Source organism: Leucopleurus acutus (genome assembly GCF_964270905.1).
Source record: "Leucopleurus acutus genome assembly, chromosome: 4".
NCBI classification, from domain to species: domain Eukaryota; kingdom Metazoa; phylum Chordata; class Mammalia; order Artiodactyla; family Delphinidae; genus Leucopleurus; species Leucopleurus acutus.
Window position 1 is genome coordinate 37,292,156 of NC_139146.1, and position 249,504 is coordinate 37,541,659.

Here is a 249,504-nt window from a genome sequence, read left to right on the forward strand (position 1 = left end):
AAAACTGAAAGTATTAATACCATCAATTTTGGGCTGAAGAAACAGACTTAGTGAAGGTAAGTAGCTTCCCCAAGGTCATTTACCAGAATTGGTGGACCAGAATTCACACCTAGGTCTGTCTGACTCCAAAGTCTGTGCCCTCCATGACACCCCATAACTCTTTGTCACTGTCTAGTGGAACAAGAATTGACCCGGGAGTCAGGGTCCACGGGTCGATTTCAGACTCTTCACTAATTCTCCGTATGGCTTTGAGAAACACCTCACCTCTAAGAGCCCGTTCCCTTATCTTTAAGCCTTACAGGGGGAATTCTCTGGTGGTGCAGTTGTTAGGACTCCGCAATTTTACGGCTGAGGGCCCGGGTTCCATCCCTGGTAGGGGAACTAAGATCCCACAAGCCGCACAGCACGACACCGCCCCCCCCCAAAAAAAAAGCCTTACAGGGCTACTGAGAAGCCCAAGTGTTCATTTCATTTACTGTGACATGAATAATATTTGGACATATTATACAGATATATATTTTCATCTCCTCTACCTTACTATAAATCTCATTTTCTGTTAGCCATTCTACTTTAGGGTCTCAGGAAATAGGAGAACAAGAATGCCACCTTGGAATGAAGAGGGATGGACAGAGGGAAGTCCCTACCAGACAGGAAGGAGAGTGAAATAAATCCATCTGGCTCTCGAAGAGGAGAGAGAAGGAGGTGGGACAGAGAAGCGATATGCCCATGACCTTGAGGTAGAAATGTCCACATAATTTGGAGGAACCAGAGAGCCTCAGCTTCACGACCTGCTCGCCCAGGCAGAGCCAGAGGAGGCTGCAAGGCTCTAGGAGAAGCTGCACATTGCATGTGGTCCAACAACCAACATGGCGGCCCAGGGCAATAGGGAAGCATCAACAGAGGACATGTCTGGATACATGACCCTAAGGAGGCACTGTTCATTCTCCACGATCAACAGAGCACCCAGAGGTTCCCAGATGCCTTGGCGAGAGGCAGAAAGGATGAGGGGACCAGGAGAGACTCAAGTCGGAAGGAAGGAGCCACAGAATGCAGAGACTTTGAGAGCAGAAATAAGTGCATAGCCAAGACCGTTAGCAACGAGTGCTCAGAGGCTGCCCCAGAGGCCGCTGGGCCCAGCTGCCCCTCATTAGATCCCACACAGGGGCCCAAAGACCAGATCAGCCCAAACTGGATATGCCACCACAGAGCCAAGAAGACCCAGGGACACCCCAACCAACCTGCCTCCATAGGGTCATGGAAGCTTCACCCTCAACCCTTGCAGATGCCAAGAAAAGAGGAGACACGGAAAGTCTGAGCACGTACCTGAAAGAGATCTGTTACTAAGGAGACTTGTAACTGTGGAAGAGACTGAGATCCCAGGACTATCAAACTGTGGGTCCCTCTCCCCTTTCTGCTGCTACCCGACAGCACAGGTTAGGTCATTTCTAGAAAATACGGAAGCTGCATTTCCTTTACCTGTGTGAGGGGTGGTGTGTAAATCTGCGATCCCACTCTACCTGGTATTGTTATTGGTCCACCATATTGTCTCTGTCCTGTCATAAGTCCTCTCTCGCAAAGGACGACTCCTATGAAAACTCATTTTAAAAAGTGTTCCAAGGGCTTCCCTGGTGGCTCAGTGGTTGAGAGTCCGCCTGCCGATGCAGGGGACACGGGTTCGTGCCCCGGTCTAGGAAGATCCCACATGCCGCGGAGCGGCTGGGCCCGTGAGCCATGGCCGCTGAGCCTGCACGTCCGGAGCCTGTGCTCCGCAACGGGAGAGGCCACAACAGTGAGAGGCCCGCATACCGCAAAAAAAAAAAAAAAAAAAAAAAAAGTGTTCCAAGTGGAGCTGATGAACTGAATTTTCTCCCGAGGCCAGTCAGGACTCGGTGGTGTTTTAAGCAGGGAAACAGCTGAAGAAGTTAGTGGTTTAGGAAAAGCTGGAGGCAGTGAGGAGAAGGGGCAAGATTCGAGGCCCAGAGCCTCGGATGTGAACTGGTCCAAAAGAAAGATGGCAAGGATCCTGGACTCAGGCAGGGGCCACAGAGAAAACAGCTAAGGAGGGCAAGGTTCAAGACATACTCAAACAGCAAGTCTTGCCGCTGTCACTTGTTTAGCACCTGCCCTTGGGCAGGAACGACCTCCTCTCTGAAACTCAGTCTTTTCTTCCATTAAAAGGAGATGGTAATACTGATCCAGCAGAGATGTCAGGAGTGTTCAGCGAGATCGCAGTGAAAACACACAGCACAGTGTTTTTCCCGCTACAATGGCTATCCTTACCCCAACCCCAGTATGGAAGGATTCGTTTTCAAACAGCGATGAAGATGTCTAAGAGAGGTACACCTGTCTCTACTGCTGCTAGGAAAGCAAACAAAAGCCTCTGTCTTCCACTTGGAGAAGGAATTATCTTTACAGCGGCAAACCGGGATCCGCAAAGCACAAGAGAATTTCATTACAAGTCTATAAAGAGGCACTCGGAAAGGAAACCCTCCGCACGAGGGGCCTTTGCCAACCACATCCAGATGTGTCGTGAGAACCGCGTGCCTCTGAGGGATGAGGTGAGACCCAGCATCCTGAACTAGAGTATCTCTGCTTCTGTTTACTGTGAGAGGTCAGGCAGGCTCCTCACTTCTCAGGCCCTCAGTTTCCCCACCTCGAAGGGGAATAAATACCCCTGCTGTTACAGGGTTGCTGTGAGGCCTACGAGGAAGCATGCACAGGTGAAGGGGAGAAATCCCGGGTGTGGAGTCACCTGGATGACCTTGGGGGATAATCAGCCCAAACCTCAGTTTCCTCATCTGTTACATGGGCATAGCACCCCCTGCCTGTCTCCCAAAGTTCATTTGTTCTCCCGAGTCTGAAGAATGGAACCAGTCTCTGCCAGGTATCAGGCTCAGACTGCATACTCGGAGCGCCACCAAAACACAGCAGATGTAGCCTCTGCCGCTGGGGGGCTTTTTAAAAACGCTGGTCAAGGTCATCCCTGAGAATAGCACAGACTCCTCGGTACAGAGGCGGTCAGGCAAAGAGCCTCTGGAACACAGCTGCCTGGCTTGGAATTCTCATTCTACAGCTAACTAGCTGAGCCACATGTAGGAAGTCACTTAACCTTTGCATACCTCAGTTCCTTCATCTGCACAATAGCAATAATACTAGTTCACTCAATTGTAAGAGCTCATCGAGGTAAAATGGGGAAGGCTGTTGGAAGGGTTATCTGCATGTCCTCTCTCCAAGTCTTATTTTTTTATGAAAGGATCTATGCTACCTGGCCCCAATCCCCTAACAGTCTCGTTCCCTAGTATTTTCCTGCCATGTACTCACCCAGAATCTAGAGACACCAAGCCACTCCCAGCCTCCAATCTTGCCAACACCTTGATCTTGGACATCCAGCCTCCAGAACTATGAGAAAATAAATGTCTCTTGTTTAAGTCCCCAGTCCATGGTGCTTTGTTAAGCAAACTCAGGCAGACTCATACAGATACACACATAGGACTTTTAAATTAACTTTTTATGCCATTGCCCAAGTCACATTACTGGTCAAATTGGAGTTTTTGTTTGTTTTTTACTTAACAATATATCAAGGATGGCACCCCAGATCACGACATAGAAATCTAATTTTTAAAAGGTTGATATTCCAAAAAGATGTATATCATTAACTTCTTCCACCTTTCTAGTCCCGATGGACTTTCCAGTTGCTTCCAGGCTTTTGCCACCACAAACAAGTGACAATAAACATCCTGTTCCTATGGCCTTACATTCCAGGGCTTTCGTTTCTGCAGGGGAGATTCCCAGTGTGGGATGGCAGGACCAAGGGAAATGTGTGTTTCTAAACGTTAATAGATTCTTACAGATGACAGTCCTAAGAGGCCTTTCCAGTTTCCAAGGACCCAAACAGCAACTCCCAGGAGAGGACCCAGACCTGGCCCAACTCACCTTGCAAGCACTTGGCTGGAGAGAGCAGACACAGAGGGCCACGTGGTACATTAGGGACCATTCTCCCATCCCCTGAGCTGACTTCCTGACCACATTACTCTGGAGGGCAGTGCGGCCCAAGCCCCTTCTGTCCTTCCTCGCTGCTCACTCAGTATACACTGTGCTTCCCCAGGACAGGCCTTTCTAGACCCCCACTTGTTCTTTCTTCCTCCTTTTCCTTCCCATCCACACCTGACCGCATCCTTCTGAGGCCTGGCCTGCCATGCTGGGCGTGGGTCTTCATTGAAAAATAACAATTGCTCTCCTCCTGGTCACAAGTTTGGCGATTCAAACTCATCAGTTCAGCAAAATAATAATAATAATGGCTAACATTTGCTGAACGCTTGGCACTAAGCACTTGAACTTGAGGCGTATTAGTTCATTTACTCTTCACAGCAACCACTGTTATCCCATCTGACAGGTGAGGACATACAGGCTTAGCAGCAGGCACATGGGACCTTGACCTCCTGCTGCCTTGTAATCTTCTGTGAATTCCACAGGACCAGAACTCACCTAGTCCAGGCATCCGTGTGCCTTGGGGAGGAATCTGGATCACCTTGGTCCTCATGGGGAGGTCCAATGTTCCAGGCAACCAAGGGCCCTACCGTGTCTGTCCCAGGGCTTCCTCTCTGGCGCCCACGTTCCAAGTAAAACGTCTGCAGCTTTCATCGACCCACCCCGACCATGCTCACTCATCATTAATTCCGCCCTCACCTGGAGCACCGACCATGTGCCAGGCGCTGGGGAAGCAGAGATGGATTTAAGCCAGTGCCTGCCCCCAAGGGGACCACAATGTGGTGAGAATTTCATGAGCCCAGAGGGGCCCCCATCCTGCCCGGGAGCAGTCAGGGAAGACTTCCAAGGGAAGTAAAGTTCCAGTGAAGAGGTATCGGGACCACCATTCCTGGAAGAAGGCACAGAAAGAGCAAGGTCTCGGAGGTCATCAAGAGAAGGCCACTTCCAAGTGGTCACCCAGCACTGGATGCACTGCTAATGCCCAAAGTTCTGAGAAGGGTGCCCAGATTCCTTGGCCCTGGACACTTTCTATTCCCAGAGCCCGGAATTAGAATTACAGTCACGGCTGCGTCTGACATCTGCTCGAACCAATTCGTTATCATTAGGAAATGAATCCCTAATGAATTTCTGCCACCATTAAGTATGATTTACAGTAAGAGTAATCACCCTTGGAAGCACACGCTTTATCCCTTTAATTAATAATCCTCGCTTATCAGCAGACCTAATGATCATGGGACAAAAAATGCAAGAAATCCTCCCAACTCCAGCACCAGCTTCCCCATCGCACCCTTGGGGACAGGGGAGAAGGGTCAGGTCTCTGACGAGGGTCCAGGGACCACGTTGTCTGCCTGTGAGGCTATTAACAACCCTGATCCTCTAGCTGAAACTTCTGAGCCAGCCAGACGGTTCGGCTCAGACCCCGAGGCCCACAGGTCACGGCCAGCCCCTGCCCTGCCAGGCTCCCCATTTCTCTGAAGGCTCACTCATGCTGGGGCATCTCCACGCTGCAGTCAGGGGTCCCATCTAGACTTTAGCAAATCTGAACAAGCTACTCCCTGCTTAAAACCCTGCAGGGGTGCACTTGTGTCCCAGCTCTCTACACCCCAAAACCACCTGCCTGAACCGTCCTCCTACACAACCAGCAACCCTGCCCATTCTTCTCCTCTTCTCCCAGACACCTCGGGCGCCCTTGTGTGACCTTCTGCCTCATTCTGACATGACCTTCCTTCTGTCGCCTCACACTCATCCACAGCCCTTCTCCCATCCCTCTGCTGCTACCCTAAGCAGTTTGTACCGAAAGGATCTTCTGTGTATCCGAGAGGCAAGTGGACAAAGTCAGTGAGTAACACGAACGTAACATAAGGAGCCACCGTCAGCACGTGTCACAGAGGGGACCGAGAGGGGGGAGCTTTCAAGATGAGGGGATGCCTGAGCTAGGTACTGAAGAGCCAATTCTATATTAATGTTCCACGCACCGTTACTAACCACTCAGCAGGTGCCGGGCACTTTACTACGGTATCTCACGTAAATATCATATCAATGCTAAGAGGTATGTATTATTACCCCCATTTTACAGGTGAGAAGATCGAGGTCCAGAGATATCAAATATGCCTGGGGTTTTGCAGAGCCTGTGAGTGGCAGAGCTGGATCCCAGTCTCTGAGTGTCTGGCCCAAGATGCACACTTCCAAGGGTACCAGTTTTCATGGGCTTTTAAGAGCACTCTTCATGACAAAGCAGGACACAATATAGCACTGCCATTATCTTGCCATGGCTCACACACACAGATCATATCAGCTGACTCGTTGGTGTCCACCATTGATCCAGAAGCAACACAGCAGGTGTACATTTCCACCCCCCTCTGAGGACAATTAGATTCAATATCTTGGCATGCTTGGTCTCAGTCAGCTCAGGCTGCCATAACAGATACCACAGACTTGGGGGCTTAAAAAACGGACCTTTACTTCTCCCAGTTCTGGAGGCTGGAAATCTGATCAGGATGCCAAGGTTATCAGGTTCTTGGTGGGGGTCTTCTTCCTGGCTCGTAGATGGCTTCCTACTCTTTGTGTCCTCACATGGCACAGAGAGAAAGGAAACAAGCTCTCTGGTGTTCTACTTAGAAGGGCACTTACCCCATCGTGGGGCCCCACCCTCATGACCTCATTAACCCTAAGCACCTCCCAAAGGCCCCATCACATTGGGGGATTAGGGCTTAATGCATGAATTTGGGGAGGCACAATTCATCCATAGCACACCTGAAGCCCACTGATGGTGTGGGCTATGCTATGCTAAGGGGAAATCCCATTCATGTCAGAATGATGGAGCCGGAGCCATTTGCTGGGTTCAAATCCTGGCTCAACCCCTTACAAGGTCATGATACTGAAGAAACTCCCTGTGCTTCAGATTTCCTCATCTAAGAATGAGAATACCAATAGGACCTACCTCCTAGACTCCTGGTAAGGCTTAAATGAACTGAAACATGTGAAACATTTGCAACTGTGCTTGGTGCATAAGAAGCATTCAGAAGTGTTCGCTGATATTGCTGTGTCACCAGGAATATCTTGTTCTCAGCAAAAAACTGGTAAGATTCAGAACTTTGGGGCTGAAAGATGAAATGTATACAAATATATCTAATGAGACAGAAGGATAAGAGGTTAGATGGAATTTTGAGATGGTAGCCTGTATTTTCCCCAACCCCCCATATTCCTTTTTTCTTCCCAATTCTGAAATGAACAGCCAGGTGACATGTCCTGAAACACTCCACTTATAACAAAGAAACATAATAGGCAGACTTGTGTGCCATTCTCCCTAAAACCCTGGTCCAGGCCTTTCTTCCTCCACATGCAGGAGAACCTCCGTGTTCCTCAGGGCAGCGTCCATGCTATTCCTCAAGCTGATCCCTGCTCCACATCTCTGGATTCATCTCTTGATGCTCTGTCTCCTGTGATGCGGCTCCAGCAACGCCTGACACACGTGCGTACACACCAGGCTGTTTCCAAGCTCAGGGACTGTGCCTGCTCATCCCCTCTCTCCTTTGTGAGCCCTAGCTACAAGTCTCTGCAAGGACGCCCCTCCAAGAAGCATTCTCTGGCCCTCCCAGACTGTGCCCTTCCTCCCATGGGCTTCCATAACCCCTGGGCACTGAACCTACCCCACTGAATGGCACCTGTCGGTGGAGGTTGCCCAGGACAGTGGTTAAGAGCATGAACTCTGGACCCCAACTGCCCGGATATGAACCCTGACTTTGCACCTGCCGTCTGCATGATGATGGGCAAATCACTTGGGCCTCCCTGTACCTCTAGTGTGCCCTTTGTCACTGGGGTTACAGACATGTGCCTCCCTCACGGGGCCCTGTTAGGATATAAGGGTACCTAAGGCCCTTAGAACAGTGTTCAACATGTTCCCGGTGAAGAGGCCACCGTAGGCCTCGCTAATGCTCTCTGCACATCCCCACCACCCGGCCCAGCGCCGGAGACTCAGTAGTTGCTCCGTAAATATTTGTTGAGCTGAATTACCCGACAAAATGGAAACAGAGCTTGGCTCACAAAGAGGGCGATCACTCGTATTACACATTAGGCGATTTTTCCAGAGTATATCATGCCAAACATTGTACATTCTTTATTACAGTGAGGGTAGTGAGATTCATTAAAGGGTAGCGCCGTTTCATTAGAAACCCTTATTTTCGGAATTTTGTAACTCAGCCACAAAAATTCACTCCGGGCAAAAACGCTAAGTTTCGTCTGGAAGTAAATGGGTTTATTTTATAAATTTTTATGCATTTTCCACACATAAACAAATGGCTAGATAAACCATTCTTGAATGGAAGGATTGCAAGCGGAAAACTTGATATTTTGGCATAGGAGACAGAAAGACTCAAAAAGAGGGGCGGGGGCAAGGGGAGGGGGCTTGCTTGGCTGGGAAGTGTGCTTCACTGGGCATTTATACATAATCTTTCCCCGGAGCCTTTTCAAAGGTCTCTTGCATCATAATGACCCGCTATTGTGAGGGTTTCGTCGGGCCAGCTGCTGTTCTAAGTGATATATATGTATTAACAAATTCCTCAAATTACAAATTACATGTCCTCCTAAAGGATGGGTATAGTGGGTTGAATCATGTCCCCCCCAAATTTATGTCCACCTGGAACCTCAGAATGTGACCTCAGTTGGAAATAGAGTCTTGGTAGATGTAATCAAGGTAAGGTAAGGCTTACTAGATAAGGGTGGGCCCTCAATCCAATGACTGGTGGCTGATAAGAGAAAAAGGAAGGAGATTTGGACGCAGACACATAGAGGTGAGAAGGCCCTGTGTTGACAGAGGCAGAAATTAGAGTGACACAGAGACCGCCCAGGAAAGGCAGGGACTGCTTACTGCCACCGGAAGCTGGAGAAAACAGGAAAGGATTCTGCCCTGGAGACTTCAGAGGGAGCACATCCTGCTGACACCTTGGTTTGGACTCTTGGCCTCCAGATCTTTGAGAACACATTTCTGTTGTTTTAAGCCACCCAGTTTGTGGTCATATGTCACAGCAGCCCCAGGAAACTAAAGCAAGGCAAGGCCAGGTAACTTACCTGTTTACTCAGTGAGTAGGCAGAGCTGAGGTTGGAAACACAGGCGGTAGGCTCCAGGGTCCAGAGGTGTGCCCACTCGTACCTGCTCATCAGCAGATACATAAGCAAACCTTTTGAACCAGCTCAACAGTAAACAACACACCTGTAGATGACTGCATCTCTTAATCCTTCCCCAAGTTCCCAAAAGAAAAAAGGAACAGGCACCCGGAAAATCTTGTTTTCATTTCAGGATTTTAATTCATAATTCAGAGCTCTACCTAACAGCCTAAAAGCTACCTCTCATTGATTTCTACACCGTGGTGAGATCTGATTAGGGCAACAACGTAGATCTTTACACACATTCAATGTCTAGAAAAACAAAGTCACAAGGAAAAGCAATTTAATAGTGTCTGGGTCGGGGCAGGAACCCCACCCTCATCCTCAACCAGGTAAGCCTCTGTCCTTCCCACCAGCCCACTCTAACCTGCATGACCTCAGCAGGGGCACGTCCGGGGGAGGGGATGCCAGCAACGATGCAGCCGTTTAAAATGTCCATAGTATAACTGAGTCACTTTGCTGTACACCAGAAACGAACACAACATTGTAAATCAACTCTACTTCAATGAAAAAAAAATAATAAAGTGTCCATATCAGCTCATAATGATAGCTGTGGAAAGATGTACACAGTGTTATGAAATGAAGAAGCAGCTTATAAAATGGTATGTACAGTGCACATCATTCTTAAAAAATGTAAATGCAAGGAGTTCCCTGGTGACCTAGTGGTTAGGATTCCGGGCTTTCACTGCCATGACCTGTGCTCAATTCCTGGTCAGAGAACTGAGATCCCTCAAGCCAGTGGCGAGTGGCACAGCCAAACAAATAAATAAATAAATAAAATGTAAATCAAACATATAAACAAAGAAAAAGGGTGTGTGTGTATCTGTCCATAAACACATAAGTAAGAATGGAGAAGAGTTGACACAATGTTAATAATGGTTCAGTAGGAAGATATTAAGGGTCATTTTTGCCGCGTTTTGCTGTGTTATACTTTTACTTATTGTCTGAATTGTTTTCAATGAATATGCATGTATTTTATAATTAGAAAAAGATACCAAAACTCTTTACACTCAGGGAGGGCCAGGAAGCCTGCAAACTGCAGTGAATTGTGTGCGACCTCTCCTGCAGGACGGGCACCAGAAACCCCCCAGGTCACAGGGTCTCACCCAGCAGTGCCCCAGTGGAAGAAAGGCTTCGTTGAGTCAGCAGCCCAGAAGGATTGGATTTCAGCTCCCCTGTCAGCTCCCCCTGCAGCCAACCCACGTAAGCCGGCCTTTCTTATCTAAAATGCAAATGAATTCCTCAGAGTTAATCTGAACCTCCTGGCCCAGTAAGCAACAGGGAAATGAAAAAATAAGAGGGCCTACCAAAGCCCAATGGGGCCTGAGCATTTACAGTTAAGGGGACAGGTCCATCAGAGGGGATTTGAGTGTTCCAGAAAGAGGAGCAGTGCCGGCAATAAGCCTTGAGAGGCAGAAAGACCCAGTGGCTGCTTATTCAAGACAGACTGTGTTAGTTTCCTGTGGCTGCCAAAACAAATTACCATAAACCAGGTGGATTAAAACAACAGACATTTATTATCTCAGAGTTCAGATGGCCAGAAGTACAAAATCAAGGTGTCTCAGAGCCATGCTCCCTTCAAAGGCTCAAGGGGAAATCCTTCCCTGCCTCTTCCAACTTCTGGTGGCTCCTGGCATTCCAGTGGCTGCATCGCTCCAGCCTCTGTCTCTGGATTCACATGGCCACCTTCTTTCTGCATATCTGTGCATCTTCTTCTCACAAGGACTGTTGCTGGATTTAGACCCACCCTAACCCAGTATGATCTTAATTTAATTACCTCTGCCAAGATCCTATTTCCAAATAAGGCCACATCCTTAGGTCTGGGAGGACATGAATTTTTAGGGTACACTATTCAAATCAGTACAGAAACAGACCAGCTCCTGGGACCAGGTCTACCCCCAGCCTACCCCGAGGTTGTCTGTCCCAAATCCCACATCCTAACAGTATCTGGTGACTGACACAACTGCCCCTTAGAGCAACTGGTCATTCATCCAACAGTCAATAGCTATTTACTCAGCAACAGAAGAAGGACCCAGACACATTAGGGTTAGACATTTGCATGCACATTTGCTCGCTGTGATGGTTGATTTTGCGTGTCAACTTGACTGGGTCACAGGTGCCCAGTTAAACGTTATTTCTGGATGTATCGGGTCAGGGGGGTGGTGTTTCTGGATGAGCTTAAACTCAAATGTAGATCGAGTAAAGCACATTCCCTCCCCAATGTGGGTGGGCCTCGTCCGATCAGTTGAAGGCCTAACTAGACTAAAAAGCTGAGTAACAAAAAATTCTCTCTGTCTGCCTTCAGCCTGGGACATCAGTTTTCTCTTGCCTTCAGACTTGAACTGGAACCAATGGCTCTCCTGCTTCTCAGACCTTCAGACTTGGACTGGAATGACACCATCAGCTCTTTTGGGTCTGGACTTAGCCTCCATAATCATGTGAGCCAATTCCTTATAACCAATCAATCATATTGGTTTTATTCCTCTGGAGAACCCAGACTAATACACTCCAACATGAGGCAGATAGCCATAGACCATCGTCAAGGAACAACAGTGTAAGGAGGATTTAAAATAGAAGAGAAGGGGAAAAAAATAAAAACCTATGAAACTCTGAGAATGGGCAGTCTTGTTTATACACTTTTAGCATAAACTAATAGGCTGGTTTCTAACCAGGAAGTCAGTCCTGGCAACCTGGGTCTAAGCAGACAGACTAGGGGTACACAGAAAACCGGTTCAGCTGTTTTGTGGATCCTCCAGAAAACCTTGGCAACTGGGCTGTGAAGCACAGGAGACAGACTGTCCTGCGTGAGGTTCCTCCTCCTTCCTTCCCCTTCCCATGGGCCGAGTCACCTTATGCATGTGTCCCAGCCTCACTCTACAACAGGCCATGAGCTCAGATACCGGGACAAGCAACACAGCACAGCCCCGGCCTCACTGCGCTTTAATTTTCTCATGTCTTAATGACTCTCACCTTTACCACTTAAAGGATTGAGTCTTGTCCCAAGTTAGCAATAAGGAGTGAAGGAGACTCAGCCCTCATTCCTGACATTCTCCTTCCGCACTTTCTTTGATGCAAAACAACCTGGCCCCCGGCACCAGCCTGAGCTGGCTTTGAACCCCAGTCTTAGGAGGGTTCCCTAGATGCAGCCTCAGGCGGGCTCTAGCACACAAAGGTCACCAGCTCATCCCAGCTAGACATCCCCGGTTTTAGCACTGAAAGTCCTGTGTCCCCAGGAAAGCTGTCAGACAGGAAAGCTGTCAGTCCAGGCTTATGACAGAGGGAGGGGAGGGACTCAGGATCAGATTGCGGGGGGGAGGGGAGTGAGAAGTTAAAGGCAATACAACCCCGACCCCCAAGGGCTGCTTCTGGAGCTGGGCTGGCCCTTCAGCACGGACACCCTGATCAGTCAGAGGCAGGCTGCCCTCAGAAGGGCTGTCACCGTAGGCGAGGTGGCCCCCTTCTCTGGAGGGGCTGACAGCGGGCTAACAGCAGCTGGGGCCACAGGCCTCTGCTGAGTTGGAGGAGGGTCTGGATGGCACATTCCATCCTGCTTTCAGATCCTGCTGTGGATCTTGGGCAGGTTACCCCACCGCTCTGAGCCCAGTCTCCTCAAACAACACCGTTTTTCCTACTTGAAAAGGGTGTGGGGAGGAGAAATCTAAAAAATATAAGGAAAGTGACTAGAACATAATAGGACCTCGCCAATGGGGTCGTTTCCCTCACTTCCACCTGGCTTTAGGACCTGAAATGAAGGTGATCATGAACATGGTCGTACTAGTTTATCATAGTAATGATAATAATAGCAATAGTCAGTCTTTATGGGGCCCTTACCTTGCATGCTTGGTATTATTCTAAGCACTTTGCATATATGAGCTCATTTGATCTTCAAAACGACCCTGGGAAGCAGGTACTATTATTATCCCCATTTCATAGATAAGGAAACTGAGGCTCAGAGGCACTCAGTAAGTCGTTGACGTTTGCAAGAGTAAGAGGGAAAGGGATGGTATTTACGTTGAGTATTCCTTTTTCTTTCAAATGACGGAACTTAGGCCAAAGCACCTTTGACTTAGAAGAATAAAAGTTAGGCAGCATCCAGGATATATAAGGAATTCTTACAACTCAATAACAAAAAGACACACAACCCAATTTAAAAATAAGCAAATGACTTGAGTAGATATTTCTCCAAAGAAGATATAGAAATGGCCAAGAAGCACATGAAATATGTCATCAGGGAAATGCAAATCAAAACCACAGTGAGAGTTGGTGGGAATGTAAATTGGTGCAGCCACTATGGAAAACAGTAGGGAGGTTCCCAAAAAAACTAAAAATAGAGTTGTCATATGATCCAGCAATCCCACTCCTGGGCATATATCCAGCCAAAACTATAATTCTAGAAGATACGTGCACCCCAATGTTCATAGCACCACTATTCAGAATAGCCAAGACATGGAAACAACCTAAATGTCCATCGGCAGAGGAACAGATAAAGAAGATGTGGAGGGCTTCCCTGGTGGCGCAATGGTTGAGAGTCCACCTGCCGATGCAGGGGACACGGGTTCATGCCCCGGTCCGGGAAGATCCCACATGCCGCGGAGCGGCTGGGCCCGTGAGCCATGGCTGCTGAGCCCGCGCATCCGGAGCCTGTGGTCCGCAACGGGAGAGGCCACAACAGTGAGAAGCCCACGTACTGCAAAAAAAAAAAAAAAAAGAAAAAGAAGATGTGGTACACATATATAATGGAATATTACTCAGCCATAAAAAAGAATGAAATAATGCCATTTGCAGCAACATGGATGGACCTACAGATTATCATATTAAGTGAAGTAAGTCAGACAGAGAAAGACAAATATCATATGATATCACTTATATGTGGAATCTAAAATATGACACAAATTAACTTATCTACAAAACCAAAACAGACTCACAGACATAGAGAACAGATTTATGGTTGCCAAGGGGGCGGGTGGCAGAGGGATGGATTGGAAGTTTGGGATTCGCAGATGTAAACTATTATATATAGAATAGAAAACAATGTCCCACTGTATAGCACAGGGAAATATATTCAATATCCTGTGATAAACCATAATGAGAAAGAGTGTGCATATATATATAAGCATAACTGAATCACTTTGTTGTAGAAATTAACAGTAGAAATTAACACAACATTGTAAATCAACAATACTTCAGTAAAATTTTAAAAAAATGAAGTGTATAATCCAATGGTTTTTAGTATTTTCACCACAATCAATTTTAGAACATTCCTATCCTCCCTGCAAAGAAACCCAATACCTTTTGCCTGTTACCCCTAATTCCCCACCTTTCCCAACCCAAGGCAACCACTAATCTACTTTCTGTATCTATAGATTTCCCATAGATAGAATCATACAATAGGTGGCCCTTTGTGATTGGCTTCTTTCGCTCAGCATGTTTTCACAGTTCATCCGTGTTGTAGCATAAATCAGTGCTTCACTCACTTTTATAGCTGAATAATATTCCATTGTATGGATGGACCACATTTTGTTTATCCTTTCATCAGCCATGGATGTTTGGGTTGTTTCCACTTTTTGCTATTATGAAAAATGCTGCTATGAGCATTCGTGTGTAAGTTTTTGTGTAGACATCTTTTTTCCACCCTTTTGGGTAGATAGGAGTGGCATTGTTGGGTCCTGTGATAATTCTATGTTTCACTTTTTGAGGAGCTTTTGGACTGTTTTCCAAAGTGGCCGCACCATTTTGCATTGCCGGCAGCCGTGTAGGAGGGTTCCAACTTCTCTACATCCTCACCAACCCTTGTCATTATCTGTCTTTTTTTTTTTTTTTTTTTTTTTTTGCGGTACGCGGGCTTCTCACTGTTGTGGCCTCTCCCGTTGCGGAGCACAGACTCCGGACGTGCGGGCTCAGCGGCCATGGCTCACGGGCCCAGCCTCTCCGCGGCATGTGGGATCTTCCCGGACCGGGGCACGAACCCGTGTCCCCTGCATCGGCAGGCAGACTCTCAACCATTGCGCCACCAGGGAAGCCCGAAGCAATTACTTTTATTCTCCCTCTTTTACAACAAATACTAAGACTGAGAGAGTGAACAGGTGTGTCCATGATCACTCATCTTAAGCACGCAGGTCAATTGCTACAGCTGTCTGCCTCCCAGTTACCAGCTGTAAAATGGGTGTAATAAAGAACACTAGACACTCAGTGTGATGTGAAAATGGGATAAAATAATATGCGCTAGTGCCTGGTGTTCCCTCACTCACTCATGCATTATGCATCCAACAAGCATTTCTTGAGCACCTGCTATGAGGCAGGTGGTGTACTGGGAACTGTGTAAACTAGAAATGTATTCCTCAAAGTGTGGTCTGCAGACCAGCATTATCAGCAGCACAGGACACTTGTTAGAAACACAGCATCCTCCCTCCTGAATCAGAGCCTGCATTTTGCCAAGGTCTCAAGGTAATTCATCTGCTCACTTAAGTTTGAAAAGCACTTCATGACAGCAGTGGGCCTCAACCCAGGCTGCTGCCCATCCAAATCACTTGTACAATTTTTATTTTTTTAATTTAATTTTTATTTTATATTGGAGTATAGTGGATTTACAATGTTGTGTTAATCTCGGGTGTACAGCAAGGTGATTCAGTTATACATATACATATATCCATTATTTTTCAGATTCTTTTCCCATATAAGTTATTACAGAATATTGAGTAGAGTTCCATGTGCTATACAGTAGGTCCTTGTTGATTATCTGTTTTAAACATATTGAAAGTAGTGTGTATATGTTAATTCCAACCTCCTAATTTATCCCTCCCCCCACCTTTCCCCTTTGGTAACCATAAGTTTGTGCAACTTTTAAAACTAGAAATGCCGGTCTCTCTTCCCCTCACACTCCGCTCTCCGATTCCGATTCAGCTGATCCAACCTTCTTCTCCTGGTGCAGGGATCCAGTTGTGTGTCAGAGTCGGGAACCTGCGCTGGAGACTAGGTCATGCATGGCTCCTCCTCAGACCTTTCTGTACGTGAGCAACCTGGCTTTGTACCTGGAAAAGTGGGGGTCAGGAGACTGGTGAAATAATCTGAGCAAGAGTGATGGGGTCTGGATGGAAAAGAAACAACAGACCCCAGAAATGTCTAGGAGACGACTCCGGCAAAACCTCACCAAGGGGCAGTGATGACAGTGATGGTGACCGGGTGACTGTGGAGGAGCTGGTGATACCATTCCAGGAAGGGGGCAGTGGTCACGAAGATAAAGAATATGGCATATGGACAAGCAGAGTTGGAGCAGCCTTTGGAATAGCCAAGGGGTGATGTGTTGCAGGTAACAGGATAGGCAGGTCTGATGCTCAGCAAAGAGTTGAGGGATAGAGACACGAACTTGGCGTGTGAGGACAAGACCTTTCAGACCATGCAATGATAGCCTTTTTTTTCTTAGGATGTTGGGATGCCGCATTAGGCTATGTTCTGCAGATGGACCTGTAAGGGTGTACTCTTACCCTTGTGTGGGCCACAGCTCATCTGGTTTCCTGGAGAAGCAGTACATTTCTCAATCAAAACCTTGGACCTGGGCAGGAATGCCTGAAGAAGGGAGATAAGAAGACATCCTTTCTCTCTGGTCTAGAGTCTGGGAGAGTAAAGGGTGCCCTGGAGAGCTACCTGCTCACATGTAGTCACATTAAATATATATATATATATGAACAAGGGACCTTCACCTGCTTAGAGACCCCAGGGAAATTCTCACTCAGGACTGAAGGGAAAAGGGTTTCTTTGAAGCATCATTTGTGGTGGAGGGGTTGGAGGTGATCTGGGTGTCCCCATCACCAGGAGGATGGATAAATGAAATGGGGCAGAAACCCACCTCTGAGGACATAGGTTCTAAGTGAACCAAATGACTTACAGAACAAATTCTTCACTCTAATAACATCCATGGAGATTAAAAATCCATGACCAGATAAAACAACACTACCTATTTTCCAAGTATGCATAAAAATACAAGGATACACATTGTTACAGACTAAATGTTTATGCACTCCCCAAATTCATATGTTGAATTCCTAACTCCCAATGTGATGGTATTTGGAGGTGGGTCCTTTGGGAAGTAACTAGGTTTAGATGAGGTCCTGAGGCTGAGGTCGCATGATGGGATTAGCATCCTTACAAGATGAGGAAGAGAAACCAGCCTCTCTCACTCTCCACCATGTACAGACACAGTGAAAAGGTAGCCATTTTTAAGCCAGGAAGAAGGCCCTCACCAAAGACTAAAACTTGGTCTCGGACTCCCCAACCTCCAGAACTGTAAGAAAGAAATGTCAATTGTTTAAGCCACTAGTCCATGGCATTTTGTGATAGCAGCCCAACCAAAGTAAGACATTCATCAAACATTTTAAAGTGATAGCCTGTGGTGGTCATGAGGAAGGGGTGTAGAGGTGAGAGTGCAAGTGTGAGATGGAGATAAAAAGAGAATAAATAAATAAAGCAAAAAAGCAGCCTCCCGTAGAACAGTGATGAAAGTATACCATGAATTGTGGAGTAGGATTCATTAAATTCTCCACTTTTGATGTCTAAAGATAAAACTGGAAGAGGGGTGGCCCTGCATGCTCTTGCCCAATTGGTCCTTGCTCTGTGACAATTGGTGAAGCCAAAAAGTGAAGGCACCTAAAACCCTCTCTTCATAGGGATCCTCATGGCATGGGACAGTCCCACAGATCCTGGAGAGCAAGTTGGTTCTTGTGGTAGCCAGCTTCCAAGATGGTCCCCAGTGATCCATGCCTCCTGGCATTCATGTCCCTGTGCACTCATCCCCCATACTGAATCAGGGCTGGCCCTTTGTGACCAATAGAATATTAAGGAATTGGACGTGTGTGACTTCTGAGGTTAGATAAGAGGCATTACAGTTCCTGCAATGACCACTTGCTCTAGGGAAAGCCAGCCACCGTGCCATGAGGACACTCAGGCAGCCCTATGGAGAGGCCCACTGGCAGAGAAGCCGAGGTCCCCCAACCAATAGTCAGAAAGAGCTCGCCAGCCATGTGAGTGATCCACTTTGGAAGTAGAATCTCCAGCCCCGGCCAAGCCTTCAGATGATGCAGCCCCAGCTGATATGTGAGTGCAACCACAGGAGAGCTCTCAAGTGAGACTGTCCCTGAGATGTCTTTCTCTCTTCCCACCCAGTGGAAACCAGGAATATAATAAATGATGGTGTCACGTCACTACATCTTGAGTTGATTTGTTACTTAGCATTAGATAACTCACACAGCTCTGTTGGTTCAGACCTTGTAAGCCAAGCTGTTTAACTTCTTTGGTCTTGCTCTGCTTATTCCCCTTGAGTTTTTCCTTTGTATGTAGTCACATATTAAGAAAGCTTCTCTTGTCAACTGTGCTTTAGGAAAGCCAAGGGGAAGGGATTGTTCACTCTTATGTCAGAGATTTGCAGGGAAGCAGGCCCTTCCTGACATGCCCAGAGGAAGGGTGAGCAAGAATTGCAAAGAAAAGAAAACTCAGACAGGGACCAGGTGGCTAGATACCCCTTCCCGTCAGAAAATTCTCCTCTCGACAAAAGACTTGTATGCAGAAAACTATAAGACACTGATGAAAGAAATTAAAGATGATACAAACAGATGGAGAGATATACCATGTTCTCGGATTGGAAGAATCAACATTGTGAAATTGACTATACTACCTGAAGCAATCTACAGATTCAATGCAATCCCTATCAAACTACCAATGGCATTTTTCACAGAACTAGAACAAAAAATTCCACAATTTGTATGGAAACACAAAAGACCCCCAATAGCCAAAGCAATCTCGAGAAAGAAAAACGGACCTGGAGGAATCAGGCTCCCTGACTTCAGAGTATACTAGAAAGCTACAGTAGTCAAGACAGTATGGTACTGACACAAAAACAGAAATATATATAAATAGAACAGGATAGAAAGCCCAGAGATAAACCCACGCCCATATTGTCACCTTATCTTTGATAAAGGAGGCAAGAATATACAATGGAGAAAAGACAGCCTCTTCAATAAGTGGTGCTGGGAAAACTGGACAGCTACACGTAAAAGAATGAAATTAGAACACACCCTAACACCATACACAAAAATAAACTCAAAATGGATTAAAGACTTAAATGTAAGGCCACATACTATAAAACTCTTAGAGGAAAACATAGGCACAACATTCTATGTGACATAAATCACAGCAAGATCCTTTTTGACCCATCTCTTAGAGAAATGGAAATAAAAACAAAAATAAACAAATGGGACCTAACGAAACTTAAAAGCTTTTGCACAGCAAAGGAAACCATAAACAAGATGAAAAGACAACCCTCAGAAAGGGAGAAAATATTTTCAAACAAAGCAAATGACAAAGGAGTAATCTCCAAAATATACAAACAGCTCATGCAGTTCAATATCAAAAAACAAACAACCCAATCCCAAAATGGGCAGAAGACCTAAACAGACATTTCTCCAAAGAAGATATACAAATTGCCAACAAACACATGAAAGAATGCTCAACATCACTAATCATTAAAGAAATGCAAATCAAAACTACAATGAGGTATCATCTCACATCGGTCACAATGGCCATCATCAAAAAATGTACAAACAGTAAATGCTGGAGACGGTATCGAGAAAAGGGAACCCTCTTGCACTATTGGTGGGAATGTAAATTAATACAGCCACTGTAGAGAACAGAATGGAGGTTCTTTAAAAAACTAAAAATAGAACTACCATATGACCCAGCAATCCCACTACTGGGCATATACTCTGAGAAAACCATCATTCAAAAAGAGTCAGGTGGGGCTTCCCTGGTGGCGCAGTGGTTGAGAGTCCGCCTGCCGATGCAGGGGACGCGGGTTCGTGTCCCGGTTTGGGAGGATCCCACATGCCGCGAAGTGGCTGGGCCCGTGAGCCGTGGCCGCTGGGCCTGCGCGTCCGGAGCCTGTGCTCCGCAGCGGGAGAGGCCACAACAGTGAGAGGCCTGCGTACCGCAAAAAAAAAAAAAAAAAAGAGTCAGGTACCACAATGTTCATTGCTGCACTCTTTACAATAGCCAGGACATGGAAGCAACCTAGGTGTCCATCGACAGACGAATGGATAAAGAAGATGTGGCACATATATACAATGGAATATTACTCAGCCATAAAAAGAAACAAAATTGAGTTACTTGTAGTGAGGTGGATGGACCTAGAGTCTGTCATACAGAGTGAAATAAATCAGAAAGATAAAAACAAATACCATATGCTAACACATATATATGGAATCTAAAAAAAAAAAAATGATTCTGAAGAACCTAGGGGCAGGACAGGAATAAAGACGCAGATGTAGAGAATGGACTTGAGGACGTGGGGAGGGGGAAGGAGAAGCTGGGATGAAGTGAGAGAGTGGCATTGACACATATACACTACCAAATGTAAAATAGATAGCTAGTGGGAAGCAGCTGCATAGCACAGGGAGATCAGCTCTGTGCTTTGTGACCACCTAGAGGGGTGGGATAGGGAGGGTGGGAGGGAGATGCAAGCGGGAAGAGATATGGGGATATATGTATACGTATAGCTGATTCACTTTGTTATACAGCAGAAATTAACACCACATTGTAAAGCAATTATACTCCAATAAAGAAGTTTGTTTTTTTTTAAAAACAGAGGGCTTCCCTGGTGGCGCAGTGGTTGAGAGTCCGCCTGCAGATGCAGGGGACGCGGGTTCGTGCCCCGGTCCGGGAAGATCCCACATGCCGCGGAGAAGCTGGACCCGTGAGCCATGGCCGCTGAGCCTGCGTGTCCGGAGCCTGTGCTCCGCAACGGGAGAGGCCACAACAGTGAGAGGCCCACGTACAGCAAAAAAAAAAAAAAAAAAAAAAAAAAAAAAAAAGAGAATTCTCCTCTCAGGGCTAATCTGGGAGACTCTGGGTTTTACTTTATTAAGTCAGGTAGCATTGCCTTTCTGGTAACTCTAGGCTTAAAGTAACCATTTAAAACACAGGGCTGGATGAACTAACTCTGGGAAGGGAATGTTTCCAGTGAGTAGAAGCAGAGACCTGAACCCTGGGGAAAAGCAACATTCAAGGAATTACCTTTGGAAGAGGAGGCAGGGAAGGGAACAGGAGAGGTTGAGAGGTAGGGTCAGAGCTAGGGCTCCAGAGGGTCTTGGAAGCAAAGGGAAAAGATCTTTAAAAAGGGACATTTCTGTAACAAACAGACAAACAAGAGGAATGGATCTTATATGCTTAAAAAAGAAAGGAAAAAGGCTCGAGATGATGACAGCTCTGCAGTAGTCCGGAAGGAAGGTTAGAGTCTTCAAGGATCCAATAAATGTGATCCTTGCCAGTCACGCTTCTCAGAGTTCCTCCTCTGGGCCCAAATGACCCGGACAGTCACCACGACCCATCATCACACAAGCGTCTACTACCTCTCAAGAAGGTGATGTCATTTCCCCATGTCTGTTTCTCGTCTTCAGACAAGGCACAACTCTAGAAATTGCTGAATGCACAGTTTTAGCAGAAAGATGGGCTCTGTCTTCAGCCCCTATTTTCCCAGATGCTGTTCTCTTTTGTTTCTGTGCACCCTGTCTCTGTGTGAACACTGAGATCTCATTGAGCATCCCCAAAAGAGGGATTGCACTCGACGTGCTGAACCGTCCCTGGAGGAATACACCATCATCTTTAGTGAGCAGAGGACAATAAGGAGGTGTCCTGTTACATAATTGAGGAGACAATGTCTTTTAGACTCAGTCTGGTTCACTTTTCACACTAAATTAATCTTAATAAGCATCTGCTTTGAGTAAAGGAAGTTTTGTGATAATTCAACCGTGACCTTTGTAAAAGTCCAAATGATTTCACTTTAGTCTCCCAGCCCCGAGTATCCTATTGAAATGGTCGTCTTTATTTCATGATCATCAGCATGTTAACATGAGCTGATTAATCCCATCAACCTAACTACACAGATCGGACGCAGCCCAGGGCTATGACATCATTAGCTTTGGGATGCGAGCCCGGAGAATGGCAGACGGGGCCAGTCAGCTGGTCCCACAGGTCATTTGATCCAGGCTCCTTGTTTCTAAGAATTAAAAGCAGATTCTCCCTCCAGCTTGTTCTCTGGCTCCAAGATCCAGGTAAAATTGTCCCTACAAGGGCATCACTGGGACATATGTAACAGGGGTCCACTGAGCCTTCATTCTCCCATGGGACCATTTGCGACCAAGCAACTGAACACTCAGCCAGGACTTAGGACCCAGCACCCCGTGGGTCTCAGTAGCCAGCATGATCGCTGCCAGCCTCTCTTTATCCTCCTCCATCATTTCTGAGCACGCCTTCCTCATGACTGCATCACATCCTTTCTCCAAAGCAGGAGCCCCTAACAACCTGGACATTCGTGTCCCTGCCATCTGGCGGCCATTGCTCCCAGCTTCTGCATCGTAATGATCTTTCAGGAAGTTTCTCTTCCCACCATATATAGGCTGGGTGAGAGTGTCTGTCAAGGAGTTCTGCCTCCTCTCAGCTTGAAGCGTGATTCTGGGACGAGCAGCGTCAGCACCACCTGGGAATTTGTAACAAATGCACATTCTCAGGGCCCTCCCCAAACCTGCTGAGTCAGAAAGTCTGGGACTGGGACCCAGCAAGCTGTAAGCCCCCGCAGTGGCTCCATCGTATGCCGTTGCCAGAGGTAGGCACGTGAGCCAAATTACTCTGTTGGCCATAAGTCCATAGTTTACATTTGGGTCCCTCTCCGTGTTGCACGTTCTGTGGGTTTTGACAAGTGTATAATGACACGTATCCACCATTACAGTATCATATAGAAGAGTTTCTCTGCCCTAAAGTCCTCTGTGCTCCACCTATTCATCCCTCCGCGTGCTCTGATTTAAGCCACTTGTTTGTGATAATGTTTGTGATCATTTGTTACAGCAGCTACTCTCTCCCTCCCCCGGACTTTGGTCTGGAGCAGAGTGAGGCAACTCAGAAGACGGCTGGGGCCAGTTGCCCAACATTGGCTTGGCCTCACCTTCTGTCGCTCACGTGCCCTGCACCCTCACAGGTGCCCTGATTCCTGTCCTTCCAGAGCCTGCCTTGGCCTTTTTGTGGATTCCAAGAGCTATGATGATCGATCATCCTAGAGGTGGCCTTTCTGCTTAAGTGAACCAGAGTTGCTGCTTGTTGCTTATAACCATAGGGCCTTGTCTCCAAAGCGCAGATTTGAACGACAGTAGAAGTAGTGCCCATAGCTTACACTGAATTCGGTGCTTAGAATGTTAAGAAAAATCTATTTCTGTTTCTAGGAGAGAGTTTAAAACAACACTGCCACGAAGCTGACAACTTTCCGTGGAAGGGAGCAGATCTCTAAATAGTGGTTCAAGTTGCTGAGCAAGTTTCCTGAGACTTCTGGGTCGGGCTGAGAACGCACCAAGCACCATCAGAGCTTCACTTACTCACTCCTCATGGCAAGCCTCTAGAGTGGACACGATTATGGTTCCCTTTACAGAGAGGAAACAGGTACAGAGAGGTTGGCTGACTTGCCCAAGGTCACACAGCCCTGCTTACTCAAAGAATGCAAAGAGCACCATGCAGTCTAAAGCGCTGGTATTGTTTCCCAGCTTTGTCACTCACGGCTGAGTGCCTTTCTGTATCTGCTTCCTTTCCTATTAAATGGGGGTCACAATACTCACATGACAAGTGGGCGCAGAGATGATGTGCTGGAATGAGAAGAGGGGCCTCCCAACGAATGGTAATCTTTCCACATGAACAAACCAGTGCAGATGAGAAAACCACAGCCCAGAGAGGACAAGTGACATGCCAAATGCCAGCCAGTCAGTGGGTAGCAAGATCAGAAAAGGCATTCTTAGCCGGACCTGGAAGGTTCCGGAAGCTTTCTCAGCAACTTTCACCAGCAGTAAGAAATCTGCTCCTTTCCACGGAAAGTTCTTAGCTCCGTGGCGGTATTGTTTTAAACTCTCTCCTGGAAACTGAAATCGTTTTTTCTTAACATTTTAAGGAACATTTCACTTTCATTTACTATTTTAAATGATAACTTGGATATGAAGACATGACCTAGTTTGGCCTGCTTTTCAATTGGGATTTGGGGCTGGAACACTTTACTGTTAGATATACAGACCCAGCCCAACTCTTTCAAGATTTCTGCACACGCACAGACACACACACAGATGCACACACCAGTATCACAAAATGAAGTCAGGGTTGGAGGTAGGAAAATCAGGAAGCCAAGCAAACCAGGCCTCCCCCGTGTGACCTGTCTTGAGGCCTCAGCCCACTACCTACCCAGCCCTTTCAGAGCCCGTGCACACACATGGCTTAGATTTCTCTTCCTTGGCCTGGCATAGAGATTTAAACACAAATATCCTGTGAGAGGAAAGAGTCGGTGCCAACTCCCTGACTCACAGATTTGCTCCCTTTTCTCTGATTTTAGCAAGGACTGCAGGAGTGGCAGAGGCCTACCCCGGGTAGGCACTGCGTTTGGAGGCGGGACACCTGGGTGCTAGCCCATCCTCTGCTACTAACTCACTGTGTGGTTGTGGGTCAACCATCTACTCTCTCCGGGCTAGTTTTGACATTAGGAAAGGGAAAAATGATATCTTGTACCAAGAAGAGATCCCACTTAGAACCCCTAGGTTCACTCAGTTCCATAAAATACTCGCTGAGCAGCTATTATGTGAGGCACAGAAGCCATAAATATGAGAAGACGCATCCTTCTGATGAGAAGAAGCTCATCACTGGGGATCAGGGAGGTACCAGGGGATGTCCGAGCTTCAGCCTCAGTTCTACCACTCACCGTAATTTGGATAGCCCTGATCTTACAGACTGAAGTATCCGCCCCCCGCAAATTCGTATGTTGAAGTCCTAACACCCAGAACCTCAGAATGTGACTGTATGTGGAAATAGGGTCTTTATGGAGATAATTAAGGTTAAATGAGGTTCTAGGGTGAGGCCCTAATCTGATAGAAATCATGTCCTTATAAGAAGAGATACCAAAGAGTTTGCTCTCTCTCTCCAAGCCCTTAGAGGGAAGGCCACATGAGGACACAGTGAGAAGGCAGCCATCTGCAAGCTGGGAAGAGAGGCCTCACCAGAAACCAACCTTAATGGCACTTTGATCTTGGATTTCCAGCTTCCAGAGCTTTGAGAAAATATATTTCTGTCCCGTAAGCCACCCAGTCCACAGTATTTTGTTATGGTAGCTGGAGCGGACTAATACACCTCTTCTCAGGCTGCCTCGGTCCTCCAATTAGGTTACTGGATCTTTGCCTTTTTTATCCCCGGGACCCTTTAGGAACCTGATGAAAGCACAAATGCTGGAAAACACCATTTCAGAGGTCTCTCCTGCCCACTAAAGAACATCCACGAGAGGACCCTGAACCCCAGCTGGTCTCTGTAGTTCGTGCCAGTCTCAAGCTTCCCCACCTGGTCTTCTGCACTGATATAGGACAGAGAGACTGCCCCTTCTTCACTCTCAAATGTGGACCTCCTTTCAGTGCAATTAGAACAACTGCATGTCTTGAATAAGCAAAGAACACTGGGGTTTCTCCCTCACTGTCCAGAAAAACCACTAACCTTTTTTTCATTAGGGAAGAGAACCCACACTGAGTTAGCAACTTTCTTTATGCAAATCCTATACAAAACTTAATTCAAATTTCCTCTGCTTCTGGCTATACACAGTAGCTACACAAAAGTATTCGGAGTAAACTTCTCACTGAGAACAACTATAAAGGCTGAATTTTTTTTAAAGAAAGAGTTGTTTGGGGCTTCCCTGGTGGTGCAGTGGTTGAGAGTCCGCCTGCCGATGTAGGGGACCTGGGTTCGTGCCCCGGTCCGGGAAGATCCCACATGCCGCGGAGTGGCTGGGCCCGTGAGCCGTGGCCGCTGAGCCTGCGCGTCCGGAGCCTGTGCTCCGCAACAGGAGAGGCCACAGCAGTGAGAGGCCCGCGTACCGCAAAACACACACACACACACACACACACACACACACACACACACAAGAAAGAGTTGTTTGAAGTCATCCAAAAATATCCCAGTCAGGTCAGACTAGAGGGATCAAGACCCCACAAAAACACACTGAAATAAGTGTTACATCCTCTGCTGATTAGCTCTTTCACAATGTGGGTCATAGAGGCCGAATCAAAAGCAGCGATCCAGAACATAAGGCAGCATCTTACTGAGATTAGAAGGATAAAGAAAAAATTAGATACCAGGGGTAACAAGCACCTGGTGGAGGGGACAAGATACCAGAGGATGGAGAGCCATGAAGAAGTGAGTGCTATAATCTGCACTCTATTTCTCTACAAGAAATGTACCAAATCCTAAACTATGCAGTCACAGGAAGAGAGACACAGAGAACCCAACTAGAAAGTATCTGCTAGGAGGCTAAGCACAGAATTTGGCAGTCTCGTGGGCTTGGGGAAACAAAATTTGGAGTTCAGGGTAAATCAAGAGTACGTGTTCCTAATAAACACCTCAGGCTCTCAGTTGAAACCCTAAAGGGCTACACTCTAAGAATATGATGAATGGGACATAGGCCAGACGTGACTGAATGAGGATGACGTAGCCATACTTTATCCATCAATAAGAAGAAAATTAAACCTGTTCTGGAAGAATATGATATCATCCAAAAGCTCTACAATTTTTCATACACAATTTCCAGCATGCAATAAAAAATTACCAGGTGGGATAGAAACAGGGTTGAATACCAACAGTAAAGAGAAAAACAGAGTGAAAACAGATTATAGAGGAACCAGATATTGGAGTTCTCAGATATAAACTTTAAAATAAGGATGCTTAATATGCCTAAGAAAATAGGAGAAATGATGGAGAAAAACACCGGAAGCTGGCGTCTATTAAAAAAGAATCAAAGCCTGCTAGTTTGCCCTACAAATTTTGGACTTGCCAACCCTCACAATCACGTGAGTTAATTCCTTTAAAAAATCCCTCTAAATAAATCTGATATCCATAGATATATATCTATATAGAGAGAATGTATACATATAATATACATATCTTATTGGTTCTGTTTCTCTGTAGAACCCTAGTGCAGGCAAGATCAATCATTGAAGAGAAAATGGCTCAGCATTCTTCCAAGTTTTATTAGAGATATCAACCCACAGATTCAAGAAACTTTACAAATGCCAAGCAGGATAAACACAAAGAAAAGAGATTAAGAGAGCCCGGAAAAAAAGACTGGCTTCAGTTTTTATGGTGATTAGAGGACAGAGCTGGGATTTGGCTTCCCACGCAAGGTTCAGACTTGTGGGGTTCAAATTTCCCACTGGCACAAAGGGAAGTTGCACCCAGGCTTTCTGAGCTTGCCCAGATGTGGGACAAAGGGGGAAGAGGGAGAGGTGGGCTTGAAGGCTGTCACTGTCCAACATCAAATGAAAGAGTCAGGCTTTCTGACAGCAAATCATAGTCAAACTACTGAAAACTAACAGCAAAGAGAATAATCTTTAAAAGATACTTTATCTTAAAAAGAGCAATAGGACTGACAATAGACTTCTCAACAGAAATGATGGAAGACAGCCAATGGAATGGCATCTTTTGAGCAGCCAAGTAGAATTCCATACCCAGTGAAAATATCACTTTTTAAATGGAGGTAAAGTATAGATATTTTAGACAAATAAAAACTTAGAAAGTTCACTGTCAGAAAAGCAGCACTAAAAGAATATATTAAAGGAAAATAATCTGAAATAGAAGCACAAATAAGGTAGAAAGAAATGAGGAGCAATGGGGATGGTAAATATATTGGTAAATATAAGTAAATACTGACCACTTAAAGCAAAAATAACAATGTATTTGGGGAATTAATATATATGTAGAACTAAATACATGACAGTATAGCACAAAAGGCAGAAAGGATGAATAAGCTGAAAGTATTGTCAGGCCCTTGCCTTATGGAGGAAATACAAATACAAAAGTATTATCTAGGAAATGGTTAACATCCAAAAGTAGATGCAATAGGTCAAGGGTGGGTGTTTTATTCTCTAGGGTAACCAGTACAGGAATAATAACAGGATGTATAACTAACAAGTTAGCAGAGCAGAGAAAACGGAATAAATTTAAAAATTTTTATATTAATGCAAAAATTGTCAGATATATAAAAAAGCACAACTCAATTGTATTGTGACTATAAGAAAAAGGTACCTTAAATATAAGGAGTCTGAAAAGTTAAAATTAGAAGGACAGAAAAGCTGATTACGTTAAGAGTATAGTTATTGCTATTAACCATAGTAACATATAGACATAGAGATAGCTACATGTCTTTAACAACATATAGTTAAAAAGACAATATATTCTTTAAAGCAAGATTCATTACTAGAGATATTTCATAATATTAAAGAGCCAATTTAGCAAAACAATATAAAAATTTTATAGCTGTACACAGCTAATAACATAGCCTCAAGATAATAAAACATAAACTGAAAAAAAAGAGAAATAATCAAATCCATACTCATGGTGGAAAATATAACATACCTCTTTCAGTTACTGAAAGAAAAAGCAGGCAAAAATTCAGTAGATATAAAAGACCTGAACAACATAATTAATGAACTTGAGCCAACAAAAATATATAGAGCACTGTAGCCAACCACTTCCGGGTACATAGTCTTTTTTTTTTTTTTGCGGTACGCGGGCCTCTCACCGTTGCGGCCTCTCACCGTTGCGGCCTCTCCCGTTGCGGAGCACAGGCTCCGGACGCGCAAGCCCAGCGGCCATGGCCCACGGGCCCAGCCGCTCCGCGGCACGTGGGATCCTCCCGGACCGGGGCACGAACCCGCATCCCCTGCATCGGCAGGCGGACTCTCAACCACTGCGCCACCATGGAAGCCCACGGGAAGCCCACCGGGTACATATTCTTTTCAAGAGCGCGAGGAATGATTACAGAAATAAACCATGTGCTGTGCAGTAAAGCAAGTCTCAACAAATTTGAAAGGACTATCATTGTACAGATATATTCTTTGACCATGACGAAATAAGCTAGAAATCAATAACAACATAACTAAGAAATCAGCTAAATGTTTAGAAATTAAGATATAGCTTTCTAAAACTATGCTTGGTTACTAATCATTGCTCCTGGGAGATCCTTTGGGGCCTCCTTTTGTTCCCTCTTGTGATACCAGAACTGTTAATAGATAAACTGAGACAGATTAAACATTTTAAGAGGTTATTTGAGCAAAAATCGATTTGAATCAGGTAGCACCAAACCAGGAGTGTTTAGGAATGCTCCTGGTATCAGGTGTTATGTTTAAGTCTTTAATCCACTTCGAGTTAATTTTTGTGAGTTGTGTAAGATAGGACCTAATTTAAAATAAAAAAAAAAGATATAGCTTTCTAAATAATTAATGGGACAAAAAAAGGAAATTTAAAAATATTTTTAGCTGAATGATAATTTAGAAACGACATATTAAAAACTTGTAGGATGCAATGAACTGCAATGAACACAGAGTTTATAGTAAAATATAAACTTAAATATAAATATTAAAAAGAAAAAAAAATCACTTATGTAAACCAGGAGTTAGCAAACTACAGTCCATCAGCCAAATCTAACCCACCATCTGGTTTTATAAATAAAGTTTTATTGGCACAGAGCCACTGCAATTTGTTACTATATTAATCATGGCTGCTTTTTACTATAACACAAGAATTGAATAACTGTAACAGAGATTGTAGAGCCTGTAAAGCCTAAAAGATTTACTATCTGGTAAATATTTCATTGACCTCTGATCTAAGTTTTCAGTCTCAAAACCTGGAAAAGGAACAGAAAACTAAACCCAAAGAAAGTAAAAGAAAACAATAAAGATAGGAGTAGAAACCATTGAAATAAAAAATAAACTTGCAGAAGAAATCAACAAAGTCCAAAGGCAATTTTTTTAAGATTAATAATACTGATAGGGACTTTCCTGGTGGCACAGTGGTTAAGAATCCGCCTGCCAATGCAGGGGACATGGGTTCGATCCCTGGTCCGGAAAGATCGCACATGCCGTGGAGCAACTAAGCCCGTGCACCACAACTACTGAGCCTGCGCTCTACAGCCCGCGAGCCACAACTACTGAAGCCCGCGTGCCTAGAGCCTGTGCTCCGCAACAAGAGAAGCCACTGCAATGAGAAGCCCATGCACCTCAACGAAGAGTAGCCCCTGTTCGATGCCACTAGAGAAAGTCTGCGGGCAGCAGCAAAGACCCAACATGGCCAAGAATAAATTAATTAATTTAAAAAAAATAATAATAATACTGATAAACTTCTGACAGGATTGTTGTGGAAACTGACAAGTTCTAAAACTCATATGGAACTGCAATCAACTGATAACAGTGAAGATAATCTTGAAAAGTAAGTACAAAATTGGGTGATTTACACTACCAGGTAGCAAGTCTTTTTGTTACTGTAATTAAAACATTTTGGTAATTATGTGACAATAAAGAAATAAACAGAACAGAGTCCAGAAATCGACCCACATATATCGGGGCCAATATAATGCTGCTGGCAAAAATAAAAAAGTCTTTCAATAATGGCATTGATGAACTGAAAAGCCATAGGGAAAAAAAAATGAACTTTGACCCCTACCTCACATCATATGCAAAATTTCATTCCAGATGGATCATAGACCAAAACAGGAAAACCAAAACAATAAAGCTTTTAGAACATAGAAAGAAAAGGATTTTTGTGAACTCGGGATAGGTAGTAATTTATCAATAGTACACAGAAAACACTAACCATACAGGAAGAGATTGAGAAATTAAACTTCATCAAAAACTTCTATTAATCAAAAGACACCATTATAAGAGTACAAGGCTAACCACAGAATGGGAAAACATATTTTTTACATATACCCACAAAATATTCATCTTCAAAATATATAAAGAACTCTTATAAATCATTTAGGAAAAGACAGATAGCTCCATTTCTTTTAAATTGGAATTGAATAGGCATTTAAGAAGTCATCCAAATGGCCAGTATATAAATGCTGCAGAGGGTGAGGAGAAAAAGGAACCCTCCTACGCTGTTGGTGGGAATGTAAATTGGTACAACCACTATGGAGAACAGTATGGAGCTTCCTTTAAAAACTACAAATAGAGCTACCATATGACCCAGCAATCCCACTCCTGGGCATATATATGGAGAAAACCATAATTTGAAAAGATACATGCACCCCAGTGTTCACTGCAGCACTATTTACAATAGCCAGGACAGGGAGGCAACCTGAATGTCCACTTCCAACCTGTGTGTCCTTAGACTATCTAGCCTCTCTGTACCTCAGTTTCCTCATCTGTAAAATAGGGATCATACTAGTACCTAAGTCTAAGGTTGTTTTGAGGACTCATAAGTTGATTCATGCAAATTTTTTACAGTAGTGCCAAATACGTAGTAAAATCTCACTAATTGTTTCTTTTTATTTTTTGGTTGGTGTTATTATCTTTGCATTCAACCTGGAGGGTCACAAAAGTTGGGGTAAAAAGCAAAGACCTTACACTCTCAGGCATTCGTCCCAGAAAAATGAAAACTTGTGTTCACACCAACATCTGTACACAAACGTTCATTGCAGCTTTATTCACAATAGACAGGAACTGGAAACTCAAACGTCCTTCAGCAGGTGAATGGTTCCATACCACGGAACACCACTCAGCAGGGAGGCGGAATGAACCATTAGTCCATGAAACAACTTGCGTGGGTCTCAAGGGAATGATGCTGGGTGAAAAAAGTCAACCCTAAAATCATATAAATGTATGCTTCCATTTATAAAACATTCTTGAAATCACAAAATTATAGATCTGGAGAACAGATTTAGTGGTTGCAGGGTTAGGGATTCAGGGTTAGGGAAGAGAAGTAGGTATGGTTATACATGGGTACCACGAAGCGTCCTTGTGGTGATGGGGTTGTTCTGTGTCTTGACTGTAGTGGTAAATGCATGGACCTACAAATACGCTAAAATTGCACAGAACTAAATATATATGTGTGTGTATATAGACACACACACATAAGGACATGTAAAACTGAGGAAATCTAAGTTTGGTGGATTCCATCAATATCAATATCTTGATTGATATCATAGGATAGCTTTGCAAGACGTTTTCACTAGGGAAGACCGCACAGAGGTTGCACTAGCTCTCTCAGTATGATTTCTTACAACTGAATGTGAATCCACAGTGATCTTTGATGTCAATCAGCCATGGTTTGATGTCCTGACTCCATCACTGACCAGCTGGTGACTTTGGGCCGGTAAACTCCCTAAATCCTCAGTTTCCCCATCCACTAAATGGAGACAGTCATAGTTCCTACTCCCCAGGATTATGGTAAGGATGGAGTCACTGAGCATAGTGTCAACAAATGCCACTTTAAGGAAAATTACCATTGTAATTGTAATCTACAAATAAGAAGAGGGACATTAAGGAGGTGAAGTGATTTGCCCCAGGTTGCCCTGAAATGAGTCAAGATTCCAATCCCTGAGGCTGGGTTCTACTTGCTCAGAGGGGAGAGAGGATCAAAAGTGGGAAATCTGGGGGTGGATGCACTGATTTTCTCCCCCTGACATTGTGTATGAGTATGTTGGGGGAGGGGAGAATTAGGAACCGGGAAGAGGAGCATTAGGAGACAAAGGAAGACGGGGTCAGAGAGCAGACACCAAAAAAATGCTAAGAAAATCAAAGGGCCGAGGGGAAACAATAGTTTAGGGGGCTATTGTGCTCTTGCCCAGATCCTCTGGCTAGGTCTGAATAGAGTCCCCAGCCATGTCCTCCTCTCCCACCAGGGTGCATGCAGAGGTCATCTGGGTTCAAGGATGTGACAGCTGCTCTGGACAGCGAAATGCACTGCACAAATGTTTGTTGTTGTTGTTGATGATGATGATGATAATGACAATGATGATTTTTGTAACTGTTGGTTGAAAGGACCCTTGGCATCATTTCACATTTTTTACTGCCCTCGCTGGCCCAAATCCGGGCAACTGTTCGTCACTCTCCACCTGCCTGATGCCAAGGCTCAAAGTCAGAGCCAGAAGTGGCATCATCACCAGTGAGTTTGTTAGAAAAGCCCCACCTCAGACCACCGGAATCAGACTGCATTTTAACAACATCCTCAGATGATGTGCTTGAGCAGCACGGCTCTAGTCCAGCCTACTGGTTTATTGCCAAGGAAACAAAGGTGTAGAGAGGGTGAGGGACCGCTCTGAATCCCAAAGCATGTTTGCACCAGAGCCAGAGTCAGCGCCAGAACCCGGGCTCCGGGGCTCCCAGACAGCTGCCTTTAGCCAGAAGCCTCTGGTTAAGATGGTTAGAGGAGGGCTTCCTTGGTGGCGCAGTGGTTGGGAACCCGCCTGCCGGTGCAGGGGACAAGGGTTCGAGCCCTGGTCAGGGAAGATCCCACATGCCACAGAGCAAATATGCCTGTGCGCCGTAGCTGCTGAGCCTGCACTCTACAGTCTGCGAGCCACAGCTGCTGGGCCCGCGTGCCACAGCTACTGAGGCCCACACACCTAGAGCCAATGCTCCACAACGGGAGAGGCCACTGCAGTGAGAAGCCCACGCACCGCAGCGAAGAGTAGCCCCCGCTTGCCACAACTAGAGAAGGCCCGCGCACAGCAACGAAGACCCAATGCAACCCAAAGTGAATAATACATAAATTAATTAATAATAATTTTTAAAAAGATGGTTAGAGGAGGAATGGGGCTGAGCTTCCTAAGCGAGGAAAGTTCTCTGTCTTTTCTCCTGAAAGCTGTCCTGGTAGGAAAACAATGCCCCTCAGTGAGCTCACTCAGCTTGTGCTTTGGGTACAGGTAACAAAGTCCACCAGTTTGCAAACACATAAAATCCTCCTCTTCCAGGGAAGGTTGTGCAGAAACATCACGGGAGCTGGATTGTTTCCGAGGTAGACCACTTCCTCTCTTTGTACCTTGGTTTCCTCATCTGGAAAAGGTGCTCTTCCCTGACAACCATGATTAAGCACCTGAACGCATCAGGCCTGGTGCCGGGCCCTCGGTAAAGATGCACGTGTGCTTACAGTCTGGTGGTCACAAACACAGGAAGGTCATTCGGTATCTGCTAAGGATACAAAGAAAAGTGGGAGGCAGCGGGGAGACTGCACCCAGAAAAAATGCAGAGAATCACAAGCCACTACTGTTGGAAACATTTATTTGACCCCACTTGCCAAAGCCAACCTTGGCATCTTCCCTTCCCATAATGCTCATTTGGGTGAAACCAAACTGTCTCCTCCATGAACCGTATCAGTTGAAGAATGGTAGCACTGAAAGAAGCATCATATTAGAAATCTCCTGGTCCATCTTCATTTCCCAGAAGGGGAAACTGAGACCCAGCGAGGGGCAGAGGCATCCCTGGGGACACCGAGCATTAGTGGCAGCACCAGGACTCTCCGCTCCTTTTCTGGAACACTTTCTATCTCACATCCTGCCCCCCACTTCCATGATAAAGTCACAATTCAATCAATATTGACAAGCGTCCTCCCTCTATCGGCGGTAGGAGGGTTGTTGACACTTGGTTACAGTTAGTTCCTGCCCTGAGTAAACTCATTGCTTAGCAGTTGGTTAATCCTGGCTACTTATTAGCCGTAACACTGGAAGGATGGGAAGCGTCCCCCAGAGTGCGGAGGCGGGACTGGCGTAGGCGGGACCTTTCTGGGGGTGGGGGGGAACCTTGGGAAGAGCCTGCAACTCACAAGCTGTGAGGAGGGCTTTCCAACAAAAATGTGGGAGACCTGGGTAAGTAATTTTTGGCTCCACCACGATAAAAACAAGCTGCAAAGGCAAAACTAATAAATGTCTAATTAAAGGTCTACAGAAGGTAGCACCGTGTCAACATCATTAAAGTTGCTAAATTAATTATTCCTAAAAGTTTCATTACATGTGAAAACGATTTAGATTTTCTCACTTTGCAAGAACTTCCCAGTTCGCCCAGTCAATCCTAAGAAATTGCAGCCATTATAAATTAGGGCCTTGTAACCAAGTAAAGCAAAATTAAAATCATGAAAAAATCCTTTCAAAAATTTTATCATAAAGTTCTATGTAATGTGTGGGATGTTGCTCTTTTTAAGAGTTCGCTATGATGAGAGCTGGGACCTCCAAAACAGAGGTACCTAAGGGCCTGCAAGTTACCAGAACTTGGTATGCTAACTAGCTCAGGGCTGGTGGCTGACTAGCCTGGCAGAAATCCTTGGGCAAGTCACTTACCAACTCTGAGCTTCGGTTTTTCCCCTTCTGAAATATCCCGGGGAGTCAGTAATCCCAACTGCGGGAGCCTGCTGTAAGAATCCATGCCAGGCAGTAGAGGGGAGTGGATACCACCTGGGTAGTACTTCCCTCAATTGTCTGCGAGGCAAAATTTAATGGGCGCCAAAACCTGGGTATCCAAGGTAACATTTTAATGCAATATATTTTTTTAAAACAAAATTAATGCACACACCAAAAAAGGCAGATGAGCAAAATACCAAATATGAAAATACGATCTGTCGGGGACTCAGGCCAGCCAGTCCGGCAGCACCACTTCTAGTTCTGCAGACTGGTGGCGCAGTTCCTTCGTGCCTCGTTTCCTTTATCTGTAGAACGGAGCTAACCATCCTCCCAGCTCGAGGAGTTTGGGGGAGAAGGAAACGGGGTAATAAACGCTAAAGGATTTAGAAGAGTGCCTGGCAGGTAGGCGCTTTAAGTCTTTACTATTACGGTGCAAAGAAAGCACTGCACTCAGTGGGAATTTCACACGCCGTTAAGAGAAACCGAAGGTCACACCGTCACCAAAATTTGGTTCGGGCCAGGTCTGGGTAGAGGCGAGTCCTGGCTGCGGTTGGACCGGCTGGCGCTGCAGCTCCCGCGCCCGGGAGGCGCTTGGGGGAACTCGGGGACGGCGAACGGGCGCCGGGGAGCCGGGCGGGGGCGCGCGGGGCAGGCGCGGCCACCCGCTGGCCCCTGCCGCGTGCTCGTCTCCACCTTTGTCCCGCTCCGCGCCGCGAGGCAGCCGAGCGCCCTTTGTCCGCCCAGCTGCGTCTCGCGGCGGCGCTGACACTTGATCCCGCAGCCCAGCAAGCCCTTCATTAGGCCCGGCCGCACTTCAAAGTGTGCGCAACAGTCCAGCTCCGAAGGCGATCCCCGCGGGGCCGTGCCCGTCGAGCTACAGGGCCAGACTGTCCGGCAGGGCGCGGTGGCCATCCCTGCCCCGCCGCGCCCGGGACACCGAGGGGGCGCCGGTGTTGGGGCTCGCAGTGAACATCAGCTCCTTCGGTGGGAGGTGGGAGGACGCCTTACCCCAAGGGGGGCCAATAATGACACGCTTTTTGTCCATTTCAGAGTCAAATAGAGTGCGTAATTATCTTCAAGATTTTCTTTTTGTAAATAAAACAGCCCCTCCACACACACACACACCTTTTGGCCATTTCTGAGACCAAAGGAATCTTTGTGGCTGCCCAGAAATCCTTGAGGCTGCCCAGAAGAATTACACGCTGGGAGTAAATTAGCGCACCGGGCCTCGCTGGATGGGCAGGGATGCGCACAGTTTCAGGACAGCTGGTGTGTGTGTGTGTGTTTGTGCGTGTTGGGGGCCTGGGGAGGTGGTCACTCTCAAACGGAGACGTGGTGGAGACGGGGAGACCAAGCCAGCACTCACACACTTCACCTACTTCAGTCTTTTCCCACCCACTGACCACTTCCCAGCTCCTTGGTCTTTTCCATCAACCCACGTGCTGTTCCTTGTCCTTGGAAGGCTCTTCTCTCCATTTTCTACTTAATGAACTCCCACCCCCCCACCCCCGAGGCCCTGCTCAACTCACCCTCATGAGAAGTCTCTTCCCCTGCCTTCAGAGTTTTCCTGGTTTAGCACAGGAGCTCTGGAACAAGAGAGTGGCTGCTTGGAATCCTGACTGGACCACATATCTCCCCCTGTGAGAGAGGCAGGAGGGAGGATAAGTATTGGGTAGGTGAATCCTGGACCAGGTTTCCCAGATGCTGACCTTGAGGTGAGAATTAGTGGTCAAGGGATTTATTAAGGAAGTGCTCCTAGGAAAAAGCAGTAGGGGAGTGGGGGAAGCAGAACAGGGCAGGGAAAGAAAGGATGTCAGGTTAGGCAAAGTCCCAGTCTTACTCAATCTTGCAGGGAGCTCTTGAGGATTAATTCCACCTCCATAAACTCCCTGACATCGGTTTTGGTGATGAGTTTTTGAATCTGACACCAAAAGCAACAAAAGCAAAAGTAAACAATTGGGACTACATCAAACTAAAAAGCATTTGCACAACAAAAAGCTGAATGGGAGAAATGTTTGCAAGTCATACCTGATAATGGATTAATATCCAAAATATACAAAGAACTCATACAACTCAATAGCAAAAAATCAAAGAATCCAATTAAAAAATGGGTAGATGTTCTGAATAGACACTTTTCCAAAGAAGACAGACAGATGGCCAACAGGTACCTGAAAAGATGCTCCACATCACTAATCATTAGGGACATGCAAATCAAAACCACAATAAGATGTCACCTCACACCTGTCAGAATGGTTATTATCAAAAAGACAAGCAGTAACAAGTGTTGGTGAGGCTGCGAGAAAAGGGAGCCCTCATGCATTATTGGTGGAGATGTAAATTGGTGCAGCCACTGTGGAAAACAGCAGGGAGATTTCTGAAAATATTAAAAATAGGATTATTATGCAATCCAGCAATTCCATTCCTGGGCATTTATCTGAAGAAAATGAAAACACTAATTCGAAAAGATATATGCACTCCCATGTTCATTGCAGCATAATTCACAATAGCCAAGACAACCTAAATGTCCATTAATGAATGAATGGATAAAGAAGATAAAGTACATACATAACAATGGAACATTATTCAGCCATAAAACAATGAAATATGGCATTTATGACAACATGGATGGACCTCCAGAGCATTATGCTAAGTGAAATAAGTCAGACAGAGACAGACAAATACTCTATGGTCTCACTTATATGTGAAATCTAAAATAAGTAAATAAATGAAGCTCGTAAAAAATTAGTTAAATAAATAAATAAATTACACCTCTCAATTTATTCTGCCTGCAAAATAAGGAACATGGACTCTCCTACCTGTCAGTCTTTGGCTACTGGGGATGGGGGGAGGCAGGGCTCGGAGAGACACACTTACAGGAACTGTTTGTTGGCCATCGCTGCCAGTGCAGAAGACACTTCTAGCATCCCAGGGTAGTTCCTTGAAGAAGGCTGCAGGTGTCAGTCTTTAAGAGCAGAGCCCACAGAAGCTTGGGGGATGGGCAGGCAGAGCCAGTAAAGGGCATCTGTGCTGTCTGGGGGCTCAAGGTGTAGGGGGTCTCTGGGAAGAGCACTGACAGCATTGGCTACAGTAGCTCACAGTGGGGTGCCACGTCCTGGCCCAGAAGACACTCTATTGTTCTTCTCACTTATGTGTCTGCCCCACCCAGTAAACAACCAGCTCCTTTGGGCAACAACAAACCTAGTTGAGGTATGTTCTATAAAATGTCTGGCCTGTAATCTTCAAAACAGTAAAGGTCATGAAGATCAAGGGAAGACTGAAAGAGACGAAAAGGGGCTTGACATCTAAAGGTAAGGTGTGACTCTAAATGGGAGCCTTTTGCCATAAAGGACATTATTGGGACAAAGGGTGAAACTTGAGTGTGGTCTGAGGACTAGATGCAGAAATGCACGATACGAACTTCATGAATCTGGTGGTTGGCCTCTGGAAATACACACTGAAGTATTCAGGGGTGACCAGGGATCATACTGACAACTTTCAGATGGCTGAGGAAAAAAAATTCTTTGTACTATACTTTCAACTTTTCTGTAAACTTGAGAATTTTTTTGTGTGCATGTATATATACATGTGTATGTGTGAGTGTGAGCGTGTGTGTGTGTAATATATCAGGTCATATCACTTCACTGCTCAGACCATTTATTGCTTCCATATCACCTTTGGAATAAACAAAGTCCTGACCCTGGTCTGTTTGTCCTACACATCCTTTACCCATGTCCTCATGCCTCACTGTGTTTCAGCCACACTGGCTTCCTGGATGTTTCTACAGTGTGCCAAGGACTCTCCTGCCTCTGGGCCTTTGCACTAGCTGTTCCCTTTGCTTGGAGTGTGGCTCTCCAGATTTCCATACAGCCCTCTCCTCGCTGTATCCAAGGTCTCTGCTCACAGGTGCCCCATCCGACAGACCTATGAAAATAGCTCCTCATTCAGGTCAGTCACCTGTATCCCTTTACCTGGTTATCTTTTCTCACAGTACTTTTCACTACTTGACATTTTAACATGGGTTTCCCTGTCTATGGCTCATTTCCTCACTAGCACATAAGCTCCCTGGGGGCGGGGACTCTTTTGTTTTTCCTTCTACCCCCAAGGCCTAGAAAAGTCCTGGCACAATGTGGTTGGTCAGTGTGGAGTGCTCTGTAAGTCCCTAGCACGGTGTGTGGCCACAGTTAGTACTCGGGAAGATAAACAAAAATACAACACTGACCAAGTTATGAAGTCGTTCGCTCAAGTCTTGGAACTGGAGATGTCAAGAGGTGAAAGATCAGGAAGAAAGAACACAGGCTCTGCCTGAAGCCTGGAGAGGTAAGCCCCTGAGGACAGAGGCTGGATTCCAAATCGTTTCCTCTTTGCTCTGTGTACAGGTCGCTTTAGTGCTTTGTATCTGGGATTTCTGTCCGCCTCTGGGGACTGGGCCATGCCCACAGGGGTGGGACTTCTCTCTCCCGCTTGGACTCAGCCTTTGCTTCAAATGCCTTCCTGGAGACAGGTTTCTCATTTGGCCAAGGCGGCCAGTTCCACTTGAGTATGATCCAGTCCACAGGCCGTTTGCTCAAGGCTGAGAAACCGTCTTGAAATGCGACATTTCCAGATTTACTTTTGCTCGTTTATAGATGTATACTGTAAGCAAGTTTCTGTCCCTGACAATCCAATCCCTCCTTTGGCACTGAATTACCTTCAGAGCACTAACATCAACGTGGAGAGGATGCCCTTTCCCCAGCCCCAGAGCAACTGGAAACACTGGATATCCTTTTAGCCATTAAGGATGGATAGGATGGGAAGTTTATAAAATAAGTACCTATCACACTTTTGATAATCTCTGCACCTTGCTAGGAAATAGAATGCTATTTTGCCAGGTCCTGCCAAGTTACCACTCATTCATTCAATAAATATTCATTGAGCTCTTCCTCTGTGGCAGGCAGAACTCTAGATACTTGAGACATACATCAGTGGACACATCAGACAATGATCCTGACAAAGACACCTTTGTACAGGTGTGATACACCTGATACACACATTTCTTCTCGCTTTACCTGGTGAATTTCTACTTACCCTTCAAGATTCTGTTCAAACCAAATCCACCTCCTCTGGAAAGGTTTCTCAGTGTGCCCTCGGAAAGTTAATTACTGCTTTCTCTATACTATCACAATACTTTGTTCAGACCTCTCTTATAGCACTTTATTATCTCTTTTTTTTCCTAAATAGGTATTATTGGGGGGGGGGGTAGTTTTGGGTTTACAGAAAAATTGAGCAGAAAGTACAGAGAGTTCCCATATACTCCCTCCATCATCCCTGCCCCCACTGATTTTCCCCTATTTGTACATTTTGCATTAGTGTGGTACATTTTTTATAATTGATTACTATGTGAGGAAAATAACTCCCCTTCCTATTTAAACTGCTATTAGGAGGATTTGGGGTATTGTGTTCTGTATTAGCTTTCCAAAGTAATACAATACCTACAAACACTTACTACAAGCCTGGTACTGTGCTAAGCCTTTTATAGCCATCATGCCATTTAATCTTTGTACTAATCCTATGAGAAAGTGGCATTATTACCACATAAGAATTTTTTCCAGAGCTGGATCTGCTAAGGCTCTGCTTCTCCAATTCTACCCAGACTCCTGAGAAGCAGACCCCAGTCAATCTGCACTTACCCCAGCACAGTAAGTTGGAGTTTTACTTAGCCAGGTGTGGTCTTGGCAAGAAATTGCTTTGAGAAACAGAGATTTGAGCCAAAGTCTGCCACCTCCATCCAATAACAACAGAGAAATTTGTGAGTTGAGGCTGGAAAAAGATATGAGAATCTTAGGGTTCTGGGGTGACCACAGTGTTTCTGAACTCAATGCAGTTTACTGGTGGACAATGGGGATGAACAGAATGCAACGCGGAGGATTCTCTGAACATTTCTGGATCCTGGGGGTAGCCAGCCTCCTTTTCTAGAAGCTCCAACAGAGGAGAGGGTTGAGTGGTGCACTGAAAGTTCCCCATCACAGTTAGCCGAACGATACAATTTAAAACAAACCTCCACTCGCTCCTGATAGTACCGTCTGCTCTTTCACCAATAAGGTTTGCATTTGGGTTAACAAGCAAACACCCTGGGTGGTGAAGAAGAGTGTGAACTATCAACCATTTACTCCTTAGTATGGATTACTTTGCTTCCATTTTCTCTGTAATACCTAGTTTCATTAGGGGATGTTTCATTAGGGGAAGTTTCATTAGGGGATGTTGAATAAATGTGGCAGAATGAAACATTTGTGTATGAATGAACCGCATTCACAAAGGAGTGTTCAGAAACTCACAGGTGGTCTCCTCAGAGCTGAACCCTAGTGTGTATATGCACACACACGCACACACTCTAACAGGAGATGCAGAGCTTTTGAGGTCTTCTTGGGTAACAGGAGCAAGATTCGAAAGTTCAAGAAGCTACAACAAGGGTACTAATGTAATAAGACTAAGTGTAACAAGGGCAGGTGTCCAGAATTGCCCCACACGGCGGGGAGATGGGGAAGGCAAGGCTTAATTGCCTAGAGGGCAAACAGGAGGATGGGGATGGGGGAGGGAGAGCAAGCAGGGGAGGGCTGGTAGCCAGCAGCTCCTGGGAGTCAGCAGTAGGAGCTGTCTGCCAAAACATTAATGAGCTTCTGAGCCGCTCTAACACAAGCACAGTTTTCAGAACGGGAGACAACAGAGGCATGAGAGTCAGACCACACCTGAAGTCTAGGGCTCAATTCCGGGAAGAAACACGGGCAAATGGTGACCGAAGGAAAAGCCACATGACAGGAGAGGGAACGGGGAAAGCAGGGCAGAAGATGTGGCCTCAAAAAAAGCAGGAACGGGGCTTCCCTGGTGGCGCAGTGGTTAAGAATCCGCCTGCCAATGCAGGGGACACGGGTTCGAGCCCTGGTCTGGGAAGATCCCACATGCGGCGGAGCAACTAAGCCCGTGCGCCACAGCTACTGAGCTACTGAGCCTGCGCTCTAGAGCCCGCGAACCACAGCTACTGAGCCCACGTGCCACAACTACTGAAGCCCGCGGGCCTAGAGCCCGTGCTCTGCAACAAGAAAAGCCACCGCCATGAGAAGACTGCGCACCGCAGCAACTAGAGAAAAACCCGCACACAGCAACGAAGACCTAACACAGCCAAAAATAAAAATTAAATTTAAAAACAAAGCAGGAAGGATGGGGGCGGCTGGAGAGCAGGGATTGTGTCTGATTCACTTTGATGTTCCCAGTGCCTGTTGCCGAGCCAGGCAAATACGTTTGCGGCTCCGTAAATATTTGCTGAATGAACAAATTGGAGCAAAACAGAAAGAGCTTTCCGGTAGAGTTCCCCATCCATGAGAGTATTTTGATGCAGAATAGATGGCCCCTTGCTGGAGTTTTCCGGGAGAGATCCAAGCATCCAATGAAGGCTTGGGAATAGATGCTAAGATCGAAGTCCTGAGAATCTTATTCTCTAAGTCTAGGTAGTAAAGCCCTCACCATCTCCACCTCTTAGACTTTATTTCTCTTTCATCAGTGATTCCCCAAGAGAAGGGAAGAGTGGCCAGTGTAAGGGCTGTTCGCTCCCGGAAGGTGTACTCCCCTCTCCCGACGCCCAAGAAGAAACACCACGCCACCCCCCTGCCCCCTCTCCCCGTGCACCACTTCATTAAGAGCATTCATTGTGCTGTGTTTTTCCTGTCTCTGCCTGGTGTATGTGTAACAGCCTCTCTTCCCTGAAGCCTGGCTTCATTTGTTTCATACCATTTTGCCCCGAACACTTACACAGTATTGGTTGAACAGTACCTGTTAATAAACATTTGTCCAAGGAATGAGTGGAATGAATCCTGCACTCTTTAGACTTTGTTAGGAATGTGTTTTCTACGCTGGCCTGTCTTTCATACAATATTCTTAAGTAAAGTTTGTGTATATTATTCCACTGGAGGAAAAAGGAAGGCAGACGGGGGTAGGGGGTAGGGAGACATTCTGGGGAAGTAAAAACTACCCTCTGTGGGTTTCAGAAATGTCTGGAATATTATGCCTGAAGCTGAAACATCAGGTTGTATTTACTTTTGCTGTTCTATAAACAGTTGTAAGTTTCCTAAAAAACAAACAACAAATAGCAAAACCTCTTGTTACTTTTTTGTAAAGAAATCACGTGAGCATGTGTCTCTCAGATTCTGGGTCTTGGTACTCTTTCTTTTACTTGATTTGTTCTCCAAGGTTTAGAAAAATTATGTATTGATCTTATGCCTTGTGTAAGGGTTTTTAATGAGCAAAAGGCAAAAAAGTGCTTGAAGAAATTTCAATGAGAGCAGGGCTATCCATCCCCTATCATAGTTCCTGCAGCTAAAGCAGTGCCTGACCCATAGTAGGTGCTCAGTAAATACTCAGAGAAGGAGTAAAATAGTTGCTTCCTCAATGACAGGTGTCACATAAGGAGCACATTATTAACAGTACTAGTTAATCTACCAACATTCCAATGGTTAAGTATGATTCTGATGTTCAAAAACAAAGAAATAAGATGAAGGAACTAGTCAATGGTGGTAACTGAATGAGTTAGGATTCAAAACCAGCCGTGCCTGACTCCAAAGCCACCGATCTCTCGTGTCACACGCTACTCAGGGGACAGTGGCCTTTGGTCCGAGCAAAGCTCATCTTGGGCTTTACCTGCTACCTGCCCAACCCCTTCTTCCCCTCGTTGTTCTTGGGTCCAGATCTCTGGCTACCTTTTTCAAATGCTTTTGAAAACAAGGTAGGATATAAGTATTAAGTGGGTGGATGGTCAGAGAGTGAGCTAACTGATGGATAGTGAGTGAAATTGATGGGTCGATAGTTGCACACATAGGCTCCTTCTCTGTCTGCACCTACAGTATCAGCCTGGCAATTTCAGTCTGGCAACACATCCTAACAAAACAAATTGGTCTCTATAACTCTTCCCTGCCAGTTCCGTATCAGCTGCCTGCCCCACCCGGGATGGTAAACCCCGAAGTCTTGAAAAGTGGAGCACACTCCTGCACTACAGTTTTTGCCAGACCTCATTAATTCAGGAAGATGATACTTCAGTCAGTGGAAAGACTTTGAATGCATGCAAAAACTCCTTAATTGCGGGTTTTCTTTTGCTGTCTGCTCCCTTAATAAAGTTGGAAACTATTTCATGTAAATTCTATTCTTTGAATGGGGCCCTCATGCTTTCCAGCTCCATGAGCTGGAGCAGAGATGGAGCAGAGCAGGATAGAGGAAAACAACCCGCCTGGTGAAAACGCTCCTTCCCAAGGAGATGGCTATTGTCCCTACATCTACTTTTTAACTGTAAATCAAATTCCTCTTAGGGATGCTGTATGTAAATGTGAACTTCGGGGATGCCGATGTGAAAGGGAGCCAGAAGTTTGATGTGCAGGCAACAGAGTAACGGTGCAGCAGAACGCTTGGCACCCGTAGTAACTCCAAGGGCAGGAAATATACACTAAGCCTGGAGATGCCTGGGGTGGGATTGGGTGGCTTAATAAGAAGGATGCATGGGTGAGAGTCAGTGAAATGGACAAAAGAGAGGATGTTGGTCCAGCCAGCAAGGCAGAGCTGGAAGGGTGGCCCAGTGGAGAGATCTGGCCAGGCCAGGAGCCCAGGGGTAGAGATGGCCCCTAAATCTGTTTGAGTCCACCTCTGGTCTCAAAGCCAGAGTTCCTGCAGCTACTCTGCACTTCTGCCTGTCTGGCCCACAAGCACTTCTGGCATGACTGATCTCTCCATGGGAGGCATTACAGACTTTGGAGCTGGGCTGCTTGGGCTCCACTTCTGCTCTTTACTTACTAGCTGTGTGACTTTAGGCAAGTGTCTTAACCATTCTGTACCTTGGTTTTTCATATTTATAAAATGGGAATGATAAGATGACCTCCCTCATAGGATTGTGTGACTTATTGCCCATAAAACACTTAAAATAGTGCTTGTAAGTAAGTAAGCTAGTAAGTAGTAGGTAAGGATTTACCATCATCACCGCCATCATCCTTCTCCTTTATCTCTATTAATGGCAATGAGTCACCCAAGCCAGAAATTTCCGTTCATCTACTTGTGGGGAATGGATGTCCATCTTCATGCCCATCCTGCATTTCCTGGAACCTACACTCCCCAAGGCTAAGACAAATGAAGGGACTACAACTCAAGGTGGAGGAGGAGGAAGACATGACGTAGAGAAAGAGGTGGCAGAGCTCACACTGGAAGCATGAATGAAACATCTGACCATTGTTTACACCATCCCGCCAGTGGGGCAGAGGAGACCTCCCTTAAGTCCTTGCATGAGCCCCACTAGCAAAGATGAATGACAGCCCAAGAAAAGGGAGGAGCCAAGGGGACCTCCAGGGCTTCAATAGACCAAGGAGTCAGGGAGGGAAGGACAGAAAGAAGGTCTGAGGGGAGGTCTCTCTGCAGACCCAGGAGGGTGGCCATCAGGCTGCCATAGAAACGAGAGCTAAGGTCTGGCTGGCTACGGGGGCTGGGCCGACCATGGGTAAAGCAGCTGCCTCTGCCTTTCCTCCCTTTGTCGGCCATGTGTGGGTAAGAACCTGAAGTAGAGGACGATGAGAATATTTTTCTAGTCTGTTCAGTTATGGAAACCATGACTCCTCCTTCGACAACCGGGGAGGGAGGGCCAGCCTGGGCTCCTTCGTAACCAACAGAGTCCTGTGGGTCTGACAGGAGGCATCCAACACGTGAAAGTCCTTTGGTTACAATTAGGGACTTTGTAAATTAAATTAGTGGATTATTATAATGAATTCGACATTTCCAAGAAAACACTTTGGGGGAGTGTTAACTACTGAATGATTGAATGATACAGGGTCTTTCTTAAAAACCTCTTCCAGATTATAGCCACTCGACTTTAAATCACCTAAAACACAAACCTAACCCATCAAGCCTACTTTTGGGGGGAAATAACTCAAAATTATTCCAACACTGAAGCTCACAGTGAGACTTTTATGTTCAAATTTTAACTTAGAGCTGTAATATGCCTGCCTTTTTGATGAACTATTATTAAAACCGGTGGCTGGCTTAAAGTCTTCCTAAATTAGTAGTGAGAAACTTGGCTTTCATGGGAGGGTTGGGGAGAACTCCAGCAGTGTGGTCAATTCCTGGTTATTGATAACTTTTGGAATCCTGCTGGGCTGGCCTGCCTTATGCCTACAAGGCAAAGAAAGGTGAAGACAAGTGATAATGGAGACCTAAAAATACATCAACAGGAATAAATGTGTTGTGAGGAAATTCCAAACTTTATTAAACGTACTTTTGTTGAAAGAAGCCCTACAGAGAATTTCTTAATAAATTTCAGAGAGGGGAGGTGTTTGGTCACTGGAGTAGCCTACATAAGCAATCGTGGTATTTGTGGAATGTCGAACGGCAGATTGCTGGAGGTTAGTAGCACAATTGTTTCTTACAACAGGCCAAGGTCTAGGACAGTGGTTTGGGGTTGCCTGAGACTCGTGTTCTCCTGTTAAAGGATTCTGTGAGTGACATGGGATTCCTCAGTTTGGAAAGAGCTTGAGAGTGTAGCCATCCCTACGTGTAGCCAATGCTCCCACACGTAAAGGTCCGTGGCCTGAAGAGCCATTGTCCTGATATTAAACACCTTTTGGTAAATCATTCCCAAGTTCAATGACACCCACATCCAGGAAATACTTCCTGATGTTTAGCCTCAATCCCTCCTGCTTCACTGTAAGCTCGTTTCCTCTCATTCTGTCCAAAACAGAAGTAGGGAACAGCTGGTCTCCATCCACTGGTTCATACACTCGAGGACCTTTATTTCATCCATCCCCTAAGTCTTCTCTTTTCCAGAATAAATACTCCAACTCCCAGAAACATTCTCTGAGACTGACCCAAAGCACGGTGTCCAATTACTTTCTAAGTTCTTCCTTTAACCCCTACTCTGATCCAAGGTACCGTCTCAGCCTTTATTCACCCTTGCACAGCACACATTAGTTGGGTGATGCAGAGACCAGAAAGTGAACCAAGTCTCCTTCCGATACTTGAAGAAGACTCTCCACCACCTCCGGATGCCCCGACACCACCAGCCATGAAGTTTAATCCTCAACGACCTATTGCCACAATGGCTGTACTTCCATTATTAGCTCTGTGCCAGATGCTGCCTTATACACTTTATATAGATCAGCTCATCTCACGCTTCCAAAGCCCTGTTGGATAGATATTTTTTATGTTTCATTCACACTGGGATTTGAACGTGAGACTGTCAGACTCAGAGCCCAGGCTGTTGCCACAATAACAGGCTAAGACCTCATTCCAGCTTTGTACAGTCCCATCAAGACTGGGATGACTGAAATGGCCAGAGAGGACCACCAGAACATACTCTCTACAGTTCTATTCCTGTAGTTGTGTCCCCTTTCTCATTCATGCTGATCTTTTCCTATCCCTGGAGAGTGGGATACATAAAGCTTCTTAAAAATTTCACTCTTCAGAGATGTCATTTAAAAAAAACCAAACTCTGTTATTGTGCTTAACTGTCTATATATACACTTATCTGCCCCATTAGTTTTTTACCTTTTCCAAGGTGGGGATTTCACCTTTGTTTTTATCTTTTCAGCACCTAGCACAGTGCCACTTATTGAGTTGACACTGAAAATGTGTTTGGAATCTACCTGCCTGGATGGATGGATGGATGGATGGATATAACACACACGAATCCACACTTACTAGTCAGCCCAATTCTCTAATCAAAAGTTCTTATATGATATATATAAATATAGAAACACATGGGTCCCTTTGTCTAAATGCCTCTCCCCCACTCCCATCTCCATCTCCACTCCCACCAAAAAGCTGGTCTGGGGGGGCACTGAACAGTTTAGGGAAAAAGAATAAAATCTCATTTTTTCCCACTAACTCAGTGTGTGATCTTGGACAAGTCACTTGTTTTCTCACCTGAAATACGAGGGGAATGGCCTGGATGATATTTGAGGACCTTTCCCATCTTAAATTTCCATAATTCTGTGACTATCTATGTACCTTAATCAGACTTATCTAAATAATCACAAAAAACACCACTTCATGCTGGAGAAACACAGTCATAAGAAACTAAGCAAAACCAAATACCCTTCAATATGCTGTTGTGAACTATAAAACGTCCCCTAAAATCACACTTTCCCCTTGAAACAGGATGTAAGAAAATATTTTCCTATTAAATTCTTCTAAAGTGCGAGGGAAAGCATTTATTCTGTGATTTGCTGTCCAACTCAATAAAAAGTGGAGGATTCGGCCACGTTCATTACAGAAGATACTGTCAGAAAAGCAAAGGTGGTGGAAATTCAGGTTGGAAACCGAGATGCCATGCCAACAAAGTGAAGCACGAGTTTTCTGGAGGAAGCTTCCAAGTGTGTACCGAGCAGTTTATTTCTACCATTACATTGGGGAAACCACTAAATGAGTTTTTATGAAGTGATTTACCAAACGTCTGGGGTGGACGCAGTGAGTGCTGGGAGGAAGTGGCACTAACCTTGCAAAGCTGTGGGGTGAGGGGAGAGAGAGGACTTGAACTTTGGTAACTGTTGATTGCATTGTTGCAAGTTGAGTCCTCTGAAATGGGTTCAACAGAGTAGGATACTTTCCTTAAGAGAGGTGGAAGGGGCTAGAAGATCTCAGAGGAAATCTTGGTACTTTGGATATCTGAAAGCCTCCTGCTAGATTAAATCCTTTAAGGGATTTAAATACTCTGGTTTTTTTAGATTTAAATTTAAATTTAAATCCTCCGTTTTCCTTATTTCTCTAGACCCTTGGAATGTTTCAAGGAGCAGGGCTGGAAACATTGTTTGAGAAATGGAAAAAGAATAGATGGATCTCTCTGTTCATCCAGGAAGACAAGGCAAGAGGTGTCTGCCCAGCTCATAATCAGTCCTCCTTTCTGTTGGAGCTACCCCGCTGGAGTAGGCAGAATAATAGCCCCCCAAAGATGTCCAAGCCTTAATCCCTGGAAAGTGTGAATATGTTACTTGGCAAGGGGGAACTGAGGTTGCAGATGAAATTAAAGCTGTCCTCCAGGGATTATCCCAGACTTCCCGGGTGAGCCCAGTATAATCACAAGGGTCCTTACATGTGGAAGAGGGAGGAGCAGAGTTGATGTCAGAGTGATAGGTTGTAAGAAGATTGTTATTTGTAGGCAGAATGTTGTACAGCTGGTCTCAAAAGCCTATTTATCTTGTGTAACTGAAATTATATACCTTTTAATTAGCAGCTCCCCATTTCCCCCTCCCCCAGCCCCTGGCAACCACTATTCTTCTCTCTCCTTCTATGAGTTTGACTATTTTAGATATTTCATATAAGTGGAATCATGCAGTACTTATCCTTCTGTGAATGGCCTCGTTCACTTAGCATAATGTCCTCATGTTTAATCTGTGTTGTTGTATATTGCAGGATTTCCTTCAAAAAAAAAAGAAGGCTGAATAATATTCCACTTTATGTGCTTTTTTTATTTTTTTGATCTGTTCATCCATCAATGGACATTTAGGATGTTTCTATGTCTGAACTCTTGTGAATACTGCTATTATGAACATGGAAGTGTAACTATCTCTTTGAGATCCCAATTTTGATTCTTTTGGATAAATACCAGGAAGCAGAATTGTTGGATTATGTGGTAGTTCTATCTCTAATTTTGTGAGGAAACTCCATATTGTTTTCCATAGTGACTGCGCCATCCTGCATGCCAACCAACAGTATACAAGGGTTTCAATCTCTCCATCACCCTGATTTCTTTAGCTAGGTTCCTCCTTAGGAACAAGTTTATTCTTTGAGCTTCCCATCCCTAGAGTCATGGTCCTTTTTAGAACCCCTGAGAAAAAAAATTGTTTTATGAATTTCTTTAGGTCCACTTTCTAAAGTGAAAACACATGCTCTCCAAGCCTCTCCTCTTGCATTGTGAATTCTACCATGGCATGGCCAGCCTTCCAGGGTTTCTGTCACTCTAACGCTCCTAACCAGGTCTTTTCTATTGGTTAGATCTAGGTGTAATCTAGTAGTTCCTTCCTCTCTGTCCTTTACCTACTGAGAGATAACACTGTAATGTTGGTAATTGATGAATGTACCCAATAGTCTGTTTTGGCAGATTTCTGGTTATGTGGTGTATCAGTCAGGATAAGATAATTATGCTGCAGTAACAAACAACCCCAAATCTCCATGGACAAGTAGAGTGAAGGTTTACTTCTCACTGCCAGCACACGTCCTTAGTTGGCTGTGCTCCATGTCATCTTTACTCAGGGAACCCAGGTTGATGACCCAATGGAACATTACAGGTTGCCAGGGCAGAAGGAGAAGAGAGCACAGTGAACCACATGTTAGCTCTTAAATTTGCTGCCCAGAACCAAAACGTCACTTTTCACGGTTAAAAGGAATCACCTGGTCAAGTAGCTGTCAATAGGTCAAGGAACTATAATCCTCCCCTAGGAGAAGCCGTGAATATTAGTGACCACCAAGGAGGGTCTCCAGTTACTATATTATTGTGGCAAGTCCATGATTTCATGAACCCAGAAAACTGGTCTCCCCATGCTGCCTGCAGGAATTCACACTTCCAGGCATTGGGCACCCTCCTCCATACAGCAAATACCAGCTTACACCAACTTTCCCCAGGTAGTACGGCTAGAAAACCAACGTCTCTAAAGGAGGCAACGATGACAAAACCTCGGTGGCTGACAACTACATGTCTATTTCTAACTGACAGCACAGTTCTGTCATGGCTTGGGCACCTGGTTGGGCAATATAGCCTCTTTTTGGCGGAGGCTGCATTTAATGACTTCCATGAGACTCCCCAAATGATTCTAAGCTGCCTACATCTATCCTGATTGTAAGGAGGGTGCTGTTATAGGGAACTCTATTCCGTAATTCCAATATGCCCTACTGTTTTTCAAGAGTAGAGAGCCTAGCCTAATGAATGAAACATTGTTACTAATGAAATGTAGCTTATGTACCACTTCAAACTTGGAAGTTTGTAATACACTCCCACCATGCTTCTGTTCTTCCTTTTTATCCACATCCCCTCTCAGCTTTATGGGGTTTCCCGTTAGTCCATGGTCAACTGAAGCGACCTTGCTCTTTGAGGTTAGAAGAGTAAAATAAAATAATAAAAATGCAACAGCTCATATCCCATGGTCTGTGGGACATCCAAGGGCCTCCTCAAGATCTTTGTAACTTTTCTAGGAGTTTTAGGTGTTTGTGGTCATTTGTGGTTTTAGAGCCTGATGTTTTGAGCTCACATGAGTCTCATCTCCATAATCTTCTTTGCTCTTTGTAGAGGCAGACAGAAGATTTAGACCTTTCTCCCAAACTTTTTACCCAAAAAACCCAACCGCACCAAACACACTACTCACTGAAGCTTTGGTGTAGCTCAGCCCCCTCCCACTCAAAAACCCTACCCAGTGAGCTACTATCTCCTTTCCTGGCCCCTTCCCTGGGTTCTGGTTCCTCCCTCTTACCCTTAATTCAGTCCCATTCATTTTATTATGCAGGGTGATTTAGCTCTCCTCCTACTCTGCCCCAGACTTATCTTCGCATAAGCCAAAGACTCATTAATGTCTTGATAAGACAAAGGGCCACTTATGCAAGGCAGAATCATTGGCAGAGGTTTAGTAATTTCTGTCTTATTCTCTCTCCCTTACTCTGTTGGTGGAAGAAAGCTGTATGAAAATTTATTTTCCTCATAAAGGAAGGCTGAAGTGGCTACAGTGTGGGTTTTACATACCATTTTCCTCCTTCCTTCCAGGTACCTATGCAGTTTCTTAACATCTATTTCTGATAAACATATTTAACACAGCGGGCGTCAAACTTTTGGTCTCAGAACTCCTTTACACTCTTAAAAATTACTGAGGGCCCTAAAATAACTTTTGTTTATATGGGTTTTAGCTATGGATATTTACTGTATTAGAAATTTAAACAAAAATTTGAAATATTCATTCAGTTAAAAGTAAAGATAAACCCATTACATATTAACATAAGTGGTATATTTTTGTGAAAAAAAAAAAAAAAGCATTTCCAAAACAACTTAGTGAGAATGGCACTGTTTTACATTTGTGCAAATCTTTTTAAAGTTTGACCTAATAGAAGACAGCTGTTTTGCATTCAGTGTTTTGCAATATCACAAGTCACCCAGCCTCTGGGAAACCCAATTGTGCACAACTTATGAGAGAATAAGAGTGAAAAGATAAATAACATCTTGCTATGAAAATCATTTTTTATTTTGCCTACCACTCTTTGACAACCACATTTTAATACATATTCTAATTGTGCATCCTCTTGAGAAAAAAAGAAAACAAATGATGAAATCAAAGATCATGAATTAGATCTGAACCTCGAACCAAAATGTAGAAAGAATTCACTGGCTAACTTTCAGTCGACTTAAATAACTATGACTTAAGATGGTATATTTAAAAACCATACATGAGGAAGAACAGAAACCAGTGAAACTCTTCCGTCCTTGTCTCGATCTGATAAATTCCTAGTCATTCTTCAAATCTGCCTTCTCTACAGTGTGATGCCTTCTCTATAGAGCTTTCCCCACCATAATTAATAACAAGAATGTTAACAATAATGTTATTATTAACAACGGTAACTAACTTTCATTGGTCTCTAGGAGCCAAGCAACGCCAAAACACTTCGCACGTGTTATCTCGCTGAGGAAGGTGCTGGCTTCATTTTGCAGATCAGGTGGGTGACGGTTGGAAAAGAAAGGCCTCTGGCCTCTAGCTCTCTGCCGTGCACACCTGCTCTGCCCTAGCACTTACTGCACCCAGGTGGTCACCGCCCACGTGCTTCGGTCCCGCACAAGGTGGGTTCATGAGGTCTGGGTCAGGTTGGGTCGCTTCCTGTCCCCTCGCAACCCGCGCAACAGGGAGCCAAGAGAATGGAGCCAGCCTTCCGGCTTCCTGATCCCCTCGGTTCCGGGGCCTGCACGCCCTAAGCGAGCTCGCGAGGGCTCGGGACTCCAGGACCTCCCCGCGCGGCTAAGTCAGCCAAAGTTTGCCGGGAGGAGAAACGGGCACGGGTGTGAGCGTCACTGGGTCCGGGTCGCCGAGGGGATGGGCACGCGCGCCGGCGGAGACCGGAACCGTTCTCCTCTCGCCGCCGTAGCCCCGGGCGGGCCGGAACCTTTCTTCTCGTGTCGCCGTTGGTGAGCGGAGGCGTGCGGAAACGGAACGGTCCTCCAGCTGCCCAGCTCGCGCCGCGGTCGCCGGCTGCTGACGTGGGCGGCTCTGGTGGGGGCCGTGGGTGTGGGTCGCCATGGCGGTGGACATCACACTGCTGTTCCGGGCCAGCGTCAAGACCGTGAAGACGCGCAACAAAGCGCTGGGAGTGGCGGTGGGCGGCGGGGTCGAGGGCAGCCGCGACGAGCTGTTCCGCCGGAGCCCCCGGCCTAAGGGCGACTTCTCCAGCCGGGCGCGCGAAGTGGTGAGCTGGTTGCTACGGAAACCGCGGGCTGGAGAGGGGGGCGGATCCGCGGCAGGGACCCCAGACCCCAAACCGGACTCTGTCCCGTAAGCAGTGGGTGAGGGAAGCGCCTGGAGAAGGTGGTGTCAAGGGCGGTCAGGAGAGTTGGTCCCAGAGAGTCGACGGCTGTCTTTGGAAAGGAACAGCCTTAGGTCGAGGAATGGGGACGCATGTTGGGGAGCTCGGAACTATGTCTGCAACGTACATGGGCTGCTTTGTGAGGTAATGAGCTTGCCGTCACTGCAGACCTGAACGCAGGCGAAGCTTCCCCCACCGTCCTTTGCTTTCCTGTCGCAGCACTGACTACAGTCACAGTGTATTTATCTCTTCTGTTTACTTGTCTCAGCCCCCTCCCCTCCCCTGCCCCGCACTGAGATCCAAGATCGCATTCGGCCGACCTGGCCCTTCTCCTTGCCTCCTGCAATAGGTTAGGGTTCGTGCCAGGGACCGGTCTGTCTTGAGACTGGTTTAGGATAATCTTTCACAAACACTCTCTATTACATTCATCTAAACTACTTTCTGTTCCCTGAGCACAGCAGGCTTTCGTTCGGGAGAGCTGGGACCTACTCCTTCAAGGCAGTAACAGTGTTGGCTTCACTTCACAATCCCCGAAGCCTGACTCAGAGCATTGCTTAGTAAATGTGTGTTGGATCAATGAATGAACAAATGGTTGTCTCCTTCCCCACTACACAGGAAACTCTGTAAGGGGAGAGATAAAGTTTGCCAGGTTCACTTTTGGATCCTTGGCACCAAGGGTGGATCTAGTTTTTGTGGAGCTTGAAGCTTATACAGTTCTCTCTGTCCTCTTTAAGAAATAAAAATACAAAGTCACCAAAAAAAAAAGGTTCAGAGCTTTGGGGGGGGTGCAGGGGAGGGGCCCTGACGCTCAAACTTCATGGTAAACCCACTTCTGTTTGATACACAGTGCAGTGCCTGGTACTTTGTAGACACTCAGATATTTTTTAATATATGTATGCATGAATTAGTGAGTGGCAGTTTGCAGAGGATATTTAAGCCTCGGAAGGGAAATTGGTCTAGATGAATATATTCAGTCCATCAATAAGCATACATTAAGCGCCTACCTTCTGACCAGCATTGTGTTAGAATAACGCGATTTAAAAGGAATGGTGGGGGAGACAGACATATTACCAAAAGAAGTGGCACAACACCTTGAAGACGTGTAGAACACAAAGGAGAGTGTTCAATTATGCGTCAGGGCCAAGAACGGCTTTACAGAGGCGATGATGCCTGAAACAAATCTTGAAAGAAGAGTAGTTGGTTCCAGTGCGCATAGGGTGGAGAAGGGCATCTCAGGCTAAGAGAAGAGTATGCACAAAGGTGTGGAGATGGGTAACTTTATGCTCAGTTTATTTATACTCAATGCGTGTCTACCCGTTAAATTACAAACAAATTAGTAATGGCATTTCAGATGTGGGGGCGGGGAGGAACTTTTCGTAGCTGAACAACTCCTAACAGTGATAACTATGCCACTTTGCATTGGGAGCCTGATTAGTTAACTCATTTGGGCTGTGGGATGAATGGGGACCTTGGGAGTAGAAACTGGGTCTTGGATTTAGAAGACTTAGATTCCAATCTGGGTTCTGCTACTTAGATGTGGGTGACTTGGGTAAGTCCTGTTACCCGAGTCTCATTTCCCTTTTCTATGAAATGGGCATGACAATACCCTCCTTGACTGGTAAGCTGATTATTAGGATCTTATGAGACATTGTATATATCGTAAAGAGCCATAATGATTATTATTGTTCCCCTTCACTCCTACGCTAACTCTGTGTAGGCCATTTAGATGTATTTTCATCAGTGGCACAAAACTTTATTCCCTACACCACTTTGCTTTCTTGTACTTTCATTCTTCACTTGCAAAGGGGAACCAAGTAAGTTCATGAGGGAATCTGAAAATTCTGTGTAGGTACTAATAGCATCGATAGTGGAGGCAGTGACACTCCTCTGTCAAGGTGAAGCTATCAGCGATGGCATATGTGTGGCAAGCATGCAGTTATTCCTCTTTCTCCCTCCCTGGGACCATGGAAGCCAGTGTTAATGTCCCAGTACATCTGTGTTGCTCAGAATCCTTTGCAACTTTGTGCCCCAGGCAACCATTACCTATTGTTGGACCTGACATTCAAGTTGAAATTTGCTGATATCCTACGTAACATATAGTAAAAATAGAGTCTGTATGCCTGAAGCAGAACCATGGACTTTTTTCTTTTAGTACTTAAAAGGATCTTAAGTTCATGTTGGTCAGTCTTTTCATTTTATAGGTGGGAAAACTAACACTCAGGTAAGTGAAATGTCTTGCCCAGAGTCATAATAGATGAGGTCACAGGACAGAGCCAGAGGAAGAAGGCAGGTCCTTTGACTCCAGTTTAATGTTGCTTATTTCCCACCCTGCCCCATACATACATTTCCACTATAATTTTAAACCAAAAATTCTTCAGCTGAATTTCTTCTTCCTGAGTTAATACTGTATTCATAATTGCATACTGAATAAGATTTGGAGCATAAAGACCTGAATCTGAATGCCTTTTACTTACTGCATGAACTTGGGCAAGTTACTTAACCGCAGTTTCCTCACTCCTAAAATAGAGTGAATAATAGCAACCTTATAAGGTGGTTATGCAGATGAAATGAGGAAAGGTGTGCAAGTGCTTGCATGAGTGTGAATTCTTTTGATTGCTAGTAAGGGTAACCTAGTTTAAACTAACCTGAGCAAAACAGGAATGTGTTGGCTGGTAAAACTGGGAAACACAGGAAGGAGCTTCTTTCTCCAGGTCTTATCCATAAAACCCCAGGAAAGGACTCTAGTTGGTTCTGCTTGGGTCCTGAGCCCTTGTTATGGCCTCAGAGGGATAAGGTTCTTCACATGGCCAGGTCAGATGTCCACTCCAATAGGTGGGTTGGGTGCTGCGATTGCTGCCCCACCAGAACCTTGGAAAAGGGAGTGCTATGTCTGACACTAGGGAGTAAGGGATGCTGGGCAGGCAAAACTGACAAAAATGTTCCTTCTATTCCCTAGCACAGTGCCTGACCTGTCTTCACTTTACCTGCCTGGTGGTCTTCAACTCTGTGGGGAATAAAAAATTAGAATTGTGGGAGCTTGTATGACAGGCTTTGGTGTGGGAATGTGTCTGGAGGTGCCTTATAGGGGCAGCTCTTTCATTTTCTTACTAATTTATAAAGGTTACAGAGTCCAGGAGAAGCAGTTCACAGTAAACCAAGACCCCTCTGAGTAGCCAAACTGAGTATGCAGGGGCAACAGGAGCCAGTGAACAGAACATCAGGGAACCTGTGTTCTAGACCAAGTTGAGCCATGAAGTGGACAGACCACCTAATCTTTCTGCACCTCAGTGTCCACATTGGTAAAGCCGACAGCTTAGACTATAACTGTAGCAAGTTCTTGTAAAACAAAGATGTCTCATTTATAAGATAAACAGCGACTCTGTGTTGTTGGGAATTCTATTTTCAGATTAGGCATGCAGATGAATTTTTCTTTGTTTATTATACATGGCTTTTGTGAAAGCTAAGTGTCATTTACTTTTATTTTTTTTATGAGTTAATTATCTTTAGTTCCTGGCTTAAATTCAGACTTCTTACAGCAACCCAAACCCAAAGTCCCTGCTACCTTCCTCGAGCTCCCCTCCTCTCACCTTCCTCCTACTCTACTCCAGCTGCCCTAGCCTCCTTGCTTTCCTCACATGTACCAGGCACATTCCTACCTCAGGACCTTTGTGCTTGTTGTTACCTCGACCTGGAACACTTTTCTCTCAGATTCCATGTGGTTTGATCTTTAGGCCTCTGCTCATTCGTTGTTTCAGTGAGCCCTTCCTCCACTGCCCTGTATAAAGTAGCATCCTTTTTCTGTTCTTTACTCCGCTTTATTCCTGTCATTATCTAACATATCATGTATCCATTGACTTGTTGTTTATCCACTAGACTATATGCTTCATGAAAACAAAGACTCTTTAGGTTCTAGAATAGTGCAGGATAGGTTCTCAGTAAATGTTTCTTGAATTAAAGAATGAGTGTTATCTACTGTGTCACTTTGCTTTTAATTTTGGAGCTGGTTGATCTCTGTCCAAGCCTCCTTCCAGTTCTAGAAATGTGTGATCCTAACATGATTCCTTAATATTATACAGTATATATGTACACTTAATCCAGCATCTGGAATAAACCTTGAATAAATAGAAGCTTTTATTAGTAAGATTTAGTTCCTACGTCAAAGAGTTTATAGTCAAGTGGAGAAGCAGACCCATAAATAATACGACGACTCAGGTAGAAGTGACAACCGTAATGCTCAGCATTGATCCCCCAGGTCCTCCTCGATTTTCTTCTCAGTTGTAGTGTTGAACTTGTGTGCCAGTGTTTGGAGCCAAAGGTTAAGCTGGGACCACCTGGATTATTATCCATAGTAGCTGGAAATAGACTTTATCCAAGGATTGAGTATAATTCTACTTAAACTGGGTTTCAGTCGAGGGAGCATTGTTCAAAGAAGCAGTATCAGGCAACAGGTGCCAAGGGTCAGGGAGAAGCTGGAGACAGGCCCACACAAGACAGGCATAGATCAGGAAACAGTGTAGGTTTAGGATGTAGGATTCAAACAGAACGTGGGTCTGTTGAATCATGTAGATTTAAAAAAAATTAATGGAGAGTTCTTTTTGCAAATGAAATAAGGAGCAGCTTTTGCTAAGGCTGGGATGAGGGGGCTGGGAAGAGAGAGGTTCATTAGCCAGCTTGCCCCTCTACCGCCATTCCCCCTTCTCCTTGAGGACCCCCTTTGGAACCAGCCATAGGGCTGAGAGAGACACAGTTTCTCACTCCATTAATGTTCTCCAAGTCTTCTCTTAACTTCATGGTGCTGTATTTTTATGGATCATAATAACTGAGTGTGTACTGTAAACAGAACTCAGTGCTAGTGACTTTCCATGGTATAAATAGTGAGCCCTTTGTATGGACTGCACTCTGAAATTTTCCAGGATTTATGAAGACTATAGCTTTTGAAATTATATTTATTCCATACTAATTGATTTATTCCATCTCCTCTAAGCATTGGACTCTTGATAGGTGTCAGTCATTGTGAGGACACAAAAAACTATGAGACATACGTCTCGGCTCTTTGAAAATAGAAATAAAGGATAACTAAAGCTCCTTGAGGGAGAATTGGTAGAAAATCAAACTGGACCTTGAAGGATGAGAACCATTCTACCAGACAAAGGAAGGGAGTTAAATCGCATTCCTGGCAGAGGGAGGAGTGTTAGCAAAGGCACCGGTGTACAACAGCAGGGTGATGGGGGGAGCAGAGGCAAGGCTGGAGTGATTGGAGCCCTTTTCTGGAGGAGGCCTGGGTGAGGGGCAGAGAGGCAGGAGATGAGGCTGTGCTGGATTAGGTTAGAGCAGGGGTCAGCCAACTTTGGCCCATAGGCCAAATCCAGCCGCTGCCGATTTTTGTAAATGAGGTTTCAGTGAAATGAGACCACGGTCATTTGTTTCCATGTAGACTATGGATGCTTTTGTCTATAGTGGTAGAGTTGTAGCTGGCAAAGGCTGGCAGAGTCTGAAGTACTTCCTGTTTGGCTCTTTAGAGGAAAAGTTGACCAGACCTTGGGTGAGAGCATTGTCAGCAGTGCTGAGGAGTTTGGACTTTATGCTCTAAGCTATGTGAGCAGAGGCCTGAAAAGTTCATATTTGTCTTTTAAAATAATCAGCAATATTGCAGATGGGTTTGGAGTGTAACACGACTGACATAGAGGAGCTAATTGGAAGGCTATTGCAGTAATCCAGGTGAGAGCTGATGAGCTAGTGACAGAGGAGTGAATGGATGAAGTAGATATTTAGGAGGTGGATTTTAAAAAAATGTAGCCATTGGTGGGGGTAGAAAGAGGGAGAGGTAGAATAATTCCCAGCTTTCTAGTTGGCAAGTTTCATGGTGGTAGATATCACAATAACATTTTTTTCAAAGTTTGAGTAGGATGCCAATTAATCATGCCTTCCCTTTCTCAGTTCTAAACAGTGGAGAATAGATTCATGGGGCCCAACAGACATTAGAGTTTTATTAAGACAACAAGTGGTGGGTAACTCCCCAGTGGCAGTGCTTCTTGGTGAATCTGGATTGGAGAGCATAGCTGGAACCCAGTGGGTTCCTCTAGGTTTGTCGTATTTAGATCTTGGAGATGACTGAGTCTTTAAAATAGACACATAGTTCATATACCCAGCCAACCACCTCACAAATCCAGTGAACACTGGGCTGGGCCTTATTATGGTGAGAGCTACAAGGCAAGTCAACCACACCAGACTGCAGATGGGGATACTGAGTAGGGCCATTTAGATACCAGGTTCTTATATAGACTTATATTCTCAATTGTGCATTCTTTATTCTTGAAAGAAAGTCATCTTGGTGGTAATGATTGTATCACATACTGTAGAAGCATGGTTCTCAGGGATAGTCAATTGACTTTCTCCTTCATTCCAAGAAAAGTCTAGAATGGGTCAAAGAGTTCCCTCTTTTCTCAGTTTCTAGTTGGCAGGTAGCCAGTAGTTCAGTGTATCACCTACTAAGGATAGGGCTGCCAAAACAGGTCCTCTCAGGATGACATTTTTAATGAACTCTTCCTGTCCATGGTCTGATACTATCTTGCAGGCTTGAGAACCAGGTTTGTCAACATACCAAGGATAGAACCATCTATCAGGGCAGATATCAACTGAGCTCACACCAACTTGTGTACAAGTTAGAATACCAGATTATTTTCTTTGAGTGCCATAACTAATACTCAGGAGGATAAATTTTGGAAAGTCAGTTATTTTTGAGCTTCTGCTATAGGTCAGTAACTCTGTTGAGGGCTTTACATACCTGATCTCAATTAATTTTTCTCTATTTGGGGGATAGAAATATAATATTATCAAGTGATTTTACAATATTGATCATATTATGAATAATATGATTCTAGAATTCATACAAACTTGATGTTTGAGGTTTCTTGTTATGTGAAAAATCTATATGGGCTCCCCCTGGTGGGCAAAGTATCAGTGACGTTTACAATGGTTAATTACGGCTTGTGTTACGAAAAACTTGTGCTTAAAACATATTAAGTTTAAAATTGACTTAAAAAGAGGCCCCTTCCGAACCCTCTAAGAGAAAGTGAATAAACCAGAGAAGTGAAAAGTATGATGGGTTGAATGAACTCATATATCATATAACTCACATATGAAAAGTTTGCAGCACAGTTGTAATTTTAAGCTCGGTAGTACTTTTTTCTTCCTGACTTTCAGGTTCTCAAAGTCTGTAAATACTAGAATTTGCCTTCTACTTGTTACAGTCTAACATAATGCCTAATTGTCAAAACTTTCTTATGGAGCTCGGAAGCTATATTTAACCAAGAGAAGTGAGTCTTTTCATTTCACAATATTGTATACATTCCTGTTCACATTTTGGACAGATGATAAGAAAACCATAGTAAAATCAACATTTGTCTTTTATAGTCTAAGTAGAGATGACAGACTGCAGCATATCTTGACTGGGAGAAATTGAGAAAGGAATTAAAAAGCATAAGTTTTGAATTATAAATACTTTTGGACTATGCCAATAATTACCTGTATGATCTTGGAGAACTCACCTAACCTCTATTTTTGTTTTTCGTTTGCTTTTTGTTTTTTTCATTTTTCTTGTTTAATGAGGAGCTTTGACTAGATAATCGTTTAAGGACCTTTTCAACAGGGTGTTTCCATGATTCAGTACTCTTTTTTCTGAAAGTCTCAGACTATATTTTAAAATGCTTTTTGCAGTAGTAACTGCCCCAGCGCCTTATGATACTTCCCCCGAGTTCCTATGTACTCAGAATTTTTCACCTAGATTAAAAAAATGATTCTGTTTTTCAAAGTTGTTGTTTGGTATGTTTCCACAAGTATATTTGATTTAATAGTGATTATGTACTCTTATAATGGGCTGTTATCAGTGGGGCATGTTTTTGAAGTTGACTAGTTATAAAATCTGATTATAAAAACAGTAAGTGCTCATTAAACAGAATAAAAAAGGTGAAGTTCACATATAGTACTACTTGCCAGAAATAGCCACTGTTTTAATTTTCATATATATTTTTTCAGACATTTTTCCTATTAAACAAAAACAATTTTTCTACAGTGCTGTTTTCTAGCCCCTCTTTTTTTTTTGTCTTGTCTTGGTTTTTTCACTTAATAACATATTGTGAACATTTTTCTATGTCAATACGTATTGTTCTTGTCATCAATTTATTTGGCTGCATAACCATTAAAAATAATATTACAGAATAAAAATCTCTTACCTAAAAAAAAAAAAAATTACATAACTTATTCACCTGAACCTCTATTGAAAGATATTTAGACTGCTTTCAGTTTATCACTATTTTAAACAAATAGTACATTTTTTACCAAATTTGTTTCAGATTTATAATCTCTTAAGATAAAAGGCAAAATGTATATAAATTCACTTTACTTGTTTTCTGTTGAATCTTTTCTCAAATATAAAAAATTGGATGCCCTAATTTGATAAAAAGAAAATTATTCCTAACTTTGGGGAAAGTGTTAAATGTATGAGAACTTATTTCAGTGCTGGAGGAGAATAGAAAGGGGTAGGTGATAACTGGGAGCAGGCTAGTCAGGAAAACTTTTACGTGGGAGCAGAGCCTTGAAGAGCAAGTAAAATTGGGTAGGTGGCGAGCCTGAGCAGGATGTATTCAGTGACGGTAGGGAAACTGGCTGACTAGGCCAGTGGGTTCTTCTTTGTCAGTGGCGTGAAACAAACTTGGGGAGGTACTTTATGGTCTACAGATTATAGAAGGCCTCCTGAGCTTTTGTACAAAACAAGTGTACAGAAATCAGTGGCCATCCAAATCTAGTTAATGACCACTTAAAATCTAATGAAATCATTTACAGTAGTAACAAAAAGCATTTCTAGAAATAACCTTAATAAGAAATGTAAATGCCCCATTTGAAGAAAACTTCCCAGTTTTGTAGAGAGATATAGAAAACTTGAATAAATAGAAACACATATTGTGTATGTGGAAGGGAAGAAGTGTTAGAAAGACATCAGTTATTCCTAAATTAATTTGTAGATTTAGTGCAGCTTTATTCCAAATTCCAGCAGAAAGTAGTTCTGAAATTTATCTAGAAAAGAAGATGAGTGAAAATAGCTAATTAATTTTTGAAGAAAAGTGGAAGGGTGTGTGTTGGGGTGGGTGTACTAGCCTTACCAAATATTAAAACATTTTGAACCCAAAAAATAATATATGCATATATGGATCAATCAGTGAAGCCTGTTAGGCCAGGTGTGTATGTGTGTGTAACTCTTGTTTAGGGAAGTATTGTAAATCAGTAAGAAAAAGAAGGTTTATTCAGTGATTTGGGGATAATTGGTTAGCACTTTGGAAAAAAAGGCTTTTTTTTTTTTTTTTTAGGTCCTTGTCTTTTACTGTACATACATTAAAGTAAATTTTTACATGGACTAAAAATTTAATTGTAAAAGCAAAACTGAAGAAAATGAAAATGTATATGAAATATTGACCTATCTTCTAGAAGTGGGAGGTCTTTCTGAGTTTAAAAATTAGCAGCAGTAATCTTAATAATGGTGTTGATTTTGATGATAGCAGCTATCACAAGTACTTTACATAGAGACACTATAGCATTATTCCCAAGTACAAGAAATTATTAGATAAATATGGCATAGTGAAGAGTTTGTCATGACATGAGAAGAATTGCTCATATTAAAAAATACTACCGGGCTTCCCTGGTGGCGCAGTGGTTGAGAGTCCGCCTGCCGATGCAGGGGACACGGGTTCGTGCCCCGGTCCGGGAAGATCCCACATGCCACGGAGCGGCTGGGCCCGTGAGCCATGGCCGCTGAGCCTGCGCGTCTGGAGCCTGTGCTCCGCAACGGGAGAGGCCACAGCAGTGAGAGGCCCGCGTACCGCCAAAAAAAAAAAAAAAAAAAAAATACTACCAAAACCAGTTACAATTAAAACTATATATACAAAATCAAAAAACTCTAGGCATGGACATAGTGAATAGAAGGAAACTGGCTGACTAGGCCAGTGGGTTCTGGCCTACATTTTAGTGTATGTAAAATGCTAACAATGGCTATATCTGGCTGATGAGACTATGGGTGATTTATTTTTCTGCTTCTATCTTCCTGAATTTCTCTAATGAACACATACTACTCTTGAAATGAGAAGCAAAACAGAATAAGTAAAACTCTAGGCAGATGAGTTTTTATTTGCTGTGGGAGGAATGGAAAAGAATATCTTTTGATTGGAAAAATGTCATGAATAAGCAGTATCTAATTATATATTAAATGTACAATGGAGGGGGCCCCTCTTTAAAGGAAGTCTGTGGTAAATCTTTTGTAAAGGGAGTAATTTTCCTGTAACTCAGCTGGATTTTCAATTCAGACTTTCTTAACCTGTACAGGAAAATCATCCACAAGTGTTTCTTAATGTCTTAGCTTTCTGGTTGTCATTCTAAAAAATAATAAATGATAATAATAGCTACCACTCGTAGAGCACCTACTCTACCTGGCACTCTGCTAAAAGCTTTGTAATTTGGTTGACTATCCTTGCAAGTTAGGTTCCTTTACTCATAAAGAAACCAAGGTGTCCTGCCCAAGATGATGTAACATTGATGAGCTTGTGCCGTATTCCTGGGATCACCTGCCACCTCTCCAGGTTCTGTGGATGCAGGGGTATGTGCATGCGGAGTGCTGTCCTGGGACTTTGGAGCTGGACTTCACTTTGTATGGCACAGGTCAGATCTCTGGTGATTTTCTCCTTGGCATGTTGTCATATCATCTACTGTCTTTAGGAGCATATTTTGCTACATAAATCACAGGTATTTGAAAATGCCTGACTAGCTTTTGGGGAAATACAGCTGCCTCCAAATCAAACTCTTTTTTTAGTCAACAATTACTAGTAACTGTGTATTTTTTAGAGGTAGTGTTGAGGTATGTTTTTGGGAAAATGGAAAAAGGGTTGTAGTTTTAGTTAGTAAAATCATTGAGAAGGAAGGAGACCCAATTTATACATTATATCCATCTGAAAAAGTATAATTCCCTTTTCTGTCATTGGGACACTAGTTTGTTATTTGTTCATTCAACAGTCAGTCCCATGAAGAACTCGAGCTGAGATGATTTTTCAGAATTGCTCAGGTGAGGCAAGGGGCCAGGCCTTTAAAAACATTGGTCAGTCATCAGAAGAGGGCTTCACCAGGGAAAGGCCTTTGAGTTGGGTGACATAGCTTCCTTCTGCTGAGGACAGGGCCTGAGAGAGACTCAGCTGTGAGCCATCAGCAGGCAATTCTTCTGGATGTTGGGGGAATGAGGGCCTTCATCCTGAAGGCACAGCTCTGCCATACTACCCTTTAGGGTTGTTGTGAGGACTGAATGAGGTATTTCATGTAAAGCTGCCAGCATTGTATCTGGTACATTAGAGATACTCATTAAATGGCGACTACTTTATTTCAGCTTATATTTTTTGAGTATCTGCCCATAAGTATAAGGAAGGCACTTAGATTGCTCTTTGGGCTGGAAAGATGAATGAGACTTTCATTTTGGTCATTAATATGCTAACAATCTAGAAGAAGGCATTCATTCATTCAACAAATATTTATTGAGCATCTGCTATACGCTATGTACTATTTTTGACCCTGGGGATAGAGCAAAGGTAAGACAGACCAAAATCTCTGCTTTCATGGAGAGTATATTCTAATGGGAAACTTATAGTAAACAAGTAAACGGATTCAAAAATACTTGTGTCAGGTAGTGATAAGTAAACTCATAAGACATACTCATAATTATAGAAGTTTTCACAAGAGGAACTTTGATCATTTAGATAGCAGAGAGATTACTTCAGGGTAAAGTTGAGGGGAGGCTTCATGGAAGAGGTGACATTTAGGTGGGCCTCCCAGATTTTCCACATGTGGAATGGAGAGAGGAGATGCAGGACTGAACACATGACGAAGGCTCTAGGAGTGGGAAAGCACAGGATGGTAAAATCTGAGGAAAGCTGAGTTTAACTGGAAGGAGTGTGAAAAGTAGGTAATGGGATGTGCCAGGTATTACCCCTCGGCCCCTACAGATCTACTCTCTATCCTTTCCACTCTGCTCCTGCGTCAGCAGGCCGATCTTTATGGAGTGCGTGACTGGCTTGTTCTCTGGCTTCTGATTGGGTGCAGCCAGTTCGAGGCTCCAGCAGGAGACTGGAGGGCTGGAAGAGGCAGGAGTTGGTTTGGGGACTGGGTAAACGCTTTGCATCCACAATCTATTACTTAGGTTACGTGTCTTCCCACCAGCCCTAGAATTTTTTACCTGTGTATGTCAGGCATCCCATGGGTTAGGATGGCTTTAGCCAGTAGGCTGGTACCAGCCATCAATAGACAGGATTGTACTGTAGCCCCACTCAGGGGTGACCCTGAAAGATAGTGACAAAGAGAATTCCTCCCCGTGGAGAGAACTTTGGACATTTCATCTTTGCCTTTTTATTTAAGGTGGCTTTTAAAGGCGATATGTTTCTCTCTGTGTCTCTCTCCACTTTACAATGGGGTAATGTCAAGAATTTTAGGCTCAAACAGATTTTCTCTTAGTGATGTGGCAGTTCATACTTTTCTTCCAAATATGACCTGAAGGATTAGAGGTGGTAAATGGTCTTGTGGCACTTTGACTATAAATCTGAACTGGAATGGAATCTGTAACCCATTATCAGATTCTGAATCAGGCTGCCTTGTCTTTCTCCTGTTTTTGTTTCAGTGAAAATGTGTGTTTTTATTCTGTCAGTGGATGGTTTACACACCTAATATACCTAATATTAAAAGGGAATTATATAATGAATACTTGATGTGAAAGGGACTAGTTAAATACTTCAACTCCAAAGGATTCCATTAAAGTAATAAGGAAATTACATTTAATTTTAAATGGTAGAAAGATTTTTTTAATGTTATTGCTATTAAGCATGTATTACACACACTCAAGCCATTTTCTGCAAATGAATTTCCAAAGCACAATTCATCTTTTTACAGGTGGAGAGGAAATATTCTTGCAAAATATAGTTTGATGTTGTCTTCTTAACTACATAGAGAAGCATACTTTTCCAAAGAATAGAATGTGATGGTTGATTGGAAACTTTTGGAGTTACGGGCTTTTAGCTCTACCTCTTGAAATAAGAAAATATATATAAATGGGTCCCCAGATGAAGGCGTGGTGGGGTACTTTATAGCCCTAATTGACTCCAGACATAGAGGCCGTGATTTGCAAGCAAGCAGTGACAAGAGGAAGTTAAATAAAAATTAAATTAAGGAAAGGAAGAAAAAAAAGAGAGATATTAAGGAAAGGTGATGAATCTTCTGAAGGCGTCTAAATACTTATCTGTAGGTAAGTGAGAAATCTGTGAATATATCTCAGTTATGTCAAAGGATGAAATCTGGAAACATTTCAGTCCTAAAAACGACCTTCTCTCTTTTATAACGTCTTTTTTGTACTCATTGCTTGGTACAGTTCAGTCAGTACACGCATATTTGCTTCTATACTTTTCCATGACTCAACTGGCAGTAAAATCAGCATCTCCCATGATACACATCAGGTGATATTTTGGGAGAATTGGTTGTTCTGTTTATATTTTGACTATTTGATTTTGTTCAGCTCATGTAAATACAATTCTGGGAGTCAGAATTGATTCCGGCCACTCAGCCACACTGACCGCCATTTCTGCACTTGTCTCAGTTTCCCTTTTGCTGGCCTCCCCTGTCCAGTGAGTTCTCAGGCCCAAGAGAACAGGGACTGTGTCCCACTCCCCATCACAGCACAGATGAAGTGCAGCATTCAGCACGTATTTGTGAAGTTAATCTGTGCCTTGTGCTTCTTCTCTTTCTCATCCGGCCCACTGCTACTGTGTGCTCATCCCTCACCATCTTGAGCCTGAGTCGATGGAACAGCACTGAGCGCTCCCCGCCCCCGCCCCCCGCTCAGAGCCAAACCACTGCGCCGAAAATGCGGCTTTCCTTATGTTCCTGTGCTCAGAAATGTTCAGTACTGCCCATTCCTCACACAGTGAATTCTGTTATTTGGCTGGTCTTCAAAGGTCTTTATAGAGGTAGCCCTACCCACTTTTCCAGTGTTGCATCCCACACTTCCCTGGATCATCCTACCAGCTTTAACCAAGCTGCTCTTTTCACAAACTCCTCTGCTTTCTTGTCTCCTTGTTTGGCTCTTGCTATTTCTCTTGCCTGGACAGCTCGCTCCCCTTCACTTACTCAAATTCTACCCATCCTTAAAGGGTAGAAGTTTAATCTCTTCTGAATTCAAAGCACTTGCTGTCTGTATTACTCATTAAGCCAGCAACTATGTGTGGCTTATGACAGCCTTTGCATTATTGTTTGGTGGTGTTATTATTCTTACTTTTTGAAGATCTGATTGGCTTTATTCAGTGATTTATGAATCAAGCAGTATCCCATCTAGCAAAGAGATAGGCACTCACATGTTGTTATTTAATGATTGCATTGTTGCTTAGCTTTCCAAGTGCTGTTATCTTCCAAACTATATTATTTATCTTTGAGCATGGGAGATGGAAAAGGAAAGGGCGCGAGTGATTTGATGTTTTTTACATATTTCCCTCACTGGCTTTGGTAGCTAGTGCTGCAGCCGTTACACAGGACAGTCACCACGTCTTACTCATGTTTCCCTTCCCAGTGCCCAGCCCCGCGCCTGGTCCATAGTGGCGATTCAGTACATGGTATGTGACTAAATAAATAGAAGGCGTTCTCAAATATTTGTTTACTAGTTTGACCCAAAGCTAAAAGAATCAACATGGGTGATTTTCCAACTTCTAAAAGCCATAAAAATCCAGTTTCTCATTTAGCTTTTTTTCACCATTAACAGTTCTCCCTCGAGCACTTCTTCCTTTTGCCTGCCTTCAGCTTCATGCTGAAATATAAATCAATTTCCTCTAATTCTTTTCCCTGTGAAATTGGAGAACAGCTGTTTAGTCACCTCCTTATAAATAACCCTTCAACAAGTTAAATTGCCTCTAGGAGTTGCTTTCTCCAGATTAAATTATCCCAAAGCCCTTTCTTTTTCTCATAAAGGCCTTTTCAGAAAGAAGTGTTAGTTGTTTTTTTAATTTCTTTTTCTAGCTCTTTATAAAACTTTATTCTTTTCATAAATGTACCATAGAATACCCCTATAAAGGCCTGATTAATGCTGTCTGGAAAGGAAGGCATCTGGCATCTCCTCGTTTGTGTTTTGGAGTGTCCTGCTAACCTTCTTGCCTGTTGCCTGTCGGATTTAACTTGTGGCCTACTCTCACCCTCTCCTTGTTTTGTTTCCTTTTTCTGTGCATTTCTTCAAATGAGTAGCTTGATTTTCTTCCCACAAAACACTAACTTGCTGTATCAGGAGTCTTACAATTACAAGTTACAGAGACCCAATGTAAATTAGCTTAAATGATTAAGGGAATTTATTGATTTATGTCACTGAAAAGTCTAGTAATAGGACTTAACCTCCAGCACGGCTGGACCCAGGGGACAAAACAGTGTCACCAAAAGCCTTTTTTCTCACTCCCTATGATCTGCCTTCGTGGTATTAGCATCTCCCTTAAGGTACCTCCAAGCTCTGCTTCATGGTAGCTGTAGAGCTGCAGCACGTGCAGACCTTACTTGCCATACTACCCCATCCAGAGGAAGAGAGAGGTGCTTTCCTCAGAGTACCCACCAGCATCTTGGAACTGAGGCAGATGCCTCTCCTGAAACCCATCTCCAGAGGTCTGCTTAGGACCCAGCTCTTCAAATAGAGCAGTGTCACACATGGCTGAGAATAGGGAAGGAATGATTTCCAAAGGAAATTTGGGGAGCTGTTCCCAGGAGGAGGGCAATGGATGTGAGTGGCCAACAATAGATGTACGTTATACTCAAAATTGTGCTTCTTCATTCTGCCTTAGACAGATTATTGATATTGCTTTGGACTGAGGGTATCTCTGCGAATGAATTCTTCACTCAGTCACTCACTCAGTCACTCACTCTCTCATTCTTCATTGAACACTCTGGATAGAGTATGCCAGGCACGCAACTAGGTATTGGGTATACAAACGTGAGTGAGGCAATATCCCTGACCAGGAGAAACTCATAGTCTAGAGAAAAGACAGACTAATAGGCAGATAGTTAAAGCATGTTGTAATAAGTGCTGTTATCAAAGTATATATGGACACAGAGGTAGAAGTGAAGAACTCAGTGGGAGGGGCTCGAAGCAGGGAGGGCTTCACAGGAGAGCTAAGCCTTGAGGAGTAGAAGGGATTTCCCTAGATTGGGGAAGAAAGGGCATTATCCTCAAAGCCATGGTGAACCATAAAACGTTTTCAGCAGGGGACTGGCAGGATCAGGTATGGATTTTAGAAAGATCATTCTGCTGGCCATTGGTAAACCTAGTGGAGGTGAGAAGGACTGGCGGTGAGGAGGAGGATCCATCGACTGTTGCAGTAAATGACGTCTGAGTGAAGACCCCGTGCACTGAGCCAGTGACCATAGAGACAGAGGGCAGATTTAAGATATATTGACAGGATTTGGGACTTGTTAGATGTAGGAGATGAAAATCAATTGTTCTAGATGAATTCAAGGTTTCAGTTGTGGGTGACTAGATGAGTCTGGTTCAGTTCAAGATGAGTTCATCTTTGTGGTTATTTGAGGTGCCTGTTGAACACCCACCCAAGGGATTCATGTTTATCAGGCCGTGGTAGATACAGAAGTGGACCTCAGGAAAGGTTTCTGAGCCAGAGACATAGACAGGGAGACATCGGAGTATAGGTTGAAGCCTTGAGGAAGGAGTGAGGTTACCCAATGGGAATTTCAAATGAGAAGAAAAGAGGGCCTGGGAATGGGGAATGGCAACATTTGAGAGGCTGGTAGAGGAGAAGGAGAAGGAGGCTGTGGAGGAGTTAGGCAGGCATCTGGGTCCCTCCAGATAATAGACCTCTTCTCATCTTGATAAAGGCAGTGTCACCTGGGAGGTTGGTGGCATGGTGGTTAATTAAGAGCATGGACTCTGGGCTTTACTACCTACTGGTGTGTGACTTGTGGGCAAATTACTTAACTTCATTTCCTGATCTATAGGATGGGAATTAGGTAGTACGTAATTTTGGAGGATTAAATGAGCAAAGCGCTTTGAAAGTGCTTGGCACATAGGAAATGTTATAAAGTGTTTGATAAATAAACATGGAAACCAATAAATGCATGTGCCCTGCATTTGTGCATCTGTCTGTCTCTCTGAGCTTACATATCCACTGGCCAGTTAATCTGAAATCCAAAATTAGTTTGTTTGGACTTAAATAATTTATTCTTCTGAAAACTCTGGTGATTCCAGTGTAACAGTTTAAGTGTCTAACTTCCTGAAGATTTTCTGGATTATTTATTGGATTATTTTTTCTACTGGCTATTAATTTTACCTCTGACTTTGATGTACTTTTCTTTGTTTCTTCCATACTTCATATATTTTAAAATTGTTCTTAATAACCTCACAGCGTACAGCTTTCTCTTCTTTTTTTTTTTTTTTAAGATTTTCTTCCTCGGAATCGTTCTTAAAGTTCTGGAATGCTCTGTCAGTTGCTCCCCCGCATTTTGGTCAGTTTCTGGCATGTTACTTTTAATCAGGCTACTTTTTTCATCCATCTGTAGGAATTGGCAATATTTTCAATTCCTCTCTATTATGGTCAGGAATATGAACTTGCTGTCTTTTCTTCTTCCTTTTGCATTTTCCCAAGTATGTGTCTTGAACCACTGATTAGATCTACGTGCCCACAATAACATAAGCAGGCACAACGCTTAAATCTGATTTAAAGGAGTATTGTACAGTTTGTTCCTCCATTAAAGTCTAGATTAAAATAGAACAGTATTCAGGGTGTGAGTTTGTCATGGAATCTCTAACACTCGTTGAATCAGACATCGTGTGTGTTCGTTTTTAAATAACTGGGTGGGTCACTTTTTTATTTATTATGAACACAAACACTGATGCTAACAACTGACATGTGAAAGGAAAACAGGGAATAGTGATGAAAACCATTTAATGATTAGTGAGGAAACAAATATTGTTTAATGAAAATAAAAACCATGTCTAAAGGGCCTAATGCTGACTTTTGGAAATATAACCATGTTGCGGTCTGTTGTGTACCCTCTGTCCTGTACAGTAGATATTGTTTAAAATTGCTTGGGAACTGGAGCTTGCAATTGTGAGCCTGGAATGTCCTGCAGATAATTAAGTTGTGGTCAGGCTTTGGAAAAATAAAAAGTTCTCGAACTATGATTTTATAAACATGCTACAATAACATTTCTTTATATTTAACAGTTTCTTATAGAAAGCTGATACTCTCATGAGGCATTGATTAAAGGTAAAACATCAAGAAAGAAAAAATATTAAATTAAAACTTCACTTAGGATGTTGACAGTTGGCTTGTAATATTAAACAGATGTGTATGTTTCTCGGGATATTCTTCTTTCTGAACTGAATTGCTAAGTTGTATTTTTTTAAATGACAACTACAAATTTTTGATCAGTTAATAATTTTAAATGCCCTTTCTACAATCTTCTGTATTCTAACTTCATCTGTAGTTTGAGCCCTCTCAATGATATAATGATTGGTGAAACCTTTGCTGCCTCTTCTAAAGTCTTTCATTTTCTTTCTTTCTTCACACCCCCCCCCACCCCCGGTCTTAAAGCTTAACTGGGCTCTTCTGATTTCATGATGCATTCTTGGAGATTGATTCCTTGAAATAATTTTAGGATCACTGAGTGGAATTCTACCCTTTGAGATTTATGTCTGTAGTTTACTTCTATATAAGTTTCACGTTGGCATCTCAGTGCACAAGTTGACCTACATTGTGGTATTGTGTTTGTGTGGTCAATTGTAAAAGCTTCATGATACGTGTGTAGAGCCAGCCATGCAGATCGGCCCATACCCCCGTGCTGTGGGCCCAAAGAAACGTCAGTGAGGGACCTCAAGGAAAGAGATTCAGTAAACTCTTCTTTTTGCTCACAGGGTTTGCCATATTAGGCAAATAACAGAGTCCAGTAAGGGCAGTGGAAGGGGTGGATTGGGCGGGTGGGTAGCCTTTGGTAAATGGAGGAGGAGTCAGGTCAGATTTTGTAGGATGAGGGGAAGATATTTTGCATCTTCAAAGATTCTTCGTATCTATTCGCAAGACTAGATAAAATTGTTCATTGCGTTTGGGCTGATGAAATTTTTTAGTTCTGAAGATCATTTTAATTGTAAGTCTGACATGTGGACATCTTAAGTTTTCTGAGAGATATATTTTATGAGGCAGGAGTCTCTGATCAACCTGGAAGAACAGTTTAGTTGGTTTGGGTAGATTTATTTATCTTGGAACTATGTATTGTTTGCACAGTCTTCTTTTTGGAATCAGTGTTTTTTTCTCTGCAGATTCTATTTGGGAAGCTCTGATTTGGGGGCCTAGTATTTGGAAGGCATTTCCAATAAACACAAACAAAGACACGCTAGACTGTCTGAACAAATACAATGACATACTTTAGCATACAAAGCTTTATTTAACCTCAAGAGTAATGAATTTAGTTTTAATAGCAAACTATTTAAACATTACTATTTGTTCTTTATATCTAATATTGTAAATCGTTTTTAAATGTCCTCTTTCTTAAAGTTTGATTTAGAAGCCAAAAATTTTCTTCTTATAAAAAAGTGCATTTTTATATGAAAGGATTTGACAAGTATGCATTTCAGGTGTTCAGCTTTTGTTCTCCAGCTCGCTGTTTTAGAATTATTCTATTACATTTTGTGTGTGGGAGGAAGGAGAGCAAATTTCTGTGTTCGATGTCTTAGCAGATTTAATTGAATCATTGCCATATTCTCCTAGAAGTTTGCAATGCTAATTAACAGTACTCTTTCGGAAGGAGTTGGGAACTTGAGCTATGTACAAAAATACTATATAAGTTTAGCATAATTTGTTACTCTAGAAAGAGCCATCCATTTTAGTGTAAGAATCTGAAAAGCAGTAGAACATGTCTGTTAAGGTTTCTATCAGTTAGCTTGTTTCAGAGCTTTGTATTATTTCATTCCAATTCTCTTCCAATATTTTGCTGTGAAGGAGTGTTGTAAATATTTTAAATAGTTCTCTCTGACCAGAATTAATAATACCAGATATAAGTAGAAAATGCTGTTTCATTTTACCATTCTTACTGCATCATAAGCTAACTCTCTGTAAATGATATTCTTGTATAGATATTTTGGCCTGGCTCACTGATCCTAATTTCAGTATTATGCCTGACTTAGCAATACGCTGCTGTGATCAGCAACAGTAAATTGTATTAGGCAGGCTTTATTTTCTGTGGCAGTGTGGTATTGTAGTTTCTCCCACCCCTGAGGTAGAAAACCATGGTCTTAGTATTGTTTTTCAGTTTTAATGTTTAATAACTCTGTCTTGGGGAAAGGGAAAGTGGGAAGTTTTTCAAAGTAGATGATGATTAAAGAGTTATACCATTTGAATTACTTTCATCTTTTAAAAATTTCATTTGATCATCATTTTTTCTCTGTACAGTGTTTGGATCTTCTCAGCTGTTTCACAGATAATGAATTTGGTTCTGTTCGGGAGAAGGGAGTACATTGCCAGTGTTTGCAACGTTCATTCTCTTAACCGCGAAGTTACTGATTTGGGAATGGAAGACACTCGTTGGTCCCTAGTGGTCTGAAATGGAAAATGCATCTCCGGAAAATTTCATTTGAACTTTCCATAATGTTTAGCATTTGATTAGAAACAAAAATGTTAATAATTTTAGGTAGGTTGATTGGCTTATTTATAGTGTTCTTTGAGCTACAGTTGTAGTTACTTATTTTCTTAATCTCTTATTGAAAATAGATGAACTACATATAAAAACTTGGGAACTAGATTAGCACCTGTATTTCAAGCCACTTAGGAAATGGAGGAAAATTCTGTAAATGCTTGTGTAAGTGCTAAGTAGACTGAGAAAAATCTGTCAGAAGTTTTCTCTTTGTCATTTCTTTGTTAGCTTTATCATGCTTAATTTTCATGAAAATAATGTGTTTGTTACTGTGGTCGCACCGTGATTTAGCTTTGGCTTGTGTATGATATTTTATTGTCCCTGTCCTGGAAAATTATAGCAGTTTTTATGAGGAGTGGTTTGTGGGTTCACACAACCCACTTGGAGTGCCATTTACCATAATTCTCTTCTAAAAGGACCATAAAACATCATGTAAATTGTTTAAAAAGGGAAAGGCCTTCTTTGAGAAAGGCTAAGAAGAAATCTTTCCAGGCTTTCTTTTGTTTCTTATAGTTTCATGATTTTAAGCTCTATTTAAAGTATTAATGTTAAAGAAATAAAGTGCACATGTATGTGAGTAAAGATTGTTGTAAGCCAGAGCTGGGCTAAAACCGGGTATTGATGCAGAATAATATGTATCAAATTCATTATAATATTTTAAAATGTGTTTCCTGTGACTTTGGAAATGAAATTAAGGAAGAAAGGAAGAGAGAGAGGGAGGAAGGAAGGACGGAAGGAGGGAAGGAAGGATGGAATTAATTCATAGCATGTATATCTTTTTAAGAAAACCCTTGTGTTCTCTTAACTAGTTGTTGTGTGTCTGTAGTCGACATTAAGGCACAATTTTTGGTAACCCGTCTTGTGAAACGCATATTTAATTTCACAAACAGATTTACCTAGAGAAACTTCCCCCCTTGGCCGTTTTACCATTTCGGTTGGCTTGTGGCACTCAGTTTATGTACACCCTTACGAAGAAAGCATAGAATAGCACAGTAACAAGGCCAAAGTTCTGTCATGGTTTTCTGTACAAATGCTTTATTCCGATATTATCTTGGTTTTGTGCATGAGCTCGATGGAGAGCAAGGACGGAAATTGTTAATAATTTTCTACAGCATTTACGTGGTACTCTGAGCTTCTAGTCACTTAAAACAGATATATCTATGTTTAGGAAATTTTAATAAGAAAATCCATACATATGCAAAATATAAAATAGAGGCCCCTGTTCGTTTTGCATAAAGATACAACAAATATATAATAGATTTAATTTAAAAAACCACTTCCTTAGTACATGTGAGGCTATTATAGTTGGAACAACATTTATGGGAACACTTACAAATGAAATGATGATAGCTCTGTTCATGTAAATAGTGATATAAACATTTGTCTCTGCAAAATTTTCTATTCAAATTAGTGTGTTTTAAAAAACCCAAGATTATCTGTGTGGTTTAGAAACTCCTTGGTTTTGTGACAAGAGGAGGTTACAAGTAGATTATATTTATGCATCTTGAAGAGAGTGTCAGTAAAATTGCTAAATTTTCTTGAACATGGCTGTAAATCTTTGTCTATAAATACTTCCTATTTGCATGTGTAATTTCATGAAGAGTATCAACTTAGGTTTTATTAGGTGACTGTAAATTCTCCTTTTCCATGTGTGTTAAAACACACACATGCACACAAAACCAACTTCCTAAAACATATCAAAACTTTTTAGAATTATTTCTTACTCTACACTTTTTTTTTTTTCTCCTGTTGAGGTGTTTCTATACTATCAGGATCACAGAGTAGCCAACCGAAGTGAACTTGGGGAATAGAAAATGAAGGAGATTTTAAAAATAAACAGACGAGTCTAATGTGACCTTGTGAAAGGTGGGAACGGGGTGAAGGCTGTCCTGCTGGGCCTGGAGCCTCTGTGCCACTGGTACAGAACCGCCCTTGGCCTGAACCAGTTCTTCTCAGGGCTCGTTTGGTGGAGTTGGGAGCCCCTTTGACCAAGTCTTTAGCCTGAGAATCTACTTTCTGTGGTTAAGTGTACTAAGCAGAGAAGACTTTTTGTGGTATTTTAACTGAAGCTATTGGTTATGCCACAAATTCTATAATTAAAAATTTTGTGTCTAGCTCTATTGACTAAATTGTTTTAACATGAGATGTTTGGAAATAGGATAGGCAGGACACTGAAGGGACCAAATACCAAATTCTCCAAGTTAGATATTATTTTCCACCATGAATTTATAATACACTGCTATATAATGACATCATTATTATTGTAAGTGATATAGAATGCTATGTTTAGGGGGTTTCTTTTTTTAGATTAGGAAATAATTTTTCATTTTTTGTGTTTACACAGATAACGTACTTCCTAGTCATTTACAGTTATTAAATAAAAATGCATAAGGTGAGTCAAGTGTGTGTTATCTTGTTTTATAAATTACTCAGTTGGAAGGAATCTAAACTTACTTTGCTTACAGCTTTTGTCCCAAATGTTGATGTTTCCTTGTTTCTGTTTTTCACTTGAGTCAGAAAATATTTTTCGTGGACTTTAGATGACAGTAAGTCATTTGTTATTAAATAGCTATATTTTTTCTCTTATGTGAAAATCCTCATCAATATGACCAATTCCTGTCGGAGAAGGGGCACAATTTTTCAATTTTTCCCCCCAAAACTGCAACTTCAGAAAATATGTAAGAGATGTAGCAATTAACCTACATGCACATTTATAATACTAGAAAATGGGCAGCTAGTTACATTCAAAGACAGGATCTGATAGACCCAAATTGCTTAAAACATCACAGTTATTGAAGATCTACCCCAGGGAATTTGAGAAACCATTTAACAGATGAAAGTACATTTTGAAAAGTCTGACCTTACAGGCAATCATAAAATGAATCAAAACAGTGCTTTTTTTCCCCCTGAAATGTACAGAGCCCATCTGTGTCTAATCCAGTAATTATAGACTGTGTTCAATTACCTTTTCAAACTTGGAGCAGACTGGAGACTAGGCAGTGAACAAACATAGGGTTTTGTCTAGACCTCAATTGACCACAGTCTAAAACTTGAATTTATATCTAATTTTATTTTTTGTTTGGTTTGATGGTTCTTAAAGGATTCATTTTTGCTACTTGGTGTTTTCCCTTCTTAGATTTGAGATATTGCCTTTTCTCATCACAAAAGCTTTTGTGTCATTGATAGCTTATGCTATAATCAGATGTGTGTTTTCTGAATACTTTGTCTGCAAATCAATAATTTGCACTGGAGAAAAGACTGCATGGGGTGGGGGAGGGGATCATACCTGTGAGTAGTATTTTTTTAAAGTAGGCTTTAAAACGTTGCTGCTGACTATAACTCTTTTTTAAGTGCTAGGAAAAAATAATTTATTTGCCCTTAAACTTAGAAAACTATAGTTAAGGTAATTTTCAGTTGCTTTGTACACTTAATAAGATGTTTTTAAAATTACATGTAAACTGCTAAAACAAATCTGTCTCTTTTATCAAATATATTTTACAGTTGTTTTTCTCTTTGCACATTTTTTATTGCATTTGCTCATCAGGCTGGTATCCATGATAAGATACAGTGTATAGTGTTCAAAATCCACTTCAAACCATTTCTCTTCAAGTCAGTTTATGATTTGATGAATCTTTGTGTGAGAATTAACCACTGCTCTGACGGTTCAAAATATTTAAATTTTATCCAGGAATCTTGGAACTTCAGGTTTTTCTTAAAACACAAGAAAAACAAAAGGTGACTACGGTTTTTTGTTTTTGTTTTTTTTTTTTGTGGTACACGGGCCTCTCACTGCTGTGGCCTCTTCCATTAAGGAGCACAGGCTCCGGACGCTCAGGCCCAGCGGGCATGGCTCACGGGCCCAGCTGCTCCGCGGCACGTGGGATCTTCCTGGTCCAGGGCACGAACCCGTGTCCCCTGCATCGGCAGGCGGATTCTCAACCACTGCGCCACCAGGGAAGCCCCGATGACTACAGTTTTTAGAATGCTTATGCAATAACCAAAGCTCTTTTTTCCCCATTATTTAGTATTCATGTCATTCACATTCTAATTAGCATTGGAAACCAATGTTTTGAGGTATTTATTGAATGTCATCATTGCATATTGAACCATGAATTTTTCTAGAAACTTTATGACCATTCCCAGAATGGTGTTTTGGGTTTTTTGTTGTTGTTGTTTGTTTGTTTTGTTTTAAGTTCATTTAGGTCTCACCGTTCTAGGGAAGTTTTAAAGTTTCTGTCATAGGGGAGGGTATTTGGTTGCATGAATGAACTTTCTGAGAGTTATATGGGGAAAATGAAACCTAAAGAGAGTTACAAGTACCTTATGCTTAATATTTCCGTGAGGCATTTGCTTAGTTAGACTAGAATAGTATGATATCTTTACCTTTCCTGTCCCCATGCTTCTTAGGATCTTCACAGAGAAAGTGAAATATTAGTCTAAGTAGGAACTTGAGAGACCCTTTGGATCCTGTCTCATTCCCTCCCTTATCTAATCCATTTAAAATGTTCTTATTTCTATCTCCACCCAGTTTTTCCTAGGCCAGCGCTCCCCCCTAGTTCCCACTTCATTATGCGATGTTTGGGCCACTGAAGCTACCTCCTTCATGGCACTTAGCCTGGTTTGGATTTTTGTATTTGTTTATTAACCTGTTTAATGCCACTCCCACTGGACTGTAAGCTCTTTCAGATCAAAGGCTGGATGTGTGTGCTATGTTCTGTTGTATTCCACCATTAAACACAATGTTGCTTGTGGCAGGCATTCGCTCCTTGTTGGCTGAATGATGGATGAATGCACTGTCTGCCTTACTTTCATCCCATTCTCCCTGGCTTAGTCACCATATCCATATTCTTTCTCAGATCATCCAAGCCCCTCTTAACCCAATGCTAGTCTTTCTCTCCTTTTCTTTTTGTGCCATTTCCTCATATAGATCTTATTTCTCTCACCAAATGACTCTGGCCATGCTGGTACCCTGCCCTGAATACCCCTCACCATTTTCCTTTCAGCCAGCCAATTTCTCTCCTCTTTACAAAGTGATACACTCCTCAGAAACACTGTTGCTCTAAGCTACATCTCCTCTTGTATACTTGTACTTACCGATATTTGCAGTTAATTGAACATAACCTTGGAAAAGTTGTTTTTATGGTTGAGGACATTGCTTTATGATCTGTTGATATAGAGCAGTTAGTCTTTTAGGCTGTGTTGTTATAGGGCTCACAGGAGGTCTAAGTGTGTGAATTATAGCTAGTATTTCTTCAAAGCGTTCCAGTCTGCCAGTCGTTTTCGCTCAATTCTCACAATCCTTTTAGGAAGGCCTCCCTGTTTTAGAGATAAGAGACAGTGAGCTTCAGAGAACCCAAGTTGACTTGACTGAGTCATGAACCCCAAAGCAGCAGGACAAGAATTCAGATCAGGGTTTTGTCACTCTAAACTCTTATGTTCTTTCTGGCACATCAAGATTGTTTGAAAACATAAGTTTTATCTTTATAGACATTCTGGACACATAGAAAACTATTGCTTTGTTCATTGATTAAAACGATGCAGCCCGTAGTTTTGTTATATCACTTATTGGACTCACTGCAGCTGCTGGCTGTTTGTCTTCCCCATTTTTGCTTCTTAAAGGCACTGGCCACATCCTGTTTGATTTTCAGTCCACAGTGTGTGGTCATAGTAGAAATGCAATTGTTGAATGAATATAGTGAATCAAATGAAAGATATAAAAAAATGCAATCAAAGATAAATCCTTAACTGACATAGATAATATCTAAAACATTGGGCTGATATAAAGGCAGTACGGTCCGGTGGTTAAGACCAGAGAGGCTGGAATCCAGTCTGCCCAGGTTTTAAGCCCCAGCTGTGGCACTTTCTAGCTGTGCGACCAAGCAAGTTACTTTACCTCTGTGTGAATCAGTTTTCTCATCTGTGAAATGGGGATTATAATCGTACCTGTCTCATAGGGTTGTCTGTGTGTGTGTGTGTAAAAACTTAGAATGGCATCTGGCTCATAATAATGCTCAGTAAATATTAGCTTTTATTAAATAGACCACATAGGGCCACTGGGCCATAAAGATAGGCATTCATAAACAAATATACTTGATTGTGTGTATCAGTAAAAATAATGGAAAATATTAAGGAGTTGCTGGAGTAATTTGGGTGGCTCACGCTGTGTGAGGGCAGCATGAGAACGCCAAGTGGAGGAGGGAACAGTGAGCATTGAGTGTGGGAGAAGAACGTTCACTCTGCAAAACACATGCAACATTTCCTGCGTACTCTGCCGTATATGATGTATGTATATTCCACAGTTCAAGTTCAGAGGAGAAAGGTGCTACGGGGTGCTCCTTTAGTCAGGAGCTAAGGATAATTCCTGAGACATGCCCTCAGAGAGTAGAGGATACAGATCGGAATATCCTGGATCCCAAGGAAGAGAGAATTTTGATTAAATAAATAATTGGTTAAGTATCATGCAACAGAGGAAAACCAGGAGGTTTGACCATGTTAATTGGTTATCATGTAGAGAATAATTTCATTGAAGAGTTAGTTAAGAGAAGCCAGGTTGGAAGGGCTTAAGATTAAATATATGAATGTCTTGAAAAATCGGGACAAAGTGGACCATCCATTCAGGGTTCTTAGTATTGAAAGACAGGAGTGAAAGATCTTTAAAAGGTAGTAGAAATCACATCTAAATAACATTGAAGCTCTCTCTTTCTGCCATAACCAAATAGCTGAAAGAACTTTATCTCTCACTCTAAATTTTTTTAAATGACAACAATGATAGAATGAATTTCATTCATGAGATCTGTTTTCCATTCACGCTGCACTCTCTGTTGCTGTGCTTGACAAATTGATTGCTTTACTTATGATAATATTTATGCAACTGCTTTCCCCATCTGCAGTGAAAAGATTGAGAAATATTTCTTTGATTTGTGTATCTACAAGTCTTCCTGATTTATAGAGAAGCCTTGCAGCAATGACCACTCAGTAAACAGTTTTTGAGCACTTTCAGGGTGCTGCTTGATGCAGAGACATCATAACGTACAAGTCCTGGCCTCGTGGATTTTGAAGGCTGAGGGTTGATCATCATGTCTCCTTTAGGCTGGATTCTCTCCCTCAGTGGAAGCTGGAATCGTACAGTCCTTCCTCCAGTAGTGACTCATGCATGGGTTTCTTCCAGATCCTCAATGTCTTTATCACAGCCCTGCCCTCAGGTTGAAATGAAAAGAAATTATGGCATTTATAAAAGCAATGATTGAACATCAGTCTTTTATAAGAAAAGATAGAAGTTTATGGTTGTCTAATCGCAGCCAACTAGCACGTTATTACTGCATTAGCACAGAGACACCGCAGACCTCTGGCTTTGCAGTGAGGATGTGAGTGCAGGGGTACTTTTTCCTCATCAGAGGATTAAGAATCTCATTGGTTATTCCTTTTTGTTGGGTGTCTGTTTAAAATGTAGAAATGTGATTTTTACTAAGCTTGGAATTTTAGAGATTTCCAAGGTGTCATATTTAAGTAATCTACTGATGAACTTTGAAAATATTAGCATTACTGTGTGTTGCTGGTGAATGTAGCCCCTAAAACTGACACTAACACAGTAAGATTCAAGAACAGAGGGGAGAGGCCCCAACCTCCGTGACGCTGACGGAGATGACTCTGCAGGTTGAAACCCCCTACACTTTCCTCTACTGCTTCAAGCCTTTTTCTCTGTCCTTCCCTTGATTATGACTGGCTCCTGGCTCTGCAAAGGGGTGCTTCTTCTGGGATAAGTTGCAGTCAGGTGTTTGAGCCTACTTCTGTGAGATAACAGATGAATGGAAATCCTGAGAGCTCTGGTGTGCCTAAAGCTGAGATTTGGGAGCTAGGCTCTTTCTGATCTTACTCTCAAGGTGCAGGTGCTTCTAAATTAACATGGAATATAATTTCTGGGATTTGCTAATGGGAGAACCAGGGAAAGATTTCCTGTCTGCTGTCTCCTCTTAGTATTTGGGAAAATTTTTAAAAATTTTAAACTTAGACTGCTCCCTTCCTTAAATTTTGAATTGAATGCACTCATGCCCATTTGATGTGTATATTATCATATTCCTGGATTTTATTCTTGAACCCAGTTGGAAAGTTTCAAGGCAAACATTTGGTTTTCTGTTAGCCCACAAATTGGGCAATGGTTGTTCAATTATGGTCTTCCGCTGACTTAGGCAGAGTCACATGTTAAAAGTATATTTTGCTAGTAGCCCACAAAGCATACCAACTGTCAGTCCTTTGTCATGTCTGCCTGTGGACAGTAATATTACAGTAATAGTAATATTCCAAAATTTCATCTGTGGATTACTTAAATGTATCATCCAGAAATTCACTTTAAAATACATCAGAGACAAAACAGCCAAGCATAGATGTTATGTACTCTGCCTGCCCACTTACCTAAAAATTATAATGGTCTCTCAGTGGACTCAGATGCTGCCCGGAATACCTAACTCACAGACGTGCCTCAAATGTAGAAAATCAAGTTCAATATTATGAAGAAATATTATTTTCCTGACTATTTGCTCTGTGTTATGCTTACTATTCCATATTAAATGGTTGTGGTGGATGCCTATTATATTTTTTGTCCCAAACCACCCTTCTATCAACAGTAAGCACCTTCCTCCTTTTGGGAACTGATACCGTCTCTGACTTCAAACTGGTATTTTCAGCAGAAGCTGCTGTGTTTCCATGTAACATCCTCCAGGTCACACACAAAGGGTAGGTATCAGACTCAAATCAGGACAATAAGAATCCTTCCCTAAGATTTCTTAAAAATTGCAATTTGAGAAAAGAGTGATTCTTTGTCCAGTGGCCTGGATTTTAACAAATAAAAGGAGCTGTTGGTGGCCATGTTCCCATTGCTGAGCTGCAGTGAGAGAATTAAAGCTGAAAATCAGAGAAGAAAAGGGATTAGAAATCAAGGGAGCTCTATAATTTAAAAATTAATTTATTTTTAATTCAAGTATAGTTTACTTATAATATTAGTTTCAGGTATACAACGCAGTGATTTGATATCGTTTGAGATTTCGCACCATACATAGTTATTATAATATTATTGACTATATTCCCTGTGTTGTACATTATATCCCCGTGACTTCTTTATTTTATAACCAGTAGTTTGTACCTCTTAATTCCCTTCACCTATTTCACCCCTCCCGCCACCTTCCTGCCCTGTGGCAACCACTAGTTTGTTCTCTGTATCTGTGAGTTTGTTTCTGTTTTGTTATATTTGTTCATTTGTTTTTTAGATTCCACATGTAAGTGAAAACATACAGTATTTGTTTTTCTCTGTTTGACTTAATTTCACTTAGCATGAGATACCCTTTAGGTCCATCTATGTTGTCGCAGATGGCAAGATTTCTTTCTCTTTTACAGCTGAGTAGCATTCCGTTGTGTGTGAGAGTGTGTGTGTGTGTGTGTCACATCTTTATCCATTCATCTGTCAGTGGGCACTTAGGTTGCTTCCATGTCTTAGCTATTATAAATAATGCTGCAGTGAACATTGGGGTGCATGTATCTTTTGTTTTTGCATATATATTTTTGATTTAGTGTTTTTGGTTTTTTGGATAAATACCCAGAAATGAAATTGCTGGATCGTATGGTAGTTCTATTTTTAATTTTTTGAGGAACCTCCATACTGTTTTCCACAGTGGCTGCACCAGTTTACATCCCTACCAGTAGTGCACGAGGGCTCCCTTTTCTCCGCATCCTTACAGACACTTGTTATTTACTATCTTTTTGATGATAGTCATTGTGACAGGTATGAAGTGACATGTGATTGGGGTTTTGATTTGCATTTCCCTGATGGTGAGCATCATTCCATCCACAAACAGAAGAATACCCATTCTTTTCAAGTGCATGTGAAACACTCCCCAGGATAGATCACATGTTAGGCCACAAAAAACAAGTCTTAACAAATTTAAGAAGAATGAAATCATATCAAGCATGTTTCTGACCACAACAATATAAAACTAGAAATCAATTACAGGAAGAAAATTGGAATAAACACAAATACATGGAGACTAAACAACATGCTACTAAAAAACCAATGAGTCAATGAAGAAATCAAAGAGGAAATCAGAGAACAGCTTGAGACAAATGAAAATAGAAACACAGCTTTCCAAAATCTATGGGATGCAGCAAAAGCAGTTCTAAGAGGGAAGTTTATAGCGATACAGGCCTACTTCAAGAAACAAAGGGCTTCCCTGGTGGCGCAGTGGTTGAGAATCTGCCTGCCAATGTAGGGGACACGGGTTCGAGCCCTGGTCTGGGAAGATCCCACATGCCGCGGAGCAACTGGGCCCGTGAGCCACAGTTACTGAGCCTGCGCGTCTGGAGCCTGTGCTTTGCAACGAGAGAGGCCGTGATAGTGAGAGACCCGCGCACCGCGATGAAGAGTGGCCCTCGCTTGCCACAACTAGAGAAAGCCCTCACACAGAAACGAAGACCCAACACAGCCATAAATAAATAAATAAATAAATAAAATTTTAAAAAAAAGAAACAAGAAAAATCTCAAATGAACAACCTAACTTTACACTTAAAGGAACTAGAAAAAGAACAGAACAAGCCCCGAGTCAGCAGAAGGAAGGAAATAATAAAGATCAGAGAGGAAGTAAAGGAAATAGAGACGAAAACAAACAATAGAAAAGATGGATGAAACTATGAGCTGGTTTTCTGAAAACATAAACAAAATTGATAAACCTTTAGGCAGACTCACAGAGGAGTTTTAAATACCCACTTCCAATTGTTTCAGAGGTCCAGCTGGATCTTTGCCCTTCCCATGTTTTGGCATTAAACCAGTGGCTCTCAACTGGTGGCAATTTTGCCTCCAGGGGATTTTGGCAATGTCTGGAGACCTTTTTGCTTGTCACTGCTAGGGGCCTGCGCTGGCATCTAGTAGGTAGGGGCCAGGGATGCTGCTAAGCCATCCTGCAATGTACAGGACAGCTCCCATTCCCAGAATAATGCCCCTACAACAAAGAGTTATCTGGCTCCAAATTTCAATAGGGCTTAGGGTGATAAACCCTGAATTTTAACCCCTCTTTCAAACTTGTTGGATAACCTTAGTATCCCCTTTTTTGGAATGCTAGCTAGAAGCAGTTGCTGTTCAAGAGAACCTTAACTAATCTAGGGGTGCACATGAGCTAATTGTGAGTGTTGTTTGCTTATTGGTACACATTTTAGTTCCATATTTAAGATTTTTCAGCACAAAGCTGACCTAATGAACAGATATCCCATCACTCAGGTTTAGAGGGACTATTGAATTCACCTACCACACCTACACACATTGTTCAAATGGACCTTTGGAGCCTTTCTTGGGTACCTAAGCAACATATATTCTGAACTTGAAAACCTTTGAAGCAAAATCTGTTCATAAATTGCTACTAGTATTGCATCAAAATTATGCTGTCCTCCCTAAGATTTCTTTTGAGATTTACATTCAGCTCCTATATAAGGGATGAAATATCCATTTTTAGGAATAACTATGTGGAATAACACACTGTCTTACAGTGGTCTTGATCAAGCATGGCTACCACAAGGAACTGCCAGCATCTGTGTTAACATGGGCTGGGCAAGCAAAATTCCTCTTTGAAACTATCAGAAAGCAAGGTACCTCTGATTCATCTTCAGACTCATATACATGAATTTCTCAATGAAAAATTGATGAAAAGAATGTTAGTGATGACTTAACAACGAGATTTGAGGTGTTGAGCACGGTCCTGCAGTTAATCTCCTAGATTAAGAATCAGATTTGATGTTTCTTACATTTTTCACTAAATCTTTTTTTTTTGTAACTTTCTTTGACTAATGTTTTTTAAAAACTGTGATGGGGAATTCTCTCTCAGTTTCTTTCCCCCTGGCCTCCCCCATTGCTCTGGTTAAAACTACAGATGAACTGCAGAGCATTTTGTGAGGCTAAATTTCTCTCGCTCCTTTGTTTTGTCTTTCTCTCTGTCTCTCTCTTTTCCACTCTCCCTGCCCTGGTTGACACATAGGCACTCATTAAGTGTTTGTTCAAAGAACAATGAATGGTTGTCTCATCCAACCGCACAGCTCTATTTGAATTCCATTAACTCCTAAATTTTTATTTCCAGCTCCAACTTCTCTTTCAAACTCTACGTTGGATTACCTACCTGACATCTGTGCTCAGAGGTCCAGTAGACCTTTGCTGTCCTTGCTTTTCATCACATATGCTAGGTCTACTCCTGTCTTAGGGCCTTTGTACTTGTTCCCTGGACTTGTAATGCTTTCCCCCAGATATCTGTCTGAATGACTCTTACCTCCGCTCCTTTAAGCATGTCCTTACGTGTCATCTTCTCAATAAGGCCATCCTGACCACTCTATTTAAAATTATAATTCATCTCTTCCTCCGCATTCTACCTAGATTTCCCTTCCTTTACTCTACTTTTTCTTTTTTTTCCCCATAACATTTATCACCATCTAATATACTTTATTAACAGACTTACTACTGTTTATTATTATATGTTTTTAACATATTTATTATATTTATTGTTTATCTGTCTAGAATCTGGCTAGATTGTAAGCAGAGCCAGGATCATTCAAATTGGGATCTTTTGACTCCCAAGTTTAATTCAGTTTTTGTTACAAACCAGCTTCTTCTTCTTGACTTCAGAATGGCCCTGGTATTTTGGGATCTACTACTTCTGGTCTCCTGAAGTGTCGGGCTCAGTCTTTGCTTCAAAATAACAAATTTCATATATATAACCTACATAATTAAAGTGATGTTTCTTTCTGTTTCTGACTGCAACACCAAAACTTCTTGGATTTTCACCAAATTCAGAGCTTATGTTTGGGATGACGTAAGTAAAATATAGGCTCCGTAGCATAAATGAGAGATGAGAAAGGGCAATCAAAAGAGGCAGGTTTCTTCTGGAGCAGCTTCAGCAGGGAATGGAGAGGCCCAAGTGAAAGGCTCTTAAGACACCATGAGCACACAAAAAACAAAAGCAAAACAACAGTGGTTTGGGATACGAGCCCCAAGTTGAAAGTCCTAAAAGCAGGTGTTTTCACCTGGGCATTTCTATAATGCATCTTACGCTCTAGAAGGAGTGTCAGCCATGATACATTTATTTGATGATAATTCATGATTCTCCTTAGCAGTCGTGGGAGGCCAGCTAGTATTTAGATTAAAAGACACCCTATATTTGGACTTTTACATCTGTGTTAGGATGGTCAAAGTCATTTGTTCTGTGGTCAGCTCACTGGCACAGTAGCTGATAGACGATAAGTACACAGTAGATACGGAATGCTTACTTTCCAGGCTGGAGCATAAGGTGCTAGGAGAGTCAGTGTATATCTTTCTAGTTGGCTTCTTTTTTTTCTTAATTTTAATTAAAAATTAACATACAATAAAATTGACCTTTCTGCTGTACAGTTCAATGCATTGTAATACATATGTGTATATATATATACATATATGCCAACATATATATATATATATATATATATATACACACACACACACACATATATATATATTCTCTTTTGGTGTAACCATTTTATAGTCAGGATGCAGAACAGTTACATCACCTACAAAATCTCCCTCATGTTATCCTTTTGTAGCCACCCCCCACCCCCTCCCCCTACACAACTGGTTCTTCCTTGCTATGGTTTTGTTCTTTTGAGAATTTTATGTAAATGGAATCATGTTGTATGTAACCCTTTGAAACTGACTTCTTTTAGTGAATATAATGCCCTTGAGATTCATTTAAGATGTGTGTTTATTAATAGTTCCTTCCTTCTTTGTTGCTGAGTAGTAGTTTATTATATGCAGGTACCATGGTTATCTGTCACTTGTTGAAGGACATTTGGGTTATTTCCAGTTTTTGACACTTATGAAAAGAGCTGCTACAAATATTTGTGTACAGGTTTTTGTGTGAGCATAAAGTTTCATTTCTCTAGGGCAGATAGCCAGGAGTGGGATTGCTAGGTCGTATGATAACTATATGTTTAATGTTATTTAAAAAAACTGCCTGTGCACAAATGTTCTTAGCAGCATTATTCGTAATGATCAAGAAGTGAAAATAGGGCTTCCCTGGTGGTGCAGTGGTTGAGAGTCCACCTGCCGATGCAGGGGACACAGGTTCGTGCCCCGGTCCGGGAGGATCCCACATGCCACGGAGCGGCTGGGCCCGTGAGCCATGGCTGCTGAGCCTGCACGTCCGGAGCCTGCGCTCCGCAATGAGAGAGGCCACAACAGTGAGAGGCCCACGTACAGAAAAAAAAAAAAAAAAAGTGAAAATAATCCAAATGTCCATCAACTTGAGGAATGGGTAAATAAAATATGCTATATCTGTACAGTGGATATTATTTGGCAATAAAAAGTAATGAAGTAGTGATACTTATTACAACATGGATAAGCCTTGAGAACATGCTAAATGAAAGAAGCCAGTCACAGAGGGCCACATATTGTATGATTCTATTTGTATGAAATGTCCAGAAGAGAGAAATCGGTAGAGACAGAAAGTAGGTTGGTTGCCTAGGGCTGGGAGGGTTGGGGAGATACAGGAAGTGACTGTCAATGAATATGGGATCTTTGGGGTGATGAAAATATTCTAAAATTGATTGAAGTGATGGTTGCACAACTTGTGAATATACTAGAAACCACTGAATAGCACACTCTGAGTGAATTGTATGCTATATGAATTATATCTCAATAAGGCTGTTTAAAAAAAAAAAACAACTGCTAACTTGTTTTTCACAGTGGCTGTACATTTTGTATTCTCACCAGCAATACGTGAGAGGTCTAGGTGCTCCACATCCTCACCAGCACTTGGTATTGTCAGTATTTTTTATTTTAGCTATTTTAGCTAATGGGTGTGTGTGTAGTGATATTTCATTATTAATTTGAATTTCCCTAATGGCTAATGATGTAGAACAGCTTTCACGTGTCTGTTTGCCTTCTTTAGTGAGGAGTCTGTACAAGTCTTTAGCCCATTTTAAAACTGAGTTGTTTGTTTTCTTAGCGTGCAGTTTGAGAGTTCTTGACATGTTCTGAATACAAGTCCTTTGTCAGATGTGTGATTTGCAAGTATTTTCTCTTAGTCTCCCAGTTAGTTTGTCTTTTCACTCTCTTAAATACTTCTTGATGGGTTACAAGTTCTCAGGGTTTCATTGTTTGATTACTTCTGTACCCTCAGTGCCTAATATAGTACCTGGCATAAAACAGATAATCAGTTAATATTTGATGGATGAATGAATGAGTTCCCTGTTCTTACTGATTAGCAGCAGGTTTTTGTTTTTGTTTTTGTTTTCTGAGAGATAATATATTAAAAGTAAACCTAATTAGGTCACTTCCCTGATTAAAATATTTCCTTCCAGTTACCTCTTTAGGAAAAAAAAATCTCTAATATAGATTGTAAAGCCTGGAATGATACAGCTTGGTTCCTTGAACATTTCATGCTGTCCTCTGCCTCATAGTCTTTATACATGCTGTCCCCTCTGTCTGAAACACTTTTCCTCCCACTCTCTTTGCCAGGCTTATTTATTTATTTCTTAGTTCAAGCATCACCTTCGCTCATTCATTCTAGACTCTGGGAATATAAGAATGAATAAGACAGATACAATCCTTATCCTCCTGAGGCTTACCTTTCATGGCAGAAACCCTCTCTGCCCCTCACCCCAGAGTAGGTTGGGTGCCTCTATTTTATGCTTTTATAGTATCCCTATGTTTTTACTTCACAGAACTTTGTGTAATTATTTACAGTTATGTATGTTCAGTGTTTTTCACCCTACCAGCCCATAAACCAGTGACTTTTAAATATTTTTGTTTATTTGTCCTTTAAAAGAATTTTGAAAAAAACTAAGTAACCTCATACATATATTTCAAGCTGACATCTATAATTTTTCATTTTAAGTTTAAATAGTTGCAAAGGATATCATTTCCAGCATACTATAAAACTTGACATTTTAAAGTTAAACTTTTGATCATTCTTTTAAATGTATCCCATGGAATCTAAATACTATATTTGATACCATCATTTGTTGAAAAAAAACCAAAACCCTTAAAAAATCTTTTTTATAGTCATAAATTTTACAGTCTTCCTTTTTCTCCGTAAACCCCATTTCACTTCCCCCACATAATATTATCCTATCCCTCATTATTGTTGAAAATCTTTTATTGCTCATTCTCTTATACTTCTTTGCAACAAAAATAGGTATGCAAGTAGAAATTTAATTTTTAAGGTATTTCCAGTGATGACCAAAAGGCTGTAATTGTTCTCTGTTGAATTATTCTGTGTTGAGTTACCTTTGCAACTATTACCAATATACATGGATTAAAACAAAAAATATGTTATTTGAGGTGAAAAGTCTCTTAAGGCAACAGATTTTTTTAACTAGATCGTATGCAAGTGGATGAATGTTACTTTTTTCTAGACTATGACAGTGTTCAATATCAACTACATTCTTAATTTGCATTTCTTATGACGTAAGAGCCAAGAAACCTTGGAAACCTTGTTTGCATATATAAGCGGACAAAAGTGGAAGGAGTTTTGTTATAGCGCTGGCACTCCAACTCTGTTCTTTGAACTTCCTCTGAGTTACGTGCCCAAACTGTCATCAAAACTTTTTAAAGTGATCTGTCAGCTGACAACTCAGATCCTCCATTAATGGTGTTGAGTGGAAAAAATTGTAACCTCCCCCCCACCCCCGCCACCAGACTTGAGAAAGGGTTTGTTGTCCAGTCATTAGAGTCATTCCCAGAATTTATAATTGTCCCTTTGTTAGAGGTTTTTATGTCCAGGACAGTGCACCATAGGAAGATTCAGGTATGGTGGAGCTCTGACTTTCTTTAAGAAGTGGGAGAGGGGTGCTTGTGAAGGGTTTGTGAGAAAGTAGAATCAGCAGGATGTGGGTCACAGCAGATTCACAGGCAGATCTGCTTCAGAAAAGAGTTATACATAGATGTTGAGGCTCTAGAAATAGACTTCCTTAAAACTATGTGTGCCAGATACGCCACAGCAGTCCCTCCTGTGCTTCCAGGGATACCCATCCCTCCGTTGTGTGGACTACTGCTTCAGGACACATGAGGGCAAAGAGCTATGATTTTTTTTTTTTTTCCAACCACAATTTCCTCAACTCAGGACGTCTAGTAAGAACTCAATAAATATTTTTTCACTGATGCAGGAAAAAAATTTTTCATGTAAAATTTGACTCTAAATCTATTAACTCTTTCAGTTTTCTTTGAAAAGATATAAAAGGGAAAATGTTTTTATTCCAGAGTAGTGTTGTATGCTATGAAGTTCATTTTTAATTTTCAAGAATAAAATGTTCTTTTACAAGTAAATTTTTTAACTCAGTAGCTTATAATAATGCCACTTTCCCTAAATCCTTTTTCTTTGTTTTCCCAATTACAGTGTTTAAGGTAACTTTTACTGTTTTTCAAGTAATAAGGTTCTGCTTGAATTCTCCACTGAAATAATGTTTTTTTGGTACTTTTTATCCTAATGTAATTTTCAAAGATTTAAAAAAATGTTGTCATTTGTTTTCTTTTTACCTGCAAGTGTTTTTGAGGTATCTGGTAGGTACTTTTAGGCATATTACACCTATAGGGTAATAAAGGTCTGTGTGCATGCATCATGTAAATAGGTTATATTGCTGCTAAGAAATATGAACTGTAGATTGGCAGCTTCATCTTTCTGTTAATGTGCAGATTCTTAATGCTTAATATCCTGGAGGTTTCTGTTTTTCTGCAGAAAATCTAATACAGATTTTCTGTTGCCTCTTAAAATGCTGCACTTCTCCAGGAAACCTTATCTTCAATATAGCATCTGGTTTTCTGTGAAGTCAAAATTCTGAATCAGAATTTCCAGCTGTTGCATCTAGTTTTATGGAGCCTGAATTGAAAATCAAAAACTAGGTTATGTACTTAAATACCAGAAGTGAATATAATCTTTCTTTTTATAAAACAGGATGGCAATTGTATTTAAGTATTTCCAATTTGCAGAGTTATTGTTCATGATTTGCTCCAAGAGAAACAAGATTGAATAACAGCTGAACAGCTTTAAGTGAATAGGTTACGTTTTATTCTCCTGTCAGTGTCCTGTGAACCTACACATGTGGTGTCTGCACAAGGACAGATAAGAATTGTAAAATGTTAGTACTCACAAGCGCCTTACAGACCATTTAGTGTGACTCTCCTCATTTTCTAGATGAGGAAACTGAAGCCTTATTTTGCCCTGTATATAGAAAATGATCACTAACTTGAGGCGAAGAAATCGGGTTTAATGGTATTAAGGTAATTGTGTTGTTTACTGTTCTAAAAAGCAGTCATTCTGAACAGGCAAACAAAGGGAGGGGAGCCTTGGCAGTACTGCTCATGGACTGCCGCTGTGTGCCTGGGACTGGGATGCCGTATGAGGCAAATAGTTCCTTTCCTGTGTGGGAAACCATTTGGCAATATATGTCAAGATTTAAACATGTTTGTAACTTTTTAGATTGTAATTCCTCTTTTAAGACTTTGTCTTAAGGAATTACAAAATCAGATAAAGGTTTAGTATACAAAAATACTCTGGTATGGTTTAGCACAAAGATGTTCATTACAGCATAATTTATCCTGTGGAAAATCAGAAGAAACAACTTAGTTATCCAGCGGTAGGAAAATAGTCAAATTATGGTAAATTTAAACAGTGAAATGTTATATAGCCATCAAAGTAGTTTTCTAGAAGATTTTTTAATTATGTGGGAAAGTGCTCATTATGGTGTCAATTAAAATAAGTAGAATATAAAATTGTACATATAATATGGTTCCAATTATATAAAGGATATATATACATAAAATGGAAAATACATCAAAGTGATAAAAGAGTTTATTTCTAGGTGATCTTATGGGTTGGTTTTATTTTCTTTATATTGTGCTTATTTCACAAATTCTCCCTGATTAGCAGAAAATAAGGTTATTAAAAAAGAAATTTAAAATGTATTTGAAGAGGCAAAATTTTTTCTAATACCAAGTGATGGAAAACCCACTTTAAAATCCCACTGAGGACAGGCTCATTGATACACAGTCTCTGATGCTTGTGCTCTGTTAAGTCTCACACAGCTGCCCTACCTTCACCCCCATGGCTGGGATCCTAACGGTGGGAGTAGTGACCCATCTGGACTGTGGGCAGTGGGGTGAAATACACGAGTAACTGCTGTATTAATCAACAGTCATTTTATTTGGCAAAAAATAAATTTGAAAAGCCATTTCCCCCTGTTGAATGAATATTCCTTTATTCTTTCATTTAGCATACGTTTTTAGTGCCTACTAGTTAATTCTTCTGACTTGAAGGTAACATTCTGCTACTAGTGATTCTTTGCCCAGTGATTGTTGAAATTTTCATAAATCTGCTTGCCAGAGTATTCTGGTATACAGGTAACTCGACACAGTTCCTGTTCTCACCTGGTTCAGGTTTAATAATTAAATTGGGTTAGCAATTAAATAATGAATGTTTGTGTAGAAACCAGTCAGTGTAATATCTGTGAACCTGAAAAGGCAACTTTATAGTCAGTGCAGGGCTTGGTGGGATCCATGTGGCTGTGGCTTTGCAGTGCAACATGGTCGAGCAGCTGGGCAAATTAAATGCTGTTTTTCTAAAAGGTAAGCTTTCCAGAGCATGATATGGTTTTCTTGCTTTCAAAATTCTTTGAAAAATCTGTGAATATTTTGAATATTCCAGTTTATAATTTATAATTCCACTTTATAATTCCACTTTATAATTTAAAATTAATAACTTCTTACTACTGAAATTTCATATGTTTTATACTAACCCCCTAGGAAAAAAAAAGTATTTACTTACTTCAGATTTCTTATATTGATTTCAGTTGGTCTCATTCCACATTACAATTACGGCTTTCCAGTCCACAAGGTATGGCTTAGAGTTGTGTTTCAAATTTGAAATGGGTTGTGCATTAATAAAGCTACTGTTTTTAGTTTAATAAGAAAAGATCTTCGAAGAAAGTTTGTTAGGCACTGGGATAAATTTTTTAAATGTTTGTTATATGTTAGTTCATGATAGCCTCAAATTGCTATCCCCCTGCTAAGAAGTGGCACCTTTTTTCTTCATTAGCCTGTTCGGCCTAGTTGTCCATTTTGTCTCATAGGCTATAGCCAAGGAATTCTAGAGCTGGAAAATGCTGCCTAGGTGAGCTTTCTGTCTTCTTGCAAAAATAACCTGAAGCCCTATGATGAGTATCTTATTCTTAAAGGCCTTCAGAGAAGGCCACAGTCTTTCCAGTGCTTAGCATTTCTCATTGACCACATCTTTTTCTCTTTTTTCTTTTTTATCTGATATGAAACCTAGATCTTCTTCTTAAAATTTAAGATGTTTTGCTATTTGCCTAATACTTTGGAGTACTAAGTTATACCCTTATGGATATAAACTAATTGTTCTTATTATCCTTCCTAAATGTCCTGACTGCTTATGTATTACCTGATTGTTTTGTCCTAACAATAGTGTTATGTACCAGTGAACTGGTATCACAAAACTGTTTTTCTTAGAAAGATTGTGAAGTCTTTGATATTGAATTGGGCCAGTGATTTAAATAGTCCAAACACATGTACTTAGGTTTATTTAGCAATTCAGTAGATGTTTATGGGATACCGGGACTATGTGCCAGTCATTGTATTGAGGATTGAAGATACCAAAAGAAAAAAAAAAGGATGAGATTAAGTGTTTCAAAGTACAGCAAGTCTAGTAGGGAGACCTTTCTGATATATTGGCAGTAATATTATAGTTATTTGGGGTTTATTATTATTAATGGGTTTATTATCCAGTATTATTTTGCAGAGAAGTAGAAAAGTGACTTCAAATCTGTTTTCTTTTTGCCCGCCGCCCCTGGGAGTGTTTCCCTCCAGAGAAAAATTGTTCTAAAAAGAAAAATAAAACTTCCAAATTTAGGGAAGACATATATAAACGAGTTATAAATTTATGTGGTGAAAACAATATGCAATGAGGTTCTATGGAACAAGAATTCCCCTTTTATAGAAAAGAGTGATAAAGTTTGATTTTCCCAGTTAGTATTGTTACAGAAGTTTTATGTGACTAATTTTAATGAGTATAAAAATACAACATCTGTTCATTTACAGTAACTAGTAATCATACCTTTCTTTGACATATACCATATACCCTCAGATGTAAATACCCAGGAGTACATTATCTCTGACCATAGCATATTGTCTCCTTATATTCTTAGAAGATAAAGTTAATCTTCGTTTAACTCATCAGGTGCAATACACATTTTGCTCTAGGCCTAGTAGATGTATCGCAGGAGGATATGGCAGGGTGATTCTGAGGACCAGTGAACACATTTTTAATTTACAGATCTTATAAATTCTAGTGCAATAGGCAGTATAGACATTAGTTAAGAGCAGAGATTCTGGAGCCACATTAACTGGGTTTTAATCTAGTTATGCTCTGCATTAGCTGAGTGACAGTGGGCACAGTATGTAACCTTTCTGTGCCTCAATTTCCTCATATGTAAAATAGGGATAATAGTACTATTCACCTCATAGGTTAAGGAGAATTAAGTGAGTTAGTATCTGTAAGACAATAAAACTGTGCCTGGTGCAGAGTGTTATATGGGTGCTAGTGAGTGTGTGAATAGACATTTTGTTATCTGTTGATGTTTTTGGTATTAATCACAGAATAATAAGGTGCCATTTGTAGTTCTGGGGCCTGCTCGGGGGTTGATGCTGAACAAGTTGAGTGGTGATATAGCTTTTTCTAGTTTTCCTTAGTTCCCCCCTACCGCCACCCCCCAGTTTTTCTGCAACTCATGGTTCATCATAAATATCTTAGAAATTGGAAGTCTGTGATCTTTATTGGCATATTGTGCAGTAATCCTGGGAATTCAGCCTGAGCTCCTGAGAACTAAATCAGAGGTCATGCTCTCCTAAAGCCATACCAGACAGGCCTTCTGGTACAGATACTGGGGGGCGGGGGTTGGAGGAGTCTTGTGGTCTTCACGGCTCCCTTTGCGCTGTGGAGCCTGAGGGGGCGTCTGGGCAATGGTACACTTGCATGTCTGTGATCGTCCGCTCCCATCGCCAACCTAGGTCCTGGATCTGGGATGGCAGACCCAACCACAGTCCTCAGAAACCAGCACAGTCCTTCACTGGTTCAAATGCTGTTTTTATGGAATTCATTTCTGTGTAGAACATTAAGAAGCCAATTCTTCCACTGGCTATTAAGTCCTCTCAGATACAGGCTAATTTGCCTTGGCAGTATGAAGGAATCTTCTCCCTGCCTCCCACAAAAGGCATGTAAGTCACTGCTTCCCACACCCTTCATCTACCTCTTTCAAACAGCTGTTCTTTACACACCCTAAGTGCTAAGACTTACAGAATTTGAGTCTCCTGCATGACACAATGGTTTAATGTGGCTGGTGGTAGGTTTTTTTTCTTTTCTTTCTTTTAACTCCAAACCTGTGGTACTATAGTTATTTAACATGGAAAGGGTTTTAGGTAAAATGTCAGTCTTTCTACCCACAGTTGTGTAGGCAGCATCAGTCTGGTGAGGCTTTTAATGGCACTCCAAAGCTGCTGCTTTTAAACAGCACAGGTAACCCAGGCCTCAGCTCCTCCCCCCATTACTGTGGCTGGGGCCAGCTGGGTGGGTGGGGTGGGAGTGTGCGTGGTGGATCAGAGAGAGGAGAGCCTGCAAAGTAGGGACAGCAGTGAGGCATCTCCACGGTTAAGGCTGACGGGTGAGCAGAAGGGGGTGGATTCAGGAGCCATTTCAGACATAGAGTCTGTAGGGCTCGCTGATGGATTGGCCGGAGTAGTTCAATGGGAGGCAGTGATCAGCTGTGAGGGCTCTGCCTAAGAGGACACTGACGTTCTTGTAATCTCATAACTGACTCAGAGCATAGTAGCTGACACAGGACCTGCGGCCACGGTCCTGTGATGGGGGGTTATCAGGACGTGAGAGGCCTCACAGCTCTTGGATGCTGTTTCATTTTGCTGCCCAGGCCTCTCCTTTCCCCCTTAGCTCACCACTGGGGTTGCTATTTAAGAAATCAGAGTTTGGGACTTCCCTGGTGGTGCAGTGGTTAAGAATGCATCTGCCAGTGCAGGGGACACGGGTTCAAGCCCTGGTCTGGGAAGATCCCACGCGCTGTGGAGCAACTAAGCCCATGCGCCACAACTACTGAGCCCGCAAGCCACAACTACTGAAGCCCGCACACCTAGAGATCATGCTCCGCAACAAGAGAAGACACCACAGTGAGAAGCCCGTGCACCGCAATGAAAAGTAGCCCCCGCTCACTGCAACTAGAGGAAGCCTGCGCGCAGCAACAAAGACCCAACGCAGCCAAAAATAAATTAATTAATTAATTAAAAATACCCAAACTCATCATTAGATCTTTAAAAAGGAAATCAGAGTTTATCTCACTTAATGGTGGTGTTGGGCAGTGCTCTGACTCGGATTCTTCATCTTGATATTGAAGAACTTATATTATTTGCTTTACCTTTCTCTTGGGAATGTAAAGAATAAATGAAAAAAAAAGAGAGAAATCTTGGTTTTGAAAGCGTATATGACAAAGAGATCTTGATGAAGGTACACTTATTTAATGAAATATAATTCAACTGTAGGATAAAAATATCACATGATCTGATAATCATAGATGTTCTCATTTACCATCCCAATATTTCAGACGTGGACAGTTTTTAGAGCCCGTAGTGTGTAGTTGACAGGCCCACTGTACTATGTCATTTTATTTTAACTCTCATATCCATTTTAACTCGTTCCATCTCCTTATACTAGGATACTGTGAGATCCTCCTTTTTTAAAAAATTTTGTTGCAGTTAACTCAACAGATTATTTTACCTGAAAATGAATGTTGTTATGTGTTTTTTTTTCCTGTTTAAAAATTCAGACATGGGGTTGGGGAGCTGGACCTGGACCTGGACTAACATAAGGCTACCATTTATTTTTTGTATTTAAACGTACAATTTTAATATGAAAGAAAAGAGAGAGAAAGAAAGAAAGCCGTCTTCTTCTGTCAGCACCATCTGTAAAAGAACACTTAACACCGTTGGCTTACAGAAATTCCTTCACTGGGCATTCAAGGCCTTCCAGTCTTTGCATAGTACTTGTTGTATGCCAGGTATTTTTCTGAGCAGAAAATAACCCATTTCACCCTCATATATGTGTGGTATGTCCCCATTTTTACAAAAGAAGAAACTGAGGCAAAGATAGGTTAAGTAATCTGGGCACACCCACACAGCTAGTGACTGTCAGAGCCTGTGTTGGATCCAGGCAGTCTGAGTGCAGAGTCTGCTTTACTGTCCCCCACCCTGCCCCCACCAGTGGTTCTCAGCCTGCTTGTCCATTAGACCCATCTGGAGAGCTTGCCAAGAGTGCCAAGGGATAGAGACGTTTTACCTGGCCGTACTTGAAACCAGTCAAATCTTCCTTCTTCTCCCTTTTCAAGGTCACTGTCTCCCTGTTTTTCTAGTCCACCAGACCCTTTTCTTCCCCTGATTTCATGACATATGTAGGGTTTTTAATGGCCTTTTGCAATTAATGGCATACAGCTTTATGGGTTGGCTCTCTAACGCAGGGCCCTTGGGGACAGAGACATCCTTCCTCCCTGTGTGTAGCCTTCCCTGTGCCCAGCACAGCGTTGTACACATACACAGCACTTGATTGTTAATCCCTCTGTGGACGCCTCAGTGTACTGTTGTCGCTTTGAATCAGGGGAGATCCCATGATGTATGGAAAGAGCATGGATAGTTAATTGGGCAGATCTAATTTGACCAACTCTAGCATATCTGAGCCTCAATTTTCTTAGCTGTAAAATTGTAAAGGTGATAATATTAGAGGATTAATAGTAAGATTAAATGAGATATGTGAAAATATGGGCTATGCTCTGTCCTGTAGTAGGTAGTCAAAAATAAACGCTGAATTCTTTCTTTGTCAAAAATCGCTGGAAAATGTGCTGTTCAGCTTTCAGTCAAATGCAAGAAGTCATGGAATTTTTGGAGCTCAAATAGACCTTCAGGATCAGCGAATGCAGTCCATTTTGCAAGCGAGGAAATTGAAGCATAAAGAAGCGACTTGACCAAGGGCACGCTGTGAGCCCAGATGCAGTCTCTGTGTGGATTACTCATTCTGTACTGGTGTACAGTTAGGTGGTTAATAAATGCTTTCTTACTACTGTGATTATTATCACCTTCTGCTTCATAGCGTTTGCACTGTCACCTCAGTGTACTCTTATATGCGTTATGGAACTCTCAAAGCAACTTTGCAGGCCTCCAGTGTCTGACCCCAATGTAAAGCTTTGCCTGTTGGATACAGTCCTAAAGGAGCCACCATCGGATACGGAGTTAAGGAGGTACAAGGAAAGAGTATATATTTACCTTGATTTTTTTGCACGAGAGGGAGTAGAGTTAAAAATATACAATGAGGTTGAAAGCCCAGGAAGCTCTTTCCAGTTCCTGTGTCTTCTGTGAGAACGGGGCTCTTTTATCTTTCATAAGTTCTTGCATGTATAAGGTTAAAAGCAGACGGGAAATGAAGTTATTCCAACTATGCTTCTAATAGAACGTTGATATTTTGTTTTTACTAAACATCATATTGTAGAAGCTTCAAAATAGCATCATGCGTTGAGATTGTTTAAACCATTATAAGCGTCATTTTCTATTGATGCTTTAGAATAGATTTTTTAGATTTCTATTAAGGTTGGTTATTATAATTTGAAATAAAAGTAAAAAACAATTCATAGACACATAATATGTATTATTTATTTGGGGGCCTAATTGCTAGGGAAGTGTGCAGCCAGTAGTGAAGATAGGAAGATAGTAACATGCGTCATTTTCTCATCTCTGAACCCAAATTCTTGACTCCTGTCATCTCCCCTCCACCCCCTGCAGAAACCCTTTTTTTTTTCATAGTGGGATAGTTTTTGGAACAACCAAGGTGAACACACTCTGGTGTCAAATCATTTACAGTTCCTCATCATTTTCTGACCCATTTTGCAGCTTACTACATATGCTAAGATGTCTTGATTCTCTTAAATGCTTGGGAAGGTTTTCCTTTGTAGGACTGTGAAATTAGCCGTGAACAGTGGGGGGAGGAAAATGCCTGTGTCTTTTCCAAAAAGTGGGTTTGCTTACAAAAGATGATGATAAATGTTTAGCATTCTTAGCAGCGCCTAAAGTCATGCGGAGAAATACCTATTTCAGGCCTCTCCAAGGACTTTGTCTAAAAGCAGAAACATTTGTAGTTTGGATTTTACTTGGGGTTTACAATACACTGTATGAGCACGTTACAAATATTTAACATTTATTTTTTGACATGATCATTGGTATCTTTGTTTCCTGATTCTACACTAAGCTCTTAACCTTTTTTTGTTTTTATCTTCTTTTTCAGAAAAGTCTAAATGGGTGGGTTTTTTAAAATATAATGGAAACAATGTGGCTTAACGTCTAAAATTATTCATTATGCAGAGAAAAACCTGAAGCTATAAAATTTAAATCTCATGAAAGTTAATCAAATTTGGTAGTGCACAGATTTCATCAAAACCTGAATTTCATAAGCCTTGAAAACTTTGATGTTTTAAAAATGTTTGAGGAGTTTGTCTTTACCATTCCTCAAATACACACATTCTTTCAGACCACTCGGGAAGAAAGTGCACAGAAGAGTGTTGCCGACTCCCTGAGGCGTCCCCAACTGGTTTCTAAAGCTGAAAGAAACTTCTTAGTCATATGGTGATAAGCAGAATTCAGAACATGTCTCTATTTTATTTTAGCACGTGTGAAATAGAAAGTGATAGTGATCACAAGAATGCAATTTGAGTTATGACATGTTGATGGAGCTTCATACTAAGGCACTGTAAATGATATTTTTGGTTTCCTTATGAAAACAAAGTGAGTTCTGCTCTGAGTGATTCTCCTAATTGTTATTGTTAAGTTCTTTGCTCTGCTCTCTTTTTCTGCTCACGCTTAGATAATCTACAAATACCGTTTGGATCCTGTGTGTTTCACTTTCTTTTCTTAACGAAAAGTTTTCAGTGGGTGTAGTCCCTGAGCAAATCTTTTTCTTTCCAACAAAGTATTTAGCTTTCTATGCACACAAATTCACGAGTCAGTTAAAAGTGTTTGATTAATTTATCACAAAGAGTGCCACCTTGAGTAAAAACAATTCTACTCTGTGGAAAGTTCTTTCTTTTTAAAAGAGGGTTCTTATTTCTAAGAGCAGAGCTCTGATTTTAATTAAAGAGCATTTTATGCAATTTTTTTCTAAAGCTTAAGATTAATTTCTATGGTTACTAGGGGTATAAATCTCTAGATTGCTTTAAAACAGAGATTTTTGTTCAGGAGAGAGTTGACAGCTCCCTTTAAGAGAAGCAATTACTTAATTTTACTTTCCTAAGTTTAAACACATAAAAATATTTGTAATGATACCCCAAAGGCATCATAAAAATGTAAAATAATTGTACTCTAAAATATCTAAAATTACAGGAAATAGATCTCATTTTAAAAAAAGAACTGGGATTCATGGCTGGGGAACTGGGGTGTGACATACTTCAAAATCAGAATCTCTTGTCTGGAGCCTTTTTTTTAATGGTAAAAAAAAAAATCTTTTCTATTGCCAATCATACAGACTTTAAAATATGTTCATTCTATTAGGAAATATTTCTTTATAGTTTCATTACCTTTAACATGTACCACTTTACGAATGTCTTAGATCCCCCTTGAGAGACAAACTGCTGTCTCTAGAATTAAATGGCATCAGTTGGCTGGTGGATTAACTGTATCGCAGTTACCCTTTAGGCTCTTTTTAATGATTATTTTTAAACCTACATAGCCCAGTTTTCTAAGCAGCTTTGAACAAGGGCAGCATAAATAGTTTCCAGTGTTTTACTTACCCAAAGTATACTTCCTTTTTCAGTAGATAATGTTAACTGGTAAATTGTTCCCAGGTTAAAGGTTTGTCATATTTTAATAAATATAGTGCAAGATCTATAGTAAGGACGCTTAAAGAAAACCCCCCACCTTTCCAAGTAAATGAATTAATACTTATCTTCTTTCCCACGTTGGTATTGTAGTATCAGTTCTTTTGCTATTTTCAGTTACTAAAATTTTAAGTGGGTCTTATATAGTAAAATGTCGTCATTTTATTAGGAAAAGTGAAATTAGATAGTTTTGAAAGAAAGGGTGTTTCTTACGTAATATGAATGCTGTTGGGACTAGATACGCTTTTAGTTTAAAACGTGCCTGATTCAGGAATGCTTTGCATTAAATGAGTTTATATTTTGAGAGCAAAATGGGGGGAAAGAAAACTACTTTCCCTCCCTTTTTTTTTAAGAGACAAAAAAATTAAGTTGAATGCAGATATTGAAAGTGCTGTGAGCTGAATGTTTGAGCAACAAATGTAAACACTGATTATTGCAAATGTACATTTGGACCAATTTACTTTTATCTTTCAAGCGAAACATTTCCCACGGTTTTTGTGGGCTTTTATTTAAGTTGGGAAAGCTTTGGCAGTTTGTGTGAAAGTATAAATAAGTTTGGGAAAATCATGATTAGAGTTTGATAATAAACATGCAAAAGCAAATTGGGAAACTATTAAAGTCAGATGTAATATTTAATAATGTTTTCTCTAAAAACTCATTTTCAGGGAGAAGAATGGTGGTTTATGTGGCTCTGGAATAAAGACTTTGGCTGTAATTGAAAATAAGGGCTAAATGGGAATTCTTCAACATGTATGAAATTTTGCTTGTTTTTTTTTTTTTAAAGAACCTTAATGATTGTTTGGGAGTTCCCATAATGTCCCCCTCCAATTATGGGCACAAAAACTACATATGGATTTCCATTTAAAAAACAAAATACATACTTAGTTGCCAGGAAAATTTAAACTACTTTTTACGAAAGAAGCATTAAATTTTAATGTATAGGGAGATTCCTAATTTTGCAGGGCGGAAAAAAATTTTAGTTCATTTAATTATTGAAATATATCATAATATAGAGTATAAATAAAAATAAAATTTAAAAACCTTAGTAGTCTGAAATTTGTTATAAACCTCATTGTCATTACATCAACCTCACAATTGCAAATTGGCATTTTAGTTTTAGTTTAAACAAATTCTTGGGGAAATTTGTCCATTTTTTACTGTAATACCAGAAGTGTAAAATGATATTACATTTAGGTACTTTTGAAATAGTAGTCATGCCAACATTTGATCAGATACAGAATTTTTGAAGGCTTTCTTGAACATTTATAAAGTTTTACTTTCCTTTCTTTGACACACTACTGTATATGTCCCTGAAAAGTGTATGTGTTTGGGATGGGGGGGCGGTTAGTGTTACATTTTGATGACTTTTGTTTGTTTGTTTGTTTTTTGTTTTTTGTGGTACGCGGGCCTCTCACTGTTGTGGCCTTTCCCGTTGCGGAGCACAGGCTCCGGACGCGCAGGCTCAGCGGCCATGGCTCACGGGCCACTCCGCGGCATGTGGGATCCTCCCGGACCGGGGCACAAACCCATGTCCCCTGCATCGGTAGGCGGACTCTCAACCACTGCGCCACCAGGGAAGACCCTTGATGACAGTTTTATTGCTTACAAATTGATATGTGATTTTAACTGAAACTTGTTGCTGGGATAAGAATGGAAAATTTTATATGCATGATGTTTCAGATGCTTTACCTAATGATCTGAAAAACTGTTAAAAGGAATTTAAATTATATACACTGGTTTTACTTTTAAAGCTTTCAACTGAGTTCTCAATATAAAATTCAAATATAGGACTTAAAGTATTTAGGTGTCTAAATATAAAACAGTAAATCTTAAAAGTAGGCTGAAAAGATATAATTTGATTCTCAAAATCAAGATCTATATATATACAGCTCAGGAGCTAACCATTATTTTTCTAGTTATTATTATACACAGATTGAAAAATATATTAGGAACTAATTATTTTCTGCTATTTTGAACACTTAAGTAAGAATCAGTTTTTATCAGGTTAGTCCCCATTTTATAAAAACTAGCAGTTAGCAATTTGCTATAGTCTCTTTAAATCCTAGAAACTCCTAACTTTTATTTTCATTTTTTCAAGCAAAGAGATTGTTAGAATGTTCTGTAACTTACTCCTTGAAGTAGTATTTTTGCCTTATTTTCACTTTCAGTTTTATGCCTTATTTACTCCAAAGAAGACCACAATGAGGGAATGCAATCTATATTTTTTAGAGGACAGGGAATGATGAAACAAGGCCCGGATTTTGCTTGGAATTTGAACATTTGTATTATTGTTTGAGGCTGGCATGATCTGCATTTTATTCCCACTCACTCAGTTGAAAGATGACTTCGGAGGCAAGGCTGTGTATCTTGTTACCAAGCCCTCTTTCTCAGAGCTTCATGATAAAACGCACATTGGTTCCTTTGCTTTTGTTTTCACTAATAAAGAAAAAATATATGTTTTAATAGAGCAAAGCACTTACACTTTGGGGGTTCGAATGTTATCTAAGCGTTTTCTGTTGAATGTAAATTATTGGCATCTATCAAGCAGTATGGAAGTTGAATGTATGTTTTCCCTTTGTACCACCCTCAGTTGATTTCGCTCTTCTCTTTGCTGATGTGAAGCAGAAACTGGACAAGGTAACAGTTTTGATGATGAGATTAGAGGTAGCCAGGCTGACTGTCTCCTGGCTTTTAGAGAACCTTATAAGCTCAGGGCCACCCCTTCCCCTTGTTTAGATATTACTTGCTCTTTTGAGTTTCAGATTACAGGAGCAATTGATCTGCATGACCTATCTTAAGAACTTTAACTTTGCAGTGGAAACTTAAACCAAATGTATATCCTCAAGAGACAAATCATCTTAAAACCAGGCTGTTGTCATTTTGATATACTGTACTGTTCTCTAAGGAACAATGTGGTAGAGGGCAGCACCTAGTGGATGGGACGTGCACTTGCTGCTCTTGGGTACAAGGTTTAGAGAGCCAGTCTATATTGATGTGACTCTTGCCCTTCCTTGGCTTGCAAAAAGGTGAGGTTTTATGTTGTTCCCAGCTCATAATTTCTACCCAGGGCTAGGATCCCAGGAGAATGAGATTGGGAGAAGTTGTGACATGTCAGTTTTATTTGTGGTTTTCCCACTTGCGTAGGTGTGTGTGTTGGTCCTTGCCATCTTCACAAACATATTCTCCTCATAGTTGATACTATAATTAAAACAAAAAGATTGTTTTTAAAATAATTTTAACACTCCTTTTTTAAAATTTTATTTATTTATGTATTTATTTTTTTGGCTCTGTTGGGTCTTTGTTGCTGAGTGCAGGCTTTCTCTAGTTGCGGCGAGCCGGGGCTACTCTTCATTGTGGTGTGCAGGCTTCTCATTGCGGTGGCTTCTCTTGTTGCAGAGCACGAGCCCCTAGAGCGTGTGGGTTTCAGTAGTTGTGGCACACGGGTCCTAGGGTGTGCGGGTTCAGTAACTGTGGCTCATGGGCTCTACAGCGCAGGCTCAGTAGTTGTGGCGCACGGGCTTAGTTGCTCCGCGGCATGTGGGATCTCCCCAGACCAAGGATCAAACCTGTGTCCCCTGCATTGGCAGGCAGATTCTTAACCATTGTGCCACCAGAGAAGCCCCCCAAAAGGTCATTTTTTAAAATGTCAATAGGGCAACATTCAGTCTTTGGGGATTTTATGTTTTTGAGTGTATGTGTTTAACCTTAGTAATAAGAGACTGCCTTTGGATAGAACTGCTTGTTGCCACAGCCTTTATACTCTGTTGCTAATCTGTTCTCTTTTTGAGAAGAGGAGTTGCTGCTGATTTATCAACTGGATCATAAATTGTTGGCTGCCCGTTAACAGAGAGTTGTGTGCCTTTGGAGTAAACTAACAAATTTGCAAAAACAGTGTGAGAAAATTCCATATTAAAAAAAACTTTTAATGCATCACAACCACCAGTTTTAGGTTTAGCTATTCCTTAATGTTTATTTTAGAATGAGAGATTCTTAATAAAATATATCACTCTTTCAACAGACACTTATTGAGTTAGGAACCTTGCCAGATTTGGGAATCTGAAATGAACGTGACATAGTTCTTTCTTGGACGTGCCATTTTTTTTTAAGTCTTTTAATTCTTTACCACAAAAGGAGTGAACACATTCCTGAGAAGTGGAATGTACTACAGTGGGGTATAAATGTGTTTATTTGCATGGTGTTTTCTGCTACAACTGGAAGAATTTAGAAGACATTTAGCAAGTACTTTTGGAGGAACTGATAAATAAAATTGATGGCTTTCTTTTAATGAGTTTGGTGTGTGGGAAGTTGTAGAAGCCTGCATGATAACTCTTCCTCAGTTGGGTTCTTCAGCTCGAGTTTTATGCCGAAAGAGCCCAAGCTTGGAGATGCAGCGTGAAGAATTTAAGAGCACAGGCTCTGGAATCTGTTTTGAGTATGGTCCTTGGCTTTTCAACTTGCTAGCTGTGTGACCTTGGGCAAGTTACTTAACAGCTCTGCGCTTCAGTTTCCATTTTCTCATTTGTTATGAGAATTAAATGAGATCATCTATGCAGTGGCATATTCAACACTAAACATTGATGATGATGATGATGGTGACGACGCTCGGTTAGTGCTTCTCTTCCATCTTCCCTTTTCTCCATGCTATAAGGCAGGAGTGTGAGTAGTTGTGACAGTGTGCTCAGTCTTTCCCCCACACCTGCAGGCTTCGCACCCCTGCCGCCTCCACCTCTCCCTGGTTACTGTTACCGTTGTGCAGATAGACTGTGCCGATGGACGGCCAGCAGCTGCTTCCAGGTGCTGAGCTGGAAGTGCTTCCTTAGGCACATGAGGTTTACAAAAAAGTTGTGCTCTCCTGTGTTTGTCTATTTGTTTGCTTGTTTGTTGAATTGTGTTTTGTGATCAGAGGGTCTTAACCTGAACTCCAGTGAGCCAAGAACCTCTGAAGCTCATTATGGTGGACAGGAAGTTTTTTGTATCTTTGGGAATATTCATTTTCTTAAAGGAATAGATCAGACACATAGCTTTGGTTAGTGTCTCAAAGGATCTGTGCCCCCTAAAAGGGTCAAGAACTATACGTTTGAAGTTCACAGTTCTTTCTGGAAAGCCACTCATGAAATTAAAGATACCATAACCCCCCCTAGAAAATGAAACTCAAATTTGACTTTTACGCTATTTGTTTCGTAAGATATACAGACATAATTTTAAGGGTAGAGTTGAGAAGTTAATTTAATTTGAGAAACTCAAATATAAATGGAACATTTTTCCTCTTACCCCCTCTTGTCAAAGTTCTGAAGAATCATAAGAACAAGGAAAAGTCAGGAATACAGGCTCTGGAGTAGACCCCCTGATTTCAAATCCAGCTCTGTCACGTGCTAGTGAGGCCTTGAGCCAGTAAGTTAGCCTCTCCCACTGTAAAGGGGGAATAATAACGGTACCTACCTCATAGGATCGTTCCAAGGGTGAAATGGAGTCATCTGGACAAAGCCCTTGTGGCTCTTCTTGGTGTGTAGTAAGTACTCTGTGTTTGCCGTTATCATTTTGTTGCACATTTTTGTTTACCCAACAACATTTGTAATATGTACAAATTTGTTGCCTATTGCAAATGGTCTTTGTCTGTTTTACCTCTACTTTATTGATGTGTGAACGTTTACAAATATTTCTAGTTTCTTTCTTCTGACCAGACTTTCCAAGGTTCTATAGCTGAGTTGCCTAAGTTAGAAAAACCTTAATAAAGGAGTATCCCAAGTACTTGGATCCTTAAAATCACGCTTGAAACTTTGGAGAGCATAAAAGGAGTGAAAAGAAACCAGTAGGGTTTGGTCAGAAGGAACGTTCTAATGGATTGAACGCCAAAAATTATCATGGAGTTTCTGAGGCGAAAGGACCTCTGTGGCCTGCAGGTGAGGAGTCCAGGCCCAGAGCAGAGAGTCTGAGGCCCTAGGGCCGGCTCGGGTCCCGGTGTGCCCGGGGGACAGGGGGGGCCTCTCCCTGCCTGGAGCTGGCCGCCCACCATACCTCCTGCTTGAAGCGCGGTGTGAGAGCAGGGTGGATGCGGCGGGCTGGCGGTGGAATGCCAGTGTGAGCGGTGGACCTCAGAGACGGGGTGCTAAATGCAGAGACTGCCTGGGAGGAGAGCACCTGTGCTGAGAGAAAGGAAGTCCTTGTGAGCCGAGAGATGATGCAGAGGAGGGGGGACGGGGTAGGGGGAGCCAGCTGCACCCTCGAGACGCACCTCACAGACACTGAGCCAGCAGGGGTCGGCTGTTCCGCGTGCTTCGCCAGGGCCCCTTGTCCAGTCCGCATGTGCGGGCCCCGGGTGAGGGTGGGATGGAGCTTGGGCGCTGCTGTGCCTTCCTCGGTTGTTTGCCTAAGACCTCTTCAGTAAGAGTACCTTGCCTCGCTGCCTGAGTCTAGCATGTAAGAATAAGCATTTTTGCTCTCACTGTGGCTCTTAAAACTCTAACCAGTCACTCCTTCTGATGCACAACTGAAGAAATGGCAACCGTTACAGCTCTGGGGGAGTGAGCTGTCTTGGACGTACCTAGGAGCATAAGTCAGAATCCAGAGCAGCCTGTGTAAGCGCCGGCTGGGTCCTGTGCCGTATTTCACCTCGTGCCTGGAAGTTAGCCTGATGGTGAGGGGCGGCTCTGCTGTGGAAGCAGCTCGAGGACAGCAGGCAGCAGAGCTGTCATCCAGCCAGCTCTTTTCAGGAGCTGGTCGTGCCCACGTTGAGTTGTTCCCAAGCTGCTTTCAAGAAGGGCTTTTCCAGGTGCCCTGCCGCCGTGGCGTTGAGCCTGCATCAGGGCCCCTCTGCCCCTCCTACCTCTGCTTTTTGCCCCTGACCTTAGTACCCGTGGGGGCCACCTGTTGCCGCTGAGGCAGTTAAAGTTGGACTCCGCAGCCAGACCCTCTGGGGCCAATTGTGATAAGTCGCGGACTCGCTGTGGGGCCTTGGGCAGTGTGTTAACCTCTCTGGGCTTCAGCTTCCTTCTCTTCCATGGGGGTAGTAACAGTGCCTATCTCATAGGGTTGTCATGAGAGTTAAATAAGTTAAATATACATAAAGCTCCTAGAATAGTGCCTGGCCTGGAGTAAGCAGTCAATCAATGTTAGCTACTAGTGTTAACCACCACCTGTCCTCCACTTGTGCTGTATTTGTGCCAAATCCAGTTTATTTCCTTCCCCTGACTCCATAGCTCTCTGTTCCCCTCAGTGCTACGACTTTGTGAATGACCTTCTAGGTCATTCTTTCACGTGACCTGGGTCCCTCCACCTCCCTTTCCATCCGCTGCCCCAGGGATGGAAATGCCCCAGGGATGCCCCCGCTGCCATCCAGGCAGACCTGGCCTCGTGGGTAAGGCCCAGACAGCAACGAGGAGGTGGTGGAGGGAACCTTAATATGCTTGAGCACCTGCTTTGTACCAGACACGGTACCGACATTTTCACTGACAGCTTGTAGTCACCTTCAGTTACTGTCTCCAGTTTATACGTCAGAGGTTAAAGCTCAAAGAAGTTAAATATCAATAAGTTGCAGAAGGCACTATCACTAGTCAGTGGCAGAGCTGGGATCTGAACCCAGGTCTGTGTGACTCTGGAGTTCATGCTTTGCATTACCCAGAGTGGACAGAGAGCAGGATGCGTGCGCACTCTGCACACACACTCTACACACAGCCTCCGGACCAGACAGGATTTGGTTTGGGTCTGAAAAGCGATGTGAAGCCATGTCAGCCCTGGGTTGGAATTCCCTGTCTGTCCTCCCTCCCTTCCTCTCTTCTGCCTTATTATCTCCCTCCTTAATGTGTTTGCCCCATACTGGGTCTTAATCTGTTTGTCAAGAGAACAAATAAAAGGAAGGTGGGTTTTTTTTGCACACAGAAAAGAAAGTAATGATGATTAACTAGCATACATTTGCAAAGCACGAGCCCTATCCCCCCAGCCTCATTGTGCACTTTTGGATCAGGTTGTAGGTGAGAAGAAGATCTGATTTCAGAGTGCGGTTAGCAGATCTCACCGTGATATATTTGTGGAGGAAACATTTTTTTTAGTGGACTGAATATTTGGATTTCAAGTGTGTCTGTGGTTCGTTGATCTGACTGTCCACCGGGAGGGGTCTATAACTCCATGCTTCTTTTTCAGCCCTGTTTTCATTCCAGTTTTTAAAATGATAATTTTTACTTAGAGATGTCTTTAGTGGCAGAATGATCAGAATGGCAAATGACGAGGAGCCAGGGGGAAATATGGATATAGTGAAGACATAGTTCTTCATGGAAAACGTGATTTTAGTTGATGGAAAAAATGATTTTAGTTGATGTTAAGTCAGCTTGACTCTGACTTGACAGTGAACATCCTCTTAGGCGGCATTAATAGAAGCACAGAGGCTGGAACAGGGAGGTAATGGTCCTGCCTCCTCTCCACCTCCTGCTGACGCTGAGTATTGAGTCCATTCTCGGAACCACACTTGACTTTTGAGGCCAATAAATTCCTGCATTCAGAGACTAATAAGTAAGACCAGCAGCCACAAGTGTATTTCACGTAAAGAATTCCTTAAGGGATTGAGAACATTTAGCTTACAGAAGAGAGAAGACTTGCGTGGGGGGCACACAATAGCTGAACTCGATTCAGAGTGAGAAAGAACTGTGAGCTGTGGTGGAGCGGATGGCCCGGAAGAAGCAGGGGCTCCCTGCATGCAAGCAGAGCAGGGTGTTACTTCCTGGAGTTATACTCTATGTCAGCTAGCAAATTGCAGGTTCAGATAGGCCAGGAGTGGACCGAGCTTTGGAAGTGGAGGGTATGTGCCAGCAATGCCAAACCCATGCAGTTTGGGGAGCCAGTAGAATGGGAATTAAAATGTTTAATGAGATTAAAGTGTGAACCTGAAGACAATGAGATGTAAAGAGAAAGCTGGGGCAGAGAGATTGAGGAGGGAGAGGTTGAGAACATGATATGCTTTTACTTTTTCTTGAGGTTAAGAGTCCTAGACCTGTTTTAAAATGGAATTGCATTGAGCTTCATGGGTCATTAAGCCCTACGGTGCTACTCAGCTTTTGAAAATTGTCATGAGTTCGTTCATTATGTCATTAGCACTAAGAATCTAAGATTTTACTTTTTTAATTTCTTAAAAGGAGATAGGGGCTTAGTATTAGAAAATAATACCTTTCAGGTTGCTTGAAGGTTAGTTGCTAATATCAGAAATTAGACCACTAAATTCATCTCAACTCCTGTTAATTGTCCTTGTCCCCTCTGTGTGACCCTCCCTATCGTCTGCTCCTCAGGATCTATGAAGCTGGCGTAGAAGGCTGGAACTAGAAGAATCACTCTCTCTCCTCTTCAGAGTACACATTTCTCTCTCTCTCTCTCTCTCTCTCTCTCTCTCTCCTCTCTCTCTCCCCCCCTCCCTCCCCCCCTCTCCCCCCCTCCCCCCCCCGCCCCTCTATTAGAAAACATACGCTGAATTCTGGAAACTACAAACCAGTAAGGTTGGCACTGGTTCTCAGCAAAATTCCAGAACAGGTTATTTAACCACTGATGACAGTTTCCTTAGATCAAGAATGTCTGTGTCTTCTTTTCTAGTGAGGTTTCCAGACTGATGGGGTAGAGCACTTTATATATTCAACTAACATTTATGTTATATATATGCACACATATATATGCATGTATATATGTGTATAACATATATAATGCAGCGAACATTTATAACATTCAGCTAACAGACACTTACAGCATGCCTCCCGAAGGCATCATACAGAGAAAGTGGGAAGTGAACCCAGAATGCCATATTTTAAAACCTCCTAGGGCCCAGCACATTTGAGTGCTTGGTGGATGAGAAATAAGATGTTCCAGGCAAAACAGCAGTGCCAAAGGGCAGAGGCGGAAAGAGGAGGCTGGATCAGGGAAGGGCTCTGAGGGTCTGGGCTCTGGGGTGGGGGTGGGAAAGCAGGCAGAGAAACTGGTTTGTGGGTGCCCATTGCTTTGGCAGATTTTCAGCCAGTGGTGTGGAGAGGCCTGGCTGACCAGTTTACTTTGTGGGGTGAAAAAGAGGGAAGAGTCAAAATGTCCTGAGATTTTCTAACTTGGGGAATCGAGAGAGAGAGAGAGAGAGAGAGAGAGAGAGAGAGAGAGAGAGAGAGAGAGGCTCTTTCTCTTTGTGGGGACAAGGAGGGGCTGAGAGTAAGGAGGATCGAGCGTGAGTGGTTGGATGACTAAGGCTTTGGGACATGTAGCTTTTGAGGCACCGGTGGGACACACAGTAGACAGTTGAATACGCTCCTGGAACACAGGAGGGAGGCAGGGGCTGGGTGGGCATTTTCTGTAGATGGTAAATTAAGCTATGGGTGGAAGGGGTGGGTTTAGCAAGAATGTGTCAGTGCTGAGCTTCATTAAGTTTCTGAGGTGTGCAAAGGCGGAAGAGGCAAGGAAAGAAGGTGAAGCAAAGTTGTCAGAGGTTTAGGAAGAGAACCTGGGGAGAGTGGGGTCCTGGAAGCCAAGGGAGTATGGTGCTTCAGGAGGGGCTTGTGCAAGGACTGGGAGAGTGGCTGCCACCCCTCCAGGGCCCTGTACGTGCTGAAGGGTGGCCTCGTGCAGTAGAAATTAGGGCGGAAGTGATAGGAGGAGGCTCAGACTCCTTGCTTATTACTTGCTTATTACTAAACAATTGCTGAAAGGAAAGAAGTGAAAAAGAACAGTTCATACATGTAATCCCTTAACACACTCACTGCTGTGACCCCAGCACCGAAGGAATGTCTGTGGCCATGCCAGGCTCTTTTGTGGGTGACCAGTCACTGGGAGCTTCTCTAGCACGGGGATGGGGACAGGACTCAGACAACCCTCACTGTGACTTCAGCAGAGTCGTCGCGCTCCAGAGCTGTGACGGTTCTGAACTTTTAGCTATAATTGGTATTGATGCATTTTTCAATTATGACTGAAGGGAGGTGGATTTGGAATTTAGTTAGTGGGCCTCCAGATTAGACTTGGGAACATGATCCTTGTGAAAAGTCGTTTTAGCTTATCAGTAGTTGGCAAACATTTGTACAACAGTGGTTGTTCTGACTGTCCTTTGGCTGCCTACTAAACTGGACAGCAAGCTGTGTCCACTGATTGAATGAAAAAAATAACGATTTTGTGTTACAGGGAACTTTTTACAATAAGCCAGAGGGCCTTACCGGAGTCTCTTTAATCTTTAACAATGGCTGTCTCTTGCGGAGGCAAATTATGCAAATCAGTACTTAGTGTTTCATAATCAATCAGGTCTTTGTTGGAAGTGTTAATGAGCGCCAGAACAGAATTCCTGTGGCGGGGGAGAGTAGTTAGGGGAGTTGCAAGTCAGGCCACTGCTGTGATCTGCAGAGGACACTGGTGGCTGCTTTGAACCCCCCTGCAGTGAAAATGCAGTCGTGCTTTGAGAAGAATCCCTCAGTTTTGTAGCAGGGTTTTTGTTTTACAGTTTATCTTGCTTTGGGTAATTTACAAAACACCCACGAAGGAGCAGCTAGCAGGTCTGTGCTGTGGATGACACACATAAACAAAGCTGGGCCCGCCGCCTGGGACGGCAGATGGCAGCCATGCTCCAGAGCTGCCTTTGTGTTGAACCTGCCAGGAGTGCAGTGTTTTAAAACCTTGGACTCATCCAAGTGCACGTGTCTGTTTCAAAACAGTGTCATTTCAGCTTCAGCCTGCACAGCACAATTAACCTTTAATAATCCTTCGATTCTAGATCAAAAATACAGAACCAGAGAAAATTTTAAAGCCCTTGGGAAAAAACTGTGATATTTTTGAGAGTTCCTGTTACTACTCCTGCTATAATACATGTGTTGCCATCTAGTGGATAATGTAAAGTATATAGCAGACTTACTGTGTTTGGAGTTTATTTTACCCTGCTAGTAATTCTTGAAGCGGATAGAAAGTCAGTTCAGTTCGGAGCATTAAATCATTTTTGGAGAGCCGCTTTGGGCTAGGCATATGCCTGAGCAGATTATGTCCGATAGACATGAAAACATTTCAAAACAAGATGGTGACATCCCTGAAAAAGAGATGCTTGAGAGGGGTCCTTAACCTGGCCTGGAAATGGCAGAGAAGACTTCCGGGAGGTGTATCCCCTGAGCAGAGTAGGAGTAAGTCAGAAGACCGGGATTGGGAGATGGGGGAGGGCTCTGAACCCGGAGAAGTCAGCAGGGCCAGAAACACTAGGGGGTCCCAGGCTCAAGGAATTGGATTTGACCCTGCGGGGCCTGGGGAGTCAGTCAGTATACACTCTTAGTTAGGCAAGATTTATCATTTTGTTTAAAAACATTTTTTTGTCTGGTTGCAAAGATTACACATACGAAGTGTAGAAAAATTTTAAGGTACGAAAAGGTATTAGGAAAAAGCAAGTCTTCAAATCTTAACCACCCAGACAGCCATCAGTGTTTTGATGAGCAGTCTTTTAGATTCCTCTCTCTCTCTGTGGGTTCAGCTTCAGGTCTGTATTTCATATAACTTACCTAAGTACATGCTGTGCGCAACCTTGGTTTTCCCTCCATTCAGCAACATGCTTGTGGGCAACCATCCATGGGGTTGAGTCCCTGGGGCTGAGTCCATGTCAAGCAGTGCACATATTGGGATGTCTTTGTTTGGTCTCTCGTAGTAAAAGCTTTATGTGTAACAACAGGTAATGTGAGAATCTGTTTTTCCCTGTCAAATGCATCTAATATAGGGACCACTGCTACTGTTTTTTATAATCAGTCTGCTTATACGGTAGGTGTGTTTTGTGGGGAAGTTCAGTGTCTTGATGATTTTTGAAATTAGCCTTATTAGAATACAGTCACTTAAAAGTGCACTTGATTTATCTTCAGAGAAAGAAAAGGATGAGTCACATGAATGCCTGTCATTTTAGAATGGAGTTTAAACAACTGTTTAGTTGAGTATCAGCTTTGTGGAGAAGCCAGATCCTGGCTGACCCTGGAGTGTGGCTCTTGGCTTTGCGCTGACCCATAGCTGTTGACATTGCATTTGACCTGAACAAGGCATCTCAGCATTGGGTACTTTTGATCTTAAAACGTTCTGTGTGCACTGTGGTGAGAGCAGCCCTCAGAGACCCACTGCGCTCGGATGGGATGGTAGGTTTGTCTTCGTGGGCAGACTTGCAGAGGCTGAAAGCACACAGGTACTTGGTTTGGGAGTCACAGTCCCCTGTTTATTTTGAACCATTTATATGAAATGTGTTACTTCAGTGTCTTCTTATCTGTAAAGTGGGATTATAGTGGAACCTATCCCACAGGGTTATTAGGAGAAGTAAATGAGCTAATTGATGCACAGTGTTTAGACTGATGCCGGCCACACAGCATGTGCTCGATAAAAGTTAGCTATTAACTCGTGCTATTTCTATTTTTAAAGAATCATTTTTACTGCCCTCCCTTTGTAGTGAAGCTCAGGGAAATTAAGCAACTTGCTCAAAATTTCAGTTGGCAAAGGTTAAGAGTTTAGGGAGTTTATTAAAAACACCTCTTTTTTCCCAGCACAATTTTGGAACTACCTGAAAGAAATACAGGAGTCAGAACGTGAAAAAGCCAAACGGAGAACCTGGCTTTAGATTTGTGGCCAAATATGGGTGGAGCGCTGGCCAGAACAGACCCTCTCTGCCTGTTGCCGAGTGTGCTCACTGCTGTCTCCAAACCCTACACCAGTAAGTCCTCTTCCCTCAGACGCGTGAGTGAAGAATTGGGAGACAGAAGAGGAAGTTTGTCCAGCTGGGGTCTCTCCACACGAAGCCTGAAGGGGGTGGGGGGAATCAAGGTCCCTTTCAGAGTAAGTGGTGGAGATTGAGCAGAGATTAGAACCAAGAAGCTCAACCAACTCCCTGGATTCCGTACCCGTTTCTCTCGTCTGCCCTGCTCCACCCAAACCCCACAGTCTTTTGCCCGGAGTCTGCTCCTCTGCTCATACCCCGCCCCGCACTAGGCGAGGAGGTAGAGGAACTCAGACACGGGGAAGAGACCCAGTCCTGGAAGTTGCCTTCATTACTTGTTTAAACTGTGTTTTGAGGCAGTTTGATGATTGATACTCAGGGTGAACGGGTCGCCATTGCACCGCCAGTCTTTCTGACCATACTGGTTCCTTGCTCACAGCTGTGGGCCTTCCTCCCAGCATCCCTATGGTACTTGCGAATTCCAAGCCTCCCGTGTCACAAACACAAGGAATAACAGCCGAGCTTGGAGGAGGAGACTTCAGTGGTAAAAACAGGCACTTTGGATATGGGCACGTTCCTACTTTGAGTGGCTTATAAAACGAGCGCTCTACGTGGAAACATTCAAAAAACGTTTCTTGCAGATCTTTCTGTATCCACTGTAGTTTAAAACATTTTAAAAATCAATATATACAAATGCTGTCACATGAAACCCAGTTTATATTTCTGTGAAGAAAAGCCTCAAACTTAAATAAGCTAAATAGTAATAGTTTATTAGTCTTTTGACCATATAATGTAGAATAAATAACTTAGCCTTTGAGTCATACAGACCCGTGATCCATGCCACTTCTTCCCCTTATTATCCTGTGACCGACCTCACGTGGGCCTCAGTTTCCATGTTTATCAAACGGGAATGGGGGTAACGTCTAACTCAACTGATTGTTATAGGGGAGCCGATGACGGCACATAGTGAGCAATTCACACACTTCCTGGCACACACATGCCTGGTATGTCACTCTTGGGTAACATCAGGTGTGTAGTGCACTGTTGAATACAGATACAAGACAAAACAGCTTGCTGTTGCTCACTGGATCCTTTTCTTGGTTCCCAGTCATCCCTCTTTGTGATTACTATACTGGGAAACTGCACTTGCCACCTGCCAAGAATCTGTGCTTAAATCTGGGCATTAAGAACTCAAGCCTGATACTTAGAATGCTGGGTTCCATTCAGGCTTCACCCCATGTGTTCCTGAGCAAATTACTTACCCTGTCTCTGACTTAGTTTCCTCATCTGTAAAATAGGTGTGATGATGTTACCCATCTTGTGTAGCTGGGAGAATTTGATGAGCTAATGTGTGGGGAGATCTTGGAAGAGAGCCTGGCACGTAGTAAACTCAATGAAGGTTTTGTTGGTGGTGGTTTTTTTTAAATGGCATTGATCCACTTAAATGGAACTTTAAGCAAGGCTTGCAAGTACTTAGAAATAAAATAGCTAGAGATTTTGCGTGGGGTTGAGGTGTTGGTTCAAATGTGGGTTATTACTAGTTTGGCAGCAGAAAATCTGTACTTCAGAATCACCAAACATGTTAAAAGAGAGTGCAAAATGGGAGATTTTTTTAAAAATCATGTTTTGTTAAGAAAACATGTCAAGTATATACTAAAGTAGGCCGAGAGTGTAAGGAGCCCGCCTGTGCGCACGTGCCCATCTTCAGATGTCAGCGCAGGACTGATCCTCTTTCCTGTGTTCCTCCCCACCTCCATATTATTTTGAAGCAAATCTCAGGTATCATGTCATAAGAAATTGGGATCACATCTGTTGTACTTTAAGGGAAACTTCTTGTAAGCATGTTTTCTGAGATACCTGCGGGGCCTTCTTGTTCCTGGCACTTATCCCCTTGCACCATTCTACCCTGGTGGACTGAAATTAGCTAAAGCTGGGGGGTGCTGCTGGGTCTAGCCTACGTAGTAGATTCCTTTGGGCCTGTTCAAACTTTTCATTGAAAACTGTGACTCCTTTTTTTTTTTAAAAAAAAAAACTGTTTTGGATAAGGCTTTAAACAGGTATGCTATGACTGAATGTTTGTGTCACCCCAAAATTCATATGTTGAAGCCCTGCTACCCAATGGGATGGTATTTAGTGGTGAGGCCTTTGGGACCTAATTAGGTCATGAAGGTGGAGCCCTCGTGAATGGGATCGGTACCCTTAGAGGAAGAGACACAAGACCACCATGTGAGGATTCAGCAAGAAGGCAACTGTCTACAAATCAGGAAGAGGGCCCTCACCAGGCACCAGATATGCTGGCACCTTGACCAGGACTTTCCAGCCTCCAGAACTGTGAGAAATAAGTGTTTGTTGTTAAAGTCACCCAGCCTGTGGTATTTTGTTATAGAACCCCAAACTGAGACAAAGTGTATTAGTTTCTTATTGCTGCTGTAACAAATTACCACAAGTTTAGTGGCTTAAAACAAGAAAAACTTACTATCTTCTAGTTCTGTAGGTCAGAAGTCTAAAATGGGACTCCCTAGACTGAAATCAGGGTGCTGGCAGAGCTCTGTTCTTTTCTGGAGATGCTAGGGGAGAATCCATTACTTTGCCTTTTCAAGCTTCCAGACGTTGCCTTCATCCTCTGGCTCCCTTCCTCCATCTTGAAAGCCAGCAATGTTGGATTGAGCTGTTCTCCCGTTGCATCGCTTTGACTCTCTCTTCTGCCTCCCTGTTCTCCATTTAAGGACCCTGTGATTACATAGGGGCTACCTACTTGGATACTCCAGTATTAATCCAGGATATTCTCCCTATTTTAAGGTCAACTGATGAGCACCGTAATTCCATCTGTCACGATAATTCCCCTTTGTCATGTAACATAATATAGTCACAGGTTCCAGGAGTTAGGACTTGGACATCTTTGGGTGGAGGTAATGGCATTACCCTGACTACCACAGTAGGTATAATCCTTTGGGGATTATTCAGTACCCACTATCTATTCAACATTTAGTAAAAGTTTCTGAGGCTCTGCTTTGCACCAGGAACTGTGCCTAACAGGTTCTGGGGAAAGAGAGAGGACCCTTTAACCTCTAGGAGCTTGCACTCTGGTGAAGAGAAACCAGTCGGTAATGAGTCATTGTGGTCTGTGGGGAGCGCGGCAGGACTGAGGCCGCTCAGGACTTTTGGAGCTGAATTGTGAAGGGCCTTGAGTGCTGCATTTGGGGTTTGGACTCAATCCCATTGGTTAGGCCCAGAGATGACAATTAGCTGCCCTTTGGCAAGTCGGCCGGCAGAGATGCTTCCTTTGGCTGCAGTGTGTTTTAAAACCAGAATTCATCCCTGCCCAATGCACTGCACCCTCCATTCCTCTTGCTTTACTCCCTCACACTGCTTACCTGGCCCCTTGCAGGCAGGGGTTGGGGAAGGGAATGGAAACCACTGAAATGTATTAAACTTAACTTGATTAAATCTTGTATGTGGTACAGTAAATACCTTGTTTGCACATCTCTTAAATTTTTTTCCCAACAATCTTAAAAGTCAGATTTTAAAATGCAGCGTCAGTGGAAAATAGGAGTAAGAGTGTGAGGAAGGCAGCTGTGGCTTAGTGGTGGAAGACGGGACAAATTTGAACTCAGAGTCCCAGGCTTGCCTCTGAGCCCCACCAGGCACTAACCATGTGACTGGGAACGAGTCACTTAGCTTCTGCAAGATTCGCTTTCCCAACCTGGTTAATGAGCGTGGTGACGTCAATGCCCACAATGGGCTGCTGGGAAAGAACAAGGTCGTGTGTGGGGAAGTTCCTCACGGAGCCAGGGATGCTGGACAGACTCTGGCTGTCTCAGTTGTTGTTTGTAATCTGGTAAATAAATGAATATTGTGGCCATAGTTCAGTTTTTCTTCGATTCATGCTCTTATAGATGCCTAAGGGTGCTTTTCTGAACCATATTTGCTTTTAGTCTAGACTCTGTGAGAAATTTAACTGAACCCTTACTGACCTGTCTCCAGACAAATGCTGAATGTTTCTTTAGTGGTAAATACTATTTTTGCATTTAAACATTTACTCATTCCACAAATACTGACTGACACCTTCTGGGCTTCATGTTGTGCTTAGAGCCATGCGGGAAGCTGTGCAGCCCCTCCTTGCATGGTTCCTAACCCCCAAGAAAGAGGCGTGCATGCAAAAGTGAAGCCAGGGGACGTGGCTGTGTGTAGCTGAGTGCCCAGTGGGTGGGATGCAGAAGTGCTTTTAAGTTCAGAGCAAAGTGAAAATTAGCCTGAGTTGGCCTTGACAGAAAAACTTGACAGAAAAAGATGAAAGTTCAGCACATCCTTCAAGGATGGGGCTCCGTATGTTTGGAATAAGTACAAAGGACATTAGGAGGAAACTAGTGTGAGCTGTGGTCAAAGGACAGAGCAGGCCACCAACTTAGTTAATCATTCTCTCCTTCTGGAAACACTTTTGTCCATGTTGACCATGATCCTAGGTTTCTTCCTACCTCTTTTTATTTTATTTGTTTCTTAATCCCTCATTCCACACACATTACCTGACACATGCTTTAGTACTAGAAATGAGCCATCACAAATTCCGTCCTCTGTACTTTTGTGTCTGTTTTGTTCATCCGTGGAAGTAGGGAAAATGGAGACTTGCTGTGTAAGGATAAATTGTTGCTCCTGCATCTTTTCTTTAATTCTGCTGCTCTGCATGGGCCCTATTTATACACTTGATAGCTCCAGCCTGAGAATCCATCCCCTAGAACACTTGGAAGAAGGAATATTTTTCTATAAAATTTTGGATATAAGACATATAAGGAAGGGAATTGGCCTTTATTGAGCACATGCTGTGTAGTTACTAGACATGTACTATCTTACTGAATCTCGAAGTTCCTTAGAGATCATCTCTTCGTTATGTCACAGATCACAACAATTACAGGAAGAAGGAACCATCGGTAAGAGACCAAGACCCAGGAATGTGGGTGACTTTCCCAAAGCCACCCAATAAGTCAGTGATTATACAGGAGTCTAAAACCAGAGATATCCAGTTTGTAGCTTCAAAATCTTTTTACTACCTGCATTCCATTCTCTACTAATTTAAAATTTGTTGCATATGAGCGTAACATATTTATCCATATAAATCGTTTGCTCTTTCTTTTCATTATAGATTTCACACATTGGCAAACTGAGAGATTTTCTTCTCGAACACAGGAAAGATTATATTAATGCTTATAGGTAAGTGTCTATTTCTTACCATGATTTTAGTGACTGTTCTTTTCCATACCTATATTCCTTTTGAGCTTTTTGTCCTCACTTTTTACTAACTTAGGGTTGTAATGGGGAAGGTCAGTTTGGCAGTGGAAGAATATCTGCAGAGCAAAAAGGGGCTCCCCCCAGCCAAGGTAAGCTCAGCCATACCCCATGTCCTCAAAGTCACCATATCCTCACAGCAATGTCCCCTATTCTGATGTTCCCATGTGTCTGTAGCTCTTTGTGTGCCATATATGTTGTGAAACATGCAGAGAGAAATGGGGCAGTTTCTCATTGAATGCATATTGCTGAGCAAATGAAGAGATAATGCAGGTCATGTAAAAATGCCATTTGGAAAGACAAGCTCTTGCCTCTAGTGAAGAAACTTTTGGTTAGGTTGATTTTTAAAAAGAAAAAGCATTTTGATCGAGCCTTCCAAAGTGGCTTCTGGAATAGACTCCAGCTCTCAGTAGACACAGGAACACCGCCGTGCAGATATCATGCCTCCTGCTCTTCCCTGACCTACATTTGCACCTGGCTTTAGTGTGGCATTTCTACCATAGGAGTCAGCTTCAAGTGTATTACCTAAATTAATGGAAAAGTTGGATTAGACATATGAAGTGACATCATTAGAAGCATCTTTTTAGGATTTCATCATTATAAAACAAGGGATTTTGCCCTTCAGAAGCCTTCCTATCACAGTTAGAAAATACAGAAAAAAATCTGATTTTTAAAAAAACTTTGTCAATATATGCAAAAATGAAAATGTTTCATATACATTCTTTAACAGAGAAAATAATTATGCCCCAGGTGAATTTTAAATAATCTCTACCAGTTTGTCTACTTTATACTTTTAACTGTATTTCCTTTGCATAATTTTGGAATATACTAAATTATTCTAATGCTTAGTACCAAGAAAACCTTATTTTAAAGTTCTCAGTTAAAATAGTTGGTCACCACTAGATGGCAGTATAAATTTTATTTCTAAAGGTGTATGTACATCAGATGCTAATTTTATAGTGCATAAAAATGGAAGCGACAGTCATTTTGGAAAGCTTAATAAAACTGGTATAAGCCTGTCAGTTCCAGCTCCTTTCTTTAGTACTTTACAACTTAGGTTAAATAAGTGGTTGTAGAGATCTCTCATGGAAATCCATTATTAACTCCCCTTTTCCTTAAAAAGGCATCCAGCCAGGTGAATGCTTTAAAGGTTGGTTTAGTTCAGGCCACCCTGTCCCCTTATTAACCGTGCAAACCTGAGAAAGTCACTTAATCTGTAAAATGCAGTGTCTTCCTCTAAACCAGGGGTCAGCAAACCACAGCCTATAGGCCAAGTCCAGTCCGCTGCCTATTTTTGTACAGCCTGTGAGCTGAGAATAGTCCTTATATTTTTAAATGGCTGGAGGGAAAATAATAACAATAGGGACTTCCCTGGTGCCTCTGGTTAAGACTCCTCCCTCCCAATGCAGGGAGCCCGGGGTCCATCCCTGTTCGGGGAACTAGATCCCACATGCATGCCGCAACTAAGACCTGGTGCAACCAAAATAAAGAAAGAAAGAAATATTAAAAAAAAAAAAAAAAGAAGATGAAATTAAGGGAAGATGCTGGGCCAGTGCCCCACCTCCTCTTCCCTGGTTAATCAAATACACTGTCCCTCCTAACAGTATACTTGTAATACATAAGAAATAAAACCAGGTTTTAAAAATAATAATAATTATTATAATAATATTTTACCACATAAGAAAATTATATGAAATTAAATTTTTGGTATCTGTAAATAAAGCTTATTGGAACAGCGCCACACCCCTTCATTTGAATGTTATCGCTGGCAGCTTTTACACTATGACAGCAGAGCTGAGTGGCTGTGACAGGCTGTGTGGCCCTCAAAGTCTAATATGTCTACTCTGTGGCCCTTTCCAGAAAAGGTTTAAGGAGCCCTGCTGTAAATAATGAGAGTGATGATCACTTGCCACTTGTCAGGAGATTCAAATAAGACAGTACAATTGAAATGCAGTGCAAAAAGAAAAAACAATGAGGGAACTTCCCTGGCGGTGCATTGGTTAAGAATCTGCCTGCCAGTGCAGGGGACACGGGTTCGAGCCCCGGTCCGGGAAGATCCCACATGCCGCAGAGCAACTAAGCCCGTGCGCCACAACTACTGAGCCTGCGCGCCACAACTACTGAAGCCCGCGTGCCTAGAGCCTGTGCTCTGCAGCAAGAGAAGCGACCGCAGTGAGCAGCGTGCGTACCGCAACGAAGAGTAGCCCCCGCTCGCCGCAACCAGAGAAAGCCCGCGCGCAGCAACGAAGACCCAATGCAGCCAAAAATAAATGAATTAAATAAATAAAATTTTTTTAAAAAGCAGTGGATTTATAAAAAGATTATAAGGCTGCTATTCTGTAACTTTGCAGTAGTTTTAAACTTTTGATTATAATGGTGGGATTAAGGCATTTCTCCTCGAACAGCACAGCTCAGCTCCACACAGTGTGTCAGTGTTTCCAGAGCAGGTGTGGACTTAACTCCAAGTCCTCATGCCCCTGCTCAGGACAGTGGGCAACTGGCCTCAGCCTTCCCCTTTCCTGGCTACCATGTCAGCACACTCTGGGGCGGAGGACCAGGCTCCCTGGAGCCCATCTCACCCTGCCACTTACTGGTTGTGTGGCTGCAGCGTCAGCAGAACTAGAGCTCCTGAGGCTTTCTTAGTTTTGACCAGTCATTACCCCATTATAGAAACTCAGTCTTTAATTCCTTTTCCCAGTTGCAGTTCATGGCCAGCCAGTGCGGTCTGAGCTTCACTCCTACCCCTGTTTTGGTCCCTTTGAAAGATCAGGGACTTTGAGGGTCAATCACACCTAGGTTCTAGTCCCAGTTCTGCCATGTATTAATCATGTAAGTGTATACAGCTCACTTCACATCTTTGTGCTTGCTTTTTTTGTTTTTTTTAAATAAAGTGTGGGTAATGTTCTTGTGAGGATTAAAAGAGATGTGTGAGAGTTCCTGGCACATAGAAGTCCCTTGGTGAATGGTACCTGAACTGGAATCCCATTTGACCTGTGATGAGGTTGCGGTAGTGGTCAGTTGATAAAGAAAGCACCTCTAATTTCCTGCCAGAAGGGGGCGGGAGGGAGAGAAAGAGAGAGAGAGGATGCCAGAGTCAAGTCGACCTGACAGAGATGGATGTGTTCTCAGCGTGATCACTAGTGAAACCTAGGGTGGCGGCAGAGGTTAGGTCTGCAGGAGGGTGACCTTGCTGAACGCTCCTGAATTAGACGCACTCAGCCATTAGTGCCACTGAACGGTCACAGCCCCGGAGCACAGAGAGCACAGAGGCCCCTGATAGCATATGAGAGAGAGGGCAGGCAGACCCAGAGGAGAGGACAGAGAGGAGCCGTGGCTCCACGTGTGTTCATGCCCATGCCCAGGTCCTTCTGCCAGGCTGTCAATCAGAGAAGTCCCTGCCCCCAAGGGAGGGGCAGGAGGGAGGATGCTGAGGTTAGGTGTCACGCTAGAGGAGTGGATTCATGTAGAAACATGAGGACTAGGGAGTAAGCATTCCCCTCCATGCCCTACAGTCTCTCCAGATGGAGAAAGGCCATCCTTATCTTCTCCCATCAAGCTCTCCCTCCCAAAGGTGGTAGACTGTTTAAAGCCTTTCTTTTTTTTACTGCTCTGCCTCCCAATGCAATGTGCTGGCCTTGGCTTGTTACTGAGAAGATTTTGGATGGAGTGTGATCATGGAATGGAGAGAAATATTACCTTCAGACCCATAAAGCTATGTTAGCTTGGCATAATTAGGAAGCTGTAATCTTTTCCACAATGTAGAGCTCAGACTTTATTGACCCATTTAATTTTTTTTAAATAATGACATTTTACCAGAGCAGAACAGCATGCAACCTAGGTAGCCTCTGGCTGGATCTCTTGAATGATTTTAATTAAAACTGATTCCTCCACTTCTGGTAGATGTACCTTTTCCTCAATATCCTGGCAACGAAACAGTACCACCTGGGGGAGAAACTTGGTTTTTGTTGTTGTTACTAATAGAATAACCATACTGTCAATTTCCAGTTTAAAAGGTTAATATATAATGTCTCCTAAAGGAATATCACCTTTTAATTGAGTAATCAGTTTTATCAAATTAACCTTTAGACCTTTTCAGTTTCACTGAGCTGAGTTTCCATTAAGTCAAAATAGAGTAGGAGGATGTTAATCTAATGTTTTTGGAATTAGTCGTTTATAGGTCTGCTCCGTCCACAGGGTACATAGCCACTTGGAAGTGGGTACCTGTCTTATTTATTTGTTCCTGACCCCGTTAGCCTCCGTTTCCGGAGAGATGGTTTCTATTAGGGGCGGCACAGGACTCGCCACCCCTCTGCTCACTGCTCTCACTCCGCCCGCCTTGACCTGACCGGGGAGTTGGGAGGAGGGTGGAGTGTGCTTGCCCAGCCCCTTCCCCGTCTCTTGGGTATTCTGCCTCAGGTAGAGTACATTCTGTCCAGGGCTACCATGTTAAGCCAAACTAGTTAAGAAAACAAAATATTGGGGAGGGTTGGGATAGGGAAATAGGTCTCTGTTGCTTTTCAGGTTCTGCTGAGGGGAGGACCATCCATTCCCCAGGAACCTGTGGGCTTCCTTCTCTCCTTCCAACGACCCCCCGCCCCCGAAAATGTGGACCCTGGGGTTGGGGCGTGGGAAGGTGCCACAATGAGGGAGGAGAGGAGCCTGGCCTCCTGGTTGGCCCTGGGAAGAGCCTCAGGCTTACTCCTCCCTCTTCTCTTGGGGTCCTGTCATCAGGATGGACACATTCCCTGCCCCTCTGTGCCTCCACTTTTCCAGGGAAGGGTCTGGAAGGGGGGGTGCCCGCAGGTCTCGGGGTGGGAGTGAAATAAATCTGGGAGGGACCTATTAAGGAGCACAGTTGTGTAGCTGTGTGTCAGGCCTCTTCAGGTCGGCCTCATGCATTAAGTGAGGTCATTCAGAAAGTATTTGGCTCTTGAGATATTGATTTATCAGCCTACTAAATCCTAGGTATTGCTTGTGATGATGGGATACAGTAATGAACAGACAGACAAATGTCCCTGCCTTTATGGAACTTATATTTTGGAGAGGACGATAGACAAGAAACAAAATAAATGAGTAAAACATAATAGTGTTAGAGCAGGATAAATGCTTTTAGGGGGAGGGGAGAAGGGAAAATAGAAAATGTCAGGGAGGGCACAAGTTTATAAACGTAGCTTAGGGAAGGACTTTTTAAGATGGGGGGGACATTGAGTAAACACCTAAAAGAAGTAAGCAGTCAGTTGTTTATCTAGGTATCATCCAGGGAAAGGACATTCCAGAAGGAGAAGACGGCAGCAAGTGTAAGGTCCTAATGCAGGAGGATGTCTGGAGGGTTCAAGGAACCGCAGGGAGGCCAGGGTGGCTGGAGCAGGAGGGACTGGGGAGTGTGGGGGGTGGTAGTTGAAGATGAGCTCAGAGGGGGCAGCAGCCAGATCTCGTGAGCCGTCTTAACGGCTCATGTAGCTCTTGTGAGGACCTCGGCTTTTACTCTTAGGGGGGAAGCACTAGAAGGTCCGTACAGAGGGTTGATAGGATCTGAGTAACTTTCTAACAGATCAGTAAGGCTAGTGTGTTAGAATAATCTGTGGAGGGACACGACAGAAGCAGCAGACCAGCTGGGAGGCTACGGTTACGTTACAGTCCAGGCGAGAGATGCCGATGGCATGGCCCAGAGGGGTTAGCAGTGGATGTGATAACGAGGTCACATTCTGGAATTATTTTGAAGGTAGAGCCAACGAGATTTGTTAATGGATTAGCTGTGAGCTGGGAGAGAAAAAGAGGTGCAAGGATGACTCCAGGTTTGGGGCCTGAGCAGCTAGAAGGAATGGAATTGCCATCAACCCAGATGGGGGAGCATGTTTGAAGAGAGCGGGCAGGAGCTGAGTTTGGGGCATATTTGCAACACAGGTTAAACATCTGAATAGAGACGTTGAGCCAGCAGTTAGATATATGTGTCTCAGGTTCAAGGAGAGGTTCAAGCTGAAGACATAAATTTGGACTTGTCATTGTAGAACTGGTATATACGCCGACCAAAAAAAAGCCACGAGCCTAGCTGAACTCATCAAGGGAGCAACGTAGACAGTGGAGAGATTGAGGGACTGAGGGTAAAAGGTATCAACAAAAAGCCTGAAAACGAGCAGCAGCCGGGGAGATAGGAGGGAAACGGGAGAGTGTGTTGTGTTGGGGAAGACAGAGGAGAAAGCAAATCAGGGGAAGGGGAGCCATTAGCTCCATCCAATCTGTGGAAAGTAACTGAGGGGAGGGATGACCCAGTGGTGACCCTGGGGAGTCAGGACCACAGTGGGGGGATGAGGGCAAAAGGCCCTTTGGATGGGGTCGAGAGAGAATAGTCAGGAAGATGGAGACAGGGTTGTAAGCGTCTCAGAGGAGTTTTACTGAAAAAAGCGGGGATATTGGACAGTAACTGGTAGGAGACATGGATTTGAGAGTTTTCTTTTGTTTTTTAAGTTGGGAGAAATAACAGCATGTTTGTATGTGTCTAGGAAAGATCCAGTAGACGGGGAAAATTGATTTTATTAGGAACTAACACGTGTAGTGTTCACTGTGTGCCAGACACTGCCTGAGCACCGTGTCTGCGCAGTAATTCTTTTACGGTTGATGGTGCACGAGAGAGAAACTGGGGCCAACCTGGTGCCCAGGTGGAGGGGCAGAGCTAGGAGATGGACACCTCATCCTTAGTAGCTGGGGAGAAGGCACAGTGTGCCGGCCCATGGGAAGCGAGGTGGGGAGAGCTTGGAGGAGCTCTCAGAAACCAGGAAGCACAGTTATTACTGATGCTGCAGATGGGGACGGAGGTGTTGGAGGTTTGAGCTGTGAGGAGAAGATAGGAAACAGGCACCTGGGAGAGTGGGAAAGCAGACACAGTGAGAACATACCGCATAATTGCCAGGCACCATTAGGGGGCCATGTGTGGTTAGTGATCATATAAAGCCAATATTTTGATCTCTGTCTGATTCCCACTTGATCCTAAACTCAGCTGCTGGTGAGCTAGTAACTCTCCGTTCTCCGTACAGCGCCGGTCTCCGGACTCTTAACTCCAAATGGCCCTTCTCTCATTGCTTCCCACTCCTGGCATTCTTCCAGGAGCCAGACTCTTCCTGTAGCCCTCAGAAGTTTAGGATGGAAAGAGTCAGATCAATTAAACAAAATCCAGGCAACCAAATATTTTTTGAGTCCGTCATGTGAAAGCAGTCTGTTATTAGTTTGTGGACTGCACCAGTGTTCTGTTCTCTTGATCAGGCCGCGGTGAGCGTCAGTAACCTCAGTCCTGTGTCAGCTTTGTGGCCACTGTGCTGTATGTCACAGTGACTTTTCCCTTTCTCCTTCATAAATTATAGAACTTCAGAACTTTACTTTGTCTAGATTTTATCACAAAGTGTTTAGAAGACCATTTGCCCTGGTTTCGCTTTTGAAAACAAAGTATCAATCGTAGACCATCTGGTCTCAAGAGCATTACTTCTGTCCTTTTGAGTTGCATTATAGGGACAAGTGTTGTTAGCAGCTTCTTTCTTTCATATTTCCAGTTCTTTCTCCTCTTCCTTCTGTGCCCTTTGTTTCTACTGCTGTCTCTTGCTCACCCAGGCCCCAGATCTCAGGGTCTGCTGATGCTTTGCCTCCAACATCTACTGTGTTCCTGACGATTTTTACATCTCAGATCCATCACCCCTTTTCAGTCTTGCCACCCACGCTCTACCATGGCTCCTGTCTTCAGTTCGACAGAAATTTACTAGCCCCTACCTGTGCTAGGGATATAAAGATGAATAAGGCAGGATTCTCTGCCTGATTTCCATAACCCATCACCTGATTTTCCCCCTCTCTTACAGCTAAATGTGGAATTGCCACATTTATCTTCATCAAGCTCTGCCTTTCCACTGGCTACAGAATAAAACTCCTCAAGTCATACTGGAGGCCCACCAAGAACTCATCGCTTCTACCTAGCCTGTGCTCCAGCCAAACTGAACCACTGACTGTTCTCCAGACAGGCTCCCCCTCTCCCAATTCCGTTCTATTGCTCAGAGTGTCTGCTCTTGTCTCCCACGGCTACACCCTGCCTTTCAAGATTTAGTTCATAGATCACCTTCCTTCTGATTAGCTAATGGGGAATAAGCGTCCCCTCTTCTGAACTCTTCTACCTTTTATGACTCAAGAAGTGCTTTGAGCAGTGGTTAAGAGTATGGAGCCAGGATGCCTTGGTTCAAATCCCAACTCTGCTAATTCCTAGCTGTGTGACCTTGGCAAGTTACTTAACCTCTCTGTGCCTCAGTTGCTTCATGCATAAAATGGGAATTATAATAGTACCCACCTCATAGAATTCTGATAATTAAGTGGGTAAATATATGTGAAGTGCTTAGAACAGTGAATTAGTGTTAATGCATGGACAGTGTTATATGGCTGTTAACCTTTGTTTATGATGTATAGTTGTGTACATAAGCCTGTGGACATTACCTGTTGTGATAGTTTATTGAGAGCAGGGTCTATGTTTTGTTCATGTCTGTAGCCCAGACATTAACAGTTCCATTTCATAACGTATGTTGGGCATATGCCATGGGCAAGGTACTACACTTGCTCATATTTAATATTTATAGCAAAAATGAGATCGTGGTCTTTAACTTTTGTCCAAACCTTTTCAGTAACCTTTGGAACAGAGTCTAAAATAACTTACGTTATTCTCTCTCCTTCTCTGTCTTCAGGAAGTATCTAATTGCATATTAAATTAATAGGCAGAATGTCCGTGGTATTTTGTAATTTTGAACTTGCCCTTTCTTAACATAGTAACCAACCAGATAGTTTTTAAAAGCCTATTCCTTTAAATTTCTGAACCAGCGAATAAACTTACTCCTCTGGTTTTTTCCTTGTTTCTCCCTGAAATAAGTTGACTAATCCAAACCTATACCTAACGTAATCTCCTTAAACTGAATCTAATATTTAGATAAATTGAAGTCTGTAATAAAATTATTCCTCTGCACATCATAAAGGAAATAAAATCAAAGTTTGAAAAAGTTAGGTGTGCATGTCCCGTGAGAATGTATCTTTTGGAATTATTTGCCAGATGGTTAACCTTTTCCAAATAGTAGTCATTTTGTTATGGTGATTCTTAATTTGGGGCTACGTCACTGGCAAGCATTCGTTACTTTTGATGAGCGTTTCAAACGCCGATGATATAGCTAGTGCTGTTCTTACAACATCACAGCAGAATCAGAGTTTGAACCCTTTCTCAAGTTGCTCCATCTCCTCATCTGTCACGTCCTGAACTTTCCGTGCCGTCTTTGGCCCCGCATCTTACCATCTTTCCTTCCACACCTGTGCTTTCTTCTGTGCTCTGTGTCCTAGGCGTCTCCTCGTTTACCTCCACACCCAGTCAGCCCAGTCTTGTAGACCCGGTCTGTGAGATCTCTCTCAGATCTGTTATGCTTCCTCTTCCCCACTGACATGGCGTTGCCCAGGCTCTGTTCATCTCTTCCTGGATGCTCAGTGCCCTCTTAACTGGGGTCTGATTTCATCCACCTCCAGGCCAGCGACCACAGAAGACCCCATGCAAAATGCAGATTCCTCTGTTTAAAATCCTCCAATGACTAAGCCAGCCGGCAGTCCCCACCTTCTGTACCGCAGGGACTCCTTTCCAGTTGATAGTGGCATATTTGTATTTTGTATGATTGTTGTATTTGGGGGAACCTATTGATACTGAAGAAACAGCTAATGCAGATTTGGTAACTTTAAATAAATGTGTACTTATCATAATCTCGTCTGCATTCCTTTGGAAAATTTGTAGACATATGCTAGGCACATTCAGCGTGGAGACACTGACCAGGTGCATGTGATGTGCTGCCCCTTGAAATAAATTAGGGGGTCCCAGAGGTCCATAGCTAGGATGCTTGGTTTACAGGGACCACCTGGTATACTTCCGTTTTCCCTTTCATTCTCAGATGTGTCCTGTTGTAGATCATACGTTATGTGGTCATTCCAACCATGACCCACAGGCTGGGGATTTGGAGCAGGTTTTCTCCCGCTGTCTCCTGTGTGGAGACTCTTCCTCTCCACCTGCCCAGCACCTCCCCTGCATGAACTTACCACTCCCCGCATGGGTCCCACAGTCCACTTCCAGACCAGTGCCATCCACCGCAGTTCCTGTGCCCCCCGTGTCTGTGCCAGTCTCCCCTGTGGTGTGGTACCCTCTGTGGGAATCAGAAATGAGCCTTACTTAATTAACTTTGAACCTCCAGCCCCGCCACAGTGCCTGACATATGGGGGGCTAGTATACAAGTGAGTGAATGAATGAATTGCGAGGATTAAAAAGTAAATAAAATACATGTTAGGCACCGAGAATAGTGTCTGGCGCCTCCTAAGTGCTCAGCTAATGTTAGCACACTTACTGTGTGTGGGACAGCATTTTTAGGTATTGGGGAAACAGAAGTAAACAAGACAAAGTCCCTGCTTTCATGAAGCTTGCATTCTCCTGGGAGGAGATGGACGTTACTATTTCAGAGTGCTGTAGAGGAAAACAAGCCAGGTAAGGAACGTATAGTCGGAGAGGAGTAGTGTGATTTGGGCAGCTGCAGCCCTCACATCACAAAGCAGAGTGTGGGAGGGCGGCTTTGGAGCTGAGAGACAGTGACTTAATAACCAGCACAGACTATTTACAACAGCTGAGACATGGAAGCAACCTAAATGCCCATCAACAGATGAATGGATAAAGAAGATATGGTGTGTATATATATATATATATATATATATATACAATGGAATGTTACTCAACCATAAATTAGAATGAAATAATGCCATTTGCAACCACATGGATGGACCTAGAGGTTATCATACTAAGTGTAGTAGGTCAGACAGAGAAAGACAAATACCATATGATGTCACTTATATGTGGAATCTAAAACATTGTTACAAATAAACTTATTTACTAAACAGAAACAGACTTAGAAAACAAAGGGGTTACCAAAGGGGAAAGGGGTAGGGAGGGATAAATTAGGAGTTTGGGGATTAGCAGATACATACTGCTATATATAAAATAAACAACAGGGCTTCCCTGGTGGCTCAGTGGTTGAGGGTCCGCCTGCCGATGCAGGGGACATGGGTTCGTGCACCGGTCCAGGAAGATCCCACATGCCGCGGAGCGGCTGGGCCCGTGAACCATGGCCGCTGAGCCTGCGCGTCCGGAGCCTGTGCTCCGCAACGGGAGAGGCCACAACAGTGAGAGGCCCGCGTACCGCAAAAAAAAAAAAATTAAATAAATAAATAATAAACAACAAGGACCTACTGTACAACACAGGGAGCTATATTCAACATCTTGCAGTAATCTGTAATGGAAAAGAATCTGTATAACTGAATCACTTCGATGTACACTTCAAACTAACACATTATAAATCAACTATACTTCAATTTAAAACAAAAGAGTTAGGGAGACTAAAGAAAATAAAAACTAAAAATAACCAACACAGGCAGTGACCACCACTGAGGGCAAGTGCTGGGTGCGGCACAGGGGGTGGTCGGTGGGGCTGGTTCTGGTCAGGCCGTGTGAGCAGAGATGCGAGGGCAGAGAGAGGGCAGGCATCTGCTGGGAGAGAGCCCAGGCTGCCGAAGGTTGTGTGTCTGATTGGGGGATAGCAAGGAGGCCAGTGTGACTGGAGCAAAGTGAATGGGAACGAGAGGCAGGAAGTATGGTCACAGGTGGAGGTTGGGAATATCAGGACTTTGTATTTTATTCTCAGTGAGGATGGGAACGGGGGCTAGTGCGGCTGGTGGGTGGAAGTGGAATGATTATCTAGGGTCCCTTTTAACTTGACATTTTGTGATTCTGAATTTCAGCTGTAGTGTCCAGGGTGTCTCATCACTGTTCATAATAATGCTGCAGCACCCACCCATGTCTTACAGAAATGAGCACAGAGATATAACTACAACAGCTTCAGGGTGCGGCATTACTGAAAGTGGGCACCCTTACTTGTTCAGTAACTTTAGAGTTTTAACTGATTATCAGGGGAAGTGAAATGGTTCTAAAAGCTCTTTCATGGTGAGTTTTGAAGACCACTTGTCAACATGGGAGAAATGCCAGCCTGAAACAGCTCTTCACAAATGGTGTCCCCACAGCGCTCTCCGTGAAGCCCCCAGGGGTTCCTCTGGGGGACTCCAACTCTGTCAGTGTGCTTTGTGACAGCCGTCAGTAGCTGCCCCGCTGTTCTCAAAGTCAAAGCCCACACTCTTAACAAGGCCTGTGTGCTCCGGCCCCTGACTCCACTCCAGGCCCGCCACACTCTCGCTGGCGTGGCCTGCTCCAGTTTGGTCTTCAGGAAGCTTTTCCTGACGGCCGTCGTAAGTGTTGGTTCTACTGTCTAGAGCGTTCTCCCACCTCTCAGCCTGGCCAGTTCCTCCTCATTCTTCAAGTCTCAGCTTAAACGTCACGGCAGCAGGGAACTTTGTTCTTCCTTTCACACCCCGTGACTCCACGTGTGGTCATTTGCTGCTGCCCTTTAATTTTGTCCCTCTCTCTCTCTTTGTTAGCCATGTCATGTCTGAATATGGGAGAATGACGGACACAGAACGAGACCAGATAGACCAGGATGCTCAGACATTCATGAGGACCTGCTCAGAAGCGATCCAGCAACTGAGAACACAAGGTGCCGTGCCCCGCAAGATGCAGCCAGCCAGCTGTGTACTCAATTAAGTACATCATGCACGTGGCACAGCCGCGTAAAGCTCTCTTTTGTGTTCTTATTTCGATTTAGGTTTCAGAACTTTCAAATTCTTTTTTCCTGATTAGTGTTTTAACCTAAGCTGTTAACAATAATGAAAAGGCCATGAATTCAAGTTAAACAGATGGGAAGAGGGAGGTGGAAAAGACCTCTCCAGACAGAACCAAAAATTTACCAAGGGGCCAGGGTCAGAGAAGATGAATCGTGTGTGGAGGTGTGTGCGTGTGTGCCTGTGTTCTGGGTGGCACTGAGAGGGGCAGCAGTTGATGGCATGTGGACAAGGATACAAGGTCTCTAAACTCTCTACTTAGAGTATTAAAGTAAACTGCAGTATCAGACGCTCATGGTTAAGAGGAAGACTCTGGAGCCTTGGCTGCTTACGTACCCACCCCAGCTCCACCATGTTCTGGCCATATGGCCTTTGGCAAGTCACTTAATCGCCCTGGGTCTCAGTTTCTTCATCTATAAAATGGAGATATTTCTTAGTGTATATTTCTTAGGTATATTGCTTAGGGTTTTTATGAGCATTCTCATGGCATCCTTAGAACAATAGCTAGCATTAGGGTTACTGTTATCATCTCACTTTCACTGATGTTTAAATCTTACTGAGAGGCTGAGATGGCTTCCTTGATTCTTTTTCAATTTGCCTAGGCAGATACAGATTCCATTAACATAGCATAGAGTTCAAGTGGCCAGATGCTGTTGTGCTTGACACAGACTTTGTTTGGGAAGCTTCCATGGACAGCCTGGAGAGTCTGTTGAAAGCTATAGACATTCCTGCCAGAAAAAAATATACATGTGCACAAAATTTTGTGTATAATTTCATGGATCAGCTAAATTCCTCACGTGAATCTCAGATGACGCGGCCCTATGGTAGAAACAGATCATGCCCCCTGCCCTTAAGGACATTCATTGAGATAACCTAGAAAATATACATGAACATTAATAAAATGAGGAATTAAGTGACCTTGGCCTCCTATTGACTCGGAGCCTTAGTTTCTTCATGGGTAAAACAGGCCTAATTAGAATTGCCTTTTGCCTTGTTAGGATCATTAGCAGTGATTTACGTGAAGTACTAACAGGGTGCCTGCACATGGTAGGTACTCAGTCTCTCATAAACCGAAGCTGTCTTAGCAAAGTAACTGGCACAGACTCTAAGAAGAAGTGATGGTTCACAGAAGAAAGGCATCCTTGTGCCTCAGAGAATCAAGGTTTCCTGGAGAAGGAAGGTTTGACTCGGTGTCTAAAGGAAATGTGAATGGCTGAGGGGAGAGGATGGAGCATTCCAGGCTGAAAAACAGGCAGGCACAGGGGGCGTGTGTGCTCTGAGTTTGATTTAAACGTGTTACTTGAAGGTCAGCTTGAGCGTTGGGCGCTGTTAATACGAACAGGGTCAGCACTCAAGAAGAGGGCTGTGTCAGATGCCATCCCTATGTGCTGTAATAACCCATAAATTATTTGACTAGTTTTTCGGCAGGTTGAATCTTTTACTCTCACAAAGCCTAATAAATCTTACTCTTTTAAAAATGTAATGTCACTTGACACAAGACTTGTTTTGTAGCTGTGTTTTTAAGAATACTTCTAATAAAGAAACTGTTGTGAGGAAGCTGAAGATGAATTGTTCTTCTGTGTAATTGAATACAGAGCCCTGAATATTGTCCTTTTCTGTTACAGCCCACAAGGAGATACATTCCCAGCAAGTGAAGGAGCACAGGAGTGCTGTTTTGGATTTCATTGAAGATTACTTAAAAAGTATTTCATTTTATCTTAAAGGGCAAATGTGGCATTTCACAATAGATGGGATGCAACATTTAGCTTTGCTAGCTGAAGACTGTCCTGTCTCATTGTATTTAATGATACCTTTGCCTGAGAAGCAGTTTTAAGTGGTCTCTGCTATCTTCCCCTGAACAGGAGTATGTAAACTCTACTCAGAACAAAGAGCCATCCGAGTTAAGCGAGTGGTGGACAAGAAAAGATTGTAAGTATTGTCTCCATTGGTGTTCTTTAATTAATAATAGCAAATAAAGTTTGTAGAGCACTATGCTTTAGAGTCAGACTGGGTTGCTATATAAACATGAAAAATAAGCTAACTTAATCAGGATATGTCATAATTAGTGAGATCAGTAGCAAGTTCAGGGTGGGGACTGGTACCATTGAGTAGCAAAGCCTAGGACCTAAGAGCTCCAGCTTGCAGGCAGGCAGCCTGTGTTTAAATCGTGGCTTTGCTGTGTGACCGTGGGAAGATTGCTTAACTTCTCTGTGCCCTAGTTTCCTCACTTGTAAAATGGAAAGATTTATAATACCTACCTTGTTGGGTTGTTGTGAGAATAAAATGAGTTGATGTAGGTAAAACACTTGCCGTTGAGTGGCTAATATATGTTAACTTATACTATTACCTGCTCTTAAGCATTTTCCATGTGTCAGGCACTATGTTTATTTCATTTAGTCCTCACAGCCACTCTATTAAAAAGTATTAGTACCCCATATTATAGAGGAAGTTGAGGCTCAGGGAATTTGGGTTACTTGCACAGTGTCACATAGCTGAACTCAGATTTGAACGTCAGGTTAACCAGGGCAGATTTCGCAAACAATGGGCTTTGTGTTGGATGCTGAAAGAAAATAATCTGGGTAACGGATTAGAGAGGAAGAAAGCAGGCCAGGCTCAGGCAGGAGGGCAGGCAGAGTATTTGCCCAAAGCAAGTCCTGGAGGAGAAGTTAGGGCCTTGATGGTGTGTGATTTGTCATCGAGAGGTGGTGCGTGGTCACTGGGTCTCACACCCACCAGAGCGAGAGATGCCAATTCTGCTTCCTTATCTCAGGCGGACCTTGGCACTTGAGACTTAACAGGTACCTTGAGTAAAGTAAGAAGAGGCTTTGGCAGCTGCCTCCTCAGTTCCTGGTTCTCAGCAGAGGTTTGGACAAATTAAGGTCAGATGGGAATTGTTCTCATTTAGGCAGTGAAGTTCATTCTCGTCTCCTGTCAGATAGCTGCCCTGTGCCAATTACTTTGAGCAGAGGACCTTGAGGGAAATAACTGTGTGACCCTTCACAATGTAGTCCAGCCCTCCCTTCTAGTTCTTTCCTCACCTTACCCCAGAAGGCATCTGCCTAAAACATACATATACTTTTATCACTCCCTTGCTCCAGTGTCTTTACAAAGCTAAACTTCACAGCATGACATTCCAGGCCCGTAACGATTTGTTTCTTAGTTGGTCTCCGTGGATTTATGCTCTGACTATACCTGACTACTTTGTGTTCTAAAGAGGCCTTGTTCTTTGAAATTTTTATGCCTTAATCCTTGCTGAGGTCTCTGCCCAGAATGCCCTTCACATATATATTTATATTCCCTGCCCCTGTCCCCTATATTCACGTGGCAAGCCAATTCCTATTTATACTTCCAGCCCCAGTTAAGATGTTGCTTGCTCTTTAAGGCCTTTCGCAGTTCCCATGGGCCCTATTAGTAGCTCCTTCCGATGTAGGTTCCCTGCGCGTTGTCATGGTCAGGTGTGACACTTCCACTCTTAGAAAGCTGCTAGTACGCCCCCTTAGCCCAGTGTGCGGCATGATGCCTGTCCCAGTCTAGGGAAGCCACTCAGTAAGGACTGTGGAATGAATGAATGAATGAATGGCAAGTTTCCTGAAGATAATTTGGCTGTTAAGTAGAGTTGTTTTCACTGTCAAGTTGGATTGGTGGGTTCTTTGTTTTTGTATTATTTTGTTTTCATTGGTGATGGTTATGTTAAAAATCATTCTTATAAAATAGATTTGCGAAACCCAAGTTCTCATGTTTTATGGCATTGTTGCTACTCTCGTGTTTGTTTTTTTCTTGGTGAAAGAAGAGCATATTTGTTAGTAAAGGGGCAGTCTGATTGTTTTGTATTTTAAACCTTTCACAGTGTAAGAGAAAAGTTATTCTCTGATGGTGTTTATTTTCATAGAATGGTAATATCGCACTAATCTCTCACACCAAAGGGCTCTTATTCCAGACGGGGTGAAAATGTTTTGCCCGTGAAGGCAGACGTAGTCTCAGCCGAGCTTTCTGGGGTTTTCCCTCCATGCCTGCTCCATTTCTTAGAAGGATGCACCATTGTCAAATGTAGCTCTCTTCACCCATCCCTAGGCACTGTGCTACCTGAGTTGACAGTTGCACCTGCTGTTAGTTGCCTTAAGCTGAGCATGCAGATGGTGATAACTCTTGCTGGGGTCTCACCTCTGTTCTTCCTCCTGCTATGAGACTGAGAGTCCTTTGAAGACAGGGACCGTTGTGTCTTTTCTCTCTGTGGTCCCAGTGCCTTAATCAGACCCTAGCACAAGATAGGTGCTCAGTTAAGGGTTCTTGAGTGAAGGAAGGAATGGGGCACAGGCACTCATTACAGGATCCTCAGGTCTATGTATTGAGAGCTTATAAAATGGAAAGGTTGTGGGCAGTATAGACACAGCATTGGCACAGGTGACCTTGTCATCCCCAAAGGGTTTGACGTACACCCATATCCTCCTGATCACCTGAAAGCACTAATATTTTGGTTAAGATTTAAGTTGAAATAGCCAACAGATGCCCTCCTGGGTATGTGCTCTAATTTAAAACATCAGAAACGTTTCCCCTTTCCAGAAAGCAATCAGGTTGAATATCAGTCGCCTTTCTTTTTCCTGGGAAGAGGTTTGAGGTGGCGATCTGGAAATTAAAACTAACCTCTGATATTGTTTTTCACGAGTTCAGAGCATTTTCTCTGTTTAGGTGTAATAAACTATACAAAAATCCAGGAACACATCCAAACTTAAAATAGTAGGGCTTCTCTTCAAATTGCTATTTCTTTCTTATTCAGTGGTGAGTCGTCTGATCCTGAACCTACCCATGGCTAACCTCACTTTAAAGTTTGCTGGGTTTGGGTGCATCATTTGAACACATCACTTTTCGCTAGTACAGTGATATTCTTAGAGTGGGAACTCCTGGCTATTTTTTCTGCTTCAAGGGAGACTTGAGATTGATAAAACATATTGCCTGAAAGATGATGTTTCTTCTAACATTGCACAGGTTATGAAACAACAGATAGGAAGTCTAGACAAGTTTACAGCACCTTCTGAATTTATCATTGTAGCTTGAAGTTAACTATCAGAATATTGTCACATCCTACTATTAATTCTAAAGGATAATGTGAGAATTTCCTATGATATTCTGAGGAAATCCTGGCAACCTAAATAAAATAAGTGTTACTCTGTAAGCAGGTTCCATGGTCAAACAAGTTTGAGAAACTCTTAGTGTATAGAGTTCCCTGAGTCTTTACACTGACCCTGTGCCTTGATTCCATCTTTCTAAGAGAGAGCCCTGCTCACTGTGGAGCCCTTTACTCTTGAAACACCTGGCAAACACACTTTAGAAATAGTGCCCAATCCCATGGCCAGGTGTAAGACCTTGAGTTATTTATTATTTACTCCCTTAGGTTGGTTACAAAAGATAAAAATTTTGCTGCATTCCATTTTTCCTTCTTTAAAGAAAAACTGGTATACTTACAACACATGCTCTCACCATACTTATTTGGTACTTAAAGAACGTACTCATAGTATTATTTATGATTTGGTCCTCTCATTCCAACTAGATTGGAAGCTTGGTGAAGGCAGAATTTTGTCTTTTACCTCTTCATATCCACAGCCCCTAACCCGGTATCCTACACATTGTAACAGCTCAATATATTTTGCCAGTGTTGGGGATGATAATGATGATAGAGATGAAGAAAACAAGAAGTGATACGATGTGATACTAAGTCCATAGCAATGATTTTGTGGGTTTTTTTTTTAATTTCGGCTTTTTTTGTATTTGACGTACAAAATTTTAAAATATTTAAGGAGTACACTGTAGTGATTTGATATATGTATGCATTATGAAAGGATTCCTGCCCATCTAGTTAATTAACACATTCATAACCTCATATATTCATCTTTTTTTTACCTATTTATTTTTTGAATTTTTGTATTTTATTTTATTTATTTTTTATATAGCAGGTTCTTTTTCTTTTTCTTTTTTTTGCTGAGAACATTTAAGTTCTTTTCTCTTAGCAAATTTCTGTTATACAATACAGTGTTATGAGCTATAGTCATCATGTTGTACATCAGATCCTTAGACCTTGTTCATCTTATAATTGAAAGTTTGTACCCTTTTACCAACCTCTCCATATTGCCCCCACCTGTGATTTTGTCTTAGTCACCACCTAGAACAGGGGATCAGCAAACTATGGCCTGCAAGCCAAATCTAGCCTGTTTCTGTACAGCCCTCAAGGAGAACATGGTTTTTATATTTTTAGATGTTTGTAAAACAAGAAGCAAAAGAAAAAAAGAAGAATATGGGGTTAGAGACCATATATGTTCTTTCACAAAGCCTACAGTATTTCTCATCTGGCCCTTTACAGGAAAAGCATGCTGACCCCTGGCTTAGACCAAAGTCTCTGAGGTGAAGGACCACATTGTTGCTGTTTGTTCTCTGCAGTCCATCATGGACTGATGTGTCAAGTTCCACTGTGCAGGTCAAGTTCGTAGCTTATGCTGCTGGTGAGCCACCACAGTAGTTTGATAACACCTGAAGTGGTCTATACCCTGTTCAGAGACAGGAGTCCCCTGATTAAATGGCAGTATCAAATTGCTATAAATGTTTCTAAATGCTTATTCTTCATTTTTGTACTTATTCATAGCAGACCGGTAACAAACAGTTCATAGTCTCATACTGGTCTGCGGACCATACTTTGAGTAGCACTGGCCTGAAAATCACCCAGTATGGAGTAGATGCCCAGTAAATATCTGTAAGTGTGAAGATGGCTTAAGGTAGTGTGAGATATTCCTGCTCTGTGGGAGTACAGGGTACCTGTGCCAGAGTGGATACCTTAGACTGAAAGCCATCTTTGAAATGAGAGTGCTATAATATTAGGTATCAAAAATATCTCCTTTCTACCCAGAGTCTTTGTTGGGGGAATAAAAGAAGTATAAGAGCTATGCCTGACTCTGGAATATTAATCATTTTTCTCAAATATTTGTACAGGGCTTTATTTAAGGTTTGCAAAGAACTTCTTCCACATATTTTCTTGTTTTGAAACTGGAAAATCTGTTTCTCTCCCTCTCTTCTATCTCTTCCTGTTCTTAAATTTTAAATAAAATCCCAAAGTCTTTCAAATAAGGGACCTGGAAACAGATGTTGGCCAGGTGGAAACTGTTTGGATTGCTGTTATGAAATGCTCAGCTTTCAGTTAGAGAAATCAGTTTAAGTAAATCATGGAGCATAAACTGATCTTTCTGATGACTTTTTAAAAATTGCTTTTCTCAAATTGCCTTCAACTAGTTAATCTGTAATTTCCCTGAGGATCTCAGTAGACATTCTGTGTATAATTAGATCTGTTTTTATCACTTAAAAAAAAAAGGCACTCAACTTCATCTGCGTCTGCTGCATTGCAGTCCTTTATTCATTTTAAATTAAAAACTGGCACATTAGCATACCCTGGACACAAAGGGCGACAGACATTAATGGAACCCTTTATTTAAAAGTCAGTTAAGCCCCTCTCCTTCCTGAACAATTCAGTCCCGGAGCCATGGAGTGGGGCAGCGTAAGACGCGTGTCTGCAGCTTCGGGGAGCTGTCATTTCCCAGGGCAGGTCAGAGTGTGAGCAAGCTGAGGAGGGGTGGCTCAGCATGGGCAGTGAGAGCCTGAGCAAGGACAGGGGCGTGTCCACACGGGGGAGGAGTGGCAGTGGAGGTGGCAAGTTGGTGATATACAAGGGGGACTGATCAAATAGTAAGTATATACGGATAATGGGAGCCAGGTTTCACACTCAGGGGAGTGAAAGGGAAATTGGATTGGAATGAAAAGTACTGGTGTGAACTCATGGTTTTCATTTTACATAGGTAGATATAGAAATGAAATATGGTTGTAAATGTGTATGCGTGTCTAGGTCTGCAAACACATACACATTTTTTCTGGTTCTGTCCACTGAGAGGGCCTGGACGCACCGATATCCCAGTAGCAATAAGAATACTTAGCACTCAGATCTTGGCTTCTTAATAGCAATTTCAGCTTCCAGGAACCAGCGCTCCTTGGAGAAATGGCTGATTCTGGGGCTGGGTCAGGGAAAGTATAAAATGAGCCTGGAACATTTTGTTGTGCCAGAAAGCAAGGAACGAACGGCTCAGAGAGTGATGGGGACATGCAAAAGGACATAAGCCAGTTTGAAGGGGGCTTCTGCTGACCAAATTAGAGACAATTGGACCGTCAAAATACATGGTAGCAGATTATAACCCATTGAATAAAGTAGGGCATCATGAGCCCATCTAGAGAGGAATAAATAAATGAGTAAATTGAAAGTTTGAAATTGATAATTGCATAGTATCTAAGCAGTCCCTCCCCCAGGACTTATTAATTACAAAGAGGAAAGAGCAACTTTACAGTTACAGCCACTACCTTAATCAAGTGATCAAAGTGAAATCATGTACAGCCTGATAGGATGAAATGAGAAGTATGGAAATAGAATATCACTTCTATCATATCATATTGTTTTTATACCAGAGATGCATAACCAGAATGCAACCACGAGGAAAGGTCAGACAAACTCAGATTGAGGGATGTCTTACAGAATAACTGGCGTGTATCAAGGATTTGAAACTCAAGGAAAGGCTAAGATCTGTTTAATCCAAAGGAGACTAAAGAGAAACGACAACTAGATGCAGTCAGTGTGTGACTCTGAACTGAATTTTTTTCTTATAAAGGATATTATTGAGATCTGGTCAAATTAGAATGAGGTCTAGGGAGAGGATGGGAGAAATGTATCAGTGTGAATTTCCTGATACAGATGGTTGTATTCTGACTGTATCAAAGAATGCTCTTGTTTTTAGGAAATACTAAAATATTCAGAGTTGAAGGGGCATCAGGTTGGCAACTTACTCTCCAATGGTTCAGGAAAAAGCATTCTTCGAACTACAGACTTCTCTGCATGTGATTATTTCACAATAAAATAAAACCCCGCAAGATCCCATTTCACACATGTTAGAATGGCTAAAATAAAAGTGATAAATGTTAGGGAGGATATGCAGCAACTGGAACTCTCATTTATGGCTGGTTAATAATTGGAACTCTGATTTATGGCTACTTACTTCTAATAAAGTAACTCTTTATTAGAACCAGCCAGGGACTTCCCTGGTGGTGCAGTGGTAAGACTCCACGCTCCCAATGCAGGGGGCCCAGGTTCGATCCCTAGTCAGGGAACTAGATCCCACATGCCACAACTAAGGAGCTGGTGAGCCACAACTAAGGAGCCCACCTGCCGCAACTAAGACCCGGCGCAACCAAATAAATAAATAAAAAGAAATTTAAGAAAAAGAAAAGAAAGTGTGTATTAACAACCAATTTATTAAAAAAAAAAAAAAAAAAAAGAACCAGCCAAATATTTCTCCAAAGTTAAATGACCACCCAATGACCCAGCAATTCCACACCTAGGTTCTTTATGCCTAGAACGTCCTTTCTGCTTTTCTGTGCCTGGCAAAACTTTACTCCTCTTTCAAGAGTTTGCCTAAGTGACACTTCCCCTGAGAAGCCCCCAGTTATTTCTACTCTCTGAAGTAGTAGCAGTAAGAATTTATAAAGTACTTACCTTTTCCATAGTACTTTTTTTTTCTGGTCTGCTGTGTTATTTAGTCTTTGCAATGACTTTGAGTGTTAATATTGGAAGGATACCAGAAGCCAGGTTTCTCATTATCAAAGAAGTGAAACGGAAAAAGGCAGAAGGAACCTTGTTTTATTGGTTGGAACAGAAGATACTGGAAGCTGCTCTACAGATATGGAAACTGAGGCCCAGTGCTTACAAGGTGAGCCAGGGCAGCACCTACTGCGTGCCAACCTCTGTGGTAGGTCTGTTGTCACGGGTGATCTCATTCAATGTTTACAAGAACCTTTTTAGAAAAACGCTATGTAATTCATTTTGCAGATAAAGAAAACTCAGCAAAGAGGATTTAAAAAAACAAAACAAAACAAAAAACCTGTCACATTGCAGATAAGTGGCAGACTAGAGGCTACTCTGCAGATAAGCTGCAGACTAGGATCCAAGCCCACTTTTGTCTCCAAACATATTTCTAAACATATTTGTTTTTCTCAGGCAGTCAATCAGCCAGTGGTTTAAGGACCCAGTCTCTAACCGCCATGGATGTGTGGAATTACTGGAGTAACCTGTCAGCCAAGACAGTCTAGGAGGACATCAGGCCAGTCCTACTGAGGAACATGGCTGAGGTCAAGGCTGTGCACACTCAAGCAGTTTGTGGCTGCCCCCCGCCCCGAGACCTCTCCCCTGCTGATCTACCAAGACTCCTCAAATCCTTCCCCCTCCACAGCACCAACCCAGAAGATGAGCACTAGTTGGCCCCTAATTGGAAAACCCTGCTGAGTCCCTTGCAAAGATTACAGCAGTGTTCTCCCTTCTCTGATTTTTTTGATTTTTTTTTTTTTTTTTTAGATTTTTGGCCACACCACGCAGCATGTGGGATCTTAGTTCCCAAACCAGGGATCGAACCCGTGCCCCTTGCAGTGGACGCGTGGGGTCTTAACCACTGGACCACCAGGGAAGTCCCTGAATTTTTTGAATTACTAATGGATTTTGTCAGCTGTTTTCTTCTGTTCCTCCATTGGTCTGCATCTTGTCAGAATAAAAAATGTGTATTTCTTTAGGATTTCACAAGACTATCCCACCCCTCTGCCTTTTCTTATTACCCAGTGATAGTAGCAGCAGTAGTAAGAGTGGTAGTAATAGCTCATTTTTTCAGCTCTTGCTCTAGACTGTGGTCTAGAGCACCTTTTCCTCTGCTTATTGACTATTCGTATATTTGCTTCTTTGAGATGTCTGTTCAAGTCTTTAACCCATTTCTTTACCGGATTGTTTGTCTTTTTATTGTTGACTTGTAATGGAGTTATTTTTATATAGCCTGCATACAAGTTCCTTGCTCAATATGTGCTACAAATATGTTTCCCTGTTCTGTGGCTTGTCTATTCATTTTCTTAAAGGTGTCCTTTGATGAGCAGAAACTCTTAATTTTGAGGAAGTCCAATTTATCTGTTTTTATATTGCCTACCAAGTTATTCTTTCATGTTTTCTTCTGGGATCTTTGTGAGTCTAGGTTTTATGTTTAGGCCCATCATCTATCTCAGATTAATTTTTTGATATAGTGAGATGAGGTTGAGGTTCATTTTATTCCATATAAATATCCACTTATTCCAGCAATGTTTCAACTTTTTTTTCCTCATTGAATTGACCTGGCACCTTTGTCAAAAATCAATTGACCATACATATATATCTGTTTCTGGACTCTTTATTCAGTGTTATTAATCAGATTTTTTTATTCTGGTACCTCACTATCTTGATTACTGTGGCTTTGTAGTAAATCTTGAAGTCAGCTGATGTTAGTCCTCCAAATTTCTGCTTTTTCAATATTATTTTTGCTATTCTAGATCCTTTGTATATTTCCATAGAAAGTTTAGAATCAGCTTGTCAGCTTCTTCAGAAAACCTGCTGGGATTTTTATAGGGATCATATCGAACCTATATATAAATTTAGGGAGAATGGATATCTTAATACCTATCTACAAGCATGGTATATCTTTTCATTGATTTCTATCTTTATATTTAAATTTCTTTTTCTCAGCAACATTTTGTCATTTTCAGTGTAGTAGAGGTGTTACTCATCTTTTGTTAAATTCCTAGATTTTTTGAAGCTCTTGTAAGTGGTATTGTTTTATTAATTTTCCTTTTCAATTTCTCATTGCTAGTATATAGAAAACACAATTAATTTTTGTATCTGCAAAATAACTTTCTGTCCTGCAACCTTAATTAATTCACATATTAGTTCTAGCAGCTTTTTTGTAAATTCTGTGTAATTTTCTGCATAAACAATGATGCCATATATAAATAACGTAATCTTTATGCCTTTTATTTCTTTTTCTTGCTTTATTGCACTGCCTAGGATGTGGGCCTCCAGTACCATGTTGAATAGAAGTGGTTAGAATGGACATCCTTGCCTTGTTCCTAATTATGGGGCAAGGATTTATTGCTTCACATTAAGTGTGATGTTAGCTATAGGTATTCTGTAGCTCTTCATCAGGTTAGGAAATTCCCTTCTTTGTCAGGGGTTCCCAAGACTGCCCTCAGGTTTAATGATTTGCTAGAAGGACTCACAGAACCCAGAAAATCTGTTATACTCATGGTATAGTATTACAGTGAAAAGAAACAGATTAGGATCAGCAAAGGTAAAAGGCACGTAAGGCAAAGTCCAGGAGCCACCAGATGCAAGCTTCTTGTTGTCCTCCCAATGGAGTAGCGCGGACAGTGCTTAATTCTCCCAGCAATGAGAATGTGTGATGTGGGACAACATGTACACAGTATTTGTCAACCAGGGAAGCCCACAGGATTTCACTGGGGATCAGTCATGTATGCATGGAGCACCCAAGCCGCTGGCTTTAGTTAATCAGTCTCTAGTCCCTCCAGAGGTCGAACTCATACAGCTTGGTCCAAGACCCCAACATTAATCACATTGTTAGTGTAAACTGTCTGGTGTGGTCCAAGGCCCCAGGCGTATAAGAACAGCCTTTATCAGGCAGGATGTTCTAAGAGCTTGGTGGTTATCTCCCAGGAACTGGTCCAGGGCCAGTTTCTTTGAAATGTGTAGAGTTGGAACACCCAAACCTGCTGCGTCAACCCTTTCCTGCACACTCTCTAGTACTAGTTCGGTGAAACATTTTATTATGAAGGTATCTTGAATTTTTCAAATGCTTTTTCTGCATCTAATGAGATGATCATGTGCTTTTCTTTTTTGTTAATGTGTATTACACTGATCGATTTTAAGATGTTAAACCAACTCTGCCTTCCTGGGATAAACCCCACTTGGCCATGATGCATTGCTGTTTTTATACATTGTTAAATTCAGTTTGCTTATATTTTGTTAAGGATGTTTGCATTTATGTTCATGAAGGTATTTGTCTAATTTCCCTTTCTTGTCGTATCTTTGTTAGATTTCCATATCAGGGTAATGCTGGCCTCATAAAATGATTTGTAATTGTTCTCTCTCCTCTCTTGTTGCCCAGGTATACTACATCCCTACCTTCTTTCTCATCTTAGGGAAAAACATTTAGCCTTTCACCAAATAAGGTATGATGTTAGCTGTAGATTTTTTGTAGATGTCTTCTATCAGATTAAGGAAGTTCCCTCCTATACGCACTTCTCTTCACCTTGCTTGATTTGCTCCACAGCAGTATATAGAGATATTCTTCATTCCTTACATCTCCATAGTACTTCAGAGTTTATTAAGCCAGTTCCAGGTTGATGGACATATGGTTAGTTTTCAGGATTTTGCCGTATTAAAATTGAATTACAAAATTGCTACAGTGAATAGCCTTGCACCTACTTTTTCATATTATTGCTGTATCTTTGGGATAGGGTCATAGAAGTCATATTTCTGGGTTAGAAAGTAAATATAATTTTGCTAGGTATTACCAAATTTCCCTCCATAGGCGTTAACACCATTTGGCATTTTTTTATGCAATTCAAAATAAATTGCAAACATCAGTACACTTATCCTTAAATACTTCAGCATGTATATCATTAACTAGAGTTCAATATTTATTTACAGTTTTTTGGACTATTCTTGCATGTTTCCAAATGAATTTTATAATTGACTTGTCTGACTTCAAGATGGCAGGGGGGGGAACCTGGTGATATTTTTATTGGGATCACATTATATTTTTAAATTAGGGAGAACTAACAGCTTTATGATATTTCTTTTTTCAATCCAAGAACATGATATATCTTTTCATTTGTTACAGTATTTTTTTTTATCTTTCAAGAACATCTGTGAGTTTTGGGCTTTTCTTGCTAAGTTTACGCTGCAATTTTTGTTGTTATTGTTAGTTTTTTAATCTTTTTTGTTTTGACTATTGCAAATGGAGTCTTCTCTTTCATTGTATCTTCCAACTCTAAACCAGGTACTTTTTGATGAACATCTAAGTCATTTTTTTGTTATTATAAGCAGTGCTGAATATCCTTGAAACTATATCTTTGTGCATATCTATGATACTTAGAATAGCAGATGTATTTTTCAAAGATGGCTGCACCCAAACATATCCCGTGCCCCATGGTCTTATTAAAATGTGATTTTGTTACTGCTTCATTGAGTGTGAGATATGAGGTCTGTATTCCCTCTCCTTGAACCTGAGTGGACCATTGCAACTGCCTGGGCAGTGGAATATGACAGAAATGACAGTTTGTTATAAACCGAGGCTGAGGCTGTTATAAAAGGCCTTGAAGCTTTTACCGTAGTCTCTGAGACTGCTTTCTTTGGGGGAAGCCAGCTGCCATGCCAGGTAACACATTGACATGGCCCCACGAGGAAGAGATGAGGCTCCTCCCAGCACCAACACAGAGCTGTGTGAATGAGCTTCCCTGGAAGTGAACCCCCGAGCCCCAGTCAAGCCTTCAGATGGTGGGGCCCCATTGCCCTATAACGGTACCCTCATGAGTCAGAACCGCCCAGCCAAGCTGCTCCCAAATTCCTGACCCCAGAAACATCGATAGATGGTAAATAATTAATATTGTTTCAAGGCACTGAATTTTTGAGTGGTCTGTTACTCAGCCATAGTAACTGGAACACTTAACATGATTGATATTATAATTACTTTTGAAATTTCTATTGTTAATGTTGTAGAGGAGCATTTCCAAAACAGCCTTTCTTAGCACACTAGTCTGTTGTGTTTTGGGTTCCCTAAGGTCACATCCCAGCCCAGCCATTTACTAACTGTGTGACCTGGGCAAGGTTCCTAACTTCCCTATACCTCAGTTTCCTCCTCTGTAAAAAGGCCATTAATACTAGTAACTACTTTATAGGGATGTATGACATTAAATAAATTTATGCATATACAGTGCTTAGAAAAGTGCCCAATACCTGATAAGCCCTCGGTAAACGTTAGCTGGCATTAATTATATCATCCTTATATGCATTTACATTGTCCTTTTTATTTTTAGTCCTTCTGCCTAGTAACGTGGAAATTATCTTAGATCTTTTTAGCAACCTGCCTAGAATTTTCATAGTGCTGTATGAATTCCAATACAAGGCCCGTTGTTTCATAACCGGGTTGTTTTTCCTCGTATTAGCCATTTATTGACAATTATAAAGTATCCGTCCATTCAACCTATATTTATTAAACACTAAATGGCACACACTCATCTAGAACCTAGGGCCACACAGCAACTACGACTTACGAAGTCAGGTACCCTGCTCTCAGAGCGTGTACTGCAGTGGAGTGAGACAGACAGTAAAGAAATGAACGAGCAGGATGGTTCCAGACTGCAGTGACTGCTGGGGAGAAGACAGACAGGGGCACAGAGTAACAGGACGAGGCCTGTTTTAGGTAGGAGAGTCAGGAGGCCTCTGTGAGCGTGTGAGGTTGCACCTGGCCCTGAGGGTGGAAGAGAACACACTGTGGGAGGAGCCCAGGGCCAGTGCCAAGTGCTGAGGCTTAGGGACCTGAGTCAAGGCCTTGCCCCCCAGTGGATTTGTAAAGACTTGTGCTTTTATGGTTCAGTTATTTTCAGATATTACTTATATATCGTATTTGTTATATAACACGTGCGTGTGTGTAGTCAGCAACACTTTTGCATTGGTGTAAGACAACCAGCTTCTTGGGTTTGTTGAACTTAGAGCAGTCGGCCTTCGCTGCCCACGTGTAGAGTGTGGGTTCAGGAGCTCGGGCTGTTCTGGTGTCCTTTCCTTCGGTGCGTCCTGATGGCACTCGTCCTGCTGCGTGCTGTGGCTGGGGGTGTGCGGTCTGCCATGTAGTAAGTGCCCCACTAGAGCTGTGTGGGGATGGCCGCTGGGCCCAGGGCAGCAGCTCTGCTCTCCCCCAGAGGGCACAGGGCAAGCGTGAGGGCCACGTGTGACTCCTCTCTGCTTTCAGGCGGAATCCTGTGTAAGTAAATGATATGACTGCTAATTTTTTATCTTTAGATCTAAGCTGGAACCAGAACCAAATACAAAGACAAGACAATCCATGTCTTCTGAGAAAGTTTCACAAAATCCTTCAAAAGACTCTGAAGAAAGACCTGTCACTGAAGAATTTCCAGGTATGAATTAAAGTCAGAATCTTGCCTTGCGCCTCTTCCTTGTGACACGTTGGCCAAAATACAAAGCAGAAAAAGAAGGAACACAGCCCCAGACATCTTGTGGTGTTAGTATTTGCATAAAGCAAAGGAAACACGGAAGTGTCAGTCTTTTTTGGTCACAGTTGGATCTTAATGCCGCCGCAGGGGCGGGGTGGGAGGATCCCCCAGTCACCTGGCAGCCGCCAAGGTCCAGAGAAAGGGCCTGAGTTGCTGCGCACCCGTGGGGTGGGGACTGGAGACTTAGAACCTGGAAGAATCATGGGGATCTCTGCCTGTCAGTCTCAGGAACGGTGGGGCGCTGCCTCCCCTGCACCCACGCAGTGCGCTGTCAGCACTGACCTTGCCTGGACCTGACCATCCTGCCTTGGGGCGGAGCCTGTGGTGTCAGCCGCCTTTGTCAGCCAATTGAGCCAATAGGACAAAATGCAAGTCTGGGTTTATACACTTCCTGTCTTCATGTTTGCTAGCCGGCCCATAACTTAGAACAGCTCCTAACACATGGTAGATGCTGGATAAATACAGTGTCTCTATAAAGTCTGGAAACATAGGGGCATGTATATATAATGCTGTCAGGGACATCTTCAATCCATGTGTCTGGCCAGGGTGGCCACCCTGTGTAGGGGATGCATGCTTAGTTTGCTGTACCTCAGAGGCACATGAGATTTTGCTTTGTGTGAATCCCAGGATGCTGAGGCCCGAGAGTCTTCCTCGCCTCCTCTTCTGTACTCTCACAATGGCTGTCATTTACTGCATGCCTCCCAGGTACTAGGCACTGTCCTGAATCTTCACAGACATCACCACCATCCTTGTAGCAGCCCTCTGGGATGGATTTTACGACCTTTTTCTTGTCCAAGTTAAAAGTTCATAAATGGTGGACCTGGCATTTCCATGTGCATCTGTGCTGCCCTTCCATCTAATTTATTCCCTACATATTACAAGCGAGGGAATTCAGAATGCATTTGGGGCTTTGTGAACCTGAAAGATGCCAGAGGCCTTTCTGTAGCTGAAAACAGCTTCTGTGGGAAGGGCAAGGAGACTGGCGTTCAGTGACCACCCCCTTCATTGTGCTGGGCACCCACTGGGGGTGTCATCAAATCAAGTCTCACTGAGTCTTTTGAGGTGTTATTGTCATCATTTTATGTGTGAGGAAACAGAGCTTTGAAGAAATTATATAACCTATCAAAAGTCAAATAACAAGATAAGAGCGTCACTGGGATTCCTGGTGTGGGTCACTCTATGTCGAGCCTGAGCCCATCCTCTCTGGAGGCTGCCTTGTCCCATAGGCCAGAGGCCTCGCACACACCCTCCCATCCCCATCTCCGCTTGTTCCTAATGAGGGAAAACCCCAGCATCAGTCACAAAGTGATGGGGCCCTGCTTTTTGTAAACAATACATAGGGGTATCATATCTAAATTTACTCCTGCCAGACATAGCTGCTCGACCCTTTATCCATCCATTCATTCATTCAGGAGCTATTGTCAGGGCTGCTGAGAGTGGGGAGAAGCCAGTCCAGAGTCTTGGGGCCCAGGTGAGGGTAAATCTCATGTGAAGAGAGTCTGCCCTTGCTGGGTCCCTCGCTCACACTGAGAATTGTTATGCCAGGCACTGCGCTAGGTGTTGGGGATACAGGAGCGAGTAGAAAATAGGCACATGTGCTTGCAGTCCAGAGGGGAACAGATGTTAATGGAATATTACACAACTGGGTACACAGTCAGTGTGTGCTATAAGAGAGGGGGTCCTGGTAATAGAGAGATGGCCCACTGGAGAGCTCGGAGTCCTTGAGGTTTCAGTAAAGACCCAAGGGCAGTGAGGAGTGAGCCATGTGGCTCTCTGTGGGAAGAGAGTCACAGGCAAAGGAAGCAGAAGTGCCTGGTGTGCTAATGAGCAGCCGGGAGGCTGCAGAGTAAGGGAAGAGCAGAGGGACAGGAAGCAAGCAAGTACCAGGGCGCCAAGGTCATGGGGCCTTCCGGGCCACGGGAGAGCTGTTTACTCTGAGTGAGGTGGGAGGCCACCAGGATGCTTGCACAGAGGACTGTCACACAGAGGACTGCATTTGAGCAGGGTCCCTCTGGCTGCTCTGTTGAAATAGGTTGTTTAGGGGATGAAGAAGCAAAATAGGGACAGTTAGGTGGCTGCTGAAGTCTCCTAGGAACAAGGTGGTGGTGCACCACACCAAGCATGGTAGCAGGGACGTGGAGAAGGCGTGGAATTCTGGATATATTTTGAAAGTTGAGCCACAGAATGTGCTCCCTGGACGTGGGGCATGAGGAGGAGATGGGGCAAGGAAGGCTGCAGTGGTTGTTGGCAGTGGGAAGAAGGTGGCTGCCCTTCACTGAGTTGTGGAAGGCTGAGGGGGGGCAGGCTGGGGGCTGCAGATCAGCTCAGTGTGGAGTATGTTAATTTAGGGATGCCTGGCACAGAGGTTGAGCAGGAAGTTGGGTTTATGAGTCTAGAGGTCAGGGGACAGGTCTTTAGATCACGTCAATCCCATGAGACAGGCTGGGATCCCTGAGGAATGAGGGTCAGTAGAAAGAGGATGACGCACTAAGCCTCCCGATCTGGTCTTCCCTGTTTTGTCTTTCTCCCCGGCGCTTGTCACTACCGTTCTATATGTTTGACTCATTTATATCCTTTATGCTCTGGCTCCCCTACTAAAACTTAAGTTCCACAAGGACAGGAATTTCTGTATGTGCTTTTGTTCAGTGCTGTAACACTGGAACCCAGAACAATACCTGGCACATAGGAGGTGCTCATTAAATCTTTGTTGAAGAAAATGAATGAATGAAGACTCTGTTTGGAGCACTGATTGCTTTTAGTTGCTGTGGAAATATTTCCTGAAGCAAAAGGAACTTAATGCCTCTCGGTGGTAGAAAACAAATGGTCAATGAGAGAATGCTGTTCCTCACGGTTTATATTTTTATCTTAAAGTCAGTATTTGGATGCTTTATAATCACAAAGTTATCTCCTGACTAAGCCAGCCCACCAAAATGTTGAGAGAACCCTCCAGTTTAGCTTCTGATCAACGTGTAGGAGCAGAATGGTGTGAAGGGTGTCTCTCTGGAGGCCGTCAAGGTCCCAGCTGCAGCATTTAGTGGCACTTCCGAGAACCATTTCCCCCATTTTGTAAATACATCTCAGGACTCCTCCCGCCCCATCTTGGTCCTCTCTTGCTTTTTCCCCTGTATCCTGGCCCCTGCTGCCACTGCTGGCTCCACTTCACTGTCCCCACAGCTCCACCAGGCAGCTCTTTCCTCCATGGTCATCTGGTGATGCTTATTTCTGAGCCATCTCTTCCTTGGCTATGTGGAGTCCCAAAGGGTAATAAAATCTTAACTAGTGCTTGTTAAAAATGTGCACACTTTATGTACAAATTCCTGCATATATAACAGGCTTTTTCTACCTCATTTTGTTTGTTTTTCCCAAAAGAAAGCTATTACCATTGCTGTACCCCACCTTTATCTATTTTCTGTTCATGGAGATGGGCCATCCCTTCCTCTGAGTGAGAGGGAAGGGAAAGCACAGTGGTTGCAGTGTGATGTCATGGAAGGGTCATGAACCTTGGTTTCACAGTCTGGCCTCTGTCCTGCACCATGACCTTGGACAAGTTATTTGAACTCTGAGCCTCAACTTTCTTATAGTATCATGTGGCTGTGGTTTGTTGTGAGCATTTCAGGAGCTAGTGTAAAGGGCCAGGCAGTGTCTGGCATGTGCAGTAGGGCTCCACAAAGAGCACATTTTGCGTTAGTTCGTAGAGCAGCTATGACGAGATCCATTGCTTGACACTAAGGATTGGGCAGGATTCTTTTTCAAATGAGTACTGGAAGTCAATTAGTAGGCTGGCCAAGATAGCAAAGGCAATTAGGAAGGCAAAGGAAATGAAAGTCTAGATTAGGAAGGAAGTTTTTTCTATTTACAAACTGCCTGGTATTGTGTACAGAAAATTTTAAGGAATCCACCAATAAAAGAAGTAGTAAATGAGTTCAGCAAGGTTGCAGGATACAAAACCATTATACAGAGATTTCATTTCTGTATACTTTCAATGAACAATCCAAAAATGGAATTTAAAAAGCAACAATTCCTTTATGATAGCATCAAAAAGAATAAATTCAACAAAAATGTAAAACATACTTTGAAGGCTGCAAATCATTGTTGAAAGAAATTAAAAATGATCCAAATAAATTGAAAAATATCCCAAGATCATGAATCAGAAGAATCAGTGTTGTTAAGATGGCAGTACACCCCAAAATGATCTACAGTTTCAATGCATTCCTCTTCAGAATCCCAGCTGATTTCTTTGTGAAAATTGACAAGTTGATTCTAAAATCCATGAGGAAGTGCAGGGAACTCAGGATAACCAAAACAGTCTTGGAAAAGAAAAAAGTAGGAGGACTCACACTTCCCAATTTCGAAACTTACTACAAAGCAACAGTAATCAAGACAGTGTGGTACTGGCACAAGGACGGACATATGGATCAATGGGACAGAATTGAGAATCCAGAATTAAAACCGTGTGGCTCTGGTCAACTGAGTTCCAACTGGGGGACCAAGATCATTCAAGGGGGCAAGAACGGTCTCTTCAACAAATGGTGCTGGGAAAATTGGATATCCACATGCAAAAGAACAAAGTTTGACACTTAACTCACACCGTTTATAAAAAAGTAACTCAAATAGACCAAAGGCCTACACAGAGCTAAAACCCTAAAACTCTTATAAGAAAGCATAGGGCTGGGGTTTCCCTGGTGGCGCAGTGGTTGAGAATCTGCCTGCCAATGCAGGGGACACGGGTTCGAGCCCTCGTCTGGGAAGATCCCACATGCCGCGGAGCAACTGGGCCTGTGAGCCACAATTACTGAGCCTGCGCGTCTGGAGCCTGTGCTCCGCAACGAGAGGCTGCGATAGTGAGAGGCCCGCGCACCGCGATGAAGAGTGGCCCCCGTTTGCCACAACTAGAGAAAGCCCACGCACAGAAATGAAGACCCAACACAGCCATAAATAAATTAATTAATTTAAAAAAAAAAAAAAAAGCATAGGGCTAAATCTTCCTGACCTCAGATTTGACAAAAGATTAACAAGGATATGACACCAAAACACAAGCAACAAAAGGAAAAATTAGATAAACTGGGCTTCACCAAAATTAAAAGCTTTTGTGCTTTAAAGGTTAAAAAGAAAAGAAAGTGAAAAAAGCCCACAGAATGGGAGAAAATATTTGAAAATCATATATCTGATAAGGGGTCTATATCTAGAACATGGAAAGAACTTTTACAAGTCCATAAGAAAATGATAACCCAATGGCAAAGGGTCTGAATAGAAATCTCTCCGAGGAAGAAATACAAATGGCCAAAAAGCACACGAAAAGATGCACAACATCATTAGTAATCAGGGAAATGCAAATCAAAAGCACAATGAGATTCCACTTCACACCTACCAGGATGGCTAGAATGAAAAAGGCTGACGGTAAGTGCGTTTGCAGGATGTGGAGAAATCAGAACTCTCCTGCAGGTAAAAGTTCTCCAGGCAGAGGGACCAGCCAGTGAAAAGATCAAGGAGGGAGATGTGAGCTGGCATATTTCCACATGCGTGCACACACATGTACACGCACACACACTCACACTCACAAGAGGGAGGCACCAGTGAGAATGGTACAAGGAGGGGTGAGAGACGGAGGCAGAGGCCTGATCACACAGGGCCCTACAGGCCGTGGGAAAGGTTCAGCTCTGGGTCTGTGTGTAGTGAGGAGCCCTGGAGGTTGTTAAGCTGAGCATGACAAGGCCCGGGTCACATTTAAAACCTCCCTGACTACCGTGTGGAGCTGGAGTGGAGTGAGAAAAAGAGGAACCAAGTGGGCTTGTTGGGAATCTATTGCAGGAGGCCACACGCCGGCGGGATGAGGTGTCACCTGAGGGACGTGGTGGTGGAGATGGCCGCGGAGACAAGGGCTCAACCTCTGCTCACACTTGGGAACTGAAGGTTAGCCAGTAGGTAGGACGCGAGAGGTGAGGGAAAGAGAGCCATCAAGGGCAACTTCTAGGTTTGGGCTGGACCGACCAAGATGACGAAGGTGCGAGGGTCTGCAGTGAGGCCGGGAGGAGTGGGAGGGAGCAGAATCATATTCTGTGTGAGGTCTGAGATGCCTATTGGATTTTCAGGTGGAAATAGTGAGTCCGTTGGAGTGAGCCTAGAGATCAGGGAAGAACTCAGGGCTGGAGGTCTTTGGGAGTCATAGGACATAGGCAGTTCAGAGCCGCGGGCCTGGATGCGTCACCTAAGGGGAATGTGTGGGGAGGGGAGAAGCCTGCACAGACCTCCGTGGTGCTGCCAGTTTTCCAGGGCCTTTGCCATTTCATCTCCATCCCCACCTCGATGCTGGCAGGTAAATCTCGTCCCCCACACCCAGCTGGTTCCTCTTAGGGGTCGTATATCTGCCCTTTTCTCTGTGCCATTGGAAGACAGCTTTTTCCTGTCCATGGGCATTTTGCTAAGGTTATCTACAGTTAGCAGAAGGATTTTTAAACTCTGGGCTATGTGGTGTCTTTTTGCTTAGCTTTTCAGGTTTTTCATTTTGCTTTTGAAACATGAGATGTAACTTAGAAAAAATACTTTAGTGTAGGACTAGGCGGTACACTTCTAGGCAGAGGGTGGTTTCTTGCTTGTCATACTCCTGTTTCTTAAAAAAGGCACTAGTCTTGTTATTTTTGATTTAGGCAGCACAATAAAGCACCTCTGTGGTCACAGCTGACCTTCTGTGCATGTCTGGGTTTAGTTTTTTTTCCTTCCATATTCTTACTCAGCCAGGATGAGATCTTTGTGGACCCATTTATAATTTGTTTCCTGACATTGGTTTCCACTAAGATGGGTACGGTTATTTGTGAATACTTCTTGCCCTTCTTCTCCAGTCAGTCACGGGTCCTGCCCTCAGTTGACAGGGAAGCTCAGATCCAGCCCCTGAGAAGGTGAGTAGTGCCAAAAAAGAGGGCACAGGTGGGAAAGATGTAGTCCACTCAGAGGGCCAGGGAACTTCAGGAGGAGGTGGTCCGGAGAAATGAGTCTGAACCTGAAAAAGGGGAAGCTTAGAATGTTCTAGGCAGAGGAAACAGCATGAGTAAATACTCAGAGGCTGGAAAGCGTGGGAGAGGTATGGAATGTGGTCAGTAAAGAAACCACTTCTGGGTCAGCAAAACTCACAGAAAGTGCCTTGGCATCGTGGTGCATGGAGGTCTGGGCAAAGCACTCGCATGGGGTGTGCCGTGCTTCAGGCTGATTCTTACAGCTGCAGGTCAGGGTGGCTCCAGGTGGCTGCAAAGGCTCTTAACAAACTTTCCATTCCAGCTCAGAGCTGATTTATGCTTCGTTCTGATGTGAATATGTTTCTGTGTTTCTAAATTTGATGTTCTTATCCTTAAAACACATAAAGGTAAAAGCTTGAGATGGATACAATAATGAGGTCAGGTAGGAGATAGAGGTCTCTAGGGGTGGGGGTGGGATGAGTGAAAAGTACAGATGTTCCACCTAAAGAATGTGGTCTCAGAAAAACACCTCCTCGGCTTCTAAAGATGTTCCCAACCTTTTATAAATATCTTTTATATAAAAATTATGTATTATATTTATAGGTCCTATATTATATCTAAGTTATACATGTGTCTTTTATAAATATGATGACAGTTCTGGCAAAAACAGCCAATTTTTAAAAACTTGCACAAGGTCGCAGATGACATGGAGTTTTTTTGTGATGACATATCCAGAATAATAGCCATACCTTGTACATAGGTCTGCCTAATCTTCTTTCTCTAAATTGGTGCTATCATTATGTTCTTTTCCCTTATCAGTCTCAAAGCAAAAACTCTGGACTTTTGCCCATCTCATGGGGCTGAGAGCAGCTATGGGAAATTTACTGAGATTGGGGAAGAAAAGAAAAAGAAGCAGTATTTGCCTTTAAGTACTTGGCAACCCACTGACAAGCCCAGAGGCACTGCTGAGACACCCGACACAAAGTCACCTATACAAAAAAAAGACCCCATTACAGCCTCCGCCCAGGAATGACGCTCCGCCTCCCCCCTCCCCCCCCCCCACCTTGCTCCCAGCCCACCCCTGGATGAGCCGCATAGGCCTCTCTATCAGGGTCCCCGGGTGGGGCAGCCCCTTCTGGGAGCTGTGCTGTTGTTCTGCTCTGTCAGAGATCTGGCCCATGTTTATGTGATCCCGGTCAAAGTGTTCTCTAGATTAAAAGTAAAATTACCGCCAGTCAGCAGTCCATGCCCAGGTTCCCGTCCTGGAGTACATCAGAATGGACCAAAGCATGGACTGGCACACATACCATTGTACTAGCAGAAAACCCAAAGTAACCAAAGGTTTATCAGTGGAGTTACAGTTACACAGAAAATTCCTTACAGTGGAATGTTATGCGGCAATTAAAAGAACAAGGTAGGGCTTCCCTGGTGGCGAAGTGGTTGAGAGTCCGCCTGCCGATATAGGGAACATGGGTTCGTGCCCTGGTCCGGGAAGATCCCACATGCTGTGGAGTGGCTAGGCCCATGAGCCATGGCCGCTGAGCCCGCGCATCCAGAGCCTGTGCTCCGCAACGGAAGAGACCACAACAGTGAGAGGCCTGCATACCGCAAAAAAAAAAAAAAAAAAGAAAGAACAAGGTAGATATATGTGAAATGACATTGGGTAATCACCCAGATGCATTGTTAAGTTATAAAAAGCAAGTTTTAGAGCAATGTGTTACCACTGATATCTTTGTGAAAAGCACACTGCCACACACACAGAACTATAAATTATGTCTAGGCTGCGGAGGAGGCAGGGAATTGCATATCTGTGTGTGTGTGTGTGTGTGTGTGTGTGTGAGTGTGCTGGATAGAGCCTGCGAGACTCCATCAAAGCACTGACAAACAGTGGTTACTTCTGGGAGGGGAATGGGATTGGCGTCGTATGTCATTTCCTCTATTTTTTATATATGTATATATATATATATTTTTTTAATGAAATTACCCATACATTTTGCAGTCTTTAAAAAGTAGAGGGAGGGGTATAAGCATACGAGTATGTGTTTTGAAGTCAAGTCCACTTGAAAACTGGTCCTGAAGAACGTCCATTTGGTTTGTGACCATTACTGAGATCAGGGCAATACTGAAACTGTGCATGGGTCCCATCTATACACACACACACACACACACAGATCTTTACATTGTAAAGTCATGCTGCAGTGCTTGAATATTAACCAACAGATAGTCGAATGCGGACAAAGCTCTATGATTTCCTTCCATCTCATGTTTTTAAATATGCCTGCATCCTAAGACAACCTATTCTAACGTGAATATTTTGCCTTCTGCCTACTTTCTTTTTTTTTTTTTTTTTTTTAACAGAAAAGATTCCGGCCGAAGCACAACCTGAATTGGGAACCTGGGGAGATGGGAAAGGTGAAGATGAATTATCCCCAGAAGAAATACAAATGGTAATGCTATTCTCTGCCTAATCATGTATTTTTAACTAGTTTTAGTAAGAATATTTCATTGAGTAGGAGGTCATCCTAAATGCCCTTGCCCTCATTTTTATTCTGAGTTTTAAAAATTATAAATAAATATTTTAGATCAATTTTCCACTTGATTTCCAGATTCTTAGTATGCTTTTCTTATGTTTTAAATTTGCAGTAGCTTAAAGAAGAAATTGCCTTGGAATAATTTTATTAATATTAGATGTCTTTTCAGTGGCAGTAAAATAGTCTTCTATTCTAAATGGGTCTTTTATAACCACTGCTCTGGTGCTTTTTAATTGTTTGAATTACTGGTGCATAGTAATGTGAAGAAAGCATAAATAATGGCTGAAGAATGAACAGAGTAACACCTTAGCTGCGAATATCACCTCCTTTTATTTACCTGTCCCCTAGTTGCCGATTGTAGTTTATTATCTCTGGGTGAGTTTCAAAAGAAAAGGGACAGATTTGGCCAGAGCCCCTACCTGTTCGTTTACAGCCGGGTCTATGCACAGCTGTCTGGACATCGGTGTGACAGAGCCACATGGAGTACGTGTACCTGGGGTTGGGAACAGATGTGTCCTAGAGCTGCCCTGGTGGGATGCTGGCCTTGCCCAAATAGCTGAGAAGCCGGTTCCCACATAGTCCCCCTCCAGCGGCTGTGCCTGGCAAATGACATCTTAATTTGCAGCTGTTTACGGTGGACAGAGCTTTTTAGTACTTGTTTTATGCGTGATAGTCTCAGTAATCACACTAAGAGGTGTTGGGGCATTATTGTCTTCTTGTAACTTTGGCAAAAAGCAATCGGCTCTCTTGTCCAAGGGCCCCTCATTAGTAAGTGGTTGAGCCTATCTGCAGTCAGCGGTCTCCTGATGTCTCCTGAGGAAGATGAGAGGTAGAGCTTCGAGCCATGGCTGTCGAGTGAGAGAGGCACCCATCTCCTCCCAGACCTCACACAGAGGCATTCGTGTCACCAAGCTCTTCACTCTTGTCTTCCTGTCCTACAGGCTCAGATGTTATGTCCTCAGAGAGTCCTTCCGTGACCACCTGGCCTGAAGTGGCCCCAGCCACTATGTCTGTGTGCCCACATCCTGCCCTCATCCCTCCACTAGAATACAAGTGCCCCGAGGGTGGAAATCTGTCTGCCTTCACTGCTGTGTTCCCAGAGCCTAGAGCAGGGGTGGGAACTGTTTGTTGAATGGATGAGTGACTTTGATGAATATAATATAAAAACTCTAGGTTGTTTTAAATGGTAAAGCAGGATCATCAGTAAGAACTACTAGAATATTCTATCTAAGTTATTATTATTATTTATATTTATGAACACCTTATTTGCACCAGGCCTTGTTTGTTTAATCTCATAACAGTCTAGTGAAGTAGGAATTATCTCTCTTGTATAGTTGACGAAAATGGGGCACAAAACTTCCAAAGCCCGTGCAAGGTCACAGAGCCCAGCATCCGAGCCATGCTCCATGCCCCGAGGCCTGGCTCCAAACCCTGAGCTTTTTACCTGCATCACAGCTCATGTGAGTGCCCGCTGGGATCTGGTGGTCTAGGTGAGTGTAACCTGCACAGGAGCGCTGGCAGACTGACCTGGGCGGCCTGACAGAGGCCTCACCAGCCCCAGCAAGGGGGCCAGGTCTGCTCTCTTGAGCGTTGGCTGCCGAGAGCATAAAGCTGGCTCAGAATCCTCTTGCTCTCGAGGCTTCCTGTTTCTTCCCCACGCCTGATTGTGGGATTGAAACACCGGTGGCCCCTCACGGTGGGCTAATGACTGAGTGAGCTGACCCAAGAGGGTGCCAGGCATACAGAAGGCACTCATAATTGAGTTCCCTCGGCCTTTCCCCTTCAAAGTGGCAGGTGTGCACAGAGGCAGGGCAGCCCTGGGCTGCACAGGGTCGGGGGGGCCTGAGCAGTGCTCGTGTGTGGGGAAGGGCTATGGTGCATGTGCTGCCCTCACGGCAGGATCAAAGGGCCACGCGGGGTGGCAGCTGCCGCTCCATGGAGTCTTCATACATATTTTATACTCAGGACTGTTTCACAAACATTCATTCACCCAGATGAGCAGTTTCCCCTTTAAGATCATCACGTTAGAAGCGTGACACTGATTCCAGTGATGACACCATTAGCCATGACTTTCCTGGGACTTGCTATGGGGGTGCTCCCTCAGAGGCTGTGGGACTTTCTTTAGAACAAGAAGCAGAGCTATCCTTGCCCCTGATAGATAAAAATAATTCTGAGCTAAGGAAGTAACTCAAACACCTTAAAGTGGCCTGCCAGGCCCCTGCTTCCTTCCACACCTCTGACTTGGAGTACGTGCTCAGTGCCCCCCAGACCAGCAGGCACGTGACCCGGAGGCCTCGCAGTGTAGACTGCGGCAGTGTAGACTCCAGGCAGCAGCTGTGGCTGCCCGGTCAAGTAGAGAGAGGCTGAAGACGATGGCCAGGGAGTGGAAGTGAGAGCGGAGATGAGAGAGCTGCTGCGGGAAGTGGACTGGACCTGGTGATCCACTGGAGGGCAGCAGGGCGTGTGAAGAGAGTGAGGCAGGAGAAAGAGCCTGGAGCTTTGTGACCCGGGGAAGCAGGATGCCGGCAGTCAGGAAATGAGGACCTGGTCACGGACAGGTGTGAGTCCGTGGGAGGTGTTTGGTGGGCGCTGGGATCCCGGGCTTGGGGCTTGGGCTGGAGACGTGACTGTGGGATACACCTGAGGGCTGGTGTTTGAAACAGTGCATACAGGGGAGAGAAAGGCACAGCACATCACCCCGGGACACAACGCTGGAGGGCAGGCCCAGGTGGACAATTTGATCACGCTCCCTGATAGCCAAATGATGGCCAGAGTTTCTTAAAAGCTCATAGTTTTCCTTCAGCTTACACAAAATAACTTTATTATTGAAAATTATGTCACGTTCCCCCGTATCATGTAACATGACCACCTATCTTTGCTAGAGATAAAAATATGTATAGTACTATCCCTTCATTAAGAAAGAATACATTTGTATTTAGGCAGAACTTAGCTTCCATTTAGGGCTTTTTAAAAAATACATTGCACCGCTTCAAAAAGGAAGTAGCTAGAAGAATGGCCGTCAGTCGTTTGCCAGAGGACTTGCCTTCCCCGCAGGCGGTGGTGAGCAGCAGCAGCTTGTTAACCTGCACAGACGCGTGCTTAGAAGCTGCAAGATGCACGGGGGCTGGACCAGTGGAAGGCTGGCAGCAAGGATAGCTGTGATCAGCTGATGCTTGGCCCCAGTGAGAGATGGCCCCAGTCAAGGGCTTCGGGACTTGACAGAGTTGGTTTTTAACCCTCTCTTTATATCACTTACTGCCTGTGTAATTTGGGGGCAAGAAAATAACCCTCCCTGAACTTCAGCTTGGTAAGTTGACAGGATTGTCAGGAATGTATGTATGAGTGCCCAGGAAAGTGCAGGGCGCGTAGCAGCTGCTGAGAGAATGTTCCCTCACAAACAGTGAGAGATCGTTGCTGGCCCCGTGTGGTCCTGGGTTCCCTGCACATGTTCTGAGTGTGATGTATGTAGCTGTTGCATATGAGAAACACATGTTCATATCATAAGGCTTGTTTTTCCATAATGATGGTTGGTGCACCATGCTTTGTCCAAGCAGTGTCCAAATGAATGAAGCATTGTCCAGAAACATGCCAGGGATCATTCCCAATAATGCTAGTTATTTCGGCGTCATGATGTCAGTGACCTAAGCAATCAGAACCAGCAGGACCTCCCTAATTTTTATCGCGTAATTGCAAGAGGATGGGGCAGAAGGCTGTACTGTTCAGTACTTTTATGACAAGCTGTTTAATGTTCAGTTCACTTCTTTCTTAATTGGGGCTCATAGCTAAGTATCATATCTTACAGTCAGACTGACCCGAACCTTATTTAAAAGGCTCAACCCTGAAAATGAAGAGAAAGAAATGCCATACTATTGGTTTGAAATTGGAAAGTGTTACAGCAAATTGTGGTCATAAGTCATAATGACTGTTCCTCAGGGTAAAATAATGAATTGAGCCCTATAACAGCAGTTTAATTCATTATTTCACCCATAGGAGCTGTTGTTACTCGTTCCAGAGTGGCTGCGGAGCATTGTATGATTCGCACAATACGTTTCCATTCATCACTCATGTTGCAGGGATATTAATGCCTTTGAGTTAATATAAGCAGATGTTTTGTGGTCAGGCTGAGTGGAACCAAATTGTTTTCTGATGTTACCCAGAGAAAATGCCTCCTTTCTAAGCCCACATTCACTTTACTTGCCTCCAGTGAAACCACTGCACTTAGTGATGTATTTCTTGGAATAATTTTTAAAGACATGAATGTGACTTCTGTTCTTCAGATCACATGAAAAGTGTCCCTAGCCCCTGTCCCCGGAGGTGGGCCCTTGGAAGCACCAGGGGGCTGGCTGGCAGGGCTTGTGGTCTGTGGCCAAGCTTGGCTTGCACATTGAGAACAGGAGAATTGTTGATGGAATGTGAGCGCCACACAGGTGAATGCTGGGGCACAGACCCTGGGGAGGTTCACAGGGGCACAGGTGGGGGTCACGGTGAGGGTCCCAGAGCCACAAGTGTGAAGGTGTTTGGCACAGATAAAGCACAACTAGAAGAGCCCAGAGTGGGCCTGGGCGGTGGTCTTCTGAGCCAAGGGGGCAGACTGCCGTCTAGGCCAAGCCCCCTGTGGGTTCACAGTGTCGCTTCAGTGAACTGCTCGTAGGTCTTTGCAATGCAGATCCTTCTCCTGGTCTCATCTGACGCTCAAAGGCCTTGGTAGGAATGGTTTTCTTTTTAAAACTACAGTAAAGAGGATTAGATTAAAAAAGGATTTCTGTGACAATGTATTCACAATGTGGATCTGTATCCTTTAAACCAGATTATAAACCCTTTTGGGGGGCCCTACTTGAAAGTCTGACTTACTTCCGAATGGAATAAAGCAGTTAAATGATACTGCCTGACGTGCATGTAACCGTCTCAGCCCAGTACCGTATGAGCGCTTGAGCATTTATTAATTTATGCTGCCCCATGTGGTAGGGACTGTTGCTGGGCCCCCAAGTCCTAGACTCTTAACCATGATGCCTACCACTGCTGTTGGGGGTCTGCACTGAGGGAAAGCACTGTGTGTTGCTGTGAGACCTAAACAGTGTAGAGTGCAGTGGCGCAGAAGGACAGGCTGGCTGCCGTCATGCTTGCCGGGCCCTGCCTGCCCACCTCCTCCATCATCCGGGCCTCTCATCTCCCTTTTCCGGGACTCATGGAGATGGAGGACATGGCAGGTGTGTCGTCCCAGGGCCTGTAGGTCCCCTGCCCTTGGTGCTGATCGTGGAGCTGAGGCTGCATTCAGCACTGCACCTTGTGAAGCCCCTGCCCGTGCGGGCTGCCAGTGAGCCCCAGGGAGCTCTATGTGCCTGTGCTACTCAGGCCTGAGAGGGTAGGACACCAGTAGTGGCCCTCTAGAATTTGAAACAAGGGAGGGGGAAGGGGCCGTCAAAGCATTTAATGACTCATTTTGCATATCCAGGATCTACTCCTGAAGAGATTAAATAACAGTAATTAACGTTTATGGAGGTGAAGTTGGTAAGCAGCTTCCATGGATTAGCACATATCTTCCTCCGAAGGACCCTACTGAGTACTACAATTATCCCCAGTTTAGTGATGGAGGCAGAGACACAGAGAGGTTAAGTTACCTGCCCAAGGGCATACAGCTTAGAAGGTAAAGGAGCTGTCCCTCCTCACCCTTAGGATCAGGCGGGAAAGGATAAGAATAACCAACCACATCTGTTCACAAAGAGAAACTGACAGGCCACACAGAAGGCCAGTGACTGGGGCAGGGTCACCCAGGAAGTTCCCATGAGGCCACAGGAACTGGGCCATCAAAGCCCCTGGCATATCCCCTACCTCGCCCCGCAGCCTGGCATTTGGTGGCTCCCTGCCTTACTTGGCGGATGAGAGGTGAGGTGTACAGGTTTGCTGCCCAGACAGTCTCGGAAACCTCCCTGCAGCCTGTGCGAGTGAATGCGGTCAGCATCCTGGCCGCCGCCTAACCTACCAGAGCGTGGCCAGATCTCGTTAAATGGCTCCCTGTGGGAAACAGGTTTTGTTGGGTTTTTAAATGCAGTGTCATTGTTACTCCCAACCCCTCAATGGAGGCTGCTCTCCATAGATGTGGTGCTGCAAACCTCTCTCCTCAGCCCTTACCACTGCTTGATCCCTTGAGGCATTTGTTTCTCTCACTTCCTCCAGGAATGGGGAGTTTCTCAGGTGGCATCAAGAACCCATGGGTTGGAAGGAAGTCAGAGCCAGAATCTGATCCCACTCCTGACCCTGCTAACAGGAGCCCTTCAGAAGTAGCAATTACCAACCAAAAGAAAAGAAGTAACAATTACCAAGAGGCTTAAAAGAAAGCCAGGTGCCCTTAAATTGGGGAGGAAACAAACAGAAAGCTTTGTTCCCAAGGACCATTTCCAGTAATAAACCACCTCAAACCCCTAGTTAATTTTGTTTAGGAACAGTTTAAAAGCATGAAAGGGCTGTAGATTTAAAAGGGTAGGGCCATATTATTGTTAGAAAAATTCAGAGAAAATGCCCCCTGCCACCCCACCCCCAAAACCTGAGTAAAGTACCTGAGAGAATTAGTCAAATTAGCACCCACATGCCGAAGTAATTGTATTTTTTCATATATATCAGGCTCTTAAGTAACTGTTGACAGTTAACAGAGCTGATTCTTTCAGACTCAAAAGTGACGGTTTTATTCCCTTAAATAGCTTTTTTGACACATAATTAGAAGGGCCGTGGCAGGGCCCCGGCAGCCTGCCGGTTGCCCCGGCCCTGCAGGAGGCTCCCCACCGCTCCGGCCTCCTGGAGCCTCGCCAACCCCGGCCTCTGAGGTGGCCTGGGGTGAGGTAGAGGCCTCTGTGCTTTGATGAGCGGCTGGTGCTGGGAACCCACGCCCTGTCGTGTTTCGGGCCCTGTGCTGGGCTCGGGGTCCAGAGGAGAAAGACCACCCCGCCCAGGAGGGGAGCCAGACCCCAAACAAGCGTGGGAGTGCAGTGATGGAGGCGAGAGCAGAGAAGCTTTAAAGAGAGGGGGATGGTGGAACATGACGAAACCTGCCCTGCTGCGTCTGATGACTAAGAAGGTGCCTATGCTGGGTTTCTAGGGACCCGTTGGAGTTCCCCAGCCAGAGGATGAATCCACCTTAGGCTGAGGGCTAGCCTGTGCAGAGATGAGGCAGGGGATGGCAGGAGATGCCCTCGGAGAGGCCTGGGGCGTGGCCGGCTCGTGCACCTGGCGTCAGACCTGATCTGCAGGGTGCAGGGGCAGGGCCGGCATGTGACTGACGGGATGGAGGGCAGACTGAAGACTATGAGAGATGAGGGCAGAACTTAGATAGCAGGGAAGGAACGAATACGGCAAGTGTGCCAAGTAAAACTGGCAGAGTAGGAAGGGAGGTTGCCAGCCGAGAGCCTCGCAGAGGGGCTGGAGGGAGAGGAAAAGGACTTGACGTTGAGGAGGCCCCGCTAGAGGAAGCCTCCCTGAGTGACGGGGCGCGGGAGTGAGCAAGGCGGAGGTAAGGGGTGCGGAGGGGCCGGTGGCTGTAACAAGGTTGCTGCGCGGGCAGGTGCAGAGGTGAGAGCACAGCCCCCCTCCCTGGTGGACCAAGCCCCTGCATGTGGACAGCGGCCTTTTCCAATGTGTGTGGGTCCAATACGTTTCCCACCTGAGCGGCTCATAGTCGTGCAGACAGTTTGAGACACGCACAACTCAGTACAAGGCAGAAAATGGCTAATATTCTAAGGGATTTTGAGAAGATACCAGGCCACGGTTAGAAAAATGAGAAATAACCTTGAGCTCCAAGGCCCAGGACAGTATCATGGAGAAGGTGGCACGTGAGCTGGGAACACGTGGGACCCGTCGGGGAAGAGACGGAGGAGTGGACGCGTGAGGCCTGAGTCATCATCGTGGACGACAAGCTCCTCCTGGTCCCACACCATGGCGGCGCTTCAGATGCGCGCCGTCCTCGCGTTTGACCAGTATCGAGCTGGCAGGACGGCTGGGAGAGCAGCTGTCCACCCTGCAGTTCGCTCAGCTCTGATGAGCTCCCCGGGTGCTGGGGTGGCATCGTTACCCAGACTGAGCCCCAAAGCCTGGTGCCATCCCAAGCACCGGGAGTGCAGCTTCTCCAGCTCCTGGGCCTGTGTCCCTGTTGTGGCGACTGGCCAAGGCCAGGCTCTGCGATCAGACTGAGTCCCAGTGCGGTCCTGCCACTACCCTGATTCAGCACGGCCGCGCAGCCTCACCGCTCCATTTAAAGAGGATGATGTCAGGAGGTCGTGAGGGCCCAGAGGGAGAGCAGGGCGGCCAGCCTAACGGGGCTGACCCACAGGCCCCCGCGCTCCCAGTCAGAGTCGGCTTGCGTGCTTGCGGTTCAAATGAGTGAGATGGAAAGTCCAGCCACAGGCAGCCCCGCTGCACTGCGGGGTTTCATTTTCTCCCTACGGCCTGGCTATCCTCACACGAACACTCAGGGTCTTCCAGCAATGCCGCCACGATCCATGCTGGAAAGAGGGGCTCCGCAGTGATTCTTAGAGGGCGGATCAAAGGTTTCTGCACAGACACGCCTAGCTCGACACTTGCCTTTGGCTGTGGTGCTTTGAGACTCCAGTCAGTTTGTCCTCATCCTTAACGTGTTTGTTTCCTTACAGTTCGAACAAGAAAATCAGCGCCTGATTGGTGAAATGAACAGCCTGTTTGACGAAGTGAGGTATGTGTGTGGTTCCTTTGTGAGCCGATGGCCTAGTTTACAACTTTCCCCAAAACTAGGAACTTTATTAATTTACTCTGGTGCCCAGCCATCCACATGTGGCCCTTGGGCCAAATGTCGCGCCCGTCCCGCCACTTAGGGGGTCAAGGAAACTGCCTGAATTCACTGACTCCCCTCGACCTGTGGGCCTGTGAGATAACCCCACGGGCTGCCACGAGGCTCCCAGGTGCTGCTGCCCCATCCAAGAGGATCGGCTCCTGATGGCAGATGACACCAAACATCATGACCACTGCCACGTGGGGGCTAGTTGCACTTAATTACTCCAAGATGAAAGGGAGACCTCGTGAGGGACGGCTGACGGAGGGAAGCCCTGCAGGTGGCTCCACTGGGGTCCGGCTGCTCCCTCACCAGGGCGATCAGCCACGCAGAAGGCCCGTGGCCGTGGCCCACACAGGTGTGGTTACCAGCCCTCCGGTGAAGGCACTCAGGCCTCTTGCCCTGGGAATGCCGGGAGCATTCTGAAAGGATGCGCCAAAACTCTTGTTGCACCGTGGTCACTTCCCAAAAGAAGATGCATCCTGACATTACACTTGCGCAGCCCTGGAGACTGAGTGCAGGTGTTTCCCTCTGATCGCTGCCCCCGGCTCTTCCCCCTGTCTCTGGCTTCACAAGCACGTCTCCCAGTCCTTCCTCAGAGACGGCGCTCTCCCCACCCTCACCCCTCCTTACTCTTCTCCCAAGTCTCCTCTCCTTCCCTCACCTGGTCTAGGGGGACTCAAGGCCCGAGCGACACAACTAGGGATCATCTCCCCATCGAACATTTCCGCTTCCTCCTGGGCTGGAGCTCAGCCGCTGCCTGTGCTAAAGCAGCTGTCAGCTCAGCCTCTAGACGTGCACCTCCCGGCCCGCCCCAGGGTCACCCTTGCCGTCCATGAAACGGGGAGAAGCCCGCACACTTAGTTGCTGATATCCCAGCGTGGGATGTTTTCAGCCAGAATCAGGTTTCCTTTCAAAGTTGGGTTGAGCGGTGAATGCACTCTTCCCCCTAACCTGCTGAGAGGTAACAAAGTTGGGTGACAACACATTCTGACGTTTTCTTTTGAATCCCCCCCATGTGTCACTGTGTTGCTAAGACAGGGCTCGGCATTAAAGGAGACTTTACTTTGTGTGACTGGGCGCAGCTGCGTGCCCCTGGCCCGGGCACTGGCTCAGGAGGCTGGGCCCCGGAGCCAGCTTATCCAGGGGGGCAGGGTGGGTTTCCAAACAGTCCAGTATGCCCCAGTAAGCTGAGGGATGTTAAAGGGGAACCGGTAAGGAGAGTGAATCTTCCTCTGCCCGTGTTCTCCTTCCCTGAGCCTGACGCGGCGTCCCCTCCCTCTCTCATGCCTTCACTTAGAAGAGACAACTTCTTTAGAAATGTGTGACACTGCTGTTAAGATCACCAAGTACTAATAGTTAATGTGTAATCTATTTTTTTTATGAAGGCAAATCGAAGGGAAAGTGGTTGAAATTTCCAGACTCCAAGAGATATTCACAGAGAAGGTTTTACAACAAGTAAGAAAAAATATAGTGGTTTTAAGATTTAGCTTAAAATGGGGATATACTAAGAACTCAGGACATTTCTTCTGAGGTTGTTGGGCCTCTGCAGCTGTGTGCCCAGAGCCTCCCCTTCCCCGGGAGCAGCCTCTGCAGTCTGGGGCAGCTCCCCACACGCCCCAGCCCCGTGCAGCGGAGCACGTCACGTGGGGGAGGGAGGCGGCTAGGTTTGGGTTCTGGATGTCCTCTGGGAAGCTGGGGAGCCTCTCTGAACTACAGTTTTTTCATCTGTAAAACAGAGTGGCCCTTGCATGGTTGTCGTAAGGCTCCGAGAATACCCCATGGAAAGCACCCAGCACGGTGCCTGAGTCGTAGCTTTTCAGTCAGCGGTGTGACAAGCTCAGACTTGGCCCTCTCAAATGCCGGGTCCCCGCCGCCTCAGGTGTCCCGTCCTCACAGGAAATGTGACTGTCCTCATACATGGATTTTCATGTCATTTCTACCTGCCTACAGTTCTGAAATTCTTCCAGCAGCCACTAACTGGCAAAATTTTCAGACACCTGATAAATTCTCCCTGTTGTTTTTAGTATCCGCAGACTGGAAGAGTTTGAAAGACAAAATTATTTTTCTTCACTGTGTTATTAGACTGGGCTGCTTGGCTTAAGATACTCCACTCACAAGATGCCCCCTAAACCACACAGCCAGTCAGATCATTGCACGTTGGGTACACAAGGTGGTTCACAGGAGGTGCCCTTTTCACTAGCGTGTTGCAGGAACCATTCTAATATGTATCTGCTAAGCCTTCACTTGGAAGCCTGATGGCCATCAGTTCAGCCTCCGGACACAGAAAACAGCTCAGTCAGATGTCTCCCCCTCAGAGCACCCACTTGTCCTTAGAGGCAGCTCGGCGTGGCGGGAGGAGCTCAGAGCCCAGGTGGAGTCAGACAGACGGCCCCCACCCGGTTCCCCGTCACGTGTAATGTGGCATGAGCTCTTTCCCCCTCAGCAAAGCGGGGCTGAGGTCACCTGCGTCACTCTCAGGGGTGGCGAATGGGATCCGGGCCCCCTCAGGCTGTCAGTCCTGGAACCAGGAGCCGTTGTTTGTGGGCACGGCTGTGGCAGACCTGGGTAATGAATGCACTGTTCACTAGCGCAGCCAGAGCCACGGGCCAGGGGCCTTCACTACAGCAGGGCTGCTTACATGCAGCAAAGTACTCTGAGGTCCTGGGGCCCAAGTGCACTAAAAGCCCTTACTTTTCACGACCATTTCTTCTGCTCCTACACTCAGCCCAGCCACTGAGGAGCACTGATTGCCCTTCACATTTGATTCTCAGTTGGGGGCTGGTTCTCGGTTAGGAAGCAGCAGTCCCGGGGTTCTGGACATGTGCCCCAGGAGGTGGCAGAGAGCCACTCAGGGCCCCACCCTGTGTCACCCCCAGGGCTCTGGGCCTCGACCTGGGAGGGATTTGCAGAGCACAGGCTGAGCCCTGCCTGGCTCCCTCGGGGTTTCTAAGACCTGAGAAGAGCTGAGTCTGTCTGGGCTTCCTCATCTATGTTGCACGGTGGTTCTTACCCATCCTCTCATGGGAACAGTGGCCGTGGTCAGCCAGCTCCCACTTGGAGATTCTCTAAAAATAAGCGAGATTTTGGAGCAAAGCAGTCCTTGGCCCTCAGGTCCTTAGACTATGTGGCATTCACTGCTGGGAATCGGATGGCTGAAGGTCGATTTCCTCTCTGCGGTACTGTATCAGTCAGGTTTCCCTAAAACCCACACTCGTCTGTATTCCCTCCCCACCGCCTAGAGGGAGAGAGAGGCCTGCTCCTTAGACCTCAGTGTGGTTCGCAGCCGGTGCAGGGGTGCAATGGTGGGCGATTAGCCAGCCACTCCTGTGTAAGCCCAGGATCCCATGTTTAAGCTTTCCCAGTATTTGGAGTAAAATTTTTGCAAACATCCTGCATACCATTTTGATTTTTAAGTTTTAGCTTTTTTTTTTTTAAGAGAGAGAAAATGGTGATATACAAAGTGCCATTTTGAAGCTAGCACGTATGTTTTAGAGCCACGTGTGCTTTGAAGCACGTGGTGGCCACTCTGCGATTGAACTCTTCCTGTCCAGTGAGTGGAGGAAGGCGGCCAGCCGGGGTGGAGGGAGCACAGGCACCGGGTCCAGTCCCAGTCCTGCAGCTTGGGTGCTGTGTGACTTCGGGTTTCTCTATGCTTTAATTAAGTTTCCCTCTTGTAAATGAGAGTGTTGCCTACCTGTCGGGTGCTATGAGGACCCGTGGGTTCATGGTGTGTAAAGCCCCAGCACTTAGTAAGTGGCAGCTACTGTTACTATGGTGACATACGCTCGGCGAAGGAGGTGGCAGTTGTATTTATCTGCTGTTCTCTTCCCCGACAGGAAGCTGAGATTGACAGTATTCACCAATTAGTAGTAGGAGCAACTGAGAATATCAAGGAGGGCAATGAAGACATCAGAGAGGTGGGTACTCTTGGGGCACCGTGTCTGATTTGGAGGGGCGCTGAGTCCAGGCAGTAGCGTCCACCCTGTCAGGGCCACGTGCACAGGACTGGTCTCAGGACTGCGCTGGATGGGCCCATTCCACCCTGCCAAGCCCAGGACCCCACTCACTGCCCTGCAGAGGAGCCAGCTGGGGCGCAGGGGTCCCTCCCTAAGTCCAGGCTGGGCCCCACAGGAGAGGCTTGTGGGACCCCTCCAAGGACCCAGAGCCCTGGTCGCTGTTCACAGGGCCACCACAGTAGACTCTGTTGAGTGGACTTTATTTTCTGAGTGCAGTCCTCAGGTTTGGGCTGACGTGGGACCGTTCTTGGACCACCACTGCCATCGCACTACTAGGAAGCACACGTCAGGGTAGTGGACACACGCTCTCATCCTGTCTGTGTGGGTTTAACCCTGGGGTGGACATGAGCCATTTTTCCTGGGAGAATTGTGCATGACGTCCACGTGACGACTAACCAGAGAGGGAGATGCAGCCCATTTGTCTAACAGACTTTAAACCCACTTTTTGGTTTTGCTTAATAATTAAGGCGTCTGTGCAAGGTAAGCATAGGGTTGAAAAGTCCACACAGTCAGAGCCCCGCAGGGAGAGCATGTGCAGACACACGAGGCAGTTGAGAGCCTTTCCAGCCTAACCCCCCGTGCCCCGCCCCCCCAGGCCATCAAGAACAACGCTGGCTTCCGCGTGTGGGTGCTCTTCTTCCTGGTGATGTGCTCCTTCTCCCTGCTCTTCCTCGACTGGTACGACAGCTAGGCGGCCACACCCGGCAGACGGCGCGCTGGGCGCGCTGTCGTGGTCCCTGGCGTTGGAGCCATCGGTGGGGAGGGGGCACGGAGATATGTACTCACAAAAGGGACACCCGACTTGTGGTTTTAAGCCCATGTAGTAGCTGAAAAAGAAAACAACACAACTAAACGTGGTCTGCGTCACAAGCCTGCGGCCAGAGGGAAGGAACCGGGGGTGATTATTCCTGCACCTGATGGGGCCGCCGCGGGGAGCCTCCTCCTCCGCAGGAGCCACGCGGGCCTCCTGCTCCACAGACTCAGGCTTGGAGGAGGCGCCGGCCTTTCCCTCCCGGCGGCAGCAGGAAGAGCACTGGCCAGTAGCTTCTCACAGCACATGATGGGTTGTTTCCTGGGCTTCCTGTCTGCCTCAGCCAACTGATACACAGACTCATCGCCCGGTAGAGAAGATATCACCTTCGCCCTGGGAGTCTAGTGCATACAACTACAGCCATTTAATGTATTGTTGGTGGGTCCAAGGTTAGAAAGTCAGTGCGTGCCCACCTGCCTCCTGTCTGGGAAGAAGTGTGCGGACGGGGCCTGGCTCCCCTCAGAACTGCTGCCCCCAACACTCTCCTGATGGGTGGGCAGGGGGTGGGGAAGGCCCAACTTGCGGCCACTGGGGCCCACGGAGCTTCGTCCAGAGGAGGACTTGGGCCTCTCCACCCCCCAGAGCCCCAGGAATCAGGAACGCCTGCTTGTACTCAGGCACAAGGCATCTGCGGCCACATCTGTGCAGAAAGCGCCCGGTGCGCATGGGCCCCCAGGGTGTGGGTTCGAGGGCTCTGCACAGACAGTCCGGGGAGCACCACGGGGATCCTGTGTTCTTTATTTGCACAGAGGGAAAATGTCAAAAGTTACATGTGAATGAGCTTACAGTCAATAAAATACATGTCTCCTAGAAAATACAAATAGGGTTGCCTTGACACTGCATTGACACGGGCTGGAATCTGCTGATAGACGCTGTCTCCACAGAAGTTCTGGCGCGCGGTTATTGCTCTTATGCGTCGGCACAGCTTCACAACGTCCATGACTCTACGCCCGCCCACTGCTCCGAGGTCATGGTCGTCGTTTCCAAACACCCTTGATAATAAAATATACTGTATGTTTTGGAAGCACATTTCAGGAAACAGTAATGGAGTTGGCCATGACCACCATGCTTGTTCGCAACAGATCTTGCACTATTTGTCATTTATTTTTGATCTAAAAAAACAGTGAAACTTTTGACATGTCCACCAGAAACAACACATTTAAATAACATGGAAGAAAATGTCCATGAACGTCTTTTTTTCTATTTAATCATCTTACACACTTAGTTTATCTAACTGGCAATTTTGTAAACATATACTTTAATGTCAAGATTCAGGATGAAACATAATTGTCTTACAAAGATTGTGAATGAAAATGTCATAACTGGACTTGCAAGGTGCGACGCCAGCCCCCCCCCCAGCCTTTCCTGCCTGCTTCTTACATCAAAGGAGTTACATCTGTCCCACAAAATAAAAATTAAAGTAGCCTTGGCTTACCAGCAATTACACTTTCACTTTTCTCACCCAGCTAATTATTTTAAAACTAAGTAGCTAATACAGCTGTCGGTGCAAACTTATTCATAATAGATGTGAACAAAAGGGCCGGTAGGTTTCATTCCTACTCAGCCCATCACAGAGCAGACAGACTAGCTACAGGGAGATGGGTTCTGCAGCCTGTGGCCCAGGGTCCCCTCTTCCCAGAGTCCCCACCTCACATGCTCTGACCCAGTCCACATGCACTGAGGGAAACACGGCTCCCCTGCCCAGCGGGCGCCCTCTGTACCGAGAGGCAGCCTTCTGCCTGCAGCAGTGACCCCTGCCCGAGCCGACCTGCCACAGCGCCTGCGCACTCAGGAGTGAGCACGGGGCAGGCGAGGGCACAACTGCGACCTGATGGCATCTTTCCTTCCTTCCCTCTGACGCTCACTATGGTGCATCTTGACCACTGGCACTATTGCCATTGGCGGGAGGGGGGAAGAAACGTGCAGTACAGCTTGCTCTTAGCAAAGCAAGGGATCACTCTAGATATGGCTATGGTGTAAGGTTTGCAAACGGCAAGGTGGTTTTAAAAAAAAAAAAATCCCACAAAATGCATCATTTATCTGAAGTCTGAACCCCTTGCATATCCAGTGTAAATTTATTTTTTGACAGCATCCAATAAATCCCAGTAAAGTTGCTAAATTAAGATTCTTTACCATGGCAAGTGGTGTCAGAGCTCTTTAGCAGCGCTGATATGCCCTTGATTTTAGCCCATGGTCTGCAGCAAGCTGTACTCGCAGAGCAGCGTTAGCAAACAGAAGCAGTGGCACCATACATGAGTAGCCTCTAAATTACCAGTAATTCTATCTAATGAAATCTCCCTCAGAGTCCCTTCGTTACCTTCCAGCGACACTGTAAGGAACCTGCCCATCTCGCTAAGCGGATTTCTCAGCAGCCTCCGTCTCCTGCTCTGAGAGCTTCTCTTCGGACAGAACTGACATCCACGGCGACACCGAGCGGGTGATGCTCTGCTTGGCCAGGTTGTAGTGGTTGATGACGGTGTAAAATTTCTCCCGGGCGTTGGAGTCTTGCTCCGCATAGTAGCTCTCCAAGCCTTCTGGGATGCACTGGGTGTTCTGAAAGACAAGCCACCCCCTGAGACGCACGCACCGATGCAGGAGGGAGGCCCGTGAGTCTCCAGGTAGCACCCAACCCGTGGTCACTGAGCACCTCCCTGGGCTTGGAGGAAACTCAGAGATGAGCTGACTGCCTGACACTGATTGCATGGTAACGGGATGGACGTCTGTACAAGGCCGTGGCGACGGGACTTACACAGCAGGCCTTCCTGCTTCTTTAAAGATCTTACACTCGTGGCCATTGATTTTAAATCTCCTAGAAGACAATGGAACTTTTGACATGTCCACCAGAAGCAACATATTCAAACAGTGAAGGAAGGGAGTCAGAAAGGCTCCTGGGAGCAGGGGGTGGGGGCACTTGACCCAAAGGAGCCGGTCCTCGGGGCAGGAGGACAGGGACACAGGCTGAAGAGAGGCCCGCGGCCGGAGCAGAGGGTGCAGAGCCGCAGGACACAAACGCTGGGGAGAAGGCAAGGGTCGGGGGGTCAGGACACACCACCTACAAGGGCCTGGTAGGGAGCTGTGTGACCTGGAGATCCAGAGAGCCCAGGAAGCCACGAGGACCCCATGAGGGCACGTGAGGGTGGGGGGCTCTCGGGGGGCAGCTGTCCGCTAAGGGAGAGGCACTTCCCTACAGCCCGTGGAACCCGGGGGTGGGGAGGTCAGTCCCTAGCTCTCGTCCGCTCACCGGGGGTCTAGGGCCCCCCAAAAGTCAGGCTGCCTTCCCTTGTCCATCCAGCAGCCGGGCTAAGCCGCCGCCCACCCCGTCTCCACATGTCGCTCGCCAGGCCCTGAGGAAGGGGTCACGGGCTGCATTCTGCCTCCCCCCGCCCTTCTCCCAGTGGCAGGTGGGCGCGTGAGGCCCAGCTCGCGACACGCTTCTCAGCCCTCCTGGCAGCCAGTAGAAGCCATGGGGCTAACTTCTGGCCAACGGGGTGTGCGGGGCTGTGACAGGAGCAGGTTCTGGGGGGCTCCTGCCCTCCACCGCTCCCTTCTCAGCGGCTTTGATCGCCTGGACTGACCTGCCTGGAGAGGGACAACACCCTGGGGGCCGGCAGCGCAACACGACAGAATCGGGGCTCTAGGAGGACCTCAGGGAGCCCCACTGCCTGCCAGCTGCGGCTTTAATGAGAGAGAGAGAGAGAGAGAGAGAGAGAGAAACCTTCCATCTGGCGGAAGGCACGTTACCTGTGTCTCTAAGCAACAAAAGCATTACAGGAACGCCAAGGTCTGTCACACAGTGAAGGGAGACTGCAGTAACAAGGGTCCTGGGCCTTGGCTACCTTCACAGGCACCAGGGAGACTTTTAAACCCCCGATTCCCAGCACCGCCCGCAGGGTCCGGCTAGCACCCCCGAGCAGCATCTCAGCCGAGGCCATCTCGCTGGCAAGAGCGCAGCCAGGATTCCACCAACTCCTGGGGCCCAGGACACCCCGCTGCTCGATGCACTCCTCTGCCTCTCTGGGCTGAGCAGTCTCCCAGCATGGAGACCGTGACAGAGTCTCTGATGGTCACCAGGATGGCCGGTGGCGGCTGCTGCCCTGTGGACGTGGGCGCCAGCCTGGGATGCACGGGGGGACCTCCTCTGGGAGCCCCGTCCCTGCCCGAGCCGGGTCTCTTCAGCCTCCGGAAGCTAAAGGCAGGTTAGCTCCGTCTCCCTGTTAAGGGGCTGCTCCTTGGAGTCTCTGCAGACCCAAGGCCCGTCTCCACATCCCAGCCCTGCCACCACACCGGTTCCTTCTGACAGGTGGCCAAGTGCCTTCCGGGCACGATGTCTCCCTGTGAGCTGAGATCTGTCAGTCCCATTTCAGTCACAGCAAGTGAGACCCAGAGAGGGAAGGGACCACAGGGCAGTGTGGGAACCCAGCTCCAACCCGGGCCTCTGCTCAGTGCACTCCAGACGTCGCCCCACCACCCCCAAAGCTGCCGATGGTGACCGCTCAGCTCAAAGGCAGAACAGTGAGAAACAAGGCAGCGAGGTCCCCCTGGGGCGCCGGAGCAGGACTGTACGCCCTGGCAGCTTCAAGTTCAGCCAGCGTTCGTGAGGCCCCAGCCGGGCACACCCGGTCCCGCCTGGGCTCTCAGCATCCTCAGAGGTGGGTGTGGCGGAGCTCCGTCCGCAGGGCTCAGGAGGCTGGGCTGGAGCGGGGAGGTGCTGCCCGGGAGGAGCTGCTGAGGCCAGGACCAGGGGAACCCGGTGAACGCCACAGCCTTCGTCAAGCCCTCTTCGGGCACCAGGCGGGCAACGTCACCCAGTGGACCCGGAGGCCTCCCCGCTGTGCGGGCCCATTTGCCTGGTATCAGGAGCAGCCGCACAGGGCCGAACACGTGATTTGTGGACGAGAGGAGGGACCACGTCTCAGTCTTAGAAAAGCTCCCATCTGAGCCACCGCAGACGCTGGGCCGAGTGTGACCCAGGGCCTCCTGTTCCACCTGTAAGTGAGCGAGCTCCCTCTCCATCCGGATGCCTCTTACAGGGTCACCAGCCCTGTGTCTGCGAAAAGGAGTGTCAGCCTGAGGTTAACAGGCTCTCCCACAGGTGGGCTGCCCATCGGGTGCAGAGCGGCTCACACCAGTTCTGGGCCAGGCCCTGGGGATCCCACAGGCCCTGCAGCCCCGCGCCCACCCCGTGGCCTCCAATCAGGATCCAGCTCTGCCGCTCACACTGGGAAGGGGCAGGTGTGGCCACTCGGCAGAGGGAGGGCAGCGCTACCTGGCGTGGTTACTGGCGGATGTGATGGCGTCATGGCTGGTCCAGCCCTGGCCCACCTGGCTGCTATTCCATCACTCATGGGTCTGGGAGGATGGCAGGTGGTGAAGGAAGGGATGTGGTTTGTGGGCAGGGGGCTTTAGACAGCTCTGGGATTTGCCAGAGGTTTATAAATAAGTTGAATTTGACAGCAGATCCATCCATCCGCCTCTGTTCCCTGAGCCAGGGCCTCTCAGAGATGCGTGGCTCACTGCCGCTGGTTTAGTGAAGATGGAAGGGAAAATAATAAACGCGTGCTTTCTCCGCAGCCCTGATACCACCCTGCCCCACGGAGAACTGGTCTCCTTACCAGGTCACTGACCCTGAAATACAGACTAGAAACACCTGCCAGCTAGCTACTTCCAGGAGGGAAGTGACAAAGGGACGCAGTGTGTTTATGGCCCGGCGCCGCTGTACGCAGCGTTTCTGTGGGCTGAGGCCGGCAGGAGCAGGAGGTCACGTTACAGGCCGAGGTCACGTTCTGCCTGAGCCTCAGTCCCCTCGACTATAGAAAGGAGCTGATGAGTCACCGCCCGGGCTGCTGTGAGGACTGCAGCCAGCGCAGCACAGCAGACAGCAAGGATTAAAAGCCCACAGGGGCACCGCTGAGGTCATGCATGCCCTTCTGTCATCGGCGTCCTGAGCCCGGCCACGCCTGGGCACTGGGGAGCCGGGCCACTCTGCAGCGGCAAACCGTCTGTTCAGCCCAGGGCCGGCCCTGCAGGTGAACTGGCCCCTGTCCAGCAGGCCGGCAGCCACCCTCCTCCCCCACCTGCACTGCCACCTCCCCTTCACTCTGTCCTTGCCACCAGCACAGGGTCTGGCAAGACATTCTGAGGCCACCAACACCTGCTGGGCAGTGAGTGACTCTGCTCCAGGCTAGGGCAGGCCTCCAGATGGGATGGGGCATCCCTGCCCTCCAGGCACCCAGGACAGACGGTCCCGCTGCCACCCACACAGCGAGGCTGTAAGACAGGGGTGCTGGGGAGGCACTGCGGGGGGGGGGCGTGCTGGCGGCAGGCAAGACCCCGGGGGAAGACGGCTTCCAGGGGTGTCCGGGAGCCACGCAGGAGTAGGATGGGGTGGGAGCTCCGGGGAAGCTGCGACCTGCCGCCTTTGGCTGGAGAGACCCCAGCAGAAACACATGTCAGCTGTGGGTGAGCTCCGGGAGGTCACAGAGCTTCTAACGTGAAACGATAACCGGACGGGTGAGGGAACCCAGGAAAGAGTCCCAACAGCCCTGGCCCACGGTCCAGGAGGCCTAGCTATTAAACCTCACATGCAAGCTCCCCGAAAGCAAGTCAGTCTACGAGGAGCACCCAACTGTAAACACCTTGTAGGGTCTGGGGCAGTTTCCTCCCATTGTGTTTAAGACCTTTCTGTAGCACTCATCCAGTGCCTTCATGGTTTAAAAAAAAAAAGCAGAAACCTAGGATCCTCCCCAGCCCACATCTGCCTTTTAAAATCCCCTCGTGACACTCCTCAGCTTGGGGCCCCCTGCAAGAGGCTGGCCCACGCCCCTCTACGCATCCCAGAAGCTCGGGCGCCTGTGCCCATCAGCCCTTCCCTCGGGGCCCGGGGTCAGCAGGCCCGGCCCAGTCTGTCCTCAGCACAAGCCCAGCCCACAGCAGGTCCACACCAGCGCCCCCCGCTCATTCGGGTCCCAGCCTGGACGAGCACCGTGCTCCCCAGGAAGGGGTGGCCACAGGCACGCGGTCCCCCACGTATTCCTTCTTGCCTAACTTGGCAGCATCCACGTCATCTGGACGTCGGTCTGCTGGCTTGCTGCTAGAACATGAGCTCCGAGGGCAGGCCCCTGACACACCCTGTGCCCCGTGGCACGCCCAGCACCCCACCACGCACACAGAAGGTGGCAGTTAATAAACAGATGCCGAGTAAAGAAGGACGTGCAGGGTGTGACTTCGGGTACGACGTCTCTGTACTCAGCTTCCCGTTGGTAAAAGGGGGTCTAATGGCATCTACCCCACAGGGTTTCTGGGAGCATCAGAGATCCTAGTTAAAAGCTCCTTGTAAACTGTCGGGTGGTGGCATGTGATGCACATGTACGAACACGCAGAAAGGAGGGAGGAAGGGGACACACACACGCTCACACTGTCCCTCCTCCAGCCTTAGCCCGAGGGCCGTGGGATACAGGGCAGCAGCTCCCCGGCCCTCCCAGTGACCTTCTCCAGGAAGGACACCACCCATTAGATGCCAGTGGAAAATGCCAAGTCCCCCGAGGCGGAACAGTCTCTCAGGGGCTCTAAATTCCCAAGGCTGGCTGTGCACCGGAACCACCTGCAGAGCCTTTCAAACATGCACACACCTGCCGTCCAAAGCTGCTGTGAGTCCGAGGACTGGGCCTCATCTCCCTGGCTCCACCTGGACCAGGTTACCTAGCAGAACCTGGCCTTGCAGGACAGGGAAGGCAGTTTGGGCCCACTCCTGCCTCCGTCTCAGGCACAGAGAGAACGAGCCCAGAAGGAAGCCCTGCATCTTCCTGGTGAGGCTGTGGCCGCAAGTATGGGAGCCGTCTGCCTGGACGAGGACTCCAGTCCCCAGGGAAGTGGTCCTCCGCGCACCCGGCTTCCCTCAGGGCGCAGCTCCTGCGTCACCTTGGCTCCTCCTCCTTGACCTCAGGTCCTCCCCCCCCGCCCCGCCCCCGCCTCCCAGATTCACTCCTGCTCCATCCGCAGCACCCAGACCGGTCTAGACCCGCATCTCTTCCCTGGTTGCCTGCAGCAGCCTCCTGTCCCTCCCTTCCAATCGGCAGCCTCCCCAGCCACCCGAGTGGCCATCCCATCACCTCCCTCTCCTCCAGTGGCCTCTGGCCGGCACTCCAGTCTGGCCACAGCTGGCTCTTCCCCAACAAGGACTACGTACGGACCGGCCCAGCCAGCACCTGTGCGCTGCTCCTCCCCTCGCCCACCTGGCTCAGCCCTGCCGTCCTCCAGCATCAGCTCATGTGCTGCCCTCCTCGAAGTCCCAGCCCTCTGGGTCAGCCTCCTTTAAACCATGTTGTCTCCTGAGCCTCCCAACAGATCGTAACTGCTCCAGCCGCAGCCCGGGGTGTGCACGGGCTGGTGGAAGAGGCCGGGGGCTTCGCCCTGCCCAGACGCCCTTCCCCAGGTCCCTGCACGGCACCCCCACGGGCCTCTTACGTGGTGGGCACAAAACGCACACTCGCTGAGCACAGAAGGGCTCAAGTGTCAGAAGCCTTGAAGCCGTGGAAGGAGGGCCTGTGTCCCTCACGTCAGCAGCTCCCAAACCGCAGCGCCCAGTGGCAGCGGGCGACCGGGCTTGTTCTGCTCGTGCCCAGCAGCACACAGGGCCGGGCTCTGCTTTCATTCCAGCAGCGCCAGATCCTGGGACTGATCATGTTCTCCTCTTCGCACTGGCTCTGGGAAGTTCAGAACCAAAAGGGGGCCCAGGTGCTGAGTGTATGGGACACGGGAGCAAGTCCACAGCCCGTGCGTGTCACTCCCGCTTCCTTCACCCCACCCCCTCACTTATTTTCTCCCCTTAATCCTGCGGCCCCATGTGTCTGCTTCTCTGCCACTTGGAGCCTTTGGGGAAGGAGGCATCATCACATCAGCAAAGCGAGCATGGAGTGTGGAGAGCCCAGCGGCATGGCGGGCAGACCAGGGTCTGCGGTCGGGGGGCTGGGGTCGCCCGGCCCTGCTCCCAAACCCCTGAGTGGTGGTGCAAGTCTTCCTCTCCCGGGACCTCTGCTTCCTGGCATGTCCCCTCATCCCTCACTGCCCCCCCAGGGGATGTGCTAGGCCTGCAGACAGGAGCCTCCCTTTCACAGGCCCCGCCGTGATCCCGCTTCCCTGCCCCCAGGTCCCCATGAGGAGCTCCCGCCAGGCCCCAACACCGCCCCTGCCGCTCTAGCCCTGTTGTGAGTCACGCGGGGGGACAAGGCGCAAAGGCATCGGGGGCCCAGGGGGTGGGGGGGGGCTTACCTTGAGGACGAAGCCGTCGGGGCAGGCACGGTCATACTTGTACACCTTGTAGACAACCAGGAAGACGACACAGGTGAGGAAGGCCAGGGCAAAGAGCACCAGCACGGACACCTGTGGGGGGGGCGGGGCCGTCAGCACCGCTGAGGGGGCGGCCACGCAGACACACCCACACACAGATGCACACAGACACACAGGCCCGCAGGCCACTGTACACGGGCACCGTCTCCGGAAGGAGGCACGGAACACAGAACCGGGAGGCCTCTGGTGAGAAGCAGTCAGCAGAGTCACTTTACGCTGGACAACTTTTTGTACCATTTTCATTTTTTCACCACAAGCTGCATCACCTTCATTTTAAATTAGCCATTTCTAGTATTCCAGGCCTTGCATAGAGAGCTCGGGGTACAGGTAACGATCAGGCCTCATGGACATCGGACACAGCATCGAGCCGTGGGTGTGGGCTGCCCTTCTGATGCTGTGGGTCACCACAGTGACGCATCAGCCAATGGCTAATCAGCTGTTCCAGAGACACCCCTGAGCCCTGGACACCAGCCCTGCCCTTGACCTGGGGCCAGCTGGGCAGGACAGCAGACCCTCCCGGGCCCCCATCACCTCCACTCTGGACAGTTTCCTGCGTGTTCGGTTAGAGCCTGTCCTCCCCACCCTGGAGGGCGGTCCCCATTAGCATGGGGACTCGGCCTTCTGCACCGTGGCTGGACCACGGGACGTACTCAGTAATGTCGGCAGATGATGCATGACAGCCCGTGAGCAGAGTGGGCCAGCGATGGGAGACCTCTCCGCTGCAGGGCCTGGGGCACGGGGGACGAAATGATGCTGCATCTGGCCTTGAAGGTGCTCCCTGGCTGCTGGGAGCCGCTGGGCAGGGGCGAGAGCGTGTCCTGGGCTGAAAGGGCGTGCAGAGGCCCTGCGGGTCAGGTCGGGAGGTGTGACCAGGAACCGCAGCACCCAGGCCCCCAGCCCAGCCCCACTACTCCCTCTCTTCTCCCCACACGGCCACCCTGGCCACCGGCCACTGCTGCCCGGGCTACGAGTCCCCACCTCCAACCACCCAGCTCACGATCACTGCAGCCTGGGCGACACCCGTCCCCTCTGTGCCCCCCACCCAGGGAAGCAAGCAAGGAGTCTCTGTGTCACCCCCAAGGAGGCCCTTCCTGCCCGTCTCTGCAGTCCGCCCCCGTCAACATCTCTGTCCTCTACCCCCCGTTCTTCCCGTGACCCCTCACCTGGGCTGTCAGGGCTGTCACCCTCTCTAGCCACTCCAGCCTGTCTGGACAACCCGCCTGCACGTGGAGCCTGCGTCTGACAAGGGGACACAGGGTGGCGCCGCGGCTGCCTCAAGGCCCAAAGCACCCCCAGGGAAGATGCCATCTGGGTTCTGGTGGCCGCTATGGCACATGGGCAAGGACAAGACCACCCGGCCCGGGTGGGCAGCCCGGGGAGACTGCAGAGGAGCTGAGCATGGAGCTGGGTGACAAAGGAGGCTGAATCTGAGGAAGAGGAGGGGGCAGTGGCCCTGGGGACACGCGGCGGCCGAGGGAGCAGCAGAGTATGTGCGGGGCTTTGCGACAGGGGTGGCAACCCTGCCGGTGCCCGGCGCCCAGGAGGGGCAGCCAGATTCTGGGTAAGTCACCCCACTCCTCCAGGCCCAGGCTCCTGCCAGCCAATGGCAGTGAGAGGCCCCGGCTCCCGGGGCTGGTGGGAGGACAGCACCTAGGCACACGGGATGCTCTGGAAGGAAGCGTTTGCTGTTGTTGTGCAGCTGTCACCACAGCCATTCCCTTGCTCACTCGGGCCACACAGCTGGCAGATGCAGAGCTGGACTCTCGGCCCAGGCCGCACAGCCTCCCCCAGGCCCGCCGCCCTATCCCACCTGAGCCCCTCCCCACATTCACCTGACTACTGCTCACCCAAATCTGCCCTGCCTGGGACCCAGCTACCCACTGGCGGCCCCTGGGGGCAGCAAGGGCCACTTCAGCAGCTCCTTCCACAGTCTAGAATAGCAGGGTTGTCCATAGGGAGAGCTGTATTTAAAATAACTGAACTCCTTCGTAACCCTCTATATTCTATTTTGGGCATTTGAAAACATTATTCCAAGAAGAGGTCCATGGCGCACAACAGGTTAAGAAGCCCTGTTAGAATATGTCCTCCTCAATAAAATATTAGCGAACTGAATTCAACTACACGTTAGTAAATACATGCACCATGATCAAGTGGGATTCATTCCATGGTTGCAAGGATGGTTCCAACATCCACAAAATCTATGTGACATATCACAGTAACAAAATGAAGGATAAAAATCATATGACCGTCTCAACAGATGCAGAAAAAGCATGTGACAAAATTCAACGTGCATTTATGATAAAAACTCTCAACAAGTGGGTATAGAGGGAATGTACATAATAAAGGCCATATATGACAAGCCCACAGCTAACAGCATACTCAATGGTGAAAAGCTGAAAGCTTTTCCTCTAAGATCAGGAACAAGAAAGGGATGGCCACTCTTGCCAGTTTTATTTAACATAGTATTACAAATCCTAGCCAGGACAATTAGGCAAGAAAAATAAAAGGCATCCAAATTAGAAACGAAGAAGTAAAACTGCTACAATTTGCAAATGACAAAGTATCTATAGAAAACCCTAAAGACCACCAAATGACTGTTAGAACTAATCAACAAAGTTGCAGGATACAAAATCAACATACAAAAAAATCTATTGCATTTCTATACACTAATAAGTGAGCGATCAGAAGAGTAATTAAGAAAACAGTCCCACTTACAATTGCATCCCAAAGAATAAAATATCTAGGAATGAATTTAACCAAGGAGGTAAAAGACCTGTACACTGAAAACTATTTATAAGTCAGTGATGAAGAAAAACTGAAGAAGACACAAAAAAATGGAAAGATATTCTGTGCTCATGCACTGGAAGAATGAATACTGTTAAAATGTCCACACTACCACTACCCAAAGCAATCTACAGATTCAATGCAATCCCTATCAAAATTACATATTCATTTTTCACAGAAATAGAACAAACTATCTTCCAATTTGTGTCAACCATAAAACAGCCAAAGCAATCTTACTTAAGAAGAAGAAAACTGGAGGCATCATGCTCCTTGATTTCAAACTATATCACAAAGGTATTCAAAACAGTGTGGTAGTGGTGTAAAAACAGACACACAGACTATGGAACAGAGAAGAGAGCCCATAAATCAACCCACATGGTCAATTAGTTTATGACAAAGGAGCCAAGAATATAAAACAGGGAAAGAACAGTCTCTTCAATAAATGGCGCTGGGAAAACTGGAGAGCCTCATGTAAAAGAATAAAATTCAACCACTAGCACCATATACAAATATTAACCCAAGATGGATTAAAGACTTGTACGTAGGACCTGAAACCATAAAACGCCTAGAAGAAAACGCAGGTGATAAGCTCCTTCACATTGGTCTTGGCAAGGATTCGTTGTATTTGACCCCAAAAGCAAAAGCAACAAAAGCAAAAATAAACAAGCAGGACTCCATCAAGCTGAAAAGCTTCTGCACAGCAAAGGAAATCATCAACAAAATTAAAAAGCAACCTACTGAATGGAAAGGAATATCTGTAAATCATGTATCTGATAAGGGGTTAATATAAAAATATATAAAGAACTCATAGAACTCTAGAGCAAAACCCAAAGAATCCAACTGAAAAATGGGCAGAGGAACCGCACAGGCACTTTTTTCCGGAGAAGACATACAGATGGCCAACGGGTACATGAAAAGGTGCTCAACATCACTAACCATCAGAGAACTGCAAATCAAAACCATAATGAGATATCACCTCACATCTATTAGAATGGCTATTTTCAAAAAGAAAAGAAATAGTAACGGTCGGAAAGGACGCAGAGAAAAGGAAACTCTCATGCCATATTGGTGGGAATGTCAACTGGTGCAGCCACTACGGAAAACAATGCAGAGGTTCCTCAAAAAACTAAAAATAGAACTACCGGGACTTCCCTGGTGGCACCGTGGTTAAGAATCCGCCTGCCAATGCAGGGGACACAGGTTCAAGCCCTGGTCCGGGAAGATCCCACATGCCACGGAGCAACTAAGCCCGTGCGCCACAACTACTGAGCCTGTGCTCTAGAGCCTGCAAGCCACAACTACTGAGCCCACGTGCCACAACAACTGAAGCCCATGCACCTAGAGCCTGTGTTCCGCAACAAGAGAAGCCACCACAATGAGAAGCCCGTGCACTGCAATGAAGACCCAACACAGCCAAAAATAAATTAAAAAATGAATTCACACACACAAAAAAGAACTACCATGTGATCCAACAATCCCACTTCTGGGTATTTATCTGAAGGAAATGAAAAAACTAACCTGAAAAGATGTCTGCACCTCCATGTTTACTGCAGCATTATTTACAATGGCCAAGATACAGAAGCAACCTAAGTTGCTTGGATAAAGATGTGGTATATATATTCAATGGACTATTATTCAGTCATAAAAAGAAGGAAATCTTGCCATTTGTAACAACATGGGTGGACCTTGAAGGCATTACACTAAGTGAGATAAGTCAGACCAAGTAAAACAAATACTGTTCAAGCTCACTTATATGTGGAATCTTAAAAAAAATAAAAACTGAGCTCATAAATACAGAGATCAAATTGGTGGTACCAGAGGCAGGGGGGTGGGGGAAATGGGTGAAGGGGGTCAAAAGGCACACACTTCCAATTAAAGATAAATAAGTCCTGGGGATGTAGTATAAAGCACGGTGACTACAGTTAATAAAACTGTGCTGCGTATCTGAAAGTGGCTAAGAAAGTAGCTCTTAAAAGGTCTCATCACAAGAAAAAATACTGTAACTGTGTGGTGACAGATGTTAACTAGACTTACAGTGTGATCATTTCTCAATACACACAAATATTGAATCATTCTGTTGCACAGCTGAAACTAAAATATTGCTATATGTCAACTACATTTCAATTTTTTAAAAAAGAGTATAGGGACTTCCCTGGTGGCGCAGCGGTTAAGAATCCGCCTGCCAATGCAGGGGACACGGGTTCGAGCCCTGGTCCAGGAAGATCCCACATGCCGCAGAGCAACTAAGCCCGTGCGCCACAACTACTGAGTCTGCGCTCTAGAGCCCGCAAGCCACAACTACTGAGCCCACGTGCCACAACTACTGAAGCCCACATGCTTAGAGCCCGTGCTCCGCAACAAGGGAAGCCACCACAATGAGAAGCCCGCGCACCGCAACGAAGAGTAGCCCCTGCTCACCGCCACTAGAGAAAGCCAGCATGCAGCAACAAAGACCCAACGCAGCCAAAAATAAATAAATAAAATAAATAATTTTTTTTTAAAATTTAATTTAATTAAAAAAAATTTAAAAGAGTATAATCTCAAGTCTTGGAGAGACGTGCATCCTTAAACCTATCCCTTGAATCAGAAGCCACGTGGGGTTTGGTTCACAGTACCCCATCTTTTAGGTATAAAAAGAACCCCCCTCTCTCCGCAGGACCGTGGGGAACCACCTCCTCGGGGCCATCCTCCTGGAACCTGGCCTGGGCCTTCCATCCAGGATTCCTGGGCCCGACGGCCAAGGAGCTCACAGAACTGAGAAATGAGAACACGACAGTCCCCCAAGCGGCCGAGGGAGAAGGCAAAGGAATAGGTCCCCGGAGAATCAGCAGGAGGCATGGGGCATGGCAAACCCCAGCCCCCAACGGCGGGCTGTCCCCCTCCCCCCTCCACGCCTCCGTGAACCCCGGGCCTCTCCCGGGCCCCAGAGTCTGCTCGGAGCTGGAAAGCACATTTCCCTACACGGCATGGTGTCCCCTGCAGTCACCACGGCCTGAGAGGCCTGAGAAGCGAGCCGCAGGCCTTTCCAGGAAGATCCCCAGCTGGCTCCGAACTGGACCCTGGCTCTGCCACCTGCCACCTGTGTGACAAGCAGGTCGCCTGCGCATCTTGTCTCTGAAGAAGGGACAAGGCCTCACACTCTTACACGTTTATCAAGAGAATGAAAAGCTATCAAGGGCTGGAGAGCATGTTGCCAGCCCCACATGCTGCACCCCAGTCAAGGTTGAATTGTGCCCCAACCCCCCCCAAAAAAAGTGGAAGCCCTAAGCCTGGCACCTGTGAATGTGACCTTATTTAGAAATAGGGTCCTTGCAGGGGTGATTCAATTAACTGAGGTCATTCGGGTGAGCCCTAATCCAGTATGACTGTGTCATGAAAAGGGGACATCTGGACACAGAGGTGCACACACATGGCCACGTGAAGATGGAGGATGGAGTGATGCACCTTCAAGCCACGGAAAGCCAGGGACTGCCGGCAACGCCCCGCCCTGCCCCAGGAGCCAGGAGGAGGCACGGAAGGGTTCTCCCCCGGAGGCTTCAGAGGGCGCCTGCTGGCACCTCAGTCTTGGACCTCTGGCCTCCAGAACCGGGAGACAATACATCTCTGCTGTTGGAGTCCCCCAGTCGATGTACTTTGTCCCGGCAGCCCTAGCAAACTAACACAGCCCCTAACACCAAGGCTGTTTTAGGCCCTGAGTGGTCAGCACTGGCTCACCTCCCCCGGAGGTCGCCCTTGTCCCTTCCCCAGCATGGTCAGGCTGGCGGCCTTCCCTCCTCCTCGCCAAAGCCCTGGCCAGGCCCACTGCCTCCCAGAGGGCTCTGGAACGTGCCAGCCTCTCTGGACACCGAGAGCGCATGTGTCCCCCATAACCCAGCATCTACCAATTTCCTGAGTCAAGTGATATGAAACTCTGTCCCAGTTTGAAGAGTTTCATGAAGCTCCCTCACCTCCCACCCCCATGAGACAATGAAGAATATTCCAGAACAGAATGTGAAATCACTTAGCCAGACATACCTGTTTCCTCCAGGCCCTGGGAGTACCCTCTGGCTTTCTCTACATGGGCACGCCATGGCTGTAAGCACCCTGGAGAGCCCTGATCGCCCGAGACTCCATCTTTCCGCCAATTCTGAAATACTCTGGCCAAGAGACAAGCCACCCATCCACTACCCATTGTGTGCCAAGCGCCCTGGGTTCTAGGCCTGCTCGGCCAACACACACAGTGACTCTGGAAGGGGCATCTGGCCCCTGACCCTCGGTCCCCTCTCAGCTGTGAAGGGGGAGCACCCACATTTACAGTGGGGTGTCCAGGAGACCTGGGCAGAGCAGCCCCTCACTGAACAACATAAGCCCCACTCCCTCAGGGCTGCGGCCTCAGAGCAAGGAAGATGCCTGGAGACCATCAAATCCAGCACCTTCCTGTACGCGTGACGGAGCCCCAGCCACTGAAAAGGCAGCACCTCCAACGGGAACAATGGGACGCCCAGGTGGCCGAAAAGCCCGGGGCGCACACAAGAGGAGGGGCAGCCATCACCTCAGCGACCCGACCTGAGCACAGAAAAGGCCCCAACAGCGCTGTGTGCGAGGATCACAGGAGCCTCCAAGGATCCCGGTACGCGGACCCCAGACCGGAGACCCCAGACCGGGAGACCCCAATACCCGGACCCCAGACCGGGAGACCCCAGACCAGGAGACCCTAATACCCGGACCCCAGACCGGGAGACCCCAGACCGGGAGACCCCAATACCCGGACCCCAGACCGGGAGATCCCCATACCCGGACCCCAGACCGGGAGATCCCAACACCCAGACCCCAGACGGGAGACCCCGATACCCGGACCCCAGACCGGAGACCCCGATACGCGGACCCCAGACCGGGAGATCCCCATACCCGGACCCCAGACCGGGAGACCCCAGACCGGGAGACCCCAGACCAGGAGACCCCAGACCGGGAGACCCCAATACCCAGACGCCAGACGGGGAGATCCCCATACCCGGACCCCAGACCGGAGACCCCGATACCCGGACCCCAGACCGGGAGATCCCCATACCCGGACCCCAGACCGGGAGATCCCAACACCCAGACCCCAGACGGGGAGACCCCGATACCCGGACCCCAGACCGGAGACCCCGATACGCGGACCCCAGACCGGGAGATCCCCATACCCGGACCCCAGACCGGGAGACCCCAGACCGGGAGACCCCAGACCAGGAGACCCCAGACCGGGAGACCCCAATACCCAGACGCCAGACGGGGAGATCCCCATACCCGGACCCCAGACTGGGAGACCCCAGACCGGGAGACCCCAATACCCAGACGCCAGACGGGGAGATCCCCATACCCGGACCCCAGACCGGAGACCCCGATACCCGGACCCCAGACCGGGAGATCCCCATACCCGGACCCCAGACCGGAGACCCCGATACCCGGACCCCAGACCGGGAGATCCCGATACCCGGACCCCAGACCGGGAGACCCCGATACCCGGACCCCAGACCAGGAGATTCCCATACCCGGACCCCAGACCGGGAGATCCCGATACCCGGACCCCAGACCGGGAGGCACCAATACCCGGACCCCAGACCGGGAGACACCAATACCCGGACCCCAGACCGGGAGACCCCGATACCCGGACCCCAGACCGGAGACCCCGATACCCGGACCCCAAACCGGGAGACCCCGATACCCGGACCCCAGACCGGGAGACACCGATACCCGGACCCCAGACCGGGAGACACCAATACCCGGACCCCAGACCGGGAGACCCCGATACCCGGACCCCAGACTGGGAGACCCCGATACCCGGACCCCAGACCGGGAGCAACACCCAGGCATCAGTATGTGAGCCCACCCCCCAGCCCCAAACACCTCCTGTGTTCTCAGCCTTGCTGAGAACCGTGGGGGTGAACAGTGGATCCCACTTTTGCGTCGAACTTCTGCAGCCAGGGGGCTCCTGCCCTGTTGCACCCAAACACCATACTGATGGCAGCTCCAGAAACTTCGTTGCCTCTGCACTACGTACGGTAGGCGGTTTAAATAAAGCTTGTACACTCCTACAACAGCACCTGCAAGGCCACGTTACTGACTGCATCTTACCAACGGGGCAACGGAGGCTCAGACATGTAGACGACTAGGCCAAGGGAAGCCGGCTGATACCCTACAGGTATCCAGGTCCTAATCCCTGGAACCTGCATATGCCACTTTACATGGTAAAAGGGACTCTGCAGATATGATCAAGTCAAGGGTCTTGAGATGGAAGGTTATCCTGGATTATCCAGAGGGGCCCTCAGTGGAACCACAGGCGCCCTTATAAGAGGGAGGCAGAGGGCGAATCTGCCACAGAGGAGACGCCGATGGGAAGATAGAGCAGAGAGAGATTGGAGATGCTGTGCTGCAGGCTTTGCAGATGGAGGGAGGGGCTGCAAGCCAAGGAATGCAAGCAGCACACCTCCAGAGGCTGCAAGAGGAAGCACAGCCAGTGCGACTGATTCAGGACCTCTGGCCTCCAGGACCGTCAGAGAATGAATGCGTGTGGTTTTACGCCACTCAGCTGCCCCAGGAAACTAATTCACCTCCTTGCAAGCCCACCTCCCCATAGACCGAGCCCCTGCGGGCAGGGCTGAAACCACACAACAGGCAGAGGGAGAGGAGTGAATGAGTCAGTGGGTGGATGCAGCTGGCAGGTAGCCCATCCCCCAGTGAGGACTTACAAGGCAGCCCTTGGGTGCCAGGAGCCAACCCAGAGCATCTACACATCAAGTGGAACATAAATTCAGTTTACCGGGGTTTATTAAGGAAATGATCATACACAGGAAGGGGGCAGGACCCCGGGCAGCTCTGCCCTCCAGGGTCCCCTGGAGGCCGGGACCCGGGTGGACGGGCAGTACCCAAACCTGCCGCTGTCCTCTCCGGGTGGGGCTGTGGGCCTGGGGGCCAGGGATGAAGGCCATGGAGGCCCTTGGTTTCCTTAGAAGCAGGGCCTTTGTTTCAGGGCCGACATCTCTATCAGGCACACAAAACCCAGTGCTGGGGCCCGCGATGCTTTTAGTGACCCCAGAAAATGGTTTTAACTTTTGCTTCAAAACCAGAAAAAAAAATAATAATGAATCCAGCCTGGATTATATTCATCTTTAGTCCAAGACAGTCACAAGACGTTTTTTGTTTTTTGTTTTTTAAGGAGGAAAGGACCCACAAAGGCAAAAGCGTCTTGGGCCCCAAGGCCCTGCCTTCCTACATCGACGGAATCCCCAGTGGCTGGTGGAGGTTCCCGGCCACCATGGAGTGACCTTGGCCAGCAGGGTCAGCCCTGGTCTCTGCCGAATGGTGTTAACTCACCACAGCACGGAGTGAGAACCGGGAGGGGAAGGTGGGAGCAGAGGCCAAACCCCCCCCATGCGGGGAAGCGGTCCAGGAGGGGGTGTCTGGTCTTGAAGGACGGGGAGCGCTCCTGGGAAGCTCGGGAAAGTGTGTTGTAGTCAGAGGGAGAGAGAGGTTGTACCAAAGCCCCAGGCATCCAGGACACAGTGTGTTCAGCCAGTGCGGCTGGAGCATCACACGTCCTGCAGGAGAGCGGCACGGGTGGGTGACAAAGGACCCCATGTGCCACACCAAGAGGTGGGAGCCCAGACGGTTCCTGGGCGCTGCGGGATTCCGGAAGGCGGCTGCCCCTCTATTATGTCCCAAATTAGCATTTCTCACAGCGCTGGGAGGTATCGCCAGCTGCCTAAAGGACAGATGTTTGCCACCAATTTACGTGTGTGTTAGGGCAGATACTACATGGTCCCTAAATTGACATCACTTTTGTGCAGCTGTCAATAAAAGCTCTAAAGCAGGACACAGTGGGGTGAAATTCCAGCTACTGTACAGGGATTTGTACTCATCACCCCGTGTCCTCCGGCGGGTGCCCCATGGTGACCCTCACTCCACTACTGTGGGCAGTGGGCTTTAAGGAACAGTGTGTGGGAGCAGCGGGGGTCGAGGGAGAGCCTGGTGTAGGGTTTCCACCATGTTTGTGCCACTGACCTCCGGCAGCCACGTGAAGCCTGTAAATCCTTCTCAGAATCATGCTTAAAATGCATAAGACACAACACACAGGAAAAAATACCAATCGCATTGAAATACTATTATCAAAATATTGCAAAAATGTACGCTTGTGATACATTATGCATGTGCTTCCTTATTAACACACAAAAAGAACAAGATCTTATAATACTGTGATTTCAAAGGAAAGATGGGACTAAACACTTCCCAAAATCTTGGCAACACCTGCAGTGTGATACAAAGAACACTTGTGACTTGCATTGGTGACAGTCACGGGATTTACTTATACTACTGCAGTTGATCGCCTACAGTAAAAAGTGAAAGAATGTGTACACTGCAGACTATAACACGTTGCTGAAAGAAAGTAAAGAAGACCCAAATAAATGAAAAACACCATGGATTGGAAGACTTAATAATGTTACGATGGGAATACTTCCCAGACTGATCTACAGATTCAGTGCAATCCCTATCAAAATCCCAACAGCCTTTGCTGTAGAAATGGAAATTGCAAGGTATAGTGAATACCAAAGCAATCTTGAAAATGAAGAATAAGCTAGAGGACTCACGCTTCCCAATTTCAAAGCTTACATTTTCAAAACTTACAGCTACAGGGTTTCCCTGGTGGCGCAGTGGTTGGGAGTCCACCTACCGATGCAGGGGACATAGGTTCGTGCCCCAGTCCGGGAGAGTCCCACATGCCGCGGAGCGGCTGGGCCCGTGAGCCATGGCCGCTGAGCCTGCGCGTCCGGAGCCTGTGCTCCGCAGCAGGAGAGGCCACAACAGTGAGAGGCCCACGTACCGCAAAAAAAAAAAAAAACCGTACAGCTACAGTAATCAAAACAGTGTGGGACTGACATAAGAACAGCCATATAAATCAATGAAATAGAAGGGAGAGTTCAGAAATAAAACCATGTGTTCATGGCCAACTGATTTTTTCGCTAAGTGCGCCAAGACCATTCAATGGGGCAAGAACGGTCTCTTCAATAAATGGTGTTGGAACAACTAGATATCTGCACACCAAAGAATCAAGTCGGACCCTGACCTCACACCATATACAAAAATTAACTCAAAATGGAATAAAGGCCTAAATATAAAAGCTAAAGCCATAAAACTCTTAGAAGAAAACACAGAGGTAAATCTTCATGACCTTGGATCTGGCAACGGTGTCTTAGATGTGACACCAAAAGCACAAGCAACAAAAATAAACTGTACTTCACCCAAATTTTAAAATTTTGTGCATTAATGAACACTAGCAAGAAAGTGAAAAGACAACCCACAAAATGGCAGAAAATATCTGCAAATGATACATCTCATAAGGATCTAGTATCCAGAGCATATAAGGAACTCCTACAACTCAACAACAGGAAGACAAACAACCCAATTTAAAATGTGAAAGGACTTGAATAGACATCGCTCCAAAGAAGATAAACAAATGGCCAACACAGGAAAAGACGCTCAACATCATTAGCCGTTAAGAAATGCAAATCAGGGCTTCCCTGGTGGCGCAGTGGTTGAGAGTCCGCCTGCCGATGCCGGGGACACAGGTTCGTGCCCCAGTCCGGGGGGATCCCACATGCCGCAGAGCGGCTGGGCCCGTGAGCCATGGCCGCTGAGCCTGCGCGTCCGGAGCCTGTGCTCCGCAATGGGAGAGGCCACAACAGTGAGAGGCCCGCGTACCGTAAAAAAAAAAAAAAAGAAATGCAAATCAAAGCCACAGTGAGATACACTTCACCCCCACTAGAATGGCTATAATAAAAAAATAAACAAGTAACAAGTGTTGGTGAGGATATGGAAAAAGTGAAAACCTTGTACACTGCTGGTGGGAATATAAAATGGTGCAGCTGCTGTGGAAAACGGCAGTTCCTCAGTATGTTAAACATAAAATCACCACACGAACCAGCAATTCCATTCCCGGTTACATACCCGAGAGAACTCAAAACAGGTGGTCACAGAGAAACCTGTACATGAATGTTCCCTCCAGCACTATTCACACTTAACCAAAAGGTAGAAACAATGCAAATGTCCATCAATGGATGAATGGATACACAAAATGTAGTCTTACCCGTTCAATGGAACATTCCTCAGCCATAAACAGGAATAATGTAGTGATACAAGCTGCAACCTGGATGAACCTTGAAAACATCATCCTAAGTGAAAGAAGCAGTCGTACAGGACCGAATATTGTATGATTCCACTTATATGCAGTGTCCAGAATAGGGAAAGCCATAGAGACAGAAAAGAGATTAGTGGTTGCTTAGGGCTAAGGGCAGGGGGAAATGGGGAGTGACTGCCAGTGGGTATGGGGTCTCCTCTGGGGGTGACTGAAAATGTTCTGAAAATAGATGATGGTGATGGTTGGGCAACACCACGCATGTAGTAAATGGCACTGAACACTTTAAAATGGTAACTTGCATATTATGTATATTTTACTACCAAAAAAAAAAGGGCCAGAGGCAGGAGGCCGGCCTGTGGCAGGCGTCCGGAAGAGATGGTGAGCCCAAGCCAGAGCAGCCCTGCCCCAGAGGCAAGAGGGGTCAAGGGGTGTTTTCTGGAAAGAACAGCCAGGAATGGACAGCAAATAGGATATGGGCCTCGGGGTGAACTTTATAAGGGTTTATAAGGGTGGGACCATGTGCCCGAGATGCTTGGGACAGTCCCGGCTGACAGTTACTGCTCCGGCATCCCAAATGCACAGGGTCCACCATCACTCTCCGAAGTGTCCTGGTCTGGGCCATGAATTACATGGCCACTCGACTTACAAGGCCCTGGCCCTTATACCTGTTCTCCAAATATTCACCATGAGTCGGGAATTAGCAGTCACCCCTGTTTCATAGACGAGGAGCTCGATGGGCACTTGAATTTGCTGTGTTCCCATCTGCTCTTTCTGGCCTGGGATCTCCTCTCCTGCCGGGGAGCCTCCCGGGGGTCACTGCCCAGCTGGGATGGGAACTAGGGCATCTGCAGCAGGGGAGAGTCACCCCGCAGGCCCCATGCAGCTGTGGGTATGGAAAGCAGAGCCTGGCGGGCTCAGTGTCAGATGGACGTGGGGCCGAATCCTACTGCTATCCCCAGTTAGCTGGCTGACCTTGGGCCGGTTCCTCTCTGACCTTAATTCCCCACCTCCAAAATTAGGACAGTAAGATCAACCTTCAAGACTGTTACTAAGAGCCCAGGCAGGCAGCATTGGGTCGATGGCGGCTGGGTCATCCTTACTCTGCTCTCTCTGCCCTCCCACCCTCAGGAGGGAGAGGGGAAAAAAAAATGTGCTTTTCTGCTGAGTAATGCAGTTAAAAAAAAAAAAATCTTGGAAAAATAAGATGAATCCTGACATCTCCAAGCATTTACAGCACTAAGTATTTTCGGTAACCCACACAAAATGAACATACAGACACACCCCCCAGATGACTCAACCCACTTAATTATTCCATTCTCGATGAAGCTCCCACTCTCTAGCTGGGCCAGGAAACCGCAAAACGGGGCAGCTGAACCCTACATGACGCTCTGCTGAAGGTGACAGAGGGTTGAGATGCATTTCCAGGATCCCCAGTGCCACCTTGCAAAGACCACGCCCACTGCTGAGTGCCAAGGCAACGGTGCCGCCGTTCATAAATATTTAACGAATGCATCTTGAAACACACCAGGGGATTATTGGAGAGGGTGGAAAACAGATGGACACCTAGGAAGCTCAAGGTCATTAAGGATGTGAGAAAAGATACAAACCACCCACAGATTCATTTGTTGACAGAAGGCAAAGGGACCCCCATTGCAGCACATGGACACTATTCAAACAAACCTGGTCTCTCCTTCCAGGACATTCTCCCAGCCCTGCACCAACTGTGTAATGCCGACCTTGGAATCTCTGAAAGCCCCGAGGGCAACATGGAACCAGGGGAGGGGGTGCGTCTTGTTCGCCCAAACCCTGAACTCACAACGAGACGGTGTGTAGATGTTGGAGGCGTCAGCAGCCCTCCATCACGGAAGTCACAAGCATAAACCTTCCTTTAATCTGCCTAAGTATGGCCCCTCCATCCTCCGAGCGTGAAGAAGCAGCCTCAGCAGCACTGCGACACACCGCTCTGCATGCGTGAGGGGGACTGTGCAATTAAAACACTGTTTAGGTTTAGTTAATTTGAGAAACATCTCGGGCCCGTGTTTATTCTCGGCATAGATACACCTCCAGGTAATTCAACAACTGCTTTCCTCGTTGACACTCACCTTTTCGGGAAGCCTAGACTCTGGGCCACCTCTGGGTGACTCATCCAGCAGTCCCTGTGTGGCAGAGCCTCAGAAAACCCTCTCCCCAGCCAGCAGTTACCTAGCAACGAGCCTAGCAACCTCGCAGCCAAGAGATTAATCCCCAGGTGATAATCACAAAGCGACATCCAAAAAGACATCTCATCTCGAGGATGCCATCCGCAGGTACACAAAGATGAGGGGCAGAGCAGGGGCACCTCGCTCCTGAACTACACACATCGCAGACAAAAGGGGGGCACGTTATTTACGTGCTGCTTCAACAGCTGAAAGGCACGATTTCATTTCTGCGATTCACACACGGAGCCGAAAAGAACGAGGAGACAGCTGGGCTGGGGAGCCACGTGGAAGCTGCCCTACCACCAGCAGGATGAGGAAGATGCTCTGTTCCAGCCACAGCTGTGACTGACCCTCAAGTGGGATGGGGGGGCAGGGGTAGAGGTCCTCCTCTCCGTTGCCCACACACATCCCAGTCTTCCAGGAGACAGCCCCCAGCCCTCAGCCAGCTGACGTCTCCCACCAGGGAAGCACGCCTCACTGTGTGCGTGCATTCAGAGATGGCAGAAACACAACTGGGCAGTAAAAGGCCGAGAGAACATTCCGGAAAGGCCAGTACTCTTAGCATTTCCAAAAGGCACCAGCCCTCCTGAGCCTGCCCAGTCCTGGTGCTGGAACGCAGCCCGCCCATAAAGGGTCACGAACTCAGTAGGATCACCTGGAGAGCTTGTTACAATGCACGTCCCCAGGGGCCAGGGTCTCTCTGTTAAAACCGAACCTCCGGTGATTCCAACACAGGTGGCCCCAGACCACACCTGGAGGCCACCTCCCGCGCACAGACCCCACGGCCGGCACGCAGGCAGCCCGGTAAACCAGCTTCCTGTTCAGCGGGGCTCTGGAGCAAAGGCAGGAGGTGTGCAGGATGCGGGTCATTCAGCTGAGCGACTCAGGCCCACAGGCCTCTGGGTCAAGCTGGCCAGGTCCCCTCGCGCTGACTGTGGGACCCTGGGCAGGTCACCTGCTGAATGTGTGATCACCTGTAAAGGGCCACACCCACTCATGGCCCAGAGAGGGCTCCCTCAGGAGCTGCCATCAAACTTACCCAACAAGCGAGGGTCCCTGGAAATCTCACCAAGTCCCCATCACTGGGGGCCAACAGCCCAGTCAGTCATCCCCTGACTTATGGAGTTGTCACTGCACATGTGTCCAGCACCAGAGGGGAGGCATCAGGGAGCTCCTCTCTTGCCCGACACAGAGGGGCTGGAAAGTTCTGTCTGCACCCAGAGCCCCGCACCTGCACTCTGCCTGACGGTGGCTCAGGGGGCGCTATGCTCTGTCTCTCCCCCAGGTCACCGACTCAGGTCAGGGGGCCTTTGCTTACCAGGGCCACCCCACTGGACACTCATCCCATTCACAGGGACACCAGGTGACAGGCCTCACACCCAGAGAGAAGCATGAGTCAGGGAAAGGGGTCTGGTCACCGTGACGTAAAAGGAAAGGAAGGCAGAAAAATGATGCTTACACGGGGGAGGACTCGGGGTACGTGGGCCCCCCCATATCCGAAGGCTGCTGGGAAGGAGGGCAACTTGTGTTCGGATCGAGGCCACAGGGCAGCAGTCACTGGGAAGTGTTTTTTTTTTTTTTAACATCTTTATTGGAGTATAAATGCTTTACAATGGTGTGTTGGTTTCTGCTTTATAACAGAGTGAATCAGTTATACATATACATATGTTCCCATATCTCTTCCCTCTTGCGTCTCCCTCCCTCCCACCCTCCCTACCCCACCCCTCCAGGCGGTCACAAAGCACGGAGCTGATCTCCCTGTGCTATGCGGCTGCTTCCCACTAGCTATCTACCTTAGGCTGCTTCCCACTAGCTATCTACCTTACGTTTGGTAGTGTATAGATGTCCATGCCTCTCCCTCGCTTTGAATCAACAAAGGAAAAGGCTTCTTAGAAGCAGAACAATCCAGCAGCGCAATAGGTTGCCTGGGGCTGAAAGCATCCCATGCAAATGTGTCCTCCAGGAGCCACGTGGACCTCAGGTGTTACAGCCAAGAGCAGGCTGCTTGGGTTCATGATCTCTGCCTTGGTTTTCCCTCAGTTGTAAAATGGAGATAATAATGGTGCCTGCCTCATGAGGTTTCTGAGCATAAAATGAGACCATAAGCGCAACGAGCTTGACCCAGAGTCTGGCTCATGGGAGCACTCCGCTACTGTTAGACGCTGTTACTGCCTCGTTACAAAGGGGGGTGGAAACACCAGGAGAATGAGGTTAATCCCAGGAGGCTTCATGGCAGAGGTGGTATCTGAGCTGGCACTGGAAGGTGACGGAAGGGCAACGGGGTCTGGGACTTGGAAGTTGGGGCCCATAGAGAGGTGTGTATGGCAGGAGATGTGAGGAAGGGTGCTGGCCTCAGAGGTAGAGTCATGGGGAGTACCCCAGCAGCCCCCGGTGACCACCTGGGACTCAACAGCCTCATCTGCAAAAGAGGCAATGACGCCCCCTTCCGGGTGGCTGTGAACCACAGGGAGGCCACAGATCTAAACGTACAGACGTGCCTGGTTTATGTATAGAACTGGGGAAATGGCCACTGCACTGCAATAATCCCCTGAGCACCAACTGCATATACCACCTTCTTAGACGTTCTTAGACATCCCAGGAGGTGGGAGCAGAGAAGGCAGGTCTTCTGCCACCACAGCCTGATCCACTGGGGCAGGCACGGATCTTCTGGGTCCTCAGGTTCCGGGCAACTGGAGCCAGGGAACTACACAAAGGCCCAGCGGTGGCTGCCGAGAGCCCTGATGGCCCACGTGCATCACCCACGCCTTGAACAAGGGACATGGGGACCTGCATCAGGTGAGCGTTCATGAAAAGCACCAACAAAGGACCCCAGAGGTGGGGACGGAGCCTGGCATGCAACCAACAGATGAAGGGATAGCTGTTCAAGCTGCTTTGTGGACACACAAAATGCCGGGGCCAGGAGAGGCAGAGTTCAAATCAGGAAAGACAAACCTAGACGCGCTCAGATATCCAGATGGCGTCTGCCATCGGGATGATGGCTACCGTGCCCTTAAAACTGAGGTCACCTCTGCCTCAGCCGGGGGTCGATTCCCGGGTGTGGACAGGGCAGGTCATGCACGTGGCAGCAGATGAGGCACACGCCAAGCAGCTGGCCAGAGCGGGAGAGAGATACTGACCTTAGGTCAGTCCAACCTGACCCCGTGAACCTCACAACACGGATGAATTACCAAGCCAGGAGCCGCCAGAAGAGCATCTCAACCTATACACCCTCCTGAGGCCACCAACAGAAACCACAGACGCAGGCCTCTCTCTCTGCGCCTCAACTTCCCCATCTATAGAATGGGTTATACTAATAGTACCTGCTTCTCGGGGAGGGTTGCTGGGAGGATTAGATGAGCTATCACAAGTAAACACCCCACAGACACGAAAGACGACGACTCTGACGGCACCCGCTGGCTTGGCCGGCCCCTGTATGGTTTTCCTCCAGGCCGGGGAGGCAGCACGGAGTGATGGGAAGGATTGAAAGTCACATTATGCCCTGGCATCCCCAGTCACCCCACAAGGCCACCTCACTCCTTGGGCTTCACTTTCATCTCTTAACCAGTTCACAGGTGCGTCATGGAGATCGAACAGGATGCAGTATGCAAAGGGGCTTTGGAAACTGCAGGGCACGGAGGTGGGCAGGTGCCCATGCACCCAGCATAGAGACGCGGCTCACACATCCACGTGGGTGGCAAGCAGGGAGCCAGCCACGGCCACCCTTCGAGGCCTGGGTGACCTACTTATGTCGCCCACGTCACCCTTCCGAACCCAGGTGAGGGCCTCCATTTTGCCATCTCTCACGTTTCCCAAAGAACAAGTTTCCAGAAGATCAACATCCTAACTTGTTCCTCAACCAACACAGCTGCTTCCATCCTCAGAGGCCACCCAGACGCAGGGGAGAAGGCTCTGTCCCCAGGCCTGGCTGCAATCCCGCCCCTTTCAGCAGCTGTTCTTCCCTGAAGAACAGTCCAGAGAAAGGTTTCCCTCCCCAAAGTGAGCACTTCCAGCAACCCATGTACAGGGCCAGCCAGGCCCCACCCCTCCACATCCTGTCAGATGGAGTGTGAACACAAGGGCTCTGCAGTGGGCCACCTCTGACTCCCGGTCCTGCCACGCAGAGCTATGACCACCCTGTGCCTCAACTTCCCCATCTGCAAAATGGGCTACATGGATAGTCCTGACCTCCTGGGGAGGGATGCTTAGCTGAGCCTGCATATGCCAAGGCTCAGATCGGGTCCTGGCACTAAGTAAGTGCGATGGGTTGCCCTTTTGTTATTGTCTGCCCTCCTCCCCGAACTGAAGGGATTTTAATGTTCGGTAAGTGATCTGTCGTATGTTTATAACCTTTGCCTAAAAGAAAGTTTAGGGATGGGTCTTCCCCGTTATTAAAACTAAGTAATATTGATCATTTTAGAAGATAAAGGAAAGAAAGAAGAAATTTTAAAAACCACAAGGTCAATTTTGCACATCTGGGGTCAGCCCATATCCGTGTCTCGTCCTGTTCCCATCACTCCACAGGTCATCTCTGCAGCTCAGTGGACCCCTCCTGGGGGCAAAAGCAGCATCTCATCCGCTTCCAGGGTCACTCACCTTGAACCTCTCGGTAACACCCTCGGTGATGCTGACGGTGAACTCAGCTATCTTGGGAGGACGTGTTTTGCCTTTCTTGCGGTCAGGTTCATACTCAGTCTTAGTTTTCACCACCACCTTGTCCAGGAAACAGAAGCAAACAGTCAGTAGTACAGCCAGATACATTCAGACACACCTGTCCAAAGAGGACAGGTGGGGAAACCCTCGTTCAGAGTCACCATTTCACCAGGAAGTACTTCACAGAAAGAATGAGAACAGCCACCACTTATTAGAAATCTCCTCTGTGCCGAGACTTGCAGCACATTACCATTAATAATCCTGATGGCAGCCCCAGGAGGGAAAAATGATAACGGAGGGGCAGGGAAGTACAGTACATTGGTCAAGGCCACGTAGCTAGTAGGTGGCAGGGCTGAGAGTAGTGAGCAGAGCTCCTGACTCCTAACTTGGCGCTCCCTTCACTGCCCAGAGCTTCACTGGCCCAGGTGGTGGGAAGGATGCGCTGATTTTTTCACTGGTCTTCACACGCCGCCACGGGTAAAACAAGAAGATTCAAGGGCACTATTGCCCTCCAGCACTAGGAAGGAGCAGGCAGCCAGCCTTCAAGCAAATCGACCTTGGGGAGTCTGTCGCTACCCCCCCACCCTCCTCTCTCCCTTGTCTTGGCAACAGCCCTTAAAGGGTCTCCCTGCTCTGTCCCCCCTCCACTCTCCACTGTGAAGCGGGAGATGTTTTTCCAACCACGAAATCTGCTCTGCCTCTGCCCCAGGCAAACCCTTTCCCGACACCCAACGCCCAGTGTCAGCTGCACCCTAACCCACCCCTCAAGCCTCCACCCTCGGATGCTCACAGCCTCTCTGCACCATCACTGCCCCCATCACACCCCGTTGCCAGGGCTGTTTCCTTCTCTGTCCCCATTGGACGCGGAGGCGAGGTGTCCGGGAGCAGTGTCCAGGGGCTATGTGTGTCTAGTCCTCAAATGCCCACCCCCTAGAGCAGAAGCCAGGAAGTTGGACTGGAGAGAGACAGCCCCCCGCCCTCTTCCTCACCCAAGTGACAACGCCCTTCACTGGGTGAACCACAGCGTGGGGACACACTGCCCTCCGTGGTGGTGGGACCCAGCGCAGAACAAGCACTCAGGACACTGTGGGCGCTCCCAGACTGAGCCGTGACACCAGATGCAGCCTCAGGAAGAAAGTGGCCCACGCCATGCGACACTGAAAAGTGCTCTAAGGGCCACACCCCTTTAAAGCACACTCTTGCCTCCCTCCTCCCTGCGCTCAGTGCGACAGCCTGCGTGCCCACCCTGGGGGCACCCATCTCTAGGGCAGCACCTGGGCCTCACCCTGCCATCCTCGAACCCCAACTGTACCTGAGTAGCTGTGGGACCCTGAGCACACCCTTGGCTACCTGGAACCTCAGTTTCCCGGCCTGTGACACGGGTGCAAGGCCTATCTGGTAGGGCTACTGTGAGGAGGAGGGAATCCACGGGACCCTGAGCCCAGTGGGGACCCGGTCAGGATCCCATCAGCCCGGATTCCATCTGCCTCTGCCACTAACAAGCTAGGTGACTTTGGGCAAGTTCCTTAAACTCTCTGTGTCTCCATTTCCACACCTGTAAAATGGGGTAACAGTGGTAGTTACCTCCTAACGCCAGTGTGTTAAAGTAACTGAAAGCCATAAAGCATGCGGACAAGTGCCTGGTGAGTAACAAGCATTCAAACGCGTCAGCTGAGACTGGCCCTGAGCTGCTCCCAGCTCTGTGACTACCGGCACTGTTGCACCTCAGAACCTCGTGCTCAGCACACATTCTATTTACAACCTGAACTGTGTTACCAGCCCTCGGACACGCGTCCCCTGGGACAGGTGACATCACCTCCCTGAACCCTAGCTGGGAGCAACATGTTGCCGCTGTTCGGGTTAAGAGATGTCTCGTGAGAGTGCGGTCTGGCTCCAAGCAGGGCAGAGCAAGGGGCCCCGCCAGCGCTTCCGCATCCTGGAGGATGGCAGCCTTCAGCCGAGTGACCTTGCGCACGTCCTATAAACGCCTGGAGACTCGGTTTCCTCATCTGTGACCTCAGAAACCTGGCGCAACCATCACTCCCTGCTAGAGTGCCCATGTCTGGAGCATCTCAGGGACGGGAGACTCATCACCTTCAGAGCTGCTTAGGTTACCACCCTCGATGGCCCGATTGTCTGGCCAAAATTTCATACCTGCCTGAAACCTCCTCCCTGGCATAAGCCAACTATGTGCCAGACGGTTCCGGAATGGAACAGACTGAGGACCAAAGAAGAGGCCGAGTGGAGGCGGTCACCTGACAGAGGTGCTTCCTGGGGATGCCGTGTCCCTGGCACAGGCTGAGGCAGGAGGGGAAGGCGGGCACGGTGGCGCCAGGCTGGGCTAACTGGGCAAGTCTGACACCTAGACAGGGAAGGGGGAGGCGGAAGCCGAGTCCTCAGGCAGCCCTGCCCCTCCCACAAAGCTTCTTTTAGACCATCGATGCCTGACCCAGGTGCACAGGTGTGACCAGCTGATCCTCTTTTCTTGAAATAAAACACCTGTTCCAGCATCGCTCTGGCCCCCGCCCCCCGCTCTCCTACCCAAACACAGACAACAGAGTTGGGGGAATCAAAACCACTTTGGGGAACTGAGTAAGGCTATCAAAAGGCCCACCATGGGAATAACGAAAGGAAGGACCCATGGCAGGGATAGTCTCTCATCCCCACCCCTGCCCCATGGCCAGTAATCACCAACATGGCCCAAATAAACCACAAGCCCCAAGTCAGAACCTCCCTGCCAGGCATTAAATGAAACAATTAGCGCCAGCACACCTGGGGGAACAGAGTGCGCTTCCTCGTGGCTGGGATGATTCTGAAAAGCTGCAAGGGGGTCAGAATGCATGTGTGTGGATAATTTTAGGTTTGAGTTTTACAATATAACTGTCTAGACTTTTAAGCGTTTTTAATGTTAACTCTTGAAAAAACTGCTCTTAATGGACACAGAAACTACTTGACGGCAGGCGGTATTCAAGAAAGAGGGGATTCCTTAAATTCAACAAAAAGGAAAAAATCCCACTTTAAGGAGAGAATGATGAATGGCTGTCCCCAGTTACCCTAATACTGAGGAGCACGAGTGCTTATCTGGAGATTTCACAAAAGGAACAAAGAGAGGAAGGAGGCGGTGTAGGAGCTCGCACCCTGCCGCATCCACCGCCGATGTGGGAGGGGTGGGCGCAGAGGGTAAGGAGGGGGATTCAGCCCCTAGGGAGGGCCCATCTGGCCAAGGAGAGGGGCCTCTCCACCCCAAAGGGGCAAATCGGGCTGAAACTGCATCATCCGGGAAGGCACGAGGGGCAGCCGCACCACTCCTGGGCTCACCCCAGAATCAGAGCTCCTGGTACCCCGGGGCAGAGACGAACGGGGCTGGGTTGTAGGTGGAGGGGCCTCTCTCGGACAAGAGTCCCACGAAAATCAAGAAGGGACCCTACCCCGTCCGCGTTCGATTGTCAGGAAGAAGCTGTCATCTAAGGCGGGGCGGGGGGGGGGGGCCAGATCACCCGATCCAGAATCCCGCGCGGGTACGTGGTCCTCCGAGGGGCGTCCTCCACCCCGCCCGAGCCCGCCCCCAGTTCGCGTCCCCAGCGCACGCGGCGCGTTTCTTTTGTTGCGGCCGCCACCCGAGATTTGGGGGTGCGCACCCGGCGGTCCTGGGTACCGGGGGCCTCTCACCTTATCCGGGGGCGGGAACTGCAGTTGATTGACATCAAGGGGCGTCATCAGGGGGATGGTGTCGAAGCCATCCTCCAGCAGCGGCTGCTTGGTGCCCTTCTCCGCGAAATTGTTCCCCAACTTCACCATGGTTCCGGGAGACCCGAGGCTGCCGCCTGCGGAGCGAGGGCCGGGCTGGAGTCACCGCGAGCAAGACCCACCCGCTGTCCCGGGCGTCGGCGAGCTCTGCGGCCCCCGCCTCGTCTCCGAGGAGGGGTCGTGAGGACGCAGAGGTCGCGGCCCGAGGGCTGGGGGGTGGGTGCTGTGTATTTATGGACTCACCCGCTGGGCAAAAGCGCCAAGCTCAGGGACGCCTAGCAGCCGGGGATAGGGCGCCGCCCCTGCCCGCGGGTCTAGACGCGTCCCCGGTCCTGGCGACGCCTCGCCAGGTGACCTGCCCAGGGACCCCTGTCCCTCCCACCTGGGGAAATGCGCGGCCCTGTACCCGGCTCCCCGGCGGAAGGGTCCAACCCGGGCGCCCCGCGGCCCCGCCTGCCGGCCAGCACTCACCCCACGCCCGGCTCCGGCAGGTCTGGACTCCGACCGCACTCCGAGCCTCCGCGTCGCCCGCTCCCGCTCACAGCAATGGCAGAGGCGGCGCCGCGCGGGGCCGGGGCGGGGGCACCGCGCGATTGGGCTCCCTCCCCCCGCTCGCCACCTCCCTTCCTGCCGCTCCCGGGGGTTAACTGCGCGCTGTGAGTGCGTGCGTGTGGCGGCGGCGGCAGCCTTGACGCAGCGCGCGCGCGCGCCGGCCGCACAAAGAAGCGCGGGGAGGGCGCAGGGGGGCGCTCCCCGTGGACCCCGCGGTCGCCGGGACCTCGGCTGGTGGGGGGAGATAAGGGGGATGGGATCGCGCCCCGGATGGGAGGCTCGGAGGGCGCCACAGGGCTGGAAGCCGGGGATGGGGGGAAAGAGAGGTGCGGGCTGCGCAACCCCGAGGCGGCGGCTGGGGCGCAAGGCGATTCGAAGCGAGAGAGGGGCGGGGGATCCTAGGGATGGAGCGATCCCCCAAACTGGGGGAAAAGGTGCCCCCCTTACAGCCGAGCCGATCTGGGAGTCCTGAAGGATAGGGAAGGGTCCTGCGGGGGAGGGTTCCAGGAGGCTGTGAGTGGTGGCAGAGACGAGAGCGTGGTGTGGTTAGTGCGTGGCTGGCTTGTGGAGAGGCCGACAAAAAGAGGGCGTGTCCCTGGTGAAAGGAAGCTCGGATGGGAATGGAGGGGGGAGTTTTTTGGTGGTACAGGATGTGGAGGGAGCGCTCTCCAGAGCTGGGGACGGTGTCCGGACGTGGGGGGACGCCCAGGGTAGCGGGAGGGAAGGTATCCAGGGCAAAGAGAGCGCTTCGCGTGACGCGTTGTAGCGTTTCTCTGGTCTGGTCAGAAGGTAAAGCTGGGGTCCGCTCCCGGCAGCCGCAGCCTCAATCATCCAGGGCTCAGAGAAGGGGCGTCCTGGAACGAAGAAGGGGATTTCTAACCCGATCCTTTGGCCCTCTCTCCCCCCATCGGAGCCACTGTCGCAGCTTCCCAGATTAGGGCCCCATTTTATAGACTTCCAACCAGCCCTAGCCTAGGACTCCCCGGATGAGAAGGGGTTTCGGGGAAGAAGACCAGGTGCGGGAGGAAGGCTGCTGCTGGAAAAAGGGCACCTCCTAGGCCTCTGTGTCCTGCTGGGGCCCTGCTAGGACACAGAGTAGGTGTCCCCCAAAGTCTTACTTTGACACCCTTTGCCTGATTCTGTTTTGCGTGGCTGATGGCCTGAGACCCAGCGTTTTCCATCTGCCGCCTGAGAACCATGAGAGAAGCACCCCGGCAGAACCTCCTCTCCACGTAGCTAGAGAACAGGAACACTATCCTCTCACTGCCTTCTGAGCCTTGAGCCACCAGGTCAGTCTAGGAACCTGGCCATGGGCACCTTGATTTCAAAATCCCCGGGAGGGCACAAGCAGATGAGGTGCCTGGATTTCTCTTAACTGGGCCCAAGTCCTCAGCAGGGTCCACATGAGCCTTTGACCACAGGGCAGCCTGGCAGGACCCAGGCTCTTGGCGCACACTACCCCTGGCCAGCCCAGGAAGGGCTGGTGTCCCAGACGCAGGCACCTTGGGGCCTGGCCTCAGCATCCTTCTGGCAAAGGCCCTTTGAACGCAGGACTGGTACAGCGATAAGGCATCTGTGTGTGGTCCAGGTTCTTACAAGGGACCAGAGGGGGCCTCCTCCCTGACGCTTCGTTACTTCCTGCAGCAGTTGAGGAAGAGCAGCTAAAATCTGCTCAGGTGCTGGTTTAGGTGCGTCCCTGGCCAGACTAAGAGCTTACAGATCACAAGAAACCTTGTGGGCTGCATTCACCGAGGGAATAGCTTTGTCCCCATCTTCGGCCCCAACACGCGCACACACAAACACTGCAGTCAGAATCCCACACGGGGAGCTGCAGGGTGGGCCTCCTGGGCCCTGTGTGGACCTCTCTCCCCCTCAAAGGCTCTGTCAGCTGAGGAGGACAGAGACAAGGATGGCCCATGGTTGTCCCAGAGACAGCAGGGGACAGTCGCCAGTTGCTTTTTCATGCTGTCCTGGGTTTTGACTGGTGCCGGTCACTGGGACTCTGCAGCTTCATTCTGTGTGGGATTTTTGTGGGTGCCTAGGCCGCACCAGACCCTGTGAAGGGCACACATGTGGACAATGCAATTCACAAGACACGCAGCGCCCCCCATCAGCAGCTGATGGACAAGGGAAAAGAAATGGCAAGCCTTCCGAAGGAGCAGAGGGCCCACCCGTGGGAGCGACCTCGTCCACTGGCAGGGGGAGAAGGCAGGAGGCTGTGGGCAAAGTATGAAATCCTCCAGGGGGGCCCGACGGAGAACAGAGTGGGCGGAAGGTCTCCCAGGTGGGGATGCATGTGTAGGCAGATGTCAGTTTCCCAGGCCTGCTGTAACAAATTACCCCAAACTGGAAGGCTTAAAACCACAAATGTATCATCTCACAGCTCTGGAGGCCAGAGTCCGAGATCAAGGGGTCAGCCAGGCCCCACTCCCTACAGAGACTGCAGGGGAGAATCTGTTCCTGCCTCTGCCAGCTTCCGGTGGCACCAAGCTTTGCTAGGCTTGTGGCCGCATCCCTCCAGTCTCTGCCTCCGTGATCGCCCTGCCCCCTCCTCTTCTCTGTGTCTCCTATAAGGGCATTTGTCATTGGATTTTGGAGCCACTGGGATGACCCAGGATAATGTTCTCTCAAAATCTGTAATCACGGGGCTTCCCTGGTGGCACAGTGGTTAAGAATCCGCTTGCCAATGCAGGGGACACGGGTTCGAGCCCTGGTTTGGTAAGATCCCCCATGCCGCGGAGCAACTAAGCCCATGCGCCACAACTACTGAGCCTGCGCTCTAGAGCCCACGAGCCACAACTACTGAGCCCCTGTGCCACAACTACTGAAGCCCGCGTACGTAGAACCCGTGCTCCGCAACAAGAGAAGCCACCGCAATGAGAAGCCTGCGCACCACAATGAAGAGTAGCCCCCAGCTCACCACAACTAGAGAAAGCCTGCGTGCAGCAACGAAGACCCAACGCAGCCAAAAATAAATAAATAAATATATACATTAAAGAAATAAAAAATGTTTAAGAAAAAATTCTGTAATCACATCATTTGCCCTATAAGACAATATTCACAGATTCTGAGGGTTAGATTTGGACGTCTCTGGGGGGGCCACCACTGAGCTCACCACAAGCGTCAGACCTGCAAGGGTGCAGTGATTTGGGGAACTCAGGGTTGTAGATGGTTCTGGGAGAGGCAGGGTAGGGTCTTGGCTGGAGATGAGGTTGAAGAGGCCACAGTCACAGAACTGGGGACCAGTGAAGCTGTGTTGTGGGACAAACTGATTTAAGGTGTTTTTACAGTGTCCACAGAGTGAAATCTGTGTGAAATACACTATGCTCTTCCCTCAGACCCCAGTTTCATCCTAGCACCAGCAATCTGTAACTCCTAGAGATTCACAGGATTTTTGACATGGATTTGGTTTTTCTAGATGACTCTTTAAAGGACATTTCTAGGGTTATGATCCCTTTCTAGGGACAGATCCATCACTGCGCAGATGAGCGCAGTAACCGCTGCCCCGTCCACCTTCCACCGGGCAGGGCAGCCAACTGCTGCTCCCCAACACTCAAGACCCTGTCATTTCCACTTCCTAGCCTCTCGGCAACCTTCTTCGTCCCACTGGTCAGAGCCCAGGCTGCCACGGCAGGAGGCAGTGTGACACAGTCTGATTTCCAATCCTCTCTCCCGCTTCTAGCTGTGTGACTTTGGACAAGTTGCTTAACTTCTCTGTGCCTCAGTTCCCCCATCTATAAAGTGGAAGGAATAATAATAATACCTCCATCACAGTGTTGTGAGACTCAAATGAGCTATTATGACACTAAAAACAAAACACAGTGCCTGCTTTGCCTCTTATGATGGCTTTGACCTCTAATTAGGTACCCTGCAGTGTCTTCTTGGTAGTGATGTTGAGGCCAGGAGGAGGTGGTAGAGGCAGTGTAGGGCTAGTGCTCAGGGTGACTAAGGAGATCCTCCCCAGGTCCTGAGGAGCTTCTTTGTAGCTCAGGGAAGTAAATTCCTAGTCCCAGGCCACACAGTGCCGGGCAGAGGCGGGCCAGGCTCTGGGCTCACCCGGCAGGCTTCCCCGTAACCAGCCTGATCCCCAGCACAGGAGCAAATTCTGGCAAAATAAATATTTTTCATTTCTCCATCCCCCGTGCCTAGAACAGGGCCTGGTGCACAGCGAGTACCCAGGAACCGTACGTTAAATGGAGTAGGCATCCACTCATCTTACATTCACAGTAGATTCAGACATTGAAATGTCAGGTTTGTAAAGCCAAGTTCAAGTGTGTAGTGAGAAAATTCACGGTCTAATTCAAGCTGAAGGCAAGGTGGCCCATAGCATCACTGAGGCATTCTTCCTAGGTTTAACCCTGCTGCAAATGCTCATGTCTGGAAAATGCCAAACCTTATTTTAAAATGTATGATGTGTAGACAAAATCATAAATACAGTGATTTCTATGATTTTAGTGTTTCAGTTACCTTTGTAGTCCCTAACCCTCTGCGCACATGAGGGACTCAGTAAATGGTTAAGAAGTGAATGAGCGATCTTTTTATCCCTTTCTTTGTATTTGTAGAAACTAAATTAACAGGATTATGGGGCTCCAAGTCATTTGGTGAGCTCTTACATTTTTAAACAGAACTGTATGTGTATTGGGGGTTTTAGGAGTCTTGCGGGGGGGAGTTGGGGGGTGGGCTGTTTGTTGCTGCCTGTAGAGTCTTAATGAACCAGTCAGCAGTTCCTAATTTTCCCCAAATGTTTCTAAGATCAACCTCGCTTTGGCTGTGAGGCCCTTGACCTTGGCGGGGTTGTGGGGGTCAGGGGTTGTGAGCAAGAAAGACACAGGGCTCTGGGGAGTGGCTCTCTCGGGACCTCAGTTTTCTTGTCTACAAAATGACGGGAGTGATCACAAAGGTTTCCTTTTCTGAGCTCCAAGATTTGGGATATAAGAAAAGATGATTTTTAAAATTCTTCCCATTGGAGTCCCACTTTTGGATTTGCGGTCAGAGCATTGCCATTCTGGGCGATTGGTGCACGTAAAGTCAGCAGAAGTTGAATTTTTTGGTTGGGTAATCGTCTCCAAGATGCTGGTAGCTCCAAATTCCTATGGTTTGCACAACGCAGGCTGCTTTCAAACCTTCAAACCTGTCCAACCCTAAAATCAAGGACGGTAGAGTAGAAAAATAATTCAGGACAAGGAATGTCACTGTCCAGCGGAAGGAACCTAAAAGAATATTTCTTGACCCCAAGGTTTTCCATGTCAGCAGGGAGGGAGGGGGAGGGAGGAGTGACACCACCTCCCTCTACCCAACAGAAGAGGCTGAGGGCAGGGGAGCAGCATGTGCTGTGCGGTTCCAAGGAGAACATCCAATAGTTTCTCTTTACTTGGCAGGGCCGGGGGTGGGGGCGGTGGGGGGGGCGGGGGGGGCAGTGGGGAGGAGGGTTCAAGTTCAGAAGATACATCTCCACCGTCCTGCCTGGGGAGGAAATGCAGATCAAATAACCACGCATCTTGGGAATCAAGGGTTTTCCAGAGGTTGAATAATCCTCTAGTTCCACACCCTCGTTTTACATTTTACATCCAGGGAGGGAGTACGGTGTAGAACCTGTCCCTGGGGCTTTCAGCGGGTCAGCCCCCAAGGGAGCCATGGCGGTGAACTCACAGATCAGGTGAGCTCCCACCCCTCGCACTTTGCCTCCCAGGCACCCCTTCTGCGCTGGGGGCGCCAACGGTGCCGTGCTGGGCCCCCTGCAGACCCGCTCCCGCTGCCCCACTCTCTGTCTGGGCCTGCAGAGACCATGGCTTACTTCAGTGCCCTCTGGCCAATAGAGTCCTGCGTCCCAGCCCCTCAGGCTGGTCCTGAAGAAGGTGGGCCACATCCCTGAGGTATCCCTTGAAGAAGGTCACTCAGGAGGAGCCCAGGCCCCTCTGCCTGCCTCCCTGCTGACCCAGGAGTAGTCACAGCTCACCCAGTGCTCACTCCGGCTACAGGGCCACATCTTCTGGGCCCCTGGTCACATCCCTCCTCAAACGATCCCATTTTAGTGGGCCATCTGCTACCTCTTGGCACCTTTTTTTTTTTTTTTTGCGGTACGCGGGCCTCTCACTGTTGTGGCCTCTCCCGTTGCGGAGCACAGGCTCCGGACGCGCAGGCTCAGCGGCCATGGCTCACGGGCCCAGCCGCTCCGCGGCTTGTGGGATCTTCCCGGACCGGGGCACGAACCCGTGTCCCCTGCATCGGCAGGCGGACTCTCAACCACTGCGCCACCAGGGAAGCCCTCCTCTTGGCATCTTGACTGATACAAATGCCGAGGGAGAGCATTTTTTGCTCCTGCCTGGACACTCTCTGGAGCCTCCAGGAAGACCCCTACCCACTGCCCTGCCCCCCATCCTGGGTGAAGAACTAGATGAGGAGGAGAATGAAATACTTTCTCTGCCATTTTCTTTCTCTTTTTAGCTTCACAAAAATTCCGAAGTGGTAGGGGGCAGGCATTGTTATACCCATTTTACAGATAAAGGAACCATAATAATAGGTAGAAAGACTGTACCAACAATAGCTAATGGGCAGTGAATGCTGATAAGTGCTCTCTAGGCACTGACTATCAATCCCCTCTAACCACTGTGTGAAGTCCTATTAATCCATCTCTCAGAGGACACCACTGAGGCTGAGATGAGATATGCCCCTTAAGACAATGCTCAGAAGGCATGTAGGTAGAAGAACATCAGGACATATCAAGAACCTAGTGAAAGTGTAGATTCCCGATCAACACTGCAGCTCCCTCCCTCTGCTCCAAGCCCCGGCCAGATGCTCTTGCCCTCTGATGGGAGAACCCAGCTGCCTCTGCTTCCCCCTCCCTCCCTTCCTCCAAGTTCCACTTAGGACCAGAAACGGGGCAGGGGGAATACCCTAAATCTGAATACCCTAAACTCTGGTCCTGAGTTTATGCCATCCGTTGGAGTCATACTAGCAACGTGGCCTTAGGCAAAGCACCAACCCACCTGGGCCTCAGTTTCCCCTTACATAAAATGAGGGGGTTGGGCTAGAACCATAACTTAATTCCCCTCCAGCTTCAAAGCCACACCCACCCCATTTGGTTCACTCTCCCATGACAAGAATGGCCCAGGATGGGGCTTCCCTGGTGGCGCAGTGGTTAAGAATCCGCCTGCCAATGCAGGGGACACGGGTTCGAACCCTGGTCCAGGAAGATCCCACCTGCCACGGAGCAACTAAGCCCGTGCGCCACAACTACTGAGCCTGCGTGCTACAACTACTGAAGCCCGCGAGCCTAGAGCCCATGCTCCGCAACAAGAGAAGCCACCGCAGTGAGAAGCCCGCACACCGCAACGACACCCGCTCGCTGCAACCAGAGAAAGCCCGCGCACAGCAACGAAGACCCAACACAGCCAAAAAAAAAGAATGGCCCAGTATGAATCAGAACCCAAATTACGGAGAGCATGTTGAGGTCTAGCAAGGTACTGCACATGACCTGGGGAATAAATTACCAGGGCCATCTAATTCCATCCAGCTTTTACCCTGCTCAGTTCAGAAGCATTTTCACATCACCCAGCACCAGCTAAGAACCAGGTTTCCAGCCTGTAACAATAACACGTGTTAAATTATTTAGCTGGTAAATGATTATAAAAGCCCTTTGCCAAAGTAAAGAACCAGAGAAAGGCCAAATCCTAATAACAGTAATAGCACCGTATGGTGGAATTAATTATTGAATTTTTAAAAAGCCCACAGATGGATGAGTGCAATACATTCCACGCTCTGTGGAGCCAGGGTCCCTGGGAGAGTGTCTAAAATTCACAGCATCCCAGGAGTGTGCTGGAGACTACACAGCACAAGGCTCAACTGCATTGCAGGCAGCTCAGCTATGACCTAAAGGGGCTGTTCTATCCGGAATGTATCCTTTCCTGAGGCTGGGGCTGGGATTTGGTTAGTTGCAGCCCAGCGAAATTAGCACATGGCTGATCCACAGGCCCTGAGCTGAGCTAGGACTCCTGGCCGTGGCATGATTTTTTTTCTTACATCCATAATTTATAACCTTTTCTCTGTCAGGCAGGCTCCCCTATGTCTCTGGTCCAGCAGGGGAATGGGGGTGGGTTTTCCCAAAGATTGAAATTTTCCTCATTTTGGACCACAGTTATTCTAACGTGGTGCAAGGTATGTTGCCCTGTCTTCCAAAACAAAGGATGTTGAAAAGAATCTTACCCTTTCTTGAAGAATGGGGTCAGCTTTCTGCAGGAGCTGAACAGGAAGCACAGGGCCGGAAGCCCTCCCACACTGAGTGTCCCCAGGCTCCAGGGGCTTCGTTATTCATTGACGTCTCTGTGGCCTCCATCCCCTCAGGGGGCTGCCGGTAACCATCCTCACCAGTCATCCCATTACCTCTTTCCAACTTGCTGTGAGCAAAGTATCCAAATTGCCAAACTTTGGATTTTGCCAAAATTTATTAGACTAAATCAGAAGAAGGAGAAAGGGGGCTGCCGTGGGTTGAACGGTGTTCCCTAAAAATTCATGTCCACCGGGAACCTCAGAATGTGACCTTTCTTGGAAATGGGGTCTTTGCAGATATACTTGGTTGAGGCTTGGGACGAAATCACCCTGGATATAGGATGGGCCCTAAATCCAATGACCAGTGTCCTTATAAGAAGAGGAGGGGACACAGAGCGACATACAGAAGAAAAGGCCAGATAATGACAGAGGCCACGGCGCAGAGAGATGTAGCTACAAGCTACAACGCTGAGGATTGCCACCAGCCCCTGGAAACTAGGAGAGAGGCATGCAGCAGATCCTCCCCTGGCGCCTTCAGAGGGAGCACGCCCTGCTGACACCTTGATTTTGAACTTCCGGCCTCCAGAACCGGGAGAGAGTGCATTTCTATTGTTTTAAGCCCACCCCCGCCCCAGTTTTTGGTCATTTGTTACAACAGGCCTGGGAAACTAACACAGAAACTCTTCAGCCCAAATAACTTCCTTAATGTTTTTACGTTTTTTAAATCTTCAACCAGTGCATATTTTGACATCATATGCATTTCTTTAAATAGCCCTTTAGCGTTTTCAGAGCATTTCACAAGCATGAATTTCCACGATTAAAGCTTGGTAGAGCGGAGGGTACCTGCTCCGCGCTGCCATCTTAGCTGGGTGGTCATCACAGGAGCCTGCTAACTCCTGTCCAGAGCCCCACCCACGATGTGGTGCTTCCTCCCCTCGAGAGGAGAGCCCACACTCTGGGGTCTAGAATCACAAACCTGCATTTCAGCGCTGGGATGGAACTTGGAGTTAGTCCAGGGCTGTGATTCTCAAGGTGGGGCTCCCAGACCAGCGGCAGCAGTCTTGCCTGGGAACTGGTTAGACGTGCACATTCTCAGGCTCCACACCGACCTGCTGGATCAGAGACTCTGGTTTAACAAGCCCTGCAGGTGATTCCCATGCACACACAGGTTTCAAAATCATTGCTTCCAGGTTTGCAAACTGGAATTCTGCAGGCTGGGCTAGGCTAGATACACAGATAGGTTTTGCTCGTTTGCACTTTAAAATAAATTGCTTGCATTGGAAATATTGAAAAACCAGGAGATTGCACAAAACGTCCAGATTTCCTGCCTTCTTTTGAAAAATTGGGGGATCTAAGAATAGAGGTATTCCTATGTGGCAAAAATCAGCTGCATAGGGATAATGGCTGCCCACCCCCCCCATGCCCCCATCCGCCTTACACCTGTGCTACCTTGCCTGCTTGGCCCCTGTAGGCACTTGAGTTTGAGACGCTAATCTAATCCAATACCTCATTTTACAGTTGGGGAAACTGAGGGACAGACAAGGGAGTGAGCACTTTCCAACATGTTTGCCGGGTGACGGGCAGCTGAGAAGCCTTTGTAGGTACTTGGGAAAACACAGAGGTTCATCATGGGGCACCTGGGAAAACTGCGATCCTGAGGCAGTCGGCCCTGAAATTAGAAACCCTCAGTGGTACCATGGGCTACGCAGAAGGTGAAGGAGGAATGGGCACGAGGTCATGGAGAAGGAGAGGAGGGAGAGACACAGAGATGGTTGGGGGATGGCTATAACAACAACAAGAGACAATAATTAGTGTCTACAAGGATGTGAAGAAATTGGAACCCTCCTACACTGTTGATGGGAATGTAAAAGGATCCAGCTACCATGGAAAACAGCATGGCGGTTCCTCCAAAAGTCAAACGTAGAATGAACGTAGGGTCCAGCAATTCCACTCCTAGGAATGCACCCAACACATGTTCACACAAAAATGAGTACACAAATGTTCATTCCAACATGAATCATAAAAGCCGAAAAGTGGGCTCAACTGATGAAAGGCTAAACAAAATGAGGTCTCTCCATACAATGGACAATTACTTATTAAAAGGAACGACGCACTGGGAGTTCCTTGGCGGTCCAGTGTTTAGGACTTCAGGCTTTCACTGCTGAGGGCCAGGGTTCAACCCCTGGTCAGGGAACTAAGATCCCACAAGCCGGGTGGCATGGCCAAAAAAAAAAAATAAAAGGAATAAAATACTGATGCATGCTACAGCATGGATGAACTTTGAATATATTATGCGGAGTGAAAGCAATCGGTCACAAAAGACCGCATATTGTATGATTGGTATGGAATGTGCAGAATAGGCAAATTCACACAGATAGAAAATAGATTAGTGGTTGCTGGGGGATGGGGGAGCGGGGGAGAGGAAACGAAAGGTGACTGCTAACAGAATAGGGTTACTTTTTTGCCATGATAAGAATATTCCAGAATTAGAGAGTGGTAATAGTTGCACCACTCTGTGGATATTCTGAAAACCAGTGAATTGTATGCTTTAAAATGGTGAGCTTTATGGTATGTGAATTATATCACAAAAAACGGGGGTGGTGAGATCGGGTCACAAAATGGTTGGTGCATTGGCAGTTCGGGTGGGGACAGAATGATTCTGAGGCATAACGATCTTAACTGCTAACTCTTTTATAGCACTTACACGACAGGCACTGTATCAAGACTTTACATACATCGACTTATTTAAATACCATACTTGCAGTGAACATATGTGTAGGTACTGTGGTTAGAGGCCTTTTGCAGATGGGGAACCGAGACCTGTTCAAGGTGTGGCAGGGCTGAGACTCAAACCCAAGGAGTTACCCACTCTACCATTGTGTCAGCGGGCTCGTGACACTGTGGCTGTGTGTGCGTGGGTATTGTGTGTGCAGGAGCCCATCTGTGTATATGCGTGTGTGTGCATCTGTGTGTGAATTGCGCATGTGCGCGTGCATGGGTGTTCATGTGTGCATATGCATGTGTGTGCATGTGTATGTATGCATGTGTATGTCTGTGTGCATGTGTGTGATTTGTGTGTGTCTTGCACACCCATGAGAAGAGACTGAGGGCCTGTTAGGGAGCCTCTCTGTCTCCTGGTTGGGTAGTTCCCAAGGGTGGGATGGAGCTGGGTTGAGAGAAGAAGAGCTCCCGAGGAAGTCAGGCTGTGCCTAAGGGCAAGATGGACTGAGAAAGACACTGGGATTTGGTACCAGAAGCAGCCCTGCCTTTGCAGGTCCCTCCCAATGAACTTCAAGACCTGCCCGCCCGATGTGCAGATCCTCTCAGACCTCACCCCCTCCCTAGGTTGAAACTCACCTCCTCAGTTCCCCTCAGCAACACAACAAAGCACCACAGATATGGGGACGTAGGTATATGTATAGCTGATTCACTTTGTTATAAAGCACACCACTGTAAAGCAATTATACTCCAATCAAGATGTTAAAAAAACAAAACAGGGGCTTCCCTGATGGCGCAGTGCTTGAGAGTCCGCCTGCCGATGCAGGGGACGCGGGTTCGTGCCTCGGTCCGGGAGGATTGCACATGCCTCGGAGTGGCTGGGCCCGTGAGCCATGGCCGCTGAGCCTGTGCTCCGCAACGGGAGAGGCCGCAACAATGAGAGGCCCGCGTACCAGAAAAAAAAAACAAAAACAACAACAACAAAGCACCACGGTCTGGGGGGCTTAAACCACAGATACTATGTTCTCATCCTGGAAGCTGAAGTCGGGATCAAGCTGTGGGTGCAGATGATTTCTCCTGAGGCCGCTCTCCTTGGCTTGTGGACGCCCACCTTCTCCCTGTGTCTTCACAGGGTCGTCCCTCTGTGTGTCTGTGTCCTAATCTCCGCTTCTCATAAGGACCCCGGTCAGATTGCATCAGGGCCCACCCTGGTTATCCGTTTTACCTTAATCACCTCCTTAAAGGCTTCTTCTCCAAATGCAGGCAATGCTGAGGTGCTGGGGGTTAGGACTCCAACCTACGAAACGCGGGGGACAGACTTCAGCTCACAGTGAAGCTCAACCTCATTACTCATCATAGAGTACTGTTTCAGAAAATAGCTTGGGCTTCAAAGCCAGATGCGCTGGGTCTCAAACCTAGATTTGGTCACTTTCCAGCTGTAAGTCATTTCCCCTCTCGGAGCCCCTGTTCCCTCCCCTGAAGCATGAGGGGCATCGTGACAGTCTAATACGATGCCCTCAGGTTTCTGCAGCTAACAGTGCCCGGCACACAGCGTGCGCTCAGTAAATAACACTCCCTACCATGGCAGCCACTCCGGCTTCTGGTCGCTGAGGCTGCTGTGGGCCAGGCCTGGGTGGGGGCTCTGCGGATGTCCATCTGATCCTCCCCGGGCCATGAGAGGAGGGAGGCACCTGTAAGGAAACCGAGGCTCGTCGAGCTGAAGTACCTGCTCAGGGTCGCATGGCTGGGGCAGGGAGCTTGGGGTGGGTTTGCGTCTCCTGTGAGCCCTGAGAGGGCAGAATTGGGGGTTCATCCGTTTGGAACCCCCATGCCTGGCATGGGCCCCTTGCGGGATACATTCTCCATCAATGGAGCTTCGATCACATCGAAGTGACTTGAAACAGGCAAGAGACAGGGTGTGGGAGATGGAGGGCCACGACGTTGATTTTGTTCTCTGCGTCCTCTTGAAGATTGCTTTGAAACCTCTAACAAGGCCCCTGGAATGTGAAATGAAAACATTTTTCCCAGCAGAAGATGCATCCATCCATGTGAAAGGGGAGGCGAGGCTGTGAACAGCTCAGGCTATGCTGCTCCCCGCTTTACCCTGTGAGGAAGGAGATGATATGTATAAATGATACAGCTAATTGTGTTTTTCTACAAGATTAATTTTACTGTCCCATTATCTGCTCCTTCTGAATCCATTCAGGGGTGGATTATGTCTTAGCTTTCAACACTGGAGCTTTCATTAATAATTAGGTCACCTTTTAGCCAGGAGCCCTGGATGGCCCAGGCCAGGGAGACTTCGACTGGAACGGAACCCCTTAACATGGTACAGTGTTCTCACTGCTAATGTCAGGATGCCCCGGGGCCTGGGAACAGCGTGCTTCCTCCAACATCTGATGCCGGGAGCAGGGGACCGGCACTGGTTTGGGGTTTACTAGATCGCAGACACTGTACCTGGGGCACTTTTCTTGTGAAACCTCACAACAGCCTGGGAGGTCAGCGCTATTCCCCATGATACAGAGGAGGGGCTGAAGGTCACCCCCGCAGGCCGGTAGAGCCTGGTCAGCTAACATAGATTCCAAACAAGTACAGCTTGCCTCAAAACTAGTGCCACCCCCACCCTGCCAGATGGGTACCTCTCCCTCCAGAGTTTAGAGAGAGGATGTATGTAGTTTCACTCTCCTGAGACCTAAAAGCTAAACCAACTGGAAACGTTTCTAACAAGATGCCTCGAACACATTGACACTGGTTGTTTCTCCTTTTTTTTTGGTTGGTAAAAGATGGGGCCAGTAGTGGGAGGGCTGGAGGTTAAGATACATTACCGTTGACTAAGCTATGTGCCAGACAAGCTCTATTCTTATCCTTGGTCTTCATCATAACCCTAAAAGGTAAATCATATTTTCTTCTATTTTCCAGATAAAGTAACACAGGTGCTGGGGCCAGACACTGAATGATCAGCTTATTAATTGGGACCCAAACAATACATGTTGAACATGCAGGATGTTTATGATTTTTCACAGTGATAAGTAACACTGTAATGAACATCTCTGAGCACATACAAATCTCTGTGAACTACTGTGATAATAACTATTGGTATAGGAACTCCTGTATCCATGTTTTAATGTGCTGTGTAATGGAGAGGCTGGAAAGCAAAATGCTTCGTTTTCCACACTCCCCTGAAGCTAGAGATGCCATGAGGCTCAGTCCTGACCAATGAGCGCTATACACAGTCTTCCAGGAGTGTCTGTGGGAAAACTTTTGTTTTTCTGCTGAAGAGGGACACACATGTTAGCAGTACTCTTCATCCTTCTTCCTGCCTTAAATGTAAAAATGATGTTTGGAGGCACAGCAGCCTTTTTCTGTCCATGAGGCTCCAAGTCTGAAGATGGAAAGCAACCCTCAAAGTGTGGTCATCTTTGTAATGGCTACACTGTGCCAGCAACCAAGCACTCCTTGTCCAAGAAAAGCAAAGCCTAATTTGCTGAAGCTCTGTTAGGGCAGGATTTCTGTTCCTTGAAGCGAGTACATTCCTGACTCACAGGGTCAGTCAGGTTCAGCATAACAGATGTGGACCATTCCCAACACCCTTTCTCCCCTTCTTCTGTTGTAAAAAAAGTTCCCTCCAGGCACATGTCTGTTCAGAGTAAAAACACCATTGTCTTACCTCCCTTGCAGTGAGGTATGGCCCTGTATGTAAGTTCTGGCAAGAGAAAAAAAGGTAGAAGTGTTGTGTGGCAGCTCCTAGTAACCTTCCGTAAGGGAGAGCCGGTACCTTGTTCCTTCCTCCCTCCTGCTGCCTGTTATGTGGAAATCACTCTCCTGGAATGTAGGATAAGGACTCCGGCCAGGTTGATGTAGCTGGGAACTGGAAGGAACTGGGATGCCGAGGACCTCACGCTGAGCCTGCCCCCAGCCCTGGGCCACTTGCCTCCAGACTCTGTACCCAGCTCTTTTCTTTGAGCCACTGTTAAGTGGGATTTTCTGTCACAGTCAAACCTAATTCCAGCTGTATTAGTTTCCTGCAGTTGCTGTAACAAGTTACCATGAACTCATTGGCTTAAAACAACACAAACTTACTCTCTTACGGTTTTGGAAATCAGAAGTCTGAAATCAACTTCACCGGGTTAGTGGAGCTGGTTCCTTCTGGAGGCTCTAGAGGAGAATTTGTTTAGTCGCCTGTACTCGTCAGGGACCTGCTGATCTAGCAGCAGAGAGAAAAGAGAGCTGCCCAGACCACGTGATGGGCCTTAAAGTTCCTCCTCAGGAGGGGCACATGTCACTCTAGTCACATTTCATCGGCAAAGCAAATCCTATGATGGGGAAGTGAAGTCCCCTCCAGAACTGTGAGAAAATACACTTCTGTCGTCTAAGGCCCCGACTCTGTGGTACTTTGTTAGGGCAGCCAATATTGGGAAACCAATATCCTAGGCTTTGAAAGAGTATTGGTAGTTATAGTTTGGTAGAAATAATGTAAGCTTTTATGTTTCTAAGAGTTGGATAACTGCAGTTATACAGAAAATAAGATTTTGATTTGAAAGTCTAGGATCTCCCATCCCACACCCTGGGGGGTACTTGGGAAGTGTAACGGGGATCAGTCAGGCCTGAACTCAAGTCCAGCTGGACCACTCACTTGCCTTCTGATGGGCGACAGGTTGCTTAACCTCTCTGAGCGTTAGTTTTTCCATCTGTAAAATGGGACTAATGTTCCCAGTGATGGATTGTTGTGAAGGCTGGCTCAGCATTCAGCAGGCTTAGAGAAAGTGTGATTAATCAGACCTCTCGGTATTCGTGATCCACACCTCTGACCCAATCACTGTACATAGCCCTCATTCATTTGTTCATTCATTTAACAAATCTACCATATGATCCAGCAATCTCACGCCTGGGCATATATCCAGAGAAAACTCTAATTTGAAAAGATACATGCACCCCAATGTTCATGGTAGCACTACTCACAATAGCCAACATAAGGAAGTAACCTAAATGTCCACCGACAGATGAATGGATAAAGATGTGGAATGCACACACACACACACACACAATGAAATATTACTCGGCCATAAAAAAGAATGAAATAATGCCATTTGCAGCAACATGGATGGACCTAGAGATTATCATACTAAGTGAAATAAGTCTGACAGAGAAAGACAAATATCATATGATACCGCTTATATGTGGAAGCTAAAAAAATGATACAAATGAACTTATTTACAAAACAGAAATAGATTCACAGACATAAAGAACAAACTTACGGTTACCAAAGGGGAAAGGGGTAGAGAAGAATAAATTACGAGTTTGGGATTAGCAAATACACATTACTATATATAAAAGAGAAAAACAACAAGGACCTACTACTGTATAGCACAGGGAACTATAGTCAATATCCTGTAATAACCTTTAATGGAAAAGAATCTGAAAAAGAGTATGTATATTTCAATAAAAATTAAAAACAAACAAAACTTCGACATCAACCAAAACCTAACTGAGGGTGTCCTGCTACCAGCCAGTCACACATGTGGTGTCAGGTGTCAGCAGATGTAGCCTTTGCTCCCCAAGTGCTGTCACAGAAATCCAGCTTCCCTCTCCAGGGGCTGGCTAGTTTTTCCCACAGAGAAATGTGGAAAGATCTCAGGCTTCCAAGCTGGAGCCCTGCTCAGCTGCCTCCCGCCCGACCGCGGGGCTGAGAGCTCTGCTCCCTCCCCCACGCATCAGAGGCCTCACTGTTGTTTGATCTGTCTTCACAGGCTTGCCGCCCAGTGGGAATGAAGTGATGTCTAACTCAGCACTTTGCAGACTCGAAAAGCACTGTGTCCGCTGGAGGGAGGATTATTTTTTTCTGGACATTAATCGTGTGTCTTAGCCTTTATTGAGCACTGATCGTGGGTCAGGTCCTGTCCCTGGTGCTTCCCTTGGATTCTTCACTTGGATTTTTACCACATCTTATGAGGCAATGACTATGAGTGTTTCCAATTTACAGATGAGGATACTGAGGTCCACAGAGCTTCCCTGCAGTCCCGTGCCAGCCCTTAATGATTTCAAGGAATGGGTGCTTCAAGCCAAGGGGTTAGTGGTTGATAATGGCTCAATCCAGTGTCAGGGGGACTGACAGGACCAGAGAGGGGACACGCCCTGAACTACAGCCACAACCTTGGGGGTGGGAAGGAGGGTTTGGATTCTACACTAAGGAAGCAGTTTTTCAGGCTATAAGGTTAAAAAAAAAGAGGACTCACCCGGATGCACTCTAAGCCAGTAAGCAAGCATGGGTGACCAGTCTATGAGTTCCCCAACTGTCAAGAAGACAGACATCCACAGTAATTCATCAGGAGGTTAGGGAAAGCGAGGCATGCCATGTGGCTTACCCAGATCAATTCGGGGGAAGACACCTGCCCATCTCTTGGAAATGCTTAACAAGCCCAGAGATATTTATTGCTCATGAAGCATTGTTTCAATGCTCATGGCTGACTCTGAGCATAGGCCATAGCTTCTAGCTGGGATCCAGTGTTCGCTAATAAAACAGCATCTACCAGAACCAACCTAACCTAATGACACCGGGGCTGCCACTGGAGCCTGGCTGGCTTCCCAGGGTGGCCCTAGTGACCTGGAGGATCCCACTAAGCTCTCTGGGACTCCTGCATCTGCAGCAAACACCACCTAATTGACTTCTACTCACAAAGATGAAAAGCCATGGTCCGATCGACTAACAAGTACCACGGTGGTGCAAGGACGATGAGTGGGCCAGAGGAAATACAACACAGAATCTACTGGGCAATTATGCCAATTGCTGTGTTGAGCTGTTCAGTGTACATTATTATCTCATGATGACATCATGAAGGAGATGTCATTATCCTCATTTTATACCAAAGAAAATTTTGGTTCAGAAAGCTTAGGTGACTTGCCGACGGTCACGCTGTCAACAAGAGGTAAAGCTGGTATCTGAGCTGAGGTGTTCTCTTCCCCAGCCCTGCCCTGGATGCCGTAGGAGATCTCGGAGGGGCCTTGTGGCTCTAACATTCTACCGAACAATTGGACCAATGAGTCAAAGGTGGATTTTGTGAGAATTTCAGAAGCCTTGTGTATTAGTGTCCTGTAGCTGCTGTAACAAACTGCCTCAGACAGTGTGGTTTAAAACAAATGAAATTTATCCTCTCACAGCTCTGGAGGCTGGAAGGCTGGAAGCAAGGTGGCAGCTCCCTAAAATGGTTCTAGGGGAGAATCCCTCCTTACCTCCTATTATATCGCAGATTGTGATTGCATTTGGAAACAGAGGTCATTTAAATTGAAAGAAGTAGTTAGGGTTAAATGAGGTCACCGGAGTGGGCCCTACTTCAGTATGACTGGTGTCCTTATAAAAGAGATTCAAACACAGACACACGCAGAAGGACAACCATGTGAGGGTACAGGGAGAAGATGGTCATCTACAAGCCAAGGGGAGAGGCCTCAGAAGAAACCTAGCCTGCTGACACGTTGATCTTGGACTTGCAACCTCCAGAGCTGTGGGAAAATACATGTCTGTTGTGGAAGCCACCCAGCCTGTGGCACCTTGTTATGGTGGCTCTAGGAGACTAACACAATCAGTTAGATGCACTCGCATGAGTCTTGGGCTTGGAATGGAATTAGGTGGAGAGGGAGGTGGCAGCACAAAAGCCTTCATTCTGCAAGGCAGTGTGTGCCTGGAGCCAAGAGCAGGACAGGCTCTTCCATCACCATCTTCCTGACTGTGGCTCACAGCGGTTTTCTTGATGACCCAGTTCAGTGCGATTGCCCTGGAAGTCACTCCTTCTCCTTCAGCTGTTCCACCGACTGTGTATGCGTCTGATTCCCCGATGAAATCGCTCTCTGCCTAAAGCAGCAGGAGGATTTTTGTCCCTCACCTGAGTACTGACTGATATACGGCTCCTCCCCCAATCTTCTCCACCAAGGCAGACGCACGGCGATACCTAGGAATCATCACTGATTCCGCTCCTTTCACCAGTCCCCATCCAGTCCGTCAGCAAACCTTGTCACTCCTACCTCCAAACACAGCCCTAGTCTGACCGCATCTCCCCGCCTCCCTGGCTACCCCCCAGCCTCACCATCACCGCCTCTGCCTGGTGACCAACCTGCTCCAACTCTTAGACCCTGTAGTCCATTCTCCAAACAGTAGCCAGAGGGTTCTTTTTCTTTTCTGTGATATAAAGCACACTATTTATTTCTTTTAAAATTTATACACGGGGACTTCCCTGGCGGTCCAGTGGTTAAGACTCTGTGCTTCCACTGCAGGGGGCAACAGTTCAATCCCTGGTCAGGGAACTAAGACCCCGCATGCCATAAAATAAATAAATAAATGAATTAATTAAAATTTATACAGAGAAAACTTTGCTTTTTAAAGGGGTACAGTTCTATGAGCTGTGTATCACCATCACTCTCAGAGCACAGAGAATAGTTCCATCATCCCCCCAAATTCCCTCTATTTGTCCCTTTGTAGTGAAATCCTCCCATCTCTAACCCCTGGGCAACTACCCTCTGGTCTCCATCCCCACAGCTTTGCCTTTTCCAGAAGGTCATATAAATGGAATCACAGAGTGTCTTCATCAGCTTGGGCTGCCATAGCAAGAGTACCATAGACCGAGGGGATTAAACAACAAAATTGTATTTTCTCACAGTTCTGGAAGCTAGAGTTCAAGATCAAGGTTCCAGCTGTGTGACCCTGTGGAAGTTACTGAAACTCTCTGTGCCCCAGCTTCCTCATCTACAAAATGGACCTGACGAGAGTTTCTCCCTCGTGGAGATGTTTCGAGGCTTAAGTTAGAATCGTCGCGTGGCAGGGATGTAGTAAGAGCCCAGTCGATGTCAGCTCTAAGTGTTCACCGTACTGACCCACGAGAAGGTGCACTTCCTCTGCCCCTGACGTGTCTCTGTTCCAGGCACTCTCAGCGTCCCCGACTGCTCTCACCTGACCTGTTCCTTTCTGCAAGGTCGAGGGCAGGTCCCACCTGGACACGTGCTTGTTTGTGATGTGACCCTCCCATGGTGAGGCCAGAACTGGCCTGGGATTCCAATGCTGCAAGCGAGGGGTACAGATGCGCTGCACCGGGAGAGGGCAGGTAAGGAAGTGCCCCGGGGTGTCACTCTGAGGTCTCCAGACTGAGGAACCCTGTGCAGGGACAGGGAGAGCATTCCAGAAGAAGCAGGTCCTTGGCACGTCTGAGCAGGTGAGAAGGTGAGGAGTTGATGCTGCTGAGGGAGGGGAGCAGAGGCCAAACCGGAGGGGCCCTTAAGGCCAGCTGAGCCAGCTGAACAATGGCCCCCAGGGGCATCCGGGTCTGAATCCCTGGAACCTCTGCATTGTCGCTTTATATGGCAAAGGGACTTTGCAAATTTGATTACATTGTCCATCTTGAGATGGGGAGATTATCCTCAATTATACAGGCAGACCCTAAGTGCAATCACAGGTGTCCTTTGAAGAGGGAGATTTGACACATAAGAAGGCCATGTAACAAGGAAGTAGGATGCTACGTTGCTGGCTTTGAAGACGGAGGAAGGGACCACCAGCCGAAAAAAATGCAAGGAATACCAGCTCTGAAAGCTGGAAAAGGCAAGGAAACCTCTAGATGGGATGTGGCCCTGCTGACGCCTTGATTTTGGCCCAGTGAGACTGATTTTGGACTTCCGACCTCCAGAACTGTAAGAAAATTAATTTTTATTATTTTAAGCCCCGCAGTTTGGGGTATTTTGTTTTAGCGGCCACAGGAATCTCCTACACGGGCTAAAGAGATTTTAGCTTTCTTCCCCAGGGTCGCATACGCCAGTGAAGAGTGACACATTCAAGTGTCTTGGGAAAATCATGCCATTACAGGATGGAGGAGATTCCCCTTTGGTGGCTGGGCAGGCATGGAGGGTTCTGTATTCAGTAGGTGCTTACATCACCCCTGCACCCCCTTCCCAGGGAAGCTCCCTCAGTCCCCTACCAGCACCTACCAAAGCCAACTTTTCCTTCCCTGACCCATTCCTTGAGGTGTTCCCCCAGCCCCCATCATCCCCATTTTCTGCCACACAAGCTCCTACGCATCCCTCAGAGCCCAGAATGAATGCCACTCCACCCCAAGCTATCAGTCCCATTTGAGGAGTCATCTCTCCCGGCCCTAGGACTGTGTCTCCATATTTGCTGCACACTTACTGCGGGCCAGATGCTATTCTAAGTGCTTTGCGTAGATCATTGGGTTGACTCAAATGAAACTGCCAATATCCAATTACTTCTGACTTGCAAAAACGTCAATTTAACACGATTCAACCTAAATACTTTGGGTAATCCTTTACAAACTGTATAAATTAGGTGCTACTTGCAAGTGCGGAAGCTGAAACTTAGAAGATGAATTCCTGCAAAGTCATGAAGCTCACGTGTTCGTTTCCTAAGGCTGCCGGAACATATACAGCAAACTGGGTGGTTTCACACAGCAGAATTTATTCTCTCTGGAGAATAAATTCTGGAGGCCAGAAGTCCGAAATCAGGGTGTTGGCAGGCTGGGCTCCCTCCGAAGGCCTTAGGAGAGAGCGCTTCCTGCCTCTTCCAGCTTGTGGGGCGTCAGCAGCCCTCGGCTTGTGGCTTCATCACTCCGATCTCTGCTTCATCCTCACATGGCTTTTATTTCTGTCTCAAATCCCCCTCCTATAAGGACACTTGTGGGATTTAGGCTCCACCTGGGTAATCTGGGACTATCTCATCTGGAGAGCCTTAACCTAATCACACCTACAAAGGCCCTTTGGCCAAATAAGGTGGCATTCAGAGGTTCCAGGGATTAGGACATGTTTTCGGGGCCGCCATTCAGCCCACGACGTGCTCACAAGTGGCGTCACCGGGCGCGGGATGCCTGTACCTGCGCTCCCAGCCACGACACTGGTGCTGGGGTAGAACCCGCTCTGGCACCAGTCCCCCACCGGCTCCAGCTGTGCCCACGGAACACCCGCCCAGCCCCTCTGTGCGGCTTGGCTGTGGTCCTAGACCCAGACCCGCAACATCTGACAGCCACCCGTCACTCTGCTGAGTGTCTCTCCCCCGGCTCCCTCCACGGGGCCCCAGGCACTTCGGAGGTTTTTCTTACTCCCGTCATTTTTCAATAACAAACCAAAAGATAAACATTCACTGCTTCTTGTTGAAGAATTCTAAACCACGCGTGGGAGGATCCACGTTGACAGGTGTGTGAGTCTCTCGGCGGCACATACTTGAGGCAAACAGCTCCCGGGCACAGCTGGGTGAGTGGGACACGAAGGGGAGGCCACTCAGTCCTGACGTGGGGACCTCCCTTGTGAGTCAGGGTGCACGGCTCCCACGAAATCAGCCTCGATCTGAGGCAGAGGTGGCCAGCTCAGCGAGAGAGACAGGGGCTCGAGGCGGCAAACCAGAGAAAGGACCAGCGCTGTTTCCTTCCCCACCCCACTGAATTCCCTCGGTGCTCCTCTGCAGAAAGTATTATGTATTATCCCCACGTTAAGGAAGAAGAAAGTTGTCCAGAGAAGGTAAGCAACTTGGTCAAGGTCACACAGCAGCAAGCTGTGAAAGTGGTTTTTGAACCCATATCCCTTTGACTCTTTTCTCTATGTTGTGGGGAACGGAAGAGGAGTGGACAGAGGTCTGGAAAAACTGGCATGGAGAAGGTGACAACTGTACAGAGCTAGAAGATTCAGACTGCTTGGGGCATGTGGGCTGGGGTGCAGCCGTATTAGGAGTTTACCTCGAAGCTGTCCAACATCCACACTCTTGGAGGAGCATCCTGTGAATTCTGCATGGTGGGCTGGCCCGGCTGAGGCTGGGGTCTCTCATCAGCTTCAAGTTCTGCGGTCCCCATCCTCCACCCTGTGTGGTACCCACGGTGTTAAGGCCTTGCGGACAGTAAAGGATGCCTTAACCGTAAAATCGGCATCCGGACTCCAGCTGCGAAACAAAGGTCCTCCGTTATGGGTAACCGAGGTCTTTCCCCCCTTGCAGACGGAAAGGCAGAGCCGGGTAGACAATTCCAAACCCTGGACGAGAAAGGATCAGGAAGGAAGGGTGTGGGTGAGGTAGGTTCAGCAGGCAGCACAGAGGGTGGCCTCCTGCTAGTTTATTTGACACTACTCTGACGGCTCTTCCTTCAGCAAGGCGCTGTCCTGTGTGCTTTACAAAACTTAGCTCGTTTGATCCTGTGAGGAGGGACCCTTATCAACCCATTTTACTGAGAAGAAACTGAGGCAGGCACACAGAAGTTATTTGCCTAAGATTATAAGTGGCCACACAGGGACCCAGGCAGCCTGGCCTCAGGGTCCCTGCTCTAAACTTTTGCTAAACTGCCTCCTCATTTTGTGACTTTTTTTCCCAGAGGCAGAGAAAGGTGGCATTACAAAATGGTCTATCTGTGCAATGGAATAGTGTTGGGCCTTAAAAAAGAAGGAAAATCGGGACTTCCCTGGTGGCGCAGTGGTTAAGAATCTGCCTGCCAGTGCAGGGGACACAGGTTCGAGCCCTGGTCTGGGAAGATCCCACATGCCACAGAGCAACTAAGCCCGTGCACCACAGCTACTGAGTCTGTGCTCTAGAGCCCGCGAGCCACTACTGAAGCCCACAAGCCACAACTACTGAAGCTTGTGCGCCTAGAGCCTGTGCTCCGCAACAAGAGAAGCCACTGCAATGAGGAGCCCGCCCACCGCAACGAAGAGTAGCCCCTGTTCGATGCCACTAGAGAAAGTCTGCGCGCAGCAGCGAAGACCCAACACGGCCAAACATAAATAAATAAATTTATTAAAAAAAAAAAGAAGAAGGAAAATCGGACGCAAGCTACAACATTGATGAACCTTAAAGATGTTTTGTGAAATAAAATAAGCCAGTCACAAAGGACAGATCCTGTATGATTCCATTTATATGAGGTTCCTGGAGGAGACAAGTTCACAGAGACAGAAAAGCAGAATGGTGGTCCCAGGGGCTGGGGGAGGGGGCGTGGAGAGTGAGTGTTTAATGGGGACTGAGTTTCAGTTTGGGAAGCTGAAAAAATTCTGGAGATGGATGGCAGTGATGACTGTACAATGTGGATGTACTTCACGCCACTTAAAATGGCAAATTCGACGTTGTATATATTTATCTCAATTTTAAAAACCAGTGGAGTAAAAGTGACTACTCTCCCCATTTTACAGCTGAGCAAGTGGAGGCCCAGAAGGGAAGGGGCAGAGTCAGAGCACAGCGCCCTGCAGAGCACACCCACCCTGCAGGTCTGAGGAGGAGCCTGGGGAAGGAGGGGGAGTGGGGGGAGGGACAGAGTCAAAAGGCACAGAGAGCAGGAGGCAGAGGTCCTGCTTCCCAGCAACTCACAGTGCAGTCTCGCCAACCGAGTCCCCGGGAGCTCAGGGGAGATCGGAATGTGTGGGAGGGAGGGGCCAAAGGAACGTGGCTTTTGTGGAAAGAACCCAACTACACCCAGGGAACATGTTTAGGATTCGCCCAAAGGCAGGGAGGGATATTTATGTAGTTGCCCTTCATGTCATCGGATTGTCTTTTCTGATTCACAAAGCTCGGGGAGGGAGGGCTGATGGGGGAAGAATGGAGAAGACCTTCACGATAGCTCAAGTATTAAAGAAGGCCATTGGGGGCAGGCGTTTATCGCCCCCCCATTTCACCCCTCCCGCCCCACCTCCCGTCCTTTAATAAGATGGTAGGGGCTGGGTGGCCAGTTTTCTTTATTGTAAAGAAGGAGCCCAGGGGCACCCGGCATCATGTTCCTGGGGAGGCCCCAAGGATGTCACCAAACAGCCACAGCCCAGGGCATCTGTTAGGTCGAGAGAAAGGAAAGCCGAGCCCCGCAGAGCACTGGGGCCCAGGGAGTGCTCAGAGGGTGAGGATGGGAGGGGTTGGCCAGGACCTCTGAGGCCCTGGGGAGGATACATCCAGGTCACAGAGTCCAGCTCCCCCAGCCCTGGGGCCCCTCCACGACCAGGGCTGGCCCACGTCTCCAGCCTGTTGCCTGGTATCGCTCCCAGCATCCTCCACTGCAGGCTGGCTGGACACGCCCCCCTCGCCCCCCACCCACTCCAGGGCTGACCGTCCCAGGTCCCTCACGATGCTGTGCTCTTGACAGGCTGGTCCCTTGGCTGTTCCTGAAAAACCACCCAAGTGGGCTCAAGTGTTTCCTTTTCTGGCAACCCCACCCCAGGCCTACGCGGGAAGAGTTATACCCCAACTATTCACCCCTTCATTGGAGTGGGGACCCTTTATGAGGAGGGGCCCACATCCTTCATCTCTGGAATTTGTCAGGCCTGGTCCGTGGCAGCTGTACAACCAACATCGACTGGATTAAGATGAAACCCACTGAATAGAAGTGAAACTAATTAAAACAGGTCATAAATACACTCCTAGGTTGTATGTAATTAGTGAAAGTTGACTCCCCCTCCCCAAACTTCCACGTCCCAACTAACCCCCAGAACTTGGGAATGTGACTTTATTTGGGAAAAGGGTCTTTGCAGATGGAATTATCTGGGTGGGCCCTAAATCCAATGACAGTGTCCTTATAAGAGACACTCAGAGGAGAGACAGAGGCAAAGCCATGCGGATGGCGGCAGAGACTGGAGTGATGCCGCCATAAGCCAAGAAGCACCTGAGCCTTTGGAGGGAGCTTGGCCCTGCTGACACCTTGACTTTGGACTCCTGGTCTCTGAAACTGTGAGAGTACAAATTCTGGTTGTTTTAAGCCACCCGCTTTGTGGTACTTTGTTATGGCAGCCCCAGGAAAACTAATACAAGTGTGGTAGAAAGAACACGAGATATTTGGATTCAGAAAACACCTGCTCTGCCTCTTGATGTCTTGGCCAGATTCCTTAAGCGCTGTAAGTCTTAGTTTCCCTGTGTATTAAATGAGGATCCTAATTCCTATTTCTGACAGTCATTCCAATGAGTAAATTCATGGAACTTCTTGGTCAGCCATGACGTGTAATCACTATTCAACAAACGTTCAATGGGGTTTTTTTGTTTGTTTTTTTTTTACATTTATTTATTTTTGGCCGCGTTGGGTCTTCATTGCGGTGCGCGGGCTTCTCATTGCGGTGGCTTCTCCTGTTGCGGAGCCCGGGCTGTAAGCCTGCGGGCCTCAGTAGTTGTGGCTCGCGGGTTCTAGAGTGCAGGCTCACTAATTGTGGTGCACAGGATTAGTTGCCCCACAGCATGTGGGATCTTCCCAGACCAGGGCTCAAACCCGTGTCCCCTGCATTGGCAGGCAGATTCTTAACCACTACGCCACCAGGGAAGCCCGTTCAATGGGTTTTTATTGTGGGCTGGCTCCAATACTGGACTCTGAAGATTCTAGGTGAAGAAGTGACCTTGTCTTTCAGGAATTCACAGCCTGGAGAAGGAGGCAGAATGCCAAAGAAATCATTACAGTGTAAGAGCAGGTGAGAGCTGGGATGGGGATGGGGGGCATAAGAGATTGTGGGGGCAGAGGAGGGAAACTCCAACTCACTTGGGGACAGTCAGAGAAAAGATCAGAGAGGAGGTGGTAACTGATTTGGGTTTTGAAGGATGTGTAGGAGTTTACTAGGAGGAAATGAGAAAGAAGTGGATTTTGGGTAGAGGGAAGAGCATGAGCAAAGGCACAGAGGAATGGAAGAGCATGGCTTATGGTTGGAGGCAAGAAGGGTGAGGCTGGGGAGACAGGTGAGCTGACTGGGAAGCACCTGGTCTTCCAACTTGGGCCTGGATTTATCCTGTCGTCAGTGGGGAGCTATTGAAGGGTCTGTGGCACGGGAGTGAGATGACCGGGTTTGTGTTTTGGAAAAATCACTCTGCCTGCGGGGTGGAGGATGGAGGGAAGTGATGGGGCAGACCAGGAGACCAGTGGGGAAGGGAGGTGGGGGCCGGTGTGGCCATGGTACCTGCCCGAAACGCTTCAAAACCTCACATCCATCTATGCACTCCTCGTCTTGGGGGATAATTTTTAGGCTGTGACCTCCCACACCCTACCCCAGGTCTCACCTCTGTCCCAGAGACAGTCCCCTTGCCAACTTGGGTTTTTTTTTCTCTTCCAGGGAGATGCAGTCTCTCTGAAGAGGTTCATTATCACAAGCACATCAAATCCTTTCTTTCTGCACAATTTTGTACACATTTGCGGTCCTGCTGGATATACAATTGTGTATCCTCTTTTACTTAGCATTGCATTCTTCCAAGTTAGTACAAACTCTGTAAACATTTTTCTATCAAGCTGATATATCATTGTTTACTCAATCAATCCCTTATGGTTAGACATTTAAGCTATCTCCAATTTATTTTTTACCATGATTTTTTTAAAATGTTGTAATAACATCTTTGAACAAAATATTTGACCACTTCTCTGATTATTTCCTTAGGAGGGATGTTTAGAAGTTGAATCACTGAATGGAATGGCATGCGTCTTTTGGCAGCTCTCGGGAAACGCTATCACATTACTTTCCAAAAGGGGCCTCAAGCATTGTATGAAAGTGACTGTTTCAAAATCATTGCCAGCATTGACGATTACCATTAAAAAACAAAACCAAAAATCTTTCACTCATTTGAAGAGTGAAGAAATGGTATCCTGTGTCTGTTTGTATTTGTTTGACCACCGGAGGGATGAACACATTTCCAGGCTTGTTAACTAGCGACATGTCCTCCTGTGGGTGACATTCCACACACACACCCCCACCCCCGTTGCCTTTTCATACTCTTTGCTTCTGACCTCTTCTAAACACAGCAGCAGCCTGGCAGCTCCCAACACAGGCAGGGGCCAAAGGCCTGGAGGGGAAATTCTAGAAAGGACAATGAACCAAACCAGAGCAGAAGTCCCTGTTCTGTTAGGATGGAATTGCACAGCTGGCCCCATATGTGACAGAGCTCTGGGCACTGTGGGGACTGCCAGTGGCTCCCCCAGCCTCTCCTGTCTTCTTGTTCTGTGTTACAGCCTGGGGTCGAGAGCAGATGGTGGGCTTGTACTGGACTGAGTAGCATCCCCCAAAATTCCCATCTACCCGGATCCTCAGAATGTGACCTTATTTGGAACTAGGGTCTTTGCGATGTCATTAGTTAGGATGAGATGATGCTGAGTAGGATGGGCCCTAACCCCATATCTTATAAAAGGAGAAGAGACATAGACTCAGACACAGAGGAGAAGCCATGTGATGATGGAGGCGGGATTACAGTGACACGGCCACAGCCAAGGAGCTACCGGAAGCTGGAAGAGACTCTGCAACACCTTGACCTCAGACTTCTGACCTCCAGGACTGTAAGAGAATACAGCTCTGTTGTTTCAAGCCAGCCAGTGGTGGTAATTTGTTCCAGCAGCTGCAGGAAAGTAACACAGGGCTTATGGTGGGACGGGGACAGCTGGCAGGGTGACAGGAGGGCCGTGGGCCAGCCAGGTCACTGAGCAGCACCAGCTCTGTGCTCTGCTCCGAGGCTGCGCCCAGGTGGATGGCTGGAGAGGTCCCAGCGCGGACGTCAGGGAGCTGGGCTCAGCCCTGCCACTCGGCGGTGACTAACTCTGGGCTGCTGACGGAGCCACTCCACTGTTCAGTTTCCTCTTCTATAAACTGAGGACACTCACAAGTCCACCGCAGGACTATTGTAAGGATTAGAGGCGATGATGAACTAAACAACACTTGCCTGACACACGCAGTTACCCAGAAAATGTTATCCCTTTTCCTCCTTTGCTGCTGTAAGCCTTGGTCTTGGCATCAGACCGCCTGGGTTCAGACTCCAGCTCTCCACATCCTCAGCTCCGTGACTTGGCAAGTCCCTAACTTCCTACGTCTCAGTTTCCTCATCTGTAAAAGGGGGCTATTACTAGATCAAACGAGGGGTTGCATGCAAAGCCCTTAGCATGTTCCCGGGCTCCCAGGAAGGGCTCCGCAGAAAGCAGCTGTCATTCATGCATCGGAAGGGCTATCTGGTGAAGCACTATAGTCTGGTAACTCCTCTCTCCTCCGTGCTGGTCCAAGATCCAGAGGTATGGGCACCATCGGGCAGCTGGTTAGTAAGGCAGACTCTGGCCCTCCCCGAGCTGCTGCTGAACCAGAATCTCATTTAACCAGCCCCTCTCCCCAGCCCCAGGGAGCTGCCTGCACAGCAAAGTTTGAGAAGCTTAACTGAAACGCAGTGTTTCCCAAACTTGCACCCCAGAAATGGGCTGTGACTGCACGTTCCCAGACCCTCATCCTGGACCAGGGGATTCCGACTCTTGCAGGGGCAGACCTGGGAAACACCTTGCAACTAACCTTTCCTGGTGATGGGGGGGCCCCCACCTGAGCAGGTGGGGCTCTCCTGCGGGGGGAGCTGGACAGCCTGACTCGGGAAGGGGAGGCAGGCGTTTGCTGAGCCCACTGGTCCTGGGGTTGCTGGGCCCAGCGGCCTGGGGTGAGGCCTACGATGCTCGAATGAGGGGACAGATGGCAAAATGCGTAGCACACAATCGGAGTAAGGAGTGTTCAAAAGACAACTGTTAGGTGAATGAATGAATGAATGAACAGGTAGCACCAACACACTGGAAAAGAAAGGAAACCTCTCAGGAGTTTTGCAAGAGTGTTCCGGGGCCCCGGGGCAAGGCTGCATTTTGTCCTCCTGCCTGCATTTCATACCTGAATTTTAGTTCACATGTACTTGAGGACCCAACACACACACGGACTCAGTAGCAGGGACACCTGGCATCTTATTCAAGCACCTTCCTCCCCACACGGCCCTCTCCAGGGCGGGTAATGGGCCACCCCGTTGTATGACCTTCGTAGCATTTACCGTTCTCTGAAAATACCTTGCTAGCTGCTTGCCTACTTGCCTCCTTCCACTACAACGTGGACCTCCAGGGCCTCCTCCAGGAGGTCCACGTCCTGGTCACCAGGCTGGGTCTGCAGTGTCTGGCCACTTCAAATCTCTCTTTTGTTCTGCCGTCACGTCGCCTCCTTCTTTTGTGTCAAATCTCCCTCCGCCTCCTTCTTATAAAGACCCTCGTGATGATGCTTAGGGCCCAGCCAGATAATACAGGATAACCTCCCCATCTCAAGATCCATGACTTTAATCACACCTGCAAAGTCCCTTCTGCTGTATAACGTGGCATTTACAGGGTCTGGGGGGGTGAGGACCTGGACATCTTGGGGGCATGGCTGAGCTGGCCCCAGGGCCTCGCGGAAGGCATCTGTGCAGGGGGGCCTTCTGGAAGCCAGGGCCCGACAGGGTGTTGTCAGCCGCTATCGGCTCCAGTGACTCAGGCAGTGGGGATGGGCAGGCTCCAAAGAAGACACACAAGTGGGCACAGAATGACTGCAGGCCTGTGTCCGCCATGGCCAAGGTCATTTCACAGCTGAGAGTGAGCTCCAGCTCCACCGGCTACGGGAGACTGTCCTGCCTTCTCCGCAGCAGCCCCGACACACGTGCTGGGGGCGCCGGACACAGCTCCCAGGATGCAGAAGCCTGCAAGTGGGGAGAGGAACGGCGGGAGAGCCGGGGGTGGGCACGGCTCCGCACCCGAGAATTTGTAAATTAGATGTCAGATTGAAGCCTTGAGAGCCGACGGGACTGGCGCTCTAACAGCTGGATAATGGCACCTAGCGCATCCTCCATGAGTGACTGGGGAAACTGCGGGATCTGCCAGGATCTCTTCTGGGGACCAGGCTGAAAGGGGCAGACACGAGAAAGCAAACACTCTTCCGCTTCCATTGCCCTTCGCGGAGCCTCTTGTTCAATAAACTAGTTTCGCTGTCATCCTCCCTCCTGGGAGGGCTCAGGAGGCCTCGCTCTAAGAAAACCTGGTAGGACAACACCAAGCCCCACACAGGAGTGAGAAACCCTGAGGAATCTTCCTTTCCAGCCTGGGCTTCCACTACAAGCAAGCTGTGCTTTGAAAATCTGCTCTAATGAACGACAGCAGCAAGGGGACTGACCCTCACCACGTTTATCACGATGAGTCTTGTACACAGGAGGGTCTACTCGCGCCACCGGCAATGAACGTGCTGCTCAGACAGCTGGGCCTTGGGCGAATGGGCCCGTTTCTAGAAGGCTCTTGGTATTTTGACCTAGAAGCTTGGGCCTCTGCTGGAGGTCATTCTAGACCCCAACCAACCTTTTCACACTGCCTGTGTGCAAGATGTCGGGGAAGCAGAGACTAATTTCCTCTGCCTGCCACATTCTGGAGCCCACGTGTCCCGGCACATTCATATCCATCACCATGAACAGGGATGAACAGGTGCCACGCACGGGGCCAAGGGCAGCTGTAACAGTGGACGGTCTCAGCCCCTGCTCTAGTGGGTGAGACAGGCACAGACCCAGGGAGCACGGTCCCTGATGGAGGGAAGGGCGCCAGGAATGATAACAGCACAGCTGCATACCTGGATCAGGTGAGCGTGTGAATGACCATCCCACACCCGCTTTGTACCAGCCCCATGAGGTAGGTGTATCACGTATGAACGAGGAAACTGAAGCTGGGATGAACTTGCCTCTGACCACGAGAAAGGATGGACGTGACTGGGATATGGGCTTGAGTGGACAAGTGGTCACACCCATAAGTGCTATACTGTGCGGTCTCATAGGCAACTGTCCAATGGGTAGGGATGGGGAAGGTTTATTGCAGGAGCTGAATTGTGGGGTAGGAGCTGAGGGGAAGCAGAGAGGAGGGGAGAAGGCCTGGATGCCTGGGCAGGAGGCGGCGGTGATGGTGTTGCCATGTGAGAGTATGGGTGGCCCATGGGTGGCCCATGAGCAGTTGAGAACTGCTGGGGTTGTCTGCGTGGAGGGAGCTGGGTGTGGGGAGCCAGGTGGAGCCCGGCATGGGTGTAGTGGAGTCTGAGTGACGAGCTTCTGCTTCCTGTTCAGTCACCTGCTACCATCTTGGACCTTGGGGGTGATGTGGGAACACCCTGTGTGCACGCTGAGCCTCCTCTGATCCCCCATCCATCACCTTGACCAGCTGAGAGCCCAGGGCCCTGTTCTGAGACCTGAGCATTGTCTCGGCCACTACCACTGTCTCTGGCTGGCCCCAGGCCACCACCTCCATCCCTCAAGCCCTGAAAGTAGCCAGGCCGGTGAGGGGAGCTGGTCCCTGATGGGTGCAGCTGGATCGGAGCCCAGCTTCCCCTGATCTTGTTTGTACAGGTGGGAGGTCTGTTTGGAAAGCTTGGGTTCCAGCAGTGTCTCCTCTGGGGGATTCACAGGAAATATAAGGAGGCCACTGGAGGGCTCCAGTCAACGGCAAGCAGAGGGGGCCTCTGGCTGCGACTGGCAGAGATTGGGACTTGGTCTTTGTATTCAGGGAGACTGAGCCCCAGAGCCTCATGGCAACCAAGGCTGGAAAATCAGGGTGGGAAAGAGAAAAAGGGTTCTAGGTGAGTTTGGAGCAGGGCCGGACATTCGCTCCTCTGGCTTTGTAAGCAGTCAATTCCTTGTCTTTTCTGCTTGAAATAACCAGAGAGGTCTCTGTTTTCCTGACGGAACTGCCTAGGGTCTCGCGTATAATACATAATGAACAATGGTTTTGCCTTCCTGTCTCTTGAATCTGCTTTGTTGCTGTGATCCTCAAGGTGTCCCGTCTCCTGTGCATCCGTCACACCCACTTCAGATCCCGCCTTCTCTGGGGAGCCTCCCTCTGGCCACCGCAGCCCGTAGTGCTTGCTCCCTTCTGCCAACTCATTCATTTGTTCATTCATTCACTCATTCGTTCATGAGTGTCTACTGAGGGTCTGCTCTGTGCCAGAAAAGACAGGTCCTCCCCAGCACGAATCACTTCCATCCTACTCAAATCGACGATGCTGAATTTTACCTGCCCCTGGAAAACAGCGAAGATTTAGAAACCCCCTCACCCTTTTGTGCTCTTCAAAGACGGCTCACTGCAAAGCACCAACCTTCCCCAGATGACTCGGTTGCAACTCACAGATCCGCCCCCCACCCCCAACATTTATTTACCTGTGACAAGGTCAGACCCTCCAAATTACCATCCTTTGCTCATGAAAGATTAGCTGAGGAATTCCCTGGTGGTCCAGTGGTTAGGACTCTGCAGTTCCACTGCAGGGGGCACGGGTTTGATCCCCGGTCGGGGAACTAAGATCCCGCATGCCGCGTGGCATGGCCAAAAAAAAAAAAATAATAATTAGCTGCACTGTTTGTCCCCACTGACCAAGCTGGACAGGTCCATGTTTGGTCATCCGACTTCACCAAACCTTAGTGAAGCTTCTGCCCTCCCCCAGGGCTCCTGAGGTCTGGCTGCCCTTGGCCTGGGCCAGCATACTACACCCCTTAGCGGCCTCCCAAGGACGCTCGGCTGACGGCAGGAAAGACGTCCTCCCATGTACTGCCCATCACTCCGCCTCCACCCCGTCCACCAGGCTCTTCATTGGCACGTCGGCACCTCCCTGTGGAGGAAGGGCCCTTCCCCTGCCTGGCCCTAGGAGGCTTGCTTGGCTCGTGATCCCAGCCTCTACCCTAATGTGATTGTCCCTCCCCACTCTTGCAAAAATCCTGCCTGGAAAAGTCTCTCCTTACCTAAGTCCAGATTGGTTTGTTTGTTTTTTATATGTGCTTGTCTCCTTTTTTTTCAGTTGTAGTAAAAACATATAACGTAAAATTTACCACCTTCACCCTTTTTAAGTGTACGGTTCAGTTGTGTTCATCGTTAAGCTACCTCAACCACCATCCATCTCCGGAACTTTTTCATCTTGCAAAACTGAAACGCTGTCCTCATTAAACCACTTCCCATCCTTCCTTCCCTCAGTCCCTGGTGACCACCATTCTACTTTCTGTCTCTATGAACTCGTCTCCTGTAAGTACCCATATTAGTGGACGTCTACAGTATTTGTCCTTTCATGCTGGCTTATTTCACTGAGCATAACGTCCTCAAACGTCCGTCCATGTTGTAGCATGTACCAGGATTTCCTTCCTTTTTAGGGCTGAATAATATTCCATTGAATAGACAGAGTTAGACCACATTTTGTTGATTCATTCTTCTGTTGATGGACACTTGGGTTGTTTCCACCTCTTAACCCTTGTGAATAATGCTGCTATGAACGTGGATGTGCAAATATTTTGTCTACTTTCAATTCTTTTGGATATATACCCACAAGTGGGTTTGCTGGGTCTATTTTTAATTTTTTAAAAATTAATTTTAAAAATTTAATTTAAAACATTTTAATTTTTAAATTTAAAAAATGTGAGGAGCCCCTGTGTTGTTTCTATAGTGGTTGCCCCATTTTACATTCCCACCCACACTGCACAAGGGTTTCAATTTTTTCACATCCTTACCAACATTTGTTGTTTTCTTTTTTTTTTTGGATAGTAGCTATCCTAATGGATATGAGGTCAGATTTGTTTTCTACTTGACAAAATCAAGCAACGTACTATGCTCCAGGTGCCAGGGGATGCACTTGGGTGGCTGGAGGATGAGAAGATGAACACTGCACTGGGTGTCACTGCAAAGGTCTGTGCCCTGCAGAGGCCTCGGCGGGTGAGTGATGGTGTCAGGGGCTGTGAGGCGCCCCTACACATCCACTCCAAGGAGGGCACGAACTAGCGAGAGATGGACAATCGGACCAACTCAAAGACCCTCCAGACTGTGAGAATGAAAGCATAAAGGCTAAAGAAGCACGGTCTGGAGGCCCATGACACAGGTGATGGAATTCTAGACCATTCACTCTGAAGGGGCTTTGGGGATCATTTCATCCTTCCTCTTTGGTGCAGCTGGTCTGGTTGGCCCTGTTTGCCTGGAGCACAGGGTTGGGGGAATCCTGAAGTCGGTGTGAGCTCGGTGAGAAAATGCTGGGATCTGTCCACCAGTGCAGGGGCAGGCAGGCAAGTAGCTACAAACATGCTGGCATGGCCCCTGGCACACGCCTGGGAACGGGGCTCCTCCCCGCCAGTACCTGGCTGGCCCGGCCCTGTGGTTTGGCCCGAGCCCACAGCCCTCGGATTCCCATACCAGCTCCTCCTCTGCAATGAAAACCATCACCAGCCCCTGCAAGAGGACTGTAAGATCTTAAAACCACAGAGCTGGAGGGAAACTCAGATTTTAGTCTGCCATTTCCCAAAGTGATGATTTCATAGAAATCAGTAGCTAAAAAATTAAAACTAAGAAAAATTAAAAATAAAAATGCCAGGTAACATTTATTTTTGAGCACTGCCTGGGTGTCAGGCACTGTGCTGGGCACCCTGGACCCAGCACTTCTCTTGAGGTGGCCAGCTTAGCCCATAAGAAATGCTGAGATTCCAATAACAGATTCCCTCTTTCCTTTGGCCGCCAGGAATCTCATGGCTGAAGGCGATTCTCACGTGAGTAAACTGGCAGGACTGTGTGCATACTGAGAGTTTGCTAGGGCTACCATAACAAAGGACCACCACCAGGGAGCTTAACAGACATTTGCTACCTCAAAAGTCTGGAGGCTAGAGTCAAAATCAAGGTGATGGCAGGACTATGGCCCATCTGAAGGTGCTAAGGAAGAATCTGGTCCAGATCTCTCTCCTAGTTTCTTGGTCGTGGCAGCAGAACTGTAATCATCACATGGCATTCTTCCTGTGTGTCTGTGTCCAAATTTCTCCTTTTGTAAGGATACCAGTCATATTGGATTAGGGCCCACCCTACTCCAGGATGATCTAATTTAACTTGACTGATTATATCTGAATGACCCCATTTCCAAATAGGATCATGTTCTGAGATCCTGGGGGTTACGACTTCAGCATAAGAATTTTGGCAGGATGTGGCTGTCTTCTTGCTATGTCCTTACATGGCCTTTCCATGGAGAGAGAAATCTCTGGTGTCTCTTCTCATGAAGATACTAATCCTATTGGATCAGGGCCCCTCCCTGGTGACCTTACTTAACCTTAATCAGCTCATTAGAGGCCCCATCCCCCAATACAGCCATACTGGGGGCCAGGGCTTCACCATATGAATTGGGGAGGGGGACAGGAACATTCAGTCCATAACACCCCTGAACAGTGTACATTGTATGTTATATACACACCCCCGTTTCACCTTACCCCTGCCTCTGTGTCCTCTTTGTCTCAGTCTCCTTGTATACTTTAGAAATATAAAAGTTTATTTATATTTCTATAATCTTCTTGGAGCAAAGCAAGTCTTAATAAAGAACAAAATAATGGAACCGTGCAGGGGCTGGGTGGCAGGAAATGCGGTGACACTCCCAGCAGTAACCCCAAGGGTTACTGGAGTCCCCAGGGGGCCTCATGGAGCCTCCTCGGGGTCAAGGCTGGTGGGCAACAGAGGGATGAGGGGCCGTGCACACAAGCCTCTGGCCCCATCCTCTGTGAATCGGTTTCTTCTGCTCTGTGGGTTGGGCTTTCACCTGCCATGTGACGGATGAAAGATCCTATGGCCAGGACTGCTTGGGAAACCCTGAGGCCAAACCAGCCCCAACAGGTCAGCTGGCAGGAAGCAGACTCTATTCTCAAAGCCGATGGCCCATTCTCTCTTTTTTCCTACAGTTGAAGGGTCAGGCTGTCTACAGCCAAGGGCCCTGATAAAATCACTTGGTAATTGGAGAATCTCAGGGACCAAAAGTAAAATGACCAAGTTCCTTTAGCAGTCAGACTTGTCTGTCGCTGGCCTTGCTGCTGTGGTCTCTCAGAATCATAGGCAGATTCATGAACTGGGTAACTCAGCACACTTCTGGTGGCAGCCCCTGGGGGCACGGGCACAGCTGCCTCCACCAGGTCACCCAGCAGGATTCCTGGCCATCCCTCCATGCCATGGACTCCAGCCTGTCCTGTTTCTTGCGCTACGTTACAGGCTGAATTATGATCTGCCCCCCACCAAATTCATATGTTGAAGTCCTAACCTCTAGGACCTCAGAATGTGACTGTATTTGGATAGAGTCTTTAAAGAGGTCATTAAGGTAAAATGAGGTCATATGGGTGGGCCCTGATCCAATAGGACTGGTGTCCTTAGGAGAAGAGATTAGGAGACAGACACACACAGGGGGCGACCTTGTGATGACACAGGGAAAAGACGGCGGTCTACAAGCCAAGGAGACAGGCCTCAGAAGGAACCAACCCTACCAAGACCTTGATCTCAGCCTTCCAGCCTCCAGAACTGGAAGAAAATTAATTTCTGTTGTTTCAGCTGCCCAGTCTGCGGTACTTTGTTTTGGCAGCCCAGGCAAACTAATATGCTCTATGTTTGGAAATCTACCAAATACAGGCATAAATTAAACAACAAACAGGAGAAAATTTTGTCTATTCTGGTTCAACCTTCACTTTCAGAAGTCTGTTAGAAATAATTTTCAAAAAAAAAAAAGAGGAAAAAATCATGCCTCTCACATAGATATAAAAATGAATATGTGTTGTAGATTTTATTTAACATGTTAATCAGGGAGGGAACTGGGCAGATGTTCTAGCTGGTTCAACAGAGACTCCAAAGAACCGACACATTTTCAGGTCAGGAATATTGAAATGATATGAAATGGAGGCAGGGCTGTTTTTTTACATCAGGGGAGAAGCCAGCTGAACCTCTGCTGGACAGGACAGGGTCTGCCTGTCCGTAGACAAGAATTATTTTGCATTGCTATTGGCCCCAGGCTGAATCACGTTTATGCTTTTGCATTATGTATGTTTAAAGGGTACTGCTTGGAAAATTATTCAGTTTGTTTCTCTTTTGCTTCTGAGAACTTCCTCCACGATGATCAAAAACATCTATCTGCCTTGGGTGGAGGTGGGGTCAGGAAGATCACAGAGGAAGCAGAGAGAAAACTCCGGGTACTATTCTGAGGTTGGCATGCAGAACAAATACTGCAGCAAGACAACAGATTGGAGAGCCAGGGTTCTGTGAGAGAGACAGGGTTTTCACAATTCCTTTCTCTCCTCTGTCAGCACATCATGGGCCAGGCCCAGCTGGTTTAGAGGGTTCTCAGGAGATGGTGAGACCCACTCTGGGGCGCAGGACACAGGATACTTTTGTCCTGAAGCCAGAGGGAGGAGAGCAGACCCATCCTGATTCAGGCATCCTGTGGGTGAACTCACTGAGGTCACCCCTTAGGAGCCTGGGAAGCCCCAGTCCCCACTTCCTGATCACCTCTGGGGTCCCTTCTTATAAGGACGTGGTTCTATGGGATCGGGTCCCAGCCTTACGGCCTCACTTTTTGGGGAGGGAGACACAATTCAATCCTTAACAACCACTATCTAGTTCCAGAATCTTTTCATCAATGCAAGTAGGAACCCCAAACTCATGAGCCGTCACTTCCCATCCCCCCTCCCCCAGCCCCTGGCACCTGCTCATCTGCTTTCTTTCTCTATGGACTTGCCTATTCTGGGCATTTCATATAAATGGAATCATGCATCACATGTGAACTTCTATGTCTGGCTTCCTTTACTTAGCATCGGGTTTTCACGGGTCACTGTGAGTTGGAGCTATTTTTAAAGCCCATTCGTACAGAGGAGACATGAGAACCCAGAGAACCGTGGCAAGTTCACACAGCTGTTTTGTGGCGTCTGCTCTTAGAGCCACTTGAACCCAGGAGCCTGGGACGTTGTTGGCACTCAGCAAGGTTGAAAAATAAATGAGCAAGTGACTTCCCTTCCTAGTGACACATCCCTCCAACTGGGGAAGCCAACAGGCTTCTATGTGGGGTGGGGGGCTCAGGTGAGCGCAAGTGGCCCCAGCAGCCTCTGGGGCCAGCCTTGGCATTTGAGGTCCTCCAGTCATGGTCTCTGCTTATTGTGAGGGGCTATACTGCCATCTGGTGGCGAGGAGAAAACACAACATGAAACAGCTGGAGTGGCCTGTAGATTTCCTTGGAACGTCAAGGAAAAGAGGGCTTTTCTTGTGGAGCACCTGGCATCTGCCCTTCACAAACAGCTTCAAACTGCAGGGGTCGTGATGGGATATGAGACGAGCAATCAGAGCAGTGAGGTCAACACATTCTTTGACAAGAAGAGATATTTATGACAATTTGCTTTGTGAAAAAGCAAAAAGATATGTGTATGGTACGAGCTGATTTAAAAAAAGGCGAAGTGCCTAAATTTATTTGTATCTGATTGCAGAGGAAACAAGCCAAGATGTAAACAGTGTTCTAACTCCTTGGCTGTTGAAGGGGCTTAATGAGAAGATGCATGAGAAGTACGGAGGCTGGGGTTTCCCAGGCTGGGGTGTCCCAGCAGGCATCAAGCTGGCGTCAGGACTAGAATCACATTTGTCATTAACATCATCTCTGGGTGATGGAAATATTTTTCCTTGTTACTTGTTGTATTGTCTGATTTTTCTCTTTTGATCATGTTACTTAGAAAAAAGAAATTAAAAAGAAGAGGGTGTGATAAGCTCCCGCAGAGGCGAGGTCACGTTTCATGAATATCACAGCAGCAGGTTGTTCTCTGAAAACGCATCACCCACCCAGGCAGGCAAGCCGGGCTGGATCTGATCCTGGCTTTGGGGCCACCAACTCACCCAGGACCTTGGGACCCAAACTCCTGGGTGGGCAGAACTGGGCAAGTTCCATGACCTCCCGGGGGTCACGTTCCTCATCTGTAGATGGGGACGATCACAGAATCTACCTTACTGGGGGTCATGGAGCTTAAACGAGTTGACACTGGTGAAGTGTTTCCATCGTGCCTAGCACAAGACAGACACGATGCTGCTATTATGACTGCATAAGTCACCTCCCAACTCAGGGCATCTATCCAGTGAGGGACTCAGACTAGAGCAGAGTTTCTTCAACTACTGTCCTTACACCACCTGCCTGAGAAGCATCTGGGAAACTTGCTAAAGTGCAGCTCCTAGGCCTTGGCCCTGACCTACAGAATCAAAATTTCCAAAGATCTGCATTGTTAACAAGGCTTCCATTCGACCTCATAGAAAGTGGAGACCCATGGAAACAGGAGATAATTCTTAAGGTCTCTTCCAGCTCAGACATTCTAAGATGCTGGGGTTCTTCTGGAGACCTGCCCAATCTCTTGGCCTCTGTACCCCACTTCTGTAATGAAAGGCAGTTCTTGGCCCAGGAAGGTTCCAGAGGAACCTAGTCACGGGCTGTCCTTAGAGAATGTTCACAGAACAATAAAACTGAGAAAACCTCATTCCACTGTCTGGATACTGAAGTCCAGAGAGAGGAGGGCATTTGTCACACAGTTGGTGATGGAGCTGAGAACACAATCCAGGTCTCCTGACTCTGGGGGTCAATGATGTGCGTGTGCACGCATACACATGTGTACACACACACACACACACACACACTCTCTCTCTCTCTCTCTCTCTCTCTTATTCTTGCTGAGGATGGTCCATGCTATGTGCACAACAAAGTCAAGGCCTGGCCTACTGCAAGATAATCTTCCATCCAAGAACCCATTAGCACACTTCCAAGCCTTTTCACTAATCCTAAGTTTTTCCTTACTTAGGTTAAGTCTTTGGGGCAGAGTAATAAGGGGAGAAAAGGAAAGAGGCAGGAAATATGAATTTTAAAGCTTTGGTTTTAATTTTTTCCTATACTTTTATTGTACAAGAACAAATTATTGTCCTTGTCAAGCAGATTTATTTAAGGTTACCCCAGCCTAGGCAATCTTATTCTCTGTGCCTTGGGCAAAACCCAGGTGTATAGGAGGCGCTCCATAAATGTTACTGATGGAAGTGGGGTAACTCTTCGGGTTTTTAGTCTGAGCCACCGGAAGAATGGGGTTGCCATTTAGTGAGGTGGGCAAGAGAAGGGGAGAGGATGACGAGCTTAGTTTCGAAAATTTTCTGAGATGTCTATTGGACATTCAGAGAAAGATGACAGGTAGGCAGTTGGGTACAGGATTCTAGAGTTTTGGGGAGAGGCCCAGGACATACACAAGTTTGGGAGAGATGAGCAAACGGATTAGGGTCATTAGACATGCGGAGAAGGTCTAGTGAGACGAAGGACAGGAATGGTCCAGGCCTGTGCTCTGGGGCACCCCAACTTTTAAATGTGGGCCAGTGAGGAGGGGAACAGGAGCCCGAGACTGAGCAGTCAGTGAGGGAAGGGGAAACCTAGAGCGACTGGTCCTCCAGGAAGTCTTGGTTCTTGTCTCATGGAGGAAGGAGCAATTCCCTGCTGAGCTGTCAGTACTGCCCAACAGTCAACTGAGATGGGGATTGAGAACTGATCACTGAGTGAGCAATGGAGACCTGGACAGAAAGGGTTCCAATGGAGTAGTGGGGATGAAGGTCAACTGACTGAACAGGGTGCCAGAGAGGAAAGGAAATTAGAGGACCCATCCAGGCGGGCCCATATTGTGACTAAAAGGAATTCCAAGATCATTCCTTTGACAATTATTTACTGAGCATCTATTAAACGCCAGGCACTGTCCGGGCGCTGGTGATAGAGCAGAGAACAAGAGACAAACATCTCAGGTGCTTACTTCCTGGTGGGGAAACAAGAGAAACCTATAGTAGGTTAGAAAGTGGAAAGTTCTAATGAGAAAAACAAGGCTGGGTGCCGGGGTATAGAGAGGTGGGGTGGGGGGAGGCAGCAGTTAGGTGAGGGTACAATCTACAGGCACAGCGATTTGGTAGGTGTGGGGGGAGGTTGAGGAGGCCTTCCTATTTGCTTCTAAGTCCCCAGAGAAACAGGAAGCAAGCTCATGGGCGGGAGGATGGAGAACACCGCGAAGGCTGAGAAGGAGTTGTCCAGGACGGCACAGGGCCTCGATCAGTGAGGAAGGAGGCCACAAGGACCCCGGGCTCACCAGGAATTTGTGGTAGAAACCAGAGGATGGCTGCTTCTCACCAGCCTGGCTCAGCTCCCCACGTGCAGGAGCAGAGGGCAAGGCTTTACCAGGGAAGCTTGATAAAGAGGCCGGCGGGTCACAGCATGTTGGCCCATAGGGTGCAGCCTGGGAAAGAGGTAAACAGGGACATGAGGGGTGAGGGGCAGTGAGAAGATGAGCTGACCAATGGGCTCCAGGTCCTGGTGGGGATGCAGGGCTGCTGGGGCTGGAGTACTAGAGGGAGGAGCTGGAAAGAGATGGCGGGGATGAGAAAGGGGACAAGCGGGAAGGCAGAGGGCGATGACCATCCATGTGCGACTGCCAGGCATCAAGTTCAGAGCCAGGTGCGGCCCCAAGGAGACCGTGGGCCTCAGCTTTACCAGCTGCACGTCCTCGTGCAGGCTGCAGCCCCCCGCGACCTCAGGCTCTTCCATCTTCAGGGCAGCCTTGCGGGACTGCAGCACCCTTAACGGTTGGGAACGTCAGGAGCTGACCCTGAATCTGACTTCAGAGCTGACGTCCTATTCTGCAACCATGGGTTTTCCATGAAAATCCTCACCTACCCGAGCCTCTCTCGTTTGTCATACTTTATTTCCGGGCCAGAGCTGATGACGACGGCACCCTCAAGCATCCTAGTCCTTTGTGCAAGCAGTTCTACAGGCCAGTGACTTCCGCGGCCCACACAGGTAACCGCACTTTCAGTGCACTTGCTCTCACTTTGACCTTCCCGCGACAGCGCTACAGACGCGACTCACTGTCCCGCAGAGGCCGGCAGGTCTGCTGGGTGGCTGAGAGACTGGACGCGTTTAGAAGCTCTGTCAGCAACCAGACCCTGCGCAGGTATTTTCAAGTGGATGAGGAGATCATTTGAGCCTTGTAA

General features: G+C 46.4%; 2 protein-coding genes across 4 annotated transcripts; one reads left to right on the forward strand and one right to left on the reverse strand.

Annotated features, from left to right (window-relative positions):
* The first annotated feature begins 53,518 nt into the window (after window positions 1–53,518).
* On the forward strand, window positions 53,519–175,016 carry STX18 (syntaxin 18). Of its 2 annotated transcripts, none has more exons than XM_082837567.1 (11): window positions 53,519–53,779; window positions 121,405–121,472; window positions 134,067–134,182; window positions 135,932–136,009; window positions 136,169–136,235; window positions 150,265–150,380; window positions 159,782–159,870; window positions 168,591–168,649; window positions 170,134–170,203; window positions 172,585–172,665; window positions 173,360–175,016. In XM_082837567.1, exons 1-11 carry the CDS (start codon window positions 53,612–53,614, stop codon window positions 173,453–173,455), a joined length of 1,008 nt encoding a protein of 335 aa, XP_082693693.1. In that variant the 5' UTR covers window positions 53,519–53,611; the 3' UTR covers window positions 173,456–175,016. The 2 variants fall into 2 exon arrangements, with proteins under 2 accessions (XP_082693693.1, XP_082693694.1); XM_082837568.1 differs by lacking the exon at window positions 53,519–53,779 and adding an exon at window positions 115,748–116,264.
* A 213-nt stretch (window positions 175,017–175,229) lies between these two features.
* On the reverse strand, window positions 175,230–206,500 carry NSG1 (neuronal vesicle trafficking associated 1; the record flags this gene model as incomplete). Of its 2 annotated transcripts, XM_082837981.1 has the most annotated exons (4): window positions 175,230–176,128; window positions 182,843–182,953; window positions 202,646–202,762; window positions 206,372–206,500. In XM_082837981.1, 4 exons carry the CDS (start codon window positions 206,498–206,500, stop codon window positions 175,928–175,930), a joined length of 558 nt encoding a protein of 185 aa, XP_082694107.1. In that variant the 3' UTR covers window positions 175,230–175,927. The 2 variants fall into 2 exon arrangements, with proteins under 2 accessions (XP_082694107.1, XP_082694108.1); XM_082837982.1 differs by lacking the exon at window positions 202,646–202,762.
* Window positions 206,501–249,504: the final 43,004 nt, after the last annotated feature.

What these genes read in the sequence shown, in the direction of transcription:
- STX18 (XM_082837567.1), top strand. Translation starts at nt 53,612, where the DNA reads ATGGCGGTGGACATCACACTGCTGTTCCGGGCCAGCGTCAAGACCGTG. An exon ending in CATTGAAGATTACTTAAAAA is followed by an intron (nt 136,010 to 136,168) that starts GTATTTCATTTT and finishes TCCCCTGAACAG; the next exon opens with GAGTATGTAAACTCTACTCA. An exon ending in TGTCACTGAAGAATTTCCAG is followed by an intron (nt 150,381 to 159,781) that starts GTATGAATTAAA and finishes TTTTTTTAACAG; the next exon opens with AAAAGATTCCGGCCGAAGCA.